The sequence below is a fragment of the Monodelphis domestica genome, chromosome 8 (genome assembly GCF_027887165.1).
Source record: "Monodelphis domestica isolate mMonDom1 chromosome 8, mMonDom1.pri, whole genome shotgun sequence".
NCBI lineage: Eukaryota > Metazoa > Chordata > Mammalia > Didelphimorphia > Didelphidae > Monodelphis > Monodelphis domestica.
Window position 1 is genome coordinate 137691863 of NC_077234.1, and position 288358 is coordinate 137980220.

The following is a 288358-nucleotide window of genomic DNA, read 5'->3' on the forward strand; positions in this document are numbered from 1 at the left end:
TGTCTTTCTGTGTTAAGACACACCTCAGGTAAATAAAAGAAGCTAAATGCAGAAACATTACATAGATGATATATATTAGGGTGGGTGTTACAGAAGAATAATTTTCAACAGAAAATTTAAAGTCAGGTTTCTTAATTTTATGAAAATTCTCATATTTAGCTAAATATACTGTAAATTTCTCAGTTTAATTATTTTGTTTATATTTTTAAATCAGCATCTCTTCAAATATCACAATCACTTTTTAATCCAAACTATCTCATTAAATGATGCTTATAAGGGAATTAAGAAAAATGTACAGTACCAGCTTTTTTTTAAACCCTTACCTTCAGTATTGGAATCATTCCTATGTATTGCTTCCAAGGCAGAAGAGTGGTAAAGACTAAGCAATGGGGGTCTAGTGACTTGCCCAGGGTCACACAACTAGGAAGTGTATGAGGTCAGATTTGACTGTAGGACCTCCCATATCTAGGCCTGGTTCTCAATCCACTGAGCCACCCAGTTGCCCCCAGTACAAGCTTTAACAACATGTACAACAATCCTCAACCATCATCATGACAAAGAGGAGGGGTATATGCTTCATTCTCTGGTTTCTGAGGATAAAGAAGCTTACTTTTTTATAATTGCATTTATTTTAAAACAGGAAAATAATATTCCATCATTTTCATAATTTGTAATGCATTAAAAAATCCCTAATCATTGGTCCCATACATTTTATCTTAGTGTTTGAGAACATGAGTATGTGTATGTCTGTCTTGTTAAATATGTGACCTTGGGGATGGAGACAAGATGGCCGAGAAGGCACAAAGACCCCCTACTCTCTACTAAGTTGCCCTCCAAGAACTATGATATAATGCTTCAAAATGAATTCTGGAGGAGCATAACTCACTAAAAATGGGATGAAATAATCATTCAATCCAAAACAACACAGAAGGCTAGCATGAATGATCTATTGCACTCATATGGACATGGAGTGCACTTTATTCTTCTGTAATACCCAATCTGATATGGATTAATTTCAGCCCTCCAAGGCAGGCTCCAATTTGGCAACACCACTTGGACATAGTTGATCCAGCAGCAAAGGCTTCCATAGCTCTCAGCTACAGATATTAAGGGGGGGGGGAGATTGGACCATTGCTCAGAAGGAGATTGTAGGGTTCTTTTTTTCTGGTTCTTGGTGCAAGACCCTTATTATGTTGCCCATTTAGAGATCTAGGTTCAAGTTCTTGATCATGGTCTCAGAGTGAGGAGAAGCAGTAACCTACACCAGTGCTTTCAGCCACTGGTTTTCCTGGTCACCAAAGACAGCAATAACTGCTTGTGGTTACATACCAAAGCACAGGTCAGGAGAGTATAAATACTCTCACATAAAAGAAATATAAAAGAGTTTTTATAGTGGAGGGGAAAATGGGGAATATGGGGAGGATGATCATTTGGACATTGCTCTCATCAGAATTGGTTCAATGAGGGAAGAAAATATATAATAAGTTGGGTATACAAATCTATCAGTCTACATAAAAGGAGGTGAGATAAGAGATAAGAGAAGAGGGTGGGGGTGATAGAAAAGAGGGCAAATTGGTGGATGAGGTCCTCAGAAATTAAATAACGGGTTTGAGGATGGAAAGTTATAAACAATAATCATTATGGTGGAAAATTTTACAAATCTCCAAAAAAGTATCAGTTCTCAAATACATAGAGAAATGAATCAAATGTATAAATATCTGTCATTCCCCAATTAATAAATGGTCAAAGGACATGAACATACAGTTCTTGGACAAAGTAAAATTCTCTATAGTCATACAAGAAATGATCTAAATTATTATGAATTAAAGAAATACAAATTAAAATAGCTCTCAGGTAGCAACCCACACATATGAGATTAGACAGAAAGTTCAAACTCACAGAGGTAGCAAACAGCAAGAGGTACAAGTAAATAGACCTCAAGGAGGGGAGAAGGAAAAAATGTCAGGTTCTGCTTGATGAATTATTTGTGAGTCAATGAACTGGTATGAGAAAAATTATTTTTGGTATTACAGAAGGGTTGAACCACCAAACTGATAGATCAAACATGCAGGCATTCTCTTGCTGGGCAGTGACAAAGCTTAATGAGTTAGGGTACACACTTTATAGGGAAATTTATGTAGGCTAAGGCATTAGATAAGCCTTTTGTAGGGACAATGAATGGTTAATAATGGTTTGCAAGATGGAAAAGATGGATGTATATTACCTTAGTGACTCTAAGCAGTGTTTTCTAAAGGATAATGAATCACAGGTAGTTTAACATGTCAGCATATCAATGTATGACCCAATGTATAACTATGTTATTCTCAAAGAACTCCTGCATCAGTAATTTTCTTAGCAGGACATCCAGTATTTTTGAAGGGGTTGGATTAAGTTATCATGCCAGGGAGGAGTAAGGGGAAGCTACATGGCTCTAGCCAGCTGATGGCTCTGATTATTTTTAGGGTCTACTCTCACTACTGGTGGGTACAGAATAAAACATAAACAGTAAAAGAAAAAAAAATAAACTATAATTGAAAACATTCAGAAAAACAACAAAGAAGAGATGGAACAGAGGCAAATCAAGGAACATTAAACAAAACCTCAGAAACTCCAGTAAACTGAATTCAGATTCTGGAAGAGCTAAAAAATTAATTCAAAAACAAATAACATAGTCTGAAGAAAATTGGGAAAAGAACTTAAAAAGCAAAATAGGTCATCTGGAAACAGAGGCATATGAACTAAAACAAGAAAATAGTCTCTTGAAAGCCAGAATTGACTAACTTGGAAAAGAGGCAAAAAAAAAAACTTAAAAGACAAAAATAATTATTTTCAAAGAAAAATAGTTCAAAAAGAAAAGGATAAAAAAGTCATGGATGAAATCCAGTCTTTAAAAATTAGGACTGAACAACTAGAAGCTAATGATTTCACAAGGCATCAAGATTTTATAAAACAAAAATCAAAAGAATAAAAAAATAGAAAATCTGAAACAACACATTGAAAAAAAAACTATGGATGTGGAAAATAGATCCAGAAGATACAATTTAAGAATTATTGGACTATCTGAAGGCCATGACCAGAAAGTGTTAGAAAAATTGTTTTTACATGAAATTGGGGAAAATTAAAATTCAATTTAAAATAAATAAATAAGTAACCTTAATGGATTTGTTTTGTTTTGTTACTTTGAGAAATATACTCATTATCTGGGGGTAGAGGATTGATTTGTCATTCATCATTCTTCTGTCATTTAAGATTTTTTTGTGTCTTAAATACTCTACTAAATCATAAACTATTCTAAGTAAGCCACTCTGACTCTTAGCTTTTAGTCCCTCAGCCTATAACAAATTACATTTTCCTTACTGAAAGCTTGATAAATGGTTGTCAAATTAGATTTAATTAGATTCTAATTAGTTTATTTTCCCTTTCAATTTGCTTGTATTCAAAGCAGGAATAAAATATGTCTTTACATGTTTTTTTCTCATCATTTGTTGATTTCTTTCTATTGGACAAAACATGAAAAAAATGAAAAGTTTCATACTGTAGAGTGAGATTACATGATATTAATTGTAATTTTAATGGTATATACTCTCTCCAATTTATAAAGGTTTGTTATTTTACAAATTACATATAATAACCATTTTCCACATAATTTTTCTAAAGTTATCATATCCAAATTGTGCTCTCATTCCCAGAGATGGTAAGCAATTTGATTTGGTTTACATATGTATTATTATCATGTAAAACATATTTCAATATTGTTCATTTTTTAAGAGAATGATCATATAAAAACCAAAACCTCCAAATAATCCCCTCACAAAAAAGTTAAAAATAGTACTCTTTGATCTTCATTCTGAATCTAACAGTTCTGATAGCATTCTTTGTAATAAATCCTCAGAATTTTCCTGGATCACTGTATTCATGAAAGTAAAAGTCTTTCAAAGCTGATTGTTCCAAAATATTGCTGTTAATGTGTACAATGTTCTTCTGGTTCTATTTATTTCACTCTGCAACAGTTCATGCAGGTATTTCCAGCTCTTACTGAAATCATTAGGTTCATTTCTTAAAGGACACTAGTATAACTTTATAATCAAATGTCACAATTTATTAAGACATCCCCAAATTGATGGACATTCCCTTAATTTGAAATTCTTTGCCAATACAAAATAGTCTGATATAAATTTTATTTTTCTACAAGTAATTCCTTTGACCCCTTTTAATCTCATTGGGGTATAGACCAAGTAGTTGTATTAATGGATCAAAGGATATTCACTGTTTTATAGTCTTTTAGGCATAGTTCCAAACTGACTTCCAGAATGGTTAGATCAGTTCAAAACTCCATCAAAAATGCATTAGTGTCCCGATTTTGCCATATCCTCTTCAACCTTTATTACTTTCCTTTTCTGTCACATTGACCAAACCTCGGGGTTTTAATATGTATTTCTCTAATAAAGAATGACTTGGAACTTTTTTCATTTGATTATTTATAGCTTTGATTTCTTGATCTGAAAACTTCTTGTTCATATCCTTTGATCATTTTCAATTGGGAAGTGGTTTATATTCTTTTAAATTTGACTTAGTACTCTATTTTTGAGAAATGAGACCTTTAAACATAAGATTATATTTCTAAAGTGCTTTGTTATCTTCAAAGCAATATATCAATACCAATTCTTTATATAATATTTCAACTTGTCAAGATATTGATTTCTAATGTCAATCCAGTGTTATGTGTTTGATTGCAGTGTTAAACACCTATGGGTAAATATTATGTTATATTTTCCACCCATATGTTTATTACATGTTATCTATACCCCTTATCTATCACAGAATGCTAAAGTCATATTTGAAACTAACCTCAGAGATCATTTATATCCCAAATGTACTATAATAGTAATTCTCTACTCCGACTTTTTTTTCCTTAAAAGCCCCTTGATAGGAAATCTACATTAAAAAAATCCATTTTTTACTTAGAGGTGGTGCTAATTATTAAGCAGTTACTTTTAAAAACATCTAAATTTGTATCTTTATATTTTGTACCCATTGTTCATAGTTTTGTAATTTTGCCTTCTAGGACTGATCAGAAAACAAAATAATAACAAAGAAAAAATTCTAAATCACCAAACCAATAGGTCTAAATATTTTTCAAATATTTTAGATCCTCTTTCCTTGGGGTTAAATAGCTCTACTTCTTTTAACTGATATATAGTATGATCTCAGGTCCCTTCAATTAGAATCAATAAAAAAAGCACAACAAGTGTCCTTAAAAGCTCCAGTTTTTTGATGTTATTATCTTTATCAAACTTTATATACATAATTTTGATATTTTGATTCTGATTTTGATTTTTTTCCTTTCTCCCCAAAGTTTAACTTTCTTCCAATTTTCTTTATGTTATTGGTTTTTTCCCCCTCTTCTTTTGATTATTGACTCATACACCTCCATAACTCAACCATGCAACCTGAACTGAGCTGGGTATTTCTCAACACCCACTTCAGTGGGGCTGGGGGTTGTATTTTCATTAAAATCCAAGACTTAAAATTTTTGTTTGAGAAAGATCTTCAAGGAAAGAGGCTTGCTAACACCTAAAATCCAGAGAATGAACTGTTTGCAGAAAGATGCCTGCAAAACCTATGCTGCATCAAGAAGATCCAGAATGAATTTTGGGTGTAGTTGATTGAACTGAAGGTTGACTGAACATTTATTTTGAATGTATACCCTTATGTCAAAAGGGGACTGCCCCCTAATTGGTTTTTATCAATGCACCAGCAAAACATTGGTTTTGCTGTCTCTCTCTTCAGTTCCCATCTTATTTCTAACTATTGTAGTTTCCTTTTAAAAGGTAAGAAAATTTTATGCACCTGTTGTTAGAAGATTTAGAGGAATAAGATGATTATGTTTAGTGATCAATTGGGGAGACTAGTACCCAAATCATCATCAAGGGGGATTGTGAATTTTAGATTTACTCCACCCTGCTTAGTCTTTAGAATTTTAGCAAACAGGAATGTATACACCTCCACTTAAGGATTAAGTGTGGGGGAGGAAGGTCTATGAGCCAAGTGTGTTTGCAAGTGTTAGCAAGAAACAACTGACTGACCCCAGGACTATCCAAGAGCCAAGTTTAAGTCACTATTGGTACATGTGAGACACAGGAAGTGATGTAAAGAGCTGCCTTTATAATTCCTCTCACTTCCTGTGAGAGGGGCAAGGTGGTGGAACTTGACTTGGAGGGGCTCAAGCATGAGACCTCAAACTGCTTCGCTGAGAGGATCATGTGGTGAGTGTTAAGGCTGACTCCCCTTTCCTTGGCACTTCTGGAGGCAACAGTCTCTGGAAAAGCCCCTTGGCTGAGGCCTCTCAACTCCCACTAGGTTCAGACAAGGCTTGGGCAGCTATGCTCCCTTTTCCCCTCTCTCTCATTCCTAATTTCTTCCTTCTATTGTAAATAAACCACCATAAAATTCCATTCTGACTTGAGTATTTCATTGGGATTTAGAATTTAAATCCCTGGTGACCAACTAAAAATATATATTCAGTCTCAACCCTAAAATTTACCCTTAACATCTCTAGGTTTATTCTCATAATTCATTTGTTCTCATGGGATTCAAAAGAACTCAATATTTTCAATATTTAGTAGTTCTTGAATGATTATATTTGATGTCCTGGTCATAAGCTTTCTATACAGTTAGTATTTGGTTGACAATTCCCTTACTATCTCATCTGTTTGATTTATCAACCTTGTACATCTCTTTTCTTCTGATAATTATTGGATGTTTTCTTGTTTTATAATGTCATTGCATCCAAATCACTATTTCTTGGAGCATAAGAAGAAATTTCCTTTTTATATTGTCCAGTTTCTTCTTCTTTTGATAAAACAGTAAATAGATATTACTCACTTCCACACATTCAATGATTGCTCTCCTCTGACACTTTCATCCTTATTCCTTCATTCAAGCATAATAGGTGAATATCCTTGTTTGAATATTTACATTATTTTTCTTATTTGCTTCTATATTGACTGGATTGTTTTATACAAAAACATATCATTGTGTTGCCTATTTTTTCCTTTCTTTTTCACATTTTCATTCTCCTTTACCATACTTTGCCTTCTTTTTACTTCTTGATGGAAAAGGCATGTGTAAAAGAAAAAAAATATTTCACTTAAACATTCTAATTGAACTGCTACACTTATATGAAATGACACTAAATTTGACAGTGATTTCAGTTTATCTAAAATAATGAACTAATTCCAAAAAAAAAGTTATTTTTTCTTAAAAGATATGTAGTGAATGTTTATCTTGAGATTTTCTAGATTATTTATCACTGATTGAACTGAAAGGAAAGAGAAAATTCAAGGTCAGGGAAAATTCTTTTTAAATGTACAATTTATTTTGTAATAAAATATATATTTTGATTTAATTAAATTAAGAATGCCTAATTATATGTTAAATGTTGATCAGTTTAAGGAAGTTTTCCCCAGTATTTTTCAAAAGATAGATTCAGTTATGTTGAGAATTCATGATGTAATAAAAAAAGACAATCCAATTCTAACCTATAAAAGATGATTTCTTGAGCCTTTTTAAGTGTATGTTCAAGTTGATGGCAGTATCATCTAGGTTCTTATCCAAAATAACACTGAACTTTGACCACTACAATACAATTTTTGCATTAACTATATAGATAATCAGTGACATTCTATAAAACTTTACTTCTAAAAAAGTGTAAATCTTATTCAGGGGGTATTTTTAAAGTAATGAAGTCACATTAAAATAATTTATATAAACTCAATATCAATGTTTTAATCTTTGTAGAATAATTCATATTTCAGAATACAAAAGAAAGATAAAATTGACCCAGATATAATAAAAATATTACTCTAATTAGAAAATAACATTTCCACAAAGGTAATAGAACTTTTTCAGAGAATAAGGGAAACTGAACATATAACAGTTTTATATATTAGAAATCTGTTCAAAACCCTGAAGGCATATATCTTACTGGAAAATTCTCCAAAATCATATTTGAAAAAGAGATCAAATATCTACATGATAAAAATTAACATTGAGGTTACTCAAAAAGAGTAACTATTTTCCAACATCTCTTTTAATAGTCATTATCAATCTTGAAATATGTAGTTATAAAGTAATTAGGAAAAACAGAAAGAAAAAACAAATAAAAGCAAGGTAAGATTTTAGAATTCCTTTTTTTATTGCTTTTATACAGGAAAATGAGGAAATGAGGAAGGAAATAAGTAAAGAAAAAGGAAGAATGGGAAAAAGGAAGAAGGAAGGGCAGGTGAAGGAAGAGAATGAGGGAAGTAAGGAGAGAGTGGAAGAATGACAGGAAGGGAGGGAGGAGGAAAGAAGAGCAGAAAGGAAAAAGAAGAGAGGTAGGGAGAGAAGGGATAAAACACTAAGATTCTAACACTACATAATCACGGGAGAGTAAACAAACAAACAAAGAAACACCCTATATTTTGAGCTCATTCTAGGTAATACAACTGAAAGTAACATCAAAAACAACAAAAATAATATTGATTTAACATAATACATATTAACACCTGAGAATAGAACAGCCAAATGAATCTTAACAAATGACCCAACACAAGAACAGAACAGCACCATAAGAAAACTATTATTTTTTCTTCCAGATTCTTCCAGATAGTTCTTTACAATTAATGAAAGGATTTAATCTAAACTTTAAAGAACTGCATATATAATATATAGTATATATATAGAATGAATATATTAGAATGAATGACAGAATAGGAAAGAAACCTCAAATGGACAACAGGGTACATGTATGCTATTCCTGGCAGTTATCTTCTCTAAAACATTCTTCATGATTGTTCATAAATTTCTGTTTGAAGAGCCTCAGTAATGGGAAACTCCTACCTCATTAGCATAATATTCCATATGTGGATGCTCTAAGAGTATTACCTTTTCTTTACATATGGATTTTTCAATTCATATCAATTGTTCAAATTGTCCTCCTGTGATCAAGCAGAATAAGGGTAATAATTCTTTTAAATAACTGTCACAAAGGAGATCTTAGATTAAGATTAAGAGCTTCAAGGACATCTAGAAGAACTCCTCAATTCTGAATGTTTTAAAACAGTTATTTCATCCTTAAAGTTTCTCTTCTGCAAGATGACAATACCTAGCTCCTTCATTTATCTTTCAGCATGCTCAATATCTTGGAATAATCTTCTAGATGTGTTTTGATAGCTAATGACATAAAAATGTATAAATCAGTTAGCAAAGTGCCTGACACATATGCCTAATAAATGTTTGCTCCCAACTTTTGTTCATAAGCATCTTTACACATTTCATAACAAACTGATACAATCCTGGTTCTCAAATGAAAGACTTGTATGTGTCTTATCATATCCAGAAGTTCTATAGAGCAATGAAACATTCATTTCCACCCTTCTTATTAGGTTATGATAAAACATGTTTTCTAGAGGTATCATCTTCAAATACATAGTTAAAGAAATGCCACAATGAGTCATCAGAATGGAGTTTTTAAAAAAATTAGAATTAAAAATGTATATTATTCCAAAGGAGAATAGTGGCAAGGGATAGGCAATGGTGGTTAAATGACTTGTCCAAGGTCACACAGCTAGGAAGTATGAGGCCAAATTTGAACCCAGGACCTCCCATCTCTAGGCTTAGCTACCACTCCATTGAGTTATCCAGCTGACCCCCAGAGTGGGTTTTAAAAGGATTATTTTTTATGTTAGAAATAAATAAATATTTTAAAATGAAAAATGTCACTAGCATGCAAACAATAGATACTAAGTCATGAAAACTCTCTGTCTGTGACTCCTGAAATATAGCAGTGGTTAATCATTCAGAAAATTTTTAGTCTTGAAAATGACTTTCAGTGGTCTATATTATGGTTCAAAGCATGGCATCAAATGACTTATTATATGATACAATGATTATAAAATTGTAAAATTAAGAGCATGTTTTATTATAATGTACCAAATGTCTGGCTGATTGAAGTTTATTGATTTGAGGTGCACAATTTATAGGAAAAATGATGTGGGCTGAGGGATTAGGTAAGCCTTTTGCAGCAACAATAGTTAGTAATGATTTACAAGATGTAAACCATGGATGTAGATTACCTCAGTGGTTCTAACCAGAGTTTTCTATAGGATAAAAAATCACAGGTAACATGTCATTTCAACACATCAACATATGACCCAGGTTTGTATAGAATAGTGTATGTTCTTCTTACAGAACTCCTGCATCAGTAATTTTCTTGGCAGGACATCTAATATTTGGGGAGAGAAGAAAGTTTGCTATTCTCATCTTGAGGAGCAGACTACATGCTTAGCGATTCCTAGCTGATGACTCTGATTTTATTGGGGCCTACTCTCAGTACTAGGGGCTACATATGCTCCTTTTTTATTTAAATTAAACAAATGAAGACAGGGTAAGTGAGTGTATGATTTGTATGGATTGTGTAAGGCTAGAAAGCTAAATCCTAATTCTATTGGTTGGAAATTGAGCTTTTGAAATTTCATTTTTTACTTTGGTCTTTTTTCAGTGTTTCTCAGAATATGCTGTGTGTGACTTCTCCCTCCATCCACATGTGTGCTTCTTTATGAAATATATATTTACCCCATTTTATCTATTTTTCCCATTTATCTTAGTATTATCCTTTTTTACCTCTAGTTTATATATAAGTATATATATATATATTTGATATATTATCCTATACAATTTGTCACTATAACCTCTAAATATACTTCTTATAGCTATCCTGATGATAATAACAATTTTTATGAATTACCAATATAATTTTTTTTTCATATAGGAATACCAAACATTTAAAGTTATTGAGTCCCTTAATTTATTTTTCTTTCTTATTTACTTTTTTGTGATTCTGTTGATATCTGTATTTAGGCTTCAAATTTCTGATTACATCTGGTCTTTTCTTTAGGAGTGCTTAAAATCTTGTATTTTATTAAATGACCATACTTTCCCTCGCAAGAATATAGTCCTTTTTTTCTGGGTAGTTGATTCTTGGTTGTAGACCCAATTTCCTTGCTTTTTGTATTATCATTTTCCATGCCTTCTGGCCCTCCAGTGTGGAAGAAGCCAGGTCCTCTGTAAACTTGTCTGTGGTTCCATGATACCTGAATTATTTATTTTTAGCAGTTTATAGTATCTTTTCCTTGGTCTGGAAGTTTTTGAAAATAGTTATAACATTCCTGGGCCTTGTCATTTGGAAATTCAAAGCAAGAGGTGATCTGTGGATTCTTTCAATCTCTATTTTACCCTCTTCTTTAAGAATATCAGAGCAATTTTCTTGGATATTTTCCTGTAGAATTATGTCCAGACTTTTTCTTTGGTCATAATTTATTGTCATCCAATAATTCTTAAATTGTCTCTCCTGGATCTATTTTCCATGTCTATTGTTTTATTAATAAGGGGTTTTATGTTATTCTCAATGTTTTTCATTCTTTTGATTTTGTTTTATAGATTCTTACTGCCTTTAAAAGTAATTTACTTCAAATTGTTCAATTCTAATTTTTAAAGATTGAATTTCATCTTTTTGATACTCCTTTTCCTTTTGACTATTTTGCTTTGTAGGTCATTATCTTTTACTTTCTTTGCCTCATTTTTGAGCTGGTCAATTCTAGCTTTAAATCAACTATTTTCTTGTTTTATTTCCTGTGCCTCTTTTCCAGATGACCTATTTGGTTTTTTAAGTTATTTTCCCAATTTTCTTTAACCTCTCTTAATTTTTTTTTGAGTTCTTCCAAAGTCTGTGTCCAATTTGCTGTTCCTTGATCCTCTTCTGTTCCATTTTTAATTTGTTCATTACCTGAATAGAAGCTGTTGATTGTAATTTCTTTTTCTTCTTCTGTGGTTTACTTATATTTCTTTTCCTTCTTTTTCCTTCATTATTGGCTGTATTCTTGCTCCTCTATTTATTTGCTGGATCTATTTATTTACTGGCTCTGTGAGAATTTTTTGTTCTGAAGGGTCTTCTTCTCTGCTCAGCTGAATAAATGGATTAGGTTGATGGAGCTGACCTGTTGTATTAATGTACCCTGAGGCTAAATGTTCTCTAGGTACAGGCAGAGCCTGAAGGTGAAGGTAAACACGTGGAAACTAAAGATAGTTCATCTTGGTCTGCCCCTCTACTCCTCTCTGCCAGCTGCCTCCCTGCCTGTCTCCTGTTCAAAGTCTTGAGGTTCCCATGGCAGTACCAAGGTCCTCATTGTGGATGCAGCCTTCTCCTTGGGATCTCAGTCAGCAGTGGAGGGGTGTTGGATCATTTCCTTATTCCCGTGAATTCAACTTTATACTTGTACCTTTCAGGTTGATTGAATAGGAGAGGCCTGTGGCTCTGTCCTGTTGTTGATTTTGGCTTTCTGTCTATTTTGTACACTTGCTTTTCTGATTGTTTATTAGCTCTGTGAGTTTGAGCTTTTCTGCCCTCTAAAGGCTTCTTCTCTTCACTGTTGATAAACTAGATTAAGCCAGTTGAACTCATCTGCAGAACTGAATGGGCCCTGAAACCAAAGGTTCTAGCAACAGAGGCCTAAGATGGAGGTGTGATTGCTGAAGTTTTCAAAAAGCTTGCCATCCTATTTACTTCTCTCCTCCAGCTGCCTATTTGCGGGTTAAGGTCAGAACCCTGAGCTTCCTGTAGTTGGGGTAGTGAGGTATTCTAGCCCAGTTGGAACCCTCCCCCTGAGATTCCACCCAATGCTCAAGTCTCACCACAATAGGTCAGGGATGAACACTGGGACCTTCCTTCTTTCTTTTCCTTAAACTTGAGAATTCAACCTTCTCGCTGTACCATTTAAGTTGAATCAAGCAGGAGGGTCCCACAGCTCTATCTTAATGGACTTGGTTTTCTCTCCCCCTTGCAGCACCTTGTTTTTGATTGGTGTGAAAGGGTTTTCACAGAAGAATAATTTTTGTTGCTTCTAAACTGCCATCTTGACTCTGCCCTCTATAGAAGGAAGATAATTTAGAGAATGAATTCTTTCAACATCTTTCAGGTTTTAATATCTCAATTCTATAGAATATCCCTATTAAAGATACATCAGTTCTCACTCTGATCCTGTATCACATGGATTCTTGCACCTTTTTGGAGGATTGAGTAGAGCATAGGAAAAATTTTCCAAATAGGCCAAAGAAAACAATTCATGATCCCTGGTGAGCTTCCATCTGATTTTCTGGTACAAAATGACTATTTGGGAAAAAACAGTCCCATGAAAGCATGGGCTAATGCATTATATATATATATATATATATATATATATATATATATATATATATATATATATATATATATATATATATATAAAAATAACTGTGTGTATAGACATTAAATGCATTTTGACCCACATGTATGAGCAAATGCTCAGATGTCCCTGCTATCCTTTATGAGTATAAAACTGCAGAATAATAGTGGGAGAACAGGAGAGAATATATCCTTTACCATAACTTTATTTTTGAATGATAAATCAAGATGAACCAATCCTATAACAAACAGTATTTTCTTAAATATAGAAATCAATTTATAATTGTGTATTATAAGAGGGAAAGGTGTTAATTATTATAAAGATTGGACTAGGTTATATTTTAAAATAGTGTCACCAGGAATGTATATTGATTCCAAAGAGTTTTTTTACATTTTATTTACAAAATATAGAAAGAGTGAAATAAGAAAATTAGAGAGAGGATAATGTAAGATATCCTGATTAAGAACTAAGTAAATTACTCTCAGCCCCTGGCTCAACCTGGGCAGAGAGAATAAGTTCTTAGGCCTTGGCAAAACCAAGGACCTGGGGAAGTCTCTCTCAATAGGTAAGGCTCTCCTAAGGCTAGTTTTTTGTTGTTGTTGTTGTTGTTGTTGTTGTTGTTGTCAGAAAATCCGCAGTTAAGGATCAGCTTTTCACTCACCACGTGTCAGTGAAAAGGAAGGGATTTTAGGACAGTCTCACCAGGAACAGGGGCTTGGATCCAATCGGTAGATTCTCCATCACTTCTACTCCAAAGAATAAGGAACTTCAAGTAAAAACTCATTCAGGAAGTTGTTGCTCCCTTTTAAAGACACTTTCTTTTGTGTCACTTCCTGTGCCTTCCCCTAATTTTATGTCTACCCATCACAGTTAAAACTTTATTTTAAGACTGTCCAGGGGGTGCAGCTGGGTATCTCAGTGGATTGAGAGCTCAGCCTAGAGACGAGAGGTCCTAGGATCAAATCTAGCCTCAGGTATTTCCCAGGTGTGTGATCCTGGGCAAGTCACTTGGCCCCCATTGCCTAGCCCTTACCACTCTTCTGCCTTGGAGCCAGTACACAGCATCGACTCCAAGATGAAAGGTAGAGGTTTAAAAAAAGAAGACTGCCCAGGGGAAGTTAGTTTAATTCTAATTCCTCCCCCACTATTGCATAAGTGGGTCACAGACCTCTCCCATTCAAGTGTGAATGGGGTGTTTATACCTTTGGTTATTAAATCTAAAACTGGGCAGATCTCTCCACTCAACTTTAAGTAGGGTACTTATACTTTGGTGATTAAATCTAAAAATAGGCAGGGGTTACAATTTAATCTTCACAATCAGGGGAGAATTAAATTTAATCTTCACAGTATCAAAGTAAGTGTATCAAAGAAACAAGTGAGAATATCCTTCCTTCTACCTTAAGTACATTGAATTATATTTGTTACTGCTATAATATAAAACATGTTTCTTTTACTAATAATAATATTACTTGTTTTTTTGAAATTCTATTAAATATATTTCTTTGTGCTTTGGCATAAGTATTCAATAAATGCATTTCATATGTTGGTTCATGACAATTCTCATTATTCTTTTATTGTGTTACTGAAGGGCTGGAATGGGGTGGAGGAGACACTCAGATTTGGACCTTAGAAGACTGGCAACTTTGACAAATCCAAATGATTCAAAGAGTTTATGAAGCTGTCATATTGAGGCTTGCTCACCAAAAATCTGATTATAAATGTGAAAGTTAAAGCCACAGGCAAGTGAATTGTTTACTTCGTCACCTTTTCACCTTTATTTATGAAAAGGGACATTTTTTCTATTATCTGCCAATCATTTCTCAATTTAGTCTTGGCCCTGTGCATTTATAATGCAAAATTATTTATTTCTTTCCTTATCCCAGAATGTCATGTCCAGTGAGATTGCCTCAGGATTCAACTACTTTCCTTATAATAGATGAGGGAAATTTCAAAAAGCTTTGGAGCCTAAAGGTAGTTAGAATGGATGGGGGAAATTGAGGAGATGATCTTCAAGAAGGTTTGACAGGAAACAGGTTCTTATTCCATAAGAAATTCAAATATAACTTTTTTATTCCAGAGAAAACAATTCTTCTGAAGCCTGTGGCTTAAAAGAATATTAAATGAAATCTGGGATTGACTCCCCCTTCTCCTTTTCAAAACCCTATTCAATATTCTCATCAGTAACATGTTCCAAGGCTATATTCTTCTTGGATGAGGATATACTAGCATCCAAACAGTGAGAATTCGTAAAGGCCTCCTCAGGGGTAAGTATACATCAGAAATTGTAGGATTAGAGATTTAGAGCTTTGAGGAAGCTTAGAGGACATCTAGATCCGCTTCCAAATTTTACAAAACAGGACATGGAAGTCTGCAATGTCAGGTTAGCTGCCCAAGATAAAATAGGTAAGAATCAGGGGCAAGGCATGTACCCATGTCTTATGATCCCCAAATCAGGGCTCTTTAGGAAGCATCGATTTGCACCTTCATCTATTTCTCTCCATCTGACATACAATATCATTTCTTTTGAATAAAGTGCCTGACTTGCAGCTCTGATATCAGGTATTATCTCTTAAACCACAGGCAAATTATCGAATATATTCTAGCCTCATTTACCTCACATAGAAAAGAGAAACAATAACATTTATAGCATCTAGTGAGGGAACTATTGTGAGGTTAACTAAGAAAACATTTATTAATTTCTTTATGAACCTCAGAAAACTATTTCATTCCTCAGATTGCACAGCTGATTCATCTCCATAGGAATTTCTCTACCATACCAAAGAAGCCTCTTCACAGTGGAAGATCATTCCACACCAGGACTACTTATCCCATTGGAAGGAACCCCCTCCACTGTGGCTTCCCCTATTATTTAGCTAGTTGCTATCAGAATCTATTAACTAAGGAGGGCCCCAAGCCAAAGTCAGCTCTATCTCTCTCCAGGCTGCTCTGATATTCACAAGATATTATTTTGCTATCACCCTTGCCTGCAGTTCTTTTCAGCTCCATTTTATGTATTGTCATCCCCCTCTCTTTATATTTGAAATTCCTCAAGTGAAGAGGTTTTCTATTTATTGGCTCTATAATGCCTCCTCATTTCCAGGATCAAACAAAACAGTTTCTCTTTGGCTTTTAAAACCTTTCCCCACACACTCTAGTCCTGGCCTCGAAGTTAAATGTTCTTACACTGTGTTTCCCTCAGCACCCTCTACCTCTAGAGACACTGGCTTCCTTGCTCTTCTGGAAAAGACTACTCCACCTCCCAGCTCCAGAGCTTTTCACAGCTGCCCTCCCTCCTCACCTCTGCCACCTTAGCTTCCTTCATAATTGAGTTGATCTCATCTTTTGTAAGAGGTTGTCCTATCCCCAAACCCACCCAATACCTTCCCTTTGGGAATTGCTTCCTATTTAACTTGTATATACCTTATATTTCCATGTGCATGCTGTTACTTCATTTAAATCTGAGTTCCTGGAAGGCAATTAACTTTTTTGTTCTCTGTATCCCCAGTACTTACCACAGTGATTGGTCAGTAGTAACTTCTTTGTAAATGTTTGGAGACAACCTGAGTTCCAGGATTGTCATAGCTTATATACAAGCAGCAGTAACCTGGTAGGCAGCTCTAATGGAAAACCAACTTAAATTTTCAGGGCAATGGCAAGTTAACAAGGAAAGCTTGATTTATTTTATTGACTGTGTAGACTTCAAAATGTGATGGAGAAAGCAATAAAAATGCAGATTAAACTCAACTTTAGTCTGTCATGTCTTTTTTGAAAGCTAGATGGTAAAAATTTACCATCACAACCCTGTACATGTTTAATTAATTAAAAATGCCAAACAATAGCAACTGTGCTTTGTGTTCAGTTTCTAATGGAGCCCAAGAGCTTATTAATAGCCCTTTCCAAAACACATTCTTTTAAATCACTAGTAAATATTCATAATGCCATCTTGGTCAAATAAAATCTGATTATTTTAGCTAACACTCATTCAAAGCTTTTTTAACTAATCCATTGTTAAACAATTCTTCTTAGATATTTTACTTACTGTTCTGTTACCAGCCTTAGGCACCACCAAACCAGTCATCTAGATGTTTAGTTTGAGTTTACCCTTCCTTATAACCTTAGAAAAATTTCTCATACCATGATATGTGAAAGTAATTAGCCATCCTTTTACCCTCATATTCTTGACAGCTCCATGAAGGATACCACCTCTGTCTGCTCCTGAATTTATTTAAAGTAGAATTTTTGATGTTCAAGTAATAAATTCACACAGAGTTTAAAATATATGATCATTCTATCTTCTCACAAGATTAAAAATTGGAAGATTCCTCAGTACTTGCTTAGAAAGCTAGGGGGGGAAAGTTATATGCTAGTTTGAGTTGAGCATCTGCTACACCTTAAAGTTTATTTTTCAAAAATTGAGGTGACCTTCATAATAGGCTTTTAATTATTTGTGTTTGTTTCTTTATAGATTTGGAGAGGATGTGATGTGCATGAAGTGAAAAAGGTCAGGAATTCAGATATTCTTATTCAGTGTCCAGTAATCTTTCCACAGAAACATGAAGTGTGATTGATAATCATGTGAGGGAGAAATACTGCACCTAATATCCGTATTATAACTTAAATATGATCCGAATTAAGTGGTCAGTCAAATAACAAGATGTGAACTTAACCCTAATTTATATTTAGACAAGCACTATTGTTTCCATCTTACCTTGGCATCAATGCAGGGTTTTATTTATTTATTTTTTTCCAAATAGAAACTACGTGACTAAGAGATCTTTTTGGGAAAAAAAAGGTATATAAAAACAAATTGTTAAACTGACATATAAATTACTTGACTTAGATCCAGAATTTTTTGATTACAATACAACCTGTTTACTGAAATCAGTTTATATCATCTTTGATACAACTCTAAATAATTAGGAAGTTTCCCCTTTTACATCAATTCTCCATGGCTCCTAATTTTTCCTTCTGTTGTCAAATACATTAAACATGCTGAGATAGATCTTGAATGAACTGAAAGTGGCTAATGTCCCTCTCTCCACAACTGACTTTTTTTGCAAAGAGTTGAACTAGTTAGTTATATGTTTGAGAAGGGAAAAGTTTAAAAAGTAAAAACTAAGAAGTTGATAGATTAGTACAATGATAAAGATTAAATCATTTAAAAGCCAAAATGAAGACAAGAAATTTATTTAGCTGGGATAATACATATGGAAAATTGGAATGACAAAGTTTATTATGTAAACGGATTTCATATTATTCCCCTCATGCTCTGTAACTGCAGTCAATTGATCTACCTGTTATTTCCTATACTCCATATTTCACTTCCTTTTTCCTTTATAAGCTGCCCTCTTATACATAGAATATGTTCCTTCTTACCCTAAACTCTTGGAATTCATGATTTTCATCAAGGTTTGACTCATAGATTTCATTGTACAGGAAATCCTTCCAGACCTTCTTCAATTGTTTGGCTTCTTCCCATCCTTCACTCTTCTAAATGTCATCACCATTTCTATATATTATCAATAAAGACCAGGAGAAGATATAGAAAAAAGAAATTCAATTTAAATAAATGATAGATAATATAAAATAGTTGATAGTCTATTTGCCAAAACAAACTCAGGAACTGTGTGAACTTAATTATAAAACATTTTCCATACAAATGAATTTAGATGCAAACTATTAGAGAAATATTAATTTCTTATGAATAAGTTGAGCAAATATAATAAAAGTGATAATCTTACCTAAACTAATCTCTCTATTCAGTGTCATACCAATTAATCAATCCCAAAATTATTTTATAGATGGAGGAAAAAAACAAACAAAATTTATGTGAAAGAACAAAATAGCAAGGAAACAATTGGAAAAAAAGGTTAAGGAAGTTGGCTTATGAATTCCACATCTCAACCTATATTCCAAAGCAATATTTGTCAAAACAATCTAGAACTGGCTAAGAAACAGTGGTGAAATAGTGGAACTGTTTAGGTACACAGTACCTAATGACCCATAGTAGTTTACTGTTAGATAAATTAAAAGTTCCATGTTTTGTGGAAAAGAACTCACTGTTTGACAAAAATTGGATGGGAAAATTGAAAATGATATGGCAAAGACTGAGAATAGACCTACATCTCATACCCTATGCCAAGGTAATGATCTAAACATTAAAGGTGATACTATAAATAATTTAGGGGACCATGAAAAAGGTTATCTGTCAGATCTATGGATGAGAAGAAATTTTAGAAACAAACAAGATAGAGCATCAAAAATATAAAGTAGATAATTTTTATTATATTAAATTAAAAATATATATATACAAACAAAATGAATGCTACAAATATTAGAAGGAAAGCAGTAAATAGAAGGAAAACAATTTTAAAGCAATATCTATGATAAATGACTAATTTTCCAAATATGTAGAGACATAAATAAAATTTATAGAATAAAAATCATTTTTTAATTGATAAATGTTCAATTGATATGAAGGGAGCAGTTTCAAGTCAAAAAATCAAAGCCATATATTATCATGTGATAAAGTGATCTAAATCACTTTTGATTAGAGGAATGCAAATTAAATCAGCTTTGAAGTACAACCTTATACATATTAGACTGGCTAACATAACAGTAATGGAAAATGATAAATATTAGAAGGGATATGGGAAAATTGTGACCCTAATACACAGTTGGTGGAGTTGTTATCAGATTCAACCATTCTGGAAATTTTTAACTATTATCAAAGAGTTATTAAAATTTTGCATACCTTCTCATCCATCAATATCATTGTCACAAAGAGATTTTTTTAAAAAAAGGAAAATGATCTCTTTGAACAAAAATATTTATTGAAGCTCTTTTTGTGGCAACAAAGAATTAAAAACTAAAAGATTGCCAAGCAGTTGGAGAATGGTTGAATGTTGTAATAAAGAATTGTGTTAAAATACTATCATGCTATAGGAAATAATATGCAGGATGAATTCAGAAAAATCTGAAAAGATTTATATGAACTAATAAAAATTTAACTGAAAACAATCAGGAGAATATTGTAAACATAATCAGGAGAATATTATACATAGTAACAATAATATTTTATGATTGTCAATCATGATTGAATTAGATATTCTTAGCAATGCAGTGGCCTAAGACTATCCCAGAAACTCATGATCAAAAATGCCATTTATCCTCCAAGAAATAATTACTAGAGTCTGAATGCAGACTGAAGTATTTCACTTTCTCCTTTTTTCCTCTTTGAAATTTCTACAAAATGACTAATATAAAAAAAAAACATTTTACATGTTTGTACATGTAAAATCTACATAAAATTGCTTATCAACTCAAGTATAGTGGAGGGGTAGAAGGGAGTGAGGGTAGAAAGGAGGAGAGATTATAGAACTCAAAATAGAAAAATTATAAAATTTGTTTTTACATGTAACTGGGCTAAAATAAAATATCATTAAATTTTTTTTTTCTAATTCTAAGGGATTCTAACTCCACCCAAATAAAACTCCCTGGTTCCTAATGGAACTGCTTCTCCTTTTTCCATAGGCTAGACTGATCCTTCCTGATCGGATTAACCCAATTTTTCACTATTCTACAATGAACTAAACACAATTATCCTTATACTTTTTAACTTTGTCTCCAAGTTATAAAAGTAACAAAGGCTAGCTGGCTGAGCCTCAGCAAGAACCAAGTTAGGACTCTGAGTCTTAGCAGACTCAGAGACCAAACCAAAGACCAGGTCTTTTTGGTCTTCTCAGATATAAAAACAATTTATGTAATAGCAATAGATAGTTATTTGTGTTTCCCAAGTTTGGAAAGGAAAATCACTTAGCTCCTTCATGTTTTTCCTCCTTTCCTTCTACCTCAGACAGAGAGGAGAGAGAAAAAAGATGTCACCTCTTCTCAGCACTCCAAGAGAGAATAACTAACTGCTACTCTCTCAGAGTAACTGCCAGTCCCTGAGACCAACCACCTCAGAATAACTGTTAAAACCTCTCACACACACTGTCAGCATTTGAACTTGACACTATCTTTGATTGCTTCAAATTCCAATTCTTTCTCAAGCCAGCTTCTCTACTTCTTATCTCTAAACTAATATAACAAGATCCAATTACTAATATCATCTTTATAATTTACATATATGTTTGCATATATAATATGCATGTATAGTTTTACTCATTTAACATTGTAATTCTCTTTTTCTTCCTGTAACCTAATGAGATCATTAAGGACAGGGACTATTTTATTCCTGTTCTTTTTCTATTCCCAGGCCTTATCCAGGGTATACCACTTTATAGGTTCATTAATGCTTGATGAATTGAAAATAGATGGAATAAAATGTGTTATACTTAAATAAAAGGAAATATGGTGCATTTACTATGTAGCTTTTATTTTTTAGAAAAATCAGATACTCAAGATATTTCCTCCTAGTTGATTTTTGAGGGAAAAAATTTAAGAAAAAAAGTTTTTCATATCATTTATACTTAGTTTCTCCCTTGTTTTAAAATCACAAATGGTTCTAGAGACCCCTCTATTAAGAACATTAATCAATTTCACAACAGGAGATAAACTGATCTACAGAAAAAAAAAAAACACTGGAATTTTTGCTTTAATTTGTATTCACTTTGCTTGACTCTTTCATTACTTATCATGTTTTACAGAAAATAGAATGAGTTTTCTCCCTTGCAAGGCATGAAACAGATTGAATTAAAGCTATCAAGTTACACTGACCTATTTATCATTTATTGGAGTGAGAGGAAAGTGAGTAGTCCTTCATTTTTCCACTCTGCCTTTGCCCAGGCATTCCCTCTCTCATCCCCTCCTCCCCAGATAGTATAGTTTCTCCCTATTTTATTAATGCTTCTCTATTGCTTAGCCTGCTCTTTAGCTGAATCATTCCACATGCTAAACTTGATTGTGAAATAGTATACTGAAATTATATCTATAACACTAAAATAATTGTTTATTTAGATAAGGGAGAAAGGCAAGGGAATTGAGATGATCTATCTTAAAACTATAAATAACCTTCCCCCCCCCCCCAAATCAAGTTGATAACATACACTATTTAACACTTTTCTACCTAATATTCTAATTTCTACAACTAGCTAAATTAATGCCCCTTAGTTAATATATAAAAGCGGTAAGGAATTGAAGGTAGCAGGAATAGGGATCAAAGGAAAGGTCTCACTGACAGTTGTCCTCTGGAGTCTGGTAAGAGTCCTAGTGGAAATCAGAGCAGCAGCAGGAACATACAATAACAGGCTGGATCACACAGAAAACCACAGGAAAGAGAATGTCTAGCTCTCTAGGTCCACCCCAGGAGACTAGTCAGAAACTCCTCCTCCTGCCTGCTTAACTGTCTATCTGAGAAGAAGCACCAGCCCTGTCATTTCTCCAGAGATCTGGAACCTTCCTGCTTCTGCCTTGCAGCATTTCTCTTCCTCCTGCTAATTTCCCTGTAACAGTTGAGACTGAACTGTAATCAATTGTTTATTTAATAGATACTGGAGATAAGGATAGAGGGAATTTATTGGCAACATTTAAATAGGTGAAGCTCTTATATTATTTAATTCCATCTGGAAAATTACTTTCTAATCATACTAATCACTCCTAAAAATAATTTTAGAGGAATAAAATCAATCATTGACTCTATAATAGATTAGGATAATGGATGGAATATTAACTAGACACATATTTAGAAGCTCAGGGTTCAAATTCTTGTGACTGTGGAAGTAAGTTAACATTTATAATTCTCAATGTTATCATTTTCTTCATTAAATACTATTCAAATGTAAATTTTTAATTATAAGTAAATTCTCAAACCTAAAATTCACAAGGACAAGTTACTGATACATATTACTACTGAGCTATGAATGACTAAAATTAGATTTGTCTTTGAGAGTAAGGGGAGCAGAGTTGAGTTTATGTAATTATCCCTCTTTCTGGATTTAATAATTATTTTTAAAATGAATCCCAAATTTGAAAACCTAAGAATATAAACAATTAGTCAATTTATCTCATTGAACGTTAGGATTACAGAGTATTAGTGACATGGGCACTGTACCCCAGAAAATCACGTGAACTATTATCAGGGAAATTCCCTTGCTCCCTTCCATCCTCATGACTCTGAACCTGGAAACACCCAATGACCCCTGCTAGGGTCTGGAGATGACTATCTACCTTTGAACATCCTCTAGACTTAAGATGGACAAAGAGATGAATCTTTATGCCTCCAGGCAGACCCCAGTCAGATGACCACCTCACCCCACCAAACATCTCACCCCACCAAATGCCTGAGGGCTAACCACTCTAAGTCACTCCCTCACCAGGACATAGCATCTGTTGTAAAACGTATAAAAACCCCAGAACTGCTGTCGTCTGGGGAACAGCCTTTCCTTTCATGCTGTCCTCCCAAGGAACTGCTCCCCATCTTGCTGTTCCACCTTGCTATCCTCTTGGCCATTCTCAACATTAATCCCTAAACTAATAAATTTCTCTTTTTGTTTTTAAGCTAAGTTTTGGAGTCTTGCATTCTTGCAAAAAGGTATCCTTCCTGAACCCCAGGGGTACACATCCATACCCCATAACATTAGCACTAAAAGTCAGTATATCAAACATTATTCCAAAAAAATCCCTCAATATAGATACAAGATGGTAAGAGTATTTGTTACAACATCTTAGTGGCAATCTGTAATTAAGCTAAGACCGAGACTAGATTTCTGAACTTGTGATTAAGGGCTCTTTCTACTATGATTTTGACATTTCTCTTATTTAGAGATATACTAGTAATACAAACTCACTTTGGGTGCTTCAAGGATACTTTGCTTCAGAATGTTAAAAAGTATTGTCTGTATATTCTCTTAATATGATAAGACTCATAAAGTACATTCAAAATTCATTAAAAGTTCTATAATAAATAATCAAGGACAGCCAATTTATTAGCTATGTTAACACAAAAGACATTGAATATTATCTTCCATCTGCAAAATATTCAAATAAACTGTAGACATATTTATTTTTTCCATTAAATATGTTACATTGTATTAGCTAACTCATACAATGATGTTCTTAGATGGAAAGCATATTCATAAAAATTGAAGTAGACAGACAAAAACAATTTTATTATCCCATGGCATTTATAGTAATGAAAATTATGTTTTTCATACTCAAAAACAGATTTAACACAAGGCAAACACAAGTTAACACAATTATTATGTTTTATAATGGGAAGAGCACTAGAATGTAACTCAGAGCCATTTGTTCCAAAATTGTTCAACAGATTTTTGATATACTTCTCTTGATACGAATTTTTCACATACCATTAACTGTGTTTTTTGGAAAAGTAAAAATGCATTCACATGAAAATTAAATTTCTACAGCCAGTGTATTCATTTAAACCTTGTTCATACTAGTAGATAATCACCTAGCAACTAGACCAACAAGTTATAAATGTATTTCTGTATTTCAGGGTAAATAAACCCACAGAAATGAATAAAATATATTTATTATAGAATTTTAAGTAAATACTGGTTGCTTGCTGAATGAGGTTTATGGATTCTTATCTGTTGAGAAATGTGCACTAATTATGGAACATAAGGAAGACTAGAGAAGATAAACTATATAGAACCTCAAAATCTACTTTTGCTAAAAGGAAAATAGATTACATTGAGATTTTAACATTTTTGAAATAATAATGTACTGTGAAAAATTATATTGAAAAATTACACTTAAAGAGAATATATTTACATGTCATAAAAATGGATGGATAATATTTGTTTGTCAAATAAAACACCCACAGAATATTGTCACCTCAGAATCTCATTCTCTTCTTTGACAAGGGTCCATCTCCCCACCTCTTTAAAATGTAAACTCCCTGAGGGCAAAGACTATCTTTTGTTCTTTATATATCCCAAGTGACATGGGCATTGTACCCCCATAAACTCAGGCAAACTATTATCAGGGAAACTCCCTCACTCCCTTAAATCCTTGCAAGGAGAAACCTGTTATGAGGATGGAAAGGATACCCTTTGGGTTCGGGAAGGATGCCTTTTGCAAGCATGCAATGACTCCAAAACTTAGCTTAAAAACAAAGAGATTTATTAATTTAGAGAGTAATGTTGAGAGTGGCCAGGAGGATAGCAAGGTGGAACAGCACGATGGGGAGCAGTTCCTGGGAGGACAGCATGAAAGGAAAGGCTGTTCCCTCAAGAGGACAGCATGGATGGAGAGCCTGTCCCCCAGACGACATCAGTTCTGGGGATTTTATACATTCTTCACAACAGTTAGTCACTCAGGCATGAGGTGGGGTGATCATACTGGGGTCTGCCTGGGGACATAAAGTTTCCTTAGTTTTAGGGGACAAACAGATGACCGATGGGATCGCGGTGTGGTCTGAAGGTGCATCTTTCTGACCATCTAGAGGACTATCAAAGGAAGATAGTCATCTCAGGACCCTAGGTGGGGTCATTGGGTGTTTTTAGGCTCAGAGTTAGAAAAACAACAAGGGAGTTCCCTTGACAATAGTTCGCCTGGGTTTCTGGGGTACAGTGCCCCTGTCAAAACCCACTTTCTGGCAACACAGAAGAGTTCAATGGAACCTATCATTGAGGAGAGATTTCCCTTGATTTTCTGTATCTGAGTTTTGTCCTTAAGTATCTATACTCTGCATTTGAATTTTGTATTTTAGTGAGCCTGTACCTGAGTTGCTCTGTGCCACGTGCATTGAAGTTAAAAGTCTTTACTTTCCAAGTTCCTTGAGTGAAATGACAACCACAAGATGGGAGCAAAAATAACTTGTGCTTCCAGTAGAGCAACAACTGGATCCTTAACATTCTCTGAATCCTTTGCTATTTATTCAATTATGGACTAGATGCTAATTAAGTGCCTATTATATGCTAGGGACTGTGTTGAATGCTAAGGAGAAGATAAAGTGAAAACATTTGTTGACTTTAAGGATACTGAAATGAACTCTTTCAAGCATGCCTGTGTCAAAGCCCAAGGAATTCTTGGAGTAAAGCATTGATGTGACCTTTTGTTTTCTCCCTGATTGTGAAGGCTTATTGTGATCAAGACAATTGCACACTAGCCTTATTTTTGTTACATACAGCTTGAAGCTTCAAAATAATGTTGTGTATAGGAATTCCAGGAGCCACTAAGTCTTTCCCTCACCTCCTCTGAAGGAACTGATGATATGTGGCTACTGATTGAAGTTTATGAATTTTCCTCTAATTTGATTCATGAATTTTTCTCTAATATAAGCTATATGTTTTTTTCACAACTTGTAAATATGCATTGCATGATAGCACATGTATAGTCTATATCACATTATCTTCTTTCTTGGTAATGGAAGAAAGTAGAGAGAGAAAAACACATTGCTGAGTATCAGAAAATACTATTGAAATTGTGTAAAAAATGTCTCCCCCCCCCCAATTTTTTTTAAAAGAAGCAATATTCTAGTGTATTGCAAGAGAAATTCCAGGAATAAAGTACACTTCAAATCCTTAGATCTTGGTTTAATTGATGCAAACTGTTGCCTGGGAAAAAACACAGAACTATTAAATAGTCAAAATCACTCTTTAATCAAGGGCAAAAGGGGTTCAGCGCTAGTTGGCCTCCACACAGAGCTGCGTGCCATACAGGACTGCACAGAATCTGAGGATTGAACTCTGGCCACTCTGGTCACTGACCCCTGGGAGTGCCACCATGCTAGATGATGACTCCAGTGAACAAAAGAATTTGGGGAACCTCTATACCATTTGGGGAATCCAGGAGCAGGGAACAATGATTGACATCACTAGAGCTACAAGGAAAATGGGAGTGTTCAAACTACTTTGACAAGATACAACCAAGCTTGGGAAAGGAATCATAGCTAGAGGCTAGGGTGTAAGAGAAAGGGCTGCTTACAATGGATACTAAAAGATGGTTCCAACCAAGGTGTGGATCTTCTTGGGAAAGGATCTGACTATAGGGGAGACTACCTAAAACCAAGAGGGTCCTTACCATATGCTTAGTCTCACCCCCCCCCCTGAGGATTGTCATTCCCCTGACAGTCCCCCACTCAATCTGCCTGGGTTTCCTTCAGGGGATTCCCATGGGAACTGGAAACAAGTACAAATTTTGGGGTCTCCAACCTATAAGCTAGTCCTGAGACTTGGGGTTCATCAGATCTCACTAGGTCACAAGTTTGGGATTCTTACATTCCATGTTGACAATTCCATGTTGACACACACCCCTTTTGGTCAAGACTGGACATCACTGACCAAATGGGTAATGCTATACGGGGTTGGATTCTATCACTAATGGTGGGAAAGCCTTGGGGTGCAGATACAGGCAAATGGCATTTGGGGGTATTTTCCAATGTTGCCGGAGCATTGACATTTGAGCCAGAAAGGCAGGCAGTCTGCCTTTGGCAAAAACTAACAATCAAAACACAACCCCATTTCCCAAAGTCTCAAGTCTTTCACATCTGGTGGGTCCTGATGATGCCTTCAGCCTCCTCTCCTGCAGACTTCTGTCCTCTGGCAGACTCAACCTTTTGTACCAGACAGCTTCTTTGCTGCTGCAAAAGAAAACAAGAGAAATCCATAAACATACTTCCTTTAAGAGAGCTTGATCAACTCCCTATATACTTACTCATTATAAAGATTATCTACACTGCTAATCTTAAATCTGCCATCCCATTTTATTAATTCTAGTAATGTCTCTTCCAGTTATAAATTATGTAAGATATATGCTTAATCAGAAAGATTACCTACTTCACCAAAATAATCATATAAAAAGCAACCCTACAAACTATAGGAATATAAAAACAAAAATAAAATCCACATCACAGATTATATAGGGTTTGTAAATCTGAAAATGGTCTTTTCTCCTGTCTTGTGGCCAAAATTAAAACTGTCTAGTACCAAGTAAAATTCTAACTAGATATTCAATTACAAAAAACCCCAAATCTTATTTTTAAAAGTTGCATGACAATTTCATCTTCAGAACAACTTTAAAAGAAATTTAAGTTTCAATGTTGAAATTAACTCTAAAAATTCTCAAGATCAAAAATGCTTCTAAATTTCTTTAATTTTAAAGTCTCTCCCACACCTCCCACATCCCCCTTTGGGGAGGTTGAGTGGCTAGGGATTTAAAAACTGTTTTCATTCATCTTTAACTACTTAACAACCATAATCATGCTTAAATAGCTTAGCCTTTTTACTTCTATTAACCTAGTATGAGAAAAAATAATGTTGCAATTGAGTCAGCTAATGTAAAGTCTGTAGATAAAATTTTTTGTTAAAATACTTCTCCTGATTTGACTGAGTTCTGGCCTTAACTAAATTAGTTTGGGGTACACATTTCATTTTCCTGAGTATTTATTCATTGGCAATGAGGGCTCATTTACCCTTGAATTTAGGCCTAGTCTATAGGTGATTGGATTAGCATTCCTATACACAAAGGTTTCCTTCTTTGTTTCCTGCCTGGAGGATCCAAAATGTATAAACTTTAGTGGTACTAGGAAGCAATTCAGTGTTCTATCTGAACCTTGTATGTTAAAAATGATGCTTAGAATCCACTATTTATGTGCAAGGCTTCCCCCCTTTTTGGCACTGATATTTTGCCAGATTTTCCTTATGACCCCAATTATTCCTTTTAAGAAAAGGGACCACTTTGAATTTGCTTACTCACTCATAATGGCTAAAAATTTCTATCTGCCTCCAAAGTTTCCATATTCTATGCTTTGCATTCCTGAGGCTTCTTCATCATATAACAGAAAATTTGCTATTAACAGGAGAAAAGTGGGAAGTAACTTAAAATGAGGGAGAAAAGCTCCCATAATTTGGAATATTAATGCCATGTATAAATTGGCAATGATCTGCAGTCCTCTGTAGAACTTGACAGAAACGTTGCCCTTCCATTCACCCTTGTGGCTGTACCAGTAGCCAATTTCCTCCATAGCATTTCCTTTCCCAATTATCTTCCCATACAATTCACCCTTAGATGGCAATTCTCTCTAACCAAGCTCCAGATTTAAAATTACCTTCTGCTATTACCGATTATTTTTAGGCTCCATCATTCTTGCCTAACTTCTGATACTGCTTTGAGGTAACTCAGCACTCTGGAATCTTTGCTGCAACTTCTCAAACTAACCAGATGTTACTTTCAAACCTCTTAACAAGATAAAATGCTCCTATTTAAACTTTCCTACTTCAACTATATTTGGGAATAGCTCTGTTCTCTCTAGGTTCTCTACTTAAAGGGACTTTGCTTAGGGTAAATAGAATTCTCAGGGGAAATAAAATGGCCAGTTTAAGTCTACTACAAAAAATTTCTAAAGTCAATGAAAATGATGAGAAACAATACTTATCCAGATCCAATATCTTGGGGGCTCCTTCGGATTTCTTGAAGAGATGTCTTCTTCTGGAATCCTTCAGATTCTAGGCTGTAGGAAAATCTTGTCTAGGATCCTAAGAACCATCTTGAGGTAAAACTTAAATTTAATAGGTTTTAATCACTTCAAGCACACTCCAGAACTAGGGTAGCCAAATACAGGGCATTCCTAGAAATTTCTTAGGAGTTTCCCAGGTGACAAATTCCTTTCTCTATTAGCAGTCATGTGTCAATGATCATCAGAAATAATGCTCACAAAACCATTAGTTCTCTTAACTTAAAAAGTAAAATTAGGGGTAGCTGGGTAGCTCAGTGGATTGAGAGCCAGTCCTAGAGATGGGAGGTCCTAAGTTCAAATCTAACCTCAAACACTTTCCAGCTGTGTGACCCTAGGCAAGTCACTTGACCCCCATTGCCTAGCCTTTATCACTCTTCTGCCTTGGAACCAATATACAGTATTGACTGTAAATCTTGAAATTTCTCAGACTGGTAAATGTTAAAAATTTCCACATTGGGGAATTCTCCATTGGAACAATTCCCTACTGGGAACATTCCCCATTTTGACAGTGAGAACTCTACTTGGATCAGAAATGGGAGGACCTCTACTCCACCCATACTGAAGACTGCTTTAGGGGAGAAAACTCCTTGCTAAACAATGAAAGTACTTGGACCCATGCTTATAATAAGGCAAAAAGTTCTTTAAGCCATGCCTATTTTTAGTATTAATACAATGGGGTGCTAAGTACCTATTAAAGGTCAGGCAACTTGTAAACTTGCCAGGAGCAAAGAGGTGAAAACTTATTCAGAAGTTTTTTCTGGTACAAACTTACTAAAGGGATTAGTCAACCCAGCAGTGTTTTTAGAATGGGCTGTCCTTTGGAAAACGTCTACTGTGATTGGTAGATGGAAGAACTTAGGGGAGGTGACATAGGAGAAAACCCCCTATATAAGAAAAAGCTCTTGAGATATAGAGGCTCTTGAGAGGACAATCTCTAAGGAGGTCTCTCAAGGGAGGCTGAATCTGGCTGGAGCTCCCTCTGGGGAGACTCTGTCCCCAGAATCCTCACTTGAACAGATCTTATGGTGAGTGATAACTGACTGACTGATCTTTTCTTTTAGGACTTAGGCCTGGGTTGGCCAGGGCTACCCTGGGCCGGTCTATCCTTTTCTCATTATTTCCTTTTTCTCTCTCTCTTTCTTTCTTTCTTTCTTTAATTCCTCATTGTATTATTAATTAAAATCTCTATAAAACCCAGACTTGGGTATATTCATAATTGGGAATATTTCCCTGGCGACCACCTTATATTTGATTTAAAACAAAACACTGTGGTGAAACATATTTTCTGTGGTCACAATTTACTCACCCACTCTTATATCTACTACAATTTATATCTTCAACCATTTTAACTCTTACAGTTTATGGCATCCACTCTTTTAAATGCCACAGTTTATGACAACCTACTAATTTTAAATGTCACAGACTCCAAGACAGAAGGTAAGAATTTTAAAAAAATAAAATAAAAAGTAAAATTAGTTATCAGTATTCACTGGTCTTTTAAAACAAACAAACAAAAAAAAACATATCTATTGTAATGGTTGCACTCTGGAAATTTACCTTAAAAATTCCAAAAATCATGTTATAGTTCATGATCCTTTTACCTTTTTGAAAAACTAATGATTCTGCCATGGGCTGCCATCTTCTCATCTTCTCTAAACCTTTCCCTGTATCAGGCACAAACCTTAAAAATGGCCGTATCATTAGGTAGTTTCTTGGGCTGCCAGCTGCCCCCACCTGAATTTTGGGGATCATAGACAGGCTGTTACCCATGTCCAGCAGCACCGGAGTAGCTCTGGATTATGAGATTCTCTGTGTACGGCACAGACTCCCGCTGAACAATCCCTAAAAAGAGTTAAAACAAACACATTTTCCATTATATAACTATATCTATGAGAATTGTTTTATAGCTAAAAGGTACCCTGGAGGTCATCAAATCCAACTCTTTAATTTTATAAATGAAGAAACCTAGTAGAGAATTTTTAAGCTGCTTCTTCAAGGTCATAAACATTAAAAAAAAAAAAAAAAGAGCCAGTGACTAAAATCTTGGTTCTTTGATTCTAGAGCTAATATTTATTTCACTACTGAACTTCAAACTGACTTGACCATGAATGTGGATAATTTAATTAAGTGAATAAGTTAATGTATGAGAAACTTCTCCATAAAAAGACAGAACAATTAATTATTCTGTTTAATATATATATATATATTTTAATTTTTCCCCACTGATATAGGACTGATTCTATTAGAGAAAATGAAGGAAACATTGCATTGAACACTTATGTTTTATCATCAAAGAAAATTCCCTTACATAGAGAATCCCTAATAAATTTTAAAAAATCAATTATTGAAAATCCAATGAAATTTTAGATGAAAATAAATAAATAATATAAAATATTTACTTAGTTTAAAATTTCAGAGTAGCAATAAATGGCTTTTTATATCAAGCCATTTTGAACGTCAAGAATCAAGCTAATATTCTGAAGCTAACTCTCTAGCCAATATACAGTGATGCCTATTTCAGTAGGATGCTTATTATTTCTAAAACTGACCTGCTTTTAACAATATTCTAAATATACAAACATTAATCTGAAACAAAATTATCATTCATTTCACTGGATTTGTGATTAGATAAGGGTACACTTTCCAATTATTTTGAAGATCACAGTTCATGTCCTCTAAACTTTTGCAGCTCTACATACATAAATCAACCACTGCAGACCTTTTATGCTATGAACCATCTTCTAGCCCTTTTAGATTTGCTTGTATGTCTTCAAAGAACACAGTCAGTCTGATAATTATCTCTTGCTTTTACAATACTGGTCCACCTTTCTCCTAGCCTTTATGATGACGAGCTTTTTGTCACTTTTCTCAAACATTTTTTTGCAGACTAGTCATATCAAACATGTAACTAAATTTTAATTTCCATGTCTCTAATTTAGCATAATAATGTATGCTAAATGATTACTTTCGAACACAGATGGTTTTTTAAATAAATTTTTGGACCATGTGAAAAATGGACCATGTGCAGTTTGGTAGAGAAAATAAACTATATTAAATAAAAATGCCAACATTTTATTGACTTTCATAAAAGCATATAACATATGTTCTTACAACAAATGTATCTTGAAACCAGAGAACTTAATGTTCTTTGTGAAATAATTACAGTCATCAAGGATGATCCTCAGAATAATTACTTCTAGAAGAGCCGGAGAGATTCAGAGAGACAGAGAGACACAGAGAGAAAAAGATAGAGTGAGACAGAGTAATAGAAAGAGAAAGAAAGGAGGCAGCTGTGTGGCTCAGTGGATTGAGAGCCAGGCCCAGGGATGGGAGGTTCTGGATTCAAACCTGGCCTCAGACACATCCTAGCTGGGTGACCCTGGGCAAGTCACTTGACCACCATTGCCTAGCACTTACCACTCTTCTGCCTTAGAACCAATACACAATATTGATTCTAAGACAGAAGATAAGGGTTTAGAAAAAAAGAAGAGAAAGAGAGAGACATAGAGACAGAGAGACACAAACAAACACACAGAGGAAGGGAAAGAAAGATAGAGAAAGGCAGAAAGAGACAGAGACAGAGAGAGATCAGGAAGGGTACAAATGTGTGTATATCTGTTTGTGTGTGTGTGTGTGTCTAGCTGCAGCTGGAACAAATTCACTCAATTCCTCATTCCCTTATGAGTTAACTTGGACTATAGAATACAGCCCCAATACAAAATAAATCCCCCAAATATGAGAATATTTTGAGATATCTTTGAGGAGTCAAAGTTTAAAACTGACTGAAAAGAGAATATAATTTTAAAAAATAAAAGTAAATTACAAAGGTATTAGGAAGAATAAACTCAGAAAAACAACCAAATGAGCACAAGCAGAGAAATCAGCAGATAAGATATTAAAAAATAGCAAAGAGGGCCAGAAGGTCACAAATCTGGACATTTCCAGATAAAAATTAAAGAAAAAAAAATTTAAGTAATACTTGCTGTGGTAGAGAATATATATATTTCCAAAAGCGTGGAACCAAAAGAGGTTGTTCCTGAAAATGTCAAGATGGAAATGAATGGTTGAAACAGAATTTTAAGGACTGCAGAGTAGAATTCATTTACATAATAACAAAACATATCCACAATGGTGAATATTTCAAGGGAAGTGATTAAAAAAACTTACTTGGCATAGAAAAATAAAGAAGTAAAGGGCAATGTGGGAAAAGAGAAGCAAAGTACAATCTCATTTTCTTATTCAACGCCTCATTATTTCTTTTTTTCTTAATAATTTATTTACAAGTTTCTCAGGCTTTATCTCCCTCCCACCATCATAGAAGGCATTATTTTATTTCACAATTCTTGTGGTATATTAGTAGTTCATCACAATCATATATCATAATAAGTCATTCCCCAATGGATAAATATTCCCTCAATTTCCAGTTCTTTCCCATCACAAAAAAAAGCTGCTATAAATATTTTGGAATATATATAGGCTCTTTTCCATTGTCCTCCATCTCCTTGAGAAACAGACCCAGCTAAGTATATATACACAGTTTTATAATTCTCTTTATGTAATTACAAATTGCTCATCAAAATGTTTGGATCAGTTCACACTTCTACCAAGATTGTATTAATGGGCCTACTACTTTCAGAAGTGGAACCAAGATGGCAGAGTAATACAGAGCAGCTCTGGGCCACAAAGAGAACCCTCCTCGACCAAGATTAAAATATTGCCACAAAACTAAGGAGATGGAGAGAAACAATTTTCAAGAAAAGAAAGACCCAAAATGTAGGCAGAGAATATATGAGGCACTGGGGTAAGAGGAAAACAGACAGCAAGAGGCTATAGAAAGGAGAGAAGAGCAAGCCACTCCCCATTCCCACCCCACATCTGCTGTCCCAGATGTGGAAACTAAGCTGAGGCCAATATTTAGTCCCTGAGATCCTGCCTGGGCAAAGAGTGGTACAAGCCAACCTACATACCTTGAATTTCAAACTTGTGGAGAAGTCCAGAGTCCCAACCCAGGGCAGCCGGGGCTGAAGTTGGCTGATCCTTGAAATCCCAGAACTTAAACCAGGAATCTTAGTCTGAGCTTCAGACAAGGACATAGTACACAGTTTGGGGTTGATAGTACTAAGTACTAAATAAGAAGTACTAATCTTTTTGCCTAAAGCTCAGGGTGGAGCTCCAATACAGGGTAAGCAAGCATGTGCCTGATTGTATCAAGTATACAGTGAAACCAAAAATTTGAGCCTCAGCCTGGGGCTAAAATATGATCAGCCCCTTACCTGATTGAGTTCAGAATGAGATCAAAAGCTTACACTTAAGCTTGAGGCAAGACTTTAAGCTATCAGCATCTCAAGATTCAATTGAATTGATAAGTGAGCAAAGAACATAAAAAAGCACCTAACTCTAAAGAATGTTTATGATGACAAAGAGAAAGGTACAGACACAAAAGAGGACAGTGAAAGCAAAGGAAACATATATAAAGTCCACAAGGAAAATATGGATAGGACAGATTTTGGAAAAGTTCAAAAATGACTTAAAAAACAAATTAAGAGGGGCAGAGGAAAAGTAGGAAAGAAAAAGGAAAATTATGCAAAGAGAAATAAAAGAAATGCGAGATGAAACAGGCCAATAGAAACAAAAGCTAACAGAGGAAAATCAGGCCTTAAAAATCAGAATTGACAATCTAGAAACTAATGATTTCATGAGAAATAAAAAAAAACAATTAAGTGGAATCATAGGAATAAAAAGAGGACAATATAAAAGATCTTATTGAAAAAACAACTGATCTAGAAAATAGATCTAGGAGAGACAATTTGAGAATTATTGGACTACCTAAAAGTCATGATAAAGAAAAAAACCTTGGACATCATACTATAAGAAATTATCAAGACTTGTGGGTTAAGATGGTCCCAGAATAGAAGCAAGGCTCTTCCTCTCCTCTCCACAGATCCATAGAAAGTGCCTCAAAAGGACACAACCAAAATCCAATGAGCAAATGGGCTCCACTGTAGGGCACAGAATTGAAGCTAGGCATAGCTTGGACATTTCCACACTAAAAGGGGATGAAAATACTCCCACCAAAGAGTGAGCTCATCATCCTTCCCCACTCCACCTACTGAGCCAGAGTTGGAGTAAGTATGGGGCAACCTCTGTGTTCTTATGGGGAGGGCTGGCTGAGGATACCACAGACTTACCCCTAAGAGCAGCAAGACTTGGGACCCCAAGAGGCTGAGGAAATGTGGAGATAGGGCACAGAGATTGGGCAGAGAGGGGAGACTCACAGCAGATGTCTTTGAGAAGTGAAAATTAGTTTCAGGGAAAAAACCTCTCTGTAGCTTAATACAAAGACTTGCCTACCCTTCTCACTCAGATATCTGTGGGGCAATCTCTAGGTTCTCAGGGACTGGCTGAGGACACCATGGACTTACCCCTAAGGGCAGCAAAACTTAGGATCCCAGAAGGCTGAGGATATGTGGAGATTGGGCAAAGAGATTGGGCAGAGAGGGGACAACTCATAGCATACTTTGTTATAATTTTTTCTAATTCTATAAAATTTTTTAAAAATAATTTGATAGGTATGGCACTGAATAAGTAGATTGATTTATGTAGGATTGTTATTTTTATTATATTAGCTAGTCTTACCCATGAACAATTAATGTTTTTTCCAATTATTTAGATCCAGTTTTAATTGTATGACAAGTGTTATATAGTTGTGTTCACATAATTCCTGTGTTTGTCTTGGTAAATAGATTCCTAAATATTTTATGTTGTCTAGATTGATTTTAAATGGAATTTCTCTTTCTAAATTCTGCTGTTTAGTTTTGTTGGAAACATATGGAAATGCTGATGATTTATCTGGATTTATTTTTACCCTGAAACTTAGTTAAAGTTGTTCATTATTTCCACTAGCCTTTTAGTTGATTTTCTAGGATTCCTTAAGTATACCATTATATCATCTTCAAAGACTGAGAATTGTTAACGGGATTTTCTTAATCTCTCCCTTTGTCTCCTTAAGAGGCTGGAGAGCAGGATTTCTAAGTAGTTTAGAAATGACAGGAGTCAGTGAATCCAGAGCTGAATATTTTGTTACCTGGGAGACCAGGATAGAAAAAAGGAAGAAGCACTGACAGTTAGGGGCTTTTGCCTCTGCCTCTTGAGAGAGCAGGAGGTCTGTCTCTGAGGCAAGAGTGACTGGCAGTTGGCTACTGACTATTGGGTGACAGAAAATTGCTTGAAGGATTGAGTGGATGGTGACTGAATATTTAGGAAGTTAGGTAGTTAGTGAATCATTTTTAGATAGAGTAGATTAGAGCAGGCCTGGTGTCTGCCAGGCAAGAAGATGCTGTCCTTAGAAGACAGAGGTAGGTTATTAGAAATTTTAGATAGTATTAGGAATTTAGGTAAACTCATAGGTTATAAGGATAATAATCTTTCTTCCTTTTCTATTTTCTATCTGTATTTCTTTCTCAAATTAAACTAAATGTTTTTATTCAACCTATAAGCCTATTACCAGACAATACAACTCATTAGAAGCATTGTTATATTTTTATTACATAACCACTACAAGCTTAGCTATTTTACAAATATTGAACATTTAGTCAATTTCTAAATGTCTCTTGCGTGTCAGCCATTTCCCTACTGATGGATAACCCTTCAGTTTTCAGTTCCTTGATGCCACAAAAAGAGCTGCTATAAATATTTTTGCACAAGTAGGCTGTTTACCCATATAGTTTATCTCTTTTGGATACAGATATCTTGGTGGTACTGCTGAGTCAAAAGCATATGTACAGATTTATAACCCTCTGGGAAAGGTTAGAAATTTCTTTCCAGAATGGCCATATCATTTTACAACTCCACCAACATTGTATTAGTGTCCCTTTTTTCCATAGCTCTTCAGAATTTCAATTTTTGTCACATTAGCAAATCTGATACATGTTAGGTTGTGTATTAGAGTTTTTTAAATTATAATTTTCTTATCATGAGTGTTTTGGACTCATTTTTTTCATGTGACTGAGGCAAGATTTAATATTTTCATCTGTAAATTGCCTAGTTATATCCTTTTACCATTTGTCAATTAGGAAATGCTTTGTATTCTTACAAATGTGACTCCATTCTCTATATAGTTGGGAAATAGTCTTTGGGAGAGACACATAATATAAATATTTTTCCCCATCTTGTTGGTCTTCTAATCTTGATTGCATTGGTTTTGTTTGCACAAACACTTTTTAATTAATGTAATCAAAGTTATCTATTTTATATCTCAGAATGTTCTCTGTGTCTTGTTTGGACATAGATTCTTCAATTACCCATAGTTCTGACAGTTAAATTATTCTGTGATCCCATAATTTATTTATGGAATTGTCATTTTTTTTCAAAATTATTTATTCATTTTGACTTTATGGCATTAGACATTGGTCTGTGCCTAATTTCTACCATTCTGTTTTCCAGTTTTCCCAGCAGTTTTTGTTGAATAGCAATTTCTATTCCAAAAGCTTGGATTTGAGGGTTTGTCAAATGTGAGTTTATCTTGGTCATTTACTATAGTGAGAGTCTAATCTGTTCCATTGTTCCACTGCTTTTTCTTGGCCAATACCAAGGTGTTTTAATGGTTGCTATTTTATAATGAAGCTTGAAATCCCATTTAGCTAGATCATCTTCCTTCATTTAAAAATATGAATTCTTTTGATATTTATGAGCTATATTTTTACAAATAGCTACATCAAAACTGTTCTAGAACTAAATTCACAAACATCTTTGTGAGACTTTAAACTTTAGATTGTGAAAACCAAGTTGGGAATATGAGCTAGAGAGGATACTAAACCAAGTTTATGTAATCCATATAATACCTTTATAGAGTTCATAGAATTCTTTAAATATAACACATCAAAATAAAAATAATTTTAAAATGAATATGTTAATTGAATAAAAGAACACATCTTGTAGTTTTTCTATGTAAAATATGATGGGGGACAAGTCATTATCCAATGCTGGCCAACAGATGTGGGTAAAGGCATGTTTATTAAATGACATGGTATTTCTGTAACGTTTCTTAGTTTTTGGTAGTACTGGACTTAGGAGCAAAAATTTATTCTTTCCTTTTCACGATCTCTGGCTTCATTAGTGTAGTTATGTCTGGTGTAAAAACTCTCTTAATAAATGTAGAGGAACAACTATTAATTCATTCAGAAATTTAAAAAATATTAAGTGTTCATTAATGTCTGGGAATACAAAGAGAAAAACAAAGCCACATTCATGCTATCCTGTAAATTTTGAATGCTGCTTTGAGAATTGTCTTGAACTGAGTGACTTGATGAGTGATACAGTGTGTCTGAGAAGCATGCTTGAACCCTGATTTTCTCAATTTCAAGGGTTCCTTTTTTTTACAATAACATGTTGTCTCATGTATGTTGGAGAATTTATCTTGGAAAAGTAAATGGATAGATTTCTTCATTTCTTAGTATGGAAGGCCTTGATTTTAATGTTCAGGAAGAGAGGAGGAAGATTCAATTATTCTGTTCTTGGGCTTTTTAAAACACTATCCTTTAGTTTCTAAGTCTGTCTTTGGAAAAAGAAAAATTCCATAATATAGACACCTTTAAATTTCTCTCTTATTATTACTTTTCTACAATGTTGAACTCATCTCTCTCGTTTCTTTTATGCCAAATTTTGATGCATTTTGCCTACAAAGGATTAGATCATTTGCTGCAAATTGATGTTTCCTCATCTCATTCTTCTTTATTCACTACCAAGTAGTAAACTATCTTGGCTTTCTCAATATCCTCTCAACAGGGTATGAAGTATTTAGGATAGAATAACTAAGGTCATTTTTTTTTATTTTAAGAAGGAATCTGAGACATGCTGAGATTAGTTTTCCAAGATCATCTATCTAGTCAGTGGAATAATTTGGAATTAAGTTTTATCCAGCCTCACACTCTGAAAGGGAACAAAGACCCCAAACCATCATATGCAGACTGCAAAAGGCTAGCTGTACTAAAGACAAATGGTTCTTGACTTATCTGACAATTCAAATATTTATGTACCTTTCTTTCAATTTCTCATTTCCTTTTCTTTTCCTTTGCAATCATACCTAACTACAGATCTCATTACCACTTGCCTAGGACTATTGAAATATCCTTTCCTGACTTGTCTTCTTATTTCCAGCTTCTCCTGTTTCCAAACCACCTTTTAAAATCTGCAAGTATTTTTTCTTATAAACAAATTTGACAATGTTACTTTTTTGCTCAAAATTTCTGCCTGTTACCTACAAAGTAAAATTCCAGTTCTTCAGTCCTGACATTGAAAGCTTTACAAATGGTTCCCATCTACTTATTAATTTACACTCATTTATGTATTAAACACTATTTAGGCTCTAGTACTCATTATCAACTGTGAATTTACGTTGCTTTCCAAATTCCATAATGGGCAAGGTTAGGATTAAACAATGTAGATAATCATCTTGAGTAAAACATAAGATTTCCTGTGCCTTCCCCACACTTGCCTTCTGAAATGTTACTAATCATTTTCCACACTTAGATGAAATGCCATATACTCCATGAAGTCTTTCTTAATCTCCATAATTAGAATCTTTTTTTTTTAAGATTTACAAATGATGGGTTCAAGGGTGTAGAATTGCCAGCAACTTCAGATGTAATCTACAACAACCCCTTCATGGTACAAATGAAGAAATTGAGCCCAAAGAAGTTAAATGGCATGTCCAAGGTCATAGGCAGCATGTAGGAGAGTTGAATTTTGGATATAGATCTTCTGATACCAAATCCAATTATACACATTTTCAGGGAGGGACAGTTTTATTTTTCCCACTTCTACCTTAAGTATCATTTGTCAGTGTTGTTTCAGTCATTTTTCAATCATGTCCAACTCTCTGTGACCTCATTTCTGGTTTTCTTGGCAGATCCTGGAGTGATTTTCCATTTCCTTTTCCAGTTCATTTTACAGGTGAGGAACTGAGTCAAACTAGATTCAATGACTTGCCTAACATCACACAGAAAACAAGTGTCTGAAATAAGAAATGGATTTATAAACATTAGTTTTTGTGATTTCAGACTCAGCACTCCATCCACTACACCACTTATCTTCCCTTCTTTAATTAGTTTTAACCCAGCACTTAATGTAATACTTATCATTGGATAAATAAGTAATTATTAACTGGGAATGAATTCTTAAGATCATACAATTTCTTATTTTTCTGGCTTGTTCAATGGCACATATGGTGAATAATGCAGCATTCATATTTATTCATTAAGAGGAGTTTTCACAAACAAAATGAGTTGGGCAATAGAAAGATTGGATAATGCCTATATTTATTTTTGTGATTAAAAAATGAAAAACTCTCTTAAGTCTATGTGGGAAACTATGATGATAATATGAAAGGAAAACCCCAAAATTCATCAGCTTTTTACATTATTTTAAGCACTAATTAAATAAAATGACTCCAAAAGAGATGAATAGATTTCAGGTAAGATTAGTACAATGAAGTTGGATGACAATAAAAATGTACTAATGAATTAAGATATACTAAGTAACAATGACACAAAATTTGAGTTTTTTAAAACAAATGGACACATTATGCAAAATGATCTAAAATGCATTAATTATTAAATAATATTAAAATTTTATTTTATTTATTTGGAAGTTTATCATTCACTCACCTTTGGATAAACTATAATACTCTGTCATGTGCCATGCTATAATTTATTTTTTTAAAAATCAGAGGCCAAGAGGCTAAAAATTTCCTAATATTGAGTAGCAGTGCTATATAGACTAAAATAAGCTAATAAATAATACAAATAATAATAATATAATTTATGTAGTTTGTTTTCATTTTACCAGAAGCTTTATAAATATTAATTTATGTTATAATTACCAGAAGTCTGTGAGGTAAATGTGATTATTATGGTCAATATACAGATTAGAAAATTGATGCAAAGAGAAGATAAGTGACTTGCTCAGGATTACATAGCTAGTAATGATATGAGACTGAATTTGAAATGAGACCTTCCTAACTCTAGGGCTAATATTCTACACACTCCACTATGAACGTTCCTCTTTATTTTTTGCCCATTATCCTTTTCACTACATACAATTTCTTCTTATTTTTAATAGAATTTAAGGAACTCTAGACTAAATAAAATATTTAGGAATCTATCTGCCAAGACAAACACAAGAATTATATGAACACAAATACAAAACACTTTTCAGACAATTAAAACTGGATCTAAACAATTGGAAAAACATTAATTACTCCTAGGTAAGACAAGCTAATATCATAAAAATGACAATATTAATCAAGTTAATCTACTTATTCAATGCCATACCTATGAAACTACCAAAAATTATAGAATTAGAAAAATTATAACAAAGTTTATCTGGAAGAACAAAGGATCAAGAATATAACTTAAATATAAAGAGTTAAATCATAAATTAAGTGAACATTGTAATGTTGGTGGGGTTTGGGGGATGGGTTTAGATATTTATTAGGGCCAATAATAGAAGATTAAACTGTTTTGAGAAGGCCAACTAAGCCCAGTTCAGGCAGAGCTAGACACTGAGATGACACACATAGACCACTAAGATATGTAATAACAGTTTATTTAATTAATAAGTTTAAAAGGAATTTGGAGAAATTTAATCTAATGTTAGGTACCTATACTTCCCCCCAAATCAAAAAATATCTCTTTATAGAGATTTCTTCTGAGTGATTTCCCTACTGTACTCCTCTCCTCATTATGTAAATCAAATTCCTATACTTTGCTAAACTAACACTAACCCCCCCTTTGATGGGTTTAAGGAAAGGTCTATTTAAGCTTGACAGGGCCACAATTGGTCCAAGATCCAAAAAGGATCTAGGCCAGGTCTCACACACAGATGCCAGATGTCTCAGGAGTAACACAAGAACTCAGCCACAGCCAGCAGGGAAACTGGATAACTGAGTAGCAGGTAGGATGGGAAAGTTAGATAGAAAACAAGCCAGTCTCCTCTAGTCAACCCCCAGAAAGAAAAGCCACATCTCATGCTCTTAGTAACATTACAGCTCCCAACAGAACTTGAGAATCTTGTACTCTGCTGTCTATGCTTCTGGCCTTTGCAAACTTACACATCTTAACTTTTCCTATGACAACATAAAATCTTTTGGAAGAACTTTAAAAAGACATCAAAAATCAAATGAGTGAAGAGAAGGAAAATTAGGGAAAACAAACAGAGCAATGCAAGAATATCAAGAAATTTATTAAAGAAAGATCACCCAAAGGGAAAAAGAGATCAAGAAACTGTCAGAAAATAATACATTAAAAACTGGAACTGGATGAAGATAAGCTAATGATTTTCTAAGTCAATAAGAAATAATGAAGCAAAGGAATGAAAAAATAGAAAAGAGTATGAAATATGACAAAAACAAGTGACCTGGAAAATAAATCAAGGAGAGATAATATAAGAATAGTTAAATTCAAAAGATAGTTTAGACACCATAATAATGAAGTATTATCAATATTGGACAAGTTTGAACCAAGTCTTATAGCACTCAGATGTTTAAAGGAAAATCTAGTTGAAATACAGCTAGAAATATATAACAAAATAATGATAATGGTGAACTTTAAATATCCTCTCTCAGAACTAGATAAATCGAACAAATAAACAATGAGAAAGTTAAAGAGATGAGTAGAAACTTAAATAAATAACATGTATATATGGAAAGCCCTCATATATCTACATGGGTTTCTTAGGAAATCTTAGCCTGAGTATACAAGCAATCCAAATATTGTTTCTAGTCTGACATCAATGGTACTAAAAGCATAAATATGCTAAAAAAAGTCTTATTTTAACATTCATACTAAGGAGGTAATCCTGCATCCCTTAGTGGCACTGGATCAAAAGTTCCACTGTATATTACCAAGATAGAAAGACTTGTTTTGGAAAGAGTATTGTCATGGCAAATGATTGTGTCTGCTGCCCAAGGAGGAAGTTAGTAAAATATAGTTCTGTTAACATATGTTAACTGAGAACAAGACAGGCTAAAGTGCTCAAATTAGATGTTGATAGGAATATGGCATAAAAGGCCTAATAATACAATATTGAAGTAGCTTTTTTTTTGTTGTTGTTGTTTGTGGTTTTTTTTATTTTTAAATGATGGAAATATAAATTCAGAGCTCTGAAACTCTTCATGCTCAAAGGCCTTCTTTCTCAAATACATAGAGAAATGTGTTGAATATGTAAGAATACTAGTCATCCCACAATTGATAAATGGTCAAAGGATATGAACATACAGTTCTCAGACAAAACAATTAAAGCTGCCTACAGTCATGTAAAAATGCTCTAACTTACTATTATTATTTACAGAAATGCATGTTAAAAATAACTCTGAGATACCATCCTATACCTATCAGATTCATTATTATGACAGAAGAGAAAAATGGCAACACTTGGAGAGGCTATGGGAAAGTTGAAACCCAAATGCACTGTTGGGGCAGTTTTGAAATGATTTAATTATTCAGAAGAGCAAATTGGACCTATCCCCAAAGAGCTATAGAAGAGTACATATCATTTGATCCAGCAATACCATTACTAGGTTCATATCACAAAGATAAAAAAAAAACTATAGAATTCCACTATATTTCCTTCATAAAAATATTTTAAGAAGAAAAATATTTAAAGAAGATATTTTAAGGGGCAAAGATTTGAAAAGGGGAATGGGAATGAATAAATTATAGTAATGTGATTGTAATGGAATCCTGTTATGCTGTAAGAAATGACAAGCAGGAGGAGCTCAGAAAAACCTGGAAAAGCTCACAGGAACTGAAGCAGACTGAAAATAAGCAGAACCAAGAGAACATTGTACACAATAATAGGAACACTGTACAGTGAACATCTGGGAATAACAGATATTATCAGTAGGACAATGATCTCAAACTATCCCAAAGGAATCATAAGCAAAAACATCATTTGTTTCCAGAGTAAAAAAGAAACTCAATTTCAATTCAGATCAAAGCAAACTTTTTCACTTTCTTTTTTATTTCAATTTCCTTACACTAAAGGATTAATATGGAAAAATATTTCATATTATGTACATGTAAAATCTATACATGAAATTGCTTAACATCTCAAAGCAGATGGGTGTAAAAGGGAGGGGAGTTTGGGGATGTAGAGGAATGAATTGTGTTGGACCAGTATCAGAAGATTATCTGTGGTTTGGGAAGGCCAACAAACCCAGTCAGGAAAAGCCTGGACTGAGACTACACACATAGACCACTCAGTGAAACTAGGAAAGTAGGTTTAATTAAAAAAAATAATAGGGTAGAAGGGTATGGGATAACCTGAAGCTAATTTTCTACCCCAGGATCCAAGGTTTCTTCATATATATTTCTACAGAGGGATTTTCCTTCACTAATCCTCTCCTCACTGCCTAAAATCCCAGTCCCTGTTCTAAATAAGCTAAACTAAACCCCTTTAGCTGGTTTTAAAGGAAAGGGTTTGTGTAAACCTGATAGGGCCTAGGGAAAGTCCTAGATCCAAAAAAGGATCCAGGACTAGTCTCACAATCACTGTAGATGGTTAGTCAGGATCACCATGTTCTGCTTCAATGAAATACAGCAACCAAGACAGCAAGCAGGGCAGGAACAAAGATAGGATCAGCTACTAAGGAAATGCAGCCACAACCTTTGGATATCTTCAGAAAGAGACAGCTAACAGCCTCAGTACCTGTCTAATCCTTCCTTCAATGTTCCCACATCTTCCTGCTGGTCTCACGCCACTTCTCTCTGAAAACTTACACACTTTTGTCCTTAATTTAACTTTTCCTTATAACATGGGGCATTGTGAAGGATTAAAAACTCAACAGCAAATCAAGTCTCCAATTACAAGTCTCAAGACAATTACAAGGGACTAATGATGAAAATTCTATCCACTGCCTATAAATGTGAAAATTAATGGTTGGACAATAATTTTATGAAATCATGTGGTTGCCAATATTTATTATATCTTGAATCAGAAATTTATTTACAAAATAGAGAGGGAACAATAAAGTGTAGCAATGTGAATGGAATTAACTAACTTTCAACCAGGAAGGCCAATAGTGAGTAATCACTTGGCCTCCTCCAAGATAGAAGCTAGTCTCTTCAGAAACTAGGAAAGGAGTCAGACTTTCACTCACCAACAAAGTAGTCCAGGATTCAGGATCTAAGTTAAAGTCAAACTCCAAGCCCACTCTCCAAGCCACAGTCTCCAGTGAAGCTCCCTCGAAGATTATCTCTAACAAACATGATCTTCAGACTATCTTCTCAAAGACAATCTGCCTCAAGCCAAAGGACATTGTGGCTTTTATGGTGGCTCCTTGTCCTTTCCTCTCTACCAGGGGCCAATCACAGTTTCCAAATTATCTAGCACAGTCCAGTGGGTCAGTGTCTGGTGGATCAAATTCTCACCTTCTGAAGCTTAAGTTTTCACCTTCTGAAGGTTAAGTTCTTATCTAAAGAAGTGAATTTTCTAAAATTCACCTCCTGGAGAGGTGAATACTCTTCCTGGCTGATTGAGTTTCTGAGAGTGTCAATTCACTAAATGATTTTCTAGCTCTTTTACCTAGGTCAAGCTTGTGTTTATTCAATCAAAAGGTAGACAAAGGAAAGTTAATCCTGTCTTCACAATTTAGTGTGGTACTTAAGTTACCATTAACTCAGGATAGACAATAGAGTAAAGAATTCTCTTTCACAAGCCAAAGAAGGTACTCCTGGAGTCTGATTGCAGATCAAAGTATGCCATCTTCCACTATATTTCCTTCACAAGATTTCTATTGTATGTGTAATATGTGCCTTCTATCATGACATGGGAAATATATAAATATGTATTACATGAGAGTATGAGTATAAACTATATCTATTTACTACTGCCTTAGAAGGGGGGCAGAATCTGAATTCTAAAATGTCAGCAAATTGTTGTCAAAATGGTTTTTACATGAAACTGACAAAATAAAAAATACTCAATTAAAAAAAAGTGTGACACCATAAACAAATCAAGGGAACATGTTAAAATTTTACCTTTCAGGATATGTGTTAGGCAAGAATTCATAACCAAACAAGACATATAGAATATAATGAATAATGAAATAAATAATTTTGATTACATAAAATTTTTAAAGTTTCATAAACCAAAATAAAACAATTACAAACAGAGTAGAAGAGAAACAACATAGAAAAAAAATTATAATGACTGTGTCTGGCAAAGGACTAATTTCTCAGATATATAGAGAATTAAGTCAAATTTATAAGAATATAAAGCATTCCCCAATTTAAAAATGGTCAAAGTATATAGACAAACAGTATTCAGATGAAGTAATTAAATCTATCTCTAATCTTATAAAAATGCTCCAAATCACTATTGATTAGAGAAATTAAAATTAAACAATTCTGAATACAACTTCACCTCTATCAGTTTGGCTAACATGATCAAAAAGGAAAATGATAAATGTTTTAGTGGCTGTAGGAAAATTAGGACACTAATACATTGTTGATGAAGCTGTGAATTGATACAACCACACTGGAGAGCAATCTGGAACCATACTCAAAGGGCCATAAAACTGTGAATACATTTTCCCCAACAATATGACTACTGAGTCTATAAACCAATAGGATTCAAGATAAGGAAAATGACCTATCTGTACCAAAATATTTTTACAGCTCTCTTTGTAGTGGCAAAGATTCTGAAACTAAGGGTTATCCATCACTTGGGGAATGGATGAACAAGTTGTGACATATGCTTAAATTGAAATACTATTGCCCCATAAAAAAGTGACAAACAGGATGAGTTCAGAAAAACCTGGAAAGACTTAATATGAACTGATGTAAAGTGAATTGAGAAGAATCTGGAGAACAATGTACTTAGTAACAGAAATGTACAATAATCAACTATGGAGCACTAAACCACTATTAGCAAAGGAAGTTTCCAAGGCAACTACAAGGAATTCATAATGAAAAATGCTCTCCATAGTCCAAGAAACTATTAGTCTGATTGCAGATCAAAGCATGTCACTTTCCACATTATTTCCTTTGTAATTTTTAAATTTTTTATGTATGTCTTCTCTCCTATGAGCAGCAATATGTAAATATGTATTTCATGAGAGCATTGGTATAGCATATATCAGGCAAGGGAGAGATAAAATCTGAATCCTATAATGTCAGAACATAATTGGCAAAAATTGTTTCTACATGTAGCTGAAATTGTAGAAAAATAATATTTTAAATAAATAACTTCATAGAATAAGAAGTTTTTTTAGGGTTGTGAATTTCAATGAAGCTCACGTAAGAAATCATTCATCCATTGAAGAAATAAAGGAGAGAAAGGTTATAATCATTTATTAAGTAATAACTTTATACTAGTCATTGTGTTAAGTACTGTGCAGGTGGAAAATTTGCCACACCTGAGCTACATTCCCAGCATACTTTTAAGTTATGTCCTCATTTTATGTAAGGAGGCTAAGGAGATAAATTATGAGGAGACCCACAGTAACAGTACGGGGCTCTTTTTTCGGAGCTTGTGCTTTTGGTAAAGTGCTGCAGGTGTGAGTCTCTGGCTCTTTTGCTCTGCTCACTTGACTGAAATAATCTTTTTCTTTCTTTTTTCACTTTTAATTTATTATTAAAATTCTTATATATTTTTCAGTACTAGGAGTATTTATTTATTTTTACTCCTACAAAATTTTTGGCAACCATGAAGGGATTTTGAATTAGAGGAATCAGATTTCTTCTCCTGCTGTGGTTTTCCCTCTCCCCTCTCCCCTTTTCCTTCTCCATTCTCCTTTATCCATTCTGAAAACCCTTCAAAGCCTTCTCAGGCTCATTGCCTACATCTGTCCACCAGGAAAGTCAGGTAGCTGGGTCTCTCCCTCACTGATAATTCCTTCTGTTGTCACCGCTTCTTGCTGTTCCTGGTACTGATAAGCTTTAAATTCCCTACCTCCATACACTAGTCCTGCAGAGGAGATTCTTTCCATTTTCAAGGGTGTACTAATCTTCTCTCCTAACTAAATCTTGTTAAAAAAAGCACCCCACCCAGCTTCCTATACTCCCTCTTAGCAAAAACAAACAAACCAAAAAAACCCCTACTCTTCCCACTCTAGCTAACAGGAGTTCTCACCCCTAAAACCAGCCCATAATCCTTGACTTAAACCTCCTCATCCCTGCCACTAGAGGCTAATATTGAGCACTCAGTTTTTGTTTTTCCCCTATTCTGCTGAGCTGCAGGATTACCATTCTGCCCTCTAAAGGCAGCACCAATAATATATATACATATAGCAAATTAAAAAAAAAATCCAATACAGCCACGCTATATTATTGTAGAGAATAAAAACAGAACAACATGATCATTTCTCTACAAGAAAACCTTTTGGCTTTTGTCAAATTGGAAACCATTAAGGTTCCTGAATGGCTCCTTTAGCTAATGCGGATAGGAAATCTTTTCTTACTTATTAATATTAAGATGCAAAATACTGAAAATCAGAAATTGCATGCAAAAATACAAGTAGTAGAAATCTAATTGGAAAATTTTAAATACTCTTCATACAATCCAATAGAAAAGAAGGATCCCATTCAAATGTCTAATTAAAATTTTATAAGCCTGTTTCCAAACTACTCTATTCTGCCCAGTTGGACCCAGTTGCTTCAGGAGCACCACCATGCCTTAAAGGAGTATCTGCCACAACTTTATTAGTAACCAACTCTGCATATTTAGTATTAGGATTCCCGCTGACCATAATGTGCCCACATGAGGTTGAGGCATTATTATTAAGACATAGGACACAAGCATTTACTAATCAAAGAATCATGAGATATGAAATAACTCTATAGAATATTGAACAAATCACCTTAAAATGCTGTGGAGTTTTTAATCTTTCAACCTTGCTCCCTCATTTGCCAACTTCCAGAGAACCATTACATGATTGTACATCTTTAGTTTCCATTGCTGATAAACCTTGTAATGATTTATTGGACACCCCTTTGGATAATTCAGAATTAATATTATTTACAGATGGTTCTTCATTTATGAAGGATGGCATGCTCTATACAGGACCTGTGATAGTTATTGAATTTGCCACTCTCTGGTCAGCTTCTTTAGCCTCAAATGTAAGCACACAAGGTGCAGAACTCTCAGCTCTAAAATACACATGTCATTTGCAAAGAATAAGAGAGTCATGATTTACATGGACTCGCATTACGCATTTGGAATATGACTGTGAGATTTAAAAGTAGTGAAGCTATAAACTGTGGCATTTAAAAGAGTGGGAGCCATAGACTGTAATAGTTAAAATGGTTGAGGTTATAAACTGTAGTGAGTAAAATAGTGGAAGATATAAATTGTAGTAGATACAAGAGTGGGTGAGTAAATTTGTGACCGCGAAAAATATATTTCACTACAGTGTCTTGTTTTAAATCAAATATAAGGTGGTCGCCAGGGAAATATTCCCAATTATGAATATACCCAAGTCAACCGGGTTTTATAGAGAATTTTAATTAATAATACAATGAGGAATTAAAGAGAGAGAGAAAGAGAGAAAAAAAGGAAATAATGAGAAAAGGATAGACCGGCCCAGGGTAGCCCTGGCCAACCCAGGCCTAAGTCCTAAAAGAAAAGATCAGTCAGTCAGTTATCACTCACCATAAGATCTGTTCAAGCAAAGATTCTGGGGGACAGAGTCTCCCCAGAGGGAGTTCCAGCCAGAGTCAGCCTCCCTTGAGAGAACTCCTTAGAGATTTTCCTTCAAGAGATTCTTCTCAAGAGACCCTCCTTAGAGCCTGTCTCTCAAGAGCTTGTCTTCTCAAGAGATCCCTTTTTCTTATATAGGGGGTTTTATGTCACCTCCCCTAAGTTCTTCCATCTACCAATCACAGTAGACATTTTCCAAAGGATAGCCCATTCTGAATTCACAGCTGAGTCGACTAATCCTTTTAGTAAATTTGAACCAGAAAAAACTTCTGAATAAGTTTTCACCTCTTTGCTCCTTGTAAATTCACAAGTTGACTGACCTTTATAGGTACTTAGCACTCTATTGTATTAATTCTAAAAATAGGCATGGCTTAAGTATGGGTGTAAGCATTTCTCATTGTTCAGCAAGGAGTTTTCTCCCCTAAAGCAGTCCTAAGTATGGGTGGAGTAGAGGTCCTCCCAGTTCTGATCCAAGTAGAGTTCTCACATTTTAGATCTAAGTAGCTTCACTTTTTAAAATGGGGGATGGTCTTAACCAAATGTTCTAAGGTAGAGTCTGAGAATCTTTTAACATTCACAAGTCTAAGAAATTTTAAGATTCACATGACCTGCCATTGGCATGCTATGGCTTCAGAGGGGATTCTTAACATCAGTTGGAAAATGCATTGCTAATGCAGGCCTTATTACTGACTGTCTTTCCGCCCTCCAGCTCCCTAAAGCCATAGCTGTTGCTCACTGCTCTGCCCACACATGTGGTACTGAACATGCCTCAAGGGGAAATGAATGAGCAGATGCAGCAGGGAAACTAGAGGCCTTAGAAGAGCCTGAGTTAATTTTGATCCTCACAGTTCCTGATGACTTTGATCCATCCCTTTCCTACAACAAAAAGGAAGTGGGAAAATTGAAAAACAAAATGAAAGCCATACAAATTAATGGAGTATGGATATCATCAGAAAGAAAACCCCTGCACCCTAGAAATTTCTATAACCAAATTTGTCAATCCATCCATAATTTTGGTTATTTTGGTACTCAAAGCATTGTAGGCTCTTTTTAAAAAAAAAATTGTGGATAGCACCTAGAATACCTACAATTGCCTCCAAAGTATGTACAACTTGTCCTACCTGCCAGGTCTTTAATCAATACACCTTTTGAGGAAAAACCTTTGGTGGACATCCTCTTGCTTACACACCATTTAAATACTTATAAATTGATTTTATCTCTATGCCAAAATCTGGACAGTATAAATTTGGTTTGGTCATAGTTAATTAGCTGACCAAGTAGCCTGCAGTATTTCTTACTGTTTTTGTTACCAAAATTCTTTTGAAATAAATCATTCCTCATTTCAGCCTATCACCATGAATTGATTCAGATAGAGGAACTCATTTTACAGATTCAGTCTTATTACAAATTTATTCATGTTTGGGAATAACTCTTAAATTTCATACACCATACCTCCCCCAGAACTCTGGCCAAGTTGAAAGAATGAATAAAGAACTTAAAACTATGATTGGAAAATTGTGCATGTAGACTCATTTATAATGGCCTGAAATTCTACCTCTGGCCCTATTTTATCTCAGCAGCAGACCCAGAGGTAATTTACACATCTCAGCATTTGAGATTCTGTTTGGATATCCACCTATTCAGGCACAACCATTTACCCCTGCCTATACATCATTGTTAGGAGAGGATACAACCATTGCCACATATATCAGAGAATAACAAACTAAATTGTGAGAGCTCCATGACTCTGGAGCTGCTGTTCAAGAAGGCCCCATAGATTTCTCGCTACATGATATTTAAACCCAGGTGATAGAGTCTACATAAAGCATTTCAAACATGCTGGATCAATTGAACATGCTTATGATGGACCTTTCCAAGTCCTAATGACTACATCAATAGCAATTAAAATTGGGGAGAGGGACTAATGGATTCATTGTAGCCATGTAAAATGAGTACCCTCTATTGATAATGAATAATTAACTGTATTGATTTTATTTGGCTATTGATCATGATAAGACTTCCCTATTGTTGGATCTGTATTATTTTGTTGCACTTTATTTAATCCTTCTACTTGAAATAAATTGCCCTTATAGAACAATACATATATAACCTCAAAAAACAAAAACAAAAACTACATTAGTGACCTATATTGACCTGATGTGCCTTTTATAACAGTTTATGCCTTCTGTAAATTTTTTTCCTCTTAAATGTATTATTGCTGCTATACCTCCATTATTTTATATACCTCATTTGTACTCATACAGCAGATCATGGCAACTTAAAGAAGAAATGAATCTTATTTTTTGGCAAGTAGCCTCTATATTTTACCTCTGAAATTCTGAAATATATAAAATTTTGATATTTTTTAATATTGTTTTTCTAACTGCATTTGTGATACAGTATTTGAGTTTTTCTCTCATTTTTATATTTAAAGCACATATAACCAATATTGAAAAGATTTTTTAAAACTTTTACTTTTTGTAATAGAATAACCTAAGATGTCCATTTGCCTAGCATATGGATGTGTACCCAGAAAGCTTTGGACTTTCAACCTGCCACTAACTTATATCATGGCACTTTTGCTCAATGAATATGTCTGAATCAAGAAAAAACGGACTACAAAGGAGCACAGAACTTGACCTAAAAAGTGCCACACAAGCAAAAGGTAAAAAACAAACAAAAACAAAAACAAAAAAACCCAAACCAATCCTATGAGGATTGATGATATTCTGCACAAAGAATATAAGGATTTGATCATGTGTGAGACTTGAGGTTGAAGCTGTTTAACATGTGTTAAATGCAGGACGTCCTTGTAACACATTCTTTATCAAATATATAACATTGATTGTTCTAGCTCCATTAGCCTTGAAAGCGGGGGTAAAAAAGGGTCAAACCAGGGAATGATATTTCCCATTTTTTTGAGACCTATTTTTTTCCCTATTTTTTTCATTATGTCACAACATACTATAGCCCACACTGCTAAATTGGGTTAGTGAGTGATTGTTGTTGCAGGCTTATGGGACATGGATTCCTATGAAACCTGTTGTGATTTGTGAATTTTTTTCCTTTTTTCCTAGAATTTTTCATATTTTTGATATTCTATATTTCACTCAGAAGTTATTTTTTAAAACGTATTTGGATTCTTTGATGTTTGATAATTGAATCTTATGCCTTGTGACTTGGCCATGAATCCCTGTGTCATTCCTATTTGTATCCCAGTATCCTTTTCAGGGGGTGATGTGTTGATATCCTCTTCAGGGAGGAATGTGTTTTTATTTTATAATGAAACATTTTAAGTTCCTTTTGAAAAATAATTAAGGGTAATTGCTTGTGGAAGATGCCATGGAAATGTCTGTGGAGACTGAACACTGCTCCAGGAGTTCCTGAGCAAAACTGAATGTGCAGAACTGAACTTTGGGTGGTTTGTATTTTAACAAAAATCCAAGATTTTGAACTTTTTTTTGTTTGAGAAAAGATCTTCAAGGAAAGAAGCTTGCTAACTCCTAAACCCAGAGAATAAACTGTTATAGAAAGATGCCAGAAAACCTACATTACATCAAGAAGATCCAGTGGGTGTGGTTGATTGAACTGAGTTTTGATTGAACATTTATTTAAATGTATACTCTTATGCCAAAAGGGGACTGCCCCCTAATTGGTTTTTGTCAATGTGCCTAGAAAACATTGGTTTTGCAGTCTGTCTTTCTTCTATTTCCTTCTTCTATCTAACTATTGTGATTTCCTCTTAGAATGTGAAATTATGTATGCACCTGCAGTTAGAAAATTTGGAGGTGCAGTATGATTATGTTTATTGATCAATTGGGGAGACTAGTCTCCCTATCATGATCAGGGGGAATTGTGAACTTTATATTACTCCACCCTACTTAGTCTAACAAAAACAGGAATGTCTACACCATATTTAAGGATTAAATATTTAGGAGGATGGCCTATTACAGACATTACTAGCAAATGACAAATCAGAAACAACTGACAGACCCCTGGGCTGTCCTAAGTCAAGCTTAAGCTACCATTGGTACATGTGAGATGCAGGAAATGATGTAAAAACTGTTTCCATATTTTGCATCACTTCCTCTCGTCGGCCTCTTTCTAAGGAGAGGTGACTCTGGAGGCAGCTTGCTGAGTGTTTTAGCATCTTGGCATGGCAGAAGCTATTGTCCGGATTTGGCAGTGAGTTTCCTTGATACTATAATGGGAGAAGCTTAGTAGCCTAGTTCAGGTGAGGCATCTTCACTGAGCTCTCTCGGAGTTTAGGCTGATTCTTTTCTCCTTTACCTTCTACCAGGAGGGAGAAATCCTATACCCTCTCTTTCTCTCTTCTCCTTAATTCCTTCCCTCTATATTAATTAAAATCACCATAAATTTCCAAACTGACTTGGGTATTTTATTTGGGATTTTCTCTGGTGACCAAATTAATTTAGATTAAGTCACAACCCTAAAATTACCCTTACAGTCTGAATACATTTGTTTATATGTACTTTGTTGTACCAAAGGGGACTGTCCCCTAATTGGTTTTGTTTTTGATTCCTTATCCCTAAGTTGTTGTATTTTCCTTGTGTAAAATTGTATGTACCTTAGTTAATTATGTTTAAAACAATCCATTGAAGAGAATGGTCTCCCTAAGCATCACAGGAGGGAATGTGCAGGTGGAAAATTTGCCACACCTGAGCTACATTCCCAGCATCCTTTTAAATTATGTCCTCATTTTATGTAGGGAGGCTTAGGAGATAAATTTGGAGTAGACCCACACCATGGGGCTCTTTTTTCAGAACTTGTGCTTTTGGTAAAGTGCTGCAGGTGTGAGTCTCTGGCTCTTTTACTCTGCTCACTTGACTTAAAGAACCTTTTTGTTCTTTTCTCTCTCTTTTAAGCTTGGCTTTTGTTTGAGATATACCTGACTTCAGGCTCATTGCTCTATCCATTAAATCATAATAGCTGATGCTAAGAATAAGATTTCATACCTTATATATTTTATGAGATAGTAGATCTAGATGAGCCTGTCTGATGAATTTGAACCATCAAGAACAGGTAGGAAAAAATGTAAAAGTTATTGAAAGAACTGATGGGTATAGTTACTAAGTCAATGCCAGTAATGACTGAAATTTGTGATGAACAGATAAGGAGTCTGTGGAGAATAAAATATTATTCAATTCATTAAATAGAGGGAGAAGACATTTTTAAACTATGTGTTCATGATTAGACTTAGAGTCCTAAAAAAAAACATTATGAAAAATCTTCATTAAGTTTTTGGTTTCTGAATGTTTAAAAATTTAAGAACAAATAATTCAGAATTAGGAGAAGTATGTGGATTAAAATCAGTTGTGATCCTTACTGCCTTTCTGAGCTTCCCTAATTCATTTCTATACTCTGATTCTTACTATACTCTTTTACCCCAGTAATTTATCCTCTACCTCTCTCTTGATATCTGAAATTACTCCATCCAGGACAGACTTACATACATCCAAGATGGAGGCTATGTACTCAGCTTTTCAGCTGTGTCCTTGGACTTAGTTCTTGTTACTGATGAGTAATTGAGCATAGAGATAACTCACTATATTGATTTCTATTGGGTCTCAGAATACCATCTTTCATATTCATTGACTCTGAACATCTTGTCCTCTTTCCTACCACAATACCTCTCTCCAACTTCTTTCTAGGCAATAAATAATTAATTTCACAATACAATTCAAAAGGCCATAACAAATAACTGCCATTTTACTTTACTCAGGAAATTCCCCAGACAACCTGTAATTTTTCTAGCTACTATTGTTCTATACATATTATGTTTCCATTGGGGACATATGCTTCTTTAAGAAAGTGGGTATATGCATATATTACATAAATAAAAAAGACACATGATATCATGCTTTGGGGCATATTTGTGCGATTTTATGTGCTTTAAAATTTCAAATTACATTAATTAATCTGTGCTACAATATGACCCCGACTAAATACATTTATTAGACAGAAATATATAATTTCAAAATATTCTCATAGAAAACCTAAAATGGTAAGCAACTAGGATACTTTGTTTTAGTATCACTGTTTAAGAAAAAATATTAAAAGAAAAATGTGTTCATTCCTTTGAGTCCGATACCACTCTAATGACTAGAATTTAGAGTACGCAAAAGTAGAATTAGACTTTTGAAGCAGAAGAGTCCTGTTAAGCTTTTTAGACTGTTCCAGAGACAGCACAAAAAGCAATTTAATCAGACAGTGCAAAGAGAGCGAAGGATAAAAAGCACATCAATCCCAGTAGGCCTGCCATGGCTTAAAAGCAAGTCTATATCACACTGGATTAAAAAGCACTGTGTGAAAAAGAAATAGATACCAAGAGTTTATTTACATCCACAACGTTTCTAGGGTAGGCTGAGACTGCAGTCACTCATCTGGTAGGAAGAAGGATACTCTTTACTTTGTGGAGCGTTGTGTATACTAATCACCAAACTATATCATTTACAGCACATAAACTCTGTCCTGTAGAATCTATAGCACCCAACTTTAGCATGTTTGCTGTTATACATGATATAGAAAAAATAGGCATGGAACATTAATTTTACCTTGTGTCATGGCAAGGCTGGAGAATTAAAAAAAATTCATAAGCATCCCCTCAATGATTCTTAATTTGAGCACTGAGATGTGAAAAATAGTACTAAAGACACACATAATGCACATAATCGAAATTATGTTTCCAAGATTGTGTGGCAAAAATAATTATCAATCTTGAAGATAATTATCCTAATGTGTTTTTATCATTCCCCTCTAAATTAGAAACTATGGTATCAGATCTATTCAACTAAATACACACAAGATTTTATTCATGCCAGATTGTGAAGGATTTTCTGCATGAAATTTTCCTCATATTTAATATCTTCTCTTGTTTCATATAAACAAATTAATGAAAGTGAAAAGGCCAACTTTAGAATTCAGAAGTAGTAAATACCAAGTTTCTATTTAGCAAATTAGCACATTTATGAAGGAATATATGAAAATTAAGAAAAAGATTAGTAAATACATAAAAGTGAATTATGGGATTAAAAGAATTATGAGAATCAGGATATATTCATTTAGAAGCAAAAAATACTAAGTTCTAGAAGTTTTTATAAAACAGAGAGCCATTGGAAGTTAGCAATAGATTTTGGTATGTGGAAATTTAAAAAAACAACCCAAATACTATAAGACAACTAGAATGTTTCAGGGAGGTAAAAGATCTAATTAAAGAGAATGCTGCTTATGTGTTAAAAATAGATCAATATTAATAAATTAATGTTTTTATTTGTCATGTTGGCAAAATGATTTTGTCTCATTTTTTACTCCCAATTACCTTATCAAATATATGCTATTATTATTACTATTTATATTTTGTACATAAGAAAACTTTGTCAGATGGAGGTTAAGAGAACAAAACTGAAGATCAGATTTGGGTCTTGAGCCAAGCCCTCCCAAGTGTTGGTTCATAGTTCTTTATAGTGCACTATGTTCCTACTCATGACTTCTTTTTATTCCCAAAGCTGGAATGTTACAATAATTTCAAAGGGTGACTTCATGAAAACTCACTCTCAGTGCAAAATATTTAACTGTTAACACTTCAAAATGTGTTATCTGGGTAAAAAACCAAACAACTTTTATCAACCTTGAAGTAGTTTGGAAGAGTAAAAAGTAGAGAAATATATGGCTAAAAGAAGAAACGTAAAAATTGAAAAAAATTAAAGAACAAATACTTTAAACACAACTTTGACATATTAGGCTCCCAGCTCCCTAAAACGTTTTTATATCTTAGAAATCCTACATATAGAGTAAAAAAAAACCAAAAAACTATACCTACTTTTTTCAACTTAAAATAAATGTACAACAATTCAAAGTTATAACATTAATGAAGCACTTGTTTTCCTGAAATGTCTTTTCTATTCTTTTTTTCTATTCTATAGATATTGTATAAACAAAAGTCCTCCTGAAAAATACTGATGTGCATCCAATCTGACAAGAGGACTAAGCAAAAATTGTCAAATAGCTATTAGGTTTTACTTGCTGATTTTTTTATTCCCCTTAATAAATGTGAATGCATATTCTCTATATTTTCCTTTCTGTGCATTTAAATTGAAAACATTGGCTTTCTCTATTACGTTTGTCTTTTTGGATGGCTCTCCAAAATCACTGTTGCACAGTTCATTAAGTATCCTTCTTTTATTCTGTCTTCCCCTTTTAGCTTCTATTTGTGTATTTTCTTTGCCAATTAGATTGTGAGCTTCCTGAGAGAAGAGCCCAATGTGACTTTCTTTGTATTTTCCCCAGGGTTAAACACAATTCCTGGCACAGAGTGGGTACCTGCTTGATCAATGTTTATTCACTGACTTAGTGACTTTAATATTTTTATATGAATAATACAGTAAAATTATGGTTATTTATCTATCTTTTTACTTTTTGGTTGTTCTAACTAAGGTTTTGGAATTTTAATATCAGACATTCACAAAATCTTCCCTTACCAATATATTGACCACATAATTCAAAACCTTAGCACTTCCTTCCCAATAATATTAGGCATAAGGTGATGATGTCCATTATCACCACTCATTAAATATTGTACTAGAAATGCTCACTATACCACTAAGATCAGGAAAATAAATAAAAGGAATCATAATAACCAAAGAAGAAACAAAGTTATCACTCTCTGCAAATGAGATAATGGTAAATCTAGATAATCATAGAGAATCCACCAAAAAAAACAACCACCAACTAATAGAAATGGGGTAGATTATAAGAAAAATCTGAATCTTAAGGTGTCAAAAATTGTCAAAAAGCATTTCTACATATAAAAAAGAAAAAAAGGAAAATGTAATAAAGTTTGTTTAGAAATTAATAAAATTGATAAGACTTACATCCTACAAAATTTATTTAATACTTGCTAGGGAACACCCAGAATTCTCTACAATGACCTTTTCAGTGTTAGTGACTATTAGTAGAGTCCTGGGTAGGCATCCCATAGAGAAGAATTTTGAGATTTGCTTTTCTACAGTCAAGCCTGGCTCTGGTTTTACATAGCACTATTTGTTTTCTGAAGATCTCAATTCACTCCAATGTCCATAGATATCACCTGTTGCTGTTTTCCACAGTTTTCCTCATTGAACATTTTTTCCTTCCCAAATAATAGTCTTTTTGACCTTTAGTCCTACTCCTTTTTTTCCTCTATAACACCTTAGTTCACTTTAGCCTTTAGCAAATAGTATCATTTTCTTCCCAGGGATCCCTTTTCTCAACAACTACTCTATATGAGAAAAATGTGGTTGTATATGCAAGTCAAAATACACAACTCTGTAATTTTCAGGGTTCTTTCTTTCCTTTTTTTCTTTCCTTCCTTCCTTCCTTCCTTCCTTCCTTCCTTCCTTCCTTCCTTCCTTCCTTCCTTCCTTCCTTCCTTCCTTCCTTCCTTCCTTCCTTCCTTTCTTTCTTTCTTTCTTTCTTTCTTTCTTTCTTTCTTTCTTTCTTTCTTTCTTTCTTTCTTTCTTTCATATATACCCTTCAAAAAGACCTCAGTGAAGCAGGCCACACTTTGATATAGGAATTCTCTTGAGATTGTAGGATACCATGTCTGCTTCCTAGAAGCAAATTTTAGTCTTTTGACTCATGGCAACACATTACTACTTATTTGGCTCCAATCTCTTACTCTCTATGTAATGTGAGTGCCTGCCACTCCTGTCAGGACTTCCTGCTATGTCTAGGACATATTATATTCTCTTCCAGATGTCTTATCTTCACTTAATTTGGTTGGGTGGATGATTGAAACTATTGTAGCTTGCTTCTTAAATCATCAAGAATAAAGACGACAGGCTTGAATCATAACTGCTGTTGGCATAGATGACTTAGTGGGATAAAAAGAGCTTTGTTTTTTATTCTGAGTGATTAATCCAGAAGAAATAAATATCAATCACAGAAAAATTAAATCAATAGGCTTTAAATAAAATTTGGACATTAATTAAGCAATAAGCATTTATCTAGCAGCCAATTTATTATAGGTTTTATATTAGATTAGTGATGGCAAACCTTTTAGAGACCTTAGAGACCAAATGCCCAAATTAGAATCCTCTCACCACATCTGAGACCTTTTTCACTATATCACCCTAGACAAGGGAGGGATGAAGCACTCTCATAGGGCTGCTGGGCAGAGGGATGGATGATGTGAGAAATGTCTTCAGGCACACATGGAAAGGGGGAAGGGAACAGCCCCCTATGGCACACTCTGGCACACATGCCATAGGTTTGCTCACACAGTATTAGATGGTAGAGAAACAAATACACAAGTATTTGTGACCTCATCCTCAAGGAAATTACATTTTACTGTAGAAAGGTAATATGATGTGTTCAAAAATATGTAGAAGACACTCCACAAAAATGCAAACCATGATGGGTTAACACAAACTGCTAGGTTAATAAGGAAACGGGTATGATTTGATCTGATCCTTGAAGGAAATTTGGGCTCCAAGAAAGTAAAGTGAGGAAGGCAAATATTCTGGAATGGAAAATAGTGCAAGGTTATCCAGAATCTTATGTATGGACACTAAAAAGAGGGCCAGTTTGGATATAGTTTTGAGCACATGAGGGACAAAAATAAACTTCAACAGACAGGAGGGAGGTAAAGAGTCATTCATTCATTTAATAAATATTTATCGTTCTTATATCATTAACATTTACAAACTTTACCCATACATTCCCTTGCTAAAATGAAGAAAAATACTTTAAGAAGCCAAAATACCTCAGCTATAGAGGCTGCATCTCCCTTTTGTAGTTTAATTTTTGTTTATATATATATATATATATATATGTATATATATATATATATATATATAAAACTATGAGTTTCAACTTAACTGATTTAGTATTTAGTCAACTTGAGTTTTATTAAGCATTATGTGTTACTCATGGTGGTAGATGGTGACAATATGAAGATCAATAACATTGTCATTCTCCCCAAGGAGTCTATATTTTAGGAAGGAAACAAGTTACCACAGTGTATTTTGAGAATGATTAGAAATTCAACTAATAAGAAAAGCCAATGGGAATATGCTATTTTTAAATGTTTCATGACTATACTTTTTAATTTTCAAGTTCTATTTACTATGTCCACAAGGAAGTATGTCTTTAAAGGTGTTGTTTCTTTACAGGAGATGAAATATAACAAATTTATTTAGCATCAACTAATTTCAAGTCACTATGCCACATTTGTTAAGAAACCATCTAACTTAGAATCAAACTTGCCTAAGAGCTATATTAAATATTTTGTAGTTGACACGTGATATCTTATTACTCATTAATTACTGAGGAAAATTAGAATTCAAAAAGGGAAAGGGGTAGAAGGATAGGTATTCTTTAAAAATGAAAATTATGAGGGTCATAGAAGCACTAAATATGAAGCAGCCATTAGTTTCTTTGAAGATTCTCATTTCACTTTTTAAAATAATCTGATTTCTTTTTGTTTTCCAAGCACAATTAATCCAATCAATTAAAAAGCAAAACAGTCAGTAAAAGACAGTTTTGCACCATTGGGAATTTCTGATGCTACACACACACACACACACACACACACACACACACACACACACACACACACACACACTTACAATTCTAAACAAAACATAAGGTCTAAGAATTTTGAAGATCTAAATATATTTGAATAATATTTGAATAGCATATGAATCAAAAGGGCATATGAATGCTGTCATAGTAGCAAGGGTAAATGAGGAAGAAATGTGATAATATTAAGTGTTAAAATAACAAATGAAACAGGTCTCATAGATTACTGTAATTACAAAGAACTGAATTTTGATCATTGTCTATGAAGAATTAGCTGGGAAGCTAAGTAGGATATGTCAGTTATGTAGACCAGTGAATATAGATCATTCTGCTTGGAGCCATAAAGTCCTGAGTTTGAACTTACGGACTTACTGATTATGTGACCAAGTCACTTAACATTTTGGTGCTTCCATTTCTTCATTTCTAAAATGTATATAATTATAGCAGCTTGCTCACAAGATTGTTTTGAGGATTAAATTAAATAATCATTATACAGTACTTTGCAATGCTTAAGTCACTATAAAAATCCCATTTTTATCTGAATTTGTAAAGCCATGCCCAGTAACAAAAAAAAAAAGAGGCATTAAGATGATAGAGCCTTTTAAAAAATCTTTAAGAAGGAGAGAGAGAGAGACAGATGAAGGACAGAGACAGAGAGAGACAGAGAAGCAGGGTCAGGCAGTCCCTGTGTAGAATGTTTTGTAAATGTTACAATTATCTAGCCAAGTTTCTATTTTTTTACCCCATTTTTTTAGTGGGATCTGAATTTCTATAATTATTCTAAACATTTGTTTAAAAGGCATTCTTTTTATGATTTGCTATCAGTGAAAGAGAGAATTCTCACTTAGCCTAACCTTTAATAAAAACGAACTGGTGAGTCTATCTGGCTAATAACACTACCACAGCTAGAAGTAGAAACCCAAATTCTGTATATCTATATATTAAAATATATATTATAAGAAATAATAGAGTAGGCTTAAAACTCTTTCTAAAATTGTCTTATGTACTAAAACATCTCGCAAAGAGAATAAGGATACAATGTACAAAATATCAACTATGTTGTTTCATTTCATTTATATAGAATCATCTAAGCAATTTTGTTCCAAATAATACTTTTTTAAGGATATTTAGCAGATGGCTAAGCTAGGAAGAGAACAGATCCATTGAGTACCCAGATACTTCCCAACCAACACTATCTTACCCAATTGATATTGTCAGAGAAAGAAAGGAAGCAACAAGAAAAAGCTACTTGGTATTAATATGTTAAAAGAATAAAAGATATGTCCAACAAGTCTAAAATAAATCCAGATTAAAGCTATTAGAAAAGCAAGAACAAAGCATTCATTCTACTGGATATAAAATGCAACACATTCATGTCTTAATATCATATATGATTCTTGCCTATTCTCTAACTCAAATTCTACCAATGGATGGTATTCAGGCTATTTTAATTACCCATTTATAACATGTATTTAAAATACTCATATTATGTTTATTATAAGGCCAAATTAACTATGGTTGTTTGTAGCATATTTGTAAACTATATTTGTATTGATTTTTGCTCAGAGATAGTTTTTAGATTATAAGCAAATAGATTGCAGCCTAATGACACATAGCATGTATCTCTCTTATGCTTTGGGTCACCAAAATTTTTAATTCATGAGAAATGGTAGTGTTTTACAAATTAAAGTTAATTGATATAGTCAATGACATTGACATTAATTTCTGAACTAATATCTGAATTAATTCTGAATTCATTTCATGTTGTTATCTATGTAAGCATCTAGTAAGAAAAAATACATGGTTTTGTCTTATACATAGGATAAATCATGCGTATGACAGGCATACCAAAATTATAACGGGCCATATATAAAATGTTAGTATGACCTATAGAATGAAATAAAATTGAGATATATTTAATAAAGTAAATCATAATACAATAAAGACTAGATAATATAATTTTTGGATTTTCTAAGTCCATATGCAGACTTCAGGGACTTGTTCTGATTTAAAGTTGGATATGTATGTGATATTGTTAGCTTATGTTTTGAGTTAACTTTTAATGCTTTTATTTAAAATGAAATACACATGGATTAATTTTGAATTCACTGAATTACCTATCAGTTTCTTAACTCTAAACATCTAATCTGCCATAGAAAATCATGTATTAAAAATTGCTTAGTTTCCCCTCTTGTCACTAACTTACTCTTAATATCTGAATAGATAATGTTCATGAAGATATTATAGAGGTGAGAAAGTAGAAATAAGCTTAGTACCTAGTTATATATTTAAATTTATTTTTTCAATTATATATGGATCTTCTTTTTGGATCTTCTCCTTTTTGAGATATCTTAAAAACTATTTCTTTGGTGAGTTTATAATGTCCTCACCTCTGGCATGAATTCCTTTTCTCTGTCTTTGGTAATATCTACCTGGGCTCCCTTACACCATCTTCTTGACTACCATTATACAGTTCATAATTAGCACAATGATTGATGATCAAGTGTATAGACAGTTGATCCAGGAATAAATCTCTAATCAGAAATTATACATACACACATTTGTGTACATGTATATACATATGTGCTTTTTATGTCTGTTGCCTTCATGCTATCTTGTTGAATCAAGTATTCTCAATATACAACTGAATATCCACCACACCCTCTCAAAGGAAAAAAAATATATTTAGCAATCCCACACTGCAAACCATCTCTGTATTAACAATTTAGTGAAGAATATAGATGATATAATACAATATAATACAACATCAAAGTAGGAGGCAAAGCTCTATATAGATTCTGTTAATTTACTGGACTTTGGTGTTCATACACACATCTTTCTATAATCAATGGCATAAAAATGGAAAGATATATCAATACATAAGAGAAAACAAAAAAAAAAACTTCTACTTCAATTTACAAGCAACCCTAATTGTCCATGAATGGTGTACCAAACTCTTAAAAAGCATTTGGACTAATGAGTTTCATCATAATTTCTGTTTTCTATTTTATACTTGAATTATTAGATCTCTTTAGCAGGTTTACATTAACACTTATTTTTCTTCATTTTCATACATATTTTTGAAATTAATCAATTACGTATCTAATAAGCAAAACCACACAAATATCACAAGATATATTCACCAGGTTATAGTCTTGGATATATATTCTAAACAAGTATGTTCTTCTTCAAAGGGAATTAATCAATACTTATTGACAACTTATTAAACTATCAATCATTAAAAATATTTAGCTATTATTGGATTTGTCTATGTTTCTAATTTGGACAATATTATATCAATAAATAAAGTTCAAATGTTTGTAAGATCTTAATTTGTTTGTTATCTAAGTATTTTAGTCTCTCAAAACCTATAGCCAATTATTTGTATATAATGAATAAAAAATATACCACCTATTAGAAACAATGAAACTGACATGTTAAAGCAACAATACTTTCTTATGTCATTGCTGTGTTATGAAAGATGGAAAATATGAATGAAAATTTAGTCATTAAGCTTAGTTTTAACTTACTGTAATTTTTTTAGGTGCTTAATTGGACCAAGTTACAGATCAGTTATATCAAGTAAGATTTCTCTGCAGTAATTGCACCCAAAATACATAAATAGAATTTGTGAACCAAGATAAAAAATTTTGAGGAAATTTAGAAAATATTGTTCACATAGCTATGACATACAAATGCACAGTTCATCTTACACTGAATTATCATATATTTTTTTCCTAGAATTATTCTTGTATTTGTATTTTTTTTCCTATAACAATAACTGCCAGTGTCAGTTTCCTTTTGCAAAGTCTGATAACTTGCTCAGCATAATGAATTCCACCTCCAACCACACAGAACCATTTTCCATTTACACTTTTTATTTAGAGTGTCACAACAATATTGATTCAAGGAAATAGCTAAACCCAATTTGATAAAACACTCCAAGAATGAAAAAAAGGAATATGATTGCAGAGGAAAATGGTTATATAATGAAATTATATAGAAAATAGTTGTTTATGTAGGCTTTTAGAGACAATTGAAAGTGAAAAATTAATAACAATTTCATTTTAATAAGCATACTTAAACATTGAATAACATGTTATTTAATTTTAGCCCTGGAATGTCATTTAATCATAACATAAAGAAGATGACTTTAGTCCAAATTTGTTATGGAACTGATAATATTCTTACTCAGGACAAAGCGTAATGTGTTTAAGGTAGTTTTTAATAGAATTTTAGACAATTGAAAGAAATTGAGTGTTAAAAGAAAATAAATAAGACTAAGAAGAAATTGAGTGAATTTTAAAACATTGTTTATATATATCAAGAATATCTCTCAAAAATAATAAAATGCTAATAGTTAGTTTTACTTATCTTTTCCCACTCAGAATTCTTATTCAGAAAATATAGTATTAAATGAAATAAATATTATGTGTATATGGTTCCTAGAATAGCTTAGTAATTCTTGAAATTTTTCATAAATTGGTCATTGACATTTAAAAACTATTTTAGCATAGAAGTGTCCTATTAACAATTAAAACAAATATATACAATTTGTAATCCAGCAATTCTAATATTTCTCACTTCCCTTATAAATTAAGGTCAGGGTCACCCACAAGACAGTAAAAGTACAACTGTTGCATTTGAGCAGGCTGAATACATTGCCAACCAATAATTGCATTAGAAAAGCAATCATAAAGGTTGCTGTAGGAAATATTTTGACTAGAGAAGGACATGGATTAGTCATGAAGTAACAGCAAATTCAACAAATTTCACTTAGTGAGTTCTTGGTCTTTTTGAATTCAGCAGCAAAATTATTCACCAAGAGTTCTTACTGTCATTGAATTACTGACATGTGCACATATTCTCCAGTAGGATAAAAGCTCCTTATTGGCAGGGGTTCTTTGGCTTTTGTCTTTGGATCTCTGTTGTGACATGCATAAATGATTAATGAATTGAATTCCAAAATAAAATGTCACCAAAAGCTGAAGGATTCAATGTATAAAGCATGTATTCTAGAAATATAGTATTTGATATTTCTTAATGTTTTCTTAAATATAAGAAAGAAAGAAGCTTGCATTTAGATTTGAATCACAGTTCACTACTGAGTTTTAATAATCATAATTTGAACAAAATTTTCTAGGTTTAGTATTCATGCTCTTCATTGTGATGTGCTAGTTAAAATTTATGTCTGGTAAACCTAGGAATACCATAAATATACAGTTTTACCCAACTTAGCAATAAGATTCTCTTTCTTCCCCCAAACAAACACACACAAAAGAAGCAAACAAACAAAACACCACTACCACAACAATAACCATAAATGACATTATTGGAAGGACAAAGATATCTTCATTTCCATGAATCTTTATTGAGAAACATTTGATAAATTATTACAAAGAGAAATTGGGAGGTAAGACCAATGTATTCCATTTCTCCAACTCAAATCCCCTGTACTCTAAAAAGTTTTCTGCTGCTTGCTCATTAGATGTGACCCCCATACTTCCAAGCCTCTGGGTCCCTTTCCAAGGTAGTCCTGGAATAAAGATCTCATAACCCCTCCTATTCATTAATGTTCACTGTGTGTTGAACCTACTATCCAGGATTAGTTCATATCATGATGTTGAAGTCAGAGAAAAAGAAATCTAGAAAAATCTAATCACAATTCTGCCTCAACAGACCACTTTTAAAATACTGATTAAATGCTAGAACTCACTTTTACAATGATTAGCATAATCTCACTCTCATGTTGTCTTCATAATCTAAATTACTTTCTTTTCTTGCAAATTTTACAAAACCAAACAAAACAAGTATTTCCATGTCCAAAGAAAAATATTATAGATAAATGAAGTCACAGTCTCCTTATATATTTAGCTAATATTTCTTCATATCTATATAAAAAATCCCCTCCACAAGTGTCCTTCTCTATCCTCCCAACATAACAGAAAGTATCATTTGGGACTGACATTTCCATATAAATTAAACTTTTCATGTTTTCACCTTTCAATTAATTTTCTGGAGGTAACATGCACAGTTTATTTTTCCAACATTAGTTTAGTAACTGTGTATAATGTTCTCTTGGTTCTACTCATTTCACTGTTAATTATACCATATAGTTCTTTCCATTTTTTTTCCAATTTAGTCTGCTCATCACTTTTTAAGATGCATTAGTATTCCATCACAATCATATACCACAATTAATTTAGCAATTCCCCAATATATGGACATTCCATCACTTTCTAATTCTTTGCCACCACAAAGAGACCTGCTTTAAATATTCTGGAACACATAAGTTCATTTTCTTTTTCCCTGATTTCCCTGGGAAATAGAACCAGGAATGGTACTGGTGGGTGTAAGTTTTTTATAGCTCTCTGGGTAATTCCATATTACTCTGCAAAATGATTGGGTCAGTTAACAGCTCCATTATCTAAGGGATTTAAACTCCCTTGTTATTGTCAAGGCCACAATCATCCCCATCCCTTATGACACTTAGACCTAACACATCATCATCCTTCACTTTTCACTCTCTTTTACCTTATATTAGTCAGTTCATTGGCAAATCTTGCCATTTATATCCTTAAAACATCTGTAATTATTACTCTTTTCTCTAACCACATAATTTTCACTACAATAATACAAATATAGTCACTTCTTGCCTCTCCTTTGATATATTAAAATAGTCTTCAAATTGTTTTCTCTCCAATAAATTCTTGAAACAATAAACAAGGTCCATAGCCTAGTTAATTCTAATTTTGAAGAGTTAAGGGTAAATATCTAGCTAAGAAGATTCTATATAACTTGGATAAGAAGTTCTTATTTTAAAAATCCATATTCATAAAATCAATATGGCATTAAGAAATCTCTGTTGTTGTGAATCAAGGAATACCAGAATTTGAGAAAAATAAATATTGAGAGTAACTCTCCCAAAATGGAAAGAAGCATGAATAGCAGGAGGATAATTTGCATGTACAAAATAGCATAAAATCTATCACCAAGAACATACATATTTAGAATAGGATGTATGGTGATCATGTAGCAAAAGTAAGCAATCACAGAAATAAAGATAAAGGACTTTAACTGTATGTCATAAAATATTTAAAATGATTAATTTATATTTATTAAGAATCAATTATGGATTTCCATTATCACCTCTATTATTTAACTTGATTCTAGAAAAACTAGCCATAGCAATTAGAGAAGAAAAAGAAATTGAAGTATATTAAAATAGGCAATGAGGAGACCAAACTATCATTCTTTGCAGATGATATGATGGTCTACTTCCAAAATCCTAGAGAATCCACTAAAAAGCTAGTGGAAATAATCAACAACTTTAGAAAAGTTGCAAGAAACAACAATATAAACCCACACAAATCTTCAGCATCTCTATATATTTCCAACATATCCTGACAGCAAGAGTTAGAAATAGAAATTACATTTAAAATCATGCTAGACAATATAATATATTTAGGAATCGATTTGCCAAGACAAACATAGGAATTATATGAACACAACTACAAAACACTTTTCACACAATTAATAGTAGATCTAACAATTGGAAAAACTGCTCATGGGTTGGATGAGTTAACATAATAAAAATGACAATCCTACCTAAATTAATTTACTTATTCAGTGCCATATGTATCAAACTACCAATAATCTTTTTACTGAATTAGGAAAAAAAAAACTATAACAAATTTCATTTGGAAGAACAAAAGATCAAGAATATCAAGGGAAATAATGAAAAAGAAATGTGAAGGATGGGGGCATACCAGTACCAGATCTTAAACTGTACTATAAAGCAGTAGTCATGAAAACAATATGGTACTGACTAAGAGACCGAAGAGCAGATCAATGGAATAGACTATAGGTAAGTGATCTTAGCAAGTTAGTCTTTGATAAACCAAAAACCCAAGCTTTTGTGACAATAACTCATTATTTGACAAAACCTTCTGGGAGAATTGGAAAACAGTATGGGAGAGATTAGTTTAAATCAACATCTCACACACTACACCAAGATAAATTCAGAATGGGTGAATGACTTGAATATAAAGAAGGAAACTATAAGTAAATTAGATAAACACAGAATAGTATACCTGTAAGATCTTTGGGAAAGGAAAGATGTCAAGACCAAGCAAGAGTTAGAAAAAAATACAAAGTATAAAATAAATAATTTTAATTATATTAAATTAAAAAGGTTTTGTGCAAACAACACAAATACAACCAAAATTAAAAGAGAAGCAACAAATTGGGGGAGAAATCTTTAAAGCAAAAAACTCTGACAAAGGTCTAATTACTCAAATATATAAGGAGCTAAATCAATTGGACAAAAATCAAGCCATTCCCCAATGGACAAGGGACATGAATAGGTAATTTTCAGATTAAGAAATCAAAACTATCAATAAACACATAAAAATGTGTTCTAAATCTCTTATAATTAAAGAAATGCAAATCAAAACAACTCTGAGGCATCACCACACATATAGCAGTTTGGTGAACATGACAGCAAAGGAAAGTATTGAATGCTGGAGGGGATGTGGCAAATTTGGGACATTAATGCATTAATGGTGGAGTTGTGAATTGATCCAAACATTCTGGAGGGCAATTTAGAACTATTCCCAAAGGATGCTAAAAGACTGTCTTCCCTTTGACCCAACCATAGCACTGCTGGGTTTGTACCCCCAAGAGATAATAAGGAAAAAGACTTGTTCAAGAGTATTCATAGCTGCACTCTTTGTGGTGACAAAAACATTGGAAAATGAGGGGATGCCCTTCAATTGGGGAATGGCTGAACAAACTGTGGTATCTGTTCTTTTTTTCCCTCTTTTTTAAAATAATATTTTATTTGATCATTTCCAAGCATTATTCATTAAAGACAAAGATCATTTTCTTCCCCACCCCCCACCCCCCATAGCCGACGTGTGATTCCACTGGGTGTCACGTGTGTTCTTGATTCGAACCCATTTCTATGTTGTCAATATTTGCATTAGAGTTTCATTTGGAGTCTCTCCTCTGTCATGTCGCCTCAACCGCTGTAGTCAGGTTTTTCCTCAGTGTTTCCACTCCCATAGTTTATCCTTTGCTTATGCATAGTGTTTTTTCTCCTAGATCCCTGCAGATTGTTCAGGGCCATTACCACCACCAATGGAGAAGTCCATTACCTTTGATTATACCACAGTGTATTAGTCTCTGTGTACAATGTTCTCCTGGTTCTGCTCCTCTTGCTCTGCATCACTTCCTGGAGGTTGTTCCAGTCTCCATGGAATTCCTCCACTTTATTATTCCTTTTAGCACAATAGTATTCCATCATCAACATATACCACAATTTGTTCAGCCATTCCTCAATTGATGGGCATCCCCTCGCTTTCCAGTTTTTGGCCACCACAAAGAGCGCAGCTATGAATATTTTTGTACAAGTATTTTTGTCCATTGTCTCTTTGGGGTACAGACCCAGCAGTGCTATGGCTTGATCAAAGGGTAGACATTCTTTTGTTGCCCTTTGGGCATAGTTCCAAATTGCCCTCCAGAATGGTTGGATCAGTTCACAACTCCACCAGCAATGAATTAATGTCCCAACTTTTCCACATCCCCTCCAGCATTCATTACTTTCCTTTGCTATCATGCTAGCCAGTCTGCTTGGTGTGAGGTGATACCTCAGAGTTGTTTTGATTTGCATCTCTCTGATTACAAGAGATTCAGAACACTTCTTCATGTGCTTATTAATAGTTTTGATTTCTTTATCTGAGAACTGCCTATCCATTTCCCTTGCCCATTTATCAATTGGAGAATGGCTTGATTTTTTGTACAATTGCATTTAGCTCTTTATAAATTTGAGTAATTAAACCTTTGTCAGAGGTTTCTATGAAGATTTTTTCCCAATTTGTTGTTTCCCTTCTGATTTTAGTTACATTGGTTTTGTTTGTACAAAAGCTTTTTAATTTGATGTAGCCAAAATTATTTATTTTACATTTTGTGATTCTTTATATGTCTTGCTTGGTTTTAAAGCCTTTCCCCTCCCAAAGGTCTGACATGTATACTATTCTGTGTTTACCCAATTTACTTATGGTTTCCTTCTTTATGTTTAAGTCATTCACCCATTTTGAATTTATCTTGGTGTAGGGTGTGAGGTGTTGATCTATTCCTAATCTCTCCCATACTGTCTTCCAATTTTCCCAGCAGTTTTTACTGAATAGTGGATTTTTGTCCCAAAAGCTGGGATCTTTGGGTTTATCGTATACTGTCTTGCTGAGGTCGCTTTCCCCCAGTCTATTCCACTGATCTTCCTTTCTGTCTCTTAGCCATTACCAAATTGTTTCGATGACTGCTACTTTGTAATATAGTTTAAGGTCTGGGACTGCAAGGCCCCCATCATATGTGTTTTTTTTTTTTCATTATTTCCCTGGATATCCTTGATCTTTTCTTATTCCAAATGAATTTTGTTATGGTTTTTTCTAAATCAGTAAAGAAATATTTTGGGAGTTCTATGGGTATGGCACTAAATAGATAAATAAGTTTGGGTAGGATGGTCATTTTTATTATATTGGCTCGTCCTATCCATGAGCAGTTAATGTGGTATCTGTTCTTGATGGAATACTATTGTTCCAAAAGGAATAATAAAGTAGAGAAATTCCATTGACTTGGAATGGCCTCCAGGAATTGATGCCGAGTGAGAGGAGCAGAACCAGGAGAACAGTGTACACAGAGACTGATACACTGTGGCACAATTGAATGTAATGGACTTTTCTACTAGGAATAATGCAATGATCCAGGACAGTTCTAAGGGACTTATGAGAAAGAACAGTATCCACATTCAGAGTAAGAACTGTGGAGATAGAAACACAGAAGAAAAACAATTGATTGATCACATGGGTTGATAGGGATATGACTGGGGATGTAGATTCTAAGGGATTACCCTACTGCAAATATCAATAATATGGAAATAGGTCTTGATCAATGACACATGTAAAACCTGGTGGAATTGCTTGTTGGCTATGGGTCGGGGGTAGGCAGAGGGGAGAGAAAGACCATGAATCATGTAACCATGGAAAATTTTTCTTAATTAATCAGTTAAATAAAATTTTAAAAAATTAAAAAAAAATTATATCAAGTGGAAACTCATCTGGAATATGGTTAAATAAAGTCTGATACATATATATATATATATAAAAGAATCTATTATGGCATTACAGCTTTCTTGACCCTAGGGGGAAAGAAGATATGAAGGAAATAGTCCTTGAACTTAAGGAAATTTAGTTTTATGGTGGAAGGTATAGCACTTACACATCTAGATGCAGAATATAAAATAATATTAGGTCACAATAACAAGATAAGGAAAAAAAATTGAGGTAATACTTGAAATGAGCATGAAGGAAGCTAGGTATTTTTATGGAAGAAGGGAGAGAATTTGGAACTCAAGAAGCTAGAGATTCTAAGAGATAGACATGGGAAGGAATTGTTTTCCACATATAAAAGACAGCAAAGAAGAACCCTAATTTATTTTGTATATAATGTATGAAGCATTTATAGAAAGAAAAATACAAATTTTTCAGTTTGAGAAGGCGTGGATCTTATCATTTGTATCAGCAGAGAGAACCCTAACATCAATAAGAACAAAATTCCAGTGTAGGATTTAAAATATTTAAAAATGGCAGAAATGATCAGACATGTAGTAATGTATAATCCTGGAGTTGAAAATTTTACTCTATTGAGATATTTCATTTGAATTAAACCCTTTTGTTATGACAATGTTAAACTAGTACTCAAAAGTACTTTTGTATTTCTAAATGAGGACAGCTAAAATGTTAAATAAGCCTGGTTTCTACCAGTGTGTCCTTCTATTCCTTTAGATTAGTGTTTTTGAAGTTCCTTTTCTAACATCTGCCTTTAATCCAATGAACATATGAAAAATTGAAAAAAAGTTTGAAGTTTCCCAACATATTCTCACATTCCTTTAAATAACCCCTTCCAATTTGGTTCTTGAGCATTACTCAATTATTTGAAATACTTTCATTAAAAATATCCCCTAAATTCCTTATATACCACAATATTCTCACAAAGGCATTCTTGGTCAATGGCCAACTAATCATTTAACCTACTTCTGGCAACAGATTTGAATCAAGATATTTTTATTTTCCCTCTAATTCAAAGAAGAATAGAATAGAAGTGTATCTCCTCAAAACAAATATTTGATCAGAAGAACCAAAAAAAAAATATGGATGAAACAGTGCTCTGGGTCAGAACAACATCAAGACATAGTAAGGAAGACTCACCTCATTGGGTTATGATGATAGAGCACTAAAGAAGCATTAGCAAAACTTGGACAAAGTATAGTACAAACAACAGGATAAAGAGAACAGCCAACTCTTCATCCAGCCTCAGCAGGGTAAGAGTGGAAACCAAGGTGTAGCTGAGAAAATGTATTAGTAATAGGAATGTCCTGAATAATCCAGCTGGAACAGAGGCTTGGTATAACCCAGCATAGGCAGCAGTGGGAGGAATTCAGTCCAGCAAGATCCAACCTCCACAGGATTGTGTAGACCTAATTCCAACCAGTAGAAATGACTAGCTATTAGCCTCTACACCAGAGCCAAACCAGGCTGCTTCTGCAGAGTGCTTATTATGAGACTGAGACAGCTGAGCCAAATGTACACACAAGTAGTCCCTCCATCTAAGGAATAGAACTATGCTTCAGAATATAGAGAATATACAGAGAAAATTAAGGGGGACAAAATCTAAAAATGAGCAAAGGACAGGGAAAAATCTTCATGCTAGAAAAAAAAATCTCATCTAGTAAGATGACCAAAATACAAGCTTAGAGGAGGGCAATAATACAAAAATAAAAGTGTATGAAGCCTAAAAGGAAAATATGAAAGGATGGCAAGACCAAAATCAACTCTTGGAATAGTTCCAAAAAAGTATAAATAATAATGATAAATTTTGAATAAAAGAAAATGATAGAAAAAATTATTAGCTTAGAACAAATACTTATTGAATATAACAGTTCCATAAAAAAATACAATAAATTGAAAAGGAAATCATTCCCTCAGAAAGCAAGTACAAAGGGTTAAAAAATGGCTCCCTAAAAATTAGAATTGTTCAAATAAAAGTTAACTACTTCATGAGAAGGCAGGAAACAATAAAATTAATTTAAAAATTGAAGAAAATATGAAACCTTTGCCTAGAAAAATAACTGACCTATAAAACAGGTCCTAGAGAAAGATTCTAAGAATCACTGGATTGCCTGAAAGTCATTAACAAAAAATGAACTTAAATATTTTTAATCAAAAGGAAAAAATAGAAATAGGAAAAATCCACTGATCATCTCCTGAAAGAAATTCCAGATTTAAAAATCTCAAGATTATTATGGCCAAATCTAGAAATTCCAAGTCAAGGAGAAAATAATGTGACCAATCAGAAAAATCCAATTCAAATTTAGATTGGGGAACTACAATCAGGATTATATAGCACATAGAAGCTTCTACATAAAAGTATTTGAAGACATAGAATATAATATTCCACAAGGTTAAAAATCTAGGCCAGCTTTGGTGAATCATAGGCACAGGTTCAGGGACCTGCTTCATTCTCCCTCTTCCTAGAACCGGAGAATATTTTTTTTTTTGCAAGCCCCACCTCAGTTGCTCAAAGCAAGCATTTCCTACCTCAGCTTTTCTCCTGATAATGGAGGCAGAGTCACAGACAGCTTGAATTGCCCTCTGGGCACTCAAACTTTTTGCTAATCCTGGTCTAGGCTCACAATTAAAAATAACCTGCCTAGTGAAACTGAATGTAATACTTCAGGGGAAAAAACAGAAATTTAATTCAATAAAGCAATTACAGGCATTCCTGACAAAAGGAGCAGAGCTAAGAAGAAATTTCAATGATCAGATATGACGTTTTAAAGAAACATACTGATAAAAATTTTAGGAATTACAATTATGTTTCCATGTAGGAATATAACCAGTTTGACCTCATTGCATCCCTTAAATTTACTCTTGTTTATTTTCTTTTTTATTCTTCTCTTGAGTCTTGTATTTAAACACTAAATTTCCTGATTAAACCTGATCTTTTCATTAGAAATGTGTGTGCATTTTTTTTACTATGCCTCCATGATATTTGAATTGTTCCTTTCTGTATTCTTGTAGTATTTTCTCCTTGGCTTTGGGGCTCTAGAAATTGTCTAGAATATTCCTGGGACTTGTCCCTTCATGGGAAAAATTTCTATAGTATTAGAGATATCTAAAGTACTTAAAATAATCAAGGGGAAATAAGGTTGAACCAAATACAATTCCTTGCAGGGTAAAGGGATAACTAGAATACTTACAACACTTATGGTACAAAAGATAGTTAGTATTCCTAAGATACTTTAAGGTAATCAAGTAAAACAATGTTGTTAAATTGATTATTTTACTAATAAGAAGGTGATAACTAAAATGGTTATGATATCTATGATATATGAAATATCTAAAATATTTAAAGTACTTAAAATGCCAATGGCACTGAAGATGTTTTAAAAACTTTATCACTCCTAGGGCAAAGAATAGGAGCATATGTAGACAGAGAACAGGGAGTATGGTGGGAAATTATTTTTGAAAATCAAGGCATAAGATAAACTAATATGCTTTGAAAAGAGAAAAGGAGAGAAAGTAATGGGTAAGTTATCTGACATTAAGAAGTATGAAAAAAATTATTACAGTGAAAGAAGGGAAAATGAGGATATAGTGGGAAATTTTCGAGCTTACTATCATTGGATTTGGCACTGTGAGAATAATATCTACAGTCAGTTATGATTAGAAATCTAAATTAACCGAAAAGAATGTGAGAGGGAACAGAGAGGAACACAAAAAATGGAAGGGGAATCTGGTGGAGGCAGATAAATCGAAAGAATTTATCTACAAAGGAGTAAGAAATATAGAAGGATTAGTAGAAGAATCAAGGGGTTTTGTAATGTTAGGGGTGACATGTTCAAATTTATAAACAATAAAGGAAACAACAAACTGAGGGGAAATCATTATAACAATCTGTGATAAATTCTTCATTTCTCAGCTAAACAGAGAAATGATTCAAATTTTAAAAATTATAAAGCATTTCCCAAAATGGAAATATGTATTATATGATAATACATATACACATATATCATCTTACCTGACTTCTTGGAGAGTGGAGAATAGTGGAAGGAAGAGAAGGACCATGGTTTGGAAAATGTTAGAAAATTAATGTAAAGAAAATGGTTTTGACCTAATATAGGGGAAATTATTATAGTAATAAAAGGACAAAAAAAGAAATATAGTTTACCAAAAAAATTATGTATTAGCTTTCTGGGGACAGAGTCAAGATGGAAGAATAAACCAGAACAGCTCCATGTCACCATGAGAATCCTCTCTGACTAAGATTAAAATATCACCACAAAATGAGTACAGGAGTGAAAGAATCAACAAGGAGATAGAGTGAAACAACTTTCAAGGAAAAAAACAAACTCAAAAGCTAGGCAGAGAACATCTGAAGCACTGAGTTGAGGGGAGAGAAGAGCCAACAATAGGCTATAAGAAGAAAGGAAGAACAAGCTTAGAATAAGCCACACCCACCAATCCCACCTCTGCTATCCCAGGTTTAGAATCTAAGCCCAAGACAATATTCAAATGCAGAGGAGATTCTGCCTGGGCAAATAATGGCATAATTCAACCCACAACCCTTCAAATTTTAAACCTGTGGAGAAGTCTGGAGTCCCAGTCTAGGACAGTCTGGGATGAAATGGCCTGATCTGTGTGGGCCCAGAGCACATCCAGGAATTCTTGTCTTGGTTTGGGAAAAGGACATAGTACACAGTTTGGGGTGGTTGATAGCATTAGGGAGGGGTTCCAAGATTTTTTTGCCTAAAGGTAAGGGCAGAGCTCTGGGACAGGGAGATCAAGGGTGTGTCTGATTGGATCAATTGAGACCAAAAACTTAAGTGCAAGCTTGGGGTTAGAATTAGATAATCCCCTGATGTGATCAAATTCAGAGTGAGATCAAAAGCTTGCACCAAGTCTTCCAGGTAAACATGGCTGTTTGTACATTAGATGCACAAATCTACCTCTCCTCATAGCCTACCAATATAGACTACTTCAAAAGGCCAAAAAAATGAATTCATATGAAAGAAGGGACTCCATAATAGGGTGAAGAATTTAAGGTACATGGGGTTTGGGAAATTCCACACAATAAGGGGGTGAAATAGCTTCCACCAAAACACGAGTGGATCAACCCTCCCCAACCCCATCTATAGAGACAGAGTCAGAGCCAGTGAGCTAGAATCAGCAAGTGAGTAAGGGGCACCTCTAGGTCTTTGGCAGCTGACTAAGACCACCAAAGGCTTACCCCTGAGAGCATGGATACTTGAGACCCCCACAGGCAGAAGATTGCAGACCTAGGGTGTGGAGATAGTGCAGAGGAGGAATAAAAATAGTAGAAGCTACAGAGACTTGAGAGGTGGCCTCAGGGAAAAACCATGCTCCTTAGCTCCTTACACAGAGAGCCTGCCTTCCTCACTCAGACTCCTGACTGGAAAGGGAAGGAAAAACCAGCTTAGCAATGGCAAACAATGCCCAGAAAATACAACTTCAAACAAACAAGAAGAACTAGATGAAGGCTTTGACTCCAGAAAAAATTTTATGGGGAAAAAATACAGACTACAGAGGAAACAGTAAAGGACAACAACCAATTAAATGCAGCCAAACCTTGTCCCATACAAAAAAACCCCACAAAACAAAAACAGAAATTGGACCCAAAATCTTGAAGAATTTAAATCTGAGATTTTGAGGAAAATGGAGGAGGTTTGGCAAGAAAAGTTGGAAAGAGTTCAAAAAGAAAATAACAGTCTAAAAGACAGGAACTCCCAAATTAAGAAAGAAGCCCCCAAATCAAATGAAATGGTAAATGAATTGAAGAACACAATTAAATAGCTGGAAGGCTTGAAAAGCAGTATAAACCATGCCAAAAGGAAAAATCAAAAGATTATAGCAGAAAACCAGTCTTTAAAGACCAGAATTGGGCAACTGGAAGCCAATGATTTCACAAAACAGAAAGAATTAATAAAGTAAAGTCAAAAGCCTGACAAAATAGAAGGAAACATGAAATATCTCATTGAGAAGATAATTGATCATGAAAACTGGTCTAGAAGAGACAATCTGAGAACCATTGGCCTACCTAAAAACCCAGAAATAAACAGAAATCTTGACATCATACTACAAGAAATTATCCCCCCCAAAAAAACCTTCCCTGATATTCTTGAACAAGAGGGCAAAATAGACATTGAAAGAGTTCATAAACACCCTCTACACTAAATCCTTCCCCAGTAATGTAATTGCCAAATTCAAGAGCTTCCATGCTAAGGAGAAAATTTTACAAGAAGCCAGAAAAAGACAATTCAGATGACAAGGAGGATCAATCAGGATTACACAAGATCTTGCAGCTTCCACACTAAATGATTGCAAGGGTTGGAATATGATATTAAGAAAGGAAAGAAAATTGGGTCTTCAACCAAGGATCACCTACCCTTCAAAACTGACTATATACTTCCAGGGGAAAGTATGGGTATTCAACAAAATAGAGTTCCAAGTATTTGTAAAGAAAACACCAGAACTTAGAGGGAAGTTTGATATCCAAAAACAAAAATCAGAAGAAACATGAAAATGTAAATAACAAAAAGAGGGGAAAGAAAAAATGTTTTTATTTAAATTTTCTTTTTTAAGGGCTTCAATAAGATCAAATTACTTATATTAATATAGGGAAAATGTGATTTGTAATTCTCAAAAATTATATTCACTATTATAGTAATTAGAAGAGGTACAGAGATAATAAGTGGCCTAAGGTGATATTTTAAAAAAAAGAAAAAGAAAAATGGGGGATGGGAATAGAAGAAGGCACCAAGAAAAACTTGAAGGAATAAGGTAAATAGGAAAATCTATGTCACACAAAGAGGGGCATGCAAAGGAGAGGGGAATAGTATTATGAGAAGGAGAGGAAGAGAAAACAAATAGGTAATAAATTCTGAGAGGGGAAAGCATCTAGGTACTTGGAGTATCAAATTCTATCTTAGCCTACAGGGAAAGTGAGAAGAGAGAAACTAAGGAAAGTGGGAGTGGGACAGGGAGTATAAAAAGGGATGGAAAGAGAGGGAGGAGGAAATTTAATAGATCCTAAAAAATATGAAGGGAACAAAAAGGAAGGGGGCAGAAAGGGAAGTAAAAGCAAATCACTGGTTTAAAGGAAGTAGTGAAAGAAGAAAGGTCAGAACTAGGAGAGGATATCAAAATATTGAGGAAAACAGAGGTGGCAATCATAAATCTAAATAAGAATGGGATGAATGCATCCATAAAATGAAAGCAAATAGCAGAATGGATTAGAATCCAAAAACCTAACATATGTTGTCTACAAGAAGCACACATGAGGCAGATGAGGGTCAAAGGCTGGAGCCAAATCTTTTAGGCTTCAAATAAGAAAAAGAAGGCTTGAATTGCAACCATGATATCTGACAAAGCCAAAGTAAAAATGGATCTGATTAAAGGAGATAGGGAAGGTAATTACATCCTGATAAAAGTCAGTAAGATAATGAGGAAATATCAGTACTCAACCTATATGCACCAAATGGTGTAGCATCCAAATTTCTAAAGGAGAAACTAGTGTAGTTGAAGGAGGAAAAAGATAGTAAAACTATCTTTGTGGGATACCTGAAACTTACTCTATCAGATCTAGATAAATCAAACCCCCCCCCCAAAAAAGAAAGAGGTAAGAGATGTTGAGGAAATTTATATCCTTGGATTCATATATTAAACAAATTGGGGAGGGGAGAGGTCAATGAGTTGGACATGCAAATGAAAAAAAAACTAGAAAGTGAACAAATTAAAAATCCTCAGATGAAAACTAAATTAGAGATTCTAAAAATTAAAGGAGAATTTTTAAAAATGCAAAGTCAAAGACCTATTGATTTAATAAATAAGACAAGAAGCTGGTACTTTGAAGAAAAAGAAATGAAATAGGCAAAGTACTGGTCAATCCAATTTAAAAAATGAAAGAGGAAAACTAAATTAGAAGTATCCAAGAGGAAAATGGAGAACCTCACCTCTAATAAAGACAAAATTAAGGCAATCGTTAAAAATTATAATGCCCAATTCTATGGCAATAAATATGGCAATCTAGGTGATATGGATGAATATTTACAAAAATATTAATTGATTAGAATAACAGAGGAAGAAATAGAATACCTAAACAACCCTATATCAGAAAAAGAAAATGAACAAGCCATTAAAGAACTCCCTAAGAAAAAATCCCCAGGATTATATGCATTCATAAATGAATTCCATCAAACATTCAAAAACAACTAATCCCAATATTATACAAAATATTTGACAGAATATGCAAAGAAGGAGTTCTACCAAATTCCTTTTATGACACAAATATAGTACTGATTCCAAAGTCAAGCAGGTCAAAAACAGAGAAAGAAAACTATAGACCAATCTCCTTAATGAACATAGATGCAAAAAGTTTAAATAGGATACTAGTAAAAAGACTTCAGCAAGTGAACATGAGGGTTATTCATTATGACCAGGTAGGATTTATTCCAGGAATGTAAGGATGGTTCAATATTAGGAAAACCATCCACAGAATTGACCATATCAACAAGAAAATTGAGAAAAATCACATGATTATCTCAATAGATGCAGAAAAGGTCTTTGACAAAATACAATAATCAATCTTATTGAAAACACTAACATATAGAAATAGAAGGGCCTTTTGTGACAAGGAAATCACTTTAAAGACTGATATATATTAATTTAAGGTCGCCAAGGAATTCAGCTATGTAATTCCTAAATGAAAGCTCAAGTCAGCAGTCAACCTTTTATGGAATTTTTAAATACAAACAGGAGGAAGAAAGGTATTTGAGAGAGAGAGAGAGAGAGAGAGAGAGAGAGAGAGAGAGAGAGAGAGAGAGAGAGAGAGAGAGAGAGAGAAAGGGGAGAGAAGGGAATAGTGCTTAAATACCCCCTCTGTTTAGGCTGGGCCAAAAGGTCCAAGCCCTTAGATAGCTGAGGCAAAGAAAAGAGATCGGTCCCTATTACTCACGTGACCAAAATGGAGAAACAGTCTGAGGGGCCTCCACCTCCAGCCTCCTTCAGAGCAACCCTCCTCTCATACCTCTCCAGGAGCTCTCCCTCCAGGACCTCTCTCCTCTCAGACTCCTTCAGAGCAAAACTTCTCAGAGCACAACCTCTCAGAGCAAAACCTCTCGAACCCCCCCAGTCCTCAGACCCTGCTATCTTTAAGGAAACCATCTAAGTTCCCTCCCCTCAGTTCTCACATCTACCAATCACTGTCCATGTCTTCCCTGTGCCAATGGTGGCTCTAGCTTAACCCAGGTCCGCCCAGAGGTCTGCCCCTTTGCACATGTCTGTTGAAGGTCATATTCTCAAATAATTAAATCTTGATCCTTGCTGCAGCCCTTCCTAAATCCTTTTACTCTGAGTAAGGTGGAGATTATAGTTTCAAGACCTGGTTCTATCATTCCAAGTATCTCTATTGTATCAATTCTAAAATCAATCATGACTCAAAGAACTTCCTGTTCTATGCTTAATCATAGGTCAAAGCCCTTTCCATTGTTTAGCAAAAGGTTTCTGTCCTAAAGTAGTCTTAGGTAGGGAGGAGAAGGATCCTCCCATGCCAAGGGGTTTCACATTCCAACAGAGTTCTTACTATTAGTAGGAAATTTTTTCCAGTATGAGATTTCCCAATGGGGAAATTTCCAACATTCATAAGTCTGTTCAGCCATTACCCAATTGAAGGGCATCCCCTCATTTTATAATTTTTTGCCACCACAAAGAGTACAGCTATGAATATTCTTATACAGGTCTTTTTACATATTAACTTCTTGGTGGAAATGTTATGTGTAAGTCTCAAAAATGTTATGCATTATTAGAGTAATTAAAAGAATTACTCATAGGGAAAGATTGGGGCATTAAGATGATATGGATATCATGGGGGCCTTGCAGTCTCTGACCTTAAACTATATTACAAAGTAGCAGTCATCAAAACAATTTGGTACTGGCTAAGAAACAGAAAGGAAGATCAGTGGAATAGACTGGGGGAAAGCGACCTCAGCAAGACAGTATACGATAAACCCAAAGATCCCAGCTTTTGGGACAAAAATCCACTATTCGTTAAAAACTGCTGGGAAAATTGGAAGACAGTGTGGAAGAGATTAGGAATAGATCAACACCTCACACCCTACACCAAAATAAATTCAAAATGGGTGAATGACTTGAACATAAAGAAGGAAACTATAAGAAAATTTGGCGAACACAGAATAGTATACATGTTAGACCGTTGGGAAGGGAAATACTTCAAAACCAAGGAAGAATTAGAAAGAGTTACAAAATGCAAAATAAATAATCTGGATTACATCAAATTAAAAAGTTTTTGTACAAACAAAACCAATGTAACCAAAATCAGAAGGGTAGCAACAAATTGGGAAACAATCTTCATAAAAACCTCTGACAAAGGTTTAATTACTCAAATTTATAAAGAACTAAATCAATTGTACAAAAAATCAAGCCATTCTCCAATTGACAAATGGGCAAGGGACATGAACAGGCAGTTCGCAGCCAAAGAAATCAAAACTATTAATAAGCACATGAAAAAGTGCTCTACATCTCTTATAATCAGAGAGATGCAAATCAAAACAACTTTGAGGTATCACCTCACACCTAGCAGATTGGCTAACATGACAGCTATGGAAAGTAATGAATGCTGGAGGGGATGTGGCAAAGTGGGGACATTAATTCATTGCTGGTGGAGTTGTGAATTGATCCAACCTTTCTGGAGGGCAATTTGGAACTATGCCCAAAGGGCGATAAAAGAATGTCTGCCCTTTGATCCAGCCATAGCACTGCTGGGTCTGTACCCCAAAGAGATAATGGACAAAAAGACTTGTACAAAAATATTCATAGCTGCGCTCTTTGTGGTGGCCAAAAATTGGAAAATGAGGGGATGCCCTTCAATTGGAGAATGGCTGAACAAATTGTGGTATATGTTGGTGATGGAATACTATTGTGCTAAAAGGAATAATAAAGTGGAGGAATTCCATGGAGACTGGAACAACCTCCAGGAAGTGATGCAGAGCGAAAGGAGCAGAACCAGGAAAACATTGTACACAGAGACTGATACATTGTGGTACAATCGAAGGTGATGCACTTCTCCATTAGTGGCAATGTAATGTCCCTGAATAATCTGCAGGGATCTAAAAAATACTACCCACAAGCAGAGGATAAACTGTGGGAGTAAAAACACCGCTGAAAAGCAACTGCTTGACTACAGGGTTGGAGGAGATAAGACTGAGGAGAGACTCTAAATGAACACTATAATGCAAATTCCAACAACAGGGAAATGGGTTCGAGTCAAGAACACATGTGATAACCAGTGGAATCATGCGTCGGCTATGGGAGAGGGAAAGTGGGGGGGGAGGGGAGGAAAAGAAAATGATCTTTGTTTCCAGTGAATAATGTATGAAAACAACCAAATAAAATAATATTTAAAAATTAAAAAAAAAAGAAAAACTATACTTGTGGGAGACCTGAACCTTCCTCTATCAGAACTAGATGAATCAAACCAAAAAAATAAATAAGAAATAGGTAAGAGGAGTGAATGAAATCTTAGAAAAATAAGAGTTAGTAGATATGTGGAGAAAAATAATTAGGGACAAAAAGGAATACACCTTCTTTTCAGCAGCACATGGTACATTCACGAAGATTGACCATGTATTAGTGCATAAAAACATTGCAAATAAGTGCAAAAGAGCAGAAATAAAAAATGCAACCTTCTCAGATCATAATGCAATGAAAATAATAATTAATGAGGGTACATGGAGAGGCAAATCAAAAATTAATTGGAAATTAAACAATACAATTCTCCAAAATTGGTTAAAGAACAAATCATAGAAACAATCACTTCATTGAAGAAAATGACAATGATGAGACATCCTTTCAAAATCTGTGGGATGCAGCCAAAGCAGTACTCAGGGGGTACTCAGTACTCAGTACTCAAAAATTATTGATAATTTGCTTCAGGAAAATAAGATGCAATGATCAATATTAAGCAAAGAAAAATTTTTAAACAATACATAGGAAAATGAGGAGAGGATTAAAGTAAAACTGAAACTGAATAATTGTGAAAAAATCAGATCTCCTTTACAGTCTAGCTCCATATTATTCTTTTTTGTTTTTCATATTAATCCTACTATGAGGTCAAAGCAATTACACGCTATTGTGATGGAAAAGTGATTATTTAATGAGCATGACATAATTTTTATGTTAGAATTAGGCTATTTCCCCGATAATCCAATATTATCAGAAATAAAAAAAAATATAGCTGAGCTCTCTGTGGTGACAAAAATTTGGAAAATGAGAGGGTATCCATTGATTGGGGAATGCTGGAACCAATTGTGTTATCTGATGGTGATGGAATACTATTATGCTGAAAGGAATGATGAACTGGGGGCTTTCTATTTTGAACTGAAAAGACCTCCAGGAATTTATGCAGAGCAAAATGAGCAGAACCAGGAGTACATTGTACACAGAAACTGAAACATTGGGGCACAATCAAATGTAAAAGAGTTTTCTACTGGCAGCAATACAATGATCCAGGACAACCCAGGGGCATTTATGAGAAGGAATGCTATCCATATGAAGAGAAAGAAGTAGTAGAATAGAAACCTAGAAGAAAAACATATGATTGATCACATGTTTCAATGGAGATATGATTGGCATCAAAAGATCACTCTATTGTAAATATGAATATGTAAATAGGTTTTGAACAATATAACTCAGTGGAATTGCTTGTCAGCTGGAGGGGTAGGGAAGAGGGGAATGAAAGAATATGTTTCATGTAATCATGGAAAAATAACCTAAATACATAAATTAAAAAAATAATAATGTATTAGTTGACTTGAAAGAGGAAATTGATTTTTTTTTTCTTAGTAATTCTTCTTATGGAGAAAAGCAATGGCATGTATCACTGTTTAAAAAGAATAAAAATGTAGCCTTTAGACACAGATATGTCTACAATTCAAGAAATATATAACACTGCCCTATTATGTGTTTAAAACTCTGCTCTACTCTGCCCTACTTGTTAAGACTGTAAGATCTAAAAATGCTCCTTAAATTTCCCATTCTCCTCTCCTGCTTAGCCTTCACACTATTAATACCCAAGATAAATCCATTTCTCCTCACATGGTTGGAAAGCACTAATCAACTTCAGACATTTAACTAGGAATTCTTTTAAGAACAAAAAAAAATAAAATAAAAAAAGAGTTTAGACTATTAAACAGGGGGAAAATGTAGCCAATGAAGAAGATACTCTGAACTAAGTATCAGTCATTCTATCCCTCAGGGAAGCCTAATTATGTCCTTTACCAATTCTGAGGGAAAGTCAACCAGAAAAAAAGGGGTACCAACACATCAAAAAGCTGATAATCCAGAGCTGTGAGGATATGAATTTGTGTGGCATAATGCAGGCTAATGACATATTTTAAGATGTAATATATAGGTATGGTCATCTTCAAACTATCACAGGAAGGGAAAATTGTTATCATTGAATTGTACCACCTTCATATAAAGAAACCCTTAGACTAAACTCCTGTTGTTGGTCCTTTTATAGCTCTAACACTCCCCATCCCACTTTCACCATGAACATAATGGTTATATTTTCTGCTGTCTATAAATTGAAAAATAATGAAGGCAGGGTCAATATAAGCAAGATTAATAATGATTCTTAAGTGTTTTAGGGATCTCAGAGATGATTTCAGGTACTACCAGTTCAATGTTGGTGATTAATTTGTTTTAAATAAATGATTTATTGTTCAAAATATTTGCTCCAATAATTTTAATTTAGAATAGAGATGAAGCAACTTTTCTTTACTGAGGAAGAATTAATCCTCATTGGATCTAGATTCTCTGAAAATATGAAGAATATAAGACTAGGCAACTGATACTACAATTTCCTGAGGGCAAACAGAAATAACCAGAGCTAATAATATCAGAAAAGTAAGACTATGCCCCTTGATGTTGACCTATTAGGTAAAGTTAATTCCTTTTGCTTAAACCAAGATTTCTTTCAAAGTCCTTTTATATAAATATTAGTCTTAAAATTTTTCTTCTCTAATGGTTCTGGAGTAAGAACTTTCAATTATGTGACTTTGGGAATATTTCCCATTCTCTAAGCACAGTCTTTCCCAACTAAAACCAGCAACCTTAATATTTTATTATTTTTATAATACCCTACCCTCCTCTTCCTATCTGCCACACTCTTGGATATAATGATTACCATGCTTTCTTATCTCAAGGAAGTTTCCTATGGATTAAACATTCCCCTCCCCAAAAATGGACTGTACTTTGGCTTCACGCCACTTAGCAAACCTTGAATGGAGGCAGTATTAGATAATGATATGAGTAGGAAAGGCACCTTATCCCCTCTCCCCACCCCCATGCACTGGTTTTTGTTGCTATTATCCAATCATCCCCCAACAAATGAAATATATGTGAGTTTATTTCTTCATTTATTATAAATTTTATATTTTAAAATTTTAAATACTTCATTTATGCCTTTCCAGTATTCTCTTCCTTTAAATACAGGAAACACCTTAATTCTTATAGATATCAATAAGATTTTATAAGTTCTCTAGTAATTTTTTTTGAGGGAAAAGAAAGAGAAAAGAAGGAAGGTAGGAAACAATGTGACTCATACCATTATTTGAGAATGTTCCAGTCTTGTTCTCAGAAAAGTCTTATTCTTATGTCCCTCCCTAAAATCTTATGCCTCAACATAGCCATTGGCTTCTAATGTATTTTTAGGAAAAAGAAGGAATAAGAAGTATCATTAGGTTTATTCATTCTCTGAATTTAAAACTGTTAACTTTCCTAAACTATTCTTCACTAAACACAAGAAAAATAGTCTAATAGCCTTCTTTTCTCTCTTTATGTCATTTCAACACAGACAAAAGTATTAAAGAATTTCCTTTAATGTACCCTAGTATGTACTCACAATGTCCCCTCATATATCATTGTGCTCTTTGATCTGAGAATATCTACAATCTTTTTAATCAAGGCAAAAGGCACTAGAATATCTACTGGATGGACCCATTGGGCCACAATGGTGAAAGTATCTGGCTAATTCTAGAGTAGGAAATATTTGTTTCAGAAGGTGTGGTAGACAGAAATCTCAAATTTCTTCTTTCTACACAGCCAATACTTTGTTCAAATTGGATTACTTTCTAAATTCAATGTCTAATCTCATTATTTTTAATTTATTTTCTTTTCATATAGTTTCCTTTATAATTCATTATCTCCTCCTCTTTATCTATTAAATTTCCTTAGAACCAACTCAAATGCTGCCTTCTTTGGGAAACTTTCCCTAGATGGTAATGGCCTTCTCCTTTTGAACCCTAATAGCACTTTGAAGTGGGATTAAGGGGACAGCTGGGTGGCTGAGTGGATTGAGAGCTAGGCCTAGAGATGGGATGTCCTAGGTTCAAATTTGACCTGAGACACTTCCAAGCTATGTGTAACCCTGGGCAAGTCACTTAACCCCCATTGCTTAGCCCTTACTGCTCTTCTGCCTTAGAGCCAATACACAGTATTGATACTAAGACAGAAGGTGAAGATTTTTTAAAAATGCGATTAAAACTTTTTAATGGATTCACCACCACATAACATAATATTTTATATTACATATATTATTGCATACACAATATGAGATAGATGGGTGGCATCCCTTCTGGATGCAGAGCCAGGAAGACCTAATTTCAAATCTTGCCTTAAATATTTACCACCTGTATTATCCTGGACAAGTCACTTAACCTATGTCAGCCTCAAATTTTTCATGTAAATATCTTAGTGCCCTTCAGTAAAGCAGGGCACCTGATGCCACATGTTACAATTCATTTTGGATTATCTCCAGCAATAAAGCATATTGCGATGAATATATTAGGTATTTAAAAAATTCATATTGTTACTGTTTTCTGACTACTCAATACATATTGATTTCCTCATCTATGAAGTCGGGTTAATTATTCATATCTTGTCTACATAATTGATTTTGTATTCAGAAAGATACTTATAAAATTGTAAATTATAAAGCTTAGTATAAAAGTAAGCTATTTTTATTGAGAAAATGAATCATTGGACACTCATTGTTCATAGGATGCTGGGAAGATTTACATTGGGAATAATAGTTTGGCTGCTGTTCTCCTAACACAGTTGTTTATCAATCAGAAGGATGAGAAGGTGTTTGCCAGACCCTCCTGGAGTGATCCATCTGGTAGATTAGTAAGTAGGGGAAGATTTTTAATCACCAGCTTAAAAGCTGGCAGACATGAGAAACCCACTGAGTCATGTAGAACTATCTCAGGATTTTTGTTGATACAAGGACTCCGTGCTTTTGTTCCTCTTTGTTCCTGGTACTCTGATGATTCTTTGCCAATTAAATTCTTGCTCATATTATATATGGACACTTTCTTTGCAGTTGCTTCTCTTTCACTATGGTATGCCTAACCTGGCACTGTTCTCTTCATAAGAAGAAAGCTCATTTGTAATACCCCTCCACCTATATCTATTACCTCAGCCCAGACCAAGGATTGTGCACTCTGAGAAGCTCCAGGTTTTAGTAATTCATCTATGCATGTCTAATATTTTCCCTAAAGCAGAAATCATTCCTATTTTTAATCACAAGATAGCTGAATGACTAGTAATGTTGGGGTTAATAAGATAAACCTTGAAAAAGAAAAGTTTCACATTGAGTTTTTAAGGAAGAGAAAAATATGGGTCATCAGAGAGAGAGGGGAAGCTTGAGGGTGTTCTGGTTGTAAAGTAAGAAAGCATAAAGAAAATTGAGATAGTACTGTGTCAGGTGAAAAAACAATGAAAAGATTTGCCTCGTGGATAGCTTTGGTCATCTGTTTAGAATAACCTAAAGTTTTACAGTAGTTCTTCCTTCATGAAATGCTGGCTTAGATGGCCTTTTTTTGTTGTTGTTCCCGAAGACTGCCAAGAAATTTTAAATGTGTTTTAAGTCACAAGGAATTACACTTTATAGAATAGCCTTTGGCTTTTGTAGGGCATGTGATCTATGGAATGTGATATTTTCAGGCTGAGATTTTAATTTATATTCAAAGCAAGTTTTTATCACAAGTAAAACAGAAGTTATTAGAAAAGAACTTTTCATTCTAATTAATAATTTACATTATATAAAAGGCATATCATCTACATTGAAACCACTCTTTGTTTACTAATTTAGAATGTTAGCTATTCGAATGTATTTTTTTTCTTTAAAACACAACTGAAACAGAAATGAAGGAATAAATATTGTACATTTATTTTACAGAGGAAATAGGAAGCTTTTGTGAAAGTGAAAAAGCAACCTCTAAAATTCAAGTAAGTTATACAATAATTTATTACTGTCTGAAATCAATAAATTACTTAATTGAATTCAGAAATTATAAAACTTCTCACTTGCATATGAAATTTGAGTAAAGTCCTAAAAGACTATCAGAATTAAGTCTCCCTAATATAATAGTCCGTTAGCATGATCTATAACACTCCATATCTCACAATGTTGACTTTATGTGCCTGGAATGTTCTTTATAATTGCCTCATTATTATTAGTTTTCATCAAGATTCAGTTAAAAAGTTATTTATTTCAAAAGTCATTTCCTGATCCAGCAAGTTGATAAGATAGATGGATAGACAGATAAATAGACAGATGAAGATAGATGATGATAGATATAGATAGAATATGATAGATGATAGATGATCAGTAGATGAGGAGAGAGAGAGAGGTGGGGGATGTTGTTTATATGGTGAAGTGAGGTAAACTGAGTCATTGACCCGAAAATCTGTTTTTCTCTGGGGAAAGTAGAAATTAGAAATGAGCTTTACTGTGAAGGTCAGTCAGTTCAGAACCAAAACAACATACAGTCAGGATCCATGAGAAAGTAACTCCTTTACTAACAAGCAGCCAGTCTAGGATAAGATATACAATGGAATGTCCTTACCCCAACCTAATGATGAATATGGCTTCTAGATGATAAGGTTGGCTCACTCCATCAAGGTTATGTCTCCTAATGAACATTGTTTGCTTTGTATCTTGCACCCTACAAAAACTGCTTTGTAATTTCAGTCTGGCACAACTTTCACTAGGAAGGTTGCCCTGACCAGTAGGTATATTTATTAATCAATAGATTAACAAATAAATATTGATTCCATTGATTTGAACTTCAGAGTGTCTGGACTCGCGAGCTTTGTGAAGTACACCACTTCAATAGTGAAAATGTGCTTAGGAGCTAGAAATTTCCAGCTCTACATACTGCCACTTTGTTTAACTTCCATCTCTCCTAGAAATGGATGGTGCCAATTTTCTGATTTAATTTAAAGCATTTTCTAGCCTGATTTGTTGTTTCTCTTCATGCTGGTGATGGTGTTGTCACTTTTGTTTCCTGTGTCTAAATTCATTTGGACTTTGACTCATACTTTCTTTGAAACTTTTCTCTTAAGATAGCAGTAATGATAAAGTTAATATTTTTAAAAATGAAGTTAAGCAAACTTCCTCATTGATGAGCTACAATTTATGTAAACTACCTTCCTTTCTAAGTTATATAATATTTTATGTAGAGAGGAAAGTATTGAACAATAAAAATTAATATTTTTCATTTGATATTTGTAAGGGTAAACTTAGGGTTGAGGCTGAATATAAATGTAATTGATCACCAGGGATTTAATTCAAATCCCTCAAAAAATACTAAAGCCAGTTTGGAAATTTTATGGTGGTTTAATTAATATAGAGGGAAGGAATTAAGAAGAAGAGAGAGGGAAAAGGGTATAGGATTTCTTTGACCTAGCCTGAGCCAAGGGGAGTTCAGAGACCTTCCAGCCATGAGGCCTCCTCTGAGATGAGAGGCCTTCTAGGAGGATAGCATTTTTAGGAGGTAAAGGAAAAGGAATCAGCCTAAACTCCAAGAGACCTCAGAGAAGACACCTCACCTGACTTATGATATTAAGCTTCTCTCAGTTATTGTATCAAGGATGCTCACCACCAAACCCAGACAATCGCTGCAGCCACAACAAGATGCCAAGACACCCAGCATGCTGCCACCAGCCATGTCTCCACCAACAGTCAGAGCCACCTCTCTGGGAAAGGTGGCCGGAGAGAGGAAGTGACATGAAATATATAGACTGTTTTTTACATCACTTCCTGCGTCTCACATTCACCAATGGTAGCTTAGACTTGATTTAAGGCAGCTCAGGGGTCTGTCATTTGTTTCTGATTTGTCATTTGCGTGCACATGTCTGTCATAGGCCATCCTTCTCAACACTTAATTCTTAAGTAGGGGTGTAGGCATTCCTGTTATATTGGACTAAACAGGGTGGAGTAAATCTAAAATTCACATATTTGAGGTTAATAAAATCTCATATATTCTATTTTCTATTATTATCCAAGGAGTTTTAACTCTTCAAATACTCACCAAAATACAATCAACAAAAATAATTAACAGAATATATTCAGCACTCTAAATTGGTTTTAAAAATGTGCTAATGGGTGAAACTTTGTATAATTCAGTTTCAAAATTAATTACAATTCAGTGACAGGAGGATATGGGTATACCAGTCATGACCTCAAGTACAATACTGGCCCTTCTAGCATCTAGGGGATTCCTGGGAAAAATCTCAGTATTCTTAAGTTTATATGTATATATAAGCTTATATACATATTATAAGGGTTGTCTTTGTCTCTGTCAATATAGTTTCTATATTCTTGGATTGATTTCTGGATCCATGATAGTACAGGAGGGAAACTGATTTATAGTTATGCAGGTAATCTTTTATTCTTTTACTCATAAGGAAACCCACATGTTGGCTGTGACAGCCTCTGTTCTCTTCTCTTCTAGATAGGCTAGATGAAGGAAATACAAATAGGTTTGATAATTTCTAAAGAATCAAGCTTGTACCAATTTTCCAGGTTCTAATGTAAACAAAAAGCTGATTCATGGTGAAAAGATATGGTGTTTTTAAATCTTTCATTAAGTGACATTATTTAAAGCACTTTGAATACTACAAATGATCATAAAATATTATTTGTTGATCCTCTTTTTGTTTTTTGTGAGATTTAAAACAATTCTAGTAACCAATAAAACCTAGGAATTCCTGTTATCTATAAGAACACTATGAAGTTAATATGTAAGTTTTTGAATGTTTAGTTTTTTCATTTTCATTTGTCAGGAAACCAACTGACCTTTAAAAGAACAAAGTAATTTATATTTCATGAAGAAAACGTTGCACTAGCAAAAAAATCCCATAAGATACTGTTCCCTTTATAGTCAGTATATTTTTTGTCACTTTATTGCAAAAGCTTGAGTGTTGTCTGAACGATTGGTTTGTGATAAATTGTTGGGGGTTTTGAGGACAGTTATGCTGAAAAATATATTGGTTGAAAGAAATTCTACTAATATATACCTAATCTCTGGATACCAAAAACTTTGGCAATAGGGTAATTTGGAATCAAAACAGAGGTGGAAATATACAACATTTTTCCCCTTTATATTTTAGAGGGTAAGAAATGATGATAGTACTAACATTAATATGAGTTAAAAATGCCTAGGGACATGCAGATTTCTATTGTATAATCAATGTGTGACTTGATGGAAGAAAAGAGTTTGCCTCTTTAGCTTCTATTATTTTCTAATTGTTTCAAATATACATAATGCATCTCCAAAGAGATGTTGTGATCCTGGAAAGCCAGACATCTTGTCATCCTAAAAAGTCATAGACATTGTTTATATAACAGGCAATAACATAATTTAAAGTCAGGATCCTGAGTATCAATCTCTAAGCCTGCTGAATTATTATTATGTCCTTGATTTTTATCAGGATCATGACTTATGTAGTTTCTCTTTGGAATTTTGCCCAATACTCTTAGATATATTTCTTTGTCATCATTCATACATCATCAGTGAGAGTAGTGATATAAGTATTTATGGCTTAAACAGATAATAAATGCATCACTTAAAGTAGAAGCATTGATTATATAAAACATGCATTAATTTAGTAGTATAAATTCCATTTATTCTTTTGATCTTTTCTCTTACAAGGTGCTCTCTCATGCACACTTATGCATGTGTCTGAAATGTATGAAATCAAAGTTATGGAGAGAAAAGGAAAGGATATGTTCATGAAAAGGTGAGAGAATAGCACACTCTGTGTGCTAGTGTGTAGTGTAGTGTGTGTGTATATACACACATACATATACATACATATATATATATATATATATATATATATATATATATATATATATATATATATATATATATATATAGGATGTCTTCTGAAGAACACAGTGCATTAGAAAGGGATCTGGATTTATAATCAAACATGGTGGATTAAATTCCTTGTTCCATCATTTTCTATCAATGTGTACTTGAATAGGTCACTTTTTGGTGGGCACCAGGGTTCCCCATTATACCCCAAATTCCTAGAGGAGCCACAGGTCCAAGATTACATCAGGAATTCACCTTGCACAGCTGGAAGCTGAACAAACATAGGATTCTCCATCTCTAAGCTTTGGATATATTTACACTAGCCCTAATATAAGGGTCGGAGCATGAGGGGATACCTCATCTCTTGTTTATAACCCAAACACACTAGGTTTCTTGAGATAACTTTCCACCTTTATGATCCCTACATCTCAAATATCACTTATAATCCCAAACATCCCTAGGTTTCTCAAGATAGGTAACATGATCAGGATGTCATAAAGGATGTATACTTACTTGTCCTATGCACCAAGATCCCCTGTTATTTTCAAGATGTCAAATGATGTATGCTTATCTTTAAGCCCCCAGACCAAAAGGAACCCATTCTGATACCTATTCTCCCTTGATTGCCCCCCATCTGTTCCCATTTTTCATATCCCTCCCCATCTTTCCTTTCCAAATCACTTGGACCCCATCCATTTAGGATACAAAAATCCTGAACTTTTTCTCTGTTCAGGGAGGCAGTTGTTCCTGCACTTTGCCTCCTGTCCATTCAACCTAAATAAATCTCTCTATCCTTAAAGGGTTTCCACCCGAGTCTGTCATTCTTGAAAGGGTACCTTCCCTGGACTAAGGGTTAACCTCCAGGCCCCCACAATATCTTAACCAATTTAGGTTTCTATTTCCTCATCTATAATGAGAAAGTTGTATACTTCAAAGCTCCTTCTAGCTCAAAATCTATGAGGTTATGTGAGGCATGAGAAAGAAAATATGAAGCAAACTTAGAATTGAATGTGAATTTTTTATTTTTATTTCTTATATCTTATATCTTATTTTTAAAGATCATTAAAAGAAGCTTCAACAATCCCAGTGGGACATTTATAAATGTTCATGCACAAACATGCACATAATCTTTCATATATAATTTTTATGTTATTTTAAAAATTTCCATATTTAATATAATATATTCCTAGGAATCTCTTCTCCTCACTGCCCCACACTCCCATACAATGCATATATATATATATATATATATATATATATATATATATATATATATATATATATGCATTTCCAAGAAAGCTGAGCAACTAGAGTTAGGAAGAGAAACTCCATTTATTTTTTGGGGGGGGACTTTTAATTTTTATTACTAATAAACATAAAACACCTTCCAAACATAAAACAAAATATGGAAACACAAAAAAAGTGGACTTTATATGAAACCATGAATTCTAGCTTCATACGATTTACTTTAAATATACAATTCTATGCTTTCATTTCAAAACATTTGTCATGCTATTTGAACTTCTCTTCCTTTCTGTGAATTTACAATATTGCTATGGCCATTGACATCATTATTGTTAAACCCAACTTTCATTCCTCCTCCAAAACAGTGTTGAGAGAATTTGTAACACAAATAAAATTAATCCCCATAGTGGGGTGTGTCAAAAAATATAGGTTTCTTTATCTATTCTGAGTCCATCTCTTCTGTCTCAAAACTTGGTTGTCCAGGTTTTTTTTTTTATTACTTTCAGCATTATTTCTCTTTACATTATTGTTGATTTTAATTCATGATTGCACTCATTTCACTCAGCATCAGTTCACGCTACCAGAATTCTTTCTATGTTTCTATGGATTCCTTTATTTCTATTCCAAACTTCATACTCAGTGAGAAATTCCATTTGAAATCACTCTAGAAAATATAATGACATGAGAAATATAGAAATATATATTACATGAAAGTACAGGTATAACCTATATTAAACAATTTACCACCTTGGTGAAAGTTGGAGAAGGGAGAGAGAGAATATCTAAATTTTAAGATCTCAGAAAAAAGTTTTCAAAAATGGACTCTACATGCAACTAAAATAATTAGAAAAAATAGGCAACTTTGACTATATTAAATAAGAAAAAATTCTTGTACCAACAAAAGCAACACAACAAAAATCAAAAGGTATACAACAAATTGGGGGAAAATTGTTTGTAGCAATTCTGTCTGACTCAGGCTTCATATCTCTCTCTCTCTCTCTCTCTCTCTCTCTCTCTCTCTCTTTATATATATATATATATATATACGTATATATATATATACATATATACATATATGTACCTGAGTCAAATCTATAAGAATAAAATGTATTTTCCAATTTATGAATTGCAAAATTATTTCAATAGGCAATTCTCAGATGAAGAAATTAAAACTATGTTTAGTCATATCAAAAATTTCTCAAAATCACAATTAATTAGAAAAGCATAAATTAAAAAAATTCTGAGTTTCCAGCTCTCACCCTTCAGACTGGCTAACATAATAACAAACTTAAAAATTTTAAATGCTAGATGGAATGTTGGATAATCAGGTCACTAATACACTTCTGGTAGAGCTATGAACTAATGCAACCATTCTGGGGAGCAATCTGGAACCATGCCCACAGGGTTATAAAACTACAATTCCTTTGATCTTTATTAGTTCTGTATCCCAAAGAGATTAAAAATAGTGGAAAGGAATCTACCTGTACCAAAATATTTATAGGAGCTCTTTTTGTGTGGCAAATAAGAGGAAATTGAAAGAGTATATATATATATATATATATATATATATATATATATATATATATATATATATATATATATAAACATTGAGTAATGGCCGAACAACTTGTGGTATGAAATTGTAATGGAATACTATTGTCATGACAAGATGATCACACACACACACACTCAACCCCCCCCCCCAAAAAAAAAACTGGAAAGACATATGAAATGTTATAAAAAGAAGTGAGTAAAACCAGGAAAATATTGTACATAGAAACAACAATAATCTATGATGATCAAATGTGAATTACTTAACCTCATAAACAAAATGTGAGAATTTACTACTCTGAATCCCTATTCTTTGAAGTTTGCAACAAATCAACCTTTGGATTACATTAAGAACAAGCTTGAGATTTATAAATTTAAGGAGGATGCATATGCACTTTGGGAGGATGTCTCTTGGCTCTTGGCTCCTTCTCCTTTGGAAGACACCTGCCTCTTATCCCGCATGACTCCTCATGTTTGGAAGACTGACCTTTGACCAGGATTTGAAGTCAGATTTGGCCATTCAGAGATTCCAAGAAAAATTATATCATAGAGCAGTGATGATGAATTTTTTAGAGGATGGATGGGCAATTCTCGAAGCTCACCATCATCAGAATTTGTTCTAGGAGGGATATATATTCAGTTGTGTATTGAAATGATAAAGACAGGAAAAGGACAAGTGAAATTAGGGTATGATAAAAGGGGGGGGTTAAATTAAATGAGATAGTGTTTAGGGGCAAAATAGACTTTAGTAAAGCAACATAAAAAAGAGATAAAAAAGAGAAAATCAATAAAGGAAATATAAAATTAGTAATCATAACTGTGAATGTGAATGGGGTGATTGCATTCACTGAATGGAGGCAGATAGTAAAATAGATTAGAAACAAGAATGCATCAATATGTTGTTTTCAAAAGAAATATTTGAACAGTAAGACAAAGAGTTAAAATAAAGGGCAGAAGGAGATTCTAATATATGTTAGCTAAACTAAAAAAAGTTAGGTAGAAGTAGAAATTACTATTTCAGACCAAAAACACCCCATCTCATTTAAAAGGATAATATGGGAAATTACATTTTCTTACATGATACCACTGACAATAAAGAAATGTAAAAAAATTAGTAACTCTGAAAAAGTCCATATATAAAACATATATTAATATATATGTGTGTATTCTGAGTATAGAACTGAGACCAATTTACTAGAAATAATAGTTATTTCTTAATTGAAAAATAGCCAAAGTTATAAATAGGGAATTTTTATGAGAAGAAATAAAAACTATCTATAGTCTAAAGAAAAAAAATAATCCAAATCATTATTGATTAGAAAAAAGGAAACAATATAATTCTGAGGTATAAACTCACACATAACAGAAATGACAAATGATGAATTACATGAGGGAAACTTCAGAATAATAATTAATTGTTGGTGGAACAGTGAACTAGTATAAATATGATGAGGGGGAAAATGGATGTAGGTCTAAAAGGCAATAAAACTTTTAATAACATTTGCATATCATAAAAAATAGCCATATCACTGATAGATCTGTATCTCAAAGAGATAAAAGAAAAAGAAAAAAATGACTTATGTGTACAAAAAAAGGTATATAAGCACTTTTTGTTGTACCTAAAATTCAAAATCAATGAGATAATCATCAGCAAGGAGATGGTTGATAAAGATGTGGCATATGATTTTTGATGGGGTTCTATTGTACTTGGAGGAATGACATAAGGTGTGGTTTCAGAAACAAAATATGGCAAGACTTCTATGAAGTGATGTAAGGTATAGTGAAAAGTACCATGTGACCACTCTGAATAGTAAGAGCAATATTGTAATAATGATCAATTGTGAAAGATTTGGTTATTCTAATCAATACAATGATCCAAGGCAATTCCAAAGAATTCATAAGGAAAAATACAATCCACCCCCAGAAAGAACAATGATAAACTCTGAGTACAAATTGAAGCATGATTTCCTCAATTTCTTTATTTTCCTTGCTTTTTTGAAATTTGACTAATATAAAAAGTGTTTTGCATCTTTTCATACATATAATTGATATCACATTGCTCACTTTCTCAGAAGGTAGAGGGATAGAGGGAAAGAATTTGGAACTCAAGATAATAAAGAAAAAAATGTTAAAATTAAATAAATAAATTTTAAAAAGCCAAAAAAAGAGCAAGGCCTCAAAAATTCATTATAGACAAAATAAATATCTCATTGGTAAGAAAGAAAATTTCTTCTTTTGCTGCTTTACTATTGAATTATTTTAAATTATTTTCTAAAGAACAAGCAAGTTATTTTTGCACTGATATTTTCTTTTAAAGTTTATTGATAATATGATAGAATATCACAAATATCACATGAGTCTCCAAAATATAATAAATTCTACATCCACTTATAAAGGTATGATCATACATTTTTATGTGAGGATCAATATTCTTTCTGAGGTACTGTTATCTAGGCTACCTACTTTCCATAAGAAGTCTAATAAGCTTAATTTAATTGAATATTAGCACTGGTTATCAGAGCAAGGTATAGTGCTTGCCTATATTAATGCTAGAGAGTAATGTCAAATATTCTATGACTGTACTCCATTCTTTAAAGAGGCTAGAGTAAAAAGGACATCTTGACTTAAAATTCCTCATTCTCTTTATTTGGCTTTTAAATATGCAATTTCAGTATATGGTATAAAATGAAGCCTTAATATTTGCTAGTTGATTAACTCTAGGGAAACTCTAATAATAAAACTTTTTTTAGCAGTGAAGTTCAGCAGCTACTCTGAAACTTCAATTCTTAAAGAGTTTTGAGGTATACAATGAATTTAAAGGTTTTTTTTTGTTGTTGTTGTTTTTCTTTTCTCCAGTATTACTCAAACGGAATCAGGATATGAACTTAAGTTTTCTATACTTTGCAACAAGTTCTATACAGTATTCAATGCTCATTAACTCCTTTCTGTTATTTTTAAATACTTCATAGTTTATATTATTAGTCAAACCAGGTTGAATGACAATTCAAAGGGACTCATGATAAAATAAAATAAAAAACTCATTATTGAAACCAAAGAAAGAACTGTCTGAATCTGCTTGAAAAGCAAAGCATGTCATTCTTCATTTGATTTTACTTTCATTAGTTTTTATTTTAGTTATAATATTTGTTGTTAGTCATTCCATGAACTATATGGAAATAAGTATTACATGAAAGCACTAGAATTACCTATACAGACAATTTACTGCCTCTGGGAAGGAGGGGGAGAAGGATGGGAGAGAATGTCAATAAATATTGCCAAAATTGTTTCTACATATAATTAAAAATAATATTAAATAAAATATTTCATAATTTATCTATTAATTAGATATATTAGGCATATGTTTTTATAATCAGAGTTTCAAAGTCGGCATTAATGCTTTGCCATTCATTAAGTATGTGTTTGAATGCTAAAACACAAATCTTCAAATATTAAGTAATATTTTTTCATTTGTGAAGTAGGGATAATAATAATTGCTCTACATACCTTACACATTTTCTTCAAGGATCAAATGAGAATGTAGCTTAATCATTTTGAATTTGTTAATGAACTAGACAAACTACTATAAGGGTCTGTGAGTGGGAAGGTTTGGAGAGAAGGCATGAGTATGTATTGTGGAGAACTCAGTCTATGTGAATCACCTTTCATTGGTATAGATGTGGAAATCAGACGGAATTTGTAGACTGAAACATAAACCTGTGCGCTGAGCAGATGAAATAATTTTCACTCAAAGAATGACACGGCTAGTATATGTCACTTTCAAGATTTAGAGCTGGTATTTCCTGGCGCCAAGGCTACCTTTACGTCTCCTCCATAATATATTCACTAGGGAAAGAAGTATGAGTCATAGATTTCAGGTGCCTATTTTTAATAAGTAAAGGAGGAGTTACATTTAAGTTTCATTTTATTCATTTATTCATTATTTATTTATTTGTTTATTTTATTTATACTTTATAGAAGGGAGAAGATGCTTCTAGTTTCTGTAAGGTTCTGTCCTTGGACCAACAATTCTGGTAGGTCTTAAAGAGCTCAGGAAATTTGAGTATAATCTTGCTAATGATCTGTATATATGAAAACCAGCCTGGGTCAAGTCAGAGGAGTTAATTCTAACTGAATAAAAGGAGGGTGGTTTTGCCAGATTCAAATATCTTATTTCTTTACATTTTATTTTGTTATTAATTTCATTAAATATTTCCCAATTACATATAAAAATTAACAATCATATTTAACATTTTCCGTTTCAAATTTCCTCTCCTTCCCATCTATGCTTTAAGACCACACAATAAATTCTGGAGCAGCACAACCTACAAAAACGGGGTAAAATCATTTTCAGCTCAAAACAACATAGAACACGCTCATGAAATATGTATTGCACCAGTGTGGAAGTGGAGTGCAAAGCAGCATGCCATCCAGGCCCCACTCCAGCAATGGGCCTTCAGGGTATTTTCAGTAGCAAAGGATTCCAGACCTCCTAGCTAATCTATGGTAAGGGAGCTGGACAACTGCTCATAAGGAGATTAAAAGGATAACCTTACTGGCTATGGGTTCAATGCTCTTGTGGCAGTGCCCATACTCCTATCCAGTAATAGTCCTGGGGTACTGTCTCAGGGTGAAGAGGAGCACGAACACAGATCAGCCCTTGCAGCCTCAGGGGAGGGGGGAAGCTAGTCACTGTTCAAAGGCAGAAAACTGCTTGTGGTCTCTTACAGATCACAGCATGTTCCAGGATAGTAGGACATATACTTGTCCTTACATCATAACCTTGGAAAAAATGAAAGCAGATATATCTCCAAAACTAGCTCTGAAGGCAGGTGTAAAAGAACCTGAAGCTTGAAACAGTACTCCCTTCACTAAAGGAGCAGAAAGCTCACCTATTTTTTTTTATCTTAAAGGGTAAAACTGGGGAATAAGCAAAAGACAAAAAAAAATTCAACAAAAAATTTATTTTGGTGACATGGAAGACCAAAATACAAACTCAGAAAACAATAATAAAATAAATACTGCTACATCCCAGCTCTAAGAAAAATATGAATTGGCCTCAACTGCAAAAATAATTAATAGAGGAACTCAAAAGGGATTTAAAAATCAAATAAAAGAGGAAGAAGAAAAATTGGGAAAAGAAATGAGAGTAATATAGGAAAATCATGAAAAAAAGTCTATAGCATGGTAAAGGGGGCACAAAAGTAATGAAGAAATTAATCGCATAAAAACAGAATAGACCAATTAGTAAAAGAGGCACGAAATTCTATTGAAGAGAAAAAGTTCATATAAAGCAGAATTGGCAAGTTAGAAAAAAGAAATATAAAAGTGTACTGAAGAGAAGAACTTGTTAAAAGACAGAATTGGCTATATGGAAAAAAAGACAAATTCTCGGAGTAAAAGAACTCTTTACAACTTAGAACTGGCCAGATGGAAAACAAGATACAAAAGTTTGCTCAAAAAAATAATGTCTTAAAAATTAGAATTAGACAAGTGGAAGGCAATGATTCCATTAAAAATCAAGAAATAATTGAACAAAGTCAAAGGAATGAAATAATAGAAGAAAATATGAAATGTATTATTGGAATAATAACTGCCCTGGAAAATATACCTAGTGCAGAAAATCTCCAGACTTGGTCTCTGTCTCTAAGGCTCTCTGACTGTCTTTGACTCTGACTCTGTCCCTATCTTCATTTCTTTCTCTGCCTCATTTTCATTCTATCCCTAGAATTTAAATTCCTGTATCAACTTTTGTTTTATCTACCAGACAAAATCTTCATGATAATTTCCTCCATTCATCTATCCATCCATCCATCCATTCATTTAACAAATATTTACTAGGCATCTCTCATATACCAGGCACTTTGTTACTAATCAGAATAACAAGTCATACTAATGAAAGAACTGACTAAAAAATGGCATGCTCTTTAATCAACAGTATTCTCCTGGAGGATATGTATCCCATATTATTCTCAAATTTAAGATGAGTTTTAACCCTGCCTTAGTTGGGTTGATAGGATCTACTTCACTGTGTTGGCAGAGAGATTGTTGGCAAATATATCACTTTTTTGCCCAGGTCTTTACCCTAACCTTCAAATATATTGAAAAACTAAATTAAATATTTAATTATAAGTAGAAATTTACTCAACTCAAATAATTTTTAGTAAGGTGAGGGTACAATGCATGGTACCAGGCAACTTGCTCAACTAATGAGGACTTGTCACTATTAGGTAAATTTCTTTTATGAATTTTTAGGAGATACTACAGCTGTTAGTGGAGTTTGCCACCTAGAACTTATTGACCTTAGTGCTATCATTTTTCTGTTCAAAGTACCTTCATTCTTTGAAATAAAACTTTTTTGATTCAGTTTTGGAGGGTTGGGAAATGGAAAGTTGAAAGAATCATTTGTACATTATAGATGACAGAGGTCTGCCTGAGAAGAACAATCCTACTATGGGGTAGCAAGACCTTTTAGGTCATTGCATCAGCAGCATCCAATAAAAATAAGTAAAAAACATCCAGGGGTGACCTTTCTCTACATCTGTGAGGAAACCATGGAAATAAGCAGAATAGTTTCTAAAAAAGTTCCCAAATAAAACTGAGATGAAAACCATCTATGTAATATCCACATCAAAACTTTCTCATTTATCAAGTTGAAGTTATAAAAAGGAGAAGAAAAAAAAGTGGATGAAATTGCCAGATATCCATTTTATTTTCTATGATATTTCTGTTTGTATTTCAGCTATACATTTTATTAGATAGAGGGAAGAATGAACAGTTCATTTGAAGGAGGAATTATCAAGGCAACCCTAATCAATATATTTCCTCAATCTCACCAAGTAAGGAGAAATTATAGATTTTAAAAATCTAATAGGAGAAAAAAAAACTTCATGAAATCATGCAATATTTGTCATATCATTGTATAACACTTTTATTAAAAATAAAAAGCTACTATAGAAAATGATTCTAATAAATTTAATCATATGTAATGAAGTTTTTGCATTTTGTTACTCCTTTAAGAAGAGGAAAGAAAAATCCTTCCCTTAAAATTAGTAGAATTATAAGGCAGCTATTTGGAGGCCTTCAACAACAACAACTAGATAAAGGCTCAGTCTAGCCTTAGCAGAGTAAAATAAGTAACTCAATACAGAACAAGCAGCAATAGGAAGGTGACCTTTCATAACTCATCATGAACAAAGACTTGGTGTAACCCAGCATAGGGAGCAGTAGGAAGAACTTAGTCTAAGAAGATCAAAATTCAGTGGGATGGGCAGAACCCAACAACAACCAACTGAAAAACTGAAAAACGCCACAGAGTAGGCCAACTAGATGTCTCTGCAAAGTGCTCAATGTGAGGCCAAGACAACTGATCTGACACTAGTCATCATAAAATCATGGAATACTACTTCCTCCACCCCAGGAATAGAGCTTAAATTCAGCATACAGACAAAATCAAGGGATAAAAATAACCCCCAAAAGGGCAAAAGGCAGAAAAAAGACTGATAGTAGAAAAATATCACAACAATAGTGATGACCAAAATATAAGCTCAAAGAGGGTAGCCATATGTAAATGAAAATATGTGAAGCTTCAAAGGAAAATGTGAAAGAATTTGAAGGCTAAAAATGATAGAAAATGGTAGAAACTTAGGCAACATCAACTTAGACAAAAATTACTGAAGAAAACAATTTGTTAAAAAAAATATACCTCAAACAGGACAATGAATCCCTTAGTAAGTAACTAAGTATAATGGTTTAAAGCATAAAATAGTACCTTAAAAATTTGTATTGGACAAATGGAGGCTAACAATTTCAGAAGACAGCAGAAGACAATAAAACAAATTCAAAAGAATGAAAAAATGAGAGAAAAATTTAAATCCTTCAGTGGAAAAACAACTGACCTAGAAATAGATGCAGGAAAGATACTCTAAGAATCGTTGGATTTCCTGAAAGGTATGATCAATAAAAGAACCTGGATACCATATTGAAAGATATTATCACAAAAACTACTGTAAAGATAATTTTAGCATTGTGACTTAAAATCTAATTTAATTGGTAGCCAGGGAAAATCCCAAATAATAAAATACCCAAATCAGCTGGAAATTTATGGTGATTCAATTGATATAGTGGAAAGAGATTAAGAAGAAGGAAGAAGGAAAGGGATTTCTCCCACCTGTCTAGTGCCAGAAGGAAGACCAGAGGCTCTAGAAAGTAAGGAGGAAGGAATCAGCCTGAACTCCAAAAGGGCTCAGCCAAGATATCTCAGCCTGAATCAACTCAAGGGCAAAATCACAGCCAAACCCAGACAAATAGCTGCCACCATGCCAAGATATCGGAGCTCTTAGCACACTGCCAGCCAGAGTCGCCCCTCCAGGGAATGAGGCAGAGTGAGGAAGTGATATGTCTTATACAAATGGTTTTATACCACTTTCCTGTGTCTCATCTGTACCAATGATAGCTTTGCTTGACTTAGGACAACCCAGGGGTCTGTCTGCTGTTTATGATTTGTAATTTGCTAGCACATGCCCATGTAATATGGGTGTATACATTCCGGGGTGCTAGACCAAGCAAGATGGAGAGAATCTAAAAATCACAATCTCCCCTGATGATGATTGGGGGACTAGTCTCCCCAACTGATCACTAAACATAAGCCTCCTGCACCCCCAAAATTTTTAACTGTAGGGGTATACAAAATTTTACCCGATAGGAGGAAAACTACAATAGTTAGAGATAAGGGGGAAATAGAAGAGAGAGAGATAGCAAAACCAATGTTTTTGCTGGGCTCGTTGACAAAAGCCAATTAGGGGGCAGTCCCCTTTGACATAAGAGTGTGCATTCAAAATAAATGTTCAATCAACCTTCAGTTCAATTAACCATACCTCAAGGTTCATTCTAGATCTTCCTGTAGTGTAAGGGTTTAGGTATCTTTCTGCAAATAGTTCATTCTCTGGATTTAGGAGATAGCAAGCTTCTTCTCTGAAGATCTTTCTCGAACAAAAATTTAAATCTTGGATTTTATGAAAATACACTACCTGGATGTTCTTGAACAAGAGGGTTGAATAGAAATTGAAAAATCCATGAATCATCTACTGAAAATGTAAACATTGTGAAGATTAAATTAAATATCTCCCCTAATTGTGAAGATTAAATTAACTCAGCTGCTCATTATTAGATTTAATCACCCTACATACAGTTGAGTGGGGAGGTCTGTGACCCACATGTGCAATAGTGGGGGATGGATCAGAATCAAACTGACTACCCTCTGGGAAGTTCTAAGAAGAGTTTCAACTATAATTGGTAAACATGAAAGTAGAGGAAGGCACAGGAAGTGACACAAAAGAAAGGGTCTTTAAAAGGGAGTTACAGCTTCCTATGGGGACTTCAACTTTGACTTCTTCTGTAGTTCTGAGTTTGAGTTGAAGGCCGGTGAAGAATCTACTGATTGCACCTGAGACCCTGTATGTGGTGAGACTGTCCTTGAATCTCTCCCCTTTGGACTGCCACCTGGTGAGTGAAAAGGCTGACTCCTTTCCTGGATTTTCTGAAGAGACTAGCCTTAGGGGAGACCTATCCTTATGAGAGAAGCTCTCTGCATCTCCACGTCCTCAGCTACAAGGGCCAAGGCCTCTCCAGTTAAGGACTAAACTCCCCTGCGTGTTTTTGATCCAGGGGTCAGAGCAAAATACTTAGTGTTTAGGCTAGATATCTTACCCTATCATCTCTCTGATTTTCTAACTTCACTCTTTCTATATTTTGTAAATGAATTGTAAATAAATCTCTTTGAAATTAATTAAATGTCTAGCAAACCTAATTTTGAATAATCCAGCCCAACTTTTTTATAATTAACCCCCTTTTCCCTTTGCTACATCCTACCTCTATTATAATAAAATTCCAAGATTCTCATATTAAGAAGAAACTACTATGAGCAATCAGAATAAAAGAAAGAAAAAAAATCAAATATTGTGGAACCACAATCAGAATTACATAGGCCATTTCAATTTCTAAATTAGAGGACAAGAAATCATGTTAAATGATATTCTACCAAATAAAGGATGTAGATGTACAGCCAAAAGTCACCTCAGCAAAATAGAGCATAATACTCCAGGGGAAAGAAATTACCCTTAATAAAATAGAAAAATTCTTACCTTTCTTAACAAACCAAACAGAGCTAAAAAGAAAATTCAATGAACAAATCTGACATTAAAAAACAAAGCATAAAAAGGTAAACAAAAAAAATTCTGAAGGGAATCAATTTGATTAAACTAGTAACATTTCTGCATGAGAAAGTGGTAACTAGGCTACATCAGAGTTCTATAGTATAAGAGATATCTATGTACTTAATACACTGAAATCAGACAAGGAAAGCAATAGGGTAAAACTTATTACATTTCTTTTATGAGAAAAATAATAACTATAACACTTAAGATGCTTATGGTATAAGTGACATTTAAGATAACAATTTAAGGCTATTGAGGGAAACAATGGGGTTAAACTGTTTACAATACTAGTAAGAAAATACCTAATATGCTTGAGATATCTATGATACTTGAATCATATATACAATCATACTTAGGAATCATATACAGTATGATTCCTAAGATACCTAAAATACTTAAGATGCTTAAGATACTAAAGAACTTTATCCTTATTGAGATGTCACCACTAACAGAGAAAAAACGATGATGTGTGTTAATTTGAGATAATTTGCTTGAATGCAGAGATTTCATTAAAGAGGTAAAGGATAACTCAATATATAAGAATGAAATTGTATTCTGCCAATTTATTAAATTCTGTGGAAGAGAGAGATGTTGGAAAGGCATGCAGCAAGTCAGGAAACAGCTGAGTGAAGACCTGTCAGTCAAATGAGTATATTCTGACTTGGAATGTTACCAGAAAAGGGAGTTGGGAGCCAGACCAACTGTGGGGTTACCTGGTTGATCCTGGTTGCCTTGTATCAAGGAAGGAAGAAGCTGATTTCTCTCTTGGACTTTGGAAAATCAAGCTGCAGGTGGCCTGGTGACTTTGAAGGCAGATGAAGAAGGACAATAGTCCAGTTATCTCTCTGACTTGCTCTGTTCATGATAGTGACTGAAATCTAGACCTATCAGACATTTCTCTCAACATCCCCAACCTAAAGCTCACAGTAGTAATAGGGAAATCCTCATCCCTCATATCCATTCTCTATCTTTTCCTGTCTTCCCCAAATAAACCCCTTACTTAGGATAAAATAAGATAAAGAGTATTTCATTTGAAACATCCTAGCTCCCCCTGAGTGATTTAGAAAGAAGAAGAAAGGGCGGAGGGGAAGCTGAAGAGACTGAAGAAGAGGAAGGCTGGAAGAGGGAGGAAATGGGAGGAAGGGAGGGTAGGCAAAAAAGAAGATAACTGCCTGATCTGTTAGTTCTCATTAACAACAAAATATAGCCCCTTATTATTATTTATTACAAATCTCATAGACTTTATTTGACCCTGATGTTCTTTAATTTCAGAATAGGCTGAATTACCATGGCCATATTTGTCCTGAAAATGCTTTTTTCTTCAGTAGACTCTGTGTCTATTCTGTGTGAGAGCCCATTGACTTATGGGTATAAACTTTGCTACTATTTTTCAGAAAATGGCTCTGAGCTAATTATCTCAACTTTTTTATCATTAAAGATAATAACATTTGTGAAAGTTCATGATCTTTAATTTTAAAAATGCATACTTTTAGAACTGGGTAACTCTGAAGACCTAAACCCTCAGTGTGAGTTCTGAGGAATTGGCCTTTTTTATACTAATATTCTGATACAATATCAATAATATCCAGAAAGGCAATACTTTATGCTGAATAAAAAGTTTTCTTTTTTGAAAAATCTGACAACCATTCCAGAATTATACTTTTTCAAGGTTTAAATGTTCTCTTTTTCATAAGTTCTCTGTTCAAAATAGACTTGAAGGCAAAGGCCAGTTAAGGCCCTGAATTAAAGGCATGTACGAAACATGCTAAGGAAAACAACTTTCTACAAACACAGTATGCTGAAATATTCCTCTTGAGTCCCAGAGCTTAGACATCAACCCTGCCAAACAATTGCTGTGAGTTGGAAAACATTCTGGATATTGATATTCAATATTTTTAACCTTTTGTCAGTAGGTGATGAATTAACTCAGCTCCAAGGCTGTTCCAGTTGACAGTGAGAGCTGAGCTAACTCATTTCTCACTGCAGGGAGAGAACTCAGATCCAGGGAGAACAGCCAATTCAAGAAAAATGCTGAGGGGAAGAAAAATTCTTAGTGCACTAGTGCTCCAGCCTTGTTAGGCATTTGAAAATCTCAGGGATAATTAGCACTTAATATAAAATATGGATGATATGCAGTATTAATGGAGGATCACAGTAAGAACTGACAGCATTTAAAGTTTCGTAGGAGCCTCTTAACTTAGCAAAAAAGAAAAAAAAAAACTGCTCTAGCACAATAGAAATTTCTTTTTTATAAAATTCAAGTCTTCGAACTCTTTGGATTGACAAGCTCTGGCTTTTTCTGACTTAACCCTCCAACCAAAATATTGAATTCAAACTAATTATCTTTTTTAATAGGCTTGAAGCTATTTCTAAATAAGTTTTACCACACAGTCTTGTGAAGCCTTTAACATCTATATTCCTTTCAATTGCACTTTTTGATGGAATATTTAAGAAACAAGAAAATTCTAGGCTATTCATTTGACAAGAGAACAATGAATAAAAGGGATAGGAGCAATCTGACTATCAGGAAGATATACCTGCTATCCTTGTTAGGAGCATTTTGGTCATTCTCAAGAAGAATAGCTTTTAATTTAACATGAAAGATTTCTGGGAATTTGGATAAGAAAGTAACTGGGAGATGAACTATGGAATGAAAGCTAAAGAGCTAAAAAATGTAGACTGGGCTTTCCCTATGATTATCATTTACAGATTGATGTTCCTTTCTGCTCTTCCCTTATTGTTCTGTGGTCTGCTGTTTCTATATTGCATCTTCTAAGTTATTGATTTTCTCCCTACCTTTGCTTGGAAATCTCTCCCCTATATCCATACTCTTCCACTCCTCTAGGGGCCAGTTGTTCCCAAACATTTCAAATGCACCCTCCCCAAGTAGATTTTTTAAGCACCAAATCTCCCAGTTTTCATCCAGTGTAAGATCCTACTATACCTTCACTCATTGGAGAATTCTTCCAGGGAACCCTTTCTCACCACCAAATTAATGCCTCTTTGCTTTTTTTTTTCACCTTTTCAATATCCACACCTCCTTATCCACTCCCCTGCAGGATTTTTTCTCAGAGATTTCTGATGTCACTTTCTATTTATTGAAAGCATTTGAGATGACCCTTAAGCATCTTTCACTCCTCTTTATATCCTTCTTTTGCTTTCTATCACATTTAATATACCATTCCATGTTGTAATGGTGTGCTACAAAAGGAGAAATCACCTGTAGGTAGGGTATCTTCAGTTTCTATTCATAATATCCCAGGCTCACATCTTCACTTTAAATGCAAAATTTCTTGTCACTTTTGTCCCCTTCTGCACTTTTAAAAAGAAGTCACTTGAATTTTCAGGTATTAAGATGTAAGAAAGGTTCAGAGTCTGCAAGCCATATTCCACATGAACACAGAACCAATAGAAGAAAAGGTGAATGAGTGTTCTTGTCCAGAAAAACTTGAAAAGAGATAAAGGATGACTCATGGTACTGTAGTATGAAAGAGAGCACCGAACAAGACTCAGTGGAAAAGGCAGATGCAATGCAGTGTGACCAGCAAGGGTATATGCCAGCTCCTTCCATCATCAGCAGGAGAGAGGAAACCAATGTAACACAGAAGAGGAGGTAATGGGAGAAAGGCTGTTCCATATATTCCAGCATCAACAGAGGCCAGGAGCTACCCAGCATGGGTAAAAGTGGAAGAATCCAGCCTAACAAGGATTAGCTTTGATATGATTGGACAGAGCTCAATTCAACTCAGCTTGAATATCATCTGAACTGAACATTTGCAAACCTCCACACAGAAGGTCAACCAGCCACCTCTGCTGAGTACTTAATCTGTGACTGAGACAACTGTGTCTACCCCAGTCACAGGACAAACTTGAAACACTCCAGGAACAGAGCTAAGCTTTAGTAACATATAAACAAATTCAGGGGATAAAATAAACCCCCCAAGAGCAAAAGACAGAAAAAAATCCAATAAAAAAAATCAGGTCACAGAGGTGATCAACCTGAAAGTTGAGAAAAGGACAGCAATAGAAAAATTAAAACATGTGAAGCATCAAAGGAAAATGTGAAATTATATCAAGGCTAAAATGAATTCTTTAAGAGCTCCAAAAGCATCGGAAAATAAATCATAAGAGACAGAAGGAAAATTTGGAAAGAAAATTGATAGAAAAAAATCAACAGCTTAGAAAAATACTTATTGAAGAAAACATTTCTGCCATGAGCTAAAATGTCCCACAGACCTTACTGAGTAGCTGTACATAATCAAAAGAACATAGAAACAATAGTTGATCAGAAAGGGGCTACCTTTCATATAAGAAAAAAGAGTTACTTAGATCCACAATCATGAGGAAGCCTCCTCAGATCAATCTTTCTTTATACATGATCTTGATCCTTGGCTGAGGGTGTCTGAAAATGTGGTTTAGTTTTCCAATCACACAGGACTAGGTTCAGACAATGCTCAATTTCCATCCTCATTGCCTTTCTAAGAGTCTGTGCAGATAAGAGAAAAACTTTAATATATCATTACAGGATGGTTTACTTCCTCCTGTGAGCAGAATGAACCATGGATAAATTCACACTGACCAAAGTAGACCATGGATAAAGTGACATCAATCCTAGGAAACACAGGACTCCTCAAACAAATGGTCCTTTCCTTAGTAACTAATCAAGATAAAAAGCATTCCTGAAAACCCCAAACCACTCTTACTCTTACCTTTTACATTCTTATTTACCTTTTTTTTTAATGTTCTCTCATTCTCAACTTTTATGTAACACACCTCCTTTTCATGGTACCTTACCTCAATTGATTACAGAGTATATTTGCTACTCTATTACTATATTCTTTTACAATAAACCTTGTTTCCTCAAAATGGAGTTAGTTTGTCATCAATCAATTCTTTGGAGGAGACACTACTCCATTACTTCCCTAAAAAAGGAAATACCTTAAATAGGAAAGTAATTCTCTGAAAAAGAAAATACAGAGCCTCCAAGAATAAAATGGATCCCTAAAATTAGAAATGGAAAAATGGAATCTAATGATTTCATTAGACAATAGTAACCATGAAAACAAATTAGAAAGAATTAAAAAATAATTGAACTCTCTCAATGAAAAAACAAATGACCTGGAAAATTGATCCAGGAGACATAATATAAAAATCACTGGATTTCCCAAAAGCAAGGCAAACAAACAAACACTTGTATAGCATATTGAAAGAAAGTATCAGGGAAAACTGATTTTTTAATGAGAGGAAAATAGAAATTAAAGGAATTCATCAATCACATTCTGAATAAAACCTAAAATTTCAAAATTCCAGGACTATTATAAACAACTCTCAGTATTCTCAAGCCAAGGAAAAAATACTATAAGGATACAGAAAAAATATAACTGAAACATTGTGGAAACACTCTGGGGGGTTTAGCAGCTTCTACCTTAAAAGTTTGATTAGAAGGCACGGAATATTTCTCAAGGCAAAGTATCTAGGAAAAATCATCTACCCAGTGAAATTGAACAAAATAGTTCAGGGAAAGAAATGAATATTTAATGAAGAAGAGTTTTTCAGGAATTCCTTATAAAATGATGAAATTCAAAGAAAATTCAATGAGTAAATTCAACACCCAAGAGAAGAATAAAAAGGTAAACAGAAATAGCTCAACAGAATTAGAAAGATTAAACTCATCACATTCTTGCATGGGTTGGTGATAACTATGATATTTAACATTTCTGTGGTGCAAAAGATACCTAAAATATTTATTCCACTCATGGAAATCAAGGTAAAGAAGGGAGTTAAACTAAATTATATTCCTTGTAGGAGAAAGAGGCTTAATATATATGACACTTGAAGTAGGCTAAGGTCGCTAAAGTGTCTGAGACATAAGAACTTCAATGCTCTTAGGGCAATTGTTAGAATTGAATTTTAATGGTTTGACTAAAATATAGGAAGATTATAAATAAAAATTGTGGTTGCTGATTAAAAGTATTATTGCTCAAAGCAAGACCTTGACTTGAACTGAAGGTGAGTCCTGAGGCCAACTTTTTTCCTTGTGTTGACCTTCCTTAAGCTGACTTTATTCTTGAAGTTCAACTAGTTATTGAAGCTAGCTTCTTTCTTGGAGATGACTTCCCTAGCCCAGAAATTCAGGTCCTTGTATAGTGGCTCTTTATCCCTTCCCCCTTTCACAAGGGCCAATAACAGTTTCCAAATTGTCTAGTACTGCCCAGGGGTCAGGGTCTGTGGGATTCACACCTCTCATACTCTGTCAACTCTTATCAAAGGCCTCTGAAGGTCATCTTCTGAAGGTCAATTTCTCATCAAAATGTTCAGTTTCTTTATTGAACAGTTTCTGAGAGTGTGAACTCTTAAAAGAATTCCCAAATTTCTGAATGATTGAGTTAGAAAAAAAAAGGTAGAGCTCTCCACATATCTTACTGGCTTCTCACCTAGCACTAAGTGGTGTGTGAATTCACTAAGTGGTTTGCCAGCTCCTCCACCTAGTTTGAGCTCATGTTGATTCAATCAAAAGGTAGAAAAAGGAGAGGTAATCCTGTCTTCACAATCTAGTGAGGTACTTAAGTTAGTGTTAACTCAGGATAGACAATAGAGTAAAGAAATCTCTTTCACAAAACTCCCTGTGATCCTTTGGGAGACTAGTCACCCTGATGGATCATTTTAAACTACAATAGAGATAGGAAGGAAATGAAAGAGATAGAGAGAGATAGAGAGCAAGAGAAAGCAAACTAATGTTTGCTAGACATATTGACAGTAAGTCAATTGAGGGAAATACCCTGTGGCATAAAAGTTTACATTCACAATACTTGTGTTCAGCCCCCCAAAGTTCAATCAGTTATACTCCAGTGCTGGCTCTTCTGATGCTGTGGAGATTTCTTCAGCCATCTTCATGGTGCCTTCTTCAAACAATTCCTCTTCTAGATTCAAAGAGTTATAGAATTCTCTTTCCTGAAATGTTTCTTTCTCAAAAGATTTTTTTTTACTTTTATGGCAATTATACAATCCCTATGATAATTATACACAATAAAAATGAACATATGTATACATATATATATATATATACATACATATAATGAGAATATAGAATAATTTCAATATTATGGGGTGATATGCCAAAAGGGAAAAAAAACACAATTAAAGGAGAAGAATCAGGAAATACACTGGGAAATGGAAAAAGAGAGAAAGTTTGGAGTAAATTAACTCACATTAGAGAGTATATAAGAATCGGTACAGGTGATGAGAAAATTGAGTGGATGGTGGGCAATTCTTTTACCTTACTTCCATTGGAATTGATACAAAGCGGGAATAACATATAGAATCACTTAGGTGTAGAAAGCTATTTTACCCAATAAGAAATTAAAAGGGGGTAAAGGGAACAAAAAAGGGACACACAAAAGGGAAGAGGAATTGCAGGAGGAGGATAACAAGAGCAAAAACATTTGTGAACAGGAAAAGACTGAAGAAAGAAAAGGAAAGATAAACAATAGGAAATAAAATGGAGGGAAATACACAGTTATCATGTTAATGTGTTAATGTTAATGTGAAGAAAGTGAACTCACCCATGAAATAGAAGAGGATATTAGAATTAATTGAAAGCCAGAATCACATAAGAAACTACAAGAAACTCATTTAAAGCAGTGAGACATAGAGTACAGATAAAGCATTAGAGCAAAATTCACTATGATTCAGATGAAATTACAAAAGCAGGGGCTAGAGATTATGATCTCCAACAAGGCAAAAGTATAAATTTACTTAATTAAAAGAGATAAGAAAGGAAATTAGATATTGATAAGAGGAATCATAGGCTATGAAGCAACATCAATATTAAATATATATGCACAAAATGGCAGAGCATCCAAATTTCTAAAGAATAAACTATGTGAGTTGAAGAGGAAATAGATATTAAAACTGTATTAGTAGGGGATTTTAATCTTTCCCTCTTAGAATTAGCTAAATAAAACTAAAAAATAAACAAGAATGAAATTAAGGAAATGAATAGATTTTTTTTTTAAAGTTAGACTTAATAGACCTATGGAGAAAACTGAACATGAAGAGAAAGAAATATAATGTTTTTTCTCAGCATCACATGATTACCTTTACAAAGAAATTCTTAATGTAGCATGAAATAAAAGTCTCAGAATAAGATGTGGAAAAATAGACATTTTAAATGCATAGTTTTCTTAACATGATGTTATAAAAATTACAATGATAATTGGACTGGAGAAAAAGTCTAAAAATTAATTTGAAACTAAATAATCTTATCTTAAAGAATGAGTGAACCAAAGAACAAACCCTAGAGACAATAACAATTCCATTAAAAAGAATACCAATAAGAAAACAACATACCAAAATTTTGGGGATGCAACCAGTGAATTATTTGGGGAATATTCATATCTCTAATTGCTTGCATCATTTAAAAAGGAGGATCAGCAGATCAATGAATTGGGTATGAAAATTTAAAAATGTAGAAATAGAACTAGTTTTAAAACTCCAATTAAACAGCAGATGAGAAATCCTGATAATCAAAGAAGAAATTAATAAAACTGAAAATAAAAATCCATCCCACTAGTGAATAAAAGAAGGTGGTGTTTTCATTTTAAAAAATAACAGATAAATTATTAATGAATTTGATCAGAAAAGAAGAAATGACTGGTACAAAAAAAAAGAAAAGGAAAATTACAACCAATGAAGAGGAACTCAAAGTAAACATTAGGAGTTATTTTCCCAATGAATCTGATAGTCTACATGAAATAGTTGAATATTTATTCATTTGTTTTTGCTTTTTAATAGTTGAATAGTTAAAGTAATATAAATTTCTTAGTTTAAGAGAGAAAATGAATACTTAAATCATCCCATCTCAAAAAAAGAAATTAAATTAGCCATCAATGAATTCTCTCAGAAAAAACGTCCCAGGGCCAGATGGATTCACAAGTGAATTCTAGAAAACTTTTAAAGACTTTTTAATTCCAATACTAAATAAATTATGTGAAAAAATTTCTGAGGAAGGAACTCTAGCAAATTCCTTTTAAGGCACAAATATTGTTCTGACATCTAAAACAGGAGGAGAAAAAATAGAAAAAGAAATATATATATATATATATATATATATAAATACATATATATGTATATATCAATATCCATAAAACAAATTGATGCAAGAATCTTAAACAAAATACTAGCAAGGAAATTACAGCACTATATCACAAGGATAATACAAATAATCAGGTGTGTTTTAAACCAGGAATGAGGGGATGTTCCATATTAGGAAAATTTTCAGCATAATTGACCATATCAATTTTAAAAACAAAAGAACTATCTGAATATTTTAATAGCTACAGAAAAGGCATGTCACAAAACACAATATTTATTCCTATTAAAAGTACAGGAGAATATTGGAATAAACAGAACATTCTTTAAAAGTAATAAGTAACATCTATTTAAAATCATGCTTATCTGTAATTGAGATAGGCTGGACATGTTCCCAATTAGATTCAGAATAAAAAAGTTTGTCCATTATATCTATTATTATTCAATACTATTGTAGAAATGCTAGTTTTAGCAATAAGAGAAGAAAAAGAAATTGAAGTAATTAAAATGGGAATTGAGGAAATAAAAAAATTCACTCTTTGTAGATGATATGATAATAAAGCTAGAGAATATTAGAGGGTAAACAAAAAAAAATCCTAATCGAACCAAAGAACAATGTTAGCAAAGTTTCAGGAAATAAAATAAATCCACAAAAATTATCAGCATTTCTACATTACCAATATAAATAAAAAGTTATGTAATGGATGAGAAAAATGGAGACACCCACTACATTTACTTGAAGCTAAAGAATGAGAGAGATAGAATAGAGCAAGAAGGTGGAGAGGTGGGATAGATCATTCCTCCCATCTCTTTCCTTAGTAAAACCAGCACTAATTGTTTTCAGAATTACAGAGTATATTTCTTCAGAGACTTGGGTTGAATTTAATACCAGGGACTGAAACTGATTATTCTTCCTGGCGGAGAAAGTATAGCTCTCCTCCCCAAGCTTCAGGTCTCTCTCCAGGGATATTATGAGGCAGGCACTTGATCTAAGAAATAACTGTTTATTGTAAAGGGACACACACACAAGATAGGGTAAAGAGTAAAGAGGATTGTTGGATAAGGAAGAGGAAAGTGGGCAATAGGAAATCCCTAAGGCTAACAACTGACCCCCTCCCCAAATCCTGAAGGGTCAGGCTGCCTGCCTGCTCATCCTAGGTCAATTGTGATAGCTGTCCACTCCTGTTCTCATCAGCTGTATCCAAAGGGTTTAGTTCATAGGGAGAGATGGTCAAATGCTCAGAAGGTGTTTCGGCTTCAGAGATTTCTTTGGGACCAACCACCCTTGAGAGGCTCCCAAAGAGAAGTGAGGTAACTGCTTTGAATCTTCTCAGCCTTCTGTTCTTTCCCAGAAATCTCTGTCTTCCCTTGCTCCTCCTACTTGTATTGCTTTTCTTGCATGTTGAATCTGAATTTTCTCTCTCACAGTTATAAAGAAAAATCCATTTTAAAATTATTTTAGACAGGATATACTCAGGAATCTCTCTGGCAACAAAACCAAAACCAATTCGCTATGATCAACTATGATCTATGATCAAACCTACAAAAATTTACCCAAATAAGGTGAAATCTAAATGATTTGTATCATCAATTTCTCATGGGTTTATCAAGACAATATAATAAAAATAACAACACTGCCTAAATGAATTTACTTAGTCAGTGCCATACCAATCAAACAATCCAAAATTATTTCACAGAACTAGAAAAGAGTAATATAAAATTTTATTTGGAAAAACAAAAGATCTAGAATATCAAGGGAATTAATTTAAAAACGAATGCAGGTGGCTTAGCTGTATCAGACAACAAACTATTATGAAGCAGTGACTATTAAAAATGGTACTGGCTGAATAAAATGGTGAACCAATGGAATAGATTACACATTTGATATGTAATGAAAAATGACAAGATAAATGCAGAGTTTGGCAAACCGAAAGATCTCAGCTTTTAGAAGAAGAATTTGGTATTGGACAACAATTGCTAAGGAAACTAGAAAATGATATGGCAGACATACAGAGGTCAACACCTCATACCATATACCAAAGTAAAGTTAAAATGGATATATGATTTAGAATAAAGGGTGATCTCATAAATTAAAGGAGCTCAGAAGATTTGCCTGTCAGACCTATGTATAAAGAAATAATTGAGGTCCAACGAAAACGTAGAGAACATTATGAGTACAAAAAAGATGATTTAAATATATAAAGATGATATGAAGTGATACAAAATGACCACATTAAATTTAAAAGGTTTTGCATAAAAATTAAATGCAAGGAAGATTAAAAGACAAAGGAAATGTTTACAGCAACTTTTAATGACAAACTTAATTCTTCAAATATATAGAGAACTGAGTTAAATTTACAAGAATGAAAAATAATTGCTAATTGAAAAATGTTAAAAGGATATGAAAGACAATTCACAAATAAATTAAATTGTCTTCAATCATATGAAAAAATGATCCATATCACTATTAATTAAAGAAATGTAAATTAAAATAACTTTGAGATACCACCTCATGCCCACATGTTTAGATAACATGACATCAAAGAAAAATAATAATATTGGAGGGGAAATTGGGCCACTTAAACAACTGTTGGTGGACTTGAAGCTGTATATAATCATTCTAGAGAACAATCTGGAACTGTACTCAAGGGGCTATAAAACTGTGGATACCATTTGACCCAGTAGTACCACTTCTATGTCTGTATTTCGATTAAAGTCAGTAGAAAAACAGATGGATAGATAGATAGATAGATAGATAGATAGATAGATAGATAGATAGATAGATAGGTAGATAGATAGATATATTCATACATACACACATACATACATACATACATACAAAATATTTTTGTAGCTTTCTTTTAGTGGAACTGTGAACAGATACATTCATTATGGAAAGTAATCTGGAACCATGCCCAAATGGGCAAATATATTGTGTATACTCTTTGAGCCAGTAACACAACTATTGAGTCTGTATCCCCAATAGATTAAAGATTGGAGGAAAGGATTTACTTGTACATATGAAAAAAAACCTGGAAAGACATATGAAATGATATGAAGTGAAGTGAGCATAACAAGGAGAACATTTTAAACAGCAACAATAATGTATGATGATCAAGTGTGAATGATTTAACTTTTATAAATATATAAAAGATTCAGGACAACTTGAAGAGACTCCTGAGGAAAAATATGCAACTCTTTTTAGTTTTTTAAAGTTGTATTTGAAATAATATATAAGAGTATAATGAGAGAAATTTAAGGGAAACATCTTGAAGATGTATGATGAGTTTAAATTAATTTTCAGCTATGATTCCTAACCAGAAAAAAACCCTTGTTAAGTAACATGTTAAGCAAAAATTTATAGCTCAGAGTAAAAGCAGCTGCATTGCCAATGGATTTGTTCTAATTTTACACAGTTGGAGGGAAAAGTGAAAATGTTCCACTGCCCATAAGTGCAGTCTGTCCCCACCATGAAGATAGATATCTAATGACAAAAATAAGAAATTTAAGTAATGGTTGAGGTAGAATAGAGTTTAAAAATATAATGATGACAATGTGTTAATAGAACCTCATGGTGTATATACCAGTGCTATTGTCTACCTCACATATTTCTCATTCTCTCTTAAAGCACTGGGTATCAATTTGCATTGATCCTGTGTCTTCAAACTTTATAATGTCTATTGCCTCATCAAGTGTTTTGTCATTTCTCTTATTTTTGCAGGACTTATTTATAGTTATCTGAACTTGTTTACTAGATGTAGAGGCCATATTTCTTGATGTCATTACCAATTTTCCAATTGATTTATCTGTTCATGTTCACATTCAAAGCCTTTCAGATTTCTTATTCCTCAAATCTTTGGCACTTTCAGTATTTCCCTCCAATTTCTTTTTCTTAGTTTTCATTTCTGACTCTCCCCTCTTTTACTGTGGTTTTCTTATAGACTAGATTTCAGAGTATCTCAACCTTTGACAATACTGGGCAATTTATAATTCACTAGTCAAGGTTACTGCCCCAATGGATGTTTGGGTTATCATAACTCGTTTTGATTAGATACCAAACCTTTTCCCTTAGACTTGGGGGAGGTCTGTATAGTTATGAACATGAAAAGTGGCCTGTGCTGATGACTTGACCCATTCCCACGGTTCTTTGGTACTCTGATCTAACATCAAAAGTTCTGCTCCTGGCACTGACAATGACAATGATTAGAACTAGTGGTACTGAGTTTTAGTCCTCAGCAGGCTTTGGTCCTGAAGGGTTGTGGCCAAGATGACCATTAAGGCCAAAGAAGAAACTTTCATAGACCCACGGTCTTAGAGCAAAAAGGGAGAAGGAACCAGGTTATATCATTGTGCTTGGATATTAATCTGTGTACTGGGGTCTGTTAGTACAATTTTACTACTGGTATCATATTAGATAGTGAAGAGGGGCTAAATGAGCTTAGTCAGTGAAGATCAGAATTTTTAATACTTCTACTGAATTTGGGGTACCCTAGATCATGGAAATAGCTGGAGTTTCTTTATCCTTAGCACATATTTTCTGTCTTAGAGAAATTCATAATTGTAGTGATCAGAAAAAGAAATGTCTAGTATACCATCTAGTTGCTCACATTACTCAGAAATCTTTCTCTGTCATCACTGGGGTTTTTTTGTTTTTTGTGCTCCCTTCATCCTCAATTTATGGAGGATTTTAGAATTTCATGTTAGACACAGGCCTGACCAAGTATATGTAGCCTGGACTTTTTAAAATAAAGAGTTCTGACGATATCTTCTCCATGGTGTTTTCTTTAATGTGCTAATCATTCGATGATCAGTTGGAAGCATTTCTGTACACAGCAAAACAGGTGTGTGCTGTTTTGCTGTTCATAATGCTGTTCATAAAGATCTTTGCAGACTACTTTGGTCCTACTCCTTTAGAAAGCCTTCTTTTATTGTCAATACAAGGATTCAGGACAACTCCAAAGGATTCAAAAGGAAAAAAGGAATCCACCACCATAGAAGAGACTTATGGTATTTGGATTCAGATTAAAGTATATCATCCTTTATTTTATTTTTTTCCCATAAATATTCCCCTGATGTCAGTTATATCTATCTTCTTTCAGAACATGATAAGCAAGGAAATATATATTCTATATAATACATGTATAATTTATATTAAATTACTTGGCCTCTTGGGGAGGTGGGAGGGCTAGGAGGGAACATGGATCTCAAAATGTCATAAGAAAATTATTAAATTTTGTATTGACATGTAAAAAAATTATAAAATTAAGAAAAGAGAAAGAAAAGAAAGTCTATGTGTGTCCTCTTCAATAAGCCATCTCCAACATATAAATATTAATTCCTGTTCATTCCCTACAATCTATTTCTGCACCTGCTCCATTAAAGCAAAGGGATGATAGAAAAAAATTGTTAAACTGAATTGGTAAACTTCATTACAAATCAAATTGTATGGCATTAACTGAATACTTATTGTTTATAATATTCATATTTTACCTTTATGTCATTTCCTTTAGTATCTGCTCCATATGAAATAATTATATTTTAACACTAGTTGATAATGATTATTTTTGCTTTGATGATTTTATTTTAAAATTTTAAAATTTAAATTTTAAAATTTAATTTTAATTTTTTTAATTTTTAATTTAAATTTTAAATTTTTAAATTTAAAAATTTCCAGATTATGTATTGATACAATATTTTATAATTTTTCTAATGTTTTGTGATCCATGTTATCCCCTTCTTTCCTACTCCTCCCCCCTCTACAAGAAGCAGTTAATGATATATGGGTTGTATATATCTTATCATACAATACTTATTTCCATGTTTGTCATGTTACAAATGAAGATACATATTGATTACATTAGAGAAAAATTCATAGAGGGAATAAAGTAAAGAACAGTATGCTTCTATCTGCATTCAAACTCTCTCAGTTCCTTCTGTAGTGGTGGATAACCTTTTTCATTTTGTCATGACTCCTGTGTATGAATAAAAATTAATTTTGGAGATACTACATCTATAATCAATTTTTTTAAAAGAGAAAAAAGAGACAAATAATATTTCCAGTCTTTTTAACTTAAAGTAAGTCCCAGTTGAGTTAATTCTGTTCCATCAGGTCTCCTTCACAAGTTGAGGCCAGGGGACCAAGCTATAAACATGGTCAGGCCAGGAAAAAGGCCAGCCAAGAAGGAGGCTTGAGATGAGGAAGGAACCAGAGCCCACTAGACCAAGTTTCTAGATTCCCAGCCTGGTGTGCTATTCCAACATAGCTTGCCAGAGATGGCTTAAATAGATAAGTGCCACCAGGATGATTGAAAGAGGGCTTGTTCCACAAGACAAAAGAAATGGCCTGTGAACTCCATGTACTAGCTTTTCAAGCTTAGTCTTAGTCTTAGTCCTCCCACAGAATCCTTTGAATGGCCCAAAGTTTTACCTCAGTCTTCATATGTCACATTCCCTGACTTCCATGACTTCTTTGGGTCAGGAATCTAGCCTGCCATGTTGGCAGATTAAGACATGACTGTGAGTGCTATGGCTACTTATTGTGGCAAGTCCTTTGGGATCAGATTATGTTGGAGCTCCCCCAAATATTTAATTTACACAGTCCCTTTGAATGGTTCCGAGTCTTTGCACTGCTGTGTAAGATTTAAATTTAGGTTTTGCTCACTATGAGAGTTATAAAAGTAGTCACCAATTATAAAATATTAGCCCCTAAGACAGAACAATTCTTAGCAGCTTTTATTTACAAGGTAGAAAAAGTGAAAGTGGGAAATATAGGAAAGAGACAGAGCCTTAAAAAGCCTACTAGCCCTAAGTACTTCTCAGGGGAAGTGAAGTCCAGTTCAGCACCCCTGCAGGGGCTTCCTCAAGTCCTGATCTCCAAGTGAATTTCCCTGTAGTGCTCAGCCAGAAGTCCTGAGGGTGTCTTCAGCCAGAGTTCCACCAATGCAGAATGACTCAAAGAAAGAAATTAGCTCTACTCTTCCATGCAGAATTTGAGGAAATAATCCCTGCAAAAGCCAAGGCAGGAATATCTCCAAGCCAGAAGAGAGCTGAATCCAGTAAGATATGATCTTTTGTAGTCCTTTATCCATGTCACTTTCTGTCTTTCCCCCACTTCACTGTAACCAATCACAGCTTCCAAATTGCCTAGTACTGGCCAGGGGGGAAGGGGGAGAATTGTCTGTGGGATCTACCTCTTGTCCTTTGAGGGTGTAAACTCTTATCAGAAGGATTCACAAGTTTCTGACTGATTGAGGTAAAAGGGTGGAGAACTCTAAGTACTTTACTGAGTTAAGATAAAGATTTTTTCTTTCACAGCTGATAATAGTGAAGCATTCAGAGTTGATCATCATAAGCAATTGCTCATGATTTATTTAACTTAGACTTAGTTTCTACTGTTAGCTGGGCCCATTAGCTAAGTCAAGCCAATCTAGATATCTTCTTAGAAATTAAGTTCCTTCTAGCAGTAACATCCAGCTAATCATTTATTTAAAGGAAAACTTTCCAGGAAAGAATTAACTTCATTAAATGAGAATATATTCTATTATAATCTAAAGAAAAAAGTTACATTAGAAATCATGAACATTATTTTCCCTTTATGTTTGCTAGGCTTAGCCCTTGCAACCACAAAACCACTGCTGGCATTATCCTTATTTAAGTTTGACAACAATGGTTCATCGTTTAGCAGTTACAATATATTTGTAAAAAAATCTAAAACCTTCAATTTTGCTGTTGTTTTAAGTTGCATACATCATTAATGTATTATACTCTTGTAATCTTTGGAGCAATGTTTCCCCCTTTGTGTATTCTTGGCAATGACACCTTCTACAATTAAAAAAATAATGCCTTTCTGAGTACTTTTTCACCTTAACTATAAACTTTGCACATCATATATATGTCATTGATCTTAATGGAGATCAGTAGTTATTAGTCTAACATAAAATCCAAACTTAGATTAAATCAATTATGCTTTGAACCATGCAATTCCTAGTCTTTTTTCTCTATAGGTAAAGAAATTTTTCTTTAATACATATCTATTCATTCTTCCTTCAAGTCCAATGTTGCCACTTATCAAAATAAATGATAACTTCCAGTGTCACAGAGAATATTGAGGTTGTCTAAAATGACCTTCTCAAACTATTCAGAATGAAAGAATATTCTCCTTTTCCATTTTTAGTCACCAAAGAAGGGATATCTATTTTTAGTATCAAATTCCCCTTGAAGATATTTAATATTAACTCAGATTCCTATACTATTTTTCTGCAAAACATTAATTAAACTGATATTATTTGCCTCTTGAACATTTTAAATCTCTTATTTTCTATTTACCTTCACACATGAGAATGCAATTTTATAATTGCAAAGTATTTATTATATGAAAAACAACATGTTAAATTTGGGGAATGTAAAGCAAAAATGAAACAATCCCTATTTAAAGGTGTTCATAAATTAAAGATTAAAAAAACTTATTAGATTCCAAGTGAGTGGATGACAAGAGAGACAGGAGTGAAGTTTGCTATATCAGGCATACAGTAAGAAACAGTAAGAAAAATATATTTCTAACCAAGTAATCTCACCTTCTTTGTAAGTTAGAAACCAAGGGACAAAGAATGAAAATAAAAACAAGGGAGAATGGAATAGAGAGAATGTGTTATTAAGGATGGAAAGGGAATGTCACCCATACTATTGAAAAGAATAGCAGAATAGATAAGCACTAAGAATCCAACAACATGTTCTTTACCAAAAATAAAAAATACCCACACATAGTTGAAACAATGATTTAGCAGAAAATTTATTGTGCTTCAGCTGAATTCAAAAATAAAAGGAGAGCAATCATGATCTCAGACAATGCAACAGCAAAAATAGACTTAATTATAACACATAAACAGAGAAAGTATAATTTTCTAAAAGTTACCATAGCAAAAGAAATAATTTTAATGCTTATGTAAGCATTAAATAAAATAATATCAAAATAAGTAAAGAAAAATCTATGTAAATTTAATAAAATTATAATAGTGGGAAAACTCAATGTAACCTTTATCTTTTTCAAGAAAATCTAATGGATTGCATTTCCCATGAGGGCACAAAGATTCAAAATAACTGAAAGAATGCATAGCAGAGTTAAAATTTCACACAGAGGGCTAGAAATTTCATTTTTAGATAAAAGACAAGAAAAATAATTTGAATGATTTAACCATAGGAAAAGAAAACACAAAAGTGTGATTTTTGCAGATAGCATGATTGTTTTTCATAGAGAATCTAAAGAATCAAACACAATATATATAAATAACTTTGGCAAAATTAGAATATGTAAAATTTCTAGCATAAAGAGAAATTTGTTATAAAATATCTAAAATATATAAAATATCTGAGTTTAATTATTAAGATAAATGCATGAAAAAATTTTGTACACTACAAAATATTTGTTACAAAATTAAAGTTCTAATTAATGGGAAAATCAAAGTTTTTCATGGGTAGCTTGAGAAAATAAAAATAAAAATTATATTACTTAAATTAGATTTTCAATATAACAACAATAAACTAATAACCAGTTACCTGATATAGCAAAAACAATAAAATTCATATAGAACAACAATCAAGATTCTGAAATGAAAAAAAAATTTAATAGCCAGAAGGAATGGGCACAGAAATACTACATAACAAATCATACTACAAGACAGTAATAATCAAGTTGATTTGATAATGATTAAAAAGCATGTTGAATAGTAGAATAAATTATTTAGATGAATTACAGAAAGAAAAAAAAAGACTAATGGGTGATAAAGTCAGGTTCTACTTATTAGAGTAAAAACTTGATATTTGATAGAAAACTGTGAAAACTGGAAGGTAATTTGTCAGAAACTATGTACAGATGAACACTTCCGACAATATACCAATGTAAGCTCTAAATGAGACCCATGACTAAAAATAAAAGGTGAGATAAAAAATAAATGAGATGAACAAGGAAGACATTTCCTGAAGAGATATTCAAAATTTTTTTCAGGTACTTAAAATCTCTCTGAACTGGAAATATTTAACCTTCTTGACCTTGCATATTACTATTCTCTATATATTCGGTTCTCTAGTAAAAATAGCCTACTTTTTGTTCCTTTCAGTTATTCATTTTATTTTATAAATAGCCTCTCTGTTTCTAGTCATTTCACAATGCATCAGCTCATACATTCCTCATGAATTCATTCCTCATACATACATTCCTCATGAATCCTTTAACATTCTTATACTTTTTCAGTGGTAACTGTCTTTTCTGTTTACATGATACTGCTCTCTCCTGAATCTCCTTTTTGATCCTTTTTTGAGCCTGTTTGATCCCTACTTAGCATTTTTTCTGGATCTTCTAGGTGACATCCGCTAATAATATATGTGACCCAATGGTTTGTTCTGTCAACTCTTCTCTTCTCCCTCTGTATAATTTCACTTGATTATCTTGTTAGTCACCATAAATTCATTATCATTACTGTGCATATGATTCTCAGATTTCTCCAAGCCAACCTCTCTAACTTCCAATATTGCATTTTCAATTCTTTATTATACATCTTAAATTGGTTGTCTTGTAGACATCTTAATTAAGTTTAACATGCTTAAAATTGAACTCATTATTTTTGCCACAACATTCTTTCCTCTTCTTAACTTCCTTATTATTGTCTATAGTACTATTATCTGTCTAGTCAATGAGGATCCCAATATAAGTGTCTTGCATGAGTATTCACTGTCATCTCAGAAATCTGAGTCCTGTTGTTTTTACATTCATAACATCTCTCCATTGTATTCACTTATGTTTTCTGGAACTGTCTCCACCCTCTACAGACTTAACATCTCAGGTACCCAGTATTAAAATAGGTTCCTGGTTGCTTTCCTTTTCCCAAGTCTTGCTTCATTTCCAGTCCATTCTCCAGTCAGCTGAATCTCTCTCTCTCTCTCTCTCTCTCTCTCTCTCTCTCTCTCTCTCTCTCTCTCTCTCTCTCTCTCTCTCTCTCTCTCTCTCTCTTCTCTCTCTCTCTGTCTCTCTCACACATACACACACACACACACACACATCCTTTCCTTATTCCATCAAGTTCAGCGATCCTTTATTAATTTCAGATTCGGGAACAAAATATTTTGTTTGGTTTGGCTTCTAAAACACTTCAAAACGTTGCTTTCTTCTATTTGTCTGTTATTCTTACATTTTATTGGTATTGCATACACTCCCACCTGCACCATATACTCTGATTCAGTGACAGTGGCCTCCTTGTTGAACCTCACACAAGAAAGGTTAATTTCTAAATCTACATTTTCACTGACTTTTCCCTATTCCATGAACATTTTCCCTTATCTCTTCATCTTGGCTTCTCTTTCTTCTTTCAAGTCATAGCTAATGACTCAATATCTTTTCCCAGTTTTCCTTAATATTAATGTCTTCCTTCTGAGAATATCCTTAATTTATCTTGCACATGTCTTGGTTGTTCAACATTTTTGGCCTGTTGTCTTCCCAATTAAACTGAGCTTTCTTTCTTTCTTTCCATAATACATATGCAAAATTTTTTCCAGGAATTCCTTCATCTCTTTTTCTGTTGAATTATTTCCTTATTATTTAAATTCCAACACTGAAGATTCCTCTTTCATATTAAGATCCAAAATACTCAATCAATAAAAATTCTTGCATTTAAAAAATCATGAAAGCTGTATTTACTACACATTTTTATCTCCAAAATGAACTTTTTACTCAATATTTTGTTATACTTGTCAGCATTATTATCTTAGTCCTTAATGATGAGAGTAAAAAAAAAGTTATATCTTAATTCTGTTTTCTTGAATCTAACATATTACCCTAAACAAATAGGTACTTAATAAATATGTGAAAACTAATTTACAAAGATAATAAGTATATATTTTATTACACATGATGATGAAAAAATATCCAAATTTAAATTAGGCTTTTAAAATTTTTTTTTTAAATATATTTTATTTGATCATTTCCAAGCATTATTCGTTAAAGACATAGATCATTTTCTTTTCCTCCCCCCCACCCCCCATAGCCGACGGGTAAGTCCACTGGGCATTAGATGTTTTCTTGATTTGAACCCATTGCTTTGTTGATAGTATTTGCATTAGAGTGTTCATTTAAAGTCTATCCTCTGTCATGTCCCCTCAACCTCTGTATTCAGGCAGTTGCTTTTTCTCGGTGTTTCCACTCCCATAGTTTATCCTTTGCTTATGAATGGTGTTTTTTTTCTCCTGGATCCCTGAAAGTTGTTCAGGGACATTACACCACCCCTAATGGAGAAGTCCATTACGTTCGATTATACCACAGTGTATTAGTCTCTGTGTACAATGTTCTCCTGGTTCTGCTCCTCTCGCTCTGCATCACTTCCTGGAGGTTGTTCCAGTCTCCATGGAACTTCTCCACTTTATTATTCCTTTGAGCACAATAGTATTCCATCACCAACATATACCACAGTTTGTTCAGCCATTCCCCAATTGATGGGCATCCCCTCGTTTTCCAGTTTTGGGCCACCACAAAGAGCGCAGCTATGAATATTTTTGTACAAGTCTTTGTGTCCATTATCTCTTTGGGGTACAGACCCAGCAGTGCTATGGCTGGGTCAAAGGGTAGATATTCTTTTGTCGCCCTTTGGGCATAGTTCCAAATTGCCCTCCAGAATGGTTGGATCAGTTCACAACTCCACCAGCAATGAATTAATGTCCCTACTTTGCCACATCCCCTCCAGCATTCATTACTTTCCTTTGCTGTTATGTTAGCCAATCTGCTAGGTGTGAGGTGATACCTCAGAGTTGTTTTGATTTGCATCTCTCTGATTATAAGAGATGTAGAGCACTTCTTCATGTGCTTGTTAATAGTTTTGATTTCTTTATCTGAGAACTGCCTATCCATTTCCCTTGCCCATTTATCAATTGGAGAATGGCTTGATTTTTTGTACAATTGATTTAGCTCATTATAAATATGAGTAATTAAACCTTTGTCAGAGGTTTCTATGAAGATTTTTTCCCAATTTGTTGTTTCCCTTCTGATTTTAGTTATATTGGTTTTGTTTGTACAAAAGCTTTTTAGTTTGATGTAGTCAAAATTATTTATTTTACATTTTGTGATTCTTTCTATATCTTGCTTGGTTTTAAAGCCTTTCCCCTCCCAAAGGTCTGACATGTATACTATTCTGTGTTTACCCAATTTACTTATGGTTTCCTTCTTTATGTTTAAGTCACTCACCCATTTTGAATTTATCTTGGTGTAGGGTGTGAGGTGTTGATCTATTCCTAGTCTCTCCCACACTGTCTTCCAATTTTCCCAGCAGTTTTTATCGAATAGTGGATTTTTGTCCCAAAAGCTGGGATCTTTGGGTTTATCGTATACTGTCTTGCTGAGGTCGTTTTCCCCCAGTCTATTCCACTGATCTTCCTTTCTGTTTCTTAGCCAGTACCAAATTGTTTTGATGGCTGCTGCTTTGTAATATAGTTTGAGGTCTGGGACTGCAAGGCCCCCATCATATGTGTTTTTTTTCATTATTTCCCTGGATATCCTTGATCTTTTGTTCTTCCAAATGAACTTTGTTATGGTTTTTTCTAAATCAGTGAAGAAGTATTTTGGTAGTTCAATGGGTATGGCACTAAATAGATAAATAAGTTTGGGTAGGATGGTCATTTTTATTATATTGGCTCGTCCTATCCATGAGCAGTTAATGTTTTTCCAATTGTTCAAGTCTAGTTTTAGTTGTGTGGCGAGTGTTTTGTAGTTGTGTTCATATAGTTCCTGTGTTTGTCTTGGGAGATAGATTCCTAGGTATTTTATTTTGTCTAAGGTGATTTTGAATGGGATTTCTCTTTCTAGTTCTTGCTGCTGAGCTGTGTTGGAGATATATAGAAAAGCTGATGATTTATGTGGGTTTATTTTGTATCCTGCAACTTTGCTAAAGTTGTTGATTATTTCAATTAGCTTTTTGGTTGAATCTCTAGGATTCTTTAAGTAGACCATCATGTCATCCGCAAAGAGTGATAACTTGGTCTCCTCCTTGCCTATTCTGATACCTTCAATTTCTTTATCTTCTCTAATTGCTACTGCTAGTGTTTCTAGTACAATGTCAAATAGTAGAGGTGATAATGGGCATCCTTGTTTCACTCCTGATCTTATTGGGAATGCATCTAGTTTATCCCCATTGCAGATGATATTAGCTGTTGGTTTTAGATATATACTGTTTATTATTTTTAGGAATGACCCTTCTATTCCTATGCTTTCTAGTGTTTTTAATAGGAATGGGTGTTGTATTTTATCAAAGGCTTTTTCTGCATCTATTGAGATAATCATGTGGTTCTTGCTAGTTTGCTTGTTGATGTGGTCAATTATGTGGATGGTTTTCCTAATGTTGAACCAGCCCTGCATCCCTGGTATGAATCCTACTTGATCATGGTGAATGATCTTTCTGATCACTTGCTGGAGTCTTTTTGCTAGTATCCTATTTAAGATTTTTGCATCTATATTCATTAGGGAGATTGGTCTATAGTTTTCTTTCTCTGTTTTTGACCTGCCTGGTTTTGGAATCAGTACCATGTTTGTGTCGTAAAAGGAGTTTGGTAGAACTCCCTCTTTGCTTATTATGTCAAATAGTTTGTATAGTATTGGGGTTAACTGTTCTCTGAATGTTTGATAGAATTCACAGGTGAATCCATCAGGCCCTGGGGATTTTTTCTTAGGAAGTTCTTTGATGGCTTGATGGATTTCAATTTCTGATATGGGATTATTTAAGAATTCTATTTCCTCTTCTGTTAGTCTAGGCAGTTTGTATTTTTGTATATATTCATCCATTTCTCCTAAATTGGTGTATTTATTGCCATATAATTGGGCAAAGTAATTTCTAATGATTGCCTTAATTTCCTCCTCATTGGAGGTGCTGTCCCCCTTTTCATCTTTAATGCTGTGAATTTGCTTTTCTTCCTTCCTTTTTTTAATTAGATTGACCAGTACTTTGTCTATTTTGTTTGTTTTTTCAAAGTACCAGCTTCTTGTCTTATTTATTAAATCAATAGTTCTATCACTTTCGATTTTATTAATTTCTCCCTTAATTTTTAGGATTTCTAATTTGGTTTTCTGCTGGGGGTTTTTAATTTGATCGCTTTCGAGTTTTTTCAATTGCATTTCCAATTGATTGATCTCTGCTCTCCCTTGTTTGTTAATATGAGCTTTCAGGGATATGAATTTGCCTCTGATTACCGCTTTGGCTGCATCCCAAAAGGTTTGAAAGGATGTTTCGCCATTGTCATTTTCCTTGATGAAATTATTAATTGTTTCTATGATTTCTTCTTTAGCTAAACGGTTTTGGAGTATCATATTGTTTAATTTCCAATTGGTTTTAGATTTGGTTTTCCATGTACCATTACTAATCATTATTTTTATTGCCTTGTGATCTGAGAAGGCTGCATTCATTATTTCTGCTTTTTTGCATTTGTGTGCTATGTTTCTGTGACCTAATGTATGGTCAATTTTTGTGAATGTGCCATGTGGTGCTGAGAAGAAGGTGTATTCCTTTTTATCCCTATTTATTTTTCTCCATATGTCTATTAATTCTAATTTTTCTAAGATTTCATTCACTTCTTTTACCTCTTTCTTATTTATTTTTTGATTTGATTTATCTAAATTTGATAATGGTTGGTTTAAGTCTCCCACTAGTATGGTTTTATTGTCTATTTCTTCCTTCAATTCTCCTAGTTTCTCCATTAGAAATTTGGGTGCTATATTATTTGGTGCATACATGTTGATTAATGATATTTCCTCATTGTCTAGAGTCCCTTTTAACAAAATATAATTACCTTCCCTATCCCTTTTGATCAGGTCTATTTTTGCATTGGCTTTATCAGATATCATGATTACCACTCCTGCCTTCTTTCTATCAGTTGAGGCCCAGAAGGTCTTACTCCATCCTTTAATTCTGACCTTGTGGGTGTCAACCCGCCTCATGTGTGTTTCTTGAAGACAACATATGGTAGGGTTTTGGATTCTAATCCATTCTGCTATTCGTCTACGTTTTATGGGTGAGTTCATCCCATTCACGTTCAAAGTTATGATTGTCATTTGTGGACTCCCTGGCATTTTGATTGCCTTCCCTAATTCTAACCTTTTCTTCTTCGGCTCTACCTTTTAGTCCAGTGATTTACTTTGAATCAGTCCCCCTTGTCCCCTCACTTGATGTTTCCCTTTTTAGTCCCTCCCTTTTGTTCCCTCCCCCTCCCCCCTCTCTTTCCCTCCCTTTTTGTTCTCCCTCTCCCCCTCCCCCCCTTGGTTTTCCCTTCTCCTTACCCTTGTTGGGTAAGATAGAATTCAAGATCCCAATGGATCTGGATGTTTTTCCCTCTCAGAGTTGATTTCCCTGAGATTGAGGTTTAAGTAACCCCCCCCCCCTCTTCCTCTCCTTCTTATAGGAGTTTTCTTCCCCTCCCCTTCCCCTGTGAATCTTTGTGTGAGAACCATTATTCTATTTGGTCTTTCTTTACCCCCTATTTATACATTACATTTTCCCCACATATTAGTATACATAGGTTGATATAAATGTAGTCCTTATAGAAGAGAGTTTGAGTAAAAGAAGATAACATTTTTCCCCTTTCCTTAATATTTACCTTTTCAGGTATTCCTTGCTCTTTGATTTTCGGTATCAAACTTTCCACAGAGCTCTGGTCTTTTCTTTGCAAAAAGTTGGAAGTCTTCTATTTTGTTGAATGCCCATACTTTCCCTTGGAAGTATATAGTCAGTTTTGCTGGGTAGCTGATTCTTGGTTGGAGACCCAGCTCTCTTGCCTTTCTGAAGATCATGTTCCATGCCTTACGATCATTCAGCATAGAACTTGCAAGGTCTTGTGTGACCCTGATTGGCATTCCTTTATATCTACATTGTCTTTTTCTGGCTTCCTGTAGGATTTTTTCTTTTGTTTGATAGCTTTGGAATTTGGCAATTACATTCCTGGGAGTTGTCTTTTGGGGGTTTAGTGTAGAAGGTGTTCTGTGAGCTCTGTCAGTGGATGTATTGCCCCCTTGTTCTAGAATCTCTGGGCAATTTTCTTTGATTATATCTTGTATCACCATGTCCAGTTTGGTGTTTATTTCTGGCTTTTCTGGGAGTCCAATTATTCTTAAATTTTCTCTTCTCCCCCTGTTTTCCAGATCTATCACCTTGTCGGTGAGATATTTTATGTTCTCTTCTAATTTCTTGGTGTTTTGGCTTTGCTTTATTAGTTCTTGCTTTAAATCCTGGTTTTCTTTTACAGTTTGGTCAAACTGGTTTTGTAGATGCGTGAATTTCTTTTGCATCATTTCCCACTTTTCCTCCCAGAGGGCTTCCATCTTTTTGGTCCTTTCTGATTCAAATTCTTCATGGGTTTGTGGAGAGTTTCTATTTCCTTTGGGAGATTTTGGAGAATTTTCTTGTATATCTTCTTCTATCTGCCCTGTATTTTGTATTTTGGCTCCATAGAATGTGTCCAGAGTCGCCCCTTTCTTCTTATTTTTCTTGGTATTTTGGGGCTTCTGTGCTTCTGTGGAGTTTGTCATCTCTGAACGTGGAGTATTGGCTTTTCTTGTCTTTGTCTGGTGATCAGAGGCTTTAGTCCTGGGCAGATGTTGGTTCTATGAGCGTTCCCTGGGTTAAACTGAATATGCCTCACTGGAACTGGAATGGAAGGGTCTGACCACGAGGCCACACTCTCCCCCTGGCTCGATTTCCGGAAGTTGCCTTCAGAATCCCTGGCCGTGAGGCTGTTTCGTCGGCCTGCGGGGGGATGGGCTGCCGCTTCCCCAAGCTCCGAGAGCACAGACTTTCACTGAGACTTGGATAGCAGGATCCAGCCAGTGAGGCTGTCTTGCCCGCCCTGAGGGTTGCTGTTGTTTTGACCAGCTCTCTGCAGCGGAGGCCCCAGGCAGTAACTTTCACCCGGACTGGGACTTGGGTAGAAGACCCTGAGGGTTGTTGTTCCTCAGACCCTGCTCTCTGAGCCCGGCGCGGCTGCCGCTTCCGGGAGCCTTGGACTCTGTGCTCCTACCCCTGAGGACCGAGGGATCTCGGGTTCTGGCTTTTAAGGGGAGCCGTACCTTTTGAACCGGGTCCAGGTCCAGGAGGAGGGTTCCCAGGGTCTGTGCTGTTGATCGTTTTGAATTTCGGCGCCTTAGGAGCTTCTAGTTTGAGATCGGTCGGGAAGGGTTTTCCGGAGATCTGAACTTCAGCTTTCTCTAAGCCGCCATCTTAACCGGAAGTCCTAGGCTTTTTAAATTAATAGAATCTCCAGCTAGCAAAAATCATGAGAAAGCTGCATCCCTAAAATGTAGATATTTTTCATTATTTGTTTATTCTTAAAAATGCCTTCAGGAATTTTTTTCAAGCTATAAGGGAGAAAACTAAAATTCTGAGCTTGCAGTTCCTTATGTCAGATTAATTCACAATAAAATTTGCATTTCCATGGGTCATTGGGTAACTTTTGGTCATCACAGATCAAACTAATTATGAATAGTTTTGTCATCCCAAATAAAATAAAGAGTAAAAATAAGATGTTTAAAAATGAGACAACAGGGTTGCTATTAAAATAATCAAATCATAAAGATATGGGGATTTAATAGACGATATGAATGAATCTAGTTCCCTAAGGGTCTGATTATATTTTGTGAAATAGAATTTTGTGAAATATTCTAGTTGTTTTAAAAATAACTTCTCAAACTTGAGTACTTTTCATAACTTTAAAAAATACCAAGATTAATTTCTGAAAGACAACATGGTTTTGGGATTTCTGATTTGCACTTGATTGGAGTTATAGTCTTGAACTTCATTACTGACAAGCTATTTTTAAAATTTTTTCTCAAAATGTTATGGAGAAAATAGAACTATCCAAAGTGTTAGAGTATATCCATAGATTTGCATAGCTTACTACAGGTGGGAATGCCTAAGCTCAAATAGCCCATAAGTCTTTGCTTCCTCAAATAGCACACATTATGATGTGTGTCATTATCTTTAGTCAGTTTATTTTCAATTAAAAACCTGGTCAGAAGCTTAACTCTTTAGTCTTTGTTTATTCTGTAGATCCAAATAATCGTGGGATGTGAGATGTCAAAGAGAAATTTATGATCATTTTGGCCATGTCTCTTATTTTTAAGATAAAAGATTTACCTTTCTAAGAAATTGTCATTTTCCTTAGCTCAAGTAGTCCAGATAGAGCAAAATTGAGTTCAGAATTGTGTTCTGATTCTTAGTTCATTGTTCTTCACAATATAACAACATAATAATATATATAATTTAATATAATAATATAATATAACTTCACAAGTGTAACCAATGCTTCATGTTATTTTGGGTTTTAGTCACCTGTTTCTAGATATGTAGAGGAATATCTCAAGGAAAATATATATTTTAAAATATTTTAAGGAAAATTAAGAAAGTTTGAGAGTAATGGAAAGGGTGGCAATAGTGATAAAAAATAAGACAGAAAGACAAACCAAAGTGCATACTTTTTTAATCACACTGTCAACCAAAAAACATACACACAGACACACAGGCACATTCACAGAACTGCCAAAGTAGTTATAATAATACTCATATTTAATCAAGACAAGGGAGGCAATGATCATATGGTCACCACCCAGAAGCAACACACCTTACACAGAATCACTACTGCTGGAGCTCTGGGGACATCATCTCCAGAAAAGGCACAAGAATGGGAATTTCTACTGAACTGTAGAGAGCAAAATCTTATATATATACTTCAAGGAATATGTGAATGGAAAAAAAAAAAACTGATTGGTTTCCACAGAAGCTAGGGAAAGTGAATGAAACCAGAAGCTAGAATTCCTAGGAGTAGCTGAGGTGCACTAAGAGAATCTGAGAGGACAAAAAGGGTACCTAAGAATTAATTACATTTTGCTAATCATGTCTAGGGTGGTCGGTAGGTACTTGTGGTTTATTTTTCAATCTGAGACAAATATACTTATTATATCCAGAGTGATTAGTGGGTGCTTCATGGTTTCATAAAACAAAATTGTTGAAAGCAAAATTAAAAGAAATTCAGAAGATCACATGAACAAAAAGGATCATGTTGAAACTAGAATGTCAAATTTGAAATAGACTTTTAGAAAGTTATAAATTTCCTATATTTAAACTTTTATATTCAGCCTACTTTTTCTATTATTTGTATAAGGAAATATTTGTTGTTTTCAGTTTATGAAAAGAAAAACGATATTTTAAAATAATATTTTAAAGGATGCTTCTCTGACTTTCATTATTTACAATGGTACCAGTATTATTTTTAAAGTAGAGGTCTAGTCAGTTTAAATCTTTCCTCAAAACCCAAGAAAGTGACTAGAGTCTAATTAGAGAATAAGATTCATGATCCCTAGTGTGTTAGTTATAGATTTTCATAAATTGCTTCCAAACTTCCTTTCTATATTTATTTTGTAACCAGAAAATCAAACACTAATAGCTTTATCACTGCTTAGAATATTTTTTTTTGAAAAATATAACTGTGATTTCATAGTAAGAATTTAGTCTCACACAAAGGTGTATGTATGTAACCAGATTAAGAATGTAGTTCTAGGAAAATACCCGAGTTATAATTTGCTAGAATAATCATAAATGTGTCATATTAGTCATAAGTATTTTCACATTCATCATAAGTTGAATTACTATGTTGATTTTAAAGTGGGATTTCTCTATTCAAAATGTACTATAGACCAGCTAGCTCACACAGGAAGTAGGAGGTCACCCAGTGGCCCTGAAGCTCCAAAGGCCAGAAAGTCACAGCCCTGAGTGGAGCAGTGGAAGCAGCAATAAAAAACTGCAGATACAGATGAAGCAGTGGAAATAAGGGGCTTCCTGAAGAGAAGGGGAGGATGCAGGGAAATAGGAAACTCTAAAAGTAGTGTTTTACACATAAGGTCTCTGATTTTGATCTGAGAGGAAACCTGCAAACCCATGCTATGTTGTTGGTTTTTTTCTTCTCCTTCACAGCAAAGCCAGATTTTTACCCGAAATGTTTCCCCAGCATCTTATTTTTAAAATTTCATACTAGCATTCTTTGCAAACTCTATGCTTCAACAAAACTAGACTTTTCAAAAATGACTAAGCAGAATGAAACTATAATATACAAATTAAAATTATATCTCTAATAATAAAAATATTATATTTTATGAGGTTTATTAAAAGATAATTAGAAATCAAGGAATAAAGAGGATAGATACATAATAAAAACCACATGCCACCATTTTCAAATTTTCCCCGTCTTATCACCATCAGTGCTGATGTTACATCATGAAAGAAGAGAGCATGTGGGAGGCATTAGTGCCAGTTAAATACCAATAGCGTGATCTCACCAACATGAAGACACATGAGAGATTATAGGGAATTCTGGGAAATACCAAGGACTTCTGGGTAATGAAGTCTAAGATTCAAAATCTCCATTTATACAATAAGGATCATGGAATTTAGTATTGCAGAACCTGAGTTCTAATCATTTATCTGCCACTTAATATTAAAAATAACCTTGGAAAACCCACCCAGCCTCTATGGACCTTAGTTTATTCATCTATAAAGTAAAGGCAAGAGTAGAGGTAGACTAAGTGATCTGTAGATTCCTTTCAATCTTTATCTTTAAATTTATGAATCTAACCCTTTGTGACTAATCTTCTGAACAAGGCTATATACAATGGTGCTTCCAATTTCTCTGCCCTCCCTCTCTTCTTATCTTCTTAAATTTCTGTTTATGACATTATCATTCCACTGAAACTGCTATCTCTACAATTCATGGTCTTTTCTCAATCCTCATTCCCTTTGACTTCTCTGAAACATGTGATACCTTTCATCACTTTTCCTTGCTCCTCTCTCCTCTCTAAGTTTTAGAGCTATCTCTTTGTCTTGGTTCTCATGCTATATGTTTACTCCTATGTGTCCTTTACTGGATTCATAATCACTGATGTCCCTAAAGATTTTGTTTGGGGCTCTTTTCTTTTTTTTCCTCCTCTATAATACTTTCACTTGGTGACATTACCAATGCCTATGATTAGTTATTACGTCAATACTGAGGATTCTAAAATATTCCCCAAATTTTCTGCTGACCTCCAATCTCTCATTTTTAGTTGTCTTTCAAATATTTTGAACAAGATATTCAGTAAATATCATAAACTCAATACATCCAAAATGTAATTATCTATTCACTTAAATCCTCCCCCTAGCTTTTCAGTTTCTCCAAAGGGCAACACCATCCTCCCCTTCCATCTGTCTAAAAACCTAAGGGTCATCCTTTACTTGTCACTCTTTCAATCTCTATATGTACTCTATTGCCAAGACATATCCATTTCACCTTTTTAAAATCTTGTTAATAGGCCCCCTTCTCTCTTCTGTCACTGCCACCATTTAGTACAGTACCTGAATTATTGTAATATACTGCTTGCACATTTTCTTATTTCAAGTGTATCCCCACTATAATCCATCTTTCATTTAGCCATCAAGTTGATTTTATTAAAGCTCAGGTCTAGATCTGTCACCCCACTAAAAATACCCATGGCTTCCTGTCACATACAAATAACTACAAAGTTCTCTCTTTGGATTTCAAAATCCTTCGTAATCTTGCATTCAACTGCTGCATTTCTAGTCTTATATTTTACTCCCAAAAATGTATTGGTGGAAATTTGTATTGTCAAGATATTGTAGAAAGCAATTTGGAACTATTCCCCAAAACCCATCCTTTGACCATGAATAGGACTTGAGTCTTTACCCCAAAGAAAGCAAAGAAATATGGAAATGAACAATATACATGAAATATTTATAGTAGCTCCTTTTGTATTGGCAAAGAATTGGAAATTGAGATAATGCTCATCAATTTGGGATGCCTGAACAAGTGGTAGTACATAAATTTTATGGAATATTAATGTGCCACAAAAAAAGATAAAGGGCATGGTTTAAAAAAACAACAACAACAACCAGGGAAGGCCTCTAAGAACTGATGCAAAGTGAAATTAAAAATAAAAACAAACTAAACTAAAATTAAAATAATCTACTCAATACAATTGCAAAGATAATCAGAGTTAAAAATCAAATTTTTGCATCAATTCCATAGATAAACAAAAAATCTGTCCTTTAAAACTTCAATTGAACTTTTTTTTTATAGTTTAACAATTTAAATGACAAAGAGCATAATCTGCAAGTGGCATATATAAAGGAACAGAGTTTGAATAGAATAAGACTATTCTGTGCCCATAAGAAATTGATGAAAGGGATAGAATATTGAATTCTAAGGAAGTCAAGTGGCAATAAAAAATTATATGCACCATATGCCTTTTCAGGGATTAAAAAATGGATATAAAGAAGTATTTGATTAATTTCTTCCAAATTGTGAGATTATTTGTTTTAATACTATGCCAAACAGATATATCAGAAAACAAATAAATATGATTATCAATAAAATACAAATAGCTAAAGAAATTAATCATTCTCCAGAAACAGATCTAAAAAAACTTGAAAGAAAAAGATAACTATGGATTAAAAATAAAAGCAAAGGGATTCTTACAACTTTTTTTTTCCCCTAGAAGTACACTGGGAGAATAAAGATGACAGTGGAAAAGTATGTCCAAAAACCCATAAATTAAATTCTATAATACACTCCCAATTGCTCTCACTCTAGTCAAATCAATTTATTTTTTGGGGGGAGGGCTAAATTTCAGAATGGGAAAATATATTTAAAAAATAGAAAAAAAAAGCAATAGAATACAGGCAAATGTTATATTCAAATCATGTTCAGAGTAAGTAATAAAGAAAAAAATCATACTAATGCTATGTCAGCAATAAAAAGAGTTTTAGGATTACAGGGTGCAACAGTAAAAGGATGAAATGAAAAAAGATGGGAATGGAAATATCTTGACTCACTGGTGATTGGAATTCTGAATGAAAAATAATATGGATGAAGAGAAAGTCTGCAATGAGATATTTTGACATTATAATGAATCTAATTTCCAGTGGCTAGGTAGGTACACAAGGAGAGAATCTTTTTTAAGAGAGTTTTGTGCCTCCCAGGACGAATAACATGCCTCTAAGTAAAGACAACATGATGTCTATGTAGAAGAAAACCAGAAATCCTAGGCTCAGTTGGAACCTTGAAGAAAAAAGAGGGACACGGACCTATCAAGAAAATTCTATAAAAAATGGGAAAGAAAATATTTATTGGAAGAACAGAATTTCAAATTTGAAGGAGATATTTCTACTTCTGATCAATGATCATTACTTAATTCAGTAAATCATATTTATAAGATTAAAACACAATAGGAAAAAATGCAGGGAGGAGATGTAAAGATATAAAAGGAAATAAACACCCTTTAAAGGAGATAACTCATACATCATTCCACTTCCCCAAATAAAGAATGAATAAAAAAGTATACACAAAATGAACAAAAAAACTATGTAATAAAAATGGAAGAGAATGAAAACAATAAGTCAAAGTAATCTTTCTTAGAAGTAGACATAGAGGGATAAAAACAAGGTCTTAGTATAAAAAGGAGCATTCTAAATTAACTTTCCAAATAGTCTCACCAAAAAGGCCCTTTTAGAATAATACCTCAAATATAATTTTGAGGTGACATAACCAGAAAAGGTCAAGGTGAGCCAAAACAACTTAGAATGCCAGGAGAGTTCTATGACACTCAGATGGATGATACTTTGAGGTAAGTGTAGAAACATCATCTTTGGGAACACCCAAGTCAGAGATGGTAAACATATGCAATAACTGAAGAGAAAGAGATTGCAGAGGGTATCTGTGTTATGACTCTGTACAGAACTGGTCACTATTTAGCAACTTAACTGTCTATAAATCATTTTCAGGTTACATACCCAAAGTGGAAAAGATCCCAGGGATTGCAGCTTTAAGTTTGTAGGGGATTTTCTCTGGGCAAAGACTAGATGCAGACTATGAAATCAGTGACCCCATGGTCTTTGCAGATCATATCATCTTTGAAGCACTGAAACAGATATCCAGAACTGACTGTGAAAAATAATAGCTCAAAGAAAAATGAAAGTTGGCACAGTGTCTCATACACCTACCCTAGGTGACTTAAGAAAGTTAAGAAAAGTTCAAAATCAAGAAATAGACTAGAAACATATGCAAAAAATGAACCTGAACATAAAGAACTACTATGGTCTATATGCAAAAAAAAAGATATTTTAAAAAGAGAAAATGACTTATATGCACAAACATATTTGTAGCAGTTTTTTTTGGAGGGTGCCAAAGAATTGGAAATTGAGGGGGGTATCCATCAATTGAGGAATGGCTTAATAATTTATAGTATGCAATTGTGATTGACTTATATTGTGTCATGAGAAATAGAAATTATAGAACGCTTTCAGAAAAACCTGGAAAAATTTGTATGAATTGCTGAAAAGTGAAGTGAATAGAACCACAACATTGTACATAGTAACAACAATATTTTATGATTATCAATTGTCAGCTAAAATAAATGACATTAGAAGATGTTATTTAGCAGAACTTATTCAATTATTCCTCTCTAATGTATGTTTCTTCTGTTTCAAATTTTTCTTCAGGTCAGAAGACCCTAACAGGCTTTAGTCCACAGTGTAACAAAAGACATGAATGAATGACTGAATAATAACATTGATCATAAATATATATCAACCTGGAAAAACAGAGAACCACTAAAGTAGTCAGAAAAAACAAATCTTTAATTAAGAAACAGACAGGTCCTTAAACATTTGTTGCCACACAGAGTCCAGCACTAACTATCCCACAGATTGGAATACTGGGAGTTCTATGGACAGTGTTTCTGAGAGAATCACAGTGCTAGATGATTCTTCAAAGAACAATAGAACTTGGGGATTTATATGCCTTTGGGGGAACCAAGGAGAGGGAAGTATAATTGATTGGCTTTACAAAGGCTACAAGGAAATTAGAAGTCCAAGATAGGATTATCAGGGAGAGGCTGATGCTTTATGATGGATACTAAAGAAAGAATTCAGCCAAGGGTTGGGATTCCTGGGGAGAGGACTTTGATACAGTGGGAGAAACTATTAAGACAAAAATTGTACTTGACATTTGATTATATTCACTACTCCCACCTACACTGGGATCATTAAGTACTTTAAGGACTATTTAGTTTGAAACAAAGTCAGTCTGGGAATCCCCTTAAAGCATTTTCCCAAGGAACTTCAGGTTCCTAGATTTCAAGTTGTCATATATAATAAAAAAATGCCCTAACATTTAAGTAATCAAGCCATATGAAGGAACAGTTATCAAAACAATCATAAAATATTTTAAAATCTAATGATAGAAAGATCTAAATACATAACAAAGATCTGTAAAAAATAATGTAATCCTAAAGTTTTTCCTCACAGTCAATAAATTAGCAAAGAGAACATATGTCAATAGTAATATTGAGGGGATTGTGAAAGGATTGGTGCAATATATATTATTAGGAGACCTGCAAATTAATATAATTGTTTTAGAAAGCAATTTGGAATTATTCACGTAAAGTTTTTAAATATCCATGTCATTTTACTTGGACACCAGAATTTTTATAAGAACAGTAATAATATTTTGTAATAGCCCAGAATCAGAAACCAATTAGATTTTTATTAACTATAGAATAGCTGTCATATAAGAGTGATGAAGATTAGATAATGAAGTAGAGTATAAAGCTTCCTTGCTCTCCCAATACTCCTCATTGCAATATTGTCCCTAATAGGGATAGTGTTATAATGATATTGAGATACTGAAGTTGATTAGATTCCTCAGGACCCTGCCATAAGATAAGCTCCAGAGCTTCCCTCACTGGGACCGGTGAGCTTTTCAATCTCCAAGAAAAGGTGTTGAAAACCAGGTACCAGGATTTATTCTTGAGAAACAAGGTATCTTGAAGAGAGGATTAAGGAATAAGGGCTTCCTACATCTAAAGGATTCTCACTAACCTCCCATCTACTAAAGCCTCTTCATAGAGGTGTCTTTTTTATCTTGATGCTCTCTAGGCCCTCACCTGTCTGTCTAAAATCCCAGTGGCTGACTAGCTAAACCTGACACTACTAAATCCTCCCAGATTTGATTTGGAGGATGTAAAAGGTCTTCAGATATATCTAGGAATGAACTTGAGATGGTTGGATGCACCCTAGCTGGGCCAGGCTGGAGTTGGGCTCAGACCTCACTAACACCGTAGTTTTGCTCAGGCTAGTTGGTCACAGATCTTCTTAGCAGACAGAAATACCATCAGCATACAGGAACAGTTTGATTTTAAAGCAAAGGAAGGGTTTCTTCAGTCAGGAACAACAGAAGTAAGCCTATTCAGCTCCAATGGACAAGAAGTCAAAAATTCCTCAGCTCCAGAGACAGGAAGTTCAAGAGCTCCACTCAGTTCAAAAGCCAGGAAGTCCAAGAGTCCTGAGTAACTGTTGGTGTTCACTCTTTATCCCTTCTCTCTGTTCCATAACCCCTTGTCACTTGGTTCCTAGCATGGGGCAGGTTCTGGCAAAAACCTCTTACTTGTAACCCATCAAAGAATCCATGGTAAAATTATCAAAAATTGATAAGTCAGGAATGAGGTTGAGCAGCCAAAGACAAATAAGAAGGTCCTTGGTCTTCCCTGGTCTCAGTCTCACCAAATAGTGAAAACACTCCAATGCAAACAATACAGAATCAACAAATGGCAAGCACTGTGGGCAGGACCATTAGGTTCCCCTTGTCTGTTGAGCAGAGGAGCTTGCATTCAGGTGGTGAATAGGAGTGGAGTCAGCAGACTGAGGGCCCTGGGATCAGCTGTGCTGGTTGCAGCCTCAGCTCCAGAGATCCCTGCTCACCCACAGTGAAGGAGGACCACTTTCACAGGACTGAACACTGTGAAGTTGGTGTAAGGGAAAAAAAAAAAAGGTTAATTATATAAAAATGTTTGGACTGGGTTATTTAAGAATAGGGCTTCCAGGAATTTAATTATTTCCAAGGAGATTTATTTATAATTTATTTACAAAATATAGAAAGAGTGAAGTGAGAAAATCAGAGAGAGAATAGGGTAAGATATCTAGCCTAAACACTAAGTAATTTACTCCAGGCCCCTGGCTCAACCTGGGCAGGGAGAGTTAGTCCTTAAGCCTTGGCAAGGCCGAGGACTTGGGGAAGTCTCTCTCAAGAGGTAAATCTCTCCTGAGACTAATTTCTTCAGAAAAATCCAGCAGTTAAGAATCAGCTTTTCACTCACCACATGTCAGTCCAAAGGAAGAGATTTTAGAACAGCCTCACCAGGAACAGAACTTGGATCCTGTTAGCAGATTTTCTACTAGTCTCTACTCCAAAGAATGAAGGACTATTAGTAGATCTGCCTTCAGGAAGTTGTAATTTTCTTTTAAAGACACTTTCTTTTGTGTCACTTCCTGTGTCTTCCTCCACTTTTTACATGGACAAATCATAGTCTAAAGCCTTGCTTAGGACTGCCCAGGAGGCAGTTGATTCTGATTCATCACCCACTATTGCACACATGGGTCACAGACCTCCCACTTAATGATTAAATGGGATGTTTGCACTTTTGGTGATTAGATTGAAAAATGGGCAGATCTCCCCATTCAACTTTTAAGTAGGATGTGAAACTTTTGGTGATTAAATCTAAAAATGGGCAGGGGTTACAATTTAATCTTCAAAATCAGGGGAGAGTTAATTAATTTCCTTTTCACAATCAGGGGAGAGTTAAATTTAATCTTCACATTGGCAAACACCAAGTTCTTCAGGAAGGACCTGAAACTTCAACTGTCTGCTGGACCTTACATTCTAGTGGCAGATACTACTAGAGACAGTAGATGGTATGGCTGTGTGGGCCCAAAGCAGGGAATTTGTATTGATTGCTTAAAAGGGAAGGATCTGAAGCCCAGGCACATGAACCAGTGACTTCCTCTATCCTGGGCTGTGACATAGAAAGAGGAAGAGTAAGGAGAAAGTACACAACAGTGTGTGTGGTAGCTGAGATGTTGGAACCCTTTTGCCTGTGGTACCCTTTTCCCTGTGATTGCTCCTAGGAGAATGGAGCTCCTGATTGCCTCCACATGAAGCAGGTGAGGTGTATGTTTTAAGTGACAAAACTGCCATGGAATACTTGAAATCAATCACAAATTGGAGCTTAATAAAGGGAGCAGGGATTACACTTGACCCTTAATTGCAGAAATTATAAGAACTAGAAAGGGTCTAGGAAATAATAAATGCAAAAAAACCCTGAAATCTTTGGTGCTATTGCTTACATCCTAAGGATCCTGGGTATCTAGCATAAAGCTAATAATTAAGCCTACTGGCCTGTCAATTTTTTTTAATGAGTAAGCACAGGAGAAAGAACCCACATATTGATAGCTATTATGGCTACAAAAATTCTGGATTTAAACTCAGAGGACAGTTAAATAAAATACTTATTTCTGCTATAGCAAAGAAAAACAATAAATGACCACAAACTTAGTGATTTTATAAAAGCTTAAAAATACTTCAAATACTTCAAAGGACAGAGATTGAGGAAAAATTAGAAAAAAAAAATAAGAGTAACAAAAAAAAAATCATGAAAAAATATAACAGACAGATCAAATGGCAAAAAGGGATTCCGAAACTAGAAGAAAATAATTCATTTAGAACTAAAATTGGATAAGGGGAAGCTAATTACTTTGTAAGTTAACAAGAAATAATGATGCAAAATCAAAAGTATTTAATAATAGAAGAGGATATGAAACATAACAAAAGTAAAAACTTACCTGGAAAAAATGATAAAGGTGAGACAATATAATAATTCTCAGACCCCCAGTAAATTGTTGTTAATTTTTTAAAATTTTAGACATCATGCTCCAAGAAATTGTGAAGAAAAATTGCTCAGAAAATGAAAGGATTTACTGAACACCACCTCAAAAAGATCCCAAGATAAAAATGCCCTGTAACATCATTGTTAAGTTCCATAGCTTCTATGTAAAGAAGAAAATACTGTGAACAACAAGAAAGTAAACAATTTAAATCCTGTGAAGATAGTCAGTTTAACATAAGATTTAGCAGCTTCAACATTAAAAGAATGAAGCTCCTGGGACATAATACTTCAAAGAGAAAAGGAATAGAATTTACAACCATGATATCATATTCAGCAAAACTGATGAAAATTATACAAGGAAAATAAGTGGATATTTAACAAATTAAAGGAATCTAAACTATTCTTGGGGAAAATTTGAGGAATTAGTAAAAAATATGATCTATAATAACCATGAGAAGGTAAATGTGAAAAACCATTTATAAGCAAGACAAGAGGTTAAGTTATTTGTTTTTTTATTTGGGAAAATGCCATCTGTAATTCTTAAGAATGACATCATTAGCTGTGTTCCTTGGGAGAACATATAGATAGAAAAATAAGGTTGATTTGAATATGATGGAATGAGTTAAAATAATAATAAAATATAGCAGAAAGAGGTAAAATGGAATAATTATCTCATATAAAAGAGGAATAAGAATAATTCTCTTATATAAAAGAGGAATAAGTAGAACTGTCACAGAGAAGGGGAGGACAGAATGAAGGACTAGTAGTACTAGAACCTGTAGGGATTAAATTTTTGGTTAGACGAAATATAAGAGAGTGTGGTTGCCAATTTAAAAATGAATGCATTTCAAGTCAAAATTACTTTTTAGCAGCTTTATTTACAAAAAGAAAGAAAGATTGAAAGTAGAGAAATGTGAAAGAGGGTAGAGTAAGAAGTCTAGATTATTGCTCTAAATGTTGCTTCTGTCTTGGACTCAAGCCATGCAAGGCTTGTTAACCCCTCAGCCAGTGTGGCTTGGTGTTGAATTAGGCAAAGGTTCAACCCACACTACCTCCTCCAAGAAGGGGAGGCCTTTCAGAAATTAAACTCTCCAGAAGTCAGGAAAGGAGGGTCAGCTTTTTTTCACTCACCCAATCTGAAGTCCAAAGGGAGAAGATCCAAGAATTGTCTTACCAGAAGTAGTTCAAGTGAGAGAATCCCAGGTCCAAGTGAAGCCAACCAAAATCTCAAGGCGAAGTCCTGAAGGAGAAGATCCTACAACCCAAAAATTCAGGACAAAGACCCCTTGGACAGGAAGTTCATCATCTTTTATAGTCCTTTTTAAAAATTACTTCCTATCCCTCCCTCTACTTTACTAGGACAACTTGTAGTCTTTAAATTTGCTTAACACTGGGCAGTCAGTCACTTCTGGAAGTGTATCTCACTTTAGTCAGTGGTTTGTGAACCTTCCCTACTTAATGTTAAGGAAGGTTGTCTTCGCTTTTGGCTGATGAAATTTAAAAGTAGGTAAGGGGAGAGGCAATCCAATTTTCACAAACTATATCCTCATTTGATCTGGGTTAAAGAGATAACAGCTTATACAATTAGAAGGGAAAACTCTTCTTAAGATACAGAAAATAAAAGAATAAAAGGGGATAAAATATGAGAGGGACTATGTGTCTTCTTAAGAGAATAAGTATTAAGAAATGGGCAGGTAGATTAAGATAAAAGGGAGCAAGTGCATAAGAAAAGGGAGGGATACCTAGAAAGGATGATATATCAAGGAATTGGGGGAGGTAAGGTAAGGAGATAAGGCAGGTATTTTAAAGAGAAGCTAAAAGAGGAATTTTTAGAGTTTAATTCTTATCAGGAAATAGAAGGTTAGGCTTGGGCAGATAAAGAAGGAATTTTTGCAAAAAGTGGGTAGAACAAGAACTAAAGGGTAAGGGGAAAAGGACAAGGGAGGGACTCTTAAAAGAATAAGCTAATTTAAAATTGGGGGGCAAAGGGAGAGGATAAGAAAATTGATCTAAAAGTGGGCAAGTTGGATGTTGTCAAAAGTTGAATAAAAAAAAAACAAAAAAACTCCTGATTCTTCGTTTCCATAGAGTATGGTAATAATCACTTGAAATAAAGAAAGCAGTTAGGTATAGTTTTAAAACCTATTTTCTAACTCAACTCCATGACCACATGGTTGGTTCACCAGCATGGTTCTCAGCCTACTATGCCACCAAGGGAGCAGAGAGTGCCCATGCACCCTGCACCACTCCCTTTATCCTTTGTCCCCACATATATCCCTGTGTGTTTACATGATGTCCAGTCACACTGCATAGGAAAGATGGAATGAGCTGGGTGGGACAAGCTGGGTCAGATTGGAAGGGTTCTGTTTACACAAAATGTAATAGACAAAAGAAATTGGACATCTGCTATATTTTCCTTTCAGAATGATTGGGATTTTGCTCTAACTCTCAACCAACTTTTTGGAATGTCAAACTTAAATAATTTGCAAAATGAGATATAATATATGAAGTTCTATATTATTTGATCTAAAGGTGTTTTCATTTTCTTCAGAGCAAAAGTCCCTTTAAATAGATCAACGATACTTTTTCTTTCCCAACTAATTTACTCCAATATTACAGAATATTTTCTTACTACTATGCACTTAATAAATAAATAAATAAACAAATATATATATATATATAATTCACATGGTAAAATAAAGGGGTAACTATATATGAAAGTGAACTTGTATGGTATAATGATTTTAAAGTATATAATAATTATAATAAACATTGTTCTTCCTGTCTCTGTTCTCCTTTGAGGTGAATGTTGTATTCCTTTGTTCTTCCTCACTTTACCCTCCTACTCCCCTTTCAATGGCTTGCCTCCTACTTTTTCTTTTTATGTCTTTTCTTCTCTTCTGCCTGCTCTTTTCTTTCTCCTTCCTCCTCCTCTTCCTCTTCCCCTTCTCCTTCTCTTTCTTCTCCTCTTCTCTCCTTCCCCCTCCTTTTCCCCCTATATTTCTGTCGAAAAATTGCTTCCTTCCTTGCAATGAGTAAGTACAGCCCTAAAAAAGGCACTTCAGTGGCCATACCTAAAGATATAATGGGTATTTTAAGACTCTTCTAGTTTGATCTTTGAAAGAAAGTTACATCTACTCACTAACCTCAGTTATTCCATAAAATTTAACCTTTTGGTTATCATTACAAGTATAATTTTATATTAAGAAATAAGTCTTATTCTTCTGCCTTTCTTAACTAGTCAACACTTTCTTAACTGACATCTCTTCTTTATGTTAGCATCAGATTGCTAACCTCTTAGTAAATTTTAGGGAACTTTCCATTCTTCTGTCTTTTCTAATTATCTGGACTCTGCCCTACTATTACCTTTGTAGATTTTCATCTATGTGTGGAGCAATTCCAGGTCATTCCTTATTCTTTCCTTCCCATTTTCACACTCAAATAATGCCTAATTTTTCATTAATCATTTGGAAAACTTTTGTAATATGGAAATAAAAGGAATCAATTTTCTGAGGGAAACAGTTTGTATTTAAAATATTTTTTTCATAGAAGTGAAGGTAAAAACAGTGCAAAACTAGACAAATTTGACAATGATATATAGAATAATTACTTGAAATTATCAAACCATTTATGTCTCTGTTTATAGGAAAATAGAAATCTAAATATCCTCAATGATTAGTCATTAAGAAAATAAAATGGATATTATAAAGGTTCTCATTGGTTCTTGTTCTATAATTATTATGTTATTATTGTCTTCATGGGATCTGGGATCATGAAATCACTGTTTTATCCTTGAAACATTTTAGATATTTTCTTTTGTACTGTGGAACCATTTAACAAGTTTTTCTTAGCTTTTCAAGCTCAATGAATTTGTGAGGGTTACAGCAATGTGGATTTCCAATCTTATCCTTTGAAAAATAGAGAGAATTGAGGTGGTTAGGGGCTGCAGGGCTGCAGTCAACTACTACAGAATAAAAAATAACAATAATGGTGTTTGCTCCACTGAAGAAAGTGACTGGGGAATACAAAAATAGGTTTGCAGCTGAATAGAGAAATATTGACTCCTCAAAAACAAATAGAAGACACAAAATACAGTACATTTCAGAGAGCAATACTTAGAGATTAGGTCAGCCTCCAAGTCATTTACTACAAGCAAACTAAATTAACTGTAGGAGACATGCTACAGGGAGGAATTTGAGGATTTTGCTCAATAGATGGATAGTATTGTACACTATTTCTTCTTGATTCTCTGAAGGATGCCATTTCAGGTCCTTATATTTTTTAAAGGTTCTATGGCTTTATTTTGAAAGCTAAATTGCAATGAAAACTCTTCCCAATCAAGTTCCTTATAATTATAAATTAACAGATTATCTATACAGAATGCCTAAATAAAAGATATAAGATATGCAAAATGAAAGAACCCGAGGCTCAAAGAAAATCAGGTTGTTAATTTTAAAATGGAGAATGTGCAGACATTATATAGCTAACAGATTCAGAGGATTTATAATTCACCCACAACATAAATACTCTTTAGCATACTTAAGTCATTTTGAATTACATATCTTTTATTATATAGTATTTATAGTTGAGTGTGCTTCTCAAACCCAAATAATATCAAGCCACAAAGGGACTGAATGAATCTTTTTTATAAGAATTCTTAATTTGCATGTTTTGACTTTTATGAGTCAGATTTTGCTATTTAATTGTAACATTCATCTAGGTTTTCGCATTTAATTCTCCCCTATTTCTATAAGAAAGAACATTAGTGTAAGAAGAAATAAAAAACTTCAACTTCAGAAATTAGAAAATCTATATATGGGAAAAATAAGAGAGAGAGAGAGAGATCTCCAGAGAATCAGTTTCACCCATGTCTATGGCTGATGGTCTGCTTTAAGGTCATGAAAAGTTTTTTTTTTTCTCTTCAAATATTGCTTTCAGTCTTTGACAGCAGAAGGCCACAGATACTCCTTGATAATTCTTTTAATTATTTTCATTATCATGTATTTCTATCAATGAATTCAGAAGACCAAGTATTTCTTTGTAGAAATGGGGTTAAAATTAGAGGGATAACTCTCATCTCTATAAGACTTAAAGTACTAGGGTTGTTATTTATTTACTTTTATTTTTTAAATTTTGTTTTTACATTACAGACTTCATGTAGGCTCTCCCACTTCTTGATAATTATTATAAAATTATTATAAAATTCCAGGAATTTCTTTTACATGTAATTGGGAAAAACAAAATAATATTAAATTAATTATCTTATATTTCTATACCAGACCTTATTCATGTATATTCTGTGAAGTGTTACTGAATATGCATGTATGTACTCTGTCTTCTTTTGTCTAATTTAATCAAAATTAATTTAAACACATGTATGTCCCATCCCATTACTTCCATTTTTACCTATTGTTCTATTTATGATTTTAACTTAAAACAATTGTCTCAGTGACTCACCATATTTTCCTTAACATATACTTTTTCTCTTTCCTCCTTTCTCTCTTACATTCTTAAAACATGTCAAATTTCTTTGTGCTCTTTTTTAGAAATATAACTTTTCTGACTACTAATAAAATGATTTTGAATAACTAACATCCAGCTTTTTCCAATTGAAGGTAAACCATTGGTTCTCATGAAGTCCCTTTTAATATTCATTTGTAATCAACTTTTAATTTTTCTCTTGACTTTCCTTTTTTGTATTACAAAGTAACTTTCCAGACCCAGTTGTGTCCTCATTCAAGAATATTTGATAATCCTCTCTTTTCTTACAGGTTCATTCCCCAACTCCATATCTAATGCTATTTAGTTTTTCTTGACAAGTAAATTTTGGATATAAAACTTTGACTTTTGAGATAATACATTCCATATTATCTGCTTCTTTAAAACAGTTAGCTAGTAAATCTTGTGCGATTCCAAATGTATTGGTATTTGAAGTCACATTTCTGTGACTTTCATTTGTGGTTCTTTTTAAGAGGATCAATTAACTTTTCTTTTTTTTTCTTTCTTTTTGTTCTAATATGTCTGGACAAATTAACAATTGCTCACATTATGATATATTTTAATATTAAGCAAAAAGACTTTGCTAAGACCAACAGTTTATTTAAAACCTTGCAGAAGAAAAGGACCATAACTTCTATTGTAACATCTATCAGGGAGAAACTCTTTAACTAGGTCTTCATGACCTGTGAAGGGCATGACTGAATTTAATTGGAGATGAAAGAAAAAGTATCTCCTCTTTTTTTGGCTTTACTAAAGGAAGGGTATTCAGGTAAGGCTGGTCAGAGAAGAGGATGCTTTTGGTGGTAGAAAACACATCAATAAATACTACCACTTTAAAGTAAAACACTTTGCTTTGACCTATAGATTATGTAAGACCAAGTACCAAAGTGCACAGGTATAAGCAACAAAAATGAATAAAAATTAAAGAACTTATAGATGCCAGAGATGACAAAAGAAGAAACCTAGAAGAGTAATTCAAAGCAACTATAAACAGTACCTTAATGAAAAATAATATCATTTATACATTTTCTTGCTCTTTTTGGCCTGGAAGTTTTCACAATGATGTGTCAAAGCACAATAAAAAAAAAAGTAAAACAAAATTAATTTAAAGATATTCATGAAGCAATTAACAATAAACTATTTTATTGTGGTAATATGTTTCTAAACATATGAAATTATTATCTCTAATATAATAAAATGACTATGTTCTTTCAAAATTTTATTTTTATTTTGAAAGAATGTTAGTAAAATAATTATGAATTTAAGAAGACTGTAACTCATAAGGTACCACTATCCCTAAGTAGCTAAATCAGAAACTATGCTAGTTCAAAGTAAAATATGTTTTATAAAAATAATTTTAAAAGTGAAATGAAAGCCACAGCAACAAATTCCACACATTATAAAACAAGGTACATATTCAAGCCATAAATATTATGAGATATAATTCATGGTGATGCACACATATAGGTAATACAAATGACCAGAGAATATACCATTCAATAAAATTCATGCTTTTAATAGTATATAGCCAGCCTTCCGGTCTAATGGTGCCATTATGTTCTTTAAAACAGATCTCTGGATTGCTTTCTGTTACTTTTTCCTGAGCATTTCTGAGGACATGTTAATACTCTCTGCTACCATCTTCTGGCCTTCAGTTGTGATGCATCTTTTCTTTTGGAGGAATTTCTCAATACAATAGCTTCTATAATTTCAGTTCTGTAGAAACCCAAAGGATATCTTTGTCATTTAAATAATACAAACTCAGCCAATTTCACACAGTTTGGTAGAGAAGTGCTTAGGAATTTTAAGTATGACTTGGAAAAGTTTTTAAAAATGTTTTATTGGTATATATACTAGTTATCACATTCCCTCTCAGCCCCTGGGATTTTCTTTGATTGTTCCCCATGTCTGGAATACTTTCCCTCCTTTGTGGTTACTACTGATCTCCCTGGCTTCTTTTAAGTCCCGAAAAAAATTTCAACTTCTATAGAAAGCCTTTGCCAACCACTCTTAATTCTAGTGCCTTCTCTTATTTTCTATTTATCTTATATATACTTTGTATATATTTGTTTGCTTGCATCCTCTGTCAGATTGTGAGCTTCTTGATGGCAAAGTCTACCATCTGCTTCTTTTTAAATTCCTAGAACATGGTACAATGCCTGAAACATAGTAGTTGCTTAATATCTCTTTACTGATCAATATTCATTTTTTAAAAATATATTTTATTTGATCATTTCCAAGCATTATTCGTTAAAGACATAGATCATTTTCTTTTCCTCCCCCCAACCCCCATAGCCGACACGTAAGTCCACTGGGCATTACATGTTTTCTTGATTTGAACCCATTGCTTTGTTGATAGTATTTGCATTAGAGTGTTCATTTAGAGTCTCTCCTCTGTCATGTCCCCTCAACCTCTGTATTCAGGCAGTTGCTTTTCCTCAGTGTTTCCACTCCCATAGTTTATCCTTTGCTTATGAATAGTGTTTTTTTCTCCTGGATCCCTGCAAATTGTTCAGGGACATTACACCGCCACTAATGGAGAAGTCCATTACATTCGATTATACCACAGTGTATTAGTCTCTGTGTACAATGTTCTCCTGGTTCTGCTCCTCTCGCTCTGCATCACTTCCTGGAGGTTGTTCCAGTCTCCATGGAATTCCTCCACTTTATTATTCCTTTTAGCACAATAGTATTCAATCACCAACATATACCACAGTTTGTTCAGTCATTCCCCAATTGATGGGCATCCCCTCGTTTTCCAGTTTTTGGCCACCACAAAGAGCGCAGCTATGAATATTTTTGTACAAGTCTTTGTGTCCATTATCTCTTTGGGGTACAGACCCAGCAGTGCTATGGCTGGGTCAAAGGGTAGATATTCTTTGTCGCCCTTTGGGCATAGTTCCAAATTGCCCTCCAGAATGGCTGGATCAGTTCACAGCTCCACCAGCAATGAATTAATGTCCCTACTTTGCCACATCCCCTCCAGCATTCATTACTTTCCTTTGCTGTTATGTTAGCCAATCTGCTAGGTGTGAGGTGATACCTCAGAGTTGTTTTGATTTGCATCTCTCTGATTATAAGAGATTTAGAACACTTCTTCATGTGCTTATTAATAGTTTGGATTTCCTTATCTGAAAACTGCCTATCCATTTCCCTTGCCCATTTATCAATTGGAGAATGGCTTGATTTTTTGTACAATTGATTTAGCTCATTATAAATATGAGTAATTAAACCTTTGTCAGAGGTTTCTATGAAGATTTTTTCCCAATTTGTTGTTTCCCTTCTGATTATAGTTACATTGGTTTTGTTTGTACAAAAGCTTTTTAGTTTGATGTAGTCAAAATTATTTATTTTACATTTTGTGATTCTTTCCATGTCTTGCTTGGTTTTAAAGCCTTTCCCCTCCCAAAGGTCTGACATGTATTCTATTCTGTGTTTACCCAATTTACTTATGGTTTCCTTCTTTATGTTTAAGTCACTCACCCATTTTGAATTTATCTTGGTGTAGGGTGTGAGGTGTTGATCTATTCCTAGTCTCTCCCACACTGTCTTCCAATTTTCCCAGCAGTTTTTATCGAATAGTGGATTTTTGTCCCAAAAGCTGGGATCTTTGGGTTTATTGTATACTGTCTTGCTGAGGTCGCTTTCCCCCAGTCTATTCCACTGATCTTCCTTTCTGTTTCTTAGCCAGTACCAAATTGTTTTGCTGACTGCTGCTTTGTAATATAGTTTTAGGTCAGGGACTGCAAGGCCTCCATCATATGTGTTGTTTTTTTTTCATTATTTCCCTGGATATCCTTGATCTTTTGTTCTTCCAAATGAACTTTGTTATGTTTTTTTCTAAATCAGTGAAGAAGTATTTTGGTAGTTCAATGGGTATGGCACTAAATAGATGAATAAGTTTGGGTAGGATGGTCATTTTTATTATATTGGCTCGTCCTATCCATGAGCAGTTAATGTTTTTCCATTTGCTCAAGTCTAGTTTTAGTTGTGTGGAGAGTGTTTTGTAGTTGTGTTCATATAGTTCCTGTGTTTGTCTTGGGAGATAGATTCCTAGGTATTTTATTTTGTCTAAGGTGATTTTGAATGGGATTTCTCTTTCTAGTTCTTGCTGCTGAGCTGTGTTGGAGATATATAGAAAAGCTGATGATTTATGTGGGTTTATTTTGTATCCTGCAACTTGGCTAAAGTTGTTGATTATTTCAATTAGCTTTTTGGTTGAATCTCTAGGATTCTTTAAGTAGACCATCATGTCATCTGCAAAGAGTGATAACTTGGTTTCCTCCTTGCCTATTTTGATGCCTTCAATTTCTTTTTCTTCTCTAATTGCTACTGCTAGTGTTTCTAGTACAATGTCAAATAGTAGAGGTGATAATGGGCATCCTTGTTTCACTCCTGACCTTATTGGGAATGCATCTAGTTTATCCCCATTGCAGATCATATTAGCTGATTGTTTTAGATTTATACTGTTTATTATTTTTAGGAATGACCCTTCTATTCCTATGCTTTCTAGTGTTTTTAATAGGAATGGGTGTTGTATTTTATCAAAGGCTTTTTCTGCGTCTAGTGAGATAATCATGTGGTTCTTGCTGGTTTGCTTGTTGATGTGGTCAATTATGTGGATGGTTTTCCTAATGTTGAACCAGCCCTGCATCCGTGGTATAAATCCTACTTGATCATGGTGAATGATCCTTCTGATCACTTGCTGGAGTCTTTTTGCTAGTATCCTATTTAAGATTTTTGCATCTATATTCATTAGGGAGATTGGTCTATAGTTTTCTTTCTCTGTTTTTGACCTGCCTGGTTTTGGAATCAGTACCATGTTTGTGTCGTAAAAGGAGTTTGGTAGAACTCCCTCTTTGCTTATTATGTCAAATAGTTTGTATAGTATTGGGATTAACTATTCTCTGAATGTTTGATAGAATTCACTGGTTAATCCATCAGGCCCTAGGGATTTTTTCTTAGGAAATTCTTTGATGGCTTGTTGGATTTCAATTTCTGATATGGGATTATTTAAGAATTCTATTTCCTCTTCTGTTAGTCTAGGCAGTTTGCATTTTTGTATATATTCATCCATATCACCTAAATTGGTGTATTTATTGCCAGATAATTGGGCAAAGTAATTTCTAATGATTGTCTTAATTTCCTCTTCATCGGAGGTGCTGTCCCCCTTTTCATCTTTAATGCTGTTAATTTGCTTTTCTTCCTTCCTTTTTTTAATTAGATTGACCAGTACTTTGTCTATTTTATTTGTTTTTTCAATGTACCAGCTTCTTGTCTTATTTATTAAATCAATAGTTCTATCACTTTCGATTTTATTAATTTCTCCCTTAATTTTTAGGATTTCTAGTTTGGTTTTCTGCTGGGGGGTTTTAATTTGATCGCTTTCGAGTTTTTTCATTTGCATTTCCAATAGATTGATCTTTGCTCTCCCTTGTTTGTTAATATAAGCATTCAGGGATATGAATTTACCTCTGATTACCGCTTTGGCTGCATCCCAAAAGGTTTGAAAGGATGTCTCGCCATTGTCATTTTCCTCAATGAAATTATTAATTGTTTCTATGATTTCTTCTTTAACTAAATGGTTTTGGAGTATCATATTGTTTAATTTCCAATTGGTTTTAGATTTGGTTTTCCATGTACCATTACTAATCATTATTTTTATTGCCTTGTGATCTGAGAAGCCTGCATTCATTATTTCTGCTTTTCTGCATTTGTGTGCTATGTTTCTGTGACCTAATGTATGGTCAATTTTTGTGAATGTGCCATGTGGTGCTGAGAAGAAGGTGTATCGTTTTTATCCCTATTTATTTTTCTCCATATGTCTATTAATTCTAATTTTTCTAAGATTTCATTCACTTCTTTTACCTCTTTCTTATTTATTTTTTGATTTGATTAATCTAAATTTGATAATGGTTGTTTTAAGCCTTCCACTAATATGGTTTTACTGTCTATTTCTTCCTTCAATTCTCCTAGTTTCTCCATTAGAAATTTGGGTGCTATATTATTTGGTGCATACATGTTGATTAATGATATTTCCTCATTGTCTAAAGTCCCTTTTAACAAAATATAATTACCTTCTCTATCCCTTTTCATCAGGTCTATTTTTGCTTTGGCTTTATCAGATATCATGATTACCACTCCTGCCTTCTTTCTGTCAGTTGAGGCCCAGAAGTTCTTACTCCATCCTTTAATTCTGACCTTGTGGATGTCAACCCACCTCATGTGTGTTTCTTGAAGACAACATATGGTAGGGTTTTGGATTCTAATCCATTCTGCTAATAGTCTACGTTTTATGGGTGAGTTCATCCCATTCACGTTCAAACTGGCATTTTGATATCCTTCCCTAATTCTAACCTTTTCTTCTTCGGCTCTACCTTTTAGTCCAGTGATTTACTTTGAATCAGTCCCCCTTGTCCCCTCCCTTGATGTTTCCCTTTTTAGTCCCTCCCTTTTTGTTCCCTCCCCCTCCCCCCGCTCTTTCCCTCTGTTTTTGTTTTCCCTCTCCCCCACCCCCCCTTGGTTTTCCCTTCTCTCTACCCTTGTTGGGTAAGATAGAATTCAAGATCCCAATGGATCTGGATGTTTTTCCCTCTCAGAATTGATTTCCCTGAGATTAAGGTTTAAGTAAAAAACCCCTCTCTTCCTCTCCTTCTTATAGGAGTTTTCTTCCCCTCCCCTTCCCATGTGAATCTTTGTGTGAGAAAGATTATTCTATTTGGTCTTTCTTTACTCCCTATTTATACATTACATTTCCCCCACATATTAGTAAACATAGATTGATATAAATGTAGTCCTTATAGAAGAGAGTTTGAGTAAAGGAAGAAGATAACATTTTTCCCCTTTCCTCAATATTTACCTTTTCAGGTATTCCTTGCTCTTTGATTTTCGGTATCAAACTTTCCACAGAGCTCTGGTCTTTTCTTTGCAAAAAGTTGGAAATCTTCTATTTTGTTGAATGCCAATACTTTCCCTTGGAAGTATATAGTCAGTTTTGCTGGGTAGATGATTCTTGGTTGAAGACCCAGCTCTCTTGCCTTTCTGAAGATCATGTCCCATGCCTTATGATCATTCAGAGTAGAACTTGCAAGGTCTTGTGTAACCCTGATTGGCATTCCTTTATATCTAAATTGTCTTTTTCTGGCTTCCTGTAGGATTTTTTCTTTTGTTTGATAGCTTTGAAATTTGGCAATTACATTCCTGGGAGTTGTCTTTTGGGGGTATAGTGTAGAAGGTATTCTGTGAGCTCTGTCAATGGCTGTATTGCCCCCTTGTTCTAGAATCTCTGGGCAATTTTCTTTGATTATATCTTGTATCACGATGTCGGGTTTGGTGTTTATTTCTGGCTTTTCTGGAAGTCCAATTATTCTTAAATTATCTCTTCTCCCTCTATTTTCCAGATCTGTCACCTTGTCTATGAGATATTTTATGTTCTCTTCTAATTTCTTGTTATTTTGGCTTTGCTTTATTAATTCTTGCTCTTTTACACGATCGTTGTCTTCCAGCTGCCTGATTCTGGCCTTTAAAGCCTGGTTTTCCTTTTTAGTTTGGTCACCCTGGTTTTGTAGATTTGTGAATTTCATTTGCATTATCTCCCACTTTTCCTCCCAGAAGGCTTCCATCTTTTTGATCATTTCTGATTCAAATTCTTCATGGGTTTGTGGAGAGTTTCCATTTCCTTTGGAAGGTTTCAGAGCATTTTCTTGCGTATCGTCTTCTATCTCCTCTGTATTTTGTATTTTGGCTCCATAGAATGTGTCCAAAGTCACCCCTTTCTTCTTATTTTTCTTGGGATTTTGGGGCTTCTGTGCTTCTGTGGAGTTTGCCATCTCTGAATGGGGAGGATTAGCTTTTCTTATCTCTGTCTGGTGTTCAGAGGCTTTAGTCCTGGGCAGACTGTCGGTTCTATGAGCTTTCCCTGGGTTAAATTGAGTATGCCTCACTGGAACTGGAGTGGAAGGGTTGGACCAGGGGGCCCCACTCTCCCCAGGCTCTCTGGGTCGGGTTGCTTTCAGGAAGTTGCCTTCAGAATAGCTGGCTGTGAGGCTGTTTTGTCGGCCCTGAGGGTTGCTGTTGTTTCAGAGGACCGTGCTCTTTGCGGGGGAAGGAATCACAGCTTCCTGGAGCTCAGAGAGCAGTGACTTTCACTGAGACTTGGATAGCAGGATCCAGCTGGTGAGGCTGTCTTGCCCACCCTGAGGGTTGCTGTTGTTTCAGACTACCCTGCTCTCTGCAGAGCTCCGAGGGCAGTGAATTTCACTGGGACTCAGATAGAAGGCCCTGAAGGTTGTTGTTGTTTCAGGCGACCCTGCTCTCTGAGCGGGGCGTGGCCGCGGCTTCCAGGAGCCTTGGACTCTGCGCTCCTACCCCTTAGGTCCGAGTGATCTCGGGTTCTGGCTTTTGAGTGGGGCCGTACCTTTTGATCCGGGTCCAGGTCCAGGAGGAGGATTCCCAGGGTCTATGCTGTTGATCGTTTTGAATTTTGGCACCTTAGGAGCTTATAGTTTGAGATCGGTCGGGAAGGGTTTTCCGGATATCTGAACTTTAGCTTTCTCTAAGCCGCCATCTTGAACGGAAGTTCCCAATATTTATTTTTATATAAGCAAGACTGAAAAGAATCAGGTGGGTCTGCTAAAGCATATGACTTTAATTTCAACTAATTGTATAGATACATATATAATTGTAAGAGTATCCTAAATATGTATATGCCATTTTTGTGTTTATGTATATCATATCTGATTATATATATTATGATACCAATGAAATTATGTATTGCTTGGAATATAATTTGAATCTTAGCTGTGAAGGCTTTTAAAAACCTAACAAAAGCACTTATAGTTGATAAGAGAGCCACAATTGTAAAAATATGACTAGCTAAAATAATGTAGAAAATATTTTGAAATATACAAAAAGAAAGATATCAAAGCATACTATATATTTTTAAAAACTATCCTTATGTAAAAAAGTCCATTGCTTTCTCTAAGTGTATAGATGACAAAATGACATTTTAAAATATCAAATAAAATAACCAATCAGGGAGTTAACATTTGATTTATTTTTCTCACAGTTATTTATGGGGAATGCAGGGAAGATAAGCAATCCAGTATATACCTGTCACCCAATTCTCATCTGTGGTTCCAAAAAATTAGTATGTGCAGCAGCCATCCTCCAAAAAATAATCCTGTTGACAGATGAGCTAACCCAGATTGACAGTAACTAGAAGACCTCCAACTCATTAATGACTTAGGGGGACAATAACCTCAAATATGTGAAGACTTCCTTAGTCAAAATAGATGATAAAGATTTGTTCCAACAGCCATGAAGGTGACTGAACCAAGTGTTGTGGACCTCTCAGAGCATGATCAGACATCGAAGCTATCAAGGTCATGCATTGTATCCCTGGTCATCCCCAGTCATCCTGAGTTTTGTCATGACACTGACCTAAAATGACTCTGCAAGAGAGAATCAAAGTGACAACTTTATGCAATTCTTCCTCATTTAAATCCAATGCAGATCAAGAATTCATCCCATACTGTCATTGGTCATCTTTAAAACTATTTTTTCACAAATGACAAGGATGAAATTACAAGGTCTTAGAGATTTAGGTTCAAAGATTTTCAGAAATAGAAGAATGTTGTTGTTTAGTCTTTTCAGTTATATTCAAGTCTTCCTGACCCTATTTGGGGTTTTCTTAGCAAAGGTACTAGAGTGGTCTGCTATTTTCTTCTGTAGTTACAGGCAAGAAAATGAAACAAACAGGAGTCAGTGACTGGCACAGAGTCACACAGCTAGGATGCCATGACTGAGGTTAGATTTGAACTGGGGAATATGAGTCATTCTGACTTGAGACCTGGCATTCTATCTACTGGACCTCTAATCTCCTAGTGACTCCTGTACCTTCATTTTACAGTTGAAGAAACAGACTTAGAAGCTTTACATTACTTGCCTAAGGAAACATAGTAATTGACAGAGTAATTGACAATTGGATATTTCTTTAAATCCATAGTCTCAAAAGTAGGGCTGTCCACAAGGAGCTACAAACTTAAAGGTATATTTCTGGAAACTACTCTCTTCCACATTTTCCTGTCAGAATAGCAGTGCTTTTGCTCTAGCTCTCAAACATCATTCTCAAACAGTATTTTGAATGACAAATGCAAATTGTTTGCTTCTCCTCTCTTTAGAGTAAAAATCTCCTGTAATAGGTTAACCCATGTTACACTTAATTGTAAAGTAGAAATAATTATGTTTCCTAATTAGAGAACATGGTTCAAAATAGTCCCCAGTAGCCAAGTAGAAAGAAGAATGCCCTTTCCTCTATTTTTCCCATTCTCTGATCTAGAATGTTGCAGGAAACTTCTAATGACATATTTACTTTTCTTTCATTGTACTTTATAGAATGATGATGTATGCATATTTTAATACTCAATTGAAAATGATTCAGAACCTAAAATTAAAAATACCAGTTATGAAGTGCTCATTAATTATAAAACACTATGCTAGGTATTTCAGGTAATGTGCTATTTATATGGCACTGATTATACTGTCACAAAATAAAGCCTGGTAGGTAAATAAATTGAAATTGAAAATATAATAATACATGAGAAATGCTTTTAAGGAAATGAGCAAAACGGTGAATGTGGGTAATTCAAGGACATAGGCTATTTCAACCTAAGGCATTGTAGATGGCTCCTTATAATTAGTGGCACATGACTTGACCATTAATAGGAATTCTTCACCGGAAAAAATTAAATAGCAGGCATAAGAAAAATGGTCCTGAGTAGGAGTGCAGGTTTTCTTGAGAAAAAAAGTAGTCCAGCTTTTCTAGGTCAGATTATATGAAAAAAATACTATGAGATATTAGTAATAGTAATATACTACAAGATTGGGGGAATGTGATTATTTTAAGATTTTATCTTGTATTTACTTTTGATAAACATGAGCATTTTCATAAACATAGAATAGCAAAAGATAATTGTACATGGAGCCATGAATTTATTATTATAATTTTAATATTTAAAACCATTAATTCAATATTTTAGATTAAAAGCTCCTATGCTTTCCTTTTTTCCTATCCCATCAATTTCACATCTCAAGGAAAGATCTCCATTCCCTTCTAAATCTCTCTCTTCCCACTTAAATTATTTAAATAAAAATGACTATGCCAAACAATGATTATTATTAAAATGTATATCTGAACCATCCACTTAAGTACTCCACATATCTGTTATATTGACACAAAAACTTATTTGCTAGAGGACTTTGGAGAAGTAACTTAATGTCCCTATGTCTCAGTTTTCTCATTTGTAAAATAAGGTTAATCATAGTTGTACTAGAACCTCAGAGGTCTGTTGGGAATTTCTTTATAAACTATTATATGTTACCTAAATGTGAGCTATGATAGCTATTGGATGCTAACGTTTTTGTTGACTTTTAACTCCTTAGAACCTAACAAATTAATTTTCAATGTCAATGAGGGGAAATATTTTCTTGATATCTCTAATTAGCAAAGATATTGTGTGTATATCTCTATCTATTAACCTATTTGTCATCTATCTCTCTGCACTTTAGTCCAATATGGTAACATTCTTATATAATTAACTATGAATGAGATGCTCTATATAAGCTGAAATTTCCAAGCTCACATTTACTTGAAGTATCTTGTAAGTAATAATATTTTCTCTACCATTTTAATCTAAATTATTTAAAAAATTTTTATATTTTTTCAGAGCACATCAGTATAATTTCTCAATATTCATTTCCTGATATTTTGCAATCCATGTTCTCTCTCTTTCCCTCTCACCCCATTCCTCTTCCTATGAAGGCAGCTAATATGATATATATTGTACAAATATTGCTATAGAATACATGTTTCTATATTTATCATATTGAGGAAGAAGACACATTGCTTTCACTAGAGAAAAATTAATGGAGGAAATAAATTAAAAATTTTATGTTTCAATTATCATTTAGAATCCAGCTATCTTTTCTATGATGGTGGATGTCCTTTCTGTTTTTTTCATAATGAGTCTCTTAGAGTTGTTCTGGATCTTTGTCTTATTTATAAAACTTAAGTCATTCAGAGCTGGTTATCAAACATTATCATTATTACTGTTTATTAAGTTTTCCTTGTTCTGCTCAATTCACTTTAAGTCACTTCATATAAATCTTTCCAGCAGTTTTTGTGATCATCTTGTTTGTCATTTCTCATTGAACTCTAGTATTCCATTACAAGCATATACCACCACTTGTTCAGCCATTCCACAATTTGATGGAAATCACTTCATTTTCCAGTTCTTTATCCCCATGAAAAGAACTGCTGTAAGTATTTTTTGTACAGGTAGATTCTTTTCTCCAACCTTTAATCTCTTTGGGATACAGACATAGTGTGTTATTACTAGGTCAAAGCATAAGTATAGTTTTATGACCCTTTTTTGCATAGTTCCTGATTGCTGTCCAGAATGTTGATATGTGTGTATATATATATATATATATATATATATATATATACACACATATTGTTGATTGTTGTTGATATGTGTATATATATATACATACACACCCACAAAGGTCAGCATAAATAAATATATATATGTGTTTAGATGAATTGTTTTTTAATTGAAGGTTTGTCAATTTTATTTTTCAAATTGGTTTCAATTTCACTATTTTTCTTTAATTCATGAGAAAATAAAATAGTGCTTATGATGATTTTTCAAACTTTTAAAGTTCTTAAAAATACATTTACATTTTAACCTTGTATTATTTTTGAATGTATCTCTATTTGTCAATTAAATCAGATGTTTTCTGATTAAGCAGCTTTTTGGACTTCTTGCTATAACAATTAATTGTGATTAACTCATATTTTGCATAAAATTAGTGTGAATATTTATGTGATTTGAAATATTGTCTAAATAATCATGGATAAAAATAAGAAAGAAAAGAAAAAATCAGAGGAGGAGAAGAAGAACTGAAGGAGAAGAACATGAGGAAGGAGTAAAAAGAAGAAAAATTGTGATGCTGATTATATGATGACTATGATTAATTGAATGTGCTAACTCCTGGACTTTAAGAATATTTCTTTTGTTGACAATACAAGAAAGAGATGAACTAAATTTTTTGCATAATTTAATGGAAATTTATATAGGTTTTATATATTTTAGATGGTTGAGTGTTGTAATAGATAATATTGAGAGGTTATATTTGATGGGTATCTGGCAATTCTCTCCTTTTGCCTACCCTCTCTTCCTCCCTCTTCTCCCTCTTCCAGCCCTCCTCTTCTCCTCTCCTCCCTCAAGGTGAGCTATGATGTTTCAAATGACACAGTCTTTATCTTCTTTTATCTCAAGTAAGGGGTTTATTTGGGGAAGACAATTATCACTTAAAATGGAGAAATATTGACATAAATAACACGAAGAAAACATTTTAAACTTATTAATATTTTCTTTTTCTAGAATGTTTTTAAAGTGCATTGAATTTTTGGTTCTTTATTTTCAGACTGTTTCCAGATTCACATTAAACCCAAACTACATGTTCTAAGCTAATTACATCTTCTTGGATGAAGGAAATGAAAGGCATTATTCAACCATAAATATAACTATCCATTTTTCCTATATCAAAAGTAATGGATTTTCAATGTAAAGATCTGTGTTTTAATACTGATTCTTATAATTTATTTAGCTACGGATTCATTGGTAAGTTACTCTTATTCTCTGAATCCAAATTCCATTATGAGTACAATAGTAATTGTATTCTTAATATCTTCCTCATGAGTTTATTATGGTGAAAAAGCAAATTGCAAAAAGGTGAAATATACCATGAATTTAAAAAATTATTGTAATAATCTAGAATCTATAAACATTAAACATTACAAATTATAGTTTCAACTAGGATTATAGGTGTAACTGAAACTTGTTTCAGATCTAAAATGTCTGAAGAAGATATTGGAGAAATTTAACAAAATACAATGTTCAGTTCTAATATTTTTCATCTTTATGTCCTTGTAATGCTCAAAATGTATAAAAAATGAAAATACCTGTGGGCCAAGAGATTGTTCAAAAGAAAGTAAATTCCTTGTGCTAATGTTAGTTTCTGTATTTTCAGCATTTAGTACATCAAGTACCTATTATCTTCAGCATCTATTATATTCAGCACATAGTGGGGGTTAAAATAATGTTTTAGGGATTGCATTGGATAATAAAGAAATAAAAAATAATCACACATTGACTTCTTGTGCACACATGTATTCATTAGTAGAAGTCTCAAAATATGTCTTAATTGAACTTGATAACAAATTTCCAGTATTAATGTATTAATACTTTTTGAAGAAAAAAAAACTTATTTCACATGATATTTCTTATCGATGGCTATCAAAAAGGGGAAAAAAGTGGCTTTTTTCAAAGTGATATTACTTGTACTTTATCCATCTTCCTAACAAGTATCTCTTGATTTTTTGAAATTTCTTACTTTTTTCACTTGTGGCACATATTGTCATTTCCTTTTGACATATTTCATCTTTTGTTTCTCATGAGTTAAGATTTTTTCTTTCTTCTTTTTTTCTTTTTTTTGATCTCCCCACAGTGCTTCCTACCTTCTTCTATTGAAATCTCCATTCTGCCTATTGAAATGTTCCTTATTTCTTCACTTTTTCTGTCTACATGTTCTTTCATAATACGGTCACACTTTTTTGCCAATTGTTTCCCTCTTTGATTTTTTGTTTCATCTCCCACTTTATCCCCCTATAGTAAATTCCTGACCAAGGCCACTTTTGAAATATTGAACTCTGAATTCTTATTCAACAAAATACCATACTTTCTTTTTCCACTATATCTTACTATTTAATTTATTCATGCTGTGTCATACTACAGTACTTTCCTTGGCATTTTACTGTTTTAAAACCTCAGTCATTCTACAATATCAATGAATCAAAATCTTGTATTGTTCTAAAGCAATTTATATTGATCACTAGCAAATTGCTCTTTTTTGCCTACTCCAGAGAAAAACTATCTTTTTTTATTTTGTTGTTCTACTTAAAAAAAAAGCATTCTACTACAAAATAATACACAAATATCCATACTTATAACAAATTAATGGTATACATGTATGTGTGTGTGCATGTGAGTGTGTATATGTGTGTTTGTGTTCCTTGCCATTAGGTTTTGCATGCATCAATTGGGGAAAAATATGAGGAATTGCAGGAAACAAAAAAAATGAATTTTTTTTATTACCCCACTGTACGATTTTGTTTTTCTCCTTTAAAAATAATAAGTAATTAGACATTCTTTCTTATTAAACATTCTGTCTGGCTTATAGAGAAAATAACTTGATACCATATAGCTGAATCTATCTTTTTTCCTTCTTTTTATTCATCAAATAAGCCTCTGAAACTTAAAGAAACTTTCTAAATCACTGAATATATCTATCATCATTTTTAGAGACAATATTGCACAATGGAAAGGGCCTTTGGATGGTTAGTTAAAGATGAGGGACTGAATTCTTCTTTAGTCAAATTCTGTGTAAATCACTTCAACTTAAGCAAATCAGTTAACATAGCTGGATTTTATTTACTTTTCTATAAAATAAAATTGTAATAGTTGTCATATAATTTGAATTATGAATTATGAATTGCCATTCCTCAGAGATATATGAAAAAAATCTCAGGATTTTTTACTGTTAGTTTTCCTGATATTAAATTTAAAGTAAGAAAGTCCTTCTTAGAGGCATAGACAAGATGGCCACATAGAAGGAACTGAATACCCTTCCTTACAGATCACAAACTGACTGTTCCTAGGAGGCTGAAAATCAAACCTAACAACAAGACAGAGCCAAGGAAACCTCCTGCTAGACTCAACTCAAAAGGTATGCCCCCCCCCCTCCCAAAGCAAGAATTAGAGAATACTCCGACTTAAGGGGAAGTCAGAAGCAAGGTTCCAGGATCCCTTCCCCCTCACCCAGAGCTCTGAGCCCCCAGTGATAGCAGGAACCTCTGGGCAGGCAAAGGTACTGGTCTAGAGGGTGTACCTTGTGGGCAGGGCTGTGCCAGGCTCAGAGTGTCCAACACAGGGTGGCAGGGAAGCAGCCTGAGAGAGATCGAAGAGCCGGCAGCCTGTGTGGCTGGATCCTCCCATTTGGCTTCAGCCTTACTGGAGGTTTTTGTCTTGAGACACATATAGCCCAAACCAGCTGACCTTACTCCCATCAGGAATCCTCAGAGCTTAGGGAGGCCGGGATACCCCCCCTACCCCGCAGAGTGCTGGGCCTCCAGCAAGGACAGGAACCTCTGGGCAGGCAAAGGCACTGGACTAGAGGGTGTACAGTGTGGGCATGACTGTTCCAGGCTCAGAGTGTTGAATACAGGCGGCGGGGAAACAGCTAGAGAGAACTGGAAAGAGCCTGGGTGGCTGAGACCTTCAATTTGGCTCCAGCCTTCCACGAGGTTTTTGGCCTCAGAGCACATCTAGTCCAACCCAGCTGAACTTAATCCCATCAAATGTCTTCAGAGCTGAGGGAAGCCTAGAATGCAACACCACTCCCTCACTGACTGCTGGACTTTAATCCAATCAAAAGTGTCCAGAGGACAGGGAAGGGAAAGCTCTAACACTCCTCCCCCAGAGACTGCACTGAGAGATCTAAAAAGCTCCAAGAGGGGAGACTGACACAAAGCCCCAAAACAAAAAAAAATGAGAGGAGCAAGAGCACAGAAAAATACATGGAGCAAACAACAGAAAAAAAAAGAAAGAAATTATAATTGACAGATTCTGCACAGGCAACAAACCAAGAACAAACAATACACAGGAGGAGGCAAGTAATAAAACAAAAATCCAAGAGAATTGGACACAGGCTTTGGAAGAACTCAAAATTCAATTCAAAACACAATTAAGAGAGTTGGAAGACAATTGGAACAAGAATTTAAAAACTAATATAAGTCATCTGGAAACAAAAAAAAATTGTGTCTTGAAAGCCAAAATCAACCAGCTTGAAAATGAGGCAAAGGAGATGAAAGAGGAGGCAAAGAAGATGAAAGGGGAGGCAAAGAAGATGAAAGATGAGGCAAAGGAGATAAGAGATCAGGTAAAGAGAATGAAAAATGACCTCCAAAGAAAATCAGACCAGAAGAGGAAGGATGGCCAAAAAGCAAGGGATGAAATCCAGTCTTTAAAAACCAGAATACAACAACTAGAATCAAGTGACTTCACAAGGCAGAAGAATACTATAAAACAAAACCAAAAGAATGAAAAATTTGAGAAAAATATGAAGCAACTGGTTCAAAAAATAGAGGATTTAGAAAACCGTTCAAGAAGAAATGATTTAAGAATCTTTGGTCTATGGGACAAAAATCCACTATTCGATAAAAACTGTTGGGAAAATTGGAAGACAGTGTGGGAGAGACTAGGAATAGATCAACACCTCACACCCTACACCAAGATAAATTCAAAATGGGTGAGTAACTTAAACATAAAGAAGGAAACCATAAGTAAATCGGGTAAACACAGAATAGTATACATGTCAGACCTTTGGGAGGGGAAAGGCTTTAAAACCAAGCAAGCTATAGAAAGAATCACAAAATGTAAAATAAATAATTTTGACTACATCAAACTAAAAAGCTTTTGTACAAACAAAACCAATGTAAATAAAATCAGAAGGGAAACAACAAATTGGGAAAAAATCTTCATAGAAACCTCTGACAAAGGTTTAATTACTCATATTTATAAAGAGCTAAATCAATTGTACAAAAAATCAAGCCATTCTCCAATTGATAAATGGGCAAGGGACATGGATAGGCAGTTCTCAGATAAAGAAATCAAAACTATTAACAAGCACATGAAGAAGTGTTCTAAATCTCTTATAATCAGAGAGATGCAAATCAAAACAACTCTGAGGTATCACCTCACACCTAGCAGATTGGCTAACATAACAGCAAAGGAAAGTAATGAATGCTGGAGGGGATGTGGCAAAGCAGGGACATTAATTCATTGCTGGTGGAGTTGTGAACCGATCCAACCATTCTGGAGGGCAATTTGGAACTATGCCCAAAGTGCAACAAAAGAATATCTACCCTTTGATCCAGCCATAGCACTGCTGGGTCTGTACCCCAAAGAGATAATGGACAAAAAGACTTGTACAAAAATATTCATAGCTGTGCTCTTTGTGGTGGCCAAAAACTGGAAAACGAGGGGATGCCCATCAATTGGGGAATGGCTGAACAAACTGTGGTATATGTTGGTGATGGAGTACTATTGTGCTAAAAGGAATAATAAAGTGGAGGAGTTCCATGGAGACTGGAACAACCTCCAGGAAGTGATGCAGAGTGAGAGGAGCAGAACCAGGAGAACATTGTACACAGAGACTAATACACTGTGGTATAATCGAACGTAATGGACTTCTCCATAAATGGTGGTGTAATGTCCCTGAACAATTTGCAGGGATCCAGGAGAAAAAAACACCATTCATAAGCAAAGGATAAACTATAGGAGTGGAAACACCGAGGAAAAGCAACTGCCTGAATACAGAGGTTGAGGGGACATGACAGAGGAGAGACTCTAAATGAACACTCTAATGCAAATACTATCAACAAAGCAATGGGTTCAAATCAAGAAAACATCTAATGCCCAGTGGACTTACGTGTCGGCTATGGGGGGTGGGGGGAGGAAAAGAAAATGATCTATGTCTTTAATGAATAATGCTTGGAAATGATCAAATAAAATATATTTAAAAAAAAAAAGAATCTTTGGTCTACCAGAAGGCAATTACAAAAGAAAAAGCCTGGACATAATAATACAGGAAATTATTCAAGAAAACTGCCCCAATATTCTGGAACAAGAGGGAAAAGTGGAGATTGAAAGAATCCACAGATCACCTCCAGTTCTTAATCCCCAGCTGACAACACCCAGAAATGTCATAGCCAAACTCAAGAACTATCAGACCAAAGAAAAGATATTACAAGCTGCCAAGAAGAAGTCATTCAGATACCATGGAACCACAGTGAGGATAGCACATGATCTAGCTGCATCCACACTGAAGGACTGAAAGGAATGGAATATGATATTCTGGAAAGCAAGGGAACTAGGTGTACAACCAATAATCAACTACCCAGAAAAACTGACTATATTCTGACAGGGGAAAGTATGGCCATTTAACAATATATAAGAATTCCAAGAATTTGTAAAGAAAAGACCAGACCTGAACAGAAAATTCAATGCCCAAACACAGAACTCAAGAGAATCATGAAAAGGTAATTAAAAAAGAGGGGAAAAATAAAAACATAACAAAACAAACAACCCCTACTCCTCTTTTTTTAAGAGACTAAATAAGTTAAAATATTATGTATCCCTATAAGAAAAGGGGACATTGGTAACTCTTAAAAACTGTTGTTATCACAAGGAGAGCTAGAAGAATTACACTTAGAAGGAACAGTGATGAACTGTATAGGAAGAAAGGACAAGACATAAATAGGCAAATAGATATATGCATGCATAAATCCACATACATATGTGTATATATATATATATATATATATATATATATATACACAACTAGAGCTCAAAATAGGTTAATACTAAAAGAAATGGGAAAAGAAACAAATGGGGTAAATTTATATGTCACAAAGAAGCTCATGGCAGGAGTGGGGGAGAACATCAATACCCTGGAAGGGTAAAGAGGTTGGAGATAGGAAATACTCAACTCTTACATGCATTGAAATTGACCCAAAGAGGAAAGAACAATCCAATCCATTGGGGCAGAGAATAGATTTGTTCCTTCTAGGGGAGTAGAAGTGTAACAAATTGACTGGTGGGGAGGGAAGCAGTATAAGGGAGGAAGAGAGTGGGGGGTAGTTTTAGAAAGACTACAGGGAAAATAAGGGGGGAATAGGAAGGGATGGGGATAGAAAAGGAAGTAAAATAAGGATGGGAACTAGGGGGACTGATTAAAAACAAACATTGTTGTAGAAGGAAATAGTGAAAGAAGAAAAGGCAGGAATAGGAGTAGAAATCAAAATGCTGGGAAATACACTGCTAATAATCATAACTCTGAATGTGAAAGGAATGAACTCACTCATAAAATGCAAGTGAATAGCAGAATGGATTAGAATCCAAAACCCTACCATATGCTATCTGCAAGAAACACAAAGGAGGAAGGTAGATATGCATAGGGTGAAAGTAAGAGGATGGAGCCAAATCTATTGGGCATCAACGGATAAAAAGAAGGCAGGAGTCACAATCATGATATCTGACAAAGCCAAAGTAAAAATAAATCTAGTTAAAAGATATATGGAAGGTAATTACATCCTGATAAAAGGCAGTATAGAAAATGAGGTAATATCAGTACTCAACATGTATGCACCAAATGGTATAGCATCCAAATTTCTAAAGGAGAAACTAGTGCACCTCAAGGATGAAATAGACAGAAAAACTATACTAGTGAGAGACCTGATCCTTCCTCTATCTGAACTAGATAAATCAAACCAAAAAATAAATAAGAAAGAGGTAAGAGAAGTAAAGGAAATCTTAGAAAAATTAGAGTTAGTAGACTTGTGGAGAAAAATAAATAGGGACAAATACACCTTTTTTTTTTCAGCAGCACATGGTACATTCACAAAAATTGACCATGTATTAGGACATAAAAGCATTGCAAACAAGTGCAAAGGAGCAGAAATAATCAATGCAACCTTCTCGGATCACAATGCAATGAAAATAATAATTAGTAAGGGTACATGGAGAGGTAAATAAAAAATTAATTAGAAATTAAACAATATGATTCTCCAAAACTGATTAAAGAACAAATCGTAGAAACAATTAATAACTTCATTGAAGAAAAAGGCAATGATGAGACATCCTTTCAAAACCTATGGGATGCAGCCAAAGCAGTACTCAGGGGGAAATTTATATCCTTGAGTTCATATATTAATAAATTAAGAAGGGCAGAGGTCAATGAATTTGGCATGCAAATTAAAAAAAAAACTAGAAAGTGAGCAAATTAAAAATCCTCAGATGAAGACTAAATTAGAGATCCTAAAAATCAAAGGGTAAATTAATACAATTGAAAATCAAAGAACTATTGATTTAATAAATAAGACTAGAAGCTGGTACTTTGAAAAAACAAATAAAATAGACCAAGTACTGGTCAGTCTAATTAAAAAAAAGAAAGAAGAAAATCAAATTGACACTATCCAAGATAAAAAGGGAGACCTCACCTTTAATGAAAAGGAAATTAAGGCAATCATTAAAAACTATTATGCCCAATCATATGGCAACAAATATAGCAATATGGGTGATATGGATGAGTATTTACAAAAATATAAACTGCCTAGACTAACAGAGGAAGAAATAAATTACCTAAACAACCCCATATCGGAAAAAGTAATTGAACAAGTCATCAAAGAACTCTCTAAGAAAAATATTCCTGGGTCCAAATGGATTCACAATTAAATTCTATCAAACATTCAAAGAACAACTAATCCCAATATTAAAAAAAAAAAAAACTATTTGACAGAATAATCCAAGAAGCCGTCCTACCAAATTCATTTTACACACTAACATAGTACTGATCCCAAAGCCAGGCAGGTCAAAAACAGAGAAAGAAAACTATAGACCAATCTCCTTAATGAACATAGGTGCAAAAATCTTAAATAGAATACTAGCAAAAAGATTCCAGCAAGTTATCACTGTGACCAGGTAGAACTCATACCACAAATGCAAGGATGGCTCAATATTAGGAAAATAATCCGAATAATTGACCATATTAATAAGCAAACCAACAAAAATCACATGATGATCTCAATAGATGCAGAAGAAAGCCTTTGATAAAATACAACACCTATTCCTCCTGCAAACACTCAAAAGTATAGGAATAGAAGGGCCTTTCCTAAAAATAATAAACAGTATATATCCAAAATCATCAGCAAACATCATCTGCAATGGGGATAAACTCAACACCTTCCCAATAAAATCAGGAGTGAAACAAGGATGCCCATTATCACCTCTATTATTTAACATTGTACTATAAACACTAGCAGTAGTAATTAGAGAAGAAAAAGAAATTAAAGGTATTAAAATTGGCAATGAGGAGACTAAGCTATCACTCTTTGCAGATGGTATCATGGTTTACAGAAAGAATCCTAGAAAATCAACCAAAAAATTGTTGAAACAATCAACAATTTTAGCAAAGTTGCAGGATACAAAATAAACTTCCATAAGTCATCAGCATTTCTATATATCTCCAACCCATTTCAGCAACAACAATTAGAAAGAGAAATTCCATTTAAAGTCACCCGAGACAATATAAAATACTTAGGAATCTATCTGCCGAGACAAACACAGGAACTATATGAACAAAACTACAAAACACTCTCTACACTATGAAAACTATATCTAAACAATTTGGAAAAATGTTGATTGCTCATGGGTGGGATGAGCTAACATAATAAAAATGACAACCCTACCCAACTTAATTTACTTATTTAGTGGCATACCCATTGAACTAACAAAAAACTTTTTTATTGAATTAGAAAAAAATGATAACAAAGTTCATTTGGAAGAAGAAAAGATTAAGGATTTCCATGGAAATGATGAAAAAAATGCAAAGGAGGAGGACTTGAAGTCCCAAATCTCAAACTATACTATAAAGCAGTGGGTATCAAAATAATTTGGTATTGTCTAAGAGATTGAAAGGAGCACCGGTGGAATACCTTGGGGTAAATGACCTCAGCAAGACAGTCTTTGATAAGATCAAAGATCCCATTTTTTGGCCCAAAATCCACTATTTGATGAAAACTGCTGGGAAAATTGGAAGACAGTATGGGAGAGATTAGGTTTAGATCAACATCTCACACCCTACATGAAGATAAACTCAGCATGTGTGAATGACCGGAATATAAAGAAAGAAACTATAATCAAATTAGCTGAATATACAGTAGTATACTTGTCAGATCTTTGGGAAAGGAAAGACTTTAAAACTAAGTAAGAACTAGAAAAATATTACAAAATGTAAAATCAATAATTTTGATTACATCAAATTAAAAAGTTTTTGTACAAACAAAACTAATGCATCCAAAATTAGAATGGAGGCAACAAATTGGGAAAAAAATCTTTATTACAAAAACCTCTGACAAAGGTATAATTACTCAAATTTAAAATGAGCTAAATCAATTGTCCAAAAAATGAAGCCATTCTCCAATTGATAAATGGGCAAGGGACATGGATAGGCAGTTTTCAGATAAAGAAATCAAAACTACTAATAAGCACATGAAAAAGTGTTCTACATCTCTTATAACCAGAGAGATGCAAATCAGAACAACCCTGAGGTATCACCTCACACCTAGCAGATTGGCTAACATAACAGCAAAGGAAAGTAATGAATGCTGGAGGGGATGTGGCAAAGTTGGGACATTAATTCATTGCTGGTGGAGTTGTGAATTAATCCAACCATTCTGGAGGGCAATTTGGAACTATGCCCAAAGGGCAATAAAAGACTGTCTACCCTTTGATCCAGCCATAGCACTGCTGGGTTTGTACCCCAAAGAGGTAATAAGGAAAATACATGTACAAAAGTATTTATAGCTGCACTCTTTGTGGTTGCAAAAAATTGGAAAATGAGGGGATGCCCTTCAATTGGGGAATGGCTGAACAAATTGTGGTATATGTTGGTGATGGAATACTATTGCCCTCAAAGGAATAATAAGGTGGAGGAATTCCATGGGGACTGCAACAACCTCCAGAAATTGATGCAGAGTGAGAGGAGCAGAATCAGGAAAACATTGTACACAGAGACTGATATGGACTCCATTAGTGGCAATCCAATGACCCTGAACAACCTGGAGGAATCTACAAGAAAAACCACTACCCACATCCAGAGGAAACACAGTGGGAGTAAAAACACCAAAGAAAAACAACTGCTTGAATACATGGGTCGAAGGGATATGGTTGGGGGTGTACTCTAAATGAACATCCTAGTGCAAACAACAACATGGAAATATGTTCTGATCAAGGACACAAGTAATACCCAATGAAATTGCATGTTGGTTGTGGAGAGGGTGGGTGAAGGGGATGAAGGGAAACAATGTGATTATTGTAACCAAGGAATACTGTTCTAAAAAATTTAAAAAAAAAAGAAAGTCCTCCTTAGAAAGAAGTATTTATTTATTGGTTGAATTTTCAATTCACTTCAAACCAACTAAAATTAATCAATGTATATCATATTTATTATTAGAATTAAAATTATTTGGAGACTATGTAGTAAGTGAAAATTATTCATTAAATAGAAAAAAAGCAGGTTGGGGAAAATAACTACTAACGATCACTTTGATTTCCTCTTCATTGGAAGTTAATTCTTTTTTTTTTCCATTTTTGATACTGATAATTTGATTTCCTCTTTCTTTTTTAAATCAAATTAATCAATAAATGCTTATTTCTCTTTTATTTGTTTTTTTCTTTTTCTTCATAAAATGAACTCTAAGCAAAGTTAAAATTAAATTAAAAACTCCAGGTTCATATTTTCCATTGAGTTTATTAATAGTCACTTAAAATAGATAAAGCAGATATATAGAGATTAAAGCCTAATCAAACCTAAATCTGATGATGTGTTTCTCCACATTACTGTTTCTCTCAGCCATGGTATTCCCTCACTGATGTCCAAGTAAATAGAGGGAATTGACACCCCTGCACCACACTCTTATTCTTTCTCCTGACCTGGACCCGGAATCGTTTGTTCTGGCTTATGTTCCTAGGGCTCTTCATGCTTGATCTCTGTTTGGATTATTCATGTAACTTCAAGCCACAAAGTGAGTTTGGACAAGCTGGGGTGAGGGAGGTGGAGTGGATTCTATTTACACAATCACCCCTGTGATTCTTTTGGGAGATGAGCATGTTGAAATCTCCCAGATTTACATGCCTAGTCTCCCCATTGGAATTATTTCACATAACTAGTTTATACCTCTAAAGATTCTCTGGCAAGAGGTGTATAAAATAGTCTACTTTACAAAGGGGAAATTATAACAATATGGAGATATGAGGGAAATAAAATCTTTTCAATGAATCAGTGGTATTTTCTATAATTTGTTCTTTGACCCACTGATTTCAAAGAATTAGATTATTTAGTTTCCAATTAATTTTTAATTTCCCTCTCCATTAATGCTTATTGATTATTATTTTAGTGCATTATAATATGAAAAAGTTGCATTTATTACTTCTGCTTTTCTTGCTTTTCTGCATTTGGTTGTAAAGTTTTATGCCCCAGTATATGGTCAATTTTTGTACTTCCAAGCATTCCTTAGAAAAAACCTGATATAAGCAGAAAATTTGATGCCCAAACACAGAACTCAAGAGAATCATCATTAAGTAGAACCCCACCCCTAATTTTAAGGGACCCAATAAGTTCAAATGATTTTTATTTCTATAAGAAAATATTATATTGATGACTCTTAAACATTGTCATTATCATCAGGATAGCTAGAAGTATACTTAGAGGGAACAGGGAGAAACTGTATAGGATGACATGTCAAAAATATATAAAACTAGGTGTAAAATAAGAGTATAATGCTAAGAGAAATTAGAAAAGAAATAAAATGAGGTAATTTTATATTTCATAGAAAAGCACATGGGAGGGAGGTGAAGAAGACTGAAAGGGTTGGAGAGAATCTCCAAGAAAATTTTAATCATTATAGAGGTAAGGGTCAGAAAGGTTCAAATGAAGGAACATCTCCAGCTCCAAATTCAATCATCATCATTATCATCAACAACAGCAATATCAAGATCATCAGCATCAACATCATTAACATCACCAACAACACCATCAACATCAACATTATCAACATCAACATCATCATCAAAGACATCATCAACATCAACAACATCATCAATGTCATCATCAACAACATCATCAACATCTAACTATCCATCTTTTCCTGGCCCAAGAAAGATTTTTGCTGGGTAGCCTAACCCAATTGTATACTATCGAGAGTACTAAATGAGAGTCAAAAGACCTAGACTCTAGACTTGAGTGTCACTGCATGTTCTTTGATGGTAAAAAGAAAGTCTTCTTTTTCCTGGAATTATTTTCCACATTCATACATGAGTAAAGCTTATCTGGACTTTGCATTACAATAATCAAACAATCAAAGAATAAACCAGGTGTAAACAATAAAAAAGCATAAAAATATTTACCTATGGAATGACTCTCTAAGGAAAGGTTGGGGAAGGATATTGAGAGAAATTTTGTTGCTATAATTTTTTAAATCAATAAAAACATTTCATGACAAAAAAGGAAAGGAAAAATTGAAGAAATTCAATTATATACTGAGGAAAATATACTATTTTCTCTTTGCAGATATGATAGTATATTTATAGAATCCTGAAAATCAACTAAGAAAAGAATTGAAATATTTATTAAATTTAGCAAAGTTGTAGGATTCAAAATAAACCCGTGAAATTATCATCCTTTCTATATATTACCAACAAGGTCCAACAACAAGAGGTAGAAAGTGAAATTGCATTTAAAATACATCAACAAATATAAAATATTTTTGGCATCTATTAGCCAAGACAAACACAGGAATTATATGAACATAATTACAAAATACTTTTCACATAAATAAAGTTAGATATAACAATTAAAAAAAATCAACCGCTCATGGTTAGGCCAAGCTCATATAATAAAAATGACACCTTTATCTAAATTATTTTATATATTCTGTGCCATAGTCATCAATGTACCAAAATATTTTATAGAAATAGAAAAAATAATAACAAAATTCATCTGGGAGAACAAAATATAAAAAAAAAAATCAAGGAAATTAATGCCAAAAACAAAACAAAACAAAACGAATGTGAAGAATGGTGGCCTAGCAGTACCACTTCTCAAACTATATCGAAGCAATAATCATCAAAAAATCTGGTACTGTCTAAGAAACAGAATGGTGGTCCAATAAAATAGATTAAGGGGAAATGACCTTAGCATTCTAATGTTTGATAAACCCAAAGATCCTATATTTGGTGATAAGAACTCATTATTTGATAAAAACTATTAAGAAAATTGGAGAACAATATGGCAAAAAATAGGTATAGACCAATATATCATATGCCATACTAAGATAAGGTCAAAATGAGTATGTGATTTAGACATGAAAGATGATACTTTAAATAAATTAGAGGAATAAAAATTCCCTATGAAGAAATCTCCAGGTCCAGATGGATTTACAAATGAATCCTATCAAAAATTTAAAAGACAATCCCAATTCTATACAAATTATTTGACTAAATAAGCAAAGAAGGAATCTTACCAAATTATAGATAAGTGTGCACAAAGACACTTGTGCGTGAAGGAGATTTAAGTGGAAAAGTTGATGTACAGAGACAGTCCACTCTCTTGGCATTGGAAGCCTGGGTCCAGTGGCATGAAAAATCATTACACCTGGAGACTTCCTCAGCTGCATTGGATGGCTGTGTTGTCTTTTGTGCTCCAACACGCCCTAAGCACTCCACAGTGCTTTGCTGCATCGCCCTCTCAGCCGTTGAACCTTCTTGTTGGTTTCTTCCGACTGTTCAGCCGAAGCAGTCTTCACATGCTGGGTGAGCAAAGCCTTAGTTCACCAGGGGTTGATGACGACCCGATGGCTACCCTCACAAGGTTTAGCTGGCCTGTTGAAGCCGTTGCCCGGGTTGTGGCCACTGCCGCATGCTACCAGCTACTGGGAGCCACAAGTGAGAGCTGGGTGTCAGGTGAGGGTCAGATGTTGGAGAGCTGCCCTAAGAGGGCACAACCAGCCCTTCATACCAGAGATACTACCCCTCTCTGAACACCTTATACACCCCACAGTACTTTCAGTACTTCCATGCTAAGGGTGGAAGTTATGTCAATTGCCTGACTGTCACTGACCATGGCCATTGGAGGGATCAAGACACAGGGACCAAGACACGGGGATGAGAACTAAAGACTAAGTCACTGGACAATTTACTTGAGCTGGATAGCCCTTTCTTACTGACATCACATCTGTATGACTGGCTACATAAGGGGGTCCTCTCACAAGGCTGGAGGGCTTTGTTTGCTAACCAGAGTCCAGCTTTACTTTGAGATCATAACCCTCTCTCAATAAACTTGTTTCTTTTTGGCTTGGAGACTTTGGTTTTCTTTTCAGTATCTATACTAATAATTTTTTCATCATAGTGGCAAAGAATTGGAAACTGAAGAGCTATCCATCAGTTGGAGAATGCCTGAATAAATTGTAGTATATGATGGAATGGTGATGGAATACTATTGTGCTATAAGAAATTTTGACTAGGATGATTCCAGCAAGAGCAGGCCAGACCTACATGAACTGGTGCAGAATGAAAAGAGCAGACCCAGAAGAACATTGTACACATTAGCAGCAATATTATGGAATGATCAGCTGTAATAGACTTAGCTACTCTCAGCAACACAACGATCCAGGACAATCCTTAGAAGCTAATGACAAATAATGTTATCCATCTCCAGAGAAAGAAGTGTTCGAGTAGGAATATAGACCAAACAAGATTTTTCTCTTTAATTTATTTGAATTTTTAATTTGGGGTTTTAGTATTATATGAATATTCTCTTTAAAAAATTAACAATATGAACACATATTTTTCCTGATGATACATTTATAACCCAGACCAAATTGATTGTCAATTCCAAAAGCATGGAGGGAAGGGAGGAAAGATGATTTGGATCATAAAACTCAGAAAACTCATGTGGAAATTTGTTATTCCATGTAATTGGTAAAATAAATAAATTGGTAAAATAAATAATAAAGAGAAAACTATTTTATAAAGTTCTATGGAACTCTTTTTTCCCCCAAATGTGCCTTTGGGTTATTTCATTGTACCTAGAAGGGCATAATAGATTGGGAAAATATTGAGTTACATGATTTTTCATCTGAATGGATATGTAATGTCAATCAAAGATTCCTAGATCAATTTTAAAATTTAATTCCATGCTGAGGGAATAATATTGTTCTCAATAGAAATCAGAAAAAACGGGTAAGTGGGAGTGCTTAAAGAAGTTTTTAGATTAAAGTATATAACTTGGCAATAAGAGACATAGTCTTAGAACATTTTAAAGTCTTCTGAAGATAATTTGGCAAGTGATTGATATAGTATATAAAGTCATAAGACATCAATTTTGTTTCTCTAAGTTTGAATTCACCAAGGATGTTTTCCAGATTACTGCCTCTAGACCAAATGGCACTTAAAGTTTCTTTTTGTTGTTTGTTTGTTTGTTTGTTTGTTTTATGTGTGTTATAGAACTCCTTTGGCAGTTTGATGAAGATTATGAACTTCTTGTCAAAATAACATTTTAACACATAACATACCTGGGATTGAAAAGGAAGCCAATTATGTTGAAATAGTTATTGAATTTTACTTAAATATAATTTCCTAAAAACATGAAGAATACTTTCTTTGGATAATGGATTTCTAAGATTTCTATTCTGCTTTTTCATTAATATAACATTAAGTTTGTGATTTTTTAAAATTCCATATAAGCAAATAGCACTGAATAAGGGAAATTTACTTTTCCAAACAATTTTTCATAGCTGGAAAAATAGTATCTTTTTAAAATAAGCCCCGAAATTTTTTTCATTAACCAGATTATATTTGTTCTTATGATACATAAACCATTTTTTCAGTCAGTATATAGTTTAACATTCGTTAGGCTGTCTTCCATTGAGTTTCTTACACTATTGTAGTCAATTCACTAAGGAAATCAAATTGACAGGAACCATCAATATTTCTTGGTAGCTTCTGACAGTCTATAAGAATCACTGAGTTTCAAGTTCCAATAATTTGAAAGTTTCAGGAGTGTTTATTCAAAAAGCTGACAGTATATTTTTTATAAATTCTGTGATAAGCAAGCCTGAAGTTAGAATTGAATATACATGTTCATCAAAAGACAGGGGAGAAAGGGAGAAGAAAAAAATCATACACAGTAAATATATCATTTTCTCTTTTATGGAGTTAGGAAATCGGCACTTATAGTTTTGCCACTTAATTTTGTTTTAAAAAATAAGCAGTCAATTTCATAAATTTAGAGATAGAAGGGATCTTTTAGTTAGTATGACTCTCTTTTTATGATTGAAGAAACTTAAGAGAGAAAGTGAAAGAGTAGTTTTAGCATGGAATAATATGGTTCTCATTGAGAGTTTTAATAGTTGCTTTGCACTTGCTACCTTGGGCAAGACACATATGTTTTCTGGGCTTCAATTTGCTCAACTCTATGTGATGGAAAATATCTCATGCTCAGATGACCTGTGATGGTGTCATCCATGTGGATGACCTTAAGATGATACTTCTGAGAAAGTAAAGGACTTTATTTTTTTCTTTTAGTTTTTAAATGTTTTTCCATGTTTACATGATTAATTTTCTTTCCCTCTCCTCTTCCCTCCCTACTTCCAGAACTGACAAACAATTCCACTGGGTTGTACATATCTTATCACTTGATACTGTTGGAAATGAATATATCTTTCTCTAGTGTTGCCTTTTTTTGATGTCATCTCTCAGTGACTTTTCAGTCAAATACCACTGAGTAAATTCAGACATAGATGAGCCTCAGAAAAAAGGAAGTTAAAGAATCAATGAACCAATGAGACAAGAAACAATGATCCCACAGGTATTGCTCCACTTTGTGGCCCAGGAAAATTAAGAAATTATGATTGGTTCCTAAGATGTGACATGTGAGAGTTAGTGGGTGGAGATAAAAGCTTATAAATTCAGACAAGGAGGAAGTCTGGTTTTTGTGGTGTGTGTGTGTGTGTGTGTGTGTGTGTGTGTGTGTTAAGGAGCATATTGTATGTGTGGTGGATACTAGGAGGCCCATAATGGTAGCAATAGATTAGAGAGGTTAAGTACCTCTCTCCCTCTCTCCTAGGTTTTCCTCTCTTTACTAATACTACTAATTTTGATTTAGTAAAATTATTAAACTACAAGTCTCATGATTTTTTAATTATTAGAGTTGGCTGAGCATGAAAACCATAATACATTATGCCAAGGAATCTGTTATCACTGTGATGTAACACAGAGAAATGGTCAGAATAACCAGAAGAATGGCCAGAAAGAGGTGTGGCCAAGGATGTAGCCAGAGGACTCTAGATGAATGAAGGTAATCTTGAGGGGAAGGGAGCTCAAAGAGTCTGGAGGCGAATTTTAAGCCTTTTCAGACTCTACTGCCTTATTCATCCTAACTGTTTCAGGATATTCCCCTTCCCACAGTGGAGAAGTCTCTATTATGTAATCTTAAATACAGATCTAAGCCCAGGAGATAAAGTGTATGTAAGTAATTTCCACTGAACTACACCAACATCTATCAAAATTGGAGAAAAGGACTCTTCATTGCTCATTTGTAAAACAAGTACTCTCTGCTAACACTGAGTGACTATATCCTGTCACATATATTGTATTTGCTGATTATTTATTTTTAGATTTAATTTTTCTTTTAAGTTTATATATTAATCTAATCTAAGATGTTTTGTTATACAATGCTACCTTAAGTTAACATATTTTTGTTATTCCCTATATATTATGTTAAAAAATTATGTCCTCTCACACCATGGATCATGGACAAGTTAGAGAGGAAATTGAGCTCATTTTTGAGTGATAAATCCTTGTGATATATCTCTAGCTGACTGATTCATTGCCAAAAACTGCACAAAGGATGTGCAATTTTTATTATTGTTTTTCTTTATATTTCCAATATTTTGTACTTGAGAACATGGAATCAGTATTTATATATATATATATATATATATATATATATATATATATATATTTAATTCTGAAGGATAAGTCTACAGTATCTCTTAGTCCTTATACCAATGCATACTCAAAAGCTTTAGACTATGGAATCCTGCCATTGGTTGTTAAATATTATGGGACTTTAATAATTCTAATTTCAGAAGAAATGATCACAAAAGAGTCAATGCACAGTGAAAAGAAACACAAGGTCAAGGAGACCAACAATTTCTGTGGGATTGAGGAGGATCTACACCAAAACAGAGGACTTGTTTTGCAGTTCAAGGAAGTAGCTGTTTGACAAATTCAGACATTGGCCTTCCTCATGCCAGGTTCCTACAGGTACCTGCATTTGGCTTTCATTTAGACTTCCCATTCCCTGAAATTGAAGGTAAAGTCAGATAAGGAATCATACTTCCCTTTTACTGAAGACTGTAGTTCCTTCTCTTTATAGTATGATAATTTTCCATAGTCCTGTGCCTATGGATAAGTACAAGATTGCTGCAATTATCTTGAGGGCTTTGTAGGATATAATTCACTTTAATTGGGTCTTGCTGGTGATTCAAGAACCTGATATGGTTTTAACTTTTACTTGTAATTTTATACACCTAGGATTTTGATATATATTTTTCATCCAGAATTTAATTTTTTCTCTTCTATTTGTTTTTTTTTTTAATTTAAGAAATGATTTATATGCCTCATAATTCAGCCACATATCCTGGGATGTTTCTAGTGTTGGTCAACATCCTCCTCAGGGGGAATTGTATAATTATCCTACAATCCAAGGTTTAAGACTTTTTAAAGCAATTTAGGAAAAGAAAATCATCATCACCCAAATCTATAAAGTAGATCTTTTGGAGAAGGTGCCATAAGGATGTCTACAGAAACCACACACTACTTCAAGAAATCCAGAATGAACTTTGGGATATAATGAACTGAACTGAAGGGGGCCAAACCTATCATTTAGTCTCAATGTAAACCCTTATGCTAAATGGGAGTGCCCTCAATTCACTTTTTGTCAATAAGTCTATCAATCATTTTTGTTTCCCCCTTTTTCTTTCTTTCCCTCTAATCTTCAAATTGTTGTAATTCCCTTTAAGTAATGTGCAATATTTTATAAAACTTGAGTGAGAGAATCTTTAAATGTAAAAGCTGGATATTTTGAATGATTCTTTGAGAAAACTTTGTATAGTAAGCTCCCAGAGGAGGAGATTTTTTTTTAAATATATTTTATTTGATCATTTCCAAGCATTATTCGTTAAAGACATAGATCATTTTCTGTTCCTCTCCCCCACCCACCATAGCCGACAAGTAAGTCCACTGGGCATTAGATGTTTTCTTGATTTGAACCCATTGCTTTGTTGATAGTATTTGCATTAGAGTGTTCATTTAGAGTCTATCCTCTGTCATGTCCCCTCAACCTCTGTATTCAGGCAGTTGCTTTTTCTCGGTGTTTCCACTCCCATAGTTTATCCTTTGCTTATGAATGGTGTTTTTTTCTCCTGGATCCCTGCAAGTTGTTCAGGGACATTACACTGCCACTAATGGAGAAGTCCATTACGTTCGATTATACCACAGTGTATTAGTCTCTGTGTACAATGTTCTCCTGGTTCTGCTCCTCTCGCTCTGCATCACTTCCTGGAGGTTGTTCCAGTCTCCATGGAACTTCTCCACTTTATTATTCGTTTTAGCACAATAGTACTCCATCACCAACATATACCACAGTTTGTTCAGCCATTCCCCAATTGATGGGCATCCCCTCGTTTTCCAGTTTTGGGCCACCACAAAGAGCGCAGCTATGAATATTTTTGTACAAGTCTTTGTGTCCATTATCTCTTTGGGGTACAGACCCAGCAGTGCTATGGCTGGGTCAAAGGGTAGATATTCTTTTGTCGCCCTTTGGGCATAGTTCCAAATTGCCCTCCAGAATGGTTGGATCAGTTCACAGCTCCACCAGCAATGAATTAATGTCCCCACTTTGCCACATCCCCTCCAGCATTCATTACTTTCCTTTGCTGTTATGTTAGCCAATCTGCTAGGTGTGAGGTGATACCTCAGAGTTGTTTTGATTTGCATCTCTCTGATTATAAGAGATGTAGAACACTTCTTCATGTGCTTGTTAATAGTTTTGATTTCTTTATCTGAGAACTGCCTATCCATTTCCCTTGCCCATTTATCAATTGAAGAATGGCTTGATTTTTTGTACAATTGATTTAGCTCATTATAAATATGAGTAATTAAACCTTTGTCAGAGGTTTCTATGAAGATTTTTTCCCAATTTGTTGTCTCCCTTCTGATATTAGTTATATTGGTTTTGTTTGTACAAAAGCTTTTTAGTTTGATGTAGTCAAAATTATTTATTTTACATTTTGTGATTCTTTCTATATCTTGCTTGGTTTTAAAGCCTTTCCCCTCCCAAAGGTCTGACATGTATACTATTCTGTGTTTACCCAATTTACTTATGGTTTCCTTCTTTATGTTTAAGTCACTCACCCATTTTGAATTTATCTTGGTGTAGGGTGTGAGGTGTTGATCTATTCCTAATCTCTCCCACACTGTCTTCCAATTTTCCCAGCAGTTTTTATCGAATAGTGGATTTTTGTCCCAAAAGCTGGGGACTTTGGGTTTATCGTATACTGTCTTGCTGAGGTCGCTTTCCCCCAGTCTATTCCACTGATCTTCCTTTCTGTTTCTTAGCCAGTACCAAATTGTTTTGATGACTGCTGCTTTGTAATATAGTTTTAGGTCAGGGACTGCAAGGCCCCCATCATATGTGTTTTTTTTTCATTATTTCCCTGGATATCCTTGATCTTTTGTTCTTCCAAATGAACTTTGTTATGGTTTTTTCTAAATCAGTGAAGAAGTATTTTGGTAGTTCAATGGGTATGGCACTAAATAGATAAATAAGTTTGGGTAGGATGGTCATTTTTATTATATTGGCTCATCCTATCCATGAGCAGTTAATGTTTTTCCATTTGTTGAATTCTAGTTTTAGTTGTGTGGCGAGTGTTTTGTAGTTGTGTTCATATAGTTCCTGTGTTTGTCTTGGGAGGTAGATTCCTAGGTATTTTATTTTGCCTAAGGTGATTTTGAATGGGATTTCTCTTTCTAGTTCTTGCTGCTGAGCTGTGTTGGAGATATATAGAAATGCTGATGACTTATGTGGGTTTATTTTGTATCCCGCAACTTTGCTAAAGTTGTTGATTATTTCAATTAGCTTTTTGTTTGAATCTCTAGGATTCTTTAAGTAGACCATCATGTCATATGCAAAGAGCGATAATTTGGTCTCCTCCTTGCCTATTTTGATGCCTTCAATTCCTTTATCTTCTCTAATTGCTACTGCTAGTGTCTCTAGTACAATGTCAAATAGTAGAGGTGATAATAGGCATCCTTGTTTCACTCCTGATCTTATTGGGAATGCATCTAGTTTATCCCCATTGCAGATGATATTAGCTGTTGGTTTTAGATTTATACTGTTTATTATTTTTAGGAATGACCCTTCTATTCCTATGCTTTCTAGTGTTTTTAATAGGAATGGGTGTTGTATTTTATCAAAGGCTTTTTCTGTGTCCATTGAGATAATCATGTGGTTCTTATTGGTTTGCTTGTTGATGTGGTCAATTATGTGGATGGTTTTCCTAATATTGAACCAGTCCTGTATCCCTGGTATAAATCCTACTTGATCATGGTGGATGACCCTTCTGATCACTTGCTGGAGTCTTTTTGCTAGTATCCTATTTAAGATTTTTGCATTTATATTCATTAGGGAGATTGGTCTATAGTTTTCTTTCTCTGTTTTTGACCTGCCTGGTTTTGGAATCAGTACCATGTTTGTGTATAAAAGGAGTTTGGTAGAACTCCCTCTTTGCTTATTATGTCAAATAGTTTGTATAGTATTGGGATTAACTGTTCTCTGAATGTTTGATAGAATTCACTGGTGAATCCATCAGGCCCTGGGGATTTTTTCTTAGGAAGTTCTTTGATGGCCTGTTGGATTTCATTTTCTGATATGGGATTATTTAAGAATTCTATTTCCTCTTCCGTTAGTCTAGGCAGTTTGTATTTTTGTATATATTCATCCATATCACTTAAATTGGTATATTTATTGCCATATAATTGGGCAAAGTAATTTCTAATGATTGCCTTAATTTCATCTTCATCGGAGGTGCTGTCCCCCTTTTCATCTTTGATGCTGTTAATTTCCTTTTCTTCCTTCCTTTTTTTAATTAGATTGACCAGTACTTTGTCTATTTTGTTTGTTTTTTCAAAGTACCAGCTTCTTGTCTTATTTATTAAATCAATAGTTCTATCACTTTCGATTTTATTAATTTCTCCCTTAATTTTTAGGATTTCTAATTTGGTTTTCTGCTGGGGGTTTTTAATTTGATCGCTTTCAAGTTTTTTAAATTGCATTTCCAATTGATTGATCTCTGCTCTCCCTAGTTTGTTAATACATGCACTCAGGGATATGAATTTACCTCTGATTACTGCTTTGGCTGCATCCCAAAAGGTTTGAAAGGATGTCTCGCCATTGTCATTTTCCTCGATGAAATTATTAATTGTTTCTATGATTTCTTCTTTAACTAAACGGTTTTGGAGTATCATATTGTTTAATTTCCAATTGTTTTTAGATTTGGTTTTCCATGTACCATTACTAATCATTATTTTTATTGCCTTGTGATCTGAGAAGGCTGCATTCATTATTTCTGCTTTTTTGCATTTGTGTGCTATGTTTTTGTGACCTAATGTATGGTCAATTTTTGTGAATGTGCCATGTGGTGCTGAGAAGAAGGTGTATTCCTTTTTATCCCTATTTATTTTTCTCCATATGTCTATTAATTCTAATTTTTCTAAGATTTCATTCATTTCTTTTACCTCTTTCTTATTTATTTTTTGATTTGATTTATCTAAATTGGATAATGGTTGGTTTAAGTCTCCCACTAGTATGGTTTTATTGTCTATTTCTTCCTTCAATTCGCCTAGTTTCTCCACTAGAAATTTGGGTGCTATATTATTTGGTGCATACATGTTGATTAATGATATTTCCTCATTGTCTAGAGTCCCTTTTAACAAAATATAATTACCTTCCCTATCCCTTTTGATCAGGTCTATTTTTGCTTTGGCTTTATCAGATATCATGATTACCACTCCTGCCTTCTTTCTTTCAGTTGAGGCCCAGAAGGTCTTACTCCATCCTTTAATTCTGACCTTGTGGGTGTCAACCCGCCTCATGTGTGTTTCTTGAAGACAACATATGGTAGGGGTTTGGATTCTAATCCATTCTGGTATTCGTCTACGTTTTATGGGTGAGTTCATCCCACTCATGTTCAAAGTTATGATTGTCATTTGTGGACTCCCTGGCATTTTGATTGCCTTCCCTAATTCTAACCTTTTCTTCTTCGGCTCTACCTTTTAGTCCAGTGATTTACTTTGAATCAGTGCCCCTTGTCCCCTCCCTTGATGTTTCCCTTTTTAGTCCCTCCCTTTTTCTTCCCTCCCCCTCCCCCCTCTCTTTCCCTCCCTTTTTGTTCTCCCTCTCCCCCTCCCCCCCTTGGTTTTCCCTTCTCCTTACCCTTGTTGGGTAAGATAGAATTCAAGATCCCAATGGATCTGGATGTTTTTCCCTCTCAGAGTTGATTTCCCTGAGATTGAGGTTTAAGTAAACCCCCCCCTCCCTCTTCCTCTCCCTCTTATAGGAGTTTTCTTCCCCTCCCCTTCCCATGTGAATCTTTGTGTGAGAACGATTATTCTATTTGGTCTTTCTTTACCCCCTATTTATACATTACATTTTCCCCACATATTAGTATACATAAATTGATATAAATGTAGTCCTTATAGAAGAGAGTTTGAGTAAAAGAAGAAGATAACATTTTTCCCCCTTTCCTTGATATTTACCTTTTCAGGTATTCCTTGCTCTTTGATTTTCGGTATCAAACTTTCCACAGAGCTCTGGTCTTTTCTTTGCAAAAAGTTGGAAGTCTTCTATTTTGTTGAATGCCCATACTTTCCCTTGGAAGTATATAGTCAGTTTTGCTGGGTAGCTGATTCTTGGTTGGAGACCCAGCTCTCTTGCCTTTCTGAAGATCATGTTCCATGCCTTACGATCATTCAGAGTAGAACTTGCAAGGTCTTGTGTGACCCTGATCGGCATTCCTTTATATCTAAATTGTCTTTTTCTGGCTTCCTGTAGGATTTTTTCTTTTGTTTGATAGCTTTGGAATTTGGCAATTACATTCCTGGGAGTTGTCTTTTGGGGGTTTAGTGTAGAAGGTGTTCTGTGAACTCTGTCAGTGGCTGTATTGCCCCCTTGTTCTAGAATCTCTGGGCAATTTTCTTTGATTATATCTTGTATCACCATGTCCAGTTTGGTGTTTATTTCTGGCTTTTCTGGGAGTCCAATTATTCTTAAATTATCTCTTCTCCCTCTATTTTCCAGATCTATCACCTTGTCGGTGAGATATTTTATGTTCTCTTCTAATTTCTTGGTGTTTTGGCTTTGCTTTATTAGTTCTTGCTTTAAAGCCTGGTTTTCTTTTACAGTTTGGACAAACTGGTTTTGTAGATGCGTCAATTTCTTTTGCATTATTTCCCACTTTTCCTCCCAGAAGGCTTCCATCTTTTTGGTCATTTCTGATTCAAATTCTTCATGGGTTTGTGGAGAGTTTCCATTTCCTTTGGAAGATTTTGGAGCATTTTCTTGTATATCTTCTTCTATCTGCTCTGTATTTTGTATTTTGGCTCCATAGAATGTGTCCAAAGTCATCCCTTTCTTCTTATTTTTCTTGGGATTTTGGGGCTTCTGTGCTTCTGTGGAGTTTGCCATCTCTGAATGGGGAGGATTAGCTTTTCTTATCTCTGTCTGGTGTTCAGAGGCTTTAGTCCTGGGCAAATTGTCGGTTCTATGAGCTTTCCCTGGGTTAAACTGAATATGCCTCACTGGAACTGGAATGGAAGGGTCGGACCACGTTGCTTTCTGGCAGTTGCCTTCAGAATCGCTGGCCGTGAGGCTGTTTCGTCAGCCTGCGGGGGGATGGGCTGCAGCTTCCCCAAGCTCCGAGGGCAGGGACTTTCACTGAGACTTGGATAGCAGGATCCAGCCCGTGAGGCTGTCTTGCCCGCCCTGAGGGTTGCTGTTGTTTCAGACAAGCCTGCTCTCTGTGGTGGGAGCTCCGAGGGCAATGACTTTCACTGGGCCTCGGATAGAAGGCCCTGAGGGTTGTTGTTCCGAGGACCCTGCTCTCTGAGCCGGGTGGGGCTGTGGCTTCCCGGGGCCTTGGACTCTGCACTCCTACCCCTTAGGTCCGAGTGATCTCGGCTTCTGGCTTTTGAGGGGAGCCGTACCTTTTGATCTGGGTCCAGGTCCAGGAGGAGGGTTCCCAGGGTCTGTGCTGTTGATCGTTTTGAATTTCAGCACCTTAGGAGCTTATAGTTTGAGATCGGTCGGGAAGGGTTTTCTGGAGATCTGAACTTTAGCTTTCTCTAAGCCGCCATCTTAACTGGAAGAGGAGGAGATTTTAACATGCTTGTCTCCCAAAAGAATCACAGTGGGGATTGTTGGAAGTGAATTTCTCTCCCTCCTGCATCACTGCTTTTTGATGTCATCTCTCAGTGACTTTGAGGTTAATTACCACTGAGTAAATTCAGTCATAGATGAACGTCAGAAAAAAGATAGTTAAAGAACCAACAAACCAATGAGACAGGAAACAATGATTCCACAGCCACAGCCCTCCTGGACAGCTCAGGCAAATTAAGAAAGTTTGATTGATTCCTGAGATGTGACATGTTAGTGGGTGGAGAAAAAAGTTTGTAAGTTCAGACCAGGAGGAAGTCTAGGTTTTATGGTGTGCCTAAAGATGCATATGGTGTGAAAGAGCAGATTGAATATGTGGTGGAGACTAGGAGGCCCATAATGGCATCAATAGATTTAAAAGATTAAGTTCTCTACTTCTCTCCTACTTTTTTCTCTCTTCTTTACTACTACTACTACTACTACTACTACTACTATTACTACTACTACTACTACTACTTTTCTTTTAACAAAATTAAGCTACAGTCAACTTCATAATATTTAATTATTATAATACCTGTTTCCATATTATTCATTTTTGCTACAGAGTGATTATAAGGGACATTAGCATAATTGTACATTTTATATTGTATACAAGGCTGTTTGAACTAGTCCTTTTCAGAGGTGTGCTTGGTTAAAACTTGAAATCCTTAAAATCTAATGATGGACTTTCATACATGTGACCAAAAGATGGGTGATTTGGCATTTTCTCTGACACTCACAACCTTGCAAACATCTCCAAAACAGACACCATTCCAAAGATAAAGGAACCTCAGTAATCTCCATGATCTAGGATACTGAATCACAAATTATATATTCACAAATAAACAAAGAAGTTAAAAAATGTTTTCTGAAGATCAATGGAGCCCTGAATATTATCCAGAGTGACCTAACCTATAAACCTGATCTTAATCATGAATGAAATAAAAGATTCAATAATCAGAAAGAATTTGAAATATTATTCTAAAGAAAAAATAGAACTAATGACATTATTTGCTTCTAGAACATCCCCGCAATGAAAAATGATGAATACATGCAGCAGTCAATAAAACATATGAAGAATGGGACAAAAATAAGAATTTTCTTTCTAAAAGTACACAGGTAGATAGGGGTGAAGTTGGAAGTTCAATTCATAGGTAAAAGGAAAGAAGTAGCATTTTTTTGGCAGAGAGAACTAAATCACAAAATCAGAGTACATGAGTGGATGAGGAGAGTAAAGTGACAGTAGAATGCATATGATATATGCAGAACAAATTAAGGGCTAGCAATAAGGGGGAAGTCAACACTATAATCTCAGAAACAGAAGAGAATCCAGAGAAGTTTATCAGGAGGTGGGGGAAGAATTAGAAAATGTGGAGGAGAAGGAAGAAAGCTTTATTTTGGTGGTGGAAGAGTGTTAAACTGATTAATGGGGAGGAGAGCAGAGCCAAGATGGAGGAATATACCAGACATGCTCCATGTCCCCATGAGAATACTTTCAGACCAACATTAAAATATGGCCACAAAATGAATAAAGGAGTGAAAGAACCAACAAAGAGACAGATTCAAATAATTTTCAAGAAAAGAAAAACTCAAATGTAGACAGAGATTATATGGGGAACTGAGTTGAGAGAAAAGCAGAGCCAGCAAAAGGTTATAGCATGGAGAGAAGAGCAAACCAACAGCAAGCAAGTCCCCATCTCCCACACCCCACATCTGCTGTCCCTTGTTTGGAACCAAAGTCCAAAATAATATTCAGACCCTGAGATCCTTCCAGGGCAAATAGTAGTACAAGCCCAACACACAAACCCTTGAAATTTCAAACCTGTGGAGAAGTCCTGAGTCCCAGTCCATGGCAGACTATACTTAAGTGGGTTGATCCATGAGCACTCAGAGCAAAGTCAGGATTTCCAGTCTGGGCTTTGTGTAAGAACATAATACACAGTTTGAGGTGGCTGATGATATTAAGTACTAAGTACTGATCTTTATGCTTAAAACTCATAATCGATTTCCAAGACATGGCCATCAAGGCTATGCCTGATTAGATTAAGTACACAGCAATACCAAAAACTTGAGTTTAAGCCTGGGGCTAAAATTTTATCAACCCCTGACCTAGTCATGGCCTGCAAATGAGTGAAATCAAAAGCTTATGCCTAATCCTGAGGCAAGTCTTTAATCCATACAGATCTCAAGGGTCAATTGAAACTGTATGGTGTATAAATTAAATCTCTAATAAAATATTATATTTTAAGAGATTTATTAATGATCATTAGAAATAAAGGAATAAAGAAGATACAAAATAAAGCCCACGTGCCCATGGCTGATCAGCCAGTTCAAACACCCACCTTACCACCACCAAGCTTGGAACAGGAAGTAAAGAGCTGGAACCCTTCTTGTCCTTGTCCAATATCTCTTGTCTACAGGAAGTATATAATGGCAGGAAGTCAGTAGGTTCCTGGGAAATGTAGTTCTTTTTTAGGGTAACATTTTTCAATCATCCAATGGGAAGGAAGCTCCCAGATCTCTCAATCCTCAGACCCAGAAAATAAACTGAGAATAACATCAAAGACTGAAGCTTAAGAGGGCACCCCAACTTCCCAGAAAACAGAACCTACCTATAATTAGATAGGGAAAAAGAGCAAACAGCAAAAAAAAGCACCTGATTCTGAAGAAGTCTTATGGGGACAAAGAGCAAGGTATAAACAAAGAAGGGAACAATGAAAGCTTAGGAAACACTCACCAAGTCTAAAAGAAAAATATGGATTGGACACAGATTCTGGAAGAACTCAAAAAGACTTCAAAAACCAATTAAGAGAATCAGAGGTGTTGATATAAGCCTAATCTCTCCCATACTGTTTTCCAATTTTCTGAGAAGTTTTTGTCAAATAGTGGGTTCTTGTCCCCAAAGCTGGGATCTTTGGGTTTATCATATACTATCTTTCTGAGGTCATTTACCCCAGTTTATTTTACTGATCCACCCTTCTATCTCTTAGCCAGTATCATCTAGTTTTAATGATCACTGCTTTTTAGTACAGTTTAAGATCAGGCCCCCATCCTTCACATTTTTTTCATTACTTCTGTTGATATTCTTGATCTTTTGTTCTTCCAAATGAACTTTATTGTACTCTTATTTTTTTCTAATTCAATAAAAATATTTCTTGGTACTGTGATAGGTATGGTACTGAAGTAAATTAATTTGGGTGGGACTGTCATCTTTATTATATTAGTTGATGCTATTCTTGAGCAATTAATGTTTTTCCAGTTATTTAGATCTAGCTTTAAATGTGTGGAAAGTCTTTTGTAGTTGTGCTCATATAATTCTTGCATTTGTCTTTGCAACTATATTCCTAAAAATTTAATATTATCTAGAGCGATTTTAAATTTAATTTCTCTTTCTAACTCTTGTTGCTGAGTTGTGTTGGAAATATAGAGAAACACTGACAATTTATGTTGTTTGATTTTTGTATCCTGAAAATTTGCTAAAGTTGTTGATTATTATCCACTAGTTTTTTAGTTGATTCTGTAGGATTCTTTAAGTAGATCATCATATCATCTGCAAAGAGTGATAGTTTGGTCTCCTTATTGCCTATTTTAATCCCTTGAATTTATTTTTCTTCTCTAATTGCTACTGCAAGCATTTCTAATACACTGTTAAATAATAGAGGTGAAAATGAGCATCCTTGCTTCACCCCTGATCTTATTGGGAAGGCTTCTAACTTCTCTCCATTGCAGATGATATTTGCTGATGGTTTTAATTGTATGCTGTTCATTATTTTTAGGATGTATATAAATATATAAAATATATAATATAAAATATTTTATATTTGTATACATACTAGTGTTTTCAATAGGAATGAGAGTTGTGTTTTTTCAAAGACTTTTTCTGTATCTATTGAGATAATAATGTGATTTCTGTTGGTTTGGTTGTTGATACCCACTGGGGTGTTCAAGGAGGGGTAGTATCTCTGGTATGGAGGGCTTGTCATGCCCTTCTAGGGCAGCTCTCCAGCCTCTGACCCCCACCTGACACTTAGCTCTCACTTGTGGCTCCTAGTAGCTTGTAGCATGTGGCAGCAGCCACACCCCGGGCAATGGCTTCAACAGGCCGGCTAAACCTTGTGAGAATAGCCATCAGGTCATCGACCCCTGGTGAACTAAGGCTTTGCTCACCCAGCATGTGAAGACTGCTTTGGCTGAACAGGCGGAAGAAACCAATAAGAAGGTTCAACGGCTGAGAGGGCGATGCAGCAAAGCACTGTGGAGTGCTCAGGGCATGTTGGAGCACAAAAGACAACACAGCCATCCAATGCAGCTGAGGAAGTCTCCAGGTGTAATGATTTTTCATGCCTATGGACCGAGGCTTCCAATGCCAAGAGAGTGGATTGTCTCTGTACATCAACTTTTCCACTTAAATCTCCTTCACGCACAAGTGTCTATGTGCACACTCATCTATCATAGATGAAAACGCACAAAGACAATCATCATCCTTGGTTACCAAGAGACTACTACTATTATCAATTATATGGATGTTTTTCATGATATTGAACCACCTTTGCATTCCTCATATAAATGCCACTTGATCATCATGAATAACCCTTGTAATAACTTGCTGGAATCTTTTTGCTAGTATTCTATTTAAGATTTTTGCACCTATGTTCATTAAGGAGATTGTTCTATAGTTTTCTTTTTCTGTTTTTGTTCTGCCTGGCTTTGGGATCAGTATCATATTTGTGTCATAAATATAATTTGGTAAGATTCCTTCTTTGCTTATTTAGTCAAATACTTTGTATAGAATTGGGATTAATTGTCTTTTAAATTTTTGATAGGATTAATTTGCAAATCCATCTGGACCTGGAGATTTCTTCATAGGGAGTTCTTTGATGGCTTGTTCAATTTCTTTGACTGAAAATTGCCTATTCATGTCCCTTGCCCATTTATCAAATGGAGAATGGCTTGATTTTTTGTACAATTCATTTAGCTCTTTGTAAATTTGAGTAATTAGACCTTTGTCAGAAGTTTTTGTTATGAAGATTTTTTCCCAATTTGTTACTTCCCTTCTAATTTTGGTTACATTGTTTTTTTTAAACTTTTTAATTTGATGTAATCAAAATTATTTATTTTACATTTATTTTTTTCTAAGTCTTGCTTGGTTTTAAAATCTTTCCTTTCCCAAAGGTCTGACATGTATACTATTCTGTGTTCACATAATTTACTTGTAGTTTCCTTCCTTATATTTATCTTGGTGTAATATGTGAGATGTTGATCCAAACCTAATCTCTCCCACACTGACTTCCAATTTTCCCAGCAGTTTTTATCAAATAGTGGATTTTTGTCCCCAAAGCTGGGATCTTTGGGCTTATCATAGACTGTCTTGCTGAGGTCACTTACCCCAAGTCTATTCCACTGATCCTCCTTTCTGTCTCTTAGCCATTACCATACTGTTTTGATTTCCACTGCTTTATAGTATAGTTTGAGATCTACAAGGGCACCTTCCTTCACATTTTTTTATTATTTCCCTGAATATCCTTGATCTTTTGTTCTTCCAAATGAACTTTGAAGTCTGGTCTTTTCTATAGGAATGCTTGGAAGTCTTCTATTTTATCAAATGACCATACTTCCTTCTGCAAGTATTTTTTTTTGGTTAATTGATTCTTGGTTGTAGACCCAGTTCCTTTGCTTTCCATTATATCATTCCATGTCTTCTAGTTTTTCAGTGTAGATATAGCTATAGCCTGTGTTATCCTAACTGTGGCTCCATAATATCTGAATTATTTCTTTTTAGCAGCTTATAGTATCTTTTCCTTGGTCTGGTAGTTCTTGAACTTGGCTATAATATTCCTGGGTGTTGTTAATTGGGGATTAAATGTAGGAGGTGATCTGTGTATTATTTCAATCTCCACTTTACCCTCTTGTTCAAGAATATCAGGGCTGTTTTCTTGGATAATTTCCTGTACAATAATGTCCAGGCTTTTTCTTTTTTGTCATGATTTTCTGGTAGTCCCATAATTCTTCAATTGTTTCCCCTGGATCTGTTTTTCACATCTGTACTTTTATCAATGAGATATTTCATATTTTCTTAAAATTTTCATTCTTTGATTTTGTTTTACATATTCTTGATGCTTTGTGAAGCTATTTTTGACTTTCATCCAAAGTAGTCAAGTTAATGAATTATGAAAAATACCTTCTATAATCTCCATTATCTATGCATTTTCTACATTATCTGGGCTCTGAGGGATGGTATTATAGTGTGATTCTAAATTTTACTCCAAAATAGACCTTTTACTTTATTATCAAGGTTGTGAAATTGTCAGTGTCTGAGACTGGATTTTGATTGAGCTGTACTTGACTCTAAGTCTAGCATTCTGTTCACTGAACCATCAGCTGCATTTAGTACCAAAAACAATATTCTTATAAGCAAAAGATACAAAAACATCACTTTTCTAATGTGCAATTTCCTAATCTTTTTAGATATTAGGTTTTCTTCTCTGTGATACTTTTAAATTCCTATTGTTGATAATATGCCATTCAAAGTGAAGAGGGAATAATGTTCAAACTATTTGAAATGGTGAGTGTGCTTAAGAGTTACATCTGGATTACAGAAGAAGGGCTTTGTATTGATTTTGGAAAAAAATGATTCAGTTCACTTAATGCCAAATCTCAGAATCTTGCAACATTCATAACATTATAGTATGGGCTAGGGACAGAGAAACAAAATTAATTGCCATTTTTCAGGGATTTACATTTGATTGTGAAAATCACACCATTTACAAAGAATTTACTATAAATACATGCTACAAAATAGTGTGTGGAAAATTTCTGAAGCAAAGCACAATCCTTCCTCTGAATTAAGGCATCCTATCTCCTTCTGCCCCTATTGTCTGTGAGTAGAGAATTGGTTCCTTTTACTTATCATGAACATTTTTATACCTCTTCATACCCTACATATCCCAGTTACTCTGAAATCTTGTAGATAGACCATCAACCAAATCCCACCTAGCATCTATTATAATGTGATTACTTATCACTATTCTCCTCAGTCTCCCATCCCAAAGTTTCATCCAAAGTCCACTCAGCCCTCCACTATCTTCTGTCTCACAGCCAAGAAACTACCTTTCATCTTAAATTTATTTCTCTAACATTCAATCCATCTACTAACTCTTACTGAGACCTGATTTTACTATGATAACACATCATCCATGGGCACCCTTTCCAGTATTGATTCCACCTTCATTCATTCTACTTGGCTTGATAATGGACATGGGAGATATGGAATACTTTTTGATCCCCATTACAACTTAGTTTCTTTTGCTTGACCCTTCATTGAGTAGCCTCTCTTCTTTTGAGGTTTATTCTATTCATATATACTACCCAATAAAAATCTTGGTAATGGTTGTCTACACCCTACCAGAGTACTCTTCTTCCTTGCCAATGAGTTCAATATGTGACTTCTAATTTTTCTTGCCTTCATAATATGGTATATAATGATACATATGAATTCTTCCTCAAATACCCTAACTCTTCCTTATCTCAATTTATTCTACCATGAGCTATTCTTCCACCCCATCACTGCCATAAACAAAGAAGGTCATAACCTTGATATTGCTATCAAGCACAAATATACCATTTCTAGGTTCAAGATTTCTGAAATCCCTTAGTTGATAATATTATGTTGGTTTTTTCACCACTCCCTCTGCTTTCTGTTTCTGATGATCCAATTTCTTTCTTTGGTTGTTTCTCTCTTTGCCTTCCATTAATGATTGTTTACCGCTGCCAACATCAGGGTTTTATCTTTAGTTCTTAGTATCATACTTTATTTTCCTATGAAGGACCATACTAATTTTCACAGATTCAATTATTTATCTTAAATTTTTAGCTTACATGTCTTCAACTCTAGCCCCAAACTTTCACCCATACTCTAATCTGATATTTCTACTTAGTCATCATATCAGGATTCAATTCATTAACATTTCTTGCTAACCACACAGCCTTTCTGTCATTTTTTTCCAGTGATATCACTCTATTATTTTTACTTTCCACTTTAGGAAACTTTAAGTTCTGTGTGCCTCTTTCTGACTTATCATGTTCTGTTACTAGTTTTTATCAGTTCTGATCAGACTGATTTAGAATGGATCACAAACTCATTTTCTGAAAGGATGACTATGGCAGTGGGGACAATGGAAGATTATATTTAACTTCCTAAATTTACAAGGTTCTATGACATAAATCTTACAACAATGTCTCTTGGATATAATGAATAAAGTGTTCAACTATTTAAAGAAGGCAATTGAAGAGAGTTCAAAAATGCCTTCCCCATTATTTAAACCTTCAGGCTAACTTCTGGCATCTTGGATCCCTTTGTGTGTGTGTGTGCATGTGTGTGTGTGTGTGTGTGTGTGTGTGTGTGTATGTGTGTGTACACCCATATACATATGCCAATGATGGCAAATCTATGGAATGAATGCCAAATATGTCAGGCAGGGCCCTCTCTGTGGTCAGGCCTGCCTTTGCCTGTCAGTTTTTGTTATTTGTTATTAGAAAACTAGAGAGACTTTGGATGGGAATATTCCTCTCCCCTTTTCCATGAGACTGAGGACATTCCTCATTTCACCTGCCCCTCTGCCCAGAAGCCCAATGGTAGCATTTCTTCCCTCCCTCCCCTGTCTGTGCTAAAATGATGGGGGCTTGGCTTAAGGGTGCACACAGACAGCAAACTGTCGAGTCTGTGGTGAAGGTGATTCCTGTGGTGGTTGGAAAGGAGCTAGGTTTGAGACAAGCATAGTGTGGCATATAGATAGAGGGGAACAGATCTGGAGGGGTGCTAAGGATTGGTGCCATTCTCCTTCCCTTCTCCACAGTGTGAAGGGTTAAAATTTTGGGGTAGGAGTTGGACAAAAATACTGAGAGCAGTTTGATAAAACACAAAACACTTATTCTGAAAAGTTCAGATAGGAAATAAGAGGAAGGAAATTGAGATTATAGTTCTAATATACTATGCCTAAAATTGAAACCCTATACTAAAATTTCTAGGAAACCAATAATCTCACTGTCTTCTTGGGCAGGTTCTTCTGGCATGGCAAAGCAGTCCTATCTCAACTACACTACGCCTATCTGGAAATATATTCCCTATCTATCTACCTAAACTAATCAAAATGCCTTTATCCCCTCCAATGTCCTTAAACTAGTATCTAAATCCAAACTCTCAGAAGTCAACTACCAAATCCTCTTCAATGAGAGAGACTGACAAAGAAATCCCTGGAAATCCTGCTCCCTAAGAAACCCTCTGCCAATTGCAACCTTTCCTTAAATAGGATCCTTGTTCCCTAAGTAACAGACTTTTCAGAACTTTTACACAAAGTCTTTCAGTGAAAAGTCTCTTACTGAGAAATCTCTCTACACCCTTGTCTCTTAAAGAGACAGAGGGAGAGATTAAGAAAATTCCTTGTAACAACAGGCATCTCTTATCATGATCCCCTCTGTCCTGAAGTGGAATGGGAGTGCTTCCTCCCTCACCTGACTGGGTTAAGGGAGGAACCTGGGGGGGGTGAATTGTGGGTCATGTCACAGCATTTGGCCTCTGTTTGGGTGGGGCATATTACAGGGTCTGGTGGGTAGGGTGGAGGCAAGGTCTGGCACTCCATCTCTAAAAGGTTCACCATCAATGACATATTCTCTCTTTCCTATCCCTTAATATTTTTTCTCCAACACACAGAGATTCAATTTTAAATATTCCTTAATTAAGAATACATATATATATATATGTATATATACATATATATATATATTCTAAGACTCAAAATAGACAAAATTTAAACATTTAGGTCCATTTCACTTCCGTGCAATATACTCATCTCTTATAATTATTCCAGCTAGACAATGAGCTTGTCCGATAAATAAATAGTGGGAGAAAATAGATCCCAGTTGCATTTAAGGAAACCCATCATTCTTTCACAACTGCTCACATTTTAAGTTTTAATACACACAATTAAGTCTTTTTTTTAAATTTTATAATATTTTATTTGATCATTTCCATGCATTATTCATTAAAGACAAAAATCATTTTCTTTTCCTCACCCCCATCCCCCGTAGCCAACGCGTGATTCCACTGGGAATCACATGTGTTCTTGATTCGAACCCATTGCCACGTTGTTAATATTTGCATTAGAGTGTTCCTTTAGAGTCTCTCCTCTGTCATGTCCCCTCAACCGCTGCAGTCAGGCAGTTGATTTTCCTCGGTGTTTCTACTCCCACAGTTTGTCTTCCGCTTATGAATAGTGTTTTTTCTCCTAGATCCCTGCAGAATGTTCAGGGACATTACACCACCACTAATGGAGAAGTCCATTACATTCGATTATACCACAGTGTATTAGTCTCTGTGTACAATGTTCTCCTGGTTCTGCTCCTCTCGCTCTGCATCACTTCCAAGAGGTAGTTCCAGTCTCCATGGAATTCCTCCACTTTATTATTCCTTTTTGCACAATAGTATTCCATGACCAACATATACCACAATTTGTTCAGCCATTCCACAATTGATAGGCATCCCCTCGTTTTCCAATTTTTGGCCACAACAAAGAGCGCAGCTATGAATATTCTTGTACAAGTCTTTTTCTCCATTACTTCTTTGGGGTACAGAACCAGCAGTGCTATGGCTGGATCAAATGATAGACATTCTTTTATCGTCCTTTGGGCATAGTTCCAAATTGCCCTCCAGAATGGTTGGATCAGTTCACAACTCCACCAGCAATGAATTAATGTCCCTACTTTGCCACATCCCCTCCAGCATTCATTACTTTCCTTTGCTATCATGTAAGCCAATCTGCTAGGTGTGAGGTGATACCTCAGAGTTGTTTTGATTTGCATCTCTCTGATTATAAGAGATTTAGAACACTTCTTCATGTGCTTATTAATAGTTTGGATTTCCTTATCTGAAAACTGCCTATCCATGTCCCTTGCCCATTTATCAATTGGAGAATGGCTTGGTTTTTTGTACAATTGATTTAGCTCTTTATAAATTTGAGTAATTAAACCTTTGTCAGAGGTTTTTATGAAGATTTTTTTCCAATTTGTTGTTTTCCTTCTGATTTTAGTTACATTGGTTTTGTTTGTACAAAAGCTTTTTAATTTGATGTAGTTGAAATTATTTATTTTACATTTTGTTATTCTTTCTATGTTTTGCTTGGTTTTAAAGTCTTTCCCCTCCCAAAGGTCTGACATGTATACTATTCTGTGTTTACCCAATTTACTTATGGTTTCCTTCTTTATGTTTAAGTCTTTCACCCATTTTGAATTTATCTTGGTATAGGGTGTCAGGTGTTGATCAATTCCTAATCTCTCCCACACTGTCTTCCAATTTTCCCAGCAGTTCTTATCGAATAGTGGATTTTTGTCCCAAGACCTGGGATCTTTGGGTTTATCGTATACTGTCTGGCTGAGGTCACTTGTCCCCAGTCTATTCCACTGATCCTCCTTTCTGTCTCTTAGCCAGTGCCAAATTGTTTTGATGACTGCTGCTTTGTAATATAGTTTGAGATCTGGGACTGCAAGGCCCCCCTCATTTGTGTTTTTTTTTTCATTATTTCCCTGGATATCCTTGATCTTTTGTTATTCCAAAGGAACTTTGTTATGGTTTTTTCTAAATCAATAAAGAAATTTTTTGGGAGTTCCATGGGTATGGCACTAAATAGATAAATAAGTTTGGGTAGGATAGTCATTTTTATTATATTGGCTCATCCTATCCATGGGCAGTTAATGTTTTTCTAATTGCTCAAGTCTAGTTTTAGTTGTGTGGAGAGTGTTTTGTAGTTGTGCTCATATAGTTCCTGTGTTTGTCTTGGGAGGTAGATTCCTAGGTATTTTATTTTGCCTAAGGTGATTTTGAATGGGATTTCTCTTTCTAGTTCTTGCTGCTGAGCTGTGTTGGAGATATATAGAAATGCTGATGACTTATGTGGGTTTATTTTGTATCCCGCAACTTTGCTAAAGTTGTTGATTATTTCAATTAGCTTTTTGTTTGAATCTCTAGGATTCTTTAAGTAGACCATCATGTCATATGCAAAGAGCGATAATTTGGTCTCCTCCTTGCCTATTTTGATGCCTTCAATTCCTTTATCTTCTCTAATTGCTACTGCTAGTGTTTCTAGTACAATGTCAAATAGTAGAGGTGATAATAGGCATCCTTGTTTCTCTCCTGATCTTATTGGGAATGCATCTAGTTTATCCCCATTGCAGATGATATTAGCTGTTGGTTTTAGATTTATACTGTTTATTATTTTTAGGAATGACCCTTCTATTCCTATGCTTTCTAGTGTTTTTAATAGGAATGGGTGTTGTATTTTATCAAAGGCTTTTTCTGTGTCCATTGAGATAATCATGTGGTTCTTATTGGTTTGCTTGTTGATGTGGTCAATTATGTGGATGGTTTTCCTAATATTGAACCAGTCCTGCATCCCTGGTATAAATCCTACTTGATCATGGTGGATGACCCTTCTGATCACTTGCTGGAGTCTTTTTGCTAGTATCCTATTTAAGATTTTTGCATTTATATTCATTAGGGAGATTGGTCTATAGTTTTCTTTCTCTGTTTTTGACCTGCCTGGTTTTGGAATCAGTACCATGTTTGTGTATAAAAGGAGTTTGGTAGAACTCCCTCTTTGCTTATTATGTCAAATAGTTTGTATAGTATTGGGATTAACTGTTCTCTGAATGTTTGATAGAATTCACTGGTGAATCCATCAGGCCCTGGGGATTTTTTCTTAGGAAGTTCTTTGATGGCCTGTTGGATTTCATTTTCTGATATGGGATTATTTAAGAATTCTATTTCCTCTTCCGTTAGTCTAGGCAGTTTGTATTTTTGTATATATTCATCCATATCACTTAAATTGGTATATTTATTGCCATATAATTGGGCAAAGTAATTTCTAATGATTGCCTTAATTTCATCTTCATCGGAGGTGCTGTCCCCCTTTTCATCTTTGATGCTGTTAATTTCCTTTTCTTCCTTCCTTTTTTTAATTAGATTGACCAGTACTTTGTCTATTTTGTTTGTTTTTTCAAAGTACCAGCTTCTTGTCTTATTTATTAAATCAATAGTTCTATCACTTTCGATTTTATTAATTTCTCCCTTAATTTTTAGGATTTCTAATTTGGTTTTCTGCTGGGGATTTTTAATTTGGTCACTTTCGAGTTTTTTTATTTGCATTTCCAATTGATTGATCTCTGCTCTCCCTAGTTTGTCAATATATGCACTCAGGGATATGAATTTGCCTCTGATTACCACTTTGGCTGCATCCCAAAAGGTTTGAAAGGATGTCTCGCCATTGTCATTTTCCTCGATGAAATTATTAATTGTTTCTATGATTTCTTCTCTAACTAAACGATTTTGGAGTATCATATTGTTTAGTTTCCAATTAGTTTTTGATTTGGTTTTCCATGTACCATTACTGATCGTTATTTTTATTGCCTTGTGGTCTGAAAAGGCTGCATTTATTATTTCTGCTTTTCTGCATTTGTGTGCCATGTTTCTGTGACCTAATGTATGGTCAATTTTTGTGAATGTGCCATGTGGTGCTGAGAAGAAGGTGTATTCCTTTTTATCCCTATTTATTTTTCTCCATATGTCTATTAATTCTAATTTTTCTAAGATTTCGTTCACTTCTTTTACCTCTTTCTTATTTATTTTTTTATTTGATTTATCTAAATTTGATAATGGTTGGTTCAAGTCTCCCACTAATATGGTTTTACTGTCTATTTCTTCCTTCAATTCTCCTAGTTTCTCCATTAGAAATTTGGGTGCTATATTATTTGGTGCATACATGTTGATTAGTGATATTTCCTCATTGTCTAGAGTCCCTTTTAACAAAATATAATTACCTTCCCTATCCCTTTTGATCAGGTCTATTTTTGCTTTGGCTTTATCAGATATCATGATTACCACTCCTGCCTTCTTTCTTTCAGTTGAGGCCCAGAAGGTCTTACTCCATCCTTTAATTCTGACCTTGTGGGTGTCAACCCGCCTCATGTGTGTTTCTTGAAGACAACATATGGTAGGGGTTTGGATTCTAATCCATTCTGCTATTCGTCTACGTTTTATGGGTGAGTTCATCCCACTCACGTTCAAAGTTATGACAGTCACTTGTGGACTCCCTGGCATTTTGATATCCTTCCCTAATTCTAACCTTTATTCTTCAGCTCTATCTTTTAGTCCAGTGATTTACTTTAAATCCGTCCCCCTTGTACTTCCCTTTCTACCCCCCTCCCTTCTTATTCCCTCCCTTATTTTCCCCTGTAGTCTTTTTAAAAATTCCCCACCCACCCTCTCCCTCCCTTGTACTGCTTCCCTCCCCACCAGTCTGTTTTTTACCCTTCTACTCCCCTATAGGGTGGAAATCTATTCTCTTCCCCAATGGATTGGATTGTTCTTCCCTCTGTGGGTCAGTTTCAAAGTACATAAGAGTTGAGTATTTCCTATCTCCAACCTCTTTACCCTTCCAGTGTATCGATGTTCTCCCCCCTCCCGCCATGAGCTTCTTTGTGACATATAAATTTACCTCCATTTGTTTCTTTTCCCATTTCTTTTAGTCATAACCTCTTTTCGTTTTTTAGCTTTAGTCATGTATATATATATATATATATATACATACACATGTATATGTATTTATGCATGCATTTATCTATATAACTATTTATGTCTTGTCCTTTCATCCTATACAGTTTGTCACTGTTCCCTCTGAGTGTAGTTCTTCTAGCTGTTCAGGTGATAGCAAAAGTTTTTAAGAGTTGCCAATGACCTCTTTTCTTATAGGGATACATATCATTTTAACTTATTGAGTCTCTTAAATTTTTTTTTTGGTTGTTGTTGTTGTTTTTCCCCCTCTTTTTTAATTACCTTTTGATGATTCTCTTGAGTTCTGTGGTTGGACTTCAAATTTTCTGTTCAGATCTGGTCTTTTATTTATGAATGCTTGGAACTCTTCTGTTGTGTTAAATGACCATACTTTCCCCTGTAAGAATATAGTCAGTTTTGATGGGTATTTTATTCTTGGCTGTAGACCTAGTTCCCTTGCTTTCCGGAATATCGTATTCCATGCCTTTCGGTCCTTCAGTCTGGATGCAGACAGATCTTGTGTTATCCTCATCTTGTTTCCATGGTATCTGAATGGCTTTTTGGCAGCTTGTAATATCTGTCCTTTCATCTGATTGTTTTTGAATTTGGCTATAACATTTCTTGGTGTTGTCAGTTGGGGATTAAATACAGGGGGTGATCCGTGGATTCTTTCAATCTCCACTTTCCCCTCTTGTTCTAGGATCTAGGGACAGTTTTCCTGGATAATTTCCTCTAGTATTATGTCCAGGCTTTTTCTTTTGTCATGGTCTTCTGGTAGTCCAATTATTCTTAAATTGTCTCTTCTTGAACGATTTTCTAAATTGTCTGTTTTGTGAATGAGATACTTCACATTTTCCTCAATTTTTTCATTCTTTTTGTTTTGTTTTATAGTGTCTTGCTGCCTTGTGAGGTCACTTGATTCTAGTTGTTTTACTCTGGTTCTTAAAGATTGGATTTCATCTCTGGCTTTTTGGTCGTCTTTTTCCTTCTGGTCTGATTTTCTTTGAAGATTGTCTTTCATCCTCTGTACCTCGTCTTTCATCTCCTTTGCCTCATTTTTCAGCTGGATGATTTTGACTTTCAGGACACTATTTTCTTGTTGTAGTTCAAGTGCCTCTGTTTCCAGATGACTTATCTTAATTTTTAAGTTCTTTTCCCAATTGTCTTCAGCCTCTCTTAGTTGTGTTTTGAGTTCTTCCACAGCCTGTATCCAATTCGTTGCGATTTCTGGTTTATTGTTTGCTAATCTCTCCCCCTCTGTTCCATTTGCTGAGTAGTAGCTGTGTATTGTAGTTTCTTTCTTCTGTTTCTGTTGTTTGTTCAAATTCACCCCTTCTTTCCTCCCTGTATTTGTCTGTGCTCTTGTTCCTCTCAGTTTTTGTTTTTTGGGGACTTCTATTGGTCTCCCCTCTTGGAGCTTTAACAGAAGATCTCTTGGTGTAATCTCTGGGGGAGGGTTGTTGGGGCTTTGAGCTTTCCTGTCCTCTGGAGGCTTTTGATTGGCTTAAAGTCCAGCAGTCAATGAGAATGGTTGGGGAGCCTGGGCTTCCCTGCGTTCTGGAGACTTTTAATGGGATTGAGTTCAGCTTAGTTGGGTTGGGTTTACTCTGAGTTTTAAACTTCCTAGAAGGCTGGAGCAGATATGGAGGATCTCCAAAGCTCTGGCCAGGCTGCCAGGTCTATGCTCCTTCTAGGCTGCCATCTTGATTTCGCCTCTAGGTTTCTGTTGTTTCAGAAGACCCTGCTCTCTAAGGGGGGAAGTGAATGACCTCCCTGGGCTCTGAGGGCTCCTGATGGGATTAGGTTCATCTGGTTCTTTCAAAAGACCCTGCTCTCTAAGGGGGGATGGGTCGTGGCTTGCCTGGGCTCTGAGGGCTCCTGATGGGATTAGGTTCACCTGGTTTGAGCTGGATGAGCCCTGAAGCAAAAAACCTCCACCTCCACAATCTGTGTTGAATGCCTGGAGACTGGCCTGGGTTACTTTCAAGGTAAGCTCTTCAGAGCAACCCCTTTGCCAACTCTGAGTTTTCTGTCCTTTCAGTAGCTCTGAGGGCTCCTGATGGGATTGGGTTCAGCTGGTGCCCTAAAGCTGGGACCTCCCTTGAGACTCAGATGGAAGGACCCAGCCAGGGGGCTACAGGCTTCCCCCTTCTGTCTATGTTTCCCTGCCGTCTGTGTTGGCCAGGTTGCTTTCAAGGTGAGTCCTCAGAGCCCTGAGGTTTCCGCTGCTGCTGTAGGCTCAGCACTCTGGGTTGGGGGGGATGGGTCCTGGGATCTTCCTTCTGCCTACCCCTTAGATCCGAGTGATCTAGGGTTCTGGCTTTTGGGGTGCTGTACCTTTAGATCCAGGTCCAGGAGGAGGGTTCCCCAGGTCTATCCTGTTGTTCAGCTTGAATTTCGGTGTCCTAGGAGCACTCTGTTTGTGATCGGTTAGGAAGTTTTTCCAAGGTCTGAACTTTCGCTGATTCCACGCTGCCATCTTGCCCGGAAGTAATCCACACAATTAAATCTTAATAATATTAACATTTTTTTTAGTAATGTTTGAATCCAGGACCTGAGATGGATAAGGTGCTTCTTTTAAGACAGTTATGAAGCACTATCTTATATTCATGAGTGGAGAAACTAAAAAAAAGGATATAAATAAATATGAACAAGACTTTGGTGAAATTGCAAAATATAATATTCTGGAAAGTAATCACAAAAGAGAAAAGAGTATAAAATAACATCAAATAAGTTCAGAAGATTTCAGTTTTGGAATGGTGCTCAATTTATTTTAGACTTGTGATTTTATTTGCATTGGTATTAAACTCAAAATGAATCAGATCTCTTTGAGCATTAATCCATAAATTAGCATTATTTTTATTACATATATGTATATATATGTATAATTTTTGTTATGCTTTTCCCAATAATAGTATAATATGATTTAGGTCACACTAAAGATTTGTGCAGTTTGCATGGTAGTCAGACTATGATGTGAAACATCAAATGTAAGGTAATTTCTATGTGGAACCTACTTTTACTCTCACAGACTAGAAACCACTTTGCAAAATTGGATGAGGTAATGAAAGATTAATTGATTTGACTAGTTCATCTAGTCCAATCTTAGAAGCAGCAAGTTCTGTTTTCTTGAATTTGGAGTAAATTTTATTAAATGTACACTGTACAATCTCTCTCAGAAAACAGAAATCATCTTTTCCATGAGTCTAGCAAGTAAATATTAACCATACCTTGCATATTTCTCATAAGAGAGACATCATTCCTTATTAGGTAATTTATTTCACCTTTTGTTAGCTCTAATTTTTAGGATTTTTTTTCTCTTACATTCAGATAAATGGTTGAAGAATTGTGATGTTTGTATGTCTATTTCAGAACAAGAGGAAAGGATGAAACAGAGAACCATATCATTAAAAACAAAGAGGAGCTAATCATATGACAAAAAGATGGAATGGCAGGTAGATAACTAGAGTGCTGTACAAAGGCTCTCAATGTAATGAGAAAGTGTGGGAGTATTCTAGCTCATTGGGTATATTTTAATGGACTTTGGGAAGACCTACATGAAAGTCATGTATACTTAGAAGTATGGATGGGTTGTGACATTAATTTTTGGAGATAATATATTATTATAGATCTATTTGAGTAAACAGGCAAAATTCGCCTCAGCCATTTCCAAAAATTATTCTAACTTTATTTTGTTCAGGCTATCAGAAGTTTTTTTTTTTACTCTTCTATATGATGCCCTTTCCAATATTAATTTCAAACTTCTTTAATCAGCCCCCATAGGGAATGTTTTCTATTCCTTTCTCTAGTCATAAGATACAAGACCCCAAACTGAAATCAGAGCCTGGGAATCATGCTAGATTTATGACTAAAATATATGGCAATGCAGATAATTAATCAACTTTCTCCTAGAACATCATATAATAAATCAATAAGTAATAATTAAATGCTTATGAGATGCCAAGCTCTAGGGATATGTTGTGAATAAAAATTAATCTTGGAGACTTTATACTAAATTTATAAGTACTTTTTTGTAAAGAGAAAGAGAGAAAGAAGATAATATTACCAGCCTAACTTCTGAAAGTCTCCATCCATGTGCCTAGATTCCCCATGGGTCCTGGTCCATTTCAAAAGCAGGGGCCAGGTGCTTTGGCTACATGCATTTTCCAGCTAGACTAATTAAGGCCAACTAAGGAGCAGGCTTGAGTTCAGGAAGGGACTGGAATCCAAGAGGCTGAGTTCCCGGATTCTCAACCCAGTGGTTCCCCTGGGCACCGGCTTGCTGAACAGCTTGCCAAAGGTGGCTTACATAGATAAGTGCCAGGACAGCTGCAATAGAGATCCTTTCGCAAGCCAAAAAAATGGCAGATAGCAATCACCAGCTTGCTTCAAGAACTAGCTTTTTAAGATCAGGCTAAACCCTTCCCCTATAATTTTCTTTATTGGCTAGGGTTTTACTTCAGTTCTTACCCATCACATCTCTTGACCACTATGGGTCAGGAATTTTGCCTGCCATACTGTGAAATTCAGACACACAACTTTGTGACCCCTATTAGATGAGACTTCCAGGATCTGGTGGTCATCTAAATATTTAATTCACATAGATACAAAAATAGGGAAAATAATAACTGTCTTTGCCTTTCAGTAACTTATATGTTATTGGATAAGGTATAAATGAAAAGCTAAATAGAGAGTAATTATAAGATAACTTAGAGGGGAGGGCACCTTTTACTATAGAGAGTTGAGATTTTTTATGGAGATGAGAGGTGGTCACTTTGAAGATATCTTGTAAAAGGTAATCATTGATTGGATTTTGTAATAATCTTGGGATGTCCAGAGTCAGAAGTGACTTAGGAGAGAACATTTTAGTCATGGGGATGGATTGTTGTGTGAGAATAAGTAGACTTGTGAAAGTGAAAGAGAATAGTTGAAGAAGATCATCAAAATAGGAAAGGGTCAACTTATAAAGGACCTTAAATACCAAATATAAAAAGTATTACTTGACCTGGAGATAATTAGGGAAATATGGAGCTATTGAAGTTTATTAAACATGGAGTTCACATTTTCATCCCAATTCTTTAGAAAAATCATCTTGCCATCTTTGTAGAGAATCATTTAACTTAGGGAAAGAATTGAGAGACAGAAACTAATCAAAAATGTTTTGCAGTAGTCCAAGAGAAAGAGGATGAGGGTTAGAACAAGCAATGACTTCAGTGGAGAAGAAAATTGTAGAGCTAATACCTTGTGAAAGTAGATATGACAAGATTTAGAGATGGATTGGAAATATGGAGTGAATGTAGTTAAGGATTCCATACTGAGGTTCCAAACTTGGGAGATGAGGTGGGGACTTTGCAGCCTTCAACAGTACTCAAAATGTTCCAAAGAAAATATATATAAAAGAGAATCATTGTTCTCTCTCTTTCTCTCTCTCTCTCTCTCTCTCTCTCTCTCTCTCTCTCTCTCTCTCTCTCTCTCTGTGTGTGTTTTATCTTGGTATTTAAAAAATCTCATTAAGGATAATTTATCAATATGTTTATGGATGAATCACCAATGGTTAGAATGTGAAACACTTTTGCACTGTTGGACTGTATTTTATCTTCCTTTGTATCCTCAGGGTTAGCACATAGTAGGTATTTAATGAATGCTGAGTTACAAAAATCATAAAGGGGTTATATATTTAATATCCCAAATGAGTTTCACTCTTAGGGGATCTTAAATTTTAAGAATGTATTATAATACAGGAAGAATGTATGAAGTCTCTACTGCAGTATGGACAAAAAGATAGAGGAATTATTTTTCACAGTTTATCAGCTCAGATGTGAGTTCTCTATGTCATTTTGTATTTATTTTTTTTCCATTCCCTCTGAGGGGTGAAATAAAACCTTTTCTTAATTTGATATATATTATTCATCCAAAGGAAAACCTTTTTTCCTTTTCAAAAGAGATCTGTGTGTTAACCAGGGATTTATGTCTCCAGGAGAAATTCTTTGTGAAGGCATGAATCATGAATTTTTAGAAATACAAACTTGAACTTATTCAGCAGAAATGAGGAATTTTTTTATTGGTCACACTTTTATATAAATATTGGTTTCTCATCTGAATATCAATGACCCTACTGCTTCTTATACATGCAGACTATGTTAACATAGGAATGTCAATTGACTTTTCAGTGATGTAGGCAACTGTCTAAGTGTTTAAATTATAGAGAAAGGGATGTCCTACATTGGTATAGAGTTCCCTCACCTGGTAGTTCCCTATACAAATGAAATCAATGGTCAAGTATCTATCCCATCTGAAGTATTCATATTTCTGGAATTTACCATAGAAACTAATACCAGTTCTAGAATTGGATGTAAGAAACATTTCATTCTTTTCATTTCAATTTTTCCCACTCCTTATATCTACATCTAGCTTTTTAAATACTCTCATATCCCGACTGATATGAAGAATGTTTCAAATAGTACGTTCTTCTTACTATATTGATTAACTGAATATAAATCTTCTGCCAACTATTTACTCTTCCAGGTTGTAGTAGCATTTTCCTCAAAGAAATGTCTGGCTTTTTTGTAAGAACCATAAATATCCAGGACTGAATCAAAGGGTCCTGCCAGCTGTGCCAAGAATAAGACACACATTAAGAATCATTAATAATATAATGAAGACCACCTGATGGGGTCATGATCACACTGAGCTTTATTTATAGAAAAAAAATCTTCAGTAGTTAAAAATGCTTTTTCTTCTTGAATATTTTAATTTTATTTCCCTTTAACTCCATGTAAAATCATTCTCTACCCCCACTGAGATGGTAAACAATCTTGTAGAGGTTCAACATATTCAATCATATAAAATCCTTTTCCATATTAATCCTTTTGTGGAAGAAAAATTAAATAGAAATAAGAAAATAAAAATGTTTGATCAGAAATCAGATTTCATCAATTCTTTTTCTGGAAGCAGAAGGAATTTTTGTTGTTGTTATGAGTCATTTGGCACTGTTTTTGAACATTGTATTGCTGAGAATAGTTGTTCATTGTACATTATTCCTGTTAATGTAAACAATATTTTCCTTGTTCTACTTATTTCACTCTGATTCAGTTAATTTAAGTCTTTCCAGCTTTTTCTGAACTCCTTCTGCTTGTAATTTCTTACAGCATGATAGTATTCCATTATAATTATATGCTGTAAATGAATCATTCCTCAATTGATAGGTTTCCCCTCACTTTCCAATTCTTTGCCCTCACAGAAAGAGCTGTTTTAGATAGTTTTATATATAGTTATATCTCCTCCCTTTTAAAAAAATCACCTTGGCATACATACCTAATGGCTGTATAGCTGAGTTAAAAGGTAGGTACTGTTTTGTAGCCCTTTGAGCATGGGTCCAAATTGTTCTCCATAATGGTTTAATCAGTTCACAGCTTTTCCTACAGTGCATTATTATCTCAATTTCCCATATCCCCTCTCATTTTTATAATTTCCTTTTTCTATCTTAATAGCCAATAAATATATTGATTTATTGAGGTATGATGTAGTACCTCAGAATTGTTTTAACTTGCATTTCTACATTGTCATTTACAGCATATTTTCATGAGTAAAGTGAATTTTAATTACTTGGTCTGAGCAGTGCCTTTGACCATTTATCAATTTGAAAATGACTTGTATTCTTTTAAATTTAATGTATTTGTATAGTGTATATTTTTTGTATATAATTGTATATATTTTTTAAAATAAGGCCTTTATTAGAGACAAATATGATTATTGTGCATAACTCTATCTCCTACTTCACCCTATTTAAATTCTGACTACCACATCCTCCAATCTGCCATCTTTTCTATTAGTCCAACCCCTTTCTCTTATAACCTTCTCTGACTTTTTGGTAGGAAAAGATAGATTTCTATACTTAACTGATTGTGTATGTTGTTCCCTACCTGAGCCAATTCTGATTAAAATAAGGTTCAAATGCTCTTCTCTGCACCTTCTTCTTCTAAAATCTCTCTCATATCTCTTTTATGTGCAGTGATTTACCCCATTCTGTTTTTCTCTTCTCTCTTCTTCCAATGCATTCCTCTTTCTCCTACCTTGATTTTATTTTTTAGATTTTATACATTACTATTTACCTCATATCCTTGCCCTCTGTCTATGTATACTCTTAACCGCCCTAATAATGACAAAGTTCTTAAGCATTACAAAAATCATCTCCTCATATAGTTTAACTTCATTGGATGTGTTTTAATTTCTCTTTCCAATTTTCCTTTTTGTCCTTTTCTTAAGTCTAATATTTGAGAGTCAAATTTTCCATTTGACTCTGGTTTCTTTATCAGGAATGTTTGAAAATTCTTTACTTCATTGATATTTTTCCCAGAAAAGGATTATGCTCAGTTATGCTGGGTAAGTAATTCTTGGTTCAAATCCTAGTTCCTTGCTCTCTGAAATAGAAGATTAGAGGTCCTCCAAACCTTTAATGTAAAAGTTGCTAAATATAATGTTATTTTGACTTTGGTTCCATGATATTTTAATTCTTTTGGGATGTTAGCAAATTTTCTCCTTGACCTTGGAATTTTTTAATTTGTCTACAATATTCCTGGTAGTTATTTAATTCATTACTTAATTTCTATTTTACACTCTGGTCCTAGAATAACAAAGCAGTTTTCCTTGATAATTTCTTGAAAGACAATGTCTAAACTCTTTTTTTATATCTTGGCTTTCAGATTGTTTGATAATCTTAGAATTTCTCTCTCAATTTATTTCCCAGATAATTTATTTTTTTTATATTTCACTATATTTCTTCTATATTTTTTCTTTTAATTTTCTTTAATTGCTTTTTAATGTCATATAGAGTCATTAGCTTTAAGTAACTTAATTTTAATTTTGACATTATTTTCTTCAGTGAACTTTTGTACCTCCTTTTCTATTTATCAAATTCTACCCTGAAAAGAGTTCTTGTCTTCAGAATTTTTATACCACTTTCTATAGATGGTAAATTTTGCCTTTTTAAAAATTCCCCTTTTCAGTGCATTTTTTAAAAATGTTTTTTCCACTTAGCCAATTCTGCTTTTTAAGAGGTTCTTCTATTGTATGGAATTTTGTGCTTCTTTTACCACTAGGTCTGTTCTATTGTGTAAGTTATTAATTTCTTCAGTATATTTTTGCCTCTTTATCAAAAAAGATGGCTATTCATGATTTTCCTGTATCATTCTCATATCTTTCTGCAGTTTTCTTCCTACCTCTCATTTGATTTCTAAACTCTTTTTTAGCCCCGTCATTCTTTTTGAGCCTGAGATTCATCTTTTCTTGAATCGTTTACATACAGCAGCATTGATATTGTTATCCTATATTAAGTTTGTGTTTCAGTTTTCCCTGTCACTAAAAAACTTTCTTTGTTGTGTTTCTTTTGTTGTTATTGTAGTTTGCTCATTTTCCTGCCTTTTTCTTTTACTTTAACTTAAAAAATACTGTTAAAATTAGGCTCTATATCTGATGGAGGGAGCACTGTTCCAACCTTCAGGTTCTTGTCTTCATAGCTGGCTCTGGGGATTTATCTGATTTCAGTTCTTCCAAGGTGTTATGATATAAGGAGATGAGTGTTTAATATTCTCCTGAACTGCCCTTTGCTCTGTGAGTTATTATCAATACTCTTTTCCAACTTGGAACGATGACCAGGGTCTTTTGATCCTAGGTGGCTGTTATCATTGGTATATGCTAGTTTTCCTCCAAACACTATGTGATGGTGATCTATCCTATATGGATCGCAAGACAAGTGGTTTAGATCCAGAGCCAGGAAGAGACCTCTATAATCTCCTTCTGAGCAGCTGTTTGCCCTTTACTTCCTGTCTGTGACTTTGATGCTAATTCAATCATACCAAATTCCTTTTTCTATTCTTTGCATTCCACTTCTACCTCAGTACAATAGATCTCTTGTCCTGTACTTCCAAGTTGTTTTAGACTGAAAAATTATTTCATGTCACCTTTTTTGTAGGTTGTGTTGTTCTAGAATTCATTTCACAGCATTATTTCATCATTTTTGGAGGGTAATTTGTTAGAGACGAGGTGTGCCACTCTATCTTCTCTGCCATCTTTACTCAACCCTCTAAAATGCTTTATGCATTGCCATGGAATTCTAATTTTAAAAAAAAGCTTACAATTACTGAAATTAAAGAAAAAACATTGAAATAGATCTCAACCTATATCACATTTAAGAGAGCCAACATAGCACCAAAAGTTCTAGAGTTATTTCAGTAGACATACGTTCAGTTGCCACATCAGACTCTTACTAGCTAGCAGATGATTAAATCTCTCTCAATTACCTTGTCTGTATATTTGGAGAAAATAATAGCACCTACCTAATTGGATTGTGATGAAAATTAAATGAGGTAGTATATAAAGAGCTCATTTACAAAGAAGTATATGATTTTTCGGTTATATCGCAATTCTGTTGATTTTAATGTAGTATGTGTGCATGTGTATATACATATGGTACATACTGAATAATAAGCCTTTGGCTTTGAAAGTATTTAGCATTTAGAGATTTGTACTTTATAAGTTAATGCATAAGGAGGATTATGCTGGGAAAATCATTATAAGAGGCCTTTTTTCATTCTTTTAGTAGCAAGGAAACAAATGTTTCCCAATAAGTTTAATTTCAATAAATTTGTTTTATTGTATTCTTTATTATAGTGCTTCATAATTAATTTTTACAGTGCCCTGAGGAAGTCTTTCTCATAGTTTGAATGGGATAGAATCTCTCTTCAAACTTTCATGAGCTATCTTATATTATAACTCAAAAAAAAGCCCCCTTGAGGTATCATATAAATTTTGTGACAGTCTCTAATACCCTAATGCTGTAAATCCACACATTTTCTTTAAAGTCCCAGTGCTTTGTAAATCAAGTACAATCTCTGAAGGAAAGTATGCCTTGTCAACTACCACCTACTGTTAATAAAAAGTGACATTCCTCTGAAAGGAAGTTTAGGCAGGCAGATCATATTGTAATGTACCATTTTCAAATTTCAGGAGCTAAATTGAAGCAGGTGATAGCAAATATTTGAATGGGAAAAACTGAAATCTAGAATAATGCAAAAAGTTACTAATTTAGGAACCTGGAAAGCTAGTCTTTGAAAGAATTCTGAACCAAAAATCAGAAAAGTCGGAGATTGAGTGCCAGAACTTTCCCTGAGACAGAGGAACAAACTTTAGTTGACTATTTTTAATGAATGAAATTCTATGATGTTCATAGGAATGAGGTTATGAAATATTGCTTTTTTATTGGTCTCACTACCAAATAATTCTCACTTCAATTTCTCTTATAAAATATTTTACTCATTTATTACTCTGTGATAGAGTTTTTCTCCCTGCTGTTAAGGAGCCAATATACCACCCTTTTACTATAAAGTAGGTACTATTCCAACTTAGTTTGATAGCTATGAACCTGCTTCTATATGTTTCCATGTATTTGATATGCTTCTGGATTCCTAAGTTTAGAGCCAGAGGGATTTTAGAAACTACCATATTTTTGTAAAAATGAGGAAACTGAGGACTATAGATGTTAAATGATTTACCTTGAAAATTGTTAGATTCCAGAAAACAAAATGAAATGCAGTGTTATGAAAAGATGGAGAAAAGAGTTATCCAGAAGGACAAGTTGCAAAACAGTGTCAAATAGAGCAGAGAGTTGAACAAGGATGAATGCTAATAAAAGACTATAAGATCTGACAATTAGGAGATTGCTGATAACTGGGGAGTGTTGATTCAAAAGAGGGGCTGTAATGTTTCAAATTTGAATGAAAAGAGTTGTCAAGGCAAAGATTGCCAATAATTTTGCTGTTTCTATTGTTTGATGGGTTTGGCTGGTTTTTTTTGTTTGTTTGTTATTATTTTTGTAAATCTGACCAAGAAAGAGAGATATAGAGCAATAGATAAAGATAATAGTGTGACTTAGTCACATTTTTTTTTTTAATTTGAAGAATGAGGAAGTTTTGAGCAATGAAGAAACTTGTAGACAGTAATGAAGGAACCTGGGAACTTGGAATGGTGGAAAAAAAGAGTAGGGGAAATAGGGTGAAAAAAATGAATGAAACAAAGAAACTGCATATTAGAGATTCCGACATATATATATATATATATATATATTAAATTTTACAAATACCTTTGTGATCAACACAATTTTTCTTTCCCTGTTACTTTTAATTTCCCGTTTAAAAATTGGGCTTTTTGAATTGAGGGGAGATCAGGAAACTTATTTCAATAGCATGGAGAGATTATAGAACTAGAAATCCCTTCAAAGAAGAGTACCTGGTCTGCTTCCTAGAATGGTCAGTGTTCAAATGATTTGCTATATCCACCTAGCCACTGTGGCAGAATTAAAGGGGAGGACAATTTTTCTTTTGAGGAAAAGACTATACTCTAAGGGACACTACCTCTATCATCCTAGAGATATACAGAGGCATAGAGACAGTCAGATGTAGGAGTGACTTAAAATGGTGACAGAGATGCAGAGAAACAAAGACAGAACCCAAAACTCAGAGACATTCTCAGAGAGAGAGAGACAGAGGCAGAGACAGAGACAGAGAGACAGAATCAGAGAAACAAAGGAGTATGAATTACATGGCCTGTTAACTCTTTTTCTTTTCTAAATTTATCATCGTATAACCTTTTGAGTAACAGTTATGAAAGGCTACATTATGAATATTTTAGTAAAATGCATTTTCAAAATAATTTCTGCATATAACTATAACCTTTTGAAATTTGGATTCACTTACTATATTCTGTATCTATAGAAAATGTGCATATGCAAATGTGTGAATAAATGAACATCAGTGCATATATATATGTGGCTATCTTTGTATATGCATATGGAAGAAAAATAACAGGAATTAGACCTATTTCATTATAAAGGGTACTTACTATCTAGGAGGAAACTCTACTAATGCAGATTGGCATTTTCTATACAATTTAAGAGCTAATCGAGTACGGTATAGAACACTGAAAAGATAAGTGATTTCCCAATGGTCAAATAGCCAGTAAGTTACAGATTGAACTTGAAACCACATCTTTCTGGGATTGTACCTGACATTCTTTCTACCTTGACACCTTGTGTCTATATGCACATACACATCATTATTCATAGAGAATTTTAATAAATTGTTACAAGTTAATAAATTTGTGAATAGATAAGTTCCATACTAATACAAATTTCTTTGCCCTAATCCACCCTATCTAAGGAATTACCATTTAAGCAGTATTGGCATAATTTAAGCAATTTGTTGATTTGGTAACCTTGATCCATTACTATTGATGGGAATAATCTCCTTCTTTGGATTAAGTGTGGATAAATATTATCTTTGAAAAACTCCCAACACTTTCTTTCCAACTATGTGTTTCACATTGAACAACACACTGTCTCAGACTTAAGAGCCTATTCTGGCTTGGGAAGAGCAAGACTTTAACTGGTACAGTCTCTTATTATATATGGCCATTGGTGCTACTATGCAGCCCACCACACTTTTGTCCCAAAGGAAGAAATCCTTTATCTTGGTAAAATAAAATTAGCCCCTCAAAAAATGTATCAATCTTTAAAATCCAAGAGAAAGGGGATAATGTATGTTGTTTGTTTTGGGTGGCATTAAAACAATTTTATAATACTATGATATCATTTGTCAATTTAAAAACTCCTTTTGCAACTTCAAATCTATGTAGTGCCAGATTTTCTACATTTATTTAAAATGTAATAACATACCACAATATGTTGAATGTAGAAGCATTTACAAGTATCAACTGTTTTCTATTGTTAGGAACTGAAGACATTCAAAAATATGTAAAACTACTTCAGCATATTCACTTGTTAAAGAAAAATAGTTGTTTTTCATAACAATTGGGTTATTATCATTATTTTAATAAATTAAGTATCTATATATTAGTTTTAATTTATGATATGATATAGATAACCATAATCTATATAAAGCTCTTTTTGGTCTTCAATTAATTTTAGAGTGCAAAGAGAATTTAGATTCACAATGTTTGACAAACTGCCTCAGAAAGTTAGCTCTAAGCATATCAACATAGACAGATCATAATGGCAGTTATGTATAGAAACAAATAAATGTCCCTTCTTTCTTTTTAAATGGTTTTAGTTTTTAAAAAATATTTTTCGATGTTTATAGAATTTATTTTCTTTCCCTCTCTTTTTCCCTTCCTCCTTCCAGAGCCAACAAGCAATTCCACTGGGTTATATAAATGTTATTACTTGGTACCTAATTCCACATTATTCATTTTTTTGGAATAGAGAAATCTTTTAAAGCCAAAACCCCAAATCATATACCCAGAAAAACAAGTGATAAGCCATATATTTTTCTTCTATGTTTCTATTCCCACAGTTCTTTGTCTCAATGTGGATAGCATTCTTTCTCATAAGTCCCTCAAGATTGTCCTGGATCATTGCATTGCTAGTAAATTCCTACTACTAGTAGTAAATTCCATTATATTGGCTAATTCCACAATGTTTAACTTTCTATTTACAATGTTCTCCTGTTCTACTCATTTCACTCTGTATTAGTTCATGGAAGTTCTTCTATTTCATGTAGAAATCCTCCAGTTCATCATTCCTCAAATCACAACAGTATTCCATCACCATCATATACCAAAATTTGTTCAGCCATTCCCCAATCAAAGGACATCCTCTCATTTTCCAATTTTTTGCTACCACAAAGAGTGTGGCTATGAATATTTTTGTACAATTCTTTTTTATTATATCTTTGCAGTACAAACCTAGTAGTGGTATTGTTGGATCAAAAGGCAGGCGTTCCTTAAAGTCCTTTGAGCATAATTCCAAATTGCCTTCCAGAATGTTTGGACCAATTCACAAATCCACCAGCAATGTGTTAATATACCAATTTTGCCACACCCCCTCCAGCATTTATTATCTGTTACTGTCATATTGGCCAATCTGCTAGGTGTGAAGTGGTGCCTCAGAGTTATTTTCATTTGCATTTCTCTAATCAGGAGAGATTCAGAACACTTTTTCATATGATTATTGATCATTATGATTTCTTCATTTCAAAACTGTCTATTCATGTCCCATCACCATTTGTGAATTAGGGAATGCCATGATTTCTTGTACATTAGACTTAGTTACTCATATATTGCAAAAATTAGGACCTCTCTCAGTGGTTTTTGTTATATTTTTTCAATTTGTTGCTTCCCTTCTAATTTTGATTGCATTGTTTTTTTGTGTACAAAAATCTTTTAAATTATTAGAACCAAAATTATTCATTTTGCAATGTTCTCTTTCTCTTGCTTGATCTTAAAATCTTTCTTTTCACATAGATCTGACAGGTATATTATTCTATGTTCACCCAATTTACTTATTATTTGCCTCTTTATATTAAAGTCATTTACCCATTTTGAATTTATCTTGAGAGGTTTTGAGATGTTGATCTAAACCTAATATCTCCCATACAGTTTTCCAATTTTCTTAGCAAATTTTCTCAAATAGTAGGTTCTTGTTCCAAAATCCAGGATATTTGGATTTATCAAACACTAGCTTGTTGAGATCATTTACCCCAAGTCTATTCCATTGATCCACCCTAGTATCTCATAACCAGTACTAAACTGTTTGGATGATTATTGCCTTATAGTACAGTTTAAGATCTGGTACTGCTAGACATCTTTCCTTCACATTCTTTATTAGTTCCTTGATATTCTTGATCTTTTGTTCTTCCAGGTGATCTTTTTTATAATTTTTTTCTGATTCAAAAAAAGTTTTTTGGTAGTTTGATAGGTATAGCACTGAATTAGTAGATTAATTTGAGTAGTATTGTCTTTTTAGTGTATTAACTCATCCTACCCAGGAGCAATTCATGTTTTTCCAATTATTTAGATCTAGTTTTAATTGCGTGGAAAGTGTTTTGTAATTGTGTTCATATAATTCCTGTGTTTGTCTTGTCAAATACATTCCTAAACATTATATATTGACTAGGGTGATTTTAAATGAAATTTCTCTTTCTAGTTCTTGCTGCTAAGTTGTGTTGAAAGTATATAAAAATCCTGACTATACCTCCAGGATATCTGAATGATTTTTTTTAGCAGTTGTATCTTTTCCTTGTTTGGGAAGTTCTTGAACTTGGCTATAACATTTCTGGGCATTGTCAATTGGTGATTTAATGGAGGAGGTGATCTGTGAATTCTTTCAATCACTTCTTTGCCCTTTTGTTCAAGTATATCAGGGCAGTTTTCTTGGATAATTTCCACAACCAGGCTTTTTTTCTTTTTTTATGATTGTACAGTAGTACAATAATTCTTAAATCACTCTAGACAATATAAAATATTTCGGAATCTATCTGCCAAGACAAACTCAAGAATTATATGAAAACAATTATAAGACACTTTTCACACAATTAAAACTAGATCTAAATAACTGGAATAAAGAGTAATTTCTCATGGGAAGGATGAGCTAATATAATAAAAATGACAGTCCTACCTAAGTTAAATTACTTATTCATTATATATAATTTATTATGAGCTTACCTTAAGTCAGGTAGTTTACTACAGTGATGATTTTGTGGATGATATTCTTTGGTGATTCACTGACATAGCAAGTTGAAGAGAACTAGAATCAATTTGAATATGTGAAAATTTTACAAAGTTAAAATGGAAATTAAAAAATTAAATTTATATTTATGAAAGATATTTATTTCCCTACTGAATCATTTGGCATATCATTCAGTTTTACTTTAATAGCAAATAGAGAGTTCAGAATTCTTAAATACTAAATGTAATGCAACATTAACAATTTTAAAAGGTGAGCTTTCTTTCAAAGTTAAAGTTTGTCAAAATATTCTTGTGATAAAGGATAACTCCTAAATAATTTGATGGAATGAGTCAATAGAGGCACATACCCAGATAAATAACATACTATGTTAGAAAGAAAAATAATGCTTATCACTAAAATTTAGGGGTTAAAAGGATATTAGTATTTAAAATAATTATAATATAAAATTAATTGATTTGAATTGTCATTAATTTTTTATTTAAAAGTATAATTACAAGTATATACTTTATATTATTTATACTTTTTAAGTACAAGTTCCTGCCACTCAGAAAGCAGCAATAATTTGTACTTGAAGTAAACAACATTTTATGCCCTTCCTTTCTGGATTAATTTTTTGAAAACAAAACAAAACAATTATAAATTGCTGTTATTTCAACAAATACAGTACTCTGACTGTGTTTAAGCACCAGCAGATGGAGATCTCGAGCTGTCACTCAGAAACCTTGGAATCCTAAGCCTACATTACTAAGTGTTTTAAGTGTCAGGACATTAGCTACTCAATGAAAACAGTAGAAACTTTTAAGAAATAAAAGTAAAACTGAAAAGTGAGATATTTAAAAATAATGATCAATGACATTCTTTTTTTAATTTTTGGTCAAATAGTGATTATTAAATACATGGTTTTAAACTCTGAATTTTTAGTTTGAGGTTAATTACTATTAGACCCCGAGTTAAAAATGATTTTGCTTATATATTACTTGTTGCATTTTCAATTTGACTTTGATGTGATTTTCCCCCAATATATATAAAAACAGTTTCCAACTTAAAAAAATATATTCTTTCCTTATTTTTTGAGATGGTAAGCAATCTCATATATATTTAACATGTGCAATCATGTAAAACATTATTCCATATTAATCCTTTTGTGGATGGAAAACTGAACAAAAAATTAAGAAAATAAAAAGAAAAAGTTTCCTTTGATCATGATTCAGACTCCATCAGTTCTTTCTCTGGAAGCAGAAGACATTTTTTTTTTCATGAGTCTTTTGGGATTGTTTCAGATCATTGTACTGCTGAAAATAGCTAAGTTATTCAGTTGTTATTGTATAGTATTTCTGTTAGTGTGAATGATTTTCTTCTGGTTCTGTTTATTTCACTTTGCTTCAGCTTGATTAAGGCATTCCAGGTTTTTCTGAGCTCCTCCGGCTTGTCATTTCACATAATACAATAATATTTCATCACAATCATATACTATAACTTAGTCATTGTTCAGTTGATGGGAATTCCCTTACTTTCTTTTTGCCCCCACAGAAAGAATTGCTTTAGGTATTTTTGAACATATAAATCTTTCTCCCCCCTCCATTTAAAAAAAAATGTTTGGCATACAAACATAGCAACTGTCTCTGGTCAAAGTATGTACTGTTTGTAGCCCTTTGGATATGAACCCAAATTGCTCTCCAAAGTGGTTTAATCAGTTTACAATTTCCCCTAAAGTGCTTTAGTGTCTCAGTTTTCCCACATCCCCTCTAAGTTTTGTCATTTACCTTTTTTGTCTTAATATCCAATCTCTTAAGAATGAGGTGGTACCTAAGAGTTGTTTTAATTAGCATTCCTTCAATTAATAATCTTTTAGGATATTTTTCCAAGACTATGGAGAATTTTCATTACATTGTCTGAGAACTGCCTGTTCCTATACCATAACCATTTATCAATTGAGGAATGACTAGTATTCTTATACATTTGATGGACTTCTCTATGTATTTTAGAAGTGAAGCACTTATTAAAGACTTACTGTAATTGTTTTCATCATTATGTTTACTTTGCATTACTCTCCATCCTATTTCTCCCTATTTAGCTGCTGACCACCACATCTCCTAATTTGACCTTTTTTCTATCAGTCACATCTTCTTCTCTTATACCTTCCACTCCTACTTTCTTCTACAGTAAAATAGATTTCTATGCCTAGTTGAGTCCTTTCCTTTCTCTGCAAAATCTGATTAGAGTAAGGTTCAAGTGTTTCCCGCCTTAACTTCTCCTTCTTCCTTTCTGCTATAAAAAACTCACCCATGGTTCTTTTATGTAAAATAATTATCCCATTCTTTCTCCATTTCCCCTTATTCCAATTCATTCCTCTTTCTCATGTCTTTATTCAACTCATACATTCATTCTCCTTTTAGCTGCCCTAATAATGATAAAATTCTTAGTAATAAGAATCATATTTACACATAGGTTTGTTAATAGTTTAACCTTATTTATTGAATGTCTTTACATTTCTCTTTCCTATTTTTTTGTGCTTATCTTGAGACTTATATTTGAGTCAAATTTTCCATTCAGCTTTGATCTTTTCATCAGGAATTTTTAAAAATTCTCGATTTCTTCCCTGATCATGCTCAGTTCCACCCCACTGATACAATTTTCAATATTTGTTTTCCAACATTTTGTGATATGTGTTCTCTCTTTTCCCACCTCCCTCCCCCCTTATGATGACAAGTAAATATGATATAGGTTGTACCTGTGTTATTATACATTCCATATTTCATGTTCATGTTATAAAAGAAGACACACATCACTTCCCTAGAGAAAAAAAAAACTTGTGGAAGATATAAAATGAAGAATGGTCTATTTCAATTTGCATTCAGATTTTGGTAGTTACTTTTATAGTACTGGTAAGCCATTTGCTTCATGAGCCCCTTGAAATTGTCTTGACTCCTTGCATTGCTGATAATAGTCATCAATCACAGTTAATCATTGTACTTTATTGCTGTTGCTGTCTACAATGTTGTGTTGTTTCTGCTTACTTTATTTTGCATCACTTCATGTAATCAGTTTTTTTGTGATCATCTTGTTCATTATTTCTTATTGTGTAATAGGTATCCTTAATTCTCAGACTGACATCATAAGACTTTTAGACCTATATTATGACACAGAAATGAGATAACATAGATATATCCTGACACACATTACAATTTTAAAAACTGTTTATATAATAGCAAGGGTGAAAAAATATTCTCACATTACTTACAGACATAGAAACATAATGTTAATTCATTGAACACCATTCCTCACTTTCCCAAGTTTTTTTTTTTAAATCCCACTTTTTGATAAGGAGGAGAGACTGGACCTGGCAATCAGGCAAGAACCTATTCTGACATCACAGCTTTTTAGTAGAATTTCCTAGCTGTTTCCCTAGTTCCATGACAGATTGTTTTCAAACACCCAAAATTTTATGGTGCATTTGCATGATTTCTCTTTTATGATTGCTGGTTTTATACTCTTGAGTCGGTACTCTTTCTTCTGGTCATTGCTAGCAAAGCTTCAAAATATATACTTACCTAAATGAATGATAATTTAGGAACTAATATACACTTCATAAGTGAGCATTTGCAGCTATTTTTTTTTCTCACTAACTGACCCATTATCAGCTTAGTTAACATAAGACCAAGTCCTAGTTTCTCCCAAATCTCGGTATTAAATATCATGAACTGACCTTGTCAACTGAAGAATAGACTCTGTTCCCATACCTTATTAGTCAATGTGAAAATGAGAAAAAGGAATTCATATGACTAGTGTGTTTAGGTTTATTAAATAACTTTCTTGCAATGGAAATGCATATTAAAGTGGTATAAACCATTTTGTACACTCTGAGAGTAGGGTGTCAAATAAAGCTACCAGATGCTTCCACATGAATAGTAGTTAATGTTCATTAGCACTATTTGTATGCCATTGAGGAAGATATAGATTATGTAGGAGAAAAAAGGGCAGAAAGAGCGTGAAAGCTCAACACCTGTATTTCATTAACTAAGGTACATTTTATAGTATATATGTGGTTGCACTTACTAAAATGAGTCTAGACAGAGCTACCAACTTATTTATTTATTTTTGTTCTATAGCTAAAAGATGGGTTCAGTTGTCTGTCACAAGATTTTGAAATTGTTTGTCCAATAAATTGTGAAGATTGGATTTGTCTCTCCCCTGATTGTAACAATGAAGGTACTTAGCTCTTCCTTGATTGTAAACTTGGAATGAAGAGACACTTGGAGTGAAGAGACATACTTGGAGTGGAGAGAGACACTTGGAGTGGAGACTGACAATTGGAGTGGAACCTCCTGTAAGAAGCAGTTCTACTGGAGTTGAGGATGATAAAGAAATTGCTGATTGAACTGACACGTGGTGCGTGTAAAGGCTGACTTCTTTTCCTTGACTCCTTCCGCTGGCTGGGGTCTTTGAATTCCTACCTGGATCAGAGGAAGCTGAAGCTCTTTCTCTCTCTCCATTTCTTCTCTTTCTCTCTTCCTTAATATCTTCCCTCTATTGTAAAACAAATTCCATTCTGACTTTAGTAATTCATTTTTGGTATTTGGTAATTAAATCCCTGGTGACCAATTAAATATATATATATATATATATATATATATATATATATATATATATATATATTCATAAATTTAACAAAATGCAAATATATTAAGATTGAACTTTCTTTACTCTCCCCCAGACCAAGATTCTGTGATTTACTGTGCTCTAAATTCAGTGCCATAGATGAAAGAGTGGCAATGATGACAAAAATTCCAGATGCACCATGAGCATAATACAATAATAGATAGATTCAAGGAAAATAGATCAGGAAAAAAAAATAGAGGCAATCTATTTCAACTTCTTTGTTTTATACATGAGTAAAATGAGACTCTAAGGAGTGAAAAATGTTCAAGGTCCCATAAGTTTCATAGACTTAGAACTGAACCCAATCTCATTTTTCAGTGAAGAAAAATGAGGGCAAGCAGTTAAATGATTTATCTAAAGTTCCACAACAAGGATGTGGAGCAAGGGTGTGAATTTAAATACTTATAATGGTGTTGATCAAGTGAAATAATATTAATAAATTGCTTTGGAAATCTTAAAGTACTATATAAATGTTAGCTATTGTTGTGAATTGTAGTGCTAGCAGCATTACCTATAAAATTCTCATGTGTACAATAAAATTTCCCCTTTCCATAGCTATCAAGCTCATTTTTTTTCTCTATTTCCACATCCTTGGGGAAAAATATTTATCTAATGCTTTAGAGTTTTCAAGCAGTTTATCTTAAAATATCCCTAAGAAAAAAATAGTTCAAATAATATTTCCTATCTTTTACCTTATGTAACTTCTAGGATAAGGAAATTAAATTCATGCTGTATTATTTAATAATGATTTCTACTCTGTACTTGGCCCCAGTACCCATTTTCTCAAACCTCATTTCTCAGCTAAGCTCAAAAATTAGATATTTCAGTACAAACAAAAGGCATGATTGAATAGTATTATCATTCCCTTTCAACTATGGCCTCTTTTTTTAAACCTGTAAACATCAAAAAAGGAAGTTTAGGATGCACCTTGCATAAACAGACAATTTTTTTTGCCCTTGTATCATTTAACACTCAAGTTTTGGCTTTATCTCTCACAAGGGAACACTGAATGGTCCTGTTTGGAGTTCTGCTCTTCTAGTCAAGATTACTAGAGGCAGGAGAGGTCCATAAAGAAGTTAACATTCCTTAATTGTCTGAAGGGCATGGTCATCCTTCCTCAACTTGTTTTATACCCTCAGTAGTATGTTTTAACCAGGATATAGCTGCTGTTTATGCTACAGCTTCTTGGAGCTAAAGGTAAGAATTAGGGAAAAGGAAGACAGTAAAAGTCAATGAGTAGTCCTGAAAAGGGCTTGGCAAGCACTCAGGGAGAAGGTCCTCCTTAAAATAGTTTACATCTATCATGCTATTGGACTCTACAACCCTCCTGCTTATAATTAAATAGGATAATTTTATTGTCCAAAGTCCAAGTGGATAACACAAAAAACATAAAAAAAGATAAACTGAAACTTGCATAAAGGATATCAGTGAGAAATATTTTTAAATGGAACTGATAGTAAGATTTTATTTGAATAGGAAGAGTTAAAGAGGGTGAGAGAGGTTTTGAACATAAAAATCAATTAATAAATGAGGATCGCGTAAGCAGAATAATAAGTACAAATGGTGCTGCTGCTGCTGCTGCTACTGCTGTGAGTGGTAGTGGAGGTTATGGTGGGGATAATAATAACATAAGTATTTGGTCTATAAATTTCAGGGTTCTCTTAAATTCAGGCAAATCTTAGAATAAATCATCACAAGGGATAACTATAAGGATCACTAGTAAATTCTGCGCAATATTGCATGAAACTACAAAGAGAATCTATTAAAATAATTATATCACCATGCTGTCAATCTCTATTAACAACAGAGGTTTTTAAAAGTCTCTTTGAAATTAGGAAGGAAGTGAACTCCAAAAGATAGTTTATTGATTTGACCTTCTTAATTGACTATGTGCACATAGGAGTAAGAATGATTGATTCAACTGTTCAGCCCTAGTATGGAAAACAAAAAATGAACTCTTACATTGACAAAATCTAGATTGAAGAAATAGTAAAGTGCATTCATAAAGAGGAACACATCATTAAACATTTTTTCTAGGCCTTCCCACTTGATAAATGGCTTAATGAAACATTCTGATCTATGATTAACAGTCTAGTTCTGTTGGTTTTGAGTGTGTGTGTGTGTGTGTGTGTGTGTGTGTGTGTGCATGTGCATGCACAGGAAGAGTATTGAAATTCAATGGGGTAGTGCAAAGAAGTAAAAAATGCCTCCTATATGTGCTGGGATGTCCACAATACTTTTAAATGCACCCTGAATCCGATTAAGAAGTAATTGTATATTTTAATTAAATACAATAAAAACTAAATAAAATGCCATTTTCTAAATAAACAAGAGATCCACAGAGATCTTTATGTCTACTTTAGTAGCCTTCCTTTGACAAAATTGATATGAGAAATGCTGAAGTAGGCTAACTTGCTCAAGATTACAGAGCTACCCAAGGTCTCTTCTAATTCTAAGGCTGACCATCTTCCACAATGCCACATTATTTTTCAGTGTTTTCAGACTTCCACTTCTATTTCTTTAAATTCTCCATTCATTTTTGCATACATTAATCACAACAACCATAAAATGATCAAGTGTGATAGACTTAGCTTTTATAAGCAATGCAATGATCCAGGACAATTCTGAGATTCATATAACAAAAAATGTTATCCAACTCCAGAGAAAGAACCATTGGAGTAAAAATGCAGATAATATCATATGATGTTTCTCTAGCTTATTTGGGTATATATTTTGATGTTTTGGTTTAATAAGATTATTCACCACAAAAATGATCAATATGGAAATGTGTTTTGTGTGATAATACATGTATAACCCAGATTGAACTGCTTGTCTACTCTGGGAGGAGGGAAAGAGACAATTTGGATAATATAACTTCAGGAAACTTAGGTGGAAATTTGCTATTACCAAATTAATTAGTAAAAATTTAAACAAACAAAAACAAACAAAAGATTTTATCATTGTTAGTGTTTTTTTTCTTTTTCTTTTATCTGATAAATTAATATTTCTCATTATATATTTCTTGTTTTAGATAATTACATTGATTTTTTGTGAGTTTCTTCTGTTGTTTGCAAGTTTTTTTTAGGAAGAGAATAGTATATATCATGATGAAAGTCTTATGTTAAGAAAATGTTAATAAGCACTGTTGGCCATATTTATATTTTTTTTTATTTCCCAATATAACCTATGTCAGTGTAGACATATTCAGTCTTTCAAACATGAGAGCTTCTTTAAGATATCTTTGGAAAATCCCATATTACCTAATACAGAGGTCTTTTTGTCTCTTCCCACATGGGTACCTGTTGGCTTTTGGTTGGCTGCCAGTATCTTATTTTAATTATATTTTTTCTATGATGGCACAAATTTTAATATTTGTTTTATGTCAACCTATGTTCTATTATCTGACATTCCTCCTTCTTCCCTAAGAGAAAGAAATATCCTCTAGGTTGTACATGTATTATAATATAGTAGATATTTTTATGTTTATCATGTTGTAAAAGAAGACACATGTTACTTAAACCAGAGGAAAAATTCATGGAAGGAAAAAGTGAAGAATGATATGCTTCAATCCATCAGTTCCTTTTATGGCAATGGATAGACATTTTCATCATGATATCCTTGAAATTGTCCTGAATCCTTTCATTGATAATAGTAAAGGCATTCATAGTTGATCATTATATTTCTTTGCTGTTGCCATATACAATGTTCTGCTTATGCTCACTTCATTTTGCATCACTTTACATTAGTCTTTCTAGGACATTTCTGTGATCACTGTGTTTGTCATTTCTTATGGCACAATAGTATTCTATCATAATCATATACTACAACTTGTTCAGCCATTTCTGCAATTGATGAAAAAACCTTCAGTTTCTACTTCTTTGTCACCACAAAAAGAGCTGCCATAAATATTTTTAACCCATACCTTTAATCTCTTTGGGATACAAAGATAGTAGCAGCATTTCTGGGTCAAAGGATTTGCACAGAGCATCCTGCATCTTTAAAACGTGAAAATGATCATTGTTCTGTTTTCTGACCTTATTATTCCACATATTTTGGCCTTCTCTCAGAGCTTATCCACCTCTGGGTGCTCTGAATTGACCTAATGAGAGAGGATCAATTTATTTCCCCTGTTCTCCCTCTTTTACTTTGGCTACAAAAAATGGAGCTAGCAGTATTTGTTTCTATTTTGTATTGTTTTTCCTCCTCAGATTTTGTGGTCAAAGATGATCTTAACTCACTGTAGCCAGACTTGCACACAGGATGGTATGATTTGTCAGCTGGACATGGAAGCTCTAAGAGGATAGCTTTCTTGGTAATTGAATGTGCAACTGCTTTTGGAATTGGAATTCGTAATGTGCTGTGTGGAGACAAAGCTAAAATATGATCTAATATTTCCCTTCTCCTGAGATTGAAGCAGCAGAAACAGGGAGGGGGAAATTTGTCTCTTACAAGTTAGAGAAAAGTTTCTATATTTGTGACTACAACTTGTGAAGTAATTTAAGGCATAATTTTGCACTTGCTTTACTAAGTTGTAGTGAATTAAATTAAACATTTTATGCAATGTGATTTGTACATTGTCAAGTGGCATGACATTTTTAACCATTAATTTGAATTTGATAATGATGATGATTAAATCAATAAAATTTTATTAATGTCAGTGCCTACAATTGGCCAAAGATTGTGCAAAGTGATGGAAATATAAAGAGGAAAAAGTTAACCTCTGCCTCTGAGGAGCTGTGGGAAGACAATACACAGACAAATATAAAAAAAGCAAAACTATATACATGAGGAATAGGAAATTATTAATCAAGGGAAGCACTGTAGAAAGTGGGAATGTAGTTGGAACTTAAAGAAAGCCAGTGAGGTCAATAATTGTCACAAAGGAGATTGGGCATTTCAAGAATTGAAGACAGCCAGAGAAAATGCCCAGGGCAAATGATGGGCACCCACTTCTGAAACAGATTGTGGGTTGCCAAACTGGGGTAATGGAAATGACTCTGGGATTACAGGAGGGACAAGACTGACAGAGAGACTCACATAAAAGATCTCTTACTAATGTGGGGTAGACCAGCCTCCCACAGAGGATCAGGTCTTGGAGGTGGGATGGTGTGGACTAAATGATGGATGGGACACAGCTTTCACATTCAAACCGCAGCATAGGTTTCACAGGATAAACTGCTCCACCTTAGCTGGGGCCTGGCTTTATTTTATACCCTCATGATCACACATCGACTTGGCACACAGTTTCATTCTAAACATACATGTTTCCATGGAATCTAATAACAGACAGGAAGCCTAGGGAGATAGTCAACAAAACATTGTTGCTAAGTGCAGGATTGTAGGGTAGAATCAACATGACCTAGATATAGATTGGGGAATTAAGAGCACAGATTTTTCAGAAGTTTTTTATGCCTAGACAAGAGGGTCCTATCTAAGGGGGTATATAGGAACCCTTAGGTTTAATTTTGTAAGTGGGATCTCATAGTAATATCCTGGGGTGACAGAGTGGGACATCTGTATTAACCCTGCAAGCATATTGCTCTCATGTTTTTTTTCTGGGGCTAAGTAGGAATAATAATCATAGCAATTCCAATAAGGGAATGTTAATAAGGAATGTCACTTAGGGGGGTTTCAGTGGGTTTTTCCATCCTTCCTGGTTGTTGCTTTGCAGTCCCTGGTTTCCACATGGACCATGTCAAACAGTGTGGTCTTTGATGGCTCCCAGCACTTACTAAGCAGTAGCAAAGTTTAATGATTTGGAGATACACAATTTATAGGGTAAATAATATAGGCTAAAGGATTAGGCAATCTTTTTACAGTAATGATTTACAATTTTAATATAATGACAGTTTACTTCACCAAAATTTACAGTTTTATATAGGATAATAATTCAGCATTTCAATATTTATCCATCTAGTCCACATACTCAGGGAACTATTTAGCTTCAGTGGGTAGAACAAGGACAGCCAGTTGTTGACAAGTACAGGAGGGGTCTGGGGGGTCTCAACTGATGCCTAAGCTCCATGGCTGATGTTGGTCAAACCATGGCTTCCCAAAGACCTTGCAATTTGGGGTCCAATCTCATTACTGGGGACTATAGGCAGATATATGTAGTATCTTATTTATGAAACAGCAAAGAGGCCAGTGTTATGTAGAAAAGAGTATGTAATGGAGAATTCGCCATTATAAAACAGGAAATGAATAATGTTCAGCAATGACCAAATAAAAAAAAAACTAAACTGGACACAAGGAAAAAAAATAAGCACATGAAAAAGTGTTCTACATCTCTTATAATCAGAGAGATGCAAATCAAAACAACTCTGAGGTATCACCTCACACCTAGCAGATTGACTAACATAACAGCTATGGAAATTGGTGAATGCTGAAGGGGATGTGGCAAAGTAGGGACACTAATTCATTGCTGGTGGAGTTGTGAATTGATCCAACCATTCTGGAGGGCAATTTGGAACTATGCCCAAAGGGCGATAAAAGACTGTCTGCCCTTTGATCCAGCCATAGCATTGCTGGGCTTGTACCCCAAAGAGATAATAAGGAAAAAGACTTGTACAAGAATATTCAGAGCTGCATTCTTTGTGGTGGCCAAAAATTGGAAAATGAGGGGATGCCCTTCAATTGGGGAATGGCTGAACAAATTGTGGTATATGTTGGTGATGGAATACTATTGTGCTAAAAGGAATAATAAAGTGGAGGAATCCCATGGAGACTGGAACAATCTCCAGGAAGTAATGCAGCGCGAGAGGAGCAGAACCAGGAGAACATTGTACACAGAGACTGACACACTGTGGTACAATCGAAGGTAATGGACTTCTCCATTAGTGGCAATGCAATGTCCCTGAACAATCTGCAGAGATCTAAAAAACATTATCCACAAGCAGAAAATAAATTGTGGGAGTAAAAACACTAATGAAAAGCAACTGCTTGACTACAGGGGTGGAGGGGATATGACTGAGGAGAGACTCTAAATGAACATTCTAATGCAAATACCAACAACATGGAAATTGGTTTGAATTAAGAACACATGTGATACCCAATGGAATCGTGCATGGGCTATGGGAGAGGTAGGGTGGGGGGGGGGATGGAAGAAAAGAAAATTATCTTTGTTTCCAATGAATAATGTTTGGAAATGACCAAATAAAAATAAAAAAAAATAAAATAAAATAGGAAATGCAGGCAACAGCTATATTAAGAAGGACTTTGAATGCCAAACAGCTTTTTGTACTTGGCCTTGGAAATAATCATAAACCAATGGAGTTTATTGTGTAGAGTCATGACATGATCAGACCTAGGTTTCAGAAAACCACTTTAGTGACCAAATAAAGGATGGATTGGTGTAAGGAGAGACAGGAAAGATACTAGGCTAGTGCAATAACTCATATATGAAGTTGTGTAAAGGTCTTGACAATCAATTATTGGCATCAACATGAGATAGTGAAGTGTGCAGGATGACTACTAGGGTTTTCAGCCTGAGAGACATTGGAGATGTTGACTTCTATAGTGATAATGAAGGTAAATGGAGGAGTAGCTTTGAAAGGTTTTGGGGAAAGATAATGATTTTGGTTTTGGACATATTGAGTGTAAAAGGTCTACTGGATATTTCTCTCGATGCTGATAATTATGATGAAGATGATGATGATGATGATGATGGATAATGATGATGAAGAAAAAGACTTCAAAATTTAGAGTAATAGAAATATTGCTTTATTTTATATTCTCAACATATTCTTGGATAGATAATATATCTTTATTTTTATTTAAAGAATTGAGATATAAAGATATTCAAAATATACCTTGACTAAATTAAGCAATTAAAGATTATCAGATTATCAGAAGTAAATTTGGGGTGTATTTTTTGTATTTATAAATATTTCCCATAATGAATAGATATAAGGAACAAATGTTTCCCCTCTACATCTCACTACTTTCATATATGTTATTTCTTCACTCTTTCAGTCACAAGGGATTACAAAATATTAATATAGAGTGATCTCTGTCTTCTCTCTGTGCCTTTCCTTACATTGTCCCTAAAATGAATTCCTTATGCCATCTATCCTTTCTTTCAAAAGAAAATCATAACTTTTATTAATATTTCACCTTCATTTAAGCTTCTACTTCCTAAATTGGCAGAGCCATTACTTATAAGAAAGAATCAAAATGAGAGAAAAATATAAAAGAAAAAAAAACCTACTGCACCATAACTCACCAAAACAAGAACCAAGCCAACTTTACATTGAGTGCAATATTTCCCACCCATACTCTCCTACCTTTGAAAAGAAGGATGATTGGTAGTGAACTTTTATTTGGGGTCATAATTAAACCCTTTAATTATATATCACTAGATTACTCTTTTATGTTCTTTTAATTTAAATTGATGAAGTTACTACTTATTTTGTTTACCTTATTTCATATGTTAATATGAGACTGCAAGAAGCCTTACACAATGCTAGCTCAATCAATATTGCATTACTAAACTGTGATCAATATTATAAACAAACTCCACTACATAATCTGTTAGGATATTCATCAATTAAATATTCATTTATAACTTGTGATTCCACAGGAATTACAAGCTCACTGAAACTTTTGTTAATATAAAATATTTTGTTTAAAATTTCTTAATGCCTTTATGTGGGACATACCTATTCCTTGGAACCATCCTTATAGAGATTGAATATTCTAATTATATCACCAGCAGGATTTTTGTTTTATTCTAGTGACTTATAATTTCTTCATACTCAAAATATCCCTGTGAGGTAAGTTGCACTAATATTAGAATCTGGATTTTATTGATAAAGAAATTGAGTATCAGAAAAAATAAGAAATAAGTGACTTTTGCAAAAACACAAAATTAGCCACATGCAGATGTGGGATTCAAACTAAAGTCCTGTGATCATGAAGTAAGAAGGAATGAATGCATTTCAAGAATTCCAGACATGGATTCTCCCTCTCTTTACTTTTGCTTTAAAATCTCTTTTAAACTTTCTCCTACTATTAATTTTAGCAGTTAATATAAAGAAATCAATAGTTAATTCAAATTCAGAAGTCTTTTGCACTGCTCTATGACCATTTAAAACTTAGTCTGGTTTTATATATAGGATAAATACAGACTTCTTCTTGCTAAGAAAATAAAACAAGAGTTTATTAGAAATCCAGTGGGTCACAAATAAACTAAATAGGATGCAATTTGCCCCAAATGTAGAATCTGGCCTTTGGCTCATGATTGACTCTGGAGAGGATGACTTTCTCTGAGGAGTCATACTAAATGTTTCACTTAGAAATGAACTGTGGAGAGCTCTTTATATTTCACAAAATATCTTTGTGGGCCTGAGTTACTCTAAACATCTTTTGGAGTTAATGACAAGAAAGGTTTCAATCTTATAGTTTGAATAATGTGGCTCCAAGTATCTCCATTTAAGATTTAAACCTGCCTAGGAAAATTAGCATAGTTGACTAGGACTTTTTGAAATGGAACATTTGCAACCACAATTTTCAATATGATTGCTTTTACTGATGTTAATACAGATCCATAATGTATTCCATTACCTGCAAAAACATTTTAGAAAACCAAATAAAAATGAATCACACAGACATTCTGTCAAGTCTGTCAGATTCCCTAGTTAGCTAGACCAGCAACTATATCCTCCTCAAAGATGCCTTTCTCGATGAGAAAAGCATGATCTTTTAGAAAAAAAAAATTAATGAAGAAATATTTCTGTAGCTCTCTGTAAATAAGTAGTCAGTACCTTCATAGTACTATTGACTTGCACATGAGAAGCATCATAAAAGGAAATATAGGAAAGGAATAATCATTTATTAATAACCTACTGTTTGCCTGGCAAAATACTATGTTCTTTTGATTATTTTAAAATAAATATTGTCACTTGATGCTTACAGAAATCCTGCAACATAAATGATAATATTATTATCTCTGTTTTATAGGTAAGAAAATTTAATTAATGAAAGATTAAGTAACTTGACCAGGGTGACAATTTGGAAGTAACTGAAGCCAGATCTGAACTCATGTCTAATTTATTCAAAGCCCAGAGTTCCATATACTGTACTACTAGAAGTCTCATTGAGTTATAAAAAAAGGGGACAATGACACCATAGTGGAATATAACCAGTTTCTAGATAAAGCAGTTTCTTTTTCATGTAATTTTTTATTTTATAAAAGATTACATATCAATACATCTTTAAAAAAAAAAAAACCCTTGCCCCCCATCTTCGAATCAATACTACAAATTGGTTCTAAGACAGAAGAGCAGTAAAGACTAGGCAACTAAGGATAATCAATATTCTATGTGTTCCCTCTCTTAGAGGAGACAGTATCCAAATTACAACTCTGTCTCTGCCCTAAAACTTCTGCTCAGAATAAACTAATTTAAAATCCTTTTGGTCAAGACTACTCAATATGATTTTAAATAGTCATTTTCTGGCATTTTAGAAACCATGTTCTCTCTGTCCCTCTCACCTGTCCAACTTCCTCAAGATGACAGATAATATAATTGTGAATATGATATCATGTAATACATGCTTCTATTTTTTTCATATCATCAAAGAAGACATATCAATTACCATAGATAAAAATTCATGGAAAAAATAAAGTGAAGAATGACACGTTCTATCTTCATTTAGATGGTCAATTCTTTCTATGGTAGTGGAAAATATTTTTTCATCATGAGTCCCTTGGAGCTGGTCTGAATTCTTACATTATTAATAATAGTTAATTTGTTCACAGTTGTTAATTATACATTATTGCTGTTTTGTGTACAATGTTCTCCAGGTTATGATGACTTCACTTTGCATCACTTCACTGATGTCTTTCCAGTTTTTTTGTGATCATCTTGTTCATCTTTCTTTTGACTTAAATCAATTTCCACATAAGTGTAGTTGCTAGAGAGGCATGTAACTACAAACATTCCAATAAGTTTTAGATAAGACCCAAATATACCTTAAAGACACATTACAATGAAGTTTATCTGAATAAAGTTTCCCCCTGCAGAGCCCAAGTATAAATCTGGTAGCCCCTACTAGAAGAATCAGAATCATCTCCAGAGGCTTGCATGATTGCTCTATGACAAATTTATAGGAAGATGTAGATGAAAATTGCTTGACAGGCTTGCAATTCACAGAAGCGGAAAAAATAAAATAAGTATGCTGATGATAATATAATTCTATTAATGCATGTCTTGCTTTCTGGGAGTTAGGATAATCCATTTTCCTCTATAATAATAATGAAAATGAAATAATATTTTATCTCTACAAGATCATTTAGTACAATTAAATTCACTGATAATCACCATCATACATCACTAGATTTTCATGTATGCTGTATATGAACATTTATGAGAATACAGATCTATTCACATATGTTTCTTTTGGGGGAGGTGTGAGAACCTGTATCCTTTTTAAAAAATAATTAAAAAATGAAACAATATTTTATCTCCACAAAACCACTTAGAGCAATTGCATTCACTGATGCTCACCATTATTACTTACCCTGTGACTAAGTCAACGGCATTTTAACATCTTTGCTCCAAAAGATGTTTTTGGAAAACCTTAAAGAACCCTCTTTTATTATTATTATTATTATTCAGCCTATGGAAAATTTTAATCTATAATATATGCTCCCCTCTTCTAATAAATGGAAAGATATTTTGAGTTTTGTGTTTATGCTTTAAAATCCTAAATGTAAATATCTTTCTTGCTTCTAAAGAAAGATAAACTATAGAGAGAGTCCATTGAGAATAATACTTTTCTCATGATTTCGTGGTGATTTCTTGATATGCTTTGAGGTAAATCTGAGTCAGAATCTTCGTTAAGTAAAGATGCCCACCACAATGAGACCAATAAACAGCAGGTTCAGAGGAACATATGTGTCTACAAATTGTCACATAGACATAGATTGAGCAAGTTCTCAGGTTTATCAATACCTATGATTGCAAGGTAGGTATAACTGGTATAACAAATATTATAACAGTGTTATAACAATATGACCTTTTTATAAAACATAATATAATATGTGGCATTATTAGCCATTTCCATAAATGTATTATTTAGTTACTGATTGGCTTAATTAATGTAGAATAATGAAATAGGTACCTTTCTCTGGCACTGATGTCCCTAAATTGTACAACATAGCTTTTTTAAGGGTTGAGAAACAGTGTTCTGCCTCCATATGGTATCTCCTCAATATCTTTAATAACGCAAATTTTAGTGATATAGTGGTGATAAAAATCTCTCAAATATGAATATTAATATGAAAAGAACTCTGAGACTGGGGGAATTATAGAGAGAAAAAGAAAAGAAAACAAAGAAAATCAGAATCAAATCGTTTTCAAAACCAAAGTATATCAGCTATTAAGAGAATAGAAAAATTGGTGTTTAATTAGGAGATAAAAGGCTTATGGGATATGTGAATTTGAGACTCCGGGGGAGTCAAGGAGTATGTGAGTATGTGTGTGCAATGTATGTGTGTAAGAAACTAAACTTGCCATCTTGGGCAGTGAAGGGTGGGGGGAAGGGAGAGAATTTGGAGCTCAACATTAAAAAAAACCTGAATGTTAAAAACTGTCTTGACATGTAATTGCAGGAAAATAAAATGTTAAAGATTTTTAAAAAATAAAAAGAAACTAAGCATAGGGTATAGGAGTTTATAGAAAAAGTTTTCAAGTAGTCAAGATGATTTCCTCTTTTTCATCTTTAATATTTACTCTTAGAATATTTCTTACTGTTATACATGAATAGCTGAAGAGCATTTAGAATAAAGTCTTCAAGATTAATTATGGGCCTTTAATTAATGATTTACAAATAACATTTGAATGAAGAACTAGGAATATTTAGCCTATAGAAAAGAAGACTGTGGTGGAAGGACATAATAAATGGATTCAATTATTTGAAGGCATCACTTTTATGGGAGAGATCGCATTTGTTCTCTTTACAGTGAACAGTAAGGAATAACTGGTGTTAGTATCAAAAAGGGAAATTTAGGCTTGGTGTCAGGAAGAAAAAAAATAAATTCCTAGTATTCATTTGTTCAAAAGTGAAATGGCTTGCTTTGTGTAGTGATAGAATAATCATCCTTAGAAGTATATGAACAGGGGAGCAGCTAGGTAACTCAGTGGATTGAGAGCCAGACCTAGAGATAGGAGGTCCTGGGTTCAAATATGCCCTCAGACACTTCCCAGCTCTGTGACCCTGGGCAAGTCACTTAACCCCCATTGCCTAGTCCTTACTACTCTTCTGCCTTGGAACCAATACACAGTATTGATTCTAAGACTAAAGGTAAGGGTTTAAAAAAAGAAGTATATACACAGGGTAGGATGATCACTTTTTGGATATATTTTACTGAAGATTCTATAAGAATAAAATCATTTGGATTAGATGGTCATTGAGATCCCTTCCAACTCTCAGATTCCTTGCATTGGATAACACTTTTAAGGATGGTAAATTTATCTGAACAATGTAAGTCAAAACATCATAAAAGTTTGACAACCTGAAAAAATTCCCAACCAATCTCATTATTCTGCAGAGTTAAAAGGTCAGTTTTCTTACCTTTTTCTTCAGGGTTAAGTACAAAATATTCAGGTTCTCTTTTGTTAATATTTCCTTTTATATTTATTTAGTCATTGAACATTTTGTTTTTCTATATATGCTTATTTTACTTTGTATCAGTTTATATGATTCTCCTCAAGTTTTATTAAATATTTATTTTCATATTTTATTAGGATCTGTAATTGTCTATTACATTAATCTACCACAATTTGCATAGCTATTTCCCAATTGATGTGTATATACTTTGTTTCCAATTCTTTGCTACTACATAAGTATCTGGTTTTTTTTTTCTACCACATTTTGTAGTAGATCACACTATCTCTGAAGACTTGGTGGCCATGAAGTGAAGATCAGTGCTTGGTGTTTATTAGTATGTCGATGAATTTAATTGAAGTATATTTTATTGTTCTTAACATTTGATTCATTTTATTTTATTTTTTTCTTATATCAGTTTGAAATATTTTCCATTTTGAATCCTGAATGATTCCTTTAAAATAAATTATTATTAGTGGCTTTCTAAATAGATATCTTGTACAGGAATAAAAAGAAACAGTTGCTTAGAGATAAGACTAGAAGAAATAAAATGTAAAATGGATGACTAAACCCACATTCTCAGAATCTACCCACATTCTCAGAATCTGAGCTATTACATTTTTACCACTTCCTCACACTAACTTTATTGGGTTCTGAGGTACCCTGAGTGGTTGTGAAAATTCTTTTCTTTTGTATTCACCTCAAGTCAGTGTATTCTTCAAGAAGGTGTATTCTTTCCCCTTCCCATTTTGAGAAACTTATTTACTAAGTTCCATTTTACCAGTTACCATCAGATTGCTTTTTACAAAGCCTTAAAATAATAGTGATGTACAAACATGTTACCCAGATATCTCAGGGGGATAATGCCCTCTTACCAAAGTCTCTGAGGGATAGTGTACAGCGTTATGGAAGAGGAATTATATCAGTTCCTTTTGTTACATTATGAGGCAGTTGGCTATAAAGTGAATCACTTAATTTTTCCCCCAGAGTTAAAATATTTTTATCAGAGAATTTATTTTTAACAAAAAATTAGAATATTTTCCAATGTTTATATATTAATTTTCTTTGTCTTCCCCATCCCAGATTTAATAAATTTCCCACTGGGTTATACACATATTATCACTTATAGCTATTTCCATATTATTCATTTTTACAATAAAGCAATCTTTTAAAACCAAAACCCCAAATTATAAATCCATATAAGCAAATGATAAGTCATTTGTTTTTCTTCTGTGTTTCTACTCCCACAGTTTTTTTTTCCCCATCTGTGTGTGGATAACATTCTTTCTCACAAGTCACTTGGGATTGTCATGCATTAGCAAAGTCCATTACATTGCATTTTTCAACATTGTTTCACTTTCCCTGTATAATGTTTTCTTAGTTCTGCTAATTTCACTCTGCATAAGTTCCTAGAAGTCCTTCTAGTTCATGTCAAAATCTTCCAGTTCATTTCTCCTTACAGCACAATAGTATTCTGTCACCATCATATACCACAATTTGTTCAGTCATTCTGGAATCAAGTGACACGCCTTCATTTTCCAATTTTTTGCCACCATAAAGAGTGTGGCTATGAATATTTCTGTACAAACTTGTTTTCCTTATTATCCCTTGAGGATACAAACCTAGTAGTGGTATGGCTGAATTTAAAGGGTTTGCATTATTTTAAAGCCCTTTGGGCATAGCTCCAAATTGCCTTTCAGAATGGTTGGATTAATTCACAACTCCATGAGCAATGCATCAGTGTCCCAATTTTGCCACAACCCCTCCAACATTTATAATTTTCCTTTACTGCCATATTGGCCAATTTGCTAGGTGTGAGGTCATAACTTCATGTTGTTTTCATTTGCATTTCCCTAATTATGAGAGATTTAGAACACTTCTTGTGATTATTGATAGGTTTGATTTCCTCATCTGAAAACTGTGTATTCATGTATTTTGACCATTTGTCAATTGGGGAATGACTTGAATTTTGTACAATTGTGTCACCCATTTTAGAAGGTGGAGAATTAACATTTTTCTTTCAAGGTTTTACATATTTCTGCTGCATTGTCAAATTCTTCAAATAGTATTTATTGAGTCTTTGATAAGTCCCTTAGCATTTTGTCACAAAGTGAGGGTTTTAGGGAAACAAAAAGCAAACATATAATTAGGAAGTTGAGAGCTGGTAAGGAGCTTAGTAGTTAATGATTTATTAACAGAAGAGTAAAATAAGGTCAACAGAGGTGAAATTACTCATCTAAGATCACTCAGATAATAAATGTCAGAGCTAAAATTTTACCTTATGTCTTCTGATTCCAATGTTCTTATGGCTATATGACAACTTCCTCCTAACAATACCAAGAACTTTTAAAAATCTTCCTTTCAATGACATTTTTTTGGAAAAGGCAATAATTACACATGTAAAATTTTAGATAAAAATTAATGAAATAACTTGCTAAGCTAAATTCAATTGAGAGGAATATAAGTGTTGGAAAGATGAAAATATTTTTGGTCAGAAAACCAGGATTCAAATCCCACCAATGGCAAATGCTAAATGTCTCTAGCATTATGGGCTGGGATCTGACTCAGTAATACTTCATATTCAGAAGTAGTTTAAAATGAAGCATTCATCAATCATCCATCAATTTGCAAAATTAATTTGTTTTGGATGGGAAAATAAATTAGCACTGATACAGCATTGATTTAGTTAGAGACTTTTTTCCAATCACTATGTAAGTCATGCAGATTCAATAGTCATAAAGTTAAGGGAGCTGCAATGCTTGCCTTCTGAGTTAGCTCTTGAACTTAGATCACAAGATATAATTACCAAAAACCTTATTTTTGCCACCTGAACCAAGGAAATCTCTAAGACATTTCCAAAATATTACAGATCCCTAGGTAGCACAGTGAATAGAATACTGGTTCTAGAGTCAGAGAGAAATGAGTTGAAATATAGCCTTGGACATTAACCATGTGACCCTGGGGAAATTACTTAAACCTTCTTGCTTCTACAACTACAAAACTGAAATAAATTGTGCATCTGTTTGCAAAGTTATTGCGGAGATGAAATTATATAATTATATTGTGTTTAATGGATGCTAATTTAACATCCCATCTTTCTCTTTGAAGCAAGGGCTCTTCCAGCCTTCATGTAAAATACTGCTCTCAACACAGTTGAACAAGTTGTTCTCTCTCTCTTGCCTAAATTTCCTCATCAGTTAACTGAGAAAGTATACTTGTATACTGTCCAAAGCTTTATTTATGTTGGGATGCTATGACTCTATACATACATATTTATGTGCATATATAAATAAATGTAAATATAAAATCTCATTTATTATATGGATGGTGAGGTCTAGGAAAAACAGTAAGAGATTACTTAATTTTGCCTAGTTATTAGTAAATGATTGAAAAAGTACATACCATGTAAAAAAGGTCTTGAAGACAGGCAACATTCAAGTAGTCTAAGAGCAGATCTCAGTCTTTCTCATGAAACCCTAGGAATGTCAAAGATGTGTAGAACAATTAAGATGGCAGAATGTATTAGAACTGACATCATGCTGAGATGCAGGGTTTATAGCTACTCCATCGGTAACTCTCTGTCCTTGAGACATATCCACTTAACATCAGTAAAACTTCAGTTTTCCTGCATGTAAAATAATTGACTTCATGAGAAATACTTACTCATGTCTTTTACGCATAAAATCATTGGATTCTGTGATTTCTCTATTTCTTGTGTGTGCACATATACCTGCTATAAATAAAGCTGATGATCTTTTCTCTTTTTTTAACCTCACCTTCTGTCTTAGAACCAATACATTAAGGGCTAGGCAATGGGGGTTAAGTGACTTGCCCAGGGTCACACAGCTAGGAAGTAACTGAGGTCAAATTTGAACCTAGGACCTCCCGTCTCTAGGCCTGACTCTCAATACACTGAGTCACCTAGCTGCCCCTTGATGATCTTTTCTAATTAAAATTAAATTCACCCTTTCTTTAAGGTAGGGAATTTAAAACACTATATGTTATCAAAGGGATACTGTTTATATCTCTTTGTGGATTTAAATGAGATTTAAAGGAGAGATTATTTTTCAACTGTTCAGCTGAATATAATGTCTATATATAATAATAGATATGTTTATATGTATACACATTACACATATACACAAATGAATATGTATACATAAATACATATATACATATCTATATTTGACAAAAAATAATATGATGGCTTAGAAGAGAAAAAAAAACTGTACTCTGTCAGGAGAACTGAGTAATTTAAGTAAATTTATAGAAGCAGGTTAGGACACAATTGTAGGGCAAAATGTTATTGTCACATTTCTATTTAAATGCACATAGAGATAACCACAGTATTACATTACAGATTTATAACAACCTTAAATCCTTATCCTTAGAAAGAGGAAAGTTTGACTTGTATTCAGAAAAAGTCATCAGATTGTTCTATCCCAGTCAAAAAAGTTAATTAAAAAATTCCATTCCATTTCAGAGCAGACTATCAGTAACTATAATAGAGAAGTTATCCTGTCAACTATTCTATTAAAATCGAAAGCATTTTAATCATTTCACTCAGCTTCTTATACCTGTTTAATCATTATACTATCTCTTTATATTATAGATATGCATTAGCATATATAAAGTGCAATGCAGCAAAAACAAAATTCAAAATATGTCACATGTTTTGAAAAGAAAGTAGAAAGGAATATACTGATCTACTTTTTAGGAATTCTAATTAATCAAGTACAATGCTACAGGAGAAATTACCTGAAAGCAAACCTTATCACAGTGGCAGCTTTACAGATTAGGAAACATTATTGTTCCAATTAAAAATATATATGCCTATTGAAGTAAAAAAAACAACAACAGCTAACTTTATACACATTAGGAAATATTGAAAAGTCTAAAACCAAGAGGAAAAAATAAATCAAACAGCCTAAATAAGACTATATCACACAGATCATCTATTATGACCAGACAAGAATGCAGGGATGGTTTAATATTAGGGAAAATTATCAGCACAATTGATGATGTCAATAAAAAGCAACAAAAATATGATTATATCAAAAGATGAAGAAAAAAGTTTGACAAAATGCAACACACATTTCTATTAAAATCACTGGAATACAGATATACATGGATTTTTGTCTTAAAATAATGAGATGAAACTACTTTCAACAATTATTTTTTGTACTAAGGATAAGCTGGAAGCCTTCCCAGTAAGATCATGAATGAAACAAGGATTCACATTATCACCAATATTATTAAACATATTATTAGAAATGCTAGCAATAATAAAAGAAAAAGAAATTGAAGTAAAAACAATGATAAAGAGGCATTAAAACTATTTCTGTTTACAGATAGTATGATGATATATGTGGAAATTCATAGAGATTCAACTGAAAGTTAGTTGAAAGTAACAACAATACTAGCAAAATAGTATACAAAATAAACTCACATAGGTCATTATCATTCTTATATATTACTAACAATGTCATATAAAAAGAGATATGCTCCATTTAAAATAACTACAGAAATAATAAAATATCTGGGAGTTTAACCTAAAAAAACAAAAGTTGAAACTATATAAATATGATTATAAAAACTTTTTTTATACAATGTCATATCTAAATAATCAGAGAAATACTGTTATGGATGAACAGAGACAATATAATTAAAATGACAACTCAACCTAAACTAATATATGCTCAATACCATCCCAATTAAATTACCAAAAATATTTCATTGAGGTATAAAAAATAATTAAATTCATTTGGAAAGACAAAACATTAAGAATATCAAAATAATTAATTAAAAATAGGAAGGAGATCTATCAATACCAGGTTTCAGATTATATCACAAATCAATAATTATCAAAACTATCTGTTACTGGCTAAAAAATAGAAATGCAAATCAGTTAAACAAGACATGCAACAAACAGCAGTAAAAGAATATAGCGAACAAGGCTGCAATCTAGACGCGAATCGCTTCATCTCCCCAGCACCAAACGAAATAGACTACTTCAAAAGAGCATAAAAATCACCTTTGGAAGAACAGAGGGACTCTCCAGTACCCCACAGAAACGAAGGTACCTGGGGCTTGAACATTTCCACACTATAAGGGGGAGGAAAAGCTTGCACAAAAACATGAACTGAGCAGCCCCTCCCCCCCAAACCAGAGTAAGGTATCAGAGCCCTCACTGGGACAGCGAGTGAGTGAGGAGCGTCTCTGTCTGGGGTGGGGGGGGCACACCAGGGTCATTGGGATCTAAAGACTGCAAGGAAATGACATCTCAGGGCGGTTTCATGGGAAAATCCAGCTCTGAGCAAAGGGGCGGCCATGCTGAGAGGCTGAGCTGAGCATAGGTGTGGCCACTCTGAGAGGCTGCACTGAGCAAAAGGGCAGCCACGCTGAGAGCCTGCGCTGAGCACAGGGGCCCTCACTCTAAGAAACCTCGGAGGCTGGGAAGAACTAGACTGAGGCAACCTAAATTCACAGAAAACCCGCCCATATCACCCAGACACCAGACCAAAAAGGAGAGGGGAATAAAACCACCAAAGGGGTGGCTCACATGGCCCAAAATCAAGCCTCTAGGAAGAAAGGGAAAAAGGTGACTATTGAAAACTTTTATGGTGGGAGTACCCAAGGAAAAGCAGCCTGATAGACAAGACTTCACAATTGGAGAAAGAGCTGGAAGCATCTAATAGAAGGGCAGACAAAGCTGAAAAGCAAAACGAGTCCCTAACGACCAGAATTAAGCAACTGGAAGACAGTGAGCATGCAAAACATCAAGAATTTATAAAGCAAAGCCAAAAACTTAATGAATTAGAAGAAAACACAAAATATCTCACTGAAAAGGTCACAGACCTGGAAAACAGAGGAAGAAGAGACAACGTAGGAATTATTGGTCTGCCCAAAAAACTAGAGATAAACAAAAATCTCGATGCTATACTACAGGAGATTATAGAAGAAAATTGCCCAAATGTTCTGGAGCAAGGGGGCAAAATAGAAATAGAAAGGGTTCACAGAACACCCTCTATACTAAATCCCCAAAGGACAACCCCCCAGGAATGTAATCGACAAATTTAAGAGCTTCCAAGAAAAGGAGAAAATCCTACAAGAAGCCAAGAAGAGGAGCTTCAGATATAGAGGGGGCCCCCATAAGGATCACACATGACTTAGTGGCTAACACACTAAGAGCCTGCAAAGCATGGAACACGATATTTAGAAAGGTATAAGAGCTGGGTCTCCAACCAAGAATCAACTACCTAGCAAAACTGACTATATACTTCCAGGGGAAAGTATGGGCATTCCACAAAATAGAAGATTCCCAAGCATTTGCTAAGAAAAGACCAGAACATAGTAGAAAATTTGATATCCAATCACAGAAAGCAAGAGAAACATGAAAAAGTAAATATGAAAGAAAGGGAAAAGAAGATAAATCTTATCTTTTTCTTTAAGTCAAACTTTCTTCTATAAGGACTACATTTACATCAAATTATATATATATTAATATGTGGGGAAAATGTATTGTGTAACTCTCAAAAACTGTAGCATCATACGAGTAGTTAGAAGAATCATGCATAGGGAAAGATCAAGAAGATTTGGTGAAAGGGGGGGAAGAAAGGAAAAGGGAGAGGGGAATCGTCGACAATAATAAGACATACTTCAAGAAATGGGGGGGACTAAATAGAATAACCTTTCCAATACAAAGATACACATGGGAAGGGGAGGGGAAGATCTCTCATATGAGAAGGAGAGGAAGAGAACGTGAAGTGGTATTACTTAAACCTTACTCTCAGTGAAATCAACTCTGAGAGGGAAGAACATCTAGATCCAGTGGGATCCTGAATTCTATCTTATCCAACAGGGTAAGAAAGAAAGGGAAATTAAGGAGTGGGAGGAGGCAGGGAATATAAAAAGGGAGGGGCTAGAAAGGGAAGCATACCAAGGGAGGGGATTAGGGGGACTGACCTAAAGTAAATCACTGGTTCACAAGGATATAGCTAGGGAAGAAAGGTCAGAACTAGGGGAAGATATCAAAATTCCAGGGAATCCACAAGTGACAATCATAACTTTGAATGTGAATGGGATGAACTCACCCATAAAAAGTAGACAAATAGCAGATTGGATTAGAACCCAAAACCCTACCATATGTTGTCTTCAAGAAACAAATATGAGGTGGGTTGATACTCACAAGGATAGAATTAAAGGATGGAGTAAGACCTTTTGGGCCTCAACTGATAGAAAGAAGGTAGGAGTTACAATCATGATATCTGACAAAGCCAAAGCACAAATAGACCTGATCAAATGGGATAGGGAAGGTAAATATATTCTGTTAAAAGGGAATATAGACAATGAGGAAATATCATTAATCAACATGTATGCACCAAATGGTATAGCATCAAATTTCTAATGGAGAAACTAGGAGAATTAAAGGAGGAAATAGACAGTAAAACCATATTAGTGGGAGACTTGAACCAACCACTATCAAATTTAGATAAATCAAACCAAAAAAATAAATAAGAAAGAGGTAAAAGAAGTGAATGAAATCTTAGAAAAATTAGAGTTAATAGACATATGGAGAAAAATAAATAGGGACAAAAAGGAATACACCTTCTTCTCAGCACCACATGGCACATTCACAAAAATAGATCATACACTAGGTCACAGAAACATGGCACTCAAATGCAGAAAAGCAGAAATAATAAATGCAACCTTTTCAGATCATAAAGCAATAAAAATATTGATCAGTAATGGTACATGGAGAGCCAAATCAAAAATTAATTGGAAATTAAATAATATGATACTCCAAAATCGGTTAGTTAGAGAAGAAATCATAAACATATTAATAATTTCATTGAGGAAAATGAAAATGGTGAGACATCCTTTCAAACCTTATGGGATGCAGCCAAGGCAGTACTTAGAGGAAAATTCATATCCTTGAGTGCACATATTAATAAATTTGGGAGGGCAGAGATCAATGAATTGGAAATGCAAATCAAAAAACTTGAAAACGAACAAATTAAAACCCCCAGAAGTAAACCAAACTAGAGATCCTAAAAATTAAGGGAGAAATTAATAAAATCAAAAGTGATAGAACTATTGCATTAATAAACAAGACTAGAAGCTGGTACTTTGAAAAAACAGACAAAATAGACAAAGTATTGGTCAATCTAATTAAAAAAAGGAAAGAAGAAAGGCAAATTAACAGCATCAAGGATGAAAAGGGGGACCTCACCTCCAATGAAGAGGAAATTAAGGCAATCATTAAAATCTACTTTGCCCAACTATATGGCAATAAATATACCAACCTAGGTGATATAGATGAATATGTACAAAAATATAAATTACCTAGACTAACAGAAGAAGAAATAGATTTCTTAAATAATCCAATATCCGAAAAAGAAATCTAACAGGCCATCAAAGAACTTCCTAAGAAAAAATCCCCAGGGCCTGATGGATTCACCAGTGAATTATATCAAACATTCAAAGAACAGCTAACCCCAATACTATACAAACTATTTGACTTAATAAGCAAAGAGGGAGTTCTTCCAAATTCCTTTTATGACACAAACATTGTTCTGATACCAAAGCCAGGCAGGCCAAAAACAGAGAAAGAAAACTATAGACCAATCTCCCTAATGAATATAGATGCAAAAATCTTAAATAGGATACTAGCAAAAAGACTCCAGCAAGTGATCAGAAGAGTCAGTCACCATGACCAAGTAGGATTTATACTAGGGATGCAGGGCTGGTTCAATATTAGGAAAACCATCCACATAATTGACCACATCAACAAGCAGACCAACAAAAATCACATGATTATCTCAATAGATGCAGAAAACGTCTTTGATAAAATACAATACCCATCCCTATTAAAAACACTAGAAAGCATAGGAATAGAAGGGTCATTCCTAAAAATAATGAACAGTATATATCTAAAACCATCAACTAATATCATCTGCAATGGGGTAAATCTGATGCATTCCCTATAAGATCGGGAGTGAAACAAGGATGCCCATTATCACCTCTACTATTTGACATTGTATTAGAAACACTAGCAGTAGCAATTAGAGAAGAAAAAGAAATTGAAGGCATTAAAATAGGCAAGGAGGAGACCAAGTTATCACTCTTTGCAGATGACATGATGGTCTACTTAAAGAATCCTAGAGATTCAACCAAAAAGCTAATCAAAATAATCAACAACTTTAGCAAAGTTGCAGGATACAAAATAAACCCATATAAGTCATCAGCACTTCTATATATCTCCAACACAGCTCAGCAGCAAGAATTAGAAAGAGAAATCCCATTCAAAATCACCTTAGACAAAATAAAATACTTAGGAATCTATCTCCTGAAACAAACTCAGAAACTATATGAACACAACTACAAAACACTCTCCACCCAACTAAAACTAGACTTGAACAATTGGAGGAACATTAACTGTTCATGGGTAGGGCGAGCTAATATAATAAAAATGACCATCCTATCCAAACTCATTTATCTATTTAGTGCCATATCCATTGAACTTCCAAATTTTTTTTTTTTACTGATTTAGAAAAAAACATAAAGTTCATTTGGAAGAAAAAAGGATCAAGGATAACCAGGGAAACAATGAAAAAAAAAATACAAAGGAAGGGGGCCTTGCAGTCCCAGATCTCAGACTATATTATAAAGCAGTGGTCATCAAAACAATTTGGTACTGGCTAAGAGACAGAAAGGAGGATCAGTGGAATAGACTCGGGGTAAGTGACCTCAGCAGGACAGTATACGACAAATCCATAGAACCCAGCTTTTGGCATAAAAATCCACTATTTCATAAAAACTGCTGGGAAAATTGGAGGACAGTGTGGGAAAGATTAGATTTAGATCAACACCTCACACCCTACACCAAGATAAATTCAAAATGGGTGAATAACTTGAACATAAAGAAGGAAACTATAAGAAAATTAGGCGAACACGGAATAGTATACATGTCAGACCTTTGGTAAGGGAAAGATTTTAAAACCAAGAAAGACTTAGAAAGAATCACAAAATGCAAAATAAATAATTTGGAATACATGAAATTAAAAAGTTTTTGTTCAAACAAAACCAATGTAACTAAAATCAGAAGGAAAGGAACAAATTGGGAAGGAATCTTCATAAAAAACTCTGAGAAAGGTTTAATTACTCAAATTTACAAAGAGGTAAATCAATTGTACAAAAAACCAAGTCATTCTCCAATTGATAAATGGGCAAGGGACATGAACAGGCAGTTCTCAGCCAAAGAGAGGGAGGAAAAGAAAATGATTTTTGTTTCCAATGAATAATGTTTGGAAATGGCCAAATAAAATAATGTTTAAAAGAAAAAAAAGACTATAGCAATCATTTATTTGACAAATGCATTGATCTAGATTTTGAGGATTAAAAATATCACTATTTGGTAAAAGCTGTTTGCATGTCTGGAAAATAGTTTGGCAAAAACCCAGTATAGACCCATATCTTATACCATTCACTAAGATAAAATTAAAAAAAAAAACATTATACATGATCTAGACCTAAAAGAAGATATCATAGGTGAATTAGAACAGGGAAAACATTTCCTTTCAGATTTATGAGTAGGAGAAGAATTTTATGAGCTTACCACAGATAGAAAATTTTGTGAAGTGTAAAATAGAAAATCTGTGGTATATTATATTGAAGAATTTTGTACAAATAAAGCATGTTGCTAAGATTAGAAGGAAAGCAAAAAAATTGGGGGAAAATATTTTTATAGACAGACTATCTGAAGTCTCATACGTATAATATATAGAGAATTCTGTCAAATTTGTAAGAATAAGAACCATACCCCAATTGATAAATGGGCAAAATATATGAACAATTTTAAGATAAAGAAATCAGTCTTATGTAGGTATGTGAAAAAAACACTATAAATCATTACTAATTAGAGAAGTGAAGAACAAAACAGTTTTGAGATATGGTCTCACACCCATTTGACTGGTTATAATGACAAAAGGGCAAAATGACAAATGTTAGAAAGGATGTGAAAACATGGGGACACTAATACATTGTTGATAGAGCTATGAACTAATCCAACCAAACTGGAGTGTAATTTGGAATTATACTGAAAGAATTATAGAAATGTATATTCTTAGACCCATGTGGGTGTATTTCCCAAGGAGATCATGGAAAAAGGAGAAGAACCCACATGTTCCAAAATATTTATAGTAGCTTTCATTGTGGTGTCAAAGAATTTGAAATTGAAGGGATGCCCATTGATTAGGGAATGGTTAGACAAATTGTGGTATATGGTTGTAAAGAAATACTACTGAACCATATGAAGTGGTAAGAAGTTTAATTAAAAAGATTTAAAAAAACTTGATAAGAACTGCACAGGATAAAGAACAATGAAATGAGTAGAATCAAGGGAACAATATATACATCTACAGGATTTATACTTGATGAATAAATGGTGAATGTTACGCCCAGAAAGTGATCTAAAAGGTCAAGATATGAAAGAAAATTTATATGTACATGATGGTCTCCCAGATTATACTTTCTGTGATGCATGGATGATGAAGAGTGAGTGGGACACTTGTGGATGGGATTTATTATGTAGAAAAGCAAGTTAGACATAGAAAAGATTTGTGATTTCATTTATGTACTGTCTTCTTTTACTTTATATATGGAAATGCTCACTTATTTTGTTTTTATAAAATTTGGAATAAAAATAAATTACCTACTCTGTGAATGGTAATTTAAAAAAAAAAACAGCCTTAGAATGAGGGAACTTTCTCAATGGAAGTGTATATTTGATGAATTAATTCTTTTTGGATGAAGTCTTAAAATTGTAGTGGTGGCCATCACTTTGTTAGTTTTTTCTTCCCTTCCCAGTCTGAACTATGAGTGAGGAGGGTAGGTAGCTCTCTCTCTATATTGAGGTTTTTGCACTGAGACTATTTTCAGTCTCTGTCTCATCTGCTGTGGGTAGCCCCTTTCTGACCTAACCCTGCACCCAAGCTCCATGTTCCTCAGCCTCTTGGGGTCCCAAGTCTCACTGACCTCGGGGTTAAGTCTGGGGTATCCTCAGCCAGCCACCCCAAGAACCTACAGATTGTCCCACTCTCACTGATTCTGGTGCCATAGGTTGAGTGGAGGAGGAATTATCAGATTGCACTTTGGTAGGAGTAATTTTATGCCCTTGTAGCTTGTAAATGCCCAAACCCTGCCTACCTTCAAGGATGAACCTTCCAGTAGAGCCCCTTTGGTCATCTGATTTTGATTTTTGTCCTTTTGAGGAACTTTATATCAGTCCTTGGTGAGGAGAAGACCTTTGCTTCTATTCTGCTGCCATCTTAGCCTGGAAGTCTAACTAACTAGTATTTTCTAATTTTATATGAGTTGACTTTTTTTTTTTTAGTGGATATATTTTGTTTTCAAAAATATTTTATTTTCCCAGTTACATGCAATAACAATTTTTCCATATTGTCTCCTTTTCTCCATAATCTCCACCTTTCAGAGATGGTAGTTACTTTGATCTGGGTTATACATGTATAATCATACAAAATATTTCCATATTGGTCACTGTTGTAAGAGTATACTCATATAAAATGAAGACAAAAATATAAGTAAGCTAATATGAAAGATAATCTATTTTGACCTGTGTCTGACTCCAACAGTTCTTTCAATAAGCTAATATGAAAGATAATCTACTTTGATCTGCATCTGACTTGAATAGTTTTTGCTCTGGAGGTAGTCAAATTCTTTTTCATAAGTCCTTCCAAATTGGTCCAGATCATTGTATTGCTGAGAGTTGCTAAATCTTTCAGAGTTGATCATTTTATAACATTTCTGTTACTGTGTACAATGTTCTCCAGGTTCTACTTATTTCACTTTACATCTGTTCATGTAGACATTTCCAGCTTTTTTGAAATCATCCTGATGATCATTTCTTAGTATTCCACCACCAACATATACCAAATATTTTTAGCCATTTCCCAACTGATGGACATCCCCCAGGATTCCAAGTCCTAGACACCACAAAAATTGCTGCTAAAAATATTTTTATACAAATAGGTCCTTTCTCCTTTTTAATAATCTCTTTGGTATACATAGTAGTACATACATACAATATATATGTGTATATATATATATATGTATATATATATGTTTGAAATTAGTGTTATATACTTCATTAATTCAGGATTAAAGAATATGCACAGTTTTATAGAACTTTGGGCATTCCAAATTTCCCTCTAGAATGGTTAACTAAAATTTTACTTAGTGGATATACCTCAAAATAAACAAACAAGAAAAATATTTTTGCTCTCTATCTCACTCTTATATGCAAGTATCCATTTTTGACATGGTGTAAGGTAGTAAATTCACACACTTAGAATTGGAATCAGAGGAAATCTTTTTAATCTAGGAAGTTAGCAAATTCTGAAAGTGCGTCAATTAACAGAAGGCTCAGAATTTTTATAGTTAATTATGTCAAAGGAAATAAAGCTTTTTAGATATGCACCAATGATAAAAACGCAGATATAAATTTAATGGAAAAAGTTAAAAGAATTCCTCAGAAGTCAGAATACCCAGTCATGGATATTCATCAACTGATCTATTTATAGCTCTTCATTCCTTCCTCTACTCTTCCAAAAAAGCCCTGATTTAGCTAGTTTACATCAATGCCTTATCATAAGTAATATTATAAAGAAAAAAAAATACCTGTTTTGTGGGACATGGCCCATATTTTGCAGTGGCCTATTTGTAGGTATTTTAGTAAAGTATCTTTCCATTAAAAATATTTTATTCTGTAGAAATACTGAGGGTAGAAGAGGGTAGGAAATAGTGATGTTTTCAAGAAATTAGTAACTAGTTTTTCCAGAGAAGATCTCTTAACCAATAAAAATGTTTAACTCATAACAATTACTAAAATTTGAAAGAAAATCCTGAACACTAATTTCAAACAATTCATAGACATGATATTTCAAAGGAGAAAAATAGCATGAGCACATGTAGGGAAATTCTAATCTCCTTAAAGAAGTTGGGTGATAGAAAAATGAAATAGGAATGGAAGGCATGATTTGGCAGAAATTAACTTTTTACCTATGTAAAACATAAGATATTTTTCTCATATAGGACAGAGAGAATGTTTATTCTTTGATGAGGAAGCTATATGTTGAGCTCTATGAAATTATAATAATCATTCACAGATACTTTCACTCTGTAGAAAGAAAAAAACTGAATCAAGCTCTGGATTTTCTGCCACCAAAATGGAGCAGACAGCAGTTGGAATGTTAGAGTGAAGATTTATGGAAAGTGATGACAGTTGCTGGGGGGAGGGGCAACTTGGGGAGTGACAGTTGCTCTTGAATAGTTATACTCTTTCCTGGCCCTTGGACCAAAAGGAGCTCACTCTCCCTATCTTTGGATAAAAGTACCTCTATTCCTGGATTTTTCAAAACTGTGTGCTCTACCTGGATTCATGTGGCTCATGTCATCACACAAAGGGATTTAAGGGGAAAAGCTTGAATTTAAGACTGGTCTTTAGGGGCACTAGCCAAAGATACAGGCCCAACCCACTTTGAATGTCAGAAACTTTTTTTTCCTCTTGCTGTCTACTGCTAAGATGTTGAACTTAAGAAACCTAGGATAGATTAGCATATATAGGAATTAAAAAAAAAACCCTCCACCAGTCTGTGAGTACTGGCCTTAGCTCAAAAGCTGAGAGAGACTCAAACCCAATCTGTGGCAAAGTATAAGGTAATACCTATTCCCTTTAGCCTGATACCTTCCCAATCCAAACTTGTTATTAAATTCATCTTGAATTAAATAACCCACAGTCAGATAAGAGGAGGACTATCATTTCAGGGGAACATAGAGGGAGCAGAACCTAAGGACATCCATTCAAGCATAAATAGTCCTTATCGGACCCCTGCCAGGCAAACTTAGTCCTGGGGGAGGCTTGTCCATTAGGGTGATCCGTGCTTACCAGCCCTGGGGTATCTTCAACATTAATTAATAGAGAAGACATTCCTTCAGGCTATCATAATTGGCCCATTTCTCAGGAACCCTATTTTTCATAGACAGCCTCTCAGCAGGGGGTACCTCTCTCCTTTTACCTTGCTAGTAGCCATATTCCCTCTATCCCTTCAACTCCTCCATTCCCTGTTACAAAACCCTCCTTATCCCCTGTACCTCTCCAATCCTCTAAAATTCCTTTAACTATTACTACAGTCTTTTTAAATGAGGTGTAGAGTTACAATAACCCACTTAATTATGCTATCTTTTTTATTCTTTGTAATAATGGCTGGCTTTCAGTGAGTCACAAAGAGAAAAATATGTTGGAAATGTTGGAAACATAAAAAGAAACTGTTAATAAAAATTACTTTTAAAAGTTAAAAATGGCACTAGGAGAGAATCTATTGAATACTAATCTGAGTAAAAAAAGAGATGACTCATGAAGGCTGGTAAATCCCTTATGAGAGTAGAGGTGATTACTAGAGAACTGAAATGAATGAAGTCAGGTAGTCTATTTAAGGGCAATGCATCCAGAACATAATAATCTTCTAAGTTCAAATCATACCATAAAAAGAACTTGTGGATATCAGTTCAGAAGCCTTCTGTGTTCTGTCTGAAACTCACCAGTGATCATTTCTCATAGTACCATTTAAAACAAAGGACCAAGGATCATGCCTGCTATTTACCTCTTTCTTAAGAGATGTTGAAGTTAGGAAATAAAATTAACTTTTACATTTTGGGCTTAGCCTATATTTTAAATTTTTTTGTTCAATTGTGTGCTTATATCATGTTTTATCTTCCTTTTTCAATTAGGAAATGGAGGAGAAATTTTTAAAAATGAATTGTTTATTAATAAAGATAAATTAACAATTTTTTGGTTATTTGAACATAGGGCACATTGCAAAGGAGCTTAAACTCCTACATATAAAACTCAAGACAAAGTAATCAAAGGTAAGGTCTCAATTAAAGGGATGGGGAAGCAGAAGAGATGAAAGAATCAGATTAGGATTTTCATTTTTTAACATGGTTTTCCATTAATGAAATTTGGCTTTCCTATAAAGGGATGAAATAAATCTAAAAAAATCTTAGAACATATAGATTAGAAGTATAGTTGATGTAGATATAGATGTTACCATGTAGATCTGTATCTAATGACAAACTATTTTATATTGAGAAGAGATGACCAAAGAATTAAATAACATGGAATATAGCATGCACAGCACAGAAAGAATACTTACATAGCAGTGATGTAATTTGTATTAGTTAATATAAAATAAAGTGAAAGTAATAAAATTCATGGCCTCATATATCTGTAAACTAATGTGCAGAATATTGGTAATAAACTCAGTGAGCTAGAGTTCTTATTGCAAGGAAACAAGTTTAATCTCTTGGGTACCATCATGACAATGGGATGTGACTTGTGGATGAAATACAACTGAGAAGAGGTATAACAACAACAAAAATAATAGATTTGATCAAAGTAAAAAGGACAATATCATTGTTTATGTAGGGATATATTTATGAGAGGTAGCATGATATAATATAAAGCCCATTAAATTTGTAGTCAAAAGGTCTTATCATATCCTGGTTCTTGCTACCTCTGTGACCTTCATGGTAAACATTCCATCTCTCTGAGCTTTATCTTTGTCTTATGTAAAATTAGTGAATTTGACTAGATCCAAAGTCCTTTCTACTTCTCTTATATTATCATAAATTCATGTCCGTATGGGAAAACTTCTTGGATAATAATGAGTGAAGGATAAGTAGGATGTATTACAATATTTTCACACTGCTCTCCTTCTTATATAACAATGACACCAAATTATTAGTAAGTAACTCTCAGAGTTACTGAGAGTAACCAAATTATTAGTAAGTAACTCTCAGAGTTCCTGTCTTCCTGCTTTTGTGTCCAATCATTTCTTTATAGTTAGTCAGGTACAGAAAAGCATTTCTTCTTATTGATTTTTTTTGTCTTTCTGAAAAAAAATCAATAAAATGGTTATATGTTGAACTAAAATACAATTACCCTGATTGCCACTTTTGTATTGACCTACCCAACCTACTTACCTCTCAATCTGACTTTTCTTACATCAGAGATTTGGTATTTATTTGCCAACACTTAAATTTTATGTCAAATCAAATAAAATCAGAAAATGGAATGGAACCTATAACTTCTGTATTCCACTCTCAATCGAATAGTGTAATCCCATTTAAATTTACTAATTCAGTTTCTATTTGAATATGTTTATGAGTTTTGGGACTGACAATGAGGTTGGAATATTTGCAACAACTTTTTCCAATTATGGTAAACATCAATGGCTTATGTTATACAATATGAAAATACAACAATATTTGTCTATTGTGGTAGAAGCATGGAGAGAGAGAGAAAGGACTTGTAAGCCAAGATACAAGAACCAAGACTGGGGACCTGCCTATCAATCAAGAAGAAGGTTCCAAATGGAATATTCCCAGGAGGAGAGGCAGTTGAGATGGCCAGGGGAAGAAACTTGTGACTTTGTCTCTGTCTCTTGGTCTCTGGGCAGTTGAAGCTGACCAGAGGAGAAATTTTGGACTTTGTTTCCCTCTCTGGAGTTGAGGCTGGCTGAGGACCCTTGTGGGACTGTCTTGGTTTTGGGGGCTTTCTGACCAAGGGAGAAACCTCTGTTCTCTCTGAGATTAGACTGACCAACAGTTGGAGGAAAGCCAGGCTGCAGGAGAGATTTTGAACTTTGTTTACCTCTGGGGATAAGCTGAGAGACCTTGCTGGTTTTGTGAAGAAGAAAGAAGAGTTTAAACAGCTGTTGTCCTCCATCTCTCTAACTGTCTCAGAGTCACAGCTGTGACTGGACTACTTTCTCAAACCCTCAAATTCTCCCTCATTTAGATTAGGGACATCCTCATCCTTCTTACCTCAGTTTCCTATCCTGTTATCCCAATGAACCCCTTGACTTGAAAAAGGAAAAGAAAAGAGTATCTTTATAATTTACTCAAGGGAGGAGGGAAGAAGCCAAAGGCTTCAAGAACTGGGAGGTGAAGGAGACAGGGTGGAGAGTGTTGGAGAAGGGAGGAAGTGAAAGGGAGGAGGAGGTTAGGAAATAGATTGATCCATCAGCTATTAGTAGGGATCAGTAGGCAAACCCCAGAGCATTCCCCAGAGCAGTTCCCCTGTGTGGCAGCATCCCTTTACTGGCATCTCTCAGCATTTCTCATTCCTAGCTCCATTACAACTAAGCAATTTCAGATTCCCCTCTAGCAGTTCTTTAGTAAGCCAGAGTATATACAGTTAGTTCAACCAGAAACAGTTTCCTCAGTTTACATTCTCTATTTCACTCTTTTAAAGTCAAAAGCCTGGAAAAGCTAAGTGGTATAGTGCATAAAGCAGTAGGCCTGGAATCTGAAAGATGTGAGTTTAAATGTGACTTTATACACTTACTAGTTTGTGAATCCTAAACAAGTCACTTAACCCTGTTTTCATCAGAGTCCTTATCTGTAAAATGAGCTGGAGAAAGAAATGTCAAAACATTACACTATCTTTGCCAAGAAAATAAATAAATACTTCAATAAAAAGTGAGACGTGCCTGAAATGACAAAAAAAAGGGAAACATATTATTGTGAATCACATGATAAGCTGTGACTTAGAAAATCTGTATTAGTTTTAGCTCATCTACTGGATGTGTAAGACTAAATATCTATGCCTCAGTTTCCTCTGAAAAAGCTAAACAATTTACATAAATCTAGGGCATATTACACATTAATAATCTATTTTGCCATGTATAGTTAAGGGGTGTAGTTGGATTAAATAGCCTCTGAGTTAGAAAGATAGAGGTACAAGTTTTGTTTGTGAAATATACTAGCAACATGGTGTTGGAATACTAATTAAACCTCCAGTTGCCCAAAGTAACTCTCTAAAACAGTTAAAAGTTCATGATTTACTTAATTTTTTGTGCATTCTAAAAAGCAGTGAAATTACAGTTCTCTCTGACCCTAGTCCCAAAATAATTCAACTACTTGGCTACAAACAACTTTCGGAACTTAATTTAACTCATTACTCCTGATATAAATTTCCTTATTTTTTAATATGCAGTAAAAAGGAATCCTTTAATCCTTTTTTAATTTAACAGGGAACCTGGAGATCCTCTTAGAATGGAGATGTGTAGGGATAAACCAGACCATAGTGACAGGAAGAAGGAACTGGGGAAACCCTTGTTGGGCCAGTGTCAATTGGTCAGGGCTGTCAGTTGCTGAGAGTTGCTGAGAGTTAGGGCTGACAGTTAACAGGAAATTTGGCTGCTGGGTGTGAGTTGGTTATTGGGTTGGGTTGCAGGTGATGTGGGTTGGTGATTAGTTGGTGGTTGGAGTTTAGTTGCTGGAATATGTATTAATATCCTATAATACAAAGTTTAAAATCTTTTGAAAATAATTTTAGGATAAGAAACTTGCTACCTCCCTGAATCCAAAAAGTGAACTGTTAGGAGAAGGTGACATGAAGATGCCTGCAGAGACGACACGCTGCACAAGAAGATCCAGTGTGAACTTTGGAATGTAGTGAATTGAACTCTGTGTGTGTGTGTGTGTGTGTGTGTGTGTGTGTGTGTGTGTGTGAATGCATTTATTTTGAATGTACACTCATATGCCAAAGGGGACTGACCCCAAATTTGCATTTTTATGAATGTAGCAATAATTGTTTTTGTTTTTTTTTCTCTTTTATTTCCCTCTTATCCCCAAATTATTGTAATTTCCCCTTGGAAACAGTTATATTGTATATGCTTTTAGTTAAAAATATTTAAAATTTTAAGTCTGTTATTTTTATATTATCCCTTGGGAAAACTGGTCTCCCAAAGGATTCTAGGGGAGAATGTTTAAATAGAAATTTTGTACCCTTGGACTTCATCTCCCAGCATTCCATTCCCTCCATTCCCACATTTTCATTCTTATGTGTATAGATAAGTTCTACAACTCCACCCTCTTACAGACTCTTCTGGCACTCTTCCCATTTTTGGAGGTCTGGGCAACACTCTCTTTGCTAAGGCTACCATTTTCCTTTTTACTTTAAGTTATTGTTAATAAATTCTTATGAAAATATAATACTTGAAGTAATTGGATATCAATTTTTAATCTTCCAAATATAAAGGTAGGATCGAGCTTACTGACTTTCTGACTTTTGGTTTGGGCTGTTAGTTTTTTTTTTTACTTTCCTTGAGCTTTTTGGAAGGTGACTAGACTTGCTTGACAGAACTAATTGAGGTTGGATTAAACATTGATTGGGTTGGTTTTGATTGGGCTGGACTGGATTGGAACTTTGTGGGGTGGTGTTATTAAGCGGCAGTTATAGGTAGATATAGGCATTTTTAGGTATTAATTGTTAATTGTTAAAAATGCTAGAAGTTTTCTTTTCTCTGGCTTAAAAGTATAATATTAATTTACAACTCTACTATATTCTCATTAAAACTTAAATTATTAAAAGTTGCTCTCTTAATTTTGTCAAAACCCTTATTTTAACCCTTATAATGTTACCTAGACAATGTGTAGCAATATAAAAGAAAACCTAAGTTTAAATCCTGTTACTTACCTGTACTATCTATAATACCATTGTCAAATTCCTTAACTTCTGAGTGACCCAAATAATTTCCCAAGACTCCATTTTACAGAAAAAGGTCCCAACCTGAATTAGTTCAGGAAGTTTACCTCACTATAATGGAGAAACAATAGTTTTTAGATGAAAATTATATTTGTTTCATAACATTTTATTTTTTACTTTTGGCTCTCATTTTTCTCCTCTTTACTCTTATTCTGCTCTTCATGAAGGCAGGAATCACATTATTCATTATACTACAATATTATGCAGAAGATAAAAACTAAATAGTCAAAGGAGAAAATTTCTAAACAATATCATATGAGAGGAGGGGCATTATTCTGACCCTAAAATAAATTTGTCTAAAGATTATTTTATTATATAAATAGAGCCTTTGTATTAATGTGTAAAAATGACATTTTGGGGAGTCTTTTTCAAAGTCTCAAAAGTTTAAGAAAAAAATAAAAAATGCCCATTTCCTCCCAATTTTGTCATTTCATGAAATCATCTCATAGAATTAGGTGTCAAATCACAAGCTCTACTTTAAAGAAATAGCAATAGCAATAATATAGGGAGACTTTTAAATTATTATTCAGGAAAGATTATCCAGTCATAGATTATCTCCCCAGGTTCTTCTTATTTCTGGCTAGCCATCTCATTGCTCATTAGCACTTCCACCAGTGGGTGGCATAGATATAAAAGGTCAAATTCACACTAGTCAATTTTGTTTCTTGTTAGAGCACTAGTAAGAAATTTTGTGGTGTAGGAAAATGAAATTAATGGTTGAAATGGTGTTTTGACACTAATTTATTTTGCTCACACCTTGTGCTTCATTGTCCTCCTATTTTCCATGCCTATTTCTGCCTCAGAACCTTCATCCTCTTGCCTGAAATGTCCTCACCCCATTCTACTTCACCTGTACAAATCCTATGTAGAAATTTTGGTTAATTTTATTCACATGCCAGCTCTTTCACAAATACTTTTATTATTACTTCTGGCAAAAATAATCTATTACACTTCTCAGTATAGCTATAGATAGAGATGAATAGAGATAAACATATGTATATTTCTATAAAGTATGACACCCCATTAATTTGAAACTAATTCTGTTTATTGCCCCAAATAGACTATGAACACTGCAAATAAGTGATATGGTTTATGTTTCCTTTGTATTTTTGTAAAAAGAGTAGAGTAGTCAGTCAATGAATGTCTAGAGCTTTAAGCATTCATAATATGTTTTTACTACTGGTAGTGTATTTGTAGCCTGCATTAGCTTGATTCTGGAAATGTGTGGTGGAAAGGCCCTTTCATCAAACCAGAACATGTGTCAGTATTTGATGATTGTTATCTGTCAACTCATGGTGTATTGATGAAAAGTAACTTCACCAGCTGCTGAGCAAGAATCCTTATGAGATTCAAGGAAAGAGCACAATCCCCTCTTTGTTTATAGCTTTAAAATGAGAAGATGAGCTATATGAGGCTCTGAATTTGAAGATGGGGAGCAGGAGAAAATGTGGCAGCTACTTGCTTCCTGTTATCAGATGCCTACTATCTCTGCATGTCTCTGTAGGGACTGTATAACTCTTATTTCTGTCTTGGCTGTATGTATTCTTCCCTGATCTTGGAAAATACACATCAGAGATTAGAAAGGACTCAGATTGGTGAATTATGAAAGGTCAAAAAATGTTGGAAATCCTGTTGTCAGTTCACTAAGAAAGTTAACAGCAACATCTTGATGAGAAGCTGAATTTCAAGACTCTTCAGAGAGAGCAGCAGAAATCTATACTGTTCTTCAGCAGAGTTTTATGATGCTACACCAAGGGGAGTAAAGGACCTTTAACTAATGTACTTCTAAGAGATATATTAATATTTCTTCCCCATTATGTGAACATTAAATTTCTCTCTTTTATCAACTGCTTTTGTTTTTCATCTAGTAAATTATTTCTTAAAGCTGATCAATTTTATCAATTTATCACCTGGTGATTCTTAGAAGATGCACACCAATGGGGGGTTTGTAATCTATGATACTAGAAAATCTCTAATCTTAATCATTCTCTGCCTTAATTCCCAGAATTTACCATTGCATATTGAGGAGAAAAATTCAGAGAAACCACCTTGATATTTTAGAACTTGGGTTAGGATAGATTTCCCACTGCTCCACCATGACCTAGAATAGTCACCATCTAGATTGGCCTTAAGTTGCTCATTTTTAAAAGGAAAAGGTTCAACTAGATGACCTCTACATTTCTTTGTTATTTTAAATTTATGATCCCACACTCTTCTGTAGTGCTGAGTTTGATTCACATATCTGTTTAAGACTTATGCTTGACAAACTAGAGAAAAAAGATGCAGAATAACCAAAAAAGTAAAAAAAAAAAGTAAAGGAGCCTTCTGATACATAGAGTAGCTTAATATTGTACTATCGTACCCTCTGTTTTCATAGTTATTATTCCATTCTTAAATATGTATATTTGCATCATTGTTTTGTGTTGGAGGAATATACATCCAGAGAGATAACAACAAAGTATCATGCTCTATTAGACACATTATTAATAAAAGCTACTTAATAATGTGACAAATAGCATACCATGAAGGATAGAAGATTAGTTTTGGAATATCTAAGTTCACATTTTGTCCTTGAGACCTTGGAAGACCTACTTTCAGATCTTGTCTCTAACATGTATGTTTGACTATGAATAAAATTTCTTAAGTTCTCAGGGAGTATGACAGAGGCTGGCACTAGAGAAAAAAGTACCAAGACTGAAGAGTATATGAAATTGATCACCTTGATGGGTTGGGGGCCCAGGAGAGGAATCAGAAGGAGGAGAAGACTCTGGCTTGGAGAACAGTGAGGATCTCTTGGTCTTGAGATGGTGAAGAGAGAAGGTGGGAAAAAGACTTTCTCCTGAGGGTTACCCACTTTTTCTGCTTGTGACTGGAAATCTTTCCCGCAACACTTCCCAATTGAAGGGACCTTCTGAAGAGAAACTTGAGCAGACTTTACCTCAGCTCCTGTTGCCCAGGGGTGAGTCAACCTGACTTCCTCTCAGGGGGCTCAGGCTACCAAAGTCTGAGTTCCCCCCAAACTCGAGGAGGGAGGGGAAAAGGGTTTAGATAGAGACAGGGACTCCCTTTTCCCACTTTCCTTTTTCCATTCTTCCCTGCCCATTATTTCCTTTTGTATTACCTGATTGAGTTAACATTAAAAGTTATCTGTTCCCTAAGCTGAGTGTGAGTGAATGGATCGAGGGGAGACCCTTTGTTCTCAAGTAGTGGAGGGGGGACAAGAGGGACAAGAGTGAATTGGGGAGAGCAACTTTAGCTAAGGAGGGAAGTCAGAAGGGGGGAAATCTTCAAACACCTCTCCTCTCTCTGAGCCAACCCCTTATATCTGCTGTCTCCCCTGAACCCTGCTTTGAGAAAGGAGTTCTCCTCTCTTTCCCCCTCTCCATATCAAAAGGCCAAGCCTCCCAGCGGGGTCCAAACTTCCCTGCCTTTTATCTTTTTTAATACAGATGGCACCCTGGATTTAAAAGAATTCCATTTATTAAAAAAAAAAAACAACCTTTAGTAACTGTCACCAATTGTCACCAACTGTCATCAACTGTCAGTTGGTAAATTGTTGTAAATTACAAATCCTGAGGCTAGCCGACTTTGTCACTGACTCTGCCTAGCAGTTTCCACACAGGATCAAAAACATATTGATTTTGGGGGGTAGGGGTGGGGAAACAAGTCAGCTACCAACTGCCACTCTGACCAGTTACAAAACTGAGGGAGGAAGAGAGTCTATTATAAAAGGGAGTCTGTACTAGGGATGTCAACTTATAGGATCTAGTCATCTTGGATCCTATCTAGCTAGAAGCAAAGCTTGTGGGGACAACAACCATTTTATAACTGTTAACTCTTGGCAGTTAGAGCCTAGAAAAGATCTAATGGGGAACATGTTACAACTAATACTGTGGTTCACTGGACTAGGAATAATTTTCATTTATTGGGGCTACTGTATCATTTATAATACCGTGGCAGGGATGATAGACAATGTTTTGAATATATTAACCAATATGACTATGGGTTGGACACAGTTACCAATGAATTATCTAGATGCGAATTACCTCTGGCAAATCATACCCCAAGTCTATGTTGTGTTCTTGGTAGTGACTAACATCTTAAAGAATATCAAAGCTGGTGCCAGCCTGATCTTCCCAAAGAAAACTGTACATGCTCTAGTCATAGATAATGGATTACAGACATTGCTTGGTCAGATCCCTATTATAACTGAGATGTGCCAGGATTACATGCAGAGAAAACAAGGCATTTGGAAGGGAATCGACAAGAAGACTGGGGACATGATGGGACAGACTAATTAGGATGATGTAGTTACTAATACTAATACTGGGACACCATTAGGTGCAGTAGGGGGAAATGTCCTTGCCAATAACATACAAGCACCAATTAAGGCATCTGCTAACAATCTTGCAAATGCATCAAAGGCTGAAAAGATTATGCCTTTGCATGATATAGCTAAGGTCACTGATAATTCTGGCATTTTTCATGCAAAGGTTCATAAGTCATTCACCACTCATGATTTATAATCTTTACATAAACATATGCCTACATTTTTATTAGAGCTTCATCTCACAATTAAAGAACTAAAGAGAACATTTCGCCTCTGTGAACCAGATTTAGATGTAGAAGCTTGGATGTAGAAATATTTTTATCTGAACTTTTTATACCCCAGGAACATAAAAATTTTATTCAGCAAACTAGTAAAGATTCTTCACTCACTAGCTGGCCAGAAGTTTTTGAGGATCTGGATTTTTTCTAATCCAAGATCAATGGCTTCTCTAAGAAAATGCCGTGAGGATATATTGCAGGGAATGAAGCAATTGTCAGAAAGACTCAATGCATGGGGAAAATTTGACAGATTATCCGAAGAAAAAAATGAGCACCCAAGCACATTTATTGATTGCCATATTGAAAAAACTGAGGGACTATTAGGTAGGCTTTAGCCATGATTCAAAAGAATCAGAAGTACACGTCAGAGGACAACTTATCAAGGGCTGGGATAAGGACTTGGGGGATTTCTTCAGGAATTATTACCCCAAGTTTCACACTATCTCACTTAGAGACTTTAGAGACTCACTTAGAGAACTTAGAGACATTGTCACCTATCTTCATGATAATAAAGTAGTTCAAGAAAAAGTAAAAGAACGATCTAAAGGAAAAGCTCCAAGGGACCTCTGAAATATTTAGGCAGAAAGAATTAGAGGAGGTTAAAAACCTGGCTACAATTAAGACATTTAACAGACAAACCAAACAGTATAGAAGGACACCCCAAAGTCAACAGAGGGGCCAAAGAGATACCAGGAGATGCTTTTTGTGTTCTCATAAAGGACACATAGTAATAAATTGTACAATGAAACATCACTATGAACAGGGACAAAATAAGAGAGATGGGAAAGGTCAAAATGCATAATATCAGGGAAAAGTATATAATAACAAAAACTATGGGAGACAGGACTCTAATAGCATTCAGTGTTGCTCTCACTGCATACTTAGAGAACTGGAAAGCCCAGACCTGAAATCCATGGAAGCAGCAATAGCTTCTGGAGCAAAACCCCATTATTCAGAAGTTGTAGTGAGAAATAAGCATTATACTGCATGATGCCAGGCTTAAGCATTATCTAGTAAAAAGGACATGAATTTGGAGGGCAGCCCAGGGCGGAAACATGAGGGCATAAGCATAAAGAGAAAAAAGGGAGATGGTAGAAAGGAAAATGACAACTTTAAAATTTTAGAGTGGAGAAACAGATAGATGGGCAAGATGCTAAGGGAAGCAACTTAAGCACAAAACAAAAAGCTATAATCGAGATGGAGTGTGAAATTGCACAGATAATAGCAGACATGAAACATGACATTTATGCTCCACAATACATGGGCACACAAAACTGCATGGAGAAAAGCAAGGCACAGATTAAATCCTTTTTGGAAAATTTTCTAGCTTGCAGAATGGATCGAGGCAGTGGAAAATCAAATGGGGCTAGCAAATCTTTCAAACAGCATCTTAAGTATTGTAAGGGTTAAAATTATGGTTGAGACTGAATTCAATAATTATATTTGGTCGCCAAAGATTTTATTTATAAATTCTAATGAAACACCCAAACTAAGCTGGAAATTTTATGGTGATTTAATTGATTTAGTGGAGGAGATTTAAAAAGAAAGAAGACAGAAGGGGCTAGTACCTGGTGGGAAGATTAGGACATCTAGAAAGGAAGGTTTTGAGTGTGAAGGAGGGAAGAATCAGCCTGACCTCCAAAGGGGCTCAGCTAAGATGCCCAAACCTGAATCGGCTCAAGGGCAAAACTCACCACCCAACACTCAAAGACATCGAAACGCCTAGTACATTCTCAGTCAGAGTCACCTCTCCAAGGAAAAAGGAGGAGAGAGGTAGTGACATGCCTTATATAGACAGTTTTACATCATTTTCCTGGGTCTCATCTATACCAATGATGGTTTATCTTGACTTAGGACAGCCCAGAGGACTGTCCTTTTTTCTGCACATGTCTGTTGAAGGCCATTTCCTTAGATAATTAAATCTTGAGTTTGATACAGACCTTCCAAGTCTTGTTAAACTAGGAAGAGAGGAGAAATGTAGTTTCCAAGACCTGATTCTGTTATTCCAAGTATCTCCATTGTAACAGATGAGGAAATAGCTAAATCACATCTTCTAAAGAATGGCCTGATTAGGGTGGAATAGTTTTAAAATTCACAGTATCTAGACCATTCTGACAAGATAGCTAAATGAGACATTGTTGCAAGAGACTTTGGAGCTGATACATTTATGCATCTAAGAGGGGAAATAAAGGAAAATGAGGGGAAACCTAACAAATCCAAAGGCCATAGACTTTTACCCACAAAATCCTATAACACTCAAAGATACCAGTCTTGAGGATGGGTTTAGCATAGATCGATATCAAACTTCCAATGATTTTCTATTCCCTGAACCAGAGACTGCAAAACAATTTAAGGGAGTGGGGAACAGAAGAATCTTTGATAGTGAAACCTCATCCAAACAGTTCTCAAAATGAAATTAATATAAACACAAACCTTTCCTCTGAGTAAGCTGTTAGCTCACAGACAGCAGTTGTCCAAAGTGATAGAGCTAGTTAATAATAGTGGATTGAATAAGGGTGTAATAACTAAAGAGGGGATGGTAGATTGCACTATAAAATCCACAAAACCTGAAACATTTAATTATTATATAAGTGCATTACAAACCCTGGGGGAAGAAAGTAAAGATGATAATAGGGAATATCTGTATGTAAATGCCATAATAGCTAATTTATAAGAAACTCCAGAACCATATCTTGGGACAGAAGTGGGAGAACAAAAGCACAAACCTCTTACTGATATAGGGGCAAATGGATCTGTATTGAAGTCATTCCCAGAAGATACCACCATAGAGGGAATGGTTTCTATGTCAACAGATAAACAAGAGGGAGTAGATACACAAGAACCTGATCCAAAAAATATGGTAGAACCTTTGCACTCCAGTAACATAGTAGCAGATCTGCAAGAAGTAGTAAACTCACAGGAATAAAATTTGTCACCACAGAACACAGAATTAGAGCATATTACTGGGCAACATATAGAAAAAGAATTGAGAAATACAGAAATCACTGAAATAGGGTCAGACCAAGACACAAAATTTGATTTAACAACATCTGACACAGAATTACAACAGGCCACTGAATGAAAGCTAATGAAAGATCCAGAGAGTACAGAAATCAGTGACTGAGAGTCAGAGTCAGACCCAGATGATACAGTACCAAATGGTACAATAATAGTTGAACAAAACAGTGATGAAGAATAGGAACCCTATGAGTACATCAAGCTCTATGATAAAGTTCACAAAGATTTAGATGAATGGGACACAAATTGGCATAGTGAACACCTGAATTTAGAACAAACAAGCTTTTCTGATTCTGATTCTGATTCAGCAATTGAAAACATAGGAAATTCTTTATCAGTAGAGGAAATACTGTACATTGCAGAAGTCAGTAGTTATGAAGAATTTTGTAAGAAATATGACTTAGGGGACAGTGACACCAAATTGGAAGCAATATTATGGAGAACTTGGTACCAGGACTGGTTTGAGTTCTATTGGGTAGCAAACAACACAAAACCTTATAAGAATCCAGACTGGTAATAGGCATAAATTCTGACACATGTTCCACAAAGAAACTTTAATCAAATCAGGAAAACCCCTAAACCATAATGACAAGCTCTGGCTGAAAAGAAAAACAAAACTGAGACAAGTCCACAAACTCCAATAAATTTAGATGAGAAACATGCAAGATGCTCTTGGAGCATCTTACCCAAACAAAAGTTATTACATGAAACTGAAATAGAATAATGCCCAAGACAGATAGCATAAATTTGGGTTAGTTAGATCATGGAGGATTAGTGTAGCCTGTGAAACACAAGAGAAGAGATTCCTTGAGGAAGCTGGGAGTTTACTTGGGTGGATTTAGAATGCCTTAGAATTATTAAACCTATATATGAATTTCAATCTCAAGCCTAGACTAAAATATCATTAACCTCTACCATCAACCACATAGGAATAATAGAGTAATCACCTTACAATCACACCTTAAGAAAGATACCTACATTCATTAAATAAAAAAAATAAACTCTCACTTGCATTCATGAGGATGGCCCAAACATCCTGAATAAAGTTTCACTCACATGCATCAATATATTCACTCTTACATGCATGCACACATTAATCTTACACACATGCATGATCATGTAGTTCCAGATACCTGAGATCATCTTTCAAGGTGAGATGACAGGCAAGTATGTATCCTGTAAAGGAGAAGGCACCCCAGATCTGTGATCTGTGACAAACTTCAAGCAACACCAAAGGATGGAAGATACATGAACAACTAGAAAGAACTTTGAATCAAAGACATTATGGGGAATGTACTTGAGGAAAATGGGTCACGTAAGATTAATCTCTGATCACATTAACTTCACATATAGGGAAGTACAAACACATATACATTGGAATAAATATGCATCCACCATGACATATCTAGAACATAAACAAATTTTACACTGACCTTAGGGGGCTGTGTCATAAATAAGGATAGCCCATAAATTGTATGTCTATAAATAAATCTCTTCTACCAGAGCATATATGTATCTGTATGTATAGATACATATATATGTATTTAAATAACATTTGAAATATGTAAATGTGTACAAATAGCAGACATATATATACATAAATATATATGCATATATATATATATACTTATAAATCTTATGAATTGTTACATTGGTTTTAACATTATATAAGGCATAGAATAGTTCAATTTTACTTAAGATTTACATTTTATATTGATTGGAAAAGGAATAACTTTTGTATTAAGAAATTGTTATATTGTAAAAATTTTGTTGGCACATAATCTTAACCCTCTTCTCACAACTCAGTCGGCATAAGATAAGAACTTAGATTAGCAAATAGACAGATTAGGATAAGATTTATTATTTTGGGAGGCAGGAGGTTAGATGGAACAATAATTAGCATAGATAGATTAGGATAGACATAGAAGATAAGTAACTGGTGTGGGCCAGGGTGGCACCACAGGAACAATAGGAAATGGAGGATTTGTGAGAGGCTGGCACTAGAGAAAAAAGTGCCAAGACTGAAGAGTATGTGAAATTGATCACCTTGATGGAGTAGGGGCCCCAGGAGGGGAATCAGAAGGAGGAGAAGACTCTGGCTTGGAGAACAGTGAGGGTCTCTTGGTCTTGAGATGGTGAAGAGAGAAGGTGGGAAAAAGACTTTCTCTTGAGGTTACCCACTTTTCCTGCTTGTGACTGGAAATCTTTCCCCCCAATACTTCCCAACTGAAGTGACCTTCTGAAGGGAATCTTGAGTAGACTTTACCTCAGCTTCTGTTGCCCAGGGGTGAGTCAACCTGACTTTCTCTCAGGGGGCTCAGGCTGCCAAAGTCTGAGTTCCCCCTCAAACTTGAGGAGGGAGGGGAAAGGATTTAGAGAGAGACAGGGACCCCCTTTTCCCATTTTCCTTTTTCCATTCTTCCCTGCCCATTATTTCCTTTTGTATTACCTGATTGAGTTAATATTAAAAGTTATTTGTTTCCCAAGCTGAGTGTGAGTGAATGGATCAAGGGGAGACCTTTTGGTCTGAAGCAGTGGAGAGGGGACACAATTGACAAGAGAAAATTGGGGAGAGCAACTTTAGCTAAGGAGGGAAGTCAGAAGGAGGAAAATATTCAAAGCCTCTCTCCTCTCTCTGAGCCAACCCATTATATCTGCTGTCTCCCCTGAACCCTGTTTTGAGAACGGGTTTCTCTTCTCTTTCCCCCTCTCCATACTGAAAGCCCAAGCTTCCCTCAGGGCACAAAAACTTCTATCCTTTTTAATTTTTTAAGACAGGATTCAGGAAACTTTTAGCAGCAAAAGGAGTTTTTATCCTGGGGACTTACAAAACTGATAAAATCACTTTTGGACAACTCATACGCCTTCATATATGAAACTCATAATAAAATGAGGAGGTCAGGGATGGATTTTGTGAAAGTGATGAGAATAGTTATTTCAAAAAATATTTATCTTAACCCAGTATAAAAAAATATTTTGACTTGGGAATACCTTTACTTTCTGTTTCATTTTCTGCATTACAAACTAAAATACAATCTTCAAAAAGTTTTATATATTTCTTACTTTGATTAAATAAAAAATAGGAAAGATATATCTTATAGTCACAATGTGGGAAGAGAAAAGTAAAATAAGGCACAATTGCTGATATAAAGAGATTAAAAGCAGATGAAAAGAAGACAAAGTTGAAACAAAAATAATTATAACATGAAATTTAACATCAGTTTATGAAAGGCACAAAGAAGACTCTAGGGGCCATTAATAATAGGAAATTATAATTTTGGGAAGGGAGGTATATTGAGAAAGGTTAAGTGAAAAATGAAACATTTGAACTAGGCCTTCACACATAGATAAGATTTCATATCTTGTACATACAGGTGCTACAAAATGACAGCTTTGGTGAAGTTTAAATACTTTGAATGAGGAGCCAGAGACTCCATCTATCCAATTGAGATAGTTGTTTCTTAATCAGCTATTTGCAAGTGCCTATAATTCTCTGGATGCTGCCATGGTAAGCTCTTGCATAAAAGTGTGACAAAGGAAGCAGGCAGCAGGTGTTAGTCTTATTTCCAATTTGGAATTGATTGCTACTGAAGCTATTTAAGAATCAAGACACTGAGTTTTATATCTCCATGTACTTTCCTTATATAATGAAGCTAATTATTCCCAAAATAATTAGGCTGACATTTCTGTAGTAGTACTTGCAAACCTGAGTGTCATAATTTTAGAAAAAGAAAGGTTGAACTTTAAATTATTATATCTTATTGTGGTGCAGTTATTTAGAACTACCTGCATTTGGAATTACTTTGACTCTATAGATATTTCTATAACCTGAACAGTATGTAATAGCAATAATTTAAATATTAGATATATGTTTTAATTATTTGATCCTTAGGAAGCTTCCATAACTCATTTATTTATGGGGCAAATGGATTTAATAGTCTTTGAAGAACCTTTGTCATCACATGTAGAAGTTCTTTATTATTATATACTAAAAAAAGACATACACAGTAGTTACATGGTCCAATTTAATATATATATATATATATACATATATATATATTAGGTAATCTATATAAAAGGTATATCAAAGCAGAAACAAAACTGAATAAATGCAGCCCTCAAGGGCTCTTGATGCCAGGAGGTAGATCATACAAAGAAATAACTAATTATAACATGATTTGGTGAGAAAGGCAACCTAAAAGCCAACAGGTGGCTCAGGGGAAAATTGTTCTAGGAAGTGGCAACTGTGTTGAGGGAGTTAAGGATTCAAAAAGGTAAAATTAAGGAGGGCTGTGTTCTAGAGGTATACCGTGTGAAGATAAAGAGATAGTGAAAATATATACTTCAGCAAAGAGCAAGTAGACCAGTAAACATGATGAGAAATGAAATGTCTAGAAAAGTGAAGTCAGATGATGGCTTCAAATGTTCTGCAAAGGAGTCTGTGTTATATTTAGAGTAGTTAAGGAGATATTAGTAAATTTTTAATTGTGAAGTGACAGTCAGAAATACTATATTTTAGAAATGTTATTTTGGAAACTATATGGAGTGAATTAGGAAGGAGAGAGATTGAAAAGAGAAAATGGAGACAGTAGGGTATTGGACCTTATTTAATCTATCCATTTCATTTGACTAATGAGGATTATGGGGGACATTAAGGCTAAATAATTTGCCTGCAGATACATAGGGAACAAGCATTATCAGTGGATCTTGAACTTCAAACTTGGGATGTTTCTACTATATCTTATTGCTCTTAAAAGAAAGTGGCATTTGGAACAGGAGAAAGGTGGTAAATTCAATTTTGAAGACTTTGAATATCAGAATCTGCTAGGACATCCTGGTAAATCATATAGCAGACAATTAATTGGGAAGAACAAGGAGTCAGATGAAATATTGGGGTTAGATGTATATATTTGTGAATCTTCTTCAAGGTAATGACAGTCAACTTCATGGAGTCTAAAGAGATCACCAAGAAAAAAAGTTTAGAAAGAAAAGAGATAAAGATCAAAGGAAGATGTGCCTCTTGAGAGACATATACAGTTGTACATCAGGGTATAACCAATAAAACTAAGGAAAAATCAATTACATAAGAAGAATATCAAGAGTTGCATTCTGAGAGCTAAGATGTCAGAATAAAAGATACCCCACTCATCCAAACCATCCAACCACACCCCAAAAGAAAACAAATTGTCTGAAAAAAAGAAGACGTGGAAGTAACCTGCCTCACTAGGGTAAGAAGATAGAATAATCCAGAAAGCATAACATCTGTGGGAATACAGGCAATCCAAACACACTGTTCTATGTTTCAAAGACCATGAAAGAGCAAAATGGGAAGGATCCCAGCTTGAGCCAATCAGCAAGGGTAGTGAAGTGTAGGCATTAAATTTTATGGTTGGACTAAATATAAGAGAATTTAAAGATAATACCATGGTCACTGATTTAAAAATATTTATGTAGCTCAAATCAAAATGACTTTTTAGCAGATTTATTTACAAAAAGAGGTTGAGAGAGTGAAAGTAGATAAATGTAAAAGAGGGTAGGGTAAAGATTCTAGCTTATCACCCTAAATGTTGTTTTGGTCTCCATCTGTGACAAGAAAATCACTTTAAAAGACTGATATATATTAATTTAAGGTCGCCAAGGAATTCAGCTATGTAATTCCTAAATGAAAACTCAAGTCAGCCGTCAACCTTTTATAGAGTTTAATTACAAACAGGAGGAAGAAAGGAATTAGAGAGAGAGAGAGAGAGAGAGAGAGAGAGAGAGAGAGAGAGAGAGAGAGAGAGAGAGAGAGAAAGGGGAGAGAAGGGAATAGGGCTTAAATACCCCTTCTGTTTAGGCTGGGCCAAAAGGCCCAAGCCCTTAGATAGCTGAGGCAAAGAAAGGAGATCAGTCCCTATTACTCACGTGACCAAAATGGAGAAACAGTCTCAGTGGCCTCCACCTCCAGCTTCCTTCAGAGCAGCACAACCTCTCAGAGCCAAAAAGCTCTCCAACCAACCTTCCTCAGTCCTCAGACCCCTCTATCTTTAAGGAAACCATCTAAGTTCCCTCCCCTCAGTTCTCACATCTACCAATCACTGTCCATCATTTTCCCTGTGCCAATGGTGGCTCTAGCTTAACCCAGGACCACCCAGAGGTCTGTGGCTTTGCACATGTTTGTTGAAGGTCATATTCTCAAATAATTAAATCTTGATCTTTTGCTACAGCCCTTCCTAAATCCTGTTACCCTGAGTAGGGTAGAGATTGGAATAATTAAATTTTGATCTATGCTGCAGCCCTTCCTAAATCCTGTTAGGACTGAGTAGGGTGGAGATTGCAATTTCCAAGACCTGGTTCTGTCATTCCAAGTACCTCCATTGTATCAATTCTAAAATCAATCATGACTCAAAGAAAATTCCTGTTCTATGCTTAAGCATAGGTCAAAGCCCTTTCCATTGTTCAGCAAAAGGTTTCTGTCCTAAAGTAATCTTAAGAAGGGAGGAGGAGGAACCTCCCATGCCAATGGGGTTCATATTCCAATAGAGTTCCCACTCTCAATAGGAAATTTTTCAAGTATGAAATTTCCCAATGGTGAAATTTCCAACATTTATAAGTCTAAGAAATTTTAAGGTTTACAATCTCAACCCACCAGCCAGTGGGCTTGTTGTTGAATTAAGCAAGGGTTCAACCTACATAGCCTCCTCCAAGAAGGGGAGTTCTCTCAGGAACTAAACACTCCAGAAGCTAAGAAAGGAGGGTCAGCTTTTTTCACTCACCCAATTGGAAATCCAAAGGGAGAAGATCCAAGAACAGTATTACCAGAAGTAGTTCAAATGGCAGAGTGCCAGGTCCAAGTGAAGCTGAAGACCAAATCCCAAGGTGAAGTCCCAAAGGAGAAGATGCTCTAACCTGAAAATTCAGGACAAAGACACAGGTCATAGATGCAAGCTGCAGTACCAGTCCAAGATTCTCCAAGTCCAAGATTCAGCCTAAAGCCCTCTTGGACAGGAAGTTCATCTTTTATACTCCTTTTTTATGCCACTTCCTATCCCTTCCTCCACTTTATGATATTTAGAATTAAAATAACAAAAAAGTATAATTGTAATATATAACTTTATTTAACAAATCAAAAACTAATTAACTTACCTGCTTAGTGACTTCTTTGTTCATCTATCAGTCAGTTTCTTTTGTTGGTCTTGATATAATTTAACGTGTGTGGGGTAACTGTGAACTAAGATAAGTGAGGGGGAAGAGGAATTCTTTAACTAACCTGCCTATTAATGATTTTTTTGTTGCTGAATTTCATTGGCTAACTCTTCAATTAAAGGTTGGTATTTTGTACACTTCAAGGCCAACCAAGCTCTACTAAATTCCTCTATCAATTTGTTTCTCTTTTGGTTTTGATATTTTTTAATGCTGAGAATAAGGTGTCACAAAAGTACATTGAGGGGAAAATTGTGAGTAAAGCCATTGCTATATTTTTCATGGTGCTAAAAGTGTCTGGCAATTGGTTTCAGGCACTCCTCCATTGCACATGTGCCAGAGCCCTGCCTAGTCTTCCACTGGCCTGGCCTCTCCATCCCTTACCACCCCTCCCCTGACAGCTGGCCCAGTAGCTCTGGGAGAGCCGTGGCTGCTGCCTGCCAGCCTGACTGACAACATGTGCTCCTTCTGTGCTCACTTCTTCTCCCCTCCCCCATGGGAGCCCCATGTGCCCCAGCCACCTGGCGCATGCCACCCATCACTTGTCCCCTGCCCTCAAGGTCAGTGTTTGGAGCAGTTCTTCCTCCCAGGCTGGGCCAGGGTATGGCCACAATCACAGCTTTGGGCAAGCAGCTCCCCAGGAGGCTCCCAGTTCCTGAGGCACATTGAGCCGGCATGCAGCCTCATGTCATCAAAAATGGCTACATATGTCTATGCTGACACATGTGTCATAGGTTTTCCATCATGGGCCTAGTCCTTACTGCTTTTCTTCCTTAGAACCAATGTACAACATTGATTCCAAGACAGGAGGTAAGGCCTTAAAAAAAAAGATAAAGGATGAAGCAGGGATGCCCCTTATCACTATCATTTAATATTATACTAGGTATTTGAGCTATAACATTAAGATCAGGAAAAGAAATTTAAGAAATTATAATAGACAATAAGAGAATAAAGTTATCAGTCTTTGCAGATAATATTATGGTAGACAAAGAGAACCCTAGAGAATCAACCCAAAACTAATAGAAATTATTTACCATTTTAGCAAAGAAAGATACAAAATAAAATCATACAAATCATCAGAACTTCCATTTACCACCAGCAAAGCCCAATAGCAAGAGAAAAAAGGAAATTCCATTTAAAATAATTATAACCAAAATAAAATATAATAATATTAAAGAAGATATATCTAGGAGTATATCTACTCAAAACAAATCCATTAATTATATGCACACAATTACAAAATATTTTCCACCCAAATGAAGTCAGAACTAAAGAATTGAAACAAAATTAAATGTTTATGGATGGGACAAGCCAGTACAATAACAAAAACAATCATATCCAAATTAATTTGCCAAGTCAGTGCTATACCAAATTATTCAAAAAGTATTTCCTAGAATTAATGATGACAAAGTTCATCTGAAAGAACAAAAGGCCAAAAATATCAAGGGAATTAGTGAAAAAATAATGAAAGAGATTTAAACATATCCGATCTTAAAGTATAGTATAAATCAGTTGTCATTAAAACAATACGGTATTAGTTGAGAAATAGAGTATTGGATCAATGGAATAGATTAAGTAACCAATGCACAATAGTTTATAGCCATAAAACTATGATACCCTTTAATCCATCAGTACCACTACTGAGTCTGTGTCCCATAGAGAGCAGAGATTAGGGGGAAGGACTTTTCATATGTAAGAAAAAATATTTTAGCAGCTCTTTTTTTGTAACGGTAAAGAGTTGGAAACTGAGGTGGTGTTAATGAACTAGAGGATGTCTGCATAAATTATATATGGTTTTAATGGAATACTATGGCACAATAAGAAATGATGAATAAGCTGAGCTTAGAAAAATCTAGAAAGACATATTTACTGAAGCAAAATGAAAAAGCAGAACCATGAAAACACTATTTACTAATAGAAATACTGTACAATGATCAACTGAAAAAGACTAAACTATTATCAGCAAAGCAAGTTTCAGGTATGTTCCTATAAAATGTACAATGGATTTGTCACAATAATTAAATGATGAATCTCTAACACAACTAAAGGTAGAAAAGGTTGGGAGCTCCTTTTGTTTTGTCAGTACATAGTATAATAGAAGATTAAATTGCAATTAAGGAGACTCTTCCTCTTCAATTTTTTTTTCCTTTGCCCCGATTTATCTTTACCCTGGATTATTTATCTTTTTATTCACTGTTTAATAGCCTATCTTTGAGACTCTATCAGCAATTCTGATGAATTTTATTGGACATTTAGCTTGCTTATTGTTATTCTAAAATAACTCATAAATCTCTAATTTATTTGCCAACTACAGCAAATGCTTATTAGTTGACACTTCATTCTATCTTTTCTTTCATGATTGTCTTCCAAAGATTAAAATCTTCTCAATCACATCATTATTTTTAAATATGTTAAATTAAATTTATTGATTGTTATTGCTTTTCAGTCATTCTCAGTCATGTCCAACCCTTCTTTCACTTCTCTAGCTCATTTCTGAGAAGAGAAGAAAACTGAAACAAAAAAGCATATGTACCTTGCCAAGAGTCACATAATAAGTGCCTGGGACTAGATTTGAACTTGGGTCTTACTGATTATCAATCTCTCAATTAATTTACCACCTAGGTGCCCCCCAATAATATAACTGTGGGTTTGCTATTTAAGAATATATATTGTATTCCAGTTGGTGATTTGATGAGCAAATGTTGGCATATGAATATAATGAAATACTATTTTGCAGTAAGAAATGATAAAGAAAATTTTACTCACAGAAATATGGAAAGGCTTGAAAAACTAATATAAAGTGAATTATACAAATCCAGGAGAAAAATTAAGATTATAATAACATTGCAATAAAAATGATTGATTTTGAAATAATTAAGAACTCATATCAACTCCATAATTAAACATGATTCTTATGAATTAATGCAAAAATAATACTACCCATCTCAAAACAGAAATGTGGTACACTAGGTAAAATAGAATACATTTAAAATATTATAATTTGTTTGTTTGTGAATATTTCTGACAAGGGGTTTGCTTTATTATTATTTTTTTTATTTTTGGACTATGAGGAGGTGGGACAATAAAAAAATAAATGCTTCTATGTTGAAAAATAAAATAAAAACATTTTTCTACCTGATGTTTGGAGTTACTAGTGATAAAGCTAAAGTTTGAACAAGGAATTGTCTCAGAATATTGACATGGAGTTATTTTTCCTACTTCTATCTGTCATACTTATCACTCCACTATCACTGAGTTCCATCCTCTGGAGTAATATGGTTTTATTTTAATAAATACATGTAAAAATCACAGTAGCATTCTATCCCATTTACTGTCTTTTGAAAAAAAAATAATGTAAAAGAACTTCTAAAAGATTAAAGAAATACAGAAGTGGAATGGGATATCTTATGAACACTCTCTAATTGAAGGTGTTAATTTAGAGTCAGAATGACAAATATTCTAGTGAATACATACTACTTCAATTTCCATTTGGGGTAGAGTGCCCCTTGAAGAGCTTAATTTGCACTTATTTTATTCAATTACCTTTTATATCATTTAGCCTAAAACTATTTCATTTTATATAATCCTTTAAGTAATATGTTTAACTAGAAAGTTAGGAAGGCTTGTCCCAGTTGTTAATTAGCTGTGATTGATGAGAGATTAAGCTTAAGAGCTTCTTATGTTAAATACACACCTTTATTATCTCCTGATAATAAATTGAATAAAGATAACAGAAGCAACCAGTCAGTCTTAAAAGTAAGACAAGTATTTGCTTTGTGAGGAATGTATGTCAATTATAGGGTCCCGACTCAAAGAAACAACTTTTTGTATCTTTAAGTTTCCTCTTGTAAGTTACCTGCTATAATATCAATGACTTATCTTAAAATATTGTCTGAAGATAGTATTGACAGGATCAATAAAGTGCTTGGTCCTTGTAGTAGAATTTATAAATTACAACTAATATACTTTGAATATTGCACTTTTTATCAATGATTTGTATCAACTATTAAAGGCCTACAAAAACAACTGTAAACATCCAGAAACTCTTCTATCATAGATTGGGAATAATGGGACCACTAACTATTTATTCATGAATAAAGTCAGTGTTTTAGCTCAGAATTATGGTCCAGATATTTCTTTATTTCCTTCACTCTAGCCCAATTTACTTGTTATATTCACACATATGTTGATAAAATTAAGTTCATCTTCATTTTAATAGACATTTAAAAACACTTATTATTTACAAATCACTATATTAGGTTCTTTAAAAATATTACATTTTGATTACACAAAATTTTTTCTATATTCAAAGAGTTTCCATAAGACATTGTGATATGTGGTCTCCAACAAATGCTATTAAAAGAACAAAAAGTATAGATTTACTGAATATACAGTGCTAACAAAACTATGGATTCTTGTTTCAGAAGGAAATTTAATAATTGAAATATTACAGTGTAGAAAATGATGCAAGATTAACAAAATAGTGTCTGTCTCCATTATCATGTGCAAAATCTTGTCTCTGTAGTTAATAGGAAACTGAAACTACATCTTCAGAATGGATCCTGGCCAGATTGGAAGAGAAGGTAATATCTTCTGATTATCTTATAGCACTTAATATTAGCAAATGAAACAATGTTGCTTTTTCATGATCCTATTTTTTTCTAGCATTGATATTCAATCTCAACAATCAATGCCACATGCCATATGATAAAATAACATTTTATTCATTTAACATTAGTTAACAAAACACAGACTTTTGTCTATCTCTAATGAAAAATTATGAAATGAAAAAAAATATGTGGGAGGAAATTAATAAAGGAGAGAGAGAGGATGGGGATAGTTGTAAAGGCTGTATAGTAAGAGGGGAATAAGAAGGAAGGTGGTGGTAAAGGGAGTAATGTAAGGGAGGGGGAAAGGGAAGGCTAATTAAAAGCAAAACACTGGAGGGGAGGGAAAGATTGAAAGGAGAAAGGTCAGAATTAAAGGATGAAGTCAAAATGGAAGGGAATAAACAGATATTAATCATAACTGTGAATATAAATGGGATGAACTCATTCATAAAACAGAAGTGGATAGCAGAATGGTTTAAAAACCATAATGCTACCATAAGCTGTTTACAAGAAACATACGTCAGTCAGGTAGACACACACAGGATAAAGATAAGAGGCTGGTGCAGAATCTATTAGGCAGCAACTGAAACAAAGAAGTAAGGAATAGCAATCATCATGTCAGACAAAGCTAAAATAAAATATTTTTTATTAAAAGAGAGCAGGAACAGCCATACATCTTGATGAAAGGCAGTTTAAATGATGAAGAAATGTCAGTATTCAACATATATGCACCAAATGGCATAGCATCCAGATTTCTAAAGGAGAAAATAAAGGGGATTAAGGAGGAAAGAGATAGTAAAACAATACTAATGGGGGACCTCAAACTTCTTCTATCAGAGCTAGACAAATCTAATAAAAAATAAATGAGAAAGAAGTAAGGGAAGTGAATAAAATGTTAGAAAAATAGAATTAATAGAAATCTGGAGAAAATTAAATAGGGTTAAAAAGGAATATAACTTCTTTAAAGCAGAACATGTACATATACAAAGATTGACAATGTACTAAGGTATAAAAATAGCACAAACAAATGCAGAAAAACAGGAATGAGTAATGAAACTTTTTTTCAGATCACAATGTGCTAAAATTTATGATTAATAAGGGTTCATGAAGAGGGAAATTAAAAAAAACTAGTTGGAAACAAAATAATTTAATTCTTCAAAACTGATGAGTCACAGAACAAATCAAAAAAACAATTACTGATTTCATTAAAGAGAAAGACAATGAAAAGGCAATGTATCAAAATCTATGATAGACAGAAAAAGTAATACTCAGGGGAAAATGTGTATCCCTGAATATCTATATCAACAAAATAGAGAGAAAGGAGATCCATGAATTGGGCATGCAACTAAAAACTAGAACAAAAACATATTAAACACCCTAAGATAGATAATGAATTGGAAATCCTAAAAAATCAAAGAAGATATTAATCAAGGGGACAGTAAAAGAACTATTGAACTGAGAAAATGAAATTAGAAGCTGGTTCTTTGAAAAAAACAAAATAGACAATGTATAGGTTAATATAATTAAAAAGAGTATGTCCATTATTACCATTGATATTTATTATTGTACTAGAAATGCTAGCAGTAGCAATTACAAAAGAAAAAAGAAATTGAAAGGATCAAAATAAGCAATGAGGAAACTAAACTATCACTTTTTGTAGATGAGATGATGGTCTACTTAAGGTATCCTAGAGAATCCACTAAAAAGTTAGTGAAAATAATAAATTTAACAGTTGCAGGATACAAAATAAACCGACATAAATCATCAGAATTTCCATATTTCTCCAACACAACTCAGCAGCAGGAATTAGAAAGAGAAACTCCATTTAAAAATAACTCTGCACGATAGAAAATATTTGGGAATCTAATCTGTCAAGACAAACTCTTGAATTACATGAAAATAATTATAAGACATTTTTCACAGAATTAAAACTAGATCTAAATACTTGGAACAAACAGTAATTTCTCATGGGTAGGATGAGCTAATATAATAACAATGACAATTCAACCTAAATTAATTTACTTATTTAGTTCCATATCTATCAAACTACCAAAAAATGTTTTATTTAGTTTAGAATTAGGAAAAAATCTTAACAATAGTTTATCTGGAAGAACAAAAGGTCAAGAATGTCAAGGGAACTGAAGAGAAAAAATGTGATGGATGGTGGCCTATCAGTACTAGAGATAGAAGGGTGCATCAATGGACTAGAGGAGGGCTAAACGACCTCAGTAAGTTGGTGTTTGATAAATCCAAAGATTTGGGGACAAGAACTCACTATTTGACAAAAACTGCTGGGAAAAATTGGAAAAGACTAAGGGAAAAATTAGGTTTAGATCAACATCTCAGGCTCTATGCCAGTGATGGTGAGTCTATGGCACAGGTGCCAAAGATAGCATGCAGAGTACTCTTAGTGAGCAATTGGCTGCCTTCCCCCACCCCTGAGATTTTGTTACTAGAAAGGCAGAGGGAATCAAACAGAATTGCACCCTTTCTGGTCTCCACTGTACCTGACATTTTTTTCACATCAACCATCCCTCTGCCCAGAAGCCCTATGTGCTTTTTACATCTACAGATATGGAATAAGAGGGGGTCATGGCACATGGTCTCTTGGGGAGGTGGCATGGCACTCAGTCTGAGGTTTGGAGTGGGGGTAGGGACCAGATCTCCATCTCTAAAAGGTTTTCTATCACTGTCCTCTACCAAAATACATTCAGAATAGTTAAATGGCATATATAAAGAGTGAAATTATAAATAAATTAGGTGAATATAGAATAGTACATCTGTCTGATCTATGGGAAATGGAAGAATGTAAGACCAAGGAAGAGGTAGGGAACATTACACATTGTGAAATGAATAATTTCTATTATATTAAATAAACCAATGCAACCAAAATTAAAAGGGAAGCAACACATGGGGGAAAAAATAACAAAATTCTCTGACAGGAGTCATAATGTCTTAAATATATAAGGAACTAAAGCAAATGCACAAGAAATGAATCCATTCCCCAATTGACAAATGGTTAAGGGATATGAATAGGCCACTTTCAGATAAAGAATTGAAAACTAACAATAATCACATGAAAAATAATTCTAAATCCATCCTGATTAGAGAAATGCAAAAATAATTCTAAGATACCACCTCACACCTAGCAGATTGGACAGTAAAAGAAAATAATAAATTTTGAAGAGGATGTGGCAAAATTGGGGCACTAAGGCATTCCTGGTGGAGTTATGAATTGATCCAACCATTCTAAAAGGCAATTAGGAATTATGACAAAAGGGCTTTAAAATAATGTAATCCATTTGACCCATCAATACTACTATTTGGTTTGTACCCCAAAAAGATAAAAAAATTATTGTACAAAAATATGTATAGCTGTGTTTTTTTGTGTTGGCCAAAAATTTGAAAATGAGGGGTTGTCTCTTGACTGGGGGTTGACTGAACAAATTGTGGCATATGAGGGTGATGGAATATTATTGTGCTCTAAGGAATGATGAGCGGTTTGATTTCAATATAAACTGGGAAGGCCTCCATGAACTGATGTGCAATGAAATGAGTTGGACCACGAGAAGCTTATACACTGTAAGTGAAATGTTATGGGATGATCAAATATAATACAATAGCAATGCAATGATCCAAGCAATCCTGAGGGACTTATGAGAAAGAATACTATTCATTTCTAGAAAAAGAACTCTGGGAGTAGAAATACAGAAAGAAAACATGTGATTTTTCACTTGTTTATATGGATATATGATTTGGGATTTGGGTTTTAAAAAGTTACTCTATTACCAAAATGAATAAGAAGCAAATAGGTATTGAGTGATAATATAAGTATAACCCAGTAAAATTGCTTGTCAGCTCTGAGAGGGGGGAAGAAAGAGGGGAGGGAAGAGAGCATGAATCTTAAACATGGAAAATACTTTAAAGACAAATAATTAATTGATCAGAAAGAAAAATATAGAATCATGGATTCCTTTCAAAAATGTATTCTACAAATTACCTTTTCATTGAGTTAAATAATTTCCTAAACAAATGATTTATTAATTAAATTGCAAAAAATATCTATTTATTAAAAACTAATCTCTCTCTTGTGTTATTAAAAATAGCACCCTATAGTGACATCCACTTAGTACATGCTGAATTGACATTTTGGTCAACCTCATGGACTCCACTCCATCATCTTCAGAAGGTATACTTAGATCCTCTCGCTGTTTTCTGTCAGTCATGTTTAATTAGTAGTTCCTATTATGCAATGAAAAGAAGTCTTAATTGATTGCTGAGAAAAATTTCCATGAATATATCAGAATACAAAATGTTCTAAAGTCTCTTCTTCCTTCCAACTTCAAAGTATGAGGCCAGGTCTGAGCTAATGGAGGAGTTGTGTGGGATATCTATATCTATATCTCACTGGGACCAAGACTATAAGAATATATCCAACTTAACAGTCTCCCAATTCTTTCTTTTTTTGTTCCTTTTCAGAGAGCCCCAAAATACTACTAGCATCGTCCTGTCTGTGCCAGCACCCAAGTAGCAGGTTATGTACAAGAAGACTGATGAAAAATCATTCTCTGGAAGAGTAATTGAAGAAGCAAGGCTCAGATGTAACAGGACAAAAGAGAAAAAGTCTCCAAAAAAGACCATTATAGTATCATATTTACCATGATGCATGTGTAGATATGAAATATAAATAGACAATTAGCAGCATTGAAAACACTGTTTATGTTCAATAATGCCCTTCCTTCTGACTACTAGTTGCAATTTAAGGGTTTTTAGTTAGTTTCTAATCATTTACAGTATGTATTTTGAACTAACATTGTTTCTGTGTATTAAAAGAAGAAATATTCTGTTTCTAATTCATAAGCTTATATTTTTATTTAGTATTTCCTTTTCCCCCTTTATTGGGGTGGGAGGGTGCAGGACATTACAGGGGAGCCAAAGGTGAATTTCTTTCTTTATCCACAATTGTAGTACTGAGAAATCAAGCAACTTCCTTGCAATCAACCCAGGACAAAAAGATAACAGGTAAAAGTTGAGGATTTGAACAGATCAACAGACACTATAGCTGCACTTTAGTGGTGCCCACTTAATTACTGTGATAAATAAGACTTCTCACATCTAAGATGTATTGGGAAAGCAAGTTCTTCATTTTGACAGAATTAAAGTATAAATTATTTCAATGACCCATTTAACTCTCTTTCATCAGCATCCAAATAATTATAAAAATGTTCAAAACAACAATAATAAAATTTAGGCAGTCAGTGAAACATTTTTGTTTGTACTAATGGCCCTTTCAGTCTGATTTAGCAACAATTATGTTGATTGAAATAAGAGGGAAAATATCACTATTAGAGTTGATGTGGTTTTCATTATATTAAGTGAAGCCTACAAAATCAGTCATTTTAACTTTGTATAAATGACACTTAAATTCCATGATGGATTTAGAAACAAGACTGATATGATTTCATTCTGAAATGGAATAATATATTAATATACCACCATCCAATGTCTAATTTTGTAAGGAAGCCTTCTAGTCATTCCTACTGTTCTAAACTTCTTTCTAATACACCAAACTACTAACAAGGCTATTTTATATGTACCCTTTTGATCTTTTCTGAACATTAAAAAACATTTATTATTTGAAATATACCAGTTCTTTTTCAACACAGTTTTCTGAACCATATTCATACAAAATTATCTATTGACTTATATTTTAAGGTCTATGAAATATTATAAAAATATTTCATAATATAGAATTTGAAAAATTAGTAAATAACTTCAAATATTCAGATATTTTCTTAGTTTTTTTTAAAGTTTGTATCAACCAAGTTGTGATAGTGGCATATGAGTCATGGTTATTTTTTAATCATTATTATTATGTAGATAGCATGATTATCATAATTGATATCCCTTCCTTAAATTTATTTGTAAAGGAAATATAATTATTTATTAAAATTTAAAGATTAATATGTTATGTGCACATAAGTAGATATTTGAAAATTACATATGCATGAACATAAATATATGTGTATTTATTTTTTATTTTTAATAATATACTTTCTCCCAAATAATATATAAATAAAATTTAACATTTGTCCTTCCTCAACCCTTAAGAAAAAAACATTCTGATATATATATATATACATATATGTATATATTTATGAAATCTTAAAAAAATTTCTGTATTGGTGATTTTGTGAAAGAAAACTCAATAAAACAAAGTGAAATGTGTTGCGCTTCATTCTGTATTCAAAATGCATCTTTTTTTTTTCCCCAGGAGGCAAATGACTTTTTTCAACTTGAATTCTTTGGGATTATCTTATATACTACCTTGCTGAGAAGAGCTAGACCATTCACAATTGTTCATCTTGCAATATTACTTTTTCTGTTTATAATTTTCTCTGGGTTCTACTCACTTCACTTTGTATCAATCAAGTTGCATTTTTTTCCTGAAATCATTCTGCTCATCATTTCTTATAGCACAGTAGTATTCATTACAATCATATGCCACAACTTTTTCAGCCATTTTCCAATTTATGAACATCTCCACAATTTCTAATTCTTTGCTGCCACAAAAATAGCTGGTATAAAAAGATTTCAGACCATCCTACTCTTTTAAAAAATCTCTTTATTTGTTAAAGCCCTTTAGGTATAGTGGCAAGTTGGTCTCCAGAAAGTTTGGATCAATTCAAAATCCACAAATAGTGCATTAGTGACTAGTGTCACAATTTCTTCACATGCCCTCCAATGTTTAGTATTTTCATTTTCTGTCATATCAACTACTCTAATAGTTGTGAATTGGTATCACAAAGTTGTTTTAATTTGCATTTCTCTAATCAAAAGTGATTTAGAGGATTTTTATATGACTACAGACAGTGTTCATTTCTTTGTCTGAAAACTGCCATGTCAGTTGACCACTTATCAGTTTGGCAATGATTTGTGTTCTTATGAATTTGATTCAGTTCTCTAAATATTCAAGAATTAA